General features: G+C 47.6%; 25 protein-coding genes, 1 non-coding gene and 1 pseudogene across 31 annotated transcripts; 14 read left to right on the forward strand and 13 right to left on the reverse strand.

The window, feature by feature from the left end:
* Window positions 1-20,749: 20,749 nt before the first annotated feature.
* Window positions 20,750-21,993, reverse strand: LOC117850594 (fasciclin-like arabinogalactan protein 13). Its single transcript, XM_034732452.2, has one exon. It carries the CDS (start codon window positions 21,845-21,847, stop codon window positions 21,053-21,055), a length of 795 nt encoding a protein of 264 aa, XP_034588343.1. The 5' UTR covers window positions 21,848-21,993; the 3' UTR covers window positions 20,750-21,052.
* A 2,543-nt stretch (window positions 21,994-24,536) lies between these two features.
* On the reverse strand, window positions 24,537-25,700 carry LOC117847135 (fasciclin-like arabinogalactan protein 11). The gene has a single exon (XM_034728296.2). It carries the CDS (start codon window positions 25,479-25,481, stop codon window positions 24,744-24,746), a length of 738 nt encoding a protein of 245 aa, XP_034584187.1. The 5' UTR covers window positions 25,482-25,700; the 3' UTR covers window positions 24,537-24,743.
* Window positions 25,701-30,022: 4,322 nt separating this feature from the next.
* LOC117848355 (E3 SUMO-protein ligase MMS21) lies at window positions 30,023-32,468 on the forward strand. 2 transcript variants are annotated; one of them, XM_034729716.2, is made up of 7 exons: window positions 30,026-30,209; window positions 30,312-30,383; window positions 30,476-30,586; window positions 30,697-30,807; window positions 31,035-31,174; window positions 31,775-31,857; window positions 31,936-32,468. In XM_034729716.2, exons 1-7 carry the CDS (start codon window positions 30,138-30,140, stop codon window positions 32,082-32,084), a joined length of 738 nt encoding a protein of 245 aa, XP_034585607.1. In that variant the 5' UTR covers window positions 30,026-30,137; the 3' UTR covers window positions 32,085-32,468. The 2 variants fall into 2 exon arrangements, with proteins under 2 accessions (XP_034585608.1, XP_034585607.1); XM_034729717.2 differs by lacking the exon at window positions 30,697-30,807 and having other exon boundaries at window positions 30,023-30,209.
* A 1,243-nt stretch (window positions 32,469-33,711) lies between these two features.
* On the reverse strand, window positions 33,712-39,118 carry LOC117848354 (auxin response factor 15). Of its 4 annotated transcripts, none has more exons than XR_004638874.2 (12): window positions 38,355-39,118; window positions 38,195-38,251; window positions 37,884-38,075; window positions 37,698-37,782; window positions 37,040-37,130; window positions 36,799-36,963; window positions 36,132-36,251; window positions 35,987-36,059; window positions 35,222-35,381; window positions 34,265-35,136; window positions 34,105-34,165; window positions 33,712-33,986 (listed from the first exon to the last, which is right to left on the reverse strand). XR_004638874.2 is itself a non-coding variant. In XM_034729715.2 (12 exons), exons 1-11 carry the CDS (start codon window positions 38,694-38,696, stop codon window positions 34,129-34,131), a joined length of 2,223 nt encoding a protein of 740 aa, XP_034585606.1. In that variant the 5' UTR covers window positions 38,697-39,116; the 3' UTR covers window positions 33,712-33,986; window positions 34,105-34,128. The 4 variants fall into 4 exon arrangements, 1 of the variants encoding a protein (XP_034585606.1); XR_004638873.2 differs by having other exon boundaries at window positions 34,072-34,165; XR_004638872.2 differs by having other exon boundaries at window positions 34,072-34,194; window positions 38,355-39,114.
* A 27,336-nt stretch (window positions 39,119-66,454) lies between these two features.
* LOC117848501 (uncharacterized) lies at window positions 66,455-73,872 on the forward strand. The gene is made up of 14 exons (XM_034729930.2): window positions 66,455-66,803; window positions 68,180-68,341; window positions 68,597-68,662; window positions 68,770-68,913; window positions 69,100-69,213; window positions 69,315-69,416; window positions 70,220-70,405; window positions 70,740-70,829; window positions 70,910-71,044; window positions 71,186-71,308; window positions 71,410-71,495; window positions 71,588-72,200; window positions 72,365-72,442; window positions 72,521-73,872. The coding sequence occupies exons 1-14, from the start codon at window positions 66,546-66,548 to the stop codon at window positions 73,550-73,552; spliced, it is 3,189 nt and encodes a 1,062-aa protein (XP_034585821.1). The 5' UTR covers window positions 66,455-66,545; the 3' UTR covers window positions 73,553-73,872.
* Window positions 73,873-73,953: 81 nt separating this feature from the next.
* Window positions 73,954-75,776, reverse strand: LOC117848502 (NAC domain-containing protein 73). The gene is made up of 3 exons (XM_034729933.2): window positions 75,364-75,776; window positions 74,855-75,050; window positions 73,954-74,776 (listed from the first exon to the last, which is right to left on the reverse strand). Exons 1-3 carry the CDS (start codon window positions 75,508-75,510, stop codon window positions 74,172-74,174), a joined length of 948 nt encoding a protein of 315 aa, XP_034585824.1. The 5' UTR covers window positions 75,511-75,776; the 3' UTR covers window positions 73,954-74,171.
* Window positions 75,777-80,835: 5,059 nt separating this feature from the next.
* On the forward strand, window positions 80,836-82,243 carry LOC117849546 (protein DMP4). The gene has a single exon (XM_034731119.2). The coding sequence runs from the start codon at window positions 81,285-81,287 to the stop codon at window positions 82,032-82,034; it is 750 nt and encodes a 249-aa protein (XP_034587010.1). The 5' UTR covers window positions 80,836-81,284; the 3' UTR covers window positions 82,035-82,243.
* Window positions 82,244-84,552: 2,309 nt separating this feature from the next.
* LOC117849544 (homeobox-DDT domain protein RLT2) lies at window positions 84,553-95,789 on the forward strand. The gene is made up of 18 exons (XM_034731117.2): window positions 84,553-85,454; window positions 85,566-86,060; window positions 86,417-86,493; window positions 86,983-87,480; window positions 87,570-87,662; window positions 87,740-87,904; window positions 88,015-88,237; window positions 88,321-88,421; window positions 89,031-89,117; window positions 89,498-89,650; window positions 89,750-89,905; window positions 90,863-91,072; window positions 91,201-91,872; window positions 91,945-92,493; window positions 93,078-93,698; window positions 93,786-93,890; window positions 94,240-94,500; window positions 94,663-95,789. Exons 1-18 carry the CDS (start codon window positions 85,253-85,255, stop codon window positions 95,536-95,538), a joined length of 5,544 nt encoding a protein of 1,847 aa, XP_034587008.1. The 5' UTR covers window positions 84,553-85,252; the 3' UTR covers window positions 95,539-95,789.
* A 112-nt stretch (window positions 95,790-95,901) lies between these two features.
* On the forward strand, window positions 95,902-98,424 carry LOC117849545 (uncharacterized). Its single transcript, XM_034731118.2, has 3 exons — window positions 95,902-96,460; window positions 96,577-97,034; window positions 97,730-98,424. The coding sequence occupies exons 1-3, from the start codon at window positions 96,296-96,298 to the stop codon at window positions 98,166-98,168; spliced, it is 1,062 nt and encodes a 353-aa protein (XP_034587009.1). The 5' UTR covers window positions 95,902-96,295; the 3' UTR covers window positions 98,169-98,424.
* A 1,667-nt stretch (window positions 98,425-100,091) lies between these two features.
* LOC117849940 (protein DEHYDRATION-INDUCED 19) lies at window positions 100,092-102,910 on the forward strand. The gene is made up of 5 exons (XM_034731687.2): window positions 100,092-100,476; window positions 100,592-100,731; window positions 101,563-101,640; window positions 101,766-102,043; window positions 102,468-102,910. The coding sequence occupies exons 1-5, from the start codon at window positions 100,404-100,406 to the stop codon at window positions 102,574-102,576; spliced, it is 678 nt and encodes a 225-aa protein (XP_034587578.1). The 5' UTR covers window positions 100,092-100,403; the 3' UTR covers window positions 102,577-102,910.
* Window positions 102,911-104,019: 1,109 nt separating this feature from the next.
* On the reverse strand, window positions 104,020-107,747 carry LOC117848727 (uncharacterized). 2 transcript variants are annotated; one of them, XM_034730247.2, is made up of 3 exons: window positions 107,366-107,747; window positions 106,240-106,515; window positions 104,020-105,531 (listed from the first exon to the last, which is right to left on the reverse strand). In XM_034730247.2, the coding sequence occupies exons 1-3, from the start codon at window positions 107,465-107,467 to the stop codon at window positions 104,329-104,331; spliced, it is 1,581 nt and encodes a 526-aa protein (XP_034586138.1). In that variant the 5' UTR covers window positions 107,468-107,747; the 3' UTR covers window positions 104,020-104,328. The 2 variants fall into 2 exon arrangements, with proteins under 2 accessions (XP_034586138.1, XP_034586139.1); XM_034730248.2 differs by lacking the exon at window positions 107,366-107,747 and adding an exon at window positions 106,890-107,357.
* Window positions 107,748-111,588: 3,841 nt separating this feature from the next.
* LOC117846990 (3-deoxy-manno-octulosonate cytidylyltransferase) lies at window positions 111,589-114,547 on the forward strand. Its single transcript, XM_034728125.2, has 8 exons — window positions 111,589-111,915; window positions 112,835-112,880; window positions 112,973-113,059; window positions 113,143-113,267; window positions 113,492-113,631; window positions 113,712-113,763; window positions 113,881-113,991; window positions 114,180-114,547. Exons 1-8 carry the CDS (start codon window positions 111,676-111,678, stop codon window positions 114,270-114,272), a joined length of 894 nt encoding a protein of 297 aa, XP_034584016.1. The 5' UTR covers window positions 111,589-111,675; the 3' UTR covers window positions 114,273-114,547.
* An 8,175-nt stretch (window positions 114,548-122,722) lies between these two features.
* On the reverse strand, window positions 122,723-125,306 carry LOC117850830 (uncharacterized; annotated as a pseudogene).
* Window positions 125,307-140,336: 15,030 nt separating this feature from the next.
* LOC117847681 (gibberellin 2-beta-dioxygenase 3) lies at window positions 140,337-142,434 on the forward strand. Its single transcript, XM_034728929.2, has 3 exons — window positions 140,337-140,980; window positions 141,065-141,410; window positions 141,651-142,434. The coding sequence occupies exons 1-3, from the start codon at window positions 140,586-140,588 to the stop codon at window positions 141,996-141,998; spliced, it is 1,089 nt and encodes a 362-aa protein (XP_034584820.1). The 5' UTR covers window positions 140,337-140,585; the 3' UTR covers window positions 141,999-142,434.
* Window positions 142,435-149,418: 6,984 nt separating this feature from the next.
* Window positions 149,419-152,519, reverse strand: LOC117850500 (ubiquitin-conjugating enzyme E2 36). The gene is made up of 8 exons (XM_034732329.2): window positions 152,387-152,519; window positions 152,222-152,249; window positions 152,001-152,087; window positions 151,136-151,194; window positions 150,222-150,263; window positions 150,067-150,140; window positions 149,758-149,855; window positions 149,419-149,663 (listed from the first exon to the last, which is right to left on the reverse strand). The coding sequence occupies exons 1-8, from the start codon at window positions 152,420-152,422 to the stop codon at window positions 149,626-149,628; spliced, it is 462 nt and encodes a 153-aa protein (XP_034588220.1). The 5' UTR covers window positions 152,423-152,519; the 3' UTR covers window positions 149,419-149,625.
* A 23,324-nt stretch (window positions 152,520-175,843) lies between these two features.
* On the reverse strand, window positions 175,844-179,584 carry LOC117849535 (uncharacterized). Its single transcript, XM_034731109.2, has 2 exons — window positions 178,212-179,584; window positions 175,844-176,124 (listed from the first exon to the last, which is right to left on the reverse strand). The coding sequence occupies exon 1, from the start codon at window positions 179,260-179,262 to the stop codon at window positions 178,231-178,233; it is 1,032 nt and encodes a 343-aa protein (XP_034587000.1). The 5' UTR covers window positions 179,263-179,584; the 3' UTR covers window positions 175,844-176,124; window positions 178,212-178,230.
* A 3,710-nt stretch (window positions 179,585-183,294) lies between these two features.
* LOC117848927 (tubby-like F-box protein 10) lies at window positions 183,295-187,183 on the reverse strand. Its single transcript, XM_034730516.2, has 4 exons — window positions 186,772-187,183; window positions 185,540-185,627; window positions 184,766-184,904; window positions 183,295-184,221 (listed from the first exon to the last, which is right to left on the reverse strand). Exons 1-4 carry the CDS (start codon window positions 187,042-187,044, stop codon window positions 183,663-183,665), a joined length of 1,059 nt encoding a protein of 352 aa, XP_034586407.1. The 5' UTR covers window positions 187,045-187,183; the 3' UTR covers window positions 183,295-183,662.
* A 2,376-nt stretch (window positions 187,184-189,559) lies between these two features.
* Window positions 189,560-192,446, forward strand: LOC117848926 (protein MALE DISCOVERER 2). The gene is made up of 7 exons (XM_034730515.2): window positions 189,560-189,856; window positions 189,963-190,492; window positions 190,748-190,938; window positions 191,042-191,174; window positions 191,272-191,426; window positions 191,588-191,779; window positions 191,870-192,446. The coding sequence occupies exons 2-7, from the start codon at window positions 190,021-190,023 to the stop codon at window positions 192,134-192,136; spliced, it is 1,410 nt and encodes a 469-aa protein (XP_034586406.1). The 5' UTR covers window positions 189,560-189,856; window positions 189,963-190,020; the 3' UTR covers window positions 192,137-192,446.
* Window positions 192,447-193,415: 969 nt separating this feature from the next.
* LOC117848929 (protein DOG1-like 3) lies at window positions 193,416-194,458 on the forward strand. The gene has a single exon (XM_034730517.2). The coding sequence runs from the start codon at window positions 193,480-193,482 to the stop codon at window positions 194,170-194,172; it is 693 nt and encodes a 230-aa protein (XP_034586408.1). The 5' UTR covers window positions 193,416-193,479; the 3' UTR covers window positions 194,173-194,458.
* Window positions 194,459-195,929: 1,471 nt separating this feature from the next.
* On the forward strand, window positions 195,930-198,932 carry LOC117848633 (rop guanine nucleotide exchange factor 9). Its single transcript, XM_034730117.2, has 7 exons — window positions 195,930-196,562; window positions 196,639-196,755; window positions 196,949-197,103; window positions 197,235-197,309; window positions 197,408-197,680; window positions 197,775-198,095; window positions 198,202-198,932. Exons 1-7 carry the CDS (start codon window positions 196,241-196,243, stop codon window positions 198,574-198,576), a joined length of 1,638 nt encoding a protein of 545 aa, XP_034586008.1. The 5' UTR covers window positions 195,930-196,240; the 3' UTR covers window positions 198,577-198,932.
* Window positions 198,933-199,912: 980 nt separating this feature from the next.
* Window positions 199,913-203,369, reverse strand: LOC117848635 (uncharacterized protein At1g76660). Its single transcript, XM_034730118.2, has 4 exons — window positions 202,982-203,369; window positions 202,614-202,840; window positions 200,626-201,859; window positions 199,913-200,386 (listed from the first exon to the last, which is right to left on the reverse strand). Exons 2-4 carry the CDS (start codon window positions 202,737-202,739, stop codon window positions 200,160-200,162), a joined length of 1,587 nt encoding a protein of 528 aa, XP_034586009.1. The 5' UTR covers window positions 202,740-202,840; window positions 202,982-203,369; the 3' UTR covers window positions 199,913-200,159.
* Window positions 203,370-216,988: 13,619 nt separating this feature from the next.
* On the reverse strand, window positions 216,989-217,801 carry LOC117850191 (photosystem I reaction center subunit VI, chloroplastic). Its single transcript, XM_034731997.2, has 2 exons — window positions 217,460-217,801; window positions 216,989-217,353 (listed from the first exon to the last, which is right to left on the reverse strand). Exons 1-2 carry the CDS (start codon window positions 217,712-217,714, stop codon window positions 217,174-217,176), a joined length of 435 nt encoding a protein of 144 aa, XP_034587888.1. The 5' UTR covers window positions 217,715-217,801; the 3' UTR covers window positions 216,989-217,173.
* Window positions 217,802-218,632: 831 nt separating this feature from the next.
* On the forward strand, window positions 218,633-228,334 carry LOC117849682 (golgin candidate 5). The gene is made up of 19 exons (XM_034731323.2): window positions 218,633-219,261; window positions 219,807-221,002; window positions 221,320-221,391; window positions 221,598-221,672; window positions 222,451-222,565; window positions 222,873-222,934; window positions 223,029-223,076; window positions 223,498-223,782; window positions 223,985-224,044; window positions 224,130-224,213; window positions 224,362-224,427; window positions 224,581-224,679; window positions 224,782-225,000; window positions 225,327-225,414; window positions 225,525-225,748; window positions 226,466-226,525; window positions 226,601-226,714; window positions 227,811-227,885; window positions 227,977-228,334. Exons 1-19 carry the CDS (start codon window positions 219,117-219,119, stop codon window positions 228,001-228,003), a joined length of 3,114 nt encoding a protein of 1,037 aa, XP_034587214.1. The 5' UTR covers window positions 218,633-219,116; the 3' UTR covers window positions 228,004-228,334.
* Window positions 228,335-230,030: 1,696 nt separating this feature from the next.
* Window positions 230,031-230,112, reverse strand: TRNAS-CGA (transfer RNA serine (anticodon CGA)). The gene has a single exon. It is a non-coding gene; the product is annotated as a tRNA-Ser (tRNA).
* A 724-nt stretch (window positions 230,113-230,836) lies between these two features.
* Window positions 230,837-234,276, reverse strand: LOC117849684 (probable beta-1,4-xylosyltransferase GT43E). Its single transcript, XM_034731324.2, has 4 exons — window positions 233,918-234,276; window positions 232,480-233,555; window positions 231,857-232,115; window positions 230,837-231,433 (listed from the first exon to the last, which is right to left on the reverse strand). Exons 2-4 carry the CDS (start codon window positions 233,403-233,405, stop codon window positions 231,263-231,265), a joined length of 1,356 nt encoding a protein of 451 aa, XP_034587215.1. The 5' UTR covers window positions 233,406-233,555; window positions 233,918-234,276; the 3' UTR covers window positions 230,837-231,262.
* Window positions 234,277-249,795: 15,519 nt separating this feature from the next.
* Window positions 249,796-254,157, forward strand: LOC117850501 (auxin-responsive protein IAA19). The gene is made up of 5 exons (XM_034732330.2): window positions 249,796-250,323; window positions 251,018-251,247; window positions 252,123-252,261; window positions 252,973-253,034; window positions 253,822-254,157. The coding sequence occupies exons 1-5, from the start codon at window positions 249,971-249,973 to the stop codon at window positions 253,857-253,859; spliced, it is 822 nt and encodes a 273-aa protein (XP_034588221.1). The 5' UTR covers window positions 249,796-249,970; the 3' UTR covers window positions 253,860-254,157.
* A 3,977-nt stretch (window positions 254,158-258,134) lies between these two features.
* On the forward strand, window positions 258,135-260,209 carry LOC117849022 (uncharacterized). The gene has a single exon (XM_034730632.2). It carries the CDS (start codon window positions 258,695-258,697, stop codon window positions 259,895-259,897), a length of 1,203 nt encoding a protein of 400 aa, XP_034586523.2. The 5' UTR covers window positions 258,135-258,694; the 3' UTR covers window positions 259,898-260,209.
* The last annotated feature ends 6,935 nt before the right edge of the window (window positions 260,210-267,144 follow it).

Raw genomic sequence — 267,144 nt, forward strand, 5'->3', positions numbered from 1 at the left:
ACGGGGTGCATGGAGGCGGAGCAGCACGGCGCCCCAGCGCATGGCAGCGGGCATGGAGGAGAAGGCGACGGCTGCTGGCTCGGTTAGAAGCGAGCATGCGGGGAGAAGGTGGAAAACCTAGTCGCATCTAACGGCTAGAGACCCACACACGAATCTTAAAGTACGGGAAGCCAAGTAACATCCTGGCTTCCGGAAGCCAGATAGGATTGGCGGTGATAAAGGGATCTCTAATTTAGCCTAGCAAATTTAAGGATCAAGCTCAAGACCGGATCGTAATATTACATGATTTTGAACTAAAAATAGATAGAGATGAGTTGGATTGTGAAGAATCATAAGGGTCATGATTCGGTATCACCCCTGATCGACCCAGGCATGAGGCATCTACCTGTACGTCGTGGTCGTCATCGGCAGATTTGTCTTGTAAAGCATATATAAAATTATAATTGTTATTAATATGGTCCACCACCGAACAAGATCTCTTCTAGTTACTGGAGTATTTGTATATTCTGATTCGGCGTGTGTGTATGGATTTCGAAGGATTGATTCCCATGAAAACTGCTGGGTGTCTCGTGAAAAAAATTCCCTGCTTGACTAGCTTGTACAGTGGTTCGTTTTCTGCCACTGTGATTCGATCGACTGATGATGGTGTCGAACTGGCATGCAATGGGAGAGGAATTTCGTAAAGGTGCAGTAGCTTCTAGAAACAGCCTGTTTTCACGCTAGCACACAGCTCGCTTTCACCTTTTCCCCGAATCATTTGCGAGGATTTCATTCCTTCGGAATCACTGAACTGAACCAGTGGACGAGCACACACCATTCAGACCTCGACACGGAAACCCATCCAGCAAACCTCACGTCACGGAGGCGTGTACGTGCATGCACGACACACGACGACCGCCACGACGTCCCGGTTCGGCAAAATGTCCCAACCGCCTGCATCAGATGGACGTGACAGAGGAGTACGTGATAAAGAAGAAAAATGTGCAGTAACAGGGGAAATGAATAAAGAAGTGGATCGTCAGAGATTGCAGCGAGCCAACGATCGATGTGAGGCCACTAATTTACTCCTCCATCTCAAAATACTATTCCTATACTATTCCTTTTAACTGTTCTAGATACATATATCTTACTTATGTATCAATTATATAAGAATCTAAGCTCAAGTCAAATGGAAAATCCGAAGCATCTAAGCAAGTTAGGCTTTGTTGTGCTATGTGCTATGAGTTGTGCTCGATTTTAATCTATCGCTCTCACGTTACATGTGGCAAGGACTACCACTGTGCTGGAGTAGTCACTTTCCCGTGACGATCAGGATGCCGTTGGCGGAGCGGCCAACCACCGGCCTCGAGCGCCAGCCAGCCCGTGTGTCACGTCGCTGCATGGGCCGCTCGATCACGCTTGACGTGTGCGGGCCCGCGGCCGGCCAGCTGCGCGGGCGAGAAAAATATCTGATCCGCTGCAGGCGGAAGGTCGGCACGGCACGCACCCTCGTTGCGGCTGAGTGCAAGTAGCCAGGTACAACGAACGAAGGAACAAACCGCCGGCGCGAGCTCGGCCGCGCGCACGGCGGCGGCGGCGGCGAGGCCGAGGCGGATGGGCGTACGCGTGGGATCCGGAGGCGGAGCGCGCCGGTCTTCCTGTCTTATCAGGTCTGCGTCGCCCACGGCGCCGGCACGATCTCGCTGACGTGTCAGGATACTGGGGTCAGTGGGCTCGCCAAGCACGCCTCCGGGCGGGTGCGGGTTCTGTTTTTTTGTTTCTCCCGTTGGTAATAATACTCATGCTTCTCAGCGGCTCGATCACGCTACATCACAGGAGGCGGATATTGACCTGACTGACCACGGTTCATGATTCTGACCAAAGTACGTTGTTACGTCATGCTACTCAATACAAGTCGACATACTCTCTCAATCAAATTCCAATAAGATCGCGTGGGCTGTGTGCACCTCAGCTCGACCCTGCACGTAGGGCCCCTTCTCGTCTCCGACACTCCGGCTATTCCGTCAACCAGCGCCAACGCCGCGGCTTCTCCGACCGGAAGTTGGCCGCCTCGTCGTCGATCGTCGGCTCGTCGCCGCATATGGGGCTCGTTTGGACGGAAGCCAGCGTCGGCCAGGCCAAATACTGGCCGTTGACTGCGGGCGAGCATGTCGATTGGATTAAGGCCGTGATTTTGGCCGCGCCCAGCTCGCCTGCCCGCTGCGCAGTTCATTTTCACTGCCCCGCGCGGCCGAATCGGCCGCCAAAATTTGGCCGGCCAATGGATTGGCATGGCACATGACGGCCTGCATCCAAACGCGCTCATGTTCGGGCAATCGGAGCCGGGCCGGTCCGGGGACCGCATCACGCTCCCGCCGCATGTCGGCTTCTCTACAGCCCGGCCGCACGACTGGCTATCCGTTATGTATGGAATGATGTGTGGCCCGCATTCTGTGCCCAGCTGGTTTTTCTGGGCCAGGCCTAACTAATTCTACGAAGGCCCATGAAGTCCATGAGCTCCATTGCCTGGAATCCTAGGTACACTCGTTCCTCGAAATTTTTTCAACGTGTTCGCTTCAGCTTAATCAACTTATCAGCCACCGAACATTATTTTTCTCTCACAATAAATTAACCGTTTCAGCTTTTCAGCCGGCTTATAAGTCCAGCCGAACAGGCCCTTCGCTTCAAAAACAAGGCGCTATATACGTAGGCAGTCAGGCGCTATATACGTAGGCAGTCAAATTGACACAGCTGAGATCAATGAAGTCTGGCGGTCCTAACTGACCAATGTGGGGCTTTGAGTTTTTTTTCCATCTTATTAACAAATATCTTTCACATCAAAGAGTTTATCTTGCTGCGATGACCCTGTGTGTATTCAGAGGTAAGAGTGGTACTGCAGCAGCCAACAAGCAACAGGTACTGTAACGTTCTCATGCAGCTGCAGCTAGCTCCAAGTAGCACAACCGAGCGGGCCACCGTGGCGAATAACTCATTTAGAGTTCATACTTTTTTATCGAGGTTCCTGGCATCCCGTAAGTTTAACAATAACATTACAAATAGCCTAGCAGCAGAAAGATGCAAATTGGCTAGATGGTGAACAGAACACTGAAGGATTTTGTTAGTCAAACAGCAGCTATTGATCTTTTAAGCTAGCTATTTTGAGAAAATTTATTGGCTGCGACATTAGCCGTTCCTGCAAAAGGAGGAACAAAGAGAAGAGATACACGTGGCATGCCGAGCATTGGAGGTAGCGGCAATGGTGTTCTTTGCCGAGCATAGATGGAGGTATAAGATACCATTGGTCGAAATGTCAAATACCGGGCGGCTTGTTATTTTACTTGTGAAATTTCAGCCTATAACTGGAATTCTTTTTCTGAAAAAAAAGAAAAACATAGATTTCTGCATGTTATCACCAGCAATGATCATGCAAACAAATATACAATACCCGTTTACATGATGTTCAAACATGGGAAATCACATTGTTATGGTTCATGGTGGCAAATTAGTAAATTGAGTAGAGGTAGTGCCTTGACCAAAGCAACCCGTCCAGGGACAGCGCAAACAACCTGCATCGACTTCTCTAAAGACCGAAATTAGAGTTCAAGCTCGGCCCACAGATTGGGCCACGTCGCTGGCTATACTACCAACCGTCAGATCGGGTCCCAGTTTGATCGAACGGTCAATTTAATCCAGTCTCCTGGCGTAACCCAGAAAAGGCCAGCGCCCAGCGGCACCTCGTCTCCCGAAACGTCGTGAAAAATACAACGCCTTTTCTTCTCGTCTATTTCTTCCCCCCACGAAGCACTCGAAGTTTCTGCAGAACACCTCTTCTCCTGTACAAATTGATCCCCCCGTCCCAGATCCGCGTAAATCAATCATCCCGTTCTCTTGCGATAAACGATCCAGCACTTACTTCTGAAGGATCTTCCGCATCGGTGGTGAAGGTGTGGCGCCCGGCCTAGAGGGTGCTGAAGCAGAGGAGGAAGGGTCCACTCAAGAAGGCGTCAACGACAAGTCAAAGGCGTAGCTGTGTGCTAGTTGTAGCGTGTGCGTCGCGCGTGAGTTTGTGGACCACTGTTGGCAGTCAGATGAGAGGGTTCCTGTTATATGGAGGAGCAGCAGACTTGTAAATGCAACTCTTATCAAACGTGAAGAGAAAAAAACGCAACTCTTATCAAACGTGAAGAGAAATCCTTCCTCTCTCGGTTCCCATTTTCCTCTCTCCATCCGATCGGTCCTCTCACCTCGCCGGCGATTGTCGGCGGCCACGAGTACGACAGTTGGTATCAGAGATGGTGTATCCTCGGCCAACGTCGTGAGCGATCCGGAAAGCCGTCGGCCTTGAATCAGAAGTAGGGTGGGTCTACGCAGATCTCCTCGTTTGCCGCGTAGAACCGGTGACAGCGATCGATCGGCTGTAATTCCTACGCTACACTAATTCGGCTTGCGGGCGATCAGTCACGGTGCCACCGAAACCCTCCGTGCAAACCAAATTCGTCCTGGACACGATGGCAGCGGCGGCGGCGTGCTAGGGCGATGAGCGCTTGGACCGCGTGCTGGAGAGCCTAGATTTGGTCTTCGAGCGCGTGGATGAAGTCAAGCTCGTGCAATAGCAGATGCAAGCCAATCTAGATCTCAACACCAAGGCGATCGATCAAGTGATGCGGGATCAGGACATCATGGCGCGCCAAGTGGAGGACACATGCAGGGTAGTGGCTCAACTACGGCTGGAGTGGATGGCGGAGGATCTGGAAGGAGCTTCAGGTGGATCGTCTACTCCTCCATCGCCACCTCGTCGGCACCGACCAGTACCACATCCCCATCGCCATGGTGAGCCGCACCCTAACCGCTCAATGTTTGGTCCACATTGGGAGTTTGGAGATACAACTCATGAATTTCGAGGGGCTGTGCCAAAAATGCAATTTCCGTTGTTCACTGGGGAGAATCCAAAAATTTGGATAGACAAATGTGAGGATTATTTTAGGATTTTCAATGTGCCTGAGTCAAGGTGGATCACTTCAGCCACTATGCATATGGACAAAAATGCTGCTAAATGGGTTCAGATGCAGTAGCATAAGAAAGGGTTAGGCATATGGGAACAGTTTATGGATGCAGTAGAAGCTAATTTTGGGACTTATGATTATATCCATGCATTGAGTGATCTATTGGAACTAAAGAAGGGGGTTCTGTGGAAGAGTATGCTATTGAATTCGAAGATTTGCAATTCCAAATCGAGACGCACAACAGTGGTTATGATACTATGATCTTTGTCACTCAATTTACAGGGGGTTGAAACCAGAGATTTCAGCAGCAGTACAATCTCAACTGCCAAAAACAATGGAGAGGGTTGTCATGTTGGCCCGGCCAAGATCCAGCAACAGTTAATGGAAAAGAATAAGTACAAGTTCCAAAGGGGTATAGGTTCACAGAGGTACTCAGTTCCTTCTATTGGCACCAAGCGAGACTCTAAACAGTTGGCACTTCCTTCTACTCTAAGCAAAGAAAGACAGAAGAGGGACTATTGCAAGGCAAATAACCTATACTATTATTGTGCAGAACCTTTTAACCCATCACATTTGTCAAAGTGCACTAAAATATCAAGAGCACATATGAATGCTTTGGTACTGAATGATTTAGATGTGAATATGAGGTGTTGGAGCAGTTGGCTATGGAGGATGCATTAGCTGAGGAATTCTGTTCACTGTCTATCAATGGAATAGCTGGTACTAATGAAGGAGAAGCCCTCAAAATTAGAGCACTACTAAAGAACAAAGTGATGCTCATTCTTGTCGACAGTGGGAGCTCACACAATTTTGTGAGCAGTTCATTCTTAGCCAAAGCTAGTATTCAGCCACAACCAATGAAGCCCAAAATGGTGAAAGTAGCTAATGGTGATACTCTGATCACAAATTCCTATGTACCACAATTGGAATGGTGAATCCAGGGATATACGTTTAACACTATCATGAAAGTGTTGGACCTGGGAGCCTTTGATGCAATTTTGGGCTATGACTAGCTTAAACCATGTAGTCCCATGACTTGTCACTGAGAGAATTGGACTATGTCATTTGAGGATAGAGGGAGGCAAATCTTTTTACAAGGAGTCAGGCCACCACCACTGGAGCTGCAAGAGCTAAAGGCAGATCAGTTGGCAAAATGGTGTGCAGGCAATGAGATTGAGGCTTTTGCTATAGTGGAGACACTGAAAAACACAGAAGATCAGTCTATTCCACCTGCAAACAGACTTTGCTGGATCAATATCAAGATGTCTTTGAGGATCCGAAGACGCTACCTCCCAATCAAATGGTGTGCAGGCAATGAGAATTCCGCTTCTGGCCAATGCTATTCCAGTAAACTCCAAACCTTATCGATACTCACCACTTCACAAGGATAAGATTGAGAAGCAAGTGAAAGAGTTGTTAGCAGCAGGCTTAATCACTCCTAGCACCAGTCCATTTGCATCACCAGTATTTCTTATGCAGAAAAAGGATGGCAGTTGGCTCTTTTGTGTGGATTATCGCAGATTAAATAATATCATAGTGAAGAATAGATTTCCTATGCCTATCATCGATGAAATATTGGATGAACTTGCAGGCACCAAGTATTTTTCCAAACTGGATATGCAGTCTGGCTACCATCAAGTACGTATGAAGAAAGAAAACGAGCACAAGATGGCTTTCAAAACACACCATGACCATTATCAATTCAAGGTAATGCCATTCGGTCTCACCAACGCGCCAGCTACATTTCAATGCATCATGAACACAGTTTTGGAACCTTTTCTTAGAAAGTTTGTCTTAGTATTCCTAGACAATATACTCATCTATAGCCCTAATTTGGAGTCCCATGTGCAACACATCAAAATGGTTCTGGATAAGTTGAGAGTACATAATTTATATATGAAGTTTAGTAAGTGTTCTTTTGCTCAAAGCCAGTTAGATTACCTTGGACATATCATTACTGATAAAGGTGTAGCCACTGACCCTAGCAAAATTGAAGCAATGGTGAAGTGGCCTGTTCCAACTACTGCCACTGAACTTCGTGGCTTCCTTGGCCTGACTGGTTACTATAAGAAATTTATCCAGCACTATGGGATAATGGCCAAACCTCTCAAAAATCGGTTAAGAAAGAAACAATTTGAATGGTGCCCTATGGCAAAAGAAGCTTTTGTTCAGTTGAAATAAGTTATGATTTTTTCTCCAGTCTTAGCTATTCCAGATTTTACTATGCCATTCATAGTGGAGACAGATACTTGTGATTTGGGAATAGGGGCTGTCTTGATGCAGAATGATAAACATGTGGCATATTTGAGCAAAGCATTGGGACCTCTTCATCAAAAGCTCTCATTATGGCAGTGGAGACATGGCGTCCATATCTGGAGAGATAGGAATTCCTCATCAGAACAAATCACAAGAGCCTATCATATTTGACTGAAAAAATCTGCACTCTGAAATGCAAAGAAAAGTGATGACTAGGCTTATGGGTTTGCAATTCAAGGTGGTGTACAGAAAAGGGAAGGAGAACTTGGCAGCTTATGCTTTATCAAGAGTCTGCCATCTAATGGCCATACAAGCTATCTCTGAAGTCACACCATTATGGGTACAAGAGGTGCTGAATGCTTATGCCACTGATCCACAAGCACAAAGTTTATTAACCAAATTGGCCATTCATAGTCCTGATGAGCAAGGATATTCTTTGGAGAAGGGGTTGATCAAATACAAGGAGAGAGTGTGGATTGCTCAAAATTCAGCATTGCAAACAAGACTGATAGCTTCTATGCACTCTAGTGCAGTTGGAGGTCATTTTGGTACAAAGGCAACATATCGGAGGATCAAGAAACTGTTCCAGTGGAAGGGCCTCAAGGGAGATGTGGAGAATTACATCAAGCAATACCAAATTTGCCAACAAGCAAAGCACAAGAATACACATCCTACTGGACTTCTACAACCTCTACCTATACCACAAGGAGCTTGGTAGGATATTACTATGGATTGTGTTGAAGGATTGCCTCCATCTGAAGGGTACAATACTATTCTGGTGATTGTGGATAGGTATACAAAGTATGCTCACTTTAACCCTTTCACAGCTCCAAGTGTTGCTAGGTTGGTATTGGATCATGTGGTGAAACTTCATGGATTGCCAAGATCCATTGTCACAAACAGGGACAGAGTGTTCACAAGTGCATTTTTGTGTGAGTTATTTTCCCTGTTCGACACTACATTGTTGAGAAACTCGGCTTATCATCCACAAATCGATGGGCAGACCGAGAGAGTAAATCAGTGCCTTGAGATGTATTTGCGATGTGCGGTGCAGGATTCTCCCAAGAAGTGGAAGGCTTGGTTATCATTGGCTGAGTTGTGGTATAATTCATCATATCACTGCTATTGGTTGTTCTCCTTTCAAAGCACTGTATGGGTATGAACCAAACTCTGGTGTGGTTGTACATGTGACTGACAAGGAACAGTCAGAGGCTGTTGACTTGATTCAAGACAGGGAAGCTCACCTTAGTAATCTGAAACAACACCTGGCAGCTGCAAAAAATAGGATGAAGATTCAGGATGATCATCATTGAGGTTATCGCCAATTTCAAGTGGGGGACCAAGTACTATTGAAGTTGCAGCCATACACACAACAATCAGTGGCAAGCAGACCATTCCCAAAACTGTCATTCAAGTTTTATGGTGCATTTGGGTGATTGAAAAGATAGGATCAGCGGCTTACAAGCTAGAGCTTCCTGAAAGCAGTTTGATTCACCCAGTGTTTCACATCTCACAATTGAAACCATTCACTCCAAATTACACTCCTGTGTTTTCTGACATTACAAAGCTTCAGGATCTCAGTTCACAGGAACTGGAGCCAGAACAGGTGTTGGAGAGGAGGCTTGTGAAGAAAGGGAATGCAACAGTCAGGGGCGAAGCCACATTGCGCTTGCCAAGTGCACATGCACCAGGAATAAAAAACGATTTCAGTGATTAGCAACTCAGTTATACCACTTGTGCACTCCCTAAACTCAAATTAGGTGCACCACCATCTGTCCATCCGGCCTACCAATAGCCATGCAGCCCAGCAATCAGCACCTTTCAGCAACTCATCAACCAAGCGTCCAAGCCCACTATGAATTTTGCAAGGGGCGTACATCCGGAGACTAGAGCAGCTGTTGCATCCGCGTGCGTCGCGCGTGACGAGCCGCACTAGAACATGAAGCGTCCGTCTACGAAGGAAGCAGCTAGCTTGCCCAAAATCACAGAAAGGCGGAAGAGAGGGAGGCGGCGCTCGCGCTATCGCCGGTCGTTGCGGTATTCCTCCTCGCCGAAATCGGTGCCCGAGGCCTCGAGCGATCATCGTCAACTCCTTTTTTTTGTTAAAATCTTTGATCATGAGAGAAAATAGTAGTGCATATTATGTCCATTGTGTTGCCCATCAACTTCAACTAGTGGTTGTAGCTATTGCTAGAAAGCATACATGCATTGCTGAATTTTTTAACAAGATTTCTACCTTATTGAATGTGGTTGGTGGATCTTCAAAGAGAAGGAACATGAGTCGAGATATCAATCTCAAAGAAGTTAGTAAGGCCTTAGGCTGTGGGTTACTTAATACTAGGATAGGATTGAATCAAGAACAATGTCTTCAAAGACATGGAGATACTTGTTGGAGTTCTCACTATAAATCTCTTAGAAGTTTAGTTAATTTATTCTAAACAATTATCAAAGTGCTTGAATTTGTGGAAATGTAAGACAAGGATGGAAAGGCAAAGGGTGTTCTTGTGCACTTCTAGTCTTTTGAGTTTGTTTTCTATTTGCATCTCATGTTGACTATTTGCATTGCAATGGAAAGATCAAGATATTGTGAATGTTGTTAATTGTGTCAGATCTACTAGAAACCATTTAGATCGAGTTCGACGAGATGAGTGGGCGAAAGTACTTGGTGAAGTGTATGAGTTTTGTGATAAACATGATATTTGCAAATTGGAAAGGGATGAGGCTTACATCAATCCAACCAAGTCAAGGGAAAAAACAGGAATTACCAATAAACATCATTTTCAAGTTGATTGTTTTAATGAAGTTCTTGATTGGTTGCTGCAAGAGCTTGATAGTCGTTTCAATGAAACTACCTCTCAACTACTTGTATGTTCAGCTGCATTCAACCCAAGAGATTCATTTCATGATTTTGATGTGGACGGTTTGATAAGCCTAGCTAAATTATATCTTGCTGATTTTGATCATGTGGAGTTGAGGGACTTTAACGCTAAGCTTTTCCTTTATATTTATGATGTGCATCAAGATGAAATATTTGCCAACATACATACAATTGTCAAGCTTTCCTAAAAAATGGTACAGACAAGGATACATCTTACCTATCGTTTGGTTTATCGGCTTTTGAAATTAGTACTTGTATTGCCTGTCGCCACAGCTGCAGTTGAGAGGATATTTTCAGCCATAAAAATTGTGAAAACACAATTGTGCAATCGCATGGGTGATGAGTACATGAATCATAGTCTCATTTGCTATGTGGAGAAAGAAAAAATGTTGAAACTTCTAGATGATGTTGTAGTGGATCGCCTCAGGAAAAGTGGAAATCGAAAATACTAAGAGGTAATCAGCTGATTTCTTACCATTTTTCCAATTGGCGAATCAAATTTTTTCTTATAATATTGGATCATCTAATTAATATTTTTTTAGTCATTATCTCGTCAAGGAGTCAACTTAATGGTGTATTTTACCAATTGTATACAGACCATATAATATTTTGTTAGTGTTTATTAATATTAACTATCAAGAGTACCAGATTCTCCATTTTGGTATGCATTTCCTTTGACTTTGTATACATTGGTCAAGATTTTTTATTACATGTATATATTGAAGTGTCAAGAGTGCACTCGGATGCTCCGATTTCTAGCTTCGCCCCTGGCAGCAATTCCACAGGTGCTGATCAAATGGCGTAAACTACCGAGGACATCAGCTACTTGGGAGGACTGGTATGTGGTGAAGCAGCATTTTCCTTCTGTGGTTGCCTGGGGACAAGCAACAACTCCAGCGGGGGGAAGTGTGGCGCTCGACCTGGAGGGTGCTGAAGCAGAGGAGGAAGCATCCACTGAAGAAGGCTCTAATGACAAGTCAAAGGCGTAGCTATCTGCTAGTTGTAGCGTGTGCGTCGCGCGTGAGTGTGTGGGCCACTGTTGGCAGTGAGATGAGAGGGTTCCTGTTATATGGAGGAGTAGCAGATTTGTAAACACAACTCTTACCAAACAATTGAATACAGAAACGTGAAGAGAAATCCTTCCTCTCTCAATTCCCATCTTCCTCTCTCATCGCCAGCGATTGTCGGCGACCACGAGTACGACAGAAGGTCGCCAAGTTCTCTAAGTATATGCAGACTAAACTAAACTGCAAACCCTTGATTTCTAAAACCTGCATTCCAATCATTATAGCTAAGGCTCCATTATTTTCCTCCAAATCAATTTATACATACAAAACGAAATCCCTATGCTATTCTCCTAGTAATCATGCGCACGTACCAGATTTAATACCTGTTGCCTCTGTAAGCCTACATCCCAACATCGACCCTTCTCTGTTGTTTTTCCTTATTGTGGTTAATTGGTGTGTAAGTCCTACAGATTTTCAGATAAGACTTGCAAGTTTATTGTTAATAAGATTCATAAACATTGACTGAAAATTTTTCTCATATATTCAGAATATGAGAAGACAAAGAAGATATATAAGTTGAAAATCTTTTTTTAAACTAACTAGGCAGGAGAGTTGCCGATTATATTAAAAAGAAGATGAAGTCCCAGACTGGGCGAATACAACAAAATGAAAAAATAACAACAAACATCGACAGGTTGGATTGGGTCATCAACACGAACCGCACCACACAATAGCACTCAACTCAACTAAACAACCCATCGGTCGGTTGGATTGGGACATCAACACGCGTCGAACTCAAAACACATCTCAAGCGGATTTGACTTTGCCCAACAGCGGCAGCAGAAACGAAGCTTACCACGGCACCCACCAACATTTACCCTCATGTAGTCGTCGAAACCTCCAGGCATGACCTTGCATCGATAGGGAACCTGATAAAAGCAAACTGCACCACACCGAGAAGGCCTCCGCCATGCGGGGCCCTCCGTTGAAGTGCCGCTGCAAACACCACACTCCACGCCCGCCACAGGTACTCCACATCACGGATCCGTTTCTTTGTCGTCGTCAGGGTGGTAAGCAATGTTGCCCCGCTTCCCTAGATCTCCATCAATCAGTCGAGTTGGTGCCGCAGGTCGGCCTCGCCTCGTCGCTTCACCCATGCACATAGCCTCCGCTACCGCGTCAGCAAGCCAAAGATGTCACTTGCGCCATCTTCCGACGATGTACCGCACCGGATGGCCCAGCCAAGCTGAGGAACCCACCGCGTTCGCTGCAAGCCTACACACGCGCCGCCTTCCGATGATGTACCGCACAGGATAGCCCAGCCAAGCTGAGGAACCCACCACGGTCCGCTGCAAGCCTAGTCGTCCCACGATGTTGTTGCTGCAAGCGCCATCCTCCGACGCAGTCCCACGCCGCATTGACCGTTGTCAAGCAACGCCAGCCGCCGTGGTCCACCGCAAGCATCCAAATCCGACAACCATGCGACAACCCCTGACCGCCACCATAACTGTGATCGCCTCCATGTGGGCTTGGCAACACCCGTCTAGCTTGCTACGCGGCGTGACTGCCACAACCGGCTGCTGCTGCCCATGACCAATGGACCAGCAATGCCTCAAGCTGAGTTGGATCTCTAGAGACAACGCCTCCAGGGGGGCACGACGCTAATGACGTCGTCATCGCTCGTCCAGGATCTGGATAGGGTTTTCACCCAGAGAAACCCTGTTCAGCAGGATTGAAGCTCTAACATGACACCCCCAACGGGGAGAACGACGCCCTAGGGTGCCGCCGTCATCTCCACTAGCACGAAGGCCGGCGAGGGCTTTCGCTCGAAGCATCCCAACCCCTCGCTGCACACTCACGGCTCGGCACTCCTGAACCACAGCCACGGCAGCCAGCCAGGATGCCCCCGCTGTCGCGCCTCCACGTGCCACGCCGCCGTACCTCCACCTCTGTTGTGGTCGCCGCTCAGTGGCGCCACCACTCGACCTCCGCTCCTCGCACGCGGCCACCGCCCCAGCGTCGCCGGGCATCTCTTTGGGGCATCGCACCACTGCACCACCAAGCCTCCTCCACGCCGCAAGCCCACCATCCAACCTCCACTGCCCATGTGCAGCACCTCCGTGTGCAGCCTCCACTGCTCACAGCTCACACGCAGTGCCTCTGCGCGCCGCCTCCAGCCCACCAAACCACCAGAGTGCCTGCGAGCTGCCACATCCCTGTGCAGGCCTTCTTCCGCCGTCGCCTCCCACTCCCGTGGCCTCCTCCTCACCCGCACACAAAGCTGTTGTGATTGCGCGCCCCCACCTCTATGCCATCGTCGGCCCCAGCCGTCCGGCTCAGATCCAGCGTGCGGCTACCTTGCCAACCCCGGAACCAGCCAGGCCCCGACGTCCAGGCACTCCGACCGCCAACGCGCTCACCATCCGGCCGGCCCACGCCATCCCGCAGCCTCCTCGCCCCATGCTGAGGCGCCGTCGGATGGCCTTGATGCCCCACGCTGGAGGCTCACATTGGCTACACCTTAAGAAGACACGAATACTGTGCACGGCAACATGCGCTATCCTCACCAAAAGGCAAAAAAAAAGTCTCAACGACTCCCTTACACGCGATCACGCAGTCTTGTAGTCGCAATGACGACCACTTATTTTTACCGTCCTCTTTTAGTGATCACTAAATTTACTAAGGAATAACATGCCCCGGGCAAAATCATCCAATCGCGGCTTGCAGAAGCAAGTTTGCAGTATTCCAATGAGCTATTCAGCTCTTTGGGCGAAATCGCCCAAATACGGCTTGTAATAACAAGTCTTAACGAGTTATTCAGCTCACTGGACGAACTCATCCAACCGCGGCTTACAAAGCTAGGCTGTAGTAAATTTAATGAGTTAACTCATTGGATAAATCTGTCCTTTGGTGGCTTAGAAGAAGAAGCCACTAGTACCTGGGGAGTTGATCAACTACCCGAACAACTAGACAAATCTATCTAGTCGCGGCTTGTAATAATAAGTTTGCAGTTCCAGACTTTCCAGAGCGCAGCATCAATACAACTCAGAGAAGTTGTAGAGATAGGCTCTAATTGGTGAAATCTTGAAGAGACTACTCGTTCAAAGGTCTATTATCCAGATAGCCTAAGTACTTGCACTCCACAAAAAGGAAACACACCCTAAGTACTCTACAATGTGCATATGAGGAGGCTCACAAAAGCAACCTTGTGTGCAGACACTCACATTAATCGTACGAGCAATATTCAGGATTAATTGTGAGAGGCACTAAACAACAACAAGTTGACAAGCAATACAAATTGTGACAAGACTTGGAATTATTTACATTTCAAAATCATTCATATTATATTTTTCAAAACAGAACTAATGTTCAGTTTTTTACAATACTACTCAAGCACCAGATGATTGGCTACTTCCTTTGCAATAGGGTTCATCTCTTGCAGCTACTTGGAGACAGGCTTTGCCATCTTCTGGATATAGCTGGCAGATTTTCCTAGCACATCCTTGAGTACTTCAGATAGTGGGCGGCGTCCTACACCTTCAATCGGAGGCTCTATCATATCTGCAATGGGTAAGACAGCTTCACAAATCTTCTTCAAAAATCAAAGCATCGGCAACGACTCTCCAAGACGCTCAGTGTATCTCCAATGGCTCCGCTAGCTCCCAGTCTTGGGGGCTAAGCACCAATTACTAGTCGGATCTCCAGTGGCTCAGCTAGCTTCCAAGCTCGGGGGCTAAGCGCCAAATAACTACTCGATGTGGCTCCTATGACTCACCTAGCGCAGAAGCTCAGGGGCTGGACGCCGCAATACAACTCAGATGATGAATTGTGTGAAGATTAAAGCCCCTCGAATTAATTATTTAATTATTCCAAGGCTCGGGGGCTGCATCTACAGCCACAACATCAGAAGTCGTCATCACGTCCGCATTAGGTGGCACCTCTTCGTGACTTTGATGCTCGGAGGCAGAGATATCAACATTTATCGCCACCGCCTCTTCGGGTACATATTGCTCGGCGGATGGCACTACAACATCATTTAATGAAGATATTACATCTTACATCAACGTCGTCGCGACAAGGGATATGGCATTTGGAATCGCTGTTGGCGCAGGTTGTTCCTCTAGCAGCAGACTTGTTGATGCAAGAGCGACGTCCTGGACGAGTGGCTACTGCCATCAGCCATGGGCTTTGGGCTTGGACCTCCAAGACCCATACAAGAAGATTTCCTACGCAAGACAGAGTTTTAGCAATACTACAAGTACTCTGCGAGCTTCAATCAGTACTCGAAAAGAGCAAAACAGATTACCTTGAGGATCTCCTTAGCTTCAAGGGACCAAATTGCTGGCAGTTGTTGCTGCATGACTTCAACAACCATCACTTCTGCCTCGTTAAACAAGTCAATTAATACAAATCTACAAAAATAAGTACTCGGAAGCTGCAGTCATGAGTACTTACAGCCTTTGGTGAGTTGGTGGCGCAGGATTCTCAAACAATTGTCAGGATTTTTTAGGAGGAGATAAAAGATTTATTTCCAGATGGTCACGCTCACCGAAGGTTGACCCTTTTACCTACTAAACTAGTCGGCTAAAGGCTCGGAGGCTGTGTGCCATGTGTCCATCGATAAAAAAAATTTCTCTAGGTTTTAAGGGGAAAGTGATGCAAATTACAGATTGATCCTCAGCTTGATTCTTTGATTCAACCTAAGGCTCGGGGCTACTCCATATAGAGTGCGACTTCCACCGCCTTCCATATTATATTCCAAAGATGAAGATTACAAAGTCAAGATAATCAAGGACTTGAGCACACCATAGCCTCATGGCAGCTTTGAGAAACTTTGAAGATTCAGGCAGACAAAGTACTCGAAGAGCACCAAAACTACTCGGTGAGAATCTGAAAAGTACTTGAAGACTGCTGCATTCGACTATGAAGCGCTCGTGGGCTTGTCAGGGATAGATCCCCAGTACCCGCAAGGAAGGAAGAAGGTGGACCCCTACTAGAATTCCCCTATAATCCTACTAGGACTCATACCATATAATCCTACTTGGACTCCTTCTTGTAACCAACTAGTAATACTGCCCCTGAACTATATAAAGGAGGGTAGGGGTAGATCGGCAGAGCTCAGAACCATCATCAATAGCCAACAACCAGGCTACACAACACCCAAACACAGGGCACAATATACGACACCCCAAACAGAACGTAGGGTATTACGCTACTCTGACAGCCCGAACCTGTATAAATCTATATCTTGTGTCTTCACTTTACCTTCGAATTTCAGATCCGGCGATCCCGCATCAACCAATCTACTACCTCAAGATACCCCTCGGTAAGTTGCTGGGTATAAAACACCGACAAGGCCGGTGCAGGGAAGCCTCGTGCCCGAAGCAGATCCACCACTGGCCGAGCGGACTTGCCCCGGCACCATGTTGCCGCTCACCTCCGCTGTCGCAAGAGGTTCACTGGCCGAATCTGGGCACAGGAAGCCGGATCCGTCCTCCCCCGGCTCAGATGTGTCCCACCTCGCTGCCCCCTAACGCCGGTCGCGAAGGGGCGGCGAGCACGAAGGGGACGCGTGGAGCCAAACTGCGAAGACCCCGCTGCCACCGTCCTCGCGGCCGCACGGACTGCTAAGGTGATACGAGGGGAGCAGGGGAAAGGGGTGGGTGGCGGCGCGGCTTGGTTGCCGCCCGTGGCACCCTCGGTCGAGAGTGACGCGGGGCCCGTCGCGAGAGGTTCACTGGCGCCTTCAAGTTGAAGATCTTAGGAACTTATGAAAATAAAACGACGAGTAGTATGATTGTTCATACTAGAAGTTTTACAAAATGAGAAAATAGCTTTAGAATACACCGTCGTGAACCAAATCTTAGTACATATGAAACTCCAAGCCTGCAATTCACTTAGTTGACGTTGCCTCCAGTGTCTGCAAGGTGTTTGACAAAATGTGCAGCTCTTAACACAGGAAGCTCCACAGACCTGTTGTCCTATTCTATGCCACCAACATTAGCGTTCAGATTGGTTTATTGGACTGAAAACTTACCAATTCTAGGTCCATGCATTCTTATTGTGATTTTTTTAGGCACAGTTTACCATATAGCACCTGATAGTCACAAGCTCTGGGGCACTGACACTTTCTTTAACAATAGTTACTGATGATCACAAACTTAGATACACTAATCTATTTGCAGTGCAATATGATAATTAAAAAATAAGAAGCTGCCAGATGTATAACAACTTTAATTTAAGGCTAGCATATCATTCACCACTATTGATAACACTACCATGAGATTCTGACATTCGTTTTCTTCTATTCCTGTTCTACAAATGATGTGAGCAAGAGTTTATTTTTTGCAACCATTTTCTGAGTTTAGGATCATTATCCTCATTTGCATTATTTTTAGCTTACTATGCAAATTTTCCCCTCCTGAGCAGAAAATTACTATTGAACCTCTTATTATGGCTGGTGTAAGAGATGGAGTATTGATATTTAGTTCACGATGCTTTCAAATTGAAATTCTACATGTTCCAGTTCTGTAATTTCCATTAATTAACTAATATGAGAACTATGTTGGATATTTAATTAAACTAATCTTAAACTTTATATTAGCGCGAAAAGTAGCTTTAAAAAATATAATCTATGAAACTAATCTATCTGGGACATATAAATTGACATAACTAGCATATCAAAATCTCCACAGAGTTCATGTTCGCAAAAGCAGCTATTTGAAGAAAACCAAGGCATGGAGGTTGAGCCATCTGGGTATGAATAAAAGATTACTTATATATACATATATTATAAAACAGTTCTAATAGTATGTAAGACATTTTTAGGATTTGGGACGAGTCTGACAGCTCAAACAAAAGGAAACTTGAAGAGACAGATGAAGATAACCTGTTGCGTGTTTTCGCTCATGTTTAATAATCGATCACAATCTTGTTACATACTAAGTTCTAGGTGCTGTAGCATCTTTGTTTCATCCATAGATAACAGAGATGAAGAGAACTATGATAGATGACAGTAACACATATAATGTGATAAGAATGCTATCTCTTTTAACACATGTTATATGATAAGATTGCTATCTGTTTTCTCATGATTGGACTATACATTGCTGTCCATATCCTTTTCCCTAATCATAAATAAATAAATTTTTAACAGGAGATTAATGATGAAGAGGATGATGACAATCAACTGAAAAAAAGGGAAGAAGCAACGCTCACAAGGAAGAGCTAATAAGAATTGAGGTAGGTACATCAGCATTACTATAATCTTGATCCATAACTTCTGTTCCAAAGTAAGTGCTAACGTGATTAATTTCTTTTAGGTCAGTAGATGAAAAAACAGGAAGTTAACTCCATGGTTACTCTTTTGGTGTCCATACAAAGACTCCATGGCTCATCTTTTGGATCACTCTTTTGGTGTACATGCGAACCACAAAACCTAGAATGCCTTAACTACATGGCTAATCTTTTGATCACGGTTACTCTTTTGGTGTAAATATGAACAAGGGGAAACAGAACTCCGTGGCTGATCTTTTGGCATACATATGACCCAATCCCAGTTTGAGCATAAGAGCTTCTTTACCAACTTTTCAGAGCTGTTGTACAATCTGAAAGCAAATGTAATCTTATGTTATATTAGATTGAGGAAGAGCTTATTAAATGCCTAAGGTCATCAACTCTTGTACCCAACTCCTCTATGGAAACTTTTACGGATGGACCACAAATAGCAATGATGGCTCCACCATTTACCTCCCCGCGCGGCAAAGCCGCGCAGGTTTCTAGTTCAGTAGCAAAATCGGTAGGATCCCTACCTTTCTGATGAATTGGGAAGTGAAGAGCTTGTTCTATCCAACGAAGACTACAAGTCTGACGTGCTTTTGAGGACGAAGAATGGAGAAATGGTGCTTTACCGTGCAGTCGTTACAGATAATTGTTTCATTGTTTGCTTAGGTATCCGCCATGTGAAGGATCTGGCCATCTGGGGAGGACCGAGGGCCCAAGGCGAAGGGTATGACCACACACTGAGGTCGCTCGCGGTCTCGCGGATGATGGCAACGTGCCATCATACAGTGGGCTGAAGTTTTCAGTCCGAAACAAAACTGAACGTCATCATATATCGTGCAGTAGAACCGTTTCTTTTTCTCGTGAGAAGTACACAAGTAAAATGCTTTCAGAAAAGTACGCAAGGACACCCAACCTCGATTAAACTATTTCAGCAGGACACTCAACTCAACACGGTGATTAATTCATAAAACAACACAGGTCCATCGTCCACAATGAGCACTGTATGAATTAGAGTTGCTTGCTTCTCAAAAACACTGGACCAGATCCGCCTGCTTAAAAGTTAAAACCCTACCCACAAAAAAAAAAGGTTAAAACATAGTGTGCTCCATGACTAGGATCACATGTACGCCTGCGCATCGCCACCAGTTAAATCCACCGCAGGAGCAACGGGAGGCCAGATCCAGAGTAGGTAGGGTTCCATGTGACGCAGCGCAAAAGGGATCGAGATGCCCCTCCTCTCCCTCCCTCCCGGTGTACCCGAGATACTTTAACCGCAGCGGCGTACCCACCAATAATGCGTCACCAGGCCCGGCCGTGTTGCAGGCCTGATCGAAACTAAACACAATTATTTCGCTGACAGCCCCAGAGCCTTGATTTGAAAGGAGAGGGGGCTTGTTTCGTTGGAGCCTCGAGTGACTTGACCGGTGAGAAGTGATGCTTGCCTGTAAAATTGATAAAATCTGCCTAATTAGGAAAATCGGAGGATAATGCGTTTGGTTGGAGGCGTGTACTGGAACACAAGATGTTCATAATGGATATGCTTTTTAAGTATAATCAAATATATATTAATAGTGTGTGCTATTGTTTTGCTAATAAAATTTTTTCTAATAAATAAAATCTTAACATGTTTTGATAAAATATTTAATCAAAGCAAGGATCGAACGAATGGAAACCGTCACAAAATATTTGGAAACAAAATATCATTGATTAAGCTACAGATATTGTTGGCTCGTCGTACAAAAACCAGACAAAAAGCATGGGTAAAAGTAATACGCAAGCTACATTAATTAATTAACTAATCACGATAGATAGGTCAAGCAACAACCGTGCTGCAGCCATCGATTTTGTTGACCTGAGAACGACGCACCTTGCTTGGTCGACTTCAACCAAACACATCACGGGTGAGGCAGAGTTTTGATCAGGCAAATTTGCGTGTTCTTCACTCGTGTTTCAGGCAGTGTCGCAGTGACATGCATGCAAGGTTAATCCGTTTCACCCGTGGTCAGTATTTGCTGTTACTGTTTGGGATTTTGACTGAGGTGGTCGCTGCAGTCGAGGGAAGCCAACATGCGTTTTGGTCGGTAGACAGCAAAACATTGCTGGCAAGCAAGGCGAGATCTACAGCCTACTGTGCAGCGCACTGCTACCGCCCATGTCTGATGCCTTGGACATCTAGCACCTTATCTACAGACTGCAGAGCATCGATGCGTGTGAACCGCTTGCACGGTCTCGCATGTCACTGTTTTATATACCAGAAAATGCTTGAGACACAAGCGAAAGCAGACGGAAAGCAACCAGCTACGTCCAAACAAAGCCAGATCCAGATCGCGGAGAGCAAGATGGAATCCAATGAAAGGAGTACTAGTGTATATCACATTAAGTTACAAATACAAATCACCAAGAAGCCCAAAAAAAGAGAGGTAGAGAGAGAGAGAAAGAATAAAGCCGATGGACATACGCACGCACGCACGCAGCAGCACAAATGCATGGTACAGGCAGGATCAATAAATCGATCGATCAATGAGTGCACGGGACACCAGCAGGCTCGATCGTGCATGGCAATGCACGACGCAGCAAGAGATCTCGTCCATAGATCACAACCCTCTGATCTGAATGTGTCCGATCCGATGGTTCTATTATCCTCCTCAGAAGAGGCTGCCGACGACCGCGGCGGCGAGCGCGGCGGCGACCCACCTGGCCACCCCGGCGCCGGGCGCGGCCGCCGACTTCTTGTCCTCGTCCGAGGCGGTGGAGTCGTCGGCGACGGGCGGCTCGGCGATGCCGGTGGACTTCTTGTGCTTCTTCTTGGTCTTGGACTTGGTCGGCGCCGGTGCGGGCGCGGGCGCCGGGGTGGGCGGCTTGGGGCCGAAGAGCTCGTAGGGGAGCGGCACCTTGTCGACGGGGTAGACGGCGAGCGGGAAGTCCTTGCTGACGGGGCTCCCCAGGAGCATGGAGTTGACGCCGGTGGAGATGTTGACGTTGTTGCCCGCGCGCTTGATGTCGTACCTGTAGGGCCCGTCGTGCCCGGACCCCTGCGTGTTGACCTTGCCGTTGAGGGTGCCGAGCATGGAGAGGCTGTAGAACCTGGGCAGCACGCAGTAGAGCACGAGCTGGATCTGGTCCTGCGGCGACAGGCCGTTGAGCACGCCGGCCTTGAGCTTGTCGAAGGCGTCGTTGGTGGGCGCGAAGATGGTGAGCCCGTTGTAGCTGTCCGTCAGCTGCGCGTTGATCTGGGTGTCCACGCGCGTGTCGTGGAGCAGCTGCTTGAACTCGCTGAACTGGTCGTCCTTGAGCGCCTTGTTCACGTCCGTCGGCGGCAACGCGTCCGCCGCCCCCGCCGGCCCGGACGCCGGCTTCGCCTTCGCCTTCTGCGCCGCGGCCAGCGCCGACGACGCCGCCAGGAGCACCACCAGGATAGCGAGGCGGGGCGAGGCGGCCATTGTGCCGGTTGGTGTTGTGCGTGTGCGGTGGCTGGGGGTGGAGGCGCGGATCTGAGCCGCTGTGTTTAATAGACTTATAGCAGCGGTTGGTGAGTGAACGGGAGTGTGCGGTGCGGCGCTCGCGGCGCGAGGGTTTGCGCGGGCGCACCGTGAGCTGGACGTGGTACGGTGGGCTGAGGAGGAGGTGTGAGCTGGGGTTGTAGGAGGCGGGGCCTGCCTTTGCGAGCGTGGCAAGTCAGGTGTCACGGCACCAGCCTCCCTTTTGATTTCTTTTTACGCGCGCGACGATGTGATCCGCGAACCACCTGACCCTGAACTCAAGAACAACAAGCTAGCCAGTACACGTTCATTCATGTACAAGCCATCTGGTTGCCATCGATCTACAGTCAAGTTCTGAACTGAACATAGGGGACGTACTGGCCTATTGTGTGAGAATTCCGTCATGGACATCGTGTGTGCCAGCAGGAACAGGAAAAGATCCTATGGAACATCAGCCCCTTGCAGATTTTGGCAGTTTGCAGCACGTATGCCTTGGTGTACCAATCATTCATGCACTGATCCCGGAGAAATGTGAGAATTCCGCCATGGTTGTGTACCAACAGGAACAGGAAAAGATCGTCTGGAACATCACGAGCTTTACCTGTCCTGCGTTGCAGATTTTTGCGGTTTGCAGGCTTGCAGCCCGTATGCGTTGGTGTACCAATCAGGCATGGCTGTATACACGTATGTGTGCATGTAACTACGTACTTCCAGGCTGCCGCATGTGGCGGCAAGTCAGGCTTGCCAGCTCGCCCGAGAGTGATGTTCTACCTGCAAGGGAAGGGGAGCTCCAAATATCTCATTTTATTTTTCCAGAGTGCGTATCAACTAGGCCTTTATACACAACACAAGAGGATGCTCAATATGTTTTGCATCCTGGCTTTTGTCGGCTGGGAGTTGTATATTCAGAAAAGTGGTACGTGCTTGCCAATTAGGCCAGGGATGACATTATGCAGCCGTTGATAAATAATGCTCAACCATCAGCGCCCGCACCTTTGCGTACGTATTTAAGTCGATTTGTTAATCACGCATTCGCAAAAAAAAAAGATAAAAGAAAATGTTAATCATGCATCGGCAGCGTACGAATCCCACCGACAGTCCAAGAAGCTGTAGTTTCAAGCCTTCTACTACAAGCTCGCTGGCTGTCAAGCTCAACCCAAATAATTGCTGCAATGACAGCGTCCGCACAACGCCGCGAACGTGCGAGACAACGCGCAGAATCCACTGCTTTTGCTGAAGGGGACTGATCTTACTGAAGGTATGTTGATCTTGATCAACGCTGCAGGCAAGTTTCTTCTGAATTACCGTGAAATCTTACTGAAGGGATGTACGGTACGGTGCTGCTGCTGCTGTCGAAATTTGTGGGCAGTGCCGCAGCGGCAATGGCAACGCGACCGGCCGGGCGGCGCGTAGCAAGTAGTAGAGCTGGAAACCTCGCGGCAGCGCCAGTAGTAGGGTGCGTACGCCGCCGGGTTACCAGCTGACGGAGAGGAGGAGATATCGGCGACGGCGACGCGGCAGCGGCCGGGGAAACCGACCGCCGATCCCTTGCGCGGCGATCAACACGGCGCGCGATCTCTTCGGCTTCGGGGGCACACCATCAGCGACTACCGGCACAGTAATACAAAAAGCGCCGACCCACCTACCCACACAGGCACACGGCAGCGGAGCAACGCCAATGCTTGATCTGAAGCTCTTCTCAACTGATGACCCGAAACTGGTCAGTAAATCTCATGTTTCAGTGAAGTAATTCTTTTATACGGGCTGATCGACAGCCCCGTAACTAAGTCCTAATGAATCTGATTGCTCGGTCTTCGCCTCTGCGGATCTCATGTAGCCATGTGCGTACGGGAGGCCCTCGCGACTCGCGAGGGACTAAAAATAACGTCGGCGACAGGTGAGCGGAGCACCCGTCGCCACTCTGGGTTTTCCAGCTTGCAAGGCTGCAGCTGCCTCGCACACGCTTCGGGCCGGGAGATACCGACGGCTCAACGAGAGGTGCTTGGGCATGGCAGGCAACCACATGCTGACATGCCGTCTCTCTCACCGAGCCGTCCGTCCTCCGTCAGCTCTAGAATGTGCTACGCTGCGCTCGGCACCAAACCCACTTGTCTCTTTGTCTCTCACGCTGTCACGCAAATCACACAATTTAAACGAGGCTTAGGGCTCTCTGCGTCTGGACCGGTTTTGGGCCAGGCTTGGTTAGCTTTCCTACATGGGCATTCCTGGGTTCTGGGCTGGGCTCATCATGCTACCAACCCAGCTACACCGACATGGTGGTGGCCTAGTGGGCCTTATCGTCTAGGTGGAGGCTTAACTGGGGCCTGGGGGTGAGTGTGCCCGCCCAATGGCGCTAATTTAGCCGGCCTTCTTAAGCACATATTTAGCTCCTCCAAAACGAGCACTGAGGTGTTGTTTAGGAAGTCATTAGTGAAGCCAAAGTCGGTGAAGTTAAAAGTGGTTTCACCTGGCTCCTAACCTGACTTCTAGTTCATTTAGCATCAGTTTACAAAACGGCTTCACGCTACAGCACCTCGTTTTGCGCAAAATAGGTGAAGCTAAAGCTGAAATAAACCCCACGGCTTAAGAGAAAATCTAATTTTGCTAAACATACCACAAAGAAAAATAATGCTGGTGAGAAATGGAGAAATAAACATCGCAGTAACTGAGCATCATTCAGGGATCGGGATCACGTGCCCCGGTTTTCTCCAAACCAGGTGATAGCAACAAACAAATCCAAGATCAAGAGGAGGAGAGGAAAATGAAATCGCAACAAGAACTACTCATACACATGCACGCAGGCTCTCGCCGTGTTTGTTGGGACGACGATCCATAACTTGTCCGCGGATATATATTCTTACAGCAGGCTGCTCGCCGCGGCCAGAACCACGGCGGCCAACACGCTCCACCAGGCGACCCTGGCGCCGCCGGCCGCGGCGCCGGTGGGCGCGGAGTCGGCCGAGCCGGCGGGCGCCTCGGCCACGGATCCCCCCTTGGACGGCTTCTTGTTGGGGGCGGGCGGCGCCGACGACGGCGGCTTGACGCCGAACAGGTCGTTGGGCAGGAGCACCTTGTCGACGGAGTAGACGGCTAGCGGCTGCGTGTCGCGCAGCGCGGTGCCGACCCTGGTGGCGACGAGCCCCGTGGAGACGTTGACCTGGTTGTTGCTGTCGGCGGTGATGTTGAGGGTGTAGGGCCCGTCGGAGCCGGAGGCCTGGGTGCGGACGGGGTTGCTGGCGGTCTCGAAGGAGTCGAGGGAGTAGAACTGCGGGAGGATGTGGTACTGCACCAGCGACACCTGCTCCTGCTGCGACAGCTTGTTGAGCGTGCCGGGCTTGAGGCTAGTGAAGGCGTTGTCGGTGGGGGCGAACACCGTGTAGCCGCTGCCGAAGGAGTTGTTGAGCTGGCTGTTGAGCTGCGTGTCCTGCTGCGTCGACTTCATCAGCCGGATGAAGGTCGCGTACTGCCCGCCCTTCTCCAGGATCGCCGTCACGTTCGGCGGGCCCTTGGGCGCCGCCGGGCCGGGAGCCTGGCACAGCACCGCCGGCACCGCCAGCGCCACGAGCGCCGCCGCAAGGAGGATTCTTGCCGCCATTGATGACGATGCGAGGTGGCGCTGCTCACAGCTCACTGGCTACTCCGCTACTGTTAACTGATGAGCAGGCAGGGATCGAGATGATGGCGATATATAACAGGCACGGCGCGGATCGATTTGGAGTTGTCAGCATGCGAGATGGGGAACAGTCTGGCAGGGGAGGCTGCTGTTGACCGGATGGTTCGGTGATCTGATAGTGGAGGCGCACGGAATCACAGATGTGTGTGTGTGTGTGTGGGGGGGGGGGGGGGGGGGGGGGGGGGGGGGGATTAGTTTAGAGCAAATTGCTGGTACGGTTTCAGGTTGTTTAATTTCCTCTTCAAAGTTCAGCTATTGTTCGAGATGCAGATCGGATTTAAGTGCTGGCAGGATCGGTTTCAAAGTCTTAAACTGATTCCGACTTTATATCAGTGGAGTTACAGGTTGGTATACAGCGTGGAACTTTTGCAATATTCCGTTGCACAGCTCTGATGGTTTGCCAATTTTCGCCTTGCCGTGACAAACCGGCATTGCATCGTGTTTTTCCGAGCATAAAGGACGAATTCTGACTGTTTGCTGCTTCTCAACCCCCCTGCATTTCTGAAATGCAATCACATGGACGAACGAACTGTTCTCTGCAGGTCACTGCAGGAGACCCGTATGATCCATCGGAAACGTACAAAATCACCGTCCAATGGGATAGGCAGAAAAGATTCCCCTGTTTATATTCAGCACTTTCTCAGTTCTGTTTTTCCTTCTCTGAAGTCTGAACAACAGTGACCTAATGCACAGCTTTGCTTTAAGACTCCGTCAGGTTCAGAAAGACATTCGTGTTTGCACGACTCCAAATTTGCCATCGAGAGCATGCCGAAACTCAACTCCGTTGTACTATCTGTCGGGCAAATCAATTTCGTGGTTGCCCACAAACGTATGCACTGGTCGTTCCACCGACAAAAATGTGTGCTTGCAGGTCATCCACTGTACGCTGCGCGCCCAGCACGACGAAGGGAAACCCAGGCGAGTAATTGCACAGGAAGTGTTTGCCAATGCGCGCCATGATTGAGCACAGCACACACATAATCAAAATGGATTAACTGGGTATACCGTACTGGCGTACTCTACGGCGAATCGGCAGCCATCGTGGAGAATGAAGAGAGGGTTCGTTTGAGCTACACGCGATCCAGCTGGGGCATCTCGGCCGTGCTTGCTCGCTAGGGTTCGTTTGAGCTACACGTTTGAGAATGAAGAAAAGCCAGGTGTACATGTTCTTGGGACCCTGGGCCCAGTGCCCACAATAACAGCGGGTCCCTTGCCCAACGGCAATATCTGTTCCGTCACGTGACCCACACAAGAGATGAATGCTGCCGAGAAAACCGGTTCCGGATCCAAGGCAAGCTCGATTCCGCAAATTCAATGGGAACTTCTACTGGGGCGATGGGATTTTCGTGACCATAAACTAACCGCATGAGTTCTTTAGACCCATCAAGTCCGATCGCCCCTCCGAGTCCGAAGCTGGCGCTGTTTGGTCACTGGATTAAATTTAGTCCCTCCTATCCTACGTGGTTCCAGTGACCAATGGTCATTAAACCTGTTGAACAAAGATAAAACTACCTTTAATCAATACCTTCCGCTGCCCTTTCTCCTACCTCCATCATCCAGCGCTCCCGCCATACCTTGCCGCTGGCCTTCAGGGCGAAGCGCGGCGGCGGGGCGGGGAGGCGGAAGCAGCAGCCGGCAGGAGTGGGGTGGGGCGGGTGTCAAGGAGGGTGGGGGCTGGTGGTGGGGCGGGTGCAGAGGAGGATTGGGTCGGAAGGGGGTAGGAACGGGGCATTAATGAGGGGCAGATCCTGTCTAAGGTCTCTTTAATCCCTTTTAGCAACCTCTTAGGCTAAAGGGCTAAACTTTAGGGACTAAAGTTTAGTTTTAGCAATATTTAGTCACCCTGTTTGGCAGTCTAGGACTAAACTTTTAGTCCCTAAAGTTTAGCAGCCCCAAACCAAATACCCCAAGAACAACATGTGGACTTCGCTTCCTGCAAGATCTCTTCTTGACTTGCGTAAACTACTGCAAACAATAGACAAAGCATTTGTGCTGTGAACTTTGGGGGTGTTTGGTTTGGGACGGCTAAACTTTAGACTAAAGTTTAGTCCCTTTTGAGCGGTCAAATAGGGTGACTAAAAGTTGCTAAACTTTAATCCCTAAAGTTAGCTCTTTAGTCCCTAAGAGGTTGTTAAAAGGGACTAAAGTAGATCTTAGACAGGATCTGCCCCTCATTAATGCCCCGTACCTCCCCCTACCCCTTCGGATTCAATCCTCCTCTGCACCCGCCCCGCCGCCGGCCCCTGCCCTCCCCGGCACCCGCCCTCGACCACCCGCCCGCCGCTCCTCCCGCCACTGCCCCCGCCACCCACTCGCCGCTCCTCGCCCCGAAGGCCAGCGGCAAAGGCAAAGAAGGCCAGCGGCAAGGCATGGCGGGAGGATAGCGGGAGTGCTGGGTGACGGGGGCGGGAGAAAGGGGAGCGGGAGGCATTGATTAGGGATAGTTTTATCTTTGTTCAACAGTTTTAATGATCTTTAGTAGCTAGAATCAAATAGGGGGACTAAACTTTAGTCCAATGAAAGGGGGACTAAGGCCTTGGTCAGACGAAGCAGCACTTGGGCTACGTGATCTTCAGATTGCAGTACGAGAGCATACGACAACGGCAGAAAGTAGCCGTTACCTTGGCAGCAGTTCCTGATGACACTGGTATAGTATTATGCATTGGTAACTGGGCGAAACATTGATGGAGGAAACGAACACTGAACTGCGTGGTTAAAAAATTTCTCGGATCAGGCATGCCTACAAATTCGGCCAGTCTGATTATTCAAGGCTGCTGCGCGAGGTAGCTGACATTAGTGTTTGCTGTAGCAGCATTCGCTGTGCTCCTGCAAGTTGCGAGTTTAGTTGACCCCACGGCGGAGCAGGGGCGCCTTGTTGGCCGGCATATATTCACGTGCCAAGTTGCGCCGGGCTTGATCTGTGCTATGATTCTGTCTCCAGAAGAACTTTGCTCACTCGTCCGTGAGGTACTGAGGTGTATGTAGTACAGTAGAACTGATTACTGAAGAACTTCAGACTGAAACTTCGGACGAGAGCTGCTCGTTAACTGAGCTACTACCACTTCAATTCAAGGCCTTGTTTAGTTGGCAAAATTGGAAGATGCCAAATTACTGTTACAGCACTGTAGCACATTGTAGCGTTTCGTTTGTATTTGTAAATTATTATCCAAATATTGACTAATTAGGCTCAAAAGATTCGTCTCGCAAAGTACAACAAAACTGTGCAATTAGTTTTTAATTTCGTCTATATTTAGTACTCCATGCATGTACCGCAAGTTTGATGTGACGGGGAATCTTCTTTTTGCATAGTGTCAAAGTTGAAAGTTGGGGGTGAAGTAAACAAGGGGCTACTCAGTTCCTTCTCTTTTTTGAAAAAAAAAAATGATCCCATGAAATGCAGGCATCTAGCCTGACCTGGAAGGCTGAGCCAGAATGTCACTGGCACGCCTTTCGTTTTCGTATGCTTGAAGCGGCAGCTAGTTCGTCTAGCGATCGAGTTCTATTGCAGTTTCGGTGCAGACAAGGAGTCGTGGATGGGCACAAGAAGAATTGCCCGGTGTTTCATCTGCGGGCTGGATGGAGCCTGCTTGTGCGTTGTCACGGAGGCATGAAGACCCCACAGCATGTTCACCAATAGGAGGAGATCGGGTTATCCGAGCTGGGCTGGGCGGCTTGATCCATATGCCGGCAGCCTTGCAGGCAAATGTCCAGGCTTGCCGCGAGCAGGATCAGGTGGTCGGTCATGTGAATGCCACGTCAGTTCCAAACGTTCAGATCCAACAAGGTCGAGATAGTACACCTTTAGGATGATCGTCTCCCGTTCATCAGCGCGGGAATGGCTCCAATTGCTCTGGTTGTTTCGGAGGAGTATACCATTTGTAGGTTTCCTACAGATCACCCCCTCACTGACTTGATAAGGCCGTTAGAAAGGAGGAGAGGGATCCAAATCTTTACAACCCATATTATTGCTGGATCATATTTATTTCAAGTTTGGACTAAATTTTGAAAATGACACCTTTCTCCTAACTATCGTACTCCCTCCATCCCAAATTATTATCATTTTATTTTTTTTAAGGACATAGTTGTTGCTACGTATCTAGACATAATATATATCCAGGTGCATAGCAAAACTAATGTATCTGGAAAAACCAAAACGAATAGTAATTAGGGACTGATGGAGCATTTTGTTTACTAGGATTTTCACACTGTGTACCTTAGAAAAATAAATATACATGGTTCGATTTCCTTTTAAAAAAATTCCTAGGGTGTTCTGTAATTTATCCTTCAAGGGTTTATCGTCAAATATCCAAAGAAATAACTTTTGTTTTGAAGAATCCAAAGATAATCCTGATGATTTGGCTGTCAGTAAACTCATATATTGAATGCATTCCAACACGGGCTGATTAGTATCCAGCCCACCGACAAATATTCATGGGCCTTCGAAGCGACTCCCTTACTCCCCCAACCCCCACCAGACCACCACCACCCGGCCACACCTCTCTCAGACTCTCACCCTTTCTCTCCATTCCCTCGCGAATCAGAAAAAAAGCCGCGGGAGTTCGACGGAAATCGCCGGCGATGTCGTCGGTGACCACGAAGCTTTCCAGCGCCGCCAACTTCGCCTCGTCGGAAGCGCAGGCCCTCGTCGCTGTATGATCCCTCCGCAGCTCACCTCTCCGTCCCTGGCACCAACTCCCCCTCTTTGGTCGCGCCGCAAAACCCTAACCATCCGTCGATTCCCCCAACCCGCAGGAGATGCGCAAGGCTCTCGGCAACATGAAGTCCCTCGCCGTGGACTACGAGAGGGATGGCAAGTCCGATAAGGCAAGGCACACGAGCGTTCCCCCATTTTAATCCCCATCTCACCTCACCTCTAAACCCCTAATGTCCCAACCGCATGAGGTTGTCCTTTTCAGGTGCAGAAGCTTGAGGAGATGGTTCTGGAGATGGTGGCTTCGTACGAGGACTGCACGGCCTTGACCCAGGCGATTAAGGCGGTGCCTGAAGTGTACCAACCGTCTGATCAGGTGGGGGTGCTGCCTGCCTTCCCTATTGAAGCAATTCAGTGCGTTTGAATTGGAGCAATTTTGTCTAAATCTTTTTGGCTCCGTTGTTTTGGTATGGTCTCCACTTGAAGCCAACGGATTTCAAAACATTGATCGAGTCAGAGGTTAACAAGATCAAGGAAGCCTCATCAGCATCAGGGCAGAACAATCCAATGTTTCGACAGTTCAGGGAGTCTGTTTGGGTATGCAGTGTGCTCATTGGTCACATGATGATCATTCGGGATTATGCATATTATCTGTGCTCACTGCATTAGCTAGGTTCTCAAGTATAATCAACAATGAGTAGGAACTGAAATTGAAAATACCAGCTTCCTAGAATGAATTTCAGTTGGTTACATTTGGGAAAACGATATGTTTGTATGCACTTGCAAGATATCTGATCTTTTATGTTTTGTGTTATTTTCTGCAGAATGTTCACCACGCAGGTCAGCCAATGCCTGGTGAGGAACAGGAGGACATTGTCATGACTAGCACCCAGATGAGCATCTTAAATGTCACATGTCCATTAACTGGGAAGCCGGTTATTGAGTTGGCAGATCCAGTTCGCTGGTACGAGTACAATTTTCTTTCGTAACCCTTTGAACATTCTACAACCAAAAGTTGAGCGGCATACTGTTCAGCCTGATAAAAATTGACCGAAGCTTTAAACCCTGTCACGGTAAAAGAGAATGATTAGTCACAATTTTATTTTCAACTGATAAAAGTGAAGGGAAACAGTAGGCACAAGAAACATGTTCCCACAGCACTTTGAATTATGTTTAATTGTTTATTGAGTACTACAAGATGTCTTGTATACTTTTGTTGACTTAATGAAATCAGGATTTTCCTGACCCCAGTGATATCGCATTCTTGTCAGCATAATGATTTGTTCTCAGTGTTCTCTGTTGTCACTATTAGCTTGGGATTGTCCATAGCATACAGTTTTTTATGCCAGATGTCTGGTGCTACTTGTACAACCCTTTCTGGTAACCTGAAGCCTTAGCCCAAAAGTAATAATCTCCCTTCTGTCACAAAGCCATTGACTGATAAATCTTCAATTGCCCTGATTGAACTAATGAATAGAGGGGATTTCTCGTTAGATAATTAAAATGTTATACACATAGATATAATTCATTGCCTTGACTGAACTCATGGTGGTCTCCTATGCAGTGTGGATTGCAGGCACATATATGAAAAGGGCCCAGTATTCCATTATATAAGGTCCCAAAAACCACCACAGTGCCCTATTGCAGGTACGTCGCTGCTCTCTGCCCATTCCTTGCTGCTTCCTTTTCACGAGGTGCTCACTTTGGTTTTTCTTCTTCAATCAGGCTGTCCCAGAGTCCTACAAATAGGGAAGGTTGTCTGTGATCCCCTCCTCCTCATTGAAATCGACGAGCTGCGTTCATCAGGGCCTGCTGCTCCAAATGCCACAAACATAGAAGACTTTACTGATCTACTTGACGAAGATGATGAATGAGGAGCGTCTGGTAAAAGATGGCAGCAGCCAACAGTCATTATTGTGTAGGAGGATAATGTTTAGTATCTTCAGGACATACTGTCTTGTTCGGTGCTGTAGGACAGTGCTCTAGGAGGATGGGTTTTATTATGTTCAGGACGCACTCTTTCTCTTGTTGGGTGCTGCAGGAGGAAGGGAGCATGGGTTTTAGTATGTTCAGGATGCACTCTGTATCTTGTTGGGTGCTGCAGCTGCAGGAGGATGGGTTTTAGTATGTTCAGGATGCATCCTTAGTCTTGTTGGGTGCTGCCCATCACCTTGGTATGCTTCATAGAGAATGAGATTTTGATGTTTGGTTGAACTAATCTAACTGTGGAGATACTAGGGGATTCTTATTGTGCCCTATATGGCAATTTTCTCCTGTATCAAACTGGTTTTGTTCGATCGAGTGGATTCCCACCAGGAAAAGCACTCGATGCCTTCTGGACTTGATGAGTGGCCTGATCAAGCGACTAGGAGAGTCCCCAAGTGGACCCACCTCACAAGGTGCGCCTCTACTTGATTTTTTTTTATCTGCACTTTCAGGTTACTAGCTAGGACAAAAACCTGGAGCAAGGTTTCATCTATTTATCGCTAAACATGTTCATTCAGCTACCATTAACTTTCCATCGCATGCTTATTGCAGTAGCTATGTTGTGACCCCTTGCTCGAAATTTCAGGTACTCAGAGGAAAGAAGAAACACCATAGAACGGAGTTCACGGTTCGCAGCTGCTCGGCTGCTGCAGGCCTGGATAGGGACGGTTGCTGCACGGATGGGATCATAAAGAGGCAGCGGCACAACTGCAGATACTCGTGACAAAGAGGTGCTGTCCGGCGAGGTACGGCGAGGTTGGCGATCATCGTGCACACGGTCACGGCGTGGCTAGGCTCAATGGGGCATGGGCGGACGAGCAAAACGTTGGAACGTACAGCTGGTGCTGGGCCGGCACCTCTCCTCAGCCGGGTGCCTTCAGGAGTGCAGCATCAGCATGCTGGATGTGCCAGCCAAAGAGGCCGGATCGTTGCAAGCGCCTGAACGTGCAACCGATCTCAGCTTACCATTGTTCTCGACGACTCGATCTCTCTTTGCCAAGACGGCCGCCATCCGGCAACCTCCGAGGAAATTCACAGGGTCAAGCAAAGCACATACCTGTCTGTCTACCTCACGGCTCCATGCCACTGGGAGGTGCACCATTTCCAACCTATTTCACAACTTTTTTTCTAAAATTAATCAAAGTTAGATAATCTATTTCATAATTTTATTTACAAACTTGTCAAAAGTTAGATAGGTTTTAGAATAAATTTATAACATCTTACATTTTAGGTTTTAGAATCAAACTAAAACATCTTACGTTCTAAAAACGAAGGATATGATCTAAAGATGGTGGGTTCTATTACCATTTCTGCTATAAAAGGGAATACTGATGATTCCCAAATGCAGGGTAGAATTGTATTTGTTCTAACATGACACCTTGAGCAGATTGCACAAGTAACCTCCTCAGAATCAATGCCGCCACCACCGTTCATCTATGACGGTATAACACTAACTCTGATCAACAGGACAACTTGAACGTAAGAAACATATGGGACAGAGGTGCAAAGCAGCCCTAAGCAAATTATGTTCTCATATTACTTAGTCTAGAACGATGCTAATGCCAACAAGCCCTCCATAGATGGCTTTGTCACAGCATACAGCTTATAAACATACAGGCAAGTTTAGAGCAGCAACAAATGCTGATAACATGGAGCACTGAAGGTTGTCATACAAAGTGCTCTAACACTACAACTACGGTACAAGTTTGATCAGCATCCTCTGTCCATCCATCTTTCATCAGACCCAATCATCAACCTGAAACTATCCACACTACACGACAGAAAAGTCCCTGCAAAATATCATCGCACTATAATTAGTGTGTTCGCACAAGAACAGATCAGCTCATATGCTTGGATGATGTAAGTATCACTAACATGAAGATGAAAGCAGTCCTAGCATTTCTTCACCTCCTGGATAATTTGCCTAACAGATCAGATCATCATGTCCATGGTTGAAACATCAATCACCCTGCCAACAACAGGCCTTTGCTCATGAACCTGCAGGATTTTTTAGTTAAAAGGCAGTTTACTCTAGAACTACAACAAAGTTGGACCATGGAGCACTTACAGTTGCACAACTGTTGCCCAGTGATTTTGGCACTTGTTGCTTCAAAGACAGGAATGGGGATGGATAATTGACATCACCAGAGTCCTTTTCTTTGTTTGCTGGAACCTTCTCAGTCAAAGATATGCCAAATATTTTGCAACTATTTGTGTTAACTTCCCTGTTATCTGGCCCATCCTTCCTGGCAACAACAGTGGAGTGAAATTTCTCAACTGTCACATGCCTATTTCTCACTTCCCCAGAATCATGATGAGGCTGGAGCATCAACGATTGCTCAGTTCCTCCAATACCTCCATCATGGCCAAACATAGCAGGTCTATCATCCTCATTTTTATCCAAGGAACCATGCCCAAATTCAAACCGGGATATCTTCGAATTACCTCGTTGAAACATAAGGACAGATGGTGGAGATGAGGATTGAGATGGAAGCATTGGTGCTTGTGGCCCCCGAAAAGCACATCCATGAAGTTGTGTATGCCATTTATTCACCGCACTAGGCGCATGAGAACCGTCTTGTGGATGGAAGGCATTATTTCTCAAACACGCGTCAACTAGACTTCCTCGGTACGGACGAAATACTTCTTGACCTTGCAAGACCTTTTGGAATCTTTGAGACTCCCCAAAGCCTGAGCAATGGTAGGAAAACCCAGGGCTTCCTAGTGGTGTTCTGACACCAAGTCTTGGAACCCCCGGGATACTGTTACTCGCATCATTGGAGCAACTACGCTCATCAATGTACTGCATATTCCTTGCTTCACATGGCTGAGAAGTAGCAACAGCAGCATTGTCATGAGTTCTATAACCCAATAATTCTTGACCTTGCAAGACCTTGTGGAATTGGGCAGATTCCGCAAAATCAGGACGACCACTTCCATCTACCAAAACAAAAAGAAAGAAATTATTAAGATAAAAAATAATCATTGTGTCGACAGTTTTGCTGGACGCGGACTACGAACATACTTGGAACTAGGTAGTCTGGATTGACATGGGGAAGACATGGTTTCAGCCTCTTCGCATTTGGTGCAGACAGATGGGATCCTGAAACTGAGCTTGTCAGCTCGATCTCCCAAGGAGAAATCCTGTTTGGTCGACGGAAATCTACATCGTCATCCCATCTAACCTGCATATAGATCATTGGTTTATAAAAAATGTGTAAGGTCATCAAGAAGATTATGTTTGCAGCAATTTAAAACTACCTTCCTCAAGTTGAGAGAAAATATTATCAGCCCACAATGGCGATTTCAGCAGGATAACAAACCAGAATAAAACTTATTTACTTCGTAGTGTCCTGATGAAGGAAACCAGGCTGGCACACAACATGCCTTTAAACTAATGATCATCAAAGTATGTAATCTGGAGGACATCTAACGAAAACCTTTAGTGTCATTAAAGTTCCAAATCAAACAGAGCTCTCAGAGGGGACTTTCTCTGGGTTCCATAGTAGGTTACAAGTTGCAATCCTCAACAATAGTTGTACAACGTGTTTGCCGCATAAATGTGCATGGTTGCTTATTGGCTTATGAGTAAGCAATTTGTGCAGTAAGTTTAGACTGACACGACAGCAACATGATGCAACTAGCTAATGTGCTGTGCAAAGGAACAGGATAAATTTTGTATATCTCTATCATGAGTTATTTTCAAACATATAGCTCAATTTACCACTAAAAAAGGTTACACAGAAAGGAAAGCTGGTGGAGTCATATCTTGCATGAAAATACAGCATACCATCAAACATTTCCACTTTGAACCACGCCACATAGGGTCAGCTTCGCTAATTCCTGCTATGATCCCAGTGTATCTGCAGAATAATCTCATGTGTCAACAATTTATCATAAATTTGTACAAGATCAGAGTAACTTTCAGAGCATACCTTCTTTCCGTAGCGTCATCACTCTCATATCTCATTTTGAACCTCAACCCAGCAGAAAATGGTTGGCTGAAGCTCTTCATGAACTTCGAGTATGGTATAATGAATTCAGATTGACTTAATCTGCAAGGGTTTTTTCAAAGCAATAACTCCCATCAGGACCGGTATTGTTGCTAGATAAAATGCAAGTCTTGCAGCAAAGCTATTTACAATTTTTTTTAGAATGTTTACGGTTTAATTTTCTACATCACAGTCCAAGAAGGTAGAAAAAAGCCCAACAGATACATGAGGAACGAAAGGTCACTACTTGCCTACTTGTCATAACATTTAAAAACATTTGAAAATCAAGCTTTTAGATTGAAAGGGTCCAAGCATAGGTAGCAACATCAACTCAAGGAGTAATATCACTTTGGCTTCCAGTAAGGACACTGAATCACTTAAATTGTTTTATGGGAAATTGGTAGCACTTAAGAACTATGTAACGGGACTTGCTGTGCTACATGAAAATAGTCAGGCACTGAATATCAGAAACAATTTCACATCTTCATCAGCCAGCAGTAAATAGTTCTGGCACTGTAGCAGATATGCACATAGTTTCTACTATCTCAAAGATTTGCAGCGACATGAGCATGTGGAAGCATTATAGAGAAGCCAGTACGTTCTTCATTACCTGGGGTTATAGTAGATGTGAAACACACTTTTCGTGGCAACAGCATGTGCTACATTGGCTAGAGAACCAAGATTTGAACACTGATTATAAAGCGCTGGAAAAGCAGATCCATTTTTAAGCTGAGCTGCACGGCGCACTCCAAGTCTCAGCTCCCCATCATCTCCCCTGAAAATTATGAGGAATCTTCAGAAAGGAGCGGCGCCAACATGTGATAATTATCTACATGGTCGTGTTGGCCTACCGCAGAAATAGTACGGCATCCCCTGAGACTAGCTTCTTCTTGTTGACAAATGCACTCCATCCAGTGGTTAAAAGGTGCCTGCGGGGCTGGCCTGCATCACATTCAGATGCAGATTCATCAGAAATCAAGGACCACACATGACATAACTCCTCATGTTGTCCTTTACATTCCTTAAAAAGGGACCATAACTTCCCAATAAATAATTAGCTGGTAAAATTTGTTACAATAACTAACGAACAACAGTGCAGATTCTTCAAGAGAAATGCTGTGTACAGCACACAAGAAAGCAATGCAGAGAGCATGAAACATTGGCATAGTTTATACATCTCTATCTCAGCATATAATCATTAGTTCTGATTATACAATGGTGAGATATATTCCAAAAGGACGATTGGCCAATCATGACTGCAAATCCTGGTCCTAGGTGAACAAATACAAATCATTCACAAGTGCTCAATCAGAACAAGAAGTGCAAGTTCTGAAAACACACTAGCCACCATTGAAGTGCTACTTTTCAATCCCATTGTGTGATACTGAATGGATTCAGGGTGAACCAGTACACTGTACAGAAGCCTATTGAATAAGACGTACATGTCCACGGCTCATACTCCAGTTACTAAAAACAAGGTAAAATCCTGAGAAATATTTGTTGATGTACCTCGATAGATGTGGCGGAACCTCCACTCTGTTCCGTGCAAATCCTTGGCGACAAGCTCCTGCGACGGCCGCTGCTGGCTGTAATCCTGCACCCCAAAACCACATGATTTAGCAAAGCAGCTCAGATCATCAACCGGGCCGGGCACCCGAAAGATGGAAGCTTTTTTCCAAGCCAATGCAAACGTACCAGAGGCGGGAAGCAGTCCTCGGCGGCGCGGCGCGGCACGGAGAAGCCGCCGTGCGTGCTGGTGTCGGAGGCCGTGAGCGTCTTGCAGAACATGTGCGGCATCCGCGAGAACCGCTGCTTCACGGTGTCCCCGTCCTCGCCGTCGCCGCCGCTCCCGTCCTCCGACCCTCCGCGCAGCCGCCTCGCGACCTCCTGCAAAGCGTCAGAAGCGGACGCCCGAAGAAACAAATCAGCCCAAACAAAATCTTTGGCCAACGGACGGAAAACCAAATCGGATCAACTGCTGCCGGTGCACAGTAGCTTCCCCGCACCTCGTTCTCGGCGACCAGGGCGAGCTGCGCGTACACCTCGTCCGTGGACGCGTCCGCCTGCAACAAACGCAACAGCACAAGCCAATCAAGCTTCATTCCCACGGCAATCCACAGAGACACATTGAGCTTGTAGAAGCAAGCGGCAAGCCGGCGCACGCACATGGAGGGTGACGTCGACCACGCTGCAGAAGACGTGGGGCGGCACGCCGGAGGGCGGCATGGCGCCGCCACCGGCCGCCGCCGCCGCGGCGTCACCGAGGTGCTCGAGGTGGCCCTGCGGGAGGTACACCACGACGCTCCCCTTCCGCGGCAGCGGCGCGACGGGGCCGGCGCACGCGTGCCACAGCTCGAGGCACACCGCGGCGGCCGGCTTCGGCTGGGTCGGCGGCGGCGGCGTCCCCGTGGCCGCGGAGCTGGTCCGGCTCTGCTGGGAGCAGGAGTTGCCGGGCTCCGCCTCCTCCTCGTCCTCCTCCACGGTGTCGTTGAGGTCGATCCCCGTCATCGCTGCTGCGGCTGCGGCGGCGGCGGCGGCGCCTGAGGCGGCACGGTCACGAGCGCGAAGCACGAGAAGGCAGGCAGCACGCTACGCGAGGGAGCCAAGTGATTAATGAGGGTGGTGGGGGTGGGGGTTGCAGGGGGAAGGCAAAGCACCACCGCGCAGGGCTAGGGGGGCAGCAGCGGAGGGGGCGGTGTGGTGGGGTGACACATCGTGGTAATGGCCATGAATGGGGGGTTATGGGGACTGAGGCAATAGGCAGCTACCCAGCTAGGGGAGGGAGGGAGGGAGACGGGGAGGAGAGAGGCCGCGAGGCTGTCGCTGTGAGCCAGCAAGCAGCAGCAGCAGCCGGAAAAGATGCAGGGCGAGCGAGGGGGACGGGGCTGTGCAGTGTGCTGTGCCGTGCGTGCCAGTGGAAATCAATACTTCTACTTCTTCTCCACTGCCTCCGCTGCTGCGTCCTCGGGGAGTAAAAAAGGGGGGGGGGGGGGGGGGGGGGGGAGTGTGGTGGTCACTGGTCAGCAGCTGCCGCTGGGAAAGAGGTGGGGAGGGTGAAAAAGAGAGCGGACGATGCGGGAGGCGCGCACAGTGATGGCGCAGGCCCGCGGGCAGGCGGGCGGCAGAGGAGAGAGACGTGGGTGGATGACGGATGAGGGCACGAGTACAGGTACAGCAGCAGGAGTATGGCATACGGAGCAGTATGGTAGACTGAAGAGGCAGCGATAGTCTATTGGGTACGGTTATACAGCTGATACGACTCACTTTTCTTCTACTACTACCAGTAGCCCAGTACCGAGAAAGCGTAGACACCTGTCCTTGTTAGAGGCAAGTGGGAGTGGTCGTGAGCTTTGTTCCTTGGTCATGTCGTGCCCATCTTCGAAAATAAATGTGATATCAACACATGTACTGTTATCATGCGAGTACTATGGCATGGTATCATGTATTTCTGTGATTGTCTACTACTTGCTGCTGATCCAGTATGGTCTGAAATTTGAAGGTGGTATCAGGTAGGAGCAGCATGTGTTCAAGACAGACAACTCTGCTTGTGACCGTACCAGTTGTATATAGACTATGACTGACTGGTTGTCTAGCTCCTCCTCTAGGTCCATCCCATTCACAACGTTTGCAGTACTTGTTACAGCCGTACTGCCTCCACAGTACATTTATACGCAGTATCTGTTGCTATACTGTCGGAGTACTTGGCAGCGCCGGACTGCCGGTGTTATTTCCGGACCAGTACTCCTTCCTACTCGCGGTTAAGAGGGGGGCAAACTGTCAACGCGGTCCGTACCTCCTGCAGCCCGGGCGTGAGCAAGGCCGAGACTTTACTTGTAGCCAAGACGCCCAACGCACACGATATATAACCCTAGCAGCTACCTATCACATCAGATATTTGAATACTAATTAGAGTATTAAATATAGTCTAATTATAAAACTAATTGCACAGATGGAGTCTAATTCGCGAGACGAATCTAATAAACGTAATTAGTTCATGATTTGACAATATGGTGCTACAGTAACCATTTGCTAATGATGGATTAATTAGCCTTAATAGATTCGTTTCGCAAATTAGACTCCATTTATGCAATTAATTTTGTAATTAACTCGTATTTAGTACTCCTAATTAGCATCAAATATCCGATGTGACCCTAATTAGCATCGAATATCCAAACTTTATGTCATGTTTATTACCTGGGACTACCTGTCAGAGTAGAGAGAAAAGGGTCCGGAATTGGTACGGCAAAAGCATCGTGGGACCCAGCACTTGAACGGGGAGTCTTGGGCCTTGTTTACTTCCCAATTTGGGAGTGACAAAATTGTTACTTTGCCATAAATGCGCAACTGTAACGTTTCGTTTGTATTTGTGAATTATTATCCAAATATTGACTAATTAGGCTCAAAAGATTCATCTCGCAAAGTACAACAAAATTGTGCAATTAGTTTTTAATTTCGTCTACATTTAGTACTCCATGCATGTACCGCAAGTTTGATGTGATAGGGAATCTTTTTTTGCGTAGTGTCAAAGTTAGAAGTTGGGAGGAAACTAAACATGACCTTGGTTTATGCGTTCAGCTCGGCGACTTGAGCGACAAGCACGGTATTCTCTCCCTTCCACCTCATCTTGGTAGCTGACATGGCGGTCGATACGCCCATCATTGTACCTGCTCTTACTGTCAACTCCCTGTAGCCATTTGCGTGTGTCCCTTTCCGTGTCTGCGCCCGTGCCCCCTCTCCGCCTCTCATCCAAGCCAAACTAGCCAGCCAGGAAGGGGGGCCCTCGCCGTCGCCGGCCGGGCCTCTCTCGGTCTCTCCGGTTGCCGCAGGGCCCCCGGGGGGTTGATGTCCGTGCGTTGGCACGCCACCTCGCCATTATTGGCCGTGTCGCCGCCGCGGCGGTGGTCCAAGTCCATGCGCGGCGCTTGTGGTGCGCGCGGCTCGCCGGCTCATAAATCGGTGTTAAGACAACGAGTCGATTTGTCGCGGTTTAATCACACCACCTAATTCCGCGAAGCCCTGTCCGACCGAAACCCCGGGTGATGCTCCTACCGGCGGCATGCAGTACGAGTTACGCTTTCTGGTAACAGTACATGTTCCAGCCTCGTCGATTCGCATGTGTTGGTTGCAACTGATGGCCCCATGTGCTCGCGGCACGGTAGACTCTTGTTTGCCCAAGATATATGGTCGGATACGTTCAGGTAGAAACTACCACTACTGGTAGTGGTAGCATAGCACGAATATGGATGTGGGGTAGATTCGCTTCAGTATCCACTTCGGTGTGCTGGTCCGCAAAATCGGTGGAGCTTCAGGGGGCGAGGCGCAAAGCCACCATGCGGGAACAAAATATTTATGGCTCCCCATGCTGGGCGTATGACTATTGACGCAGCTAGCTGCCTGCCGTGCCCCCCTGGCCGCCGCTGCCGAATTTGATGGCGCTGTCGCTGCCACCGCTCCAAGCGGCCAGTGTACTCGTACAAACAACGGGCGGAAACCACCAAACGCAGCGCACAGTCACCGCGCACAGAGTATACCCACGCGTACGCATCTGCCCACGCCGGAGACACAGAGATCAGAGAGAGGCGTCTCGGCGTAGATCACCTCGTCCACTCTCGCCTGCCCGTGCCAGGGAGCGGTCGGTCAGAGGCGCGTCGCGTAGAAAAATCGTTCGCAAGACGATGGAAATCAGGAAATGGGTGGCAGGGGGGTGCAGGCAGCCCGCGTAGGCTGCGCAGAAGGCGGCAGGGCTAGGAGGGCGGCAGTGAAACTGAAACGTCCCACCCAAACTTTCTCCTCGCTTTTATCGGGCGTGGGTCAGAGCCTGCCGTTTGCAGGAAGCGGTCACCTGCCGCACGCTGCTGCTGCGCGCAGTGCTCAGGCCCCGGAGGGTGGCCTGTGGGCTGTGGCTCCGCTCCACGCATGCCGCGCGGCAGCCTCTGCGACCGCGCGGGGACCCGGGCCGGGGGCAGAGGCGCGCGCTTGTTCCGTTCCCGCGGATCTCGTATCCACCCCGCGCCCAGTCTTCTGTTCATGCGTCGTCGTCGTCACCGCGACTCGGCTCGGCTCAGCTCACGAGTGCCACCGCCGTACCGTACACCAGCGAGGAGGACCAGTGAACGCAGCAGCATCTGACTGGTGAACCCCGTAAATCCGCCGCGGTGAAAACTCAGAGAAGTGCTAGTGCATTTTCTGCGCACCTTACGTCCTTGCGTACGTGCTCCCTGTTTGAGATTACTGTTCTTTTTTCAGTTTTTGGCAATAAGAAATGGAGGGCTCACGTCATGTTGGCCACCTTTACCAGGAAATCTTGTGATCTCAGCAGGTGCCAGGTGCTGAGCTTAGCGAGAAACATGTTTACATTTACCAGTACCAGGTCCCGTAACTGTAAGCAGTGGATGGCATGGCATTGGCATCCGGCCGGACCACGGACAGGGCCAAGCGGGAAGCTGTTCCCCCCGTGCTGCGTTACTTGCTGCTCTCGCTTCCACGGTCGGGGTAGGGTCAGCCGGTAAGGCCCCTCTCCTCCCCTGGGAACCCCACGCGTTGGACGCTGCGGGGGTGTTTGGATAGCAGGTGCTAAATTTTAGCACCTGTCACATCGGATGTTTGGACAGTAATTAGGAGTATTAAATATAGTTTAATTATAAAATTAATTGCACAACCCCTAGGCTAAATCGCGAGACGAATCTATTAAGTCTAATTAATCCATCATTAGCGAATGGTTACTGTAGCACCACATTGTCAAATTATGGACTAATTAGGCTTAATAGATTCGTCTCGTGATTTAGCCTAGGGGTTGTGCAATTAGTTTTGTAATTAAACTATGTTTAATACTCCTAATTAGTGTCCAAACATCCGATGTGACATGTGCTAAAATTTAGCACATGCCTCCTAAACACCCACGCAACGTGGGCTCACCTGGCAGCTGATCAAAGGCATCATCAAAGGTGGTGTAGTCGTGGTAGTCCGTACCTGAACAGTTGAGAGGGCTTGTTGGCTTGCGACGAGAGGCTAGCTAGCTGCGAGTTTAATGGCGAGACAACAAGGGTGACAAGACGGGGGAGACGCCGCTCTGCTTTTCCGGAAGTGAGCAGCCGCCGCAGCAGCAATGGCGTTGTCCGTGGTGATCGCTCGTCGCTGCTCGCGGGTCCGCGTCTCCCCTGTTGCGCTCCGTTGTTTGCTTTCGATTAAAGGGCTCCGGGCCTGCCCGTGCCCCCCGAGCAAGATTACGGGGGGGCTTTTGCACGCACCCTGAACCCCGCGGGGCCCCCATGTCGGCTCGGCTTTCCGGCATCGGCAAAGCGAAGCTGTTTGAGTCGACCTTTGTGCTGCTACCCCCGTACAGCATCAAGATTCAAGCACAAGGGACTGCCAATTAGCAAATGTACACAGAGAGGAAAAAAACTCATTTTTTTCTATCAGGAAAACAATAATGTTGACGACTCTCCAAGTGGCTGGCAAGACAATTTGATCAGGAACGCGACTTGGGTGTGCACAGCGGACTGCCGTGTCAAGTCGAAACTAATATGACAAGACTAGCTAATGAAAGGCGCTTAAGAATAAGCGCCCGCACATGGTTTTCAGTGCAGGTGGAGGCTCAAAACTAATTAATGACGACAGGCCCTGGCGCACCTGCCGGACAAATTTCGATCCCCCTGCTCGACGCGATATCTTGCTTCCGATTTGGTTTCTGGTCCAAAACAAAACGTCACGTTAATCGCCGCGTGTCCGATCCTGATCGCACCGGAAACAGCCGTTGCTTGCCGTGCTCCTGTACCGAGTACTAGTACGGTACTGCTTCAGATTACTACAAGAGATTGGGGCTGTGAGGCTGCCTGATGCCAAATCTCGGATCGTGGCGTCTCGACGTCTCGTACTGCGTCAGCCGTCAGGAGCATCGCAATTGTACGCGCTTGTACCCGCTGCGTTGGCCGTCGGCACGGCAAAAGGGCAAAACGCACAAGATCCCGTCCGTGGCCGTTGCTGTTACCTCTCGCTGTGGCGTGCGTCTCCCATCGGATGCTCTCGGCCGCACGTACGCGCCGAGGGGCAAACGCAAAAATGAGCGGCAGGCCGGCAGGCGGATCGCTCTCCTCGACTCCTCCCCCGATCCCCCGCGGCAGCCTGATGCGACCAGGCGAACGCGACGCCCGAAGCGCGCGGCGCGCGGCACGGGCGCCCGGTGCTGCGGCGGGCAGGCACCACCATGATTCAACGTATGATTGCGCTCCGCCGACTGGCTTCGTGTGTCCCGTGTCGCGCCGCGGTCGGCACCCTCCTCCTTCTCCCATGGTCGGCCCGTGAGTGGGGTGGCAACAGCCAACAGAGGACCCTGGCAAGGCAAATCTTTCACGGGCACCCGCCTGCGATACGCACGCCGCGCTGGTCGACTTTTTTTTTTAATTTTAGCCTTGCGAAAAGAATTTTCACAAATACGCCTTTAACAGAACTAATTCAAAAAATAGATCCATAGGTTGGCGTCAGGATAGTTAGTGCCAAGCTAACACATCTTGACGCCAACCTCCATGGCACCCGGGTCCAGCCGTCATGGCTGACGGGGCATCTGACATGGCGGAGGCTTGATGCCAGGGATTGGTGCCAAGATCTATGGCGCCAAGCCATAGCGTCAGGCAGGCTGGTGCCAAGCTTCGAACATAAGGGCCGCGCCCCTTCTTCCTACCCGAGCCTTCTTCCTCCTCTTTCTCCTCCCTCTCGGATTTTTTCTCTCCCCACTTTGCCCTATACTACGAATACGAATCCGCATATTTAACCTAAGAAATTTTGACTTGGTCCGTGGATCTTGAAGAGTAAGATATCCTCTCTCTCTCGTAGCTTTTTTCACATCGATTCGCTATACATTAGTTGGATTTTTGAACTTAGGGTTTCATGCAACTGTAGGATGCCGAGGCGTGGAAAAGCTAGGAAACCAAAGTAACCTCAATGCACGTAGTTCTGTTATGTGTTCATTGTTGTGGATCAAATGGAAACCCTAATTGTAGGTTTATTGTTAAGTGCTTTCGATTCTTACAATAAAATAAACTAAATTGTACTTATGGCGCCAAGCTGATCGGAAATGCCATCGACCCATTGCCTCTGCCTAGTGGTGTTCCAGTGACTATGTGCTTTTGCGGCGATCCTTGCAAAGTAGCCAAGTCTGATGAACATGACACGTATAGGCACAGGTATTGGATGTGTTCCAACTTTGAGTTTGAGCCTACACTTCGTCAGCGCCGCATTAACAAGTTGGTAAGGAATTGTTGTTGTGTTATAATTATTTTCAATGTTTTTTTTGTTTTCTAACAATTGCATTTGTTGCAGACCCCTCCACCGCTCTGTGATTTTGAGCAGTGCATCGACACTAAGATCAATACTGAAGACAAGAAGGAGATGGAGGATATGTTGCGCCGTGATGCAGAGAGGAAGGAAATGATGGAGAAAAGCCTAAGAGAGGAGGCTGCAGAAAAGGAGCACAAGGAAGAGGAGGAAAGAAGGCGTGTTGCTGCGGAAAGGGAAGACAGGGAGAGTAAGTTTGAGCGTGCGCGCCGAGCGAAAGCAGCGAGTAAGGAGAATCCTGATGCCTTGAGGAAGGGAAAGTGGCCTCGTTGCACTCAATAGTCTTCATTAGTTTCTACTTCTATGGTTTATTTATGAACAATATTGTCTACTGTGGAACTTTTCATTATGTTGTCATGTAATGCACTTTAAGTATGGGCATGCAATTGGTAGACGACGTATGTTTATTTTACGATGTAATGCACTTTAAAGTTGTACTAAAGTGAAATTTTCGCAGAAAATGAAAAGGGTACTTCTTAGTGAAATTTCGGAAAAATTTCCCCTATTTTTTGATGCAATCCATACACAATTATGAGATAAATACTTAACCTAAAGACAAACATACAAGAATATGGCACATTCATAATAAAAATCCACAATAGTTCACAACGAAAGTCAATATACACAATAGTTCACAACGTAAGTGCATATACACAGTAGTTCACAACGAAAGTCCATATACACAATAGTTCACAACGAAAGTCCAGAATAGTTAACAATGATCGTCCGTTCATACTGAACGTCCACAAAGTTCATAATGAAAGTTCCCAATAGTTCATACACATAATAGTTAAATAATGAAAGTCCATATACACAATAGTGCATAATAAAAGTCCACAAAGTCCATAAAAGTCCAAACAATTGATAATGAAAGTCCATAAAGACCATAATGAAAGTCCATAATAGTATAGCAGTATCTACCATAAAGTCCATAATAGTACACTAACATCTACCACAAAGTCCACAATAGTACCCTCACCGCCTCCTAGTCTCACCCTTACCCTTGTGACCAAGAGCGTCGGTGCCTGGAGTGTAAGGAGAATGTGGGCGATGTAGTCTAGTGCCTACAACCTATGTAGGCTGAGTCAAGGGAGCGTCCTGGAGTTGAGACGGGTCAAGCTCCTCGGGCCTCTGGTCCCCGTCTTCGTCGTCCTCGTTGTCGTCCTCATCCTCGGACGCAATTGTTCTGGACCCTGACGGGCCTTGCCTAGACGAGCCAACGCTTCCTCCGCGTGGGGATGAAACGTGCTCGTCTAGCGTCGTGGCTGTCCTGCAACCACAACGAGCAGCCGCACGGCGAAGCCGACTTGACAGTCGCTGTTGTGCAAAAAATAGTTAAATGAAAGAATGTAACGTATTAACAAAGTATTTGAAAGAATATTTTGAATCTTACGTCTAGAAAACTTCACGTCTCGTGGTCCGTAACTCTAGGACAGAAATGCTCAATGTCTCTAACCGAGCTTGGAGGGTACAACCCTGCAACAAATTTCCAAAATGATTAAGTCACTATGTCACTAAATAACTAAATGATCAAGTCACTAACTTACTAAGTTACTAAACCACTAAATGATTAAGTCACTAACTCATTAAGTCACTAGTCACTAACTCACTAAGTCACTAAACCACTAAATGATTAAGTCACTAACTTACTAACTCACGAAGTCACTAACTCACTAAGTCACTAAACCAATAAATGATGAAGTCACTAAGTCACTAAACTACTAAATGATTAAGTCACTAACTTACTAACTCACTAAGTCACAAAACCACTAAATGATTAAGTCACTAAGCCACTAAACTACTAAGTCAATAAATGATGAATGGCACTAAATCACTAACTAACTCACTAAATCACTAAGTAACTTAACATAGAAAAGTAAGGCAATTGACTTACCATCCTATCCAGGATTGGTCCTGACTCCACTTACCTTCCTGCACGAGTACTTTGGTCGTACACCGTGTCTTCATCGTCGGACGACTGGATGTCGGCGTAGTCATCTTGTGTCCATTGTACCCTCAGCCTGCTACGCATTGCACCTTGGTACCAAGTCTAGTATCGTCTGTACTCACTGTTTGTGTGCAGGTCATCGTTCTCGTCCACGTTGTCGTGGAACTAATCACATTGCTCAATGTAAGCCTGGAGGAACTCGTGCCACTCAGAGAACTTCCTCTTCTTCTTACGATCCACCCTGCACGTCACATTAGATGTTATGAATTGCCAAACTTTACTTAATGGTAATGGACCATCACGAGGTAACTGAAATAGCAAAGCACCTACTTGTGTAACTCCGCTCTAGTCGAGATCGCAGGAGTTAGCCAAATATGGCTTATCCCAAACTGACGTGCTACTCGATCAGGCATGTGGAACTCGACAGCATAGAAACATTCCAAAGGGCACTTCATCTTGTATAAATCGTCATTGCTCGCACACATGATGCTCACAGCAAAAGCAAGTACCCCTCTCCTTCGTACGGCTGCCAATCTACCTGCAACATGTCGAAACAAGATGTTAGTTGTTATACAAAAGCAATAGAAAGCATCATTAAAAATAAACTTTACTTACACTACAAGCCGTGAGCGCATCTAGCTCGTTGATGTAATCTAGGTACGCCTGCTCCAACCTCATGTGGCCATCCTTAACCTGGTCCCAAAGGTACACCCACGTTGGCTGCTGTCTCGGTGGCTGACTTGGGAACCACAGTCGACGACCCATAACCTCGGGACGACCAACTGGTAGACGGGCCCACATCCACAACTGCAACAGGTACACGCACCCACCAACTAACGCTAAGGCCAAAGTTCGACGGCACACCTCGCACAGCTGCCGGTACAGGAAACACAGCATAGCTGAGCCCCAACTGTACTGACCCACCTGCTGCCAATCAGTGAGACAGTATATCCACATCCAAGATGCAACGTCACCCGTGGTGTCTGGGAAAAGAACCTAGGCAAACAGGTGCAGGATCCACGCCCTGCAGTAGTGCCCAGCCGTCTCCTCATCCGCGTCCTGAGGGTAATGTCCGAAGTGTTCCCGCAGCCAGGAGATGGGTACTCCAGATGTGCGAGTCCCTTGATCCTCAACCTCAGGACCAAGGAAGGCCGCTACTCGTGCTCTCCAACCCTCTGACACGCACGGCCGAGTCACTGCGTTGCCGCGAATTGACAGACCCAGCATCTTCTGACAGTCCTGTAGCGTCACTGTCATTTCTTTGAAAGGCAGGTGAAAGCTGTGAGTCTCGGGCCGCCACCTATATTTTAGACAAATATTACATTTCAAATAGGTAAGGATACAAAAAATTGAACATGAATGGAGGCACTAGACACAGGATAATACCTGTCGTTGTCAAGATTTGCGGATCAAGACTCTAGACTAGTAAATTTCTTTTATGCGCGTAAGGCTTCGGATGGTAGCGTGGGAGACACGGGGTTAGACTGGTTCGGGCAAAAGGAGGCCCTACGTCCAGTATTGAGGCTGCTCGTGTTACCCACGCGGGGTTTTGTAGTAGGGGTTACAGATGGGCGAGAGAGGGAACTGATCCCAGGTCTCTTGAGTATGCTTGTGCTCTAAGGGAGCGTGAGTGTGTACTGTTTGCTTGAGAAAAAGAGTCTGAGTCTTCCCCTGTCTCAGGACCCCTGGTCCTCCTTTTATTGCGCAAGAGGGAGCTCGGGGTTACAGTTGAGCCAGGCGTCAGGAGGAGAGGTAGAAAGGATAAGCTAAGTGGAAAAATAATACAAGGGGAGGGTCCCAAGGCCGCCGCTCTTGCTCCGGCCTCTGATCCCTGTCAGCACGTCCGGTGAGGAAGCGCGATTCCTTCCGATCTTGTCGATGATCTCCCTGGTCGCCGTCGCCGTCGAGCATGATGATGAGCCTCAGCCTCGGCACCCGTGCCCGCCGGGGAAGAGGTCCGATTCTATTGCCCTACCGATTACCGTAAGACTCGGATGTCGCATCTGTGAAACTGCCGTTGGGAGCACGGGGCGCGAGAGCAAGCGATGCGCCCTCCTGTGTCGTTCGACGCAGCTCATGAGTACTTTGTGGCGAATCAGAAGGAGCCGCGGCCACTGCAGCTCGCGTCGCACGGCCGCGCACCGGTATTCGGGACCGGTTACGTTGGTGACGCCGCTCCTCTTTGGCTTGACAGGGCCGCGGCGCATTTATGGCGAGGTCGACAGGGGGACCCACGAGATCGTCATCTTGATCCTCCAGTCCGCGCCCGAGGCGAATATTCGTCTTGTGGACCCGAGCGAGTCCGACCCCCGCGCCCGGGGTCGGGCGAGGCGGAGTTTCTGTGGTGGGGGTCGGGCGCTCCCGACCCCGGTCCCCTAGGTCGGGCGAGGCGGAGTTTAGTCTTCAAGAGGTCGGGAGCATCCGACCCCGTGACCGCGGTCGGGCGAGGCGAAGTCCCGCCATCGAGGGGTCGGGATTGTCCGACCCCGGGGCCCTGGGTCGGGCGAGACGGAGTGGGATGTTCTCTGCCTCTACTGGGTCGGCGGTAATCGTAATTACCGCAGGTGGGCCTGGGCCTTCATGACTGTTGCTTTCAGTGGCATTAGGAGGTCGTTAATATTTCCCCCCAACAGTAGCCCCCGAGCCTGTGGTGGAGCAAAGATGCTCCGCCAGAGGCTTTTTTCGTCGCTCGTCGGGGATCTCTGCTCGCCCTGCAAGCTGCGGTTGATCAGGGATAGGGAGTGTTGTTGGTCCGGCTTGGCCGGGGAGTTTGATCAGGAGAGCTGTCCTGTGGATGACTTGGCGCGGGAGGACTCCTCATTGCTCCGTAGGGTGCTCCCGCCTCGAGTCCTCAAATCGTGACCACACGCGTGGTCATTGGTTGCGACGCTAGCCCCCGAGCCCCCGCGCGTTGCAGGAGACCGATCGGGAGGCTAGATCGGCTTTTGATCGTTACCCCTCAAGCATCCGTTCACTGGGACGGAGGGGATGAGCCGTGCCACGCTATCCTCGTTGGACGAACCGTGGTGCTCGTTGAGCTGCGAACGGGTCGGTTCGAGTGGAGTCCCAGTCCCCGTTCGGGGAGGGGGGGGTCCAGCTCGGGCCAAGCTGGTGGCGTACTCCAGATTCCGGCTGGCCAGTTCATATAGTTCCCGAGTCCGTTCGATCGGATTCGAGGGCTCTTTGCCTTTCTTCGGGGAAAAACCATGAACTTAGACGCCAGCCCGGGCTCGAACGTGAGGTCGGGACGCCCTTGGTTTTCGCTCGCCTGGGTGGTGGCCGCTAGCGGACCCGTCCCTTCTCACCCCTTGCTCGGGGGATATCCTGGGGCAGCTGTCGAACCCCCTGGAGGGCCAGCCTTCGAACCCCTGGACCGTAATGGGCCGTAAGAGCATTTTCAGCTTTGTATCCCTTTTTTACCCGGAGCGGGTCCTGGTCCGCTTGCAGAGGAAGTTGTGCGCATGACCTTCGGGAGTAGAAGCGGCAGAAAACGCCGAGCTCGTGGGGTAGGAGGCGCGGTGGTCTCTGCGGTTAAAAAGAGATCGTGCGTACGGTTACCGAAGAAAGACGGAGGTGACGGGATGTACCTGACGTCGCAATAGATGCGGTCGACTCGTACTTCATTTGCCACGCACTCCTCATAGAGTGGAAGAGCTTTCTTCATCATCATCCATATCTTCATCGTCATCATCCTCATCCGTCGTCGTGCTTGAGCCCCTCCGCAGCCTTCGGGGTTCCGACGCGGCCTTTTTCTTTTTCTGGTGAGTGAAGGCGCCTTCGTCGGCATCCTCCTCCCTCTTTGCCTTGCCCTGTGAGGGGTCGGGCGCATCCGACCCTGGTACCATGGGTCGGGCGAGGCGGAGTTTTGCCATCGAGGGGTCGGGAGTGTCTGACCTCGGGGCCCTGGGTCGGACGAGACGGAGCGGGATGTTCCCTACCCATGCTGGGCCGGCGACAATCGTCAATATCGCAGGTGGGCCTGGGCCTTCATGATTGTTGTTTTAGGGGTTAATATTTCAACCCAACATGTCCTAACTTTCATGTTGGGTTGTTCCTGCAATATTCCCATCATCCGTTTGGCAATTAGGGTAGATGTCAACTGTCGATGTCTCACTGTTAGCTCATGGTAAGCACAATTGTGTGGACCGATAACTTTTGTGATCTTCCACTTGCTGATGACATTTTGCTTCCTTGCACAAACCCTCCATGGACATCGTTCCTTTGTCACACACAACTGTGTAACGGTGCTGCGCATATGAATGCAAGACCTTGTAAGGTCTCTTCCGTATCACTGCAAATGCCTGCAACCACCTCTTCAATGCAGGGAGGTCCTTGAATACCCTACCCCCCTCAATCACCATACTAGGGCCGGCCTCAGGATCTTTTAGGAGCCCATCATCACGTCCTTCTTCAAACGCCTGATCGAAATGGGTAAGATCGCTGAACTCGTGAACTCTCGGATCACGGCGGCTGGGGAAGATACGCTTGAGCATCTCAACATCACTCTCTGTCATCTCTCCAATAGGACGATCATCATCAGAATCAAGATCCACTCCCATCTCATATGCATCTTCATCATTCATAATTTCAACACTATTAGAGCCACGCAATCCATCTCCACATTGCACTTGCGCAGCACCTGGAGGCACATCCACATTTTCAGGAATGTCTTCTGCAACATAAGTAGAAATATGAGTAAATAACAAATTGATGAAACGAAGGGGGTTAGCTCCCAACAAGAGAAACTGATAAGACACTTACTCGGATGATTCTGTGTCAAAAGGATCTCATGAGAAGAATCTGCCACATCATCAACAGTCCGACAAACATCTCCAACTACCTCATTGGGGGTAGATTCAGCATCGAGAACCGTAGGTGCAACCTCCACGTCCATAACAGGTTCCGGGACAGGAGGGTCGAAGTGCACTTGAAACCGACGAGGAATTCGATCAACTAACACCCGACGAACAACCACTTCCATACTTGGGGAATGGTCGTTCATAACTGTTCTCACATATTTCTCCCACTAGTCTGCACACTGAATTGGGACCATCTTCCGTTTAATGTTGAGAGGGGAACCTAGGTGAAGTACACCCTCAACTGCAATGTCATTTTCCATGACAATGTAGCTCCTCCCGAGCCCTTGCAACCAACTCACTAAACGAGGTCTTCTCATCGAATATCACAACCTCGCATTTCATGGCAACAAACTTAACACATCTATAGTCATCCATTTCTATGGTGCCTCCATGATATATGCTCACTACGTTGTTCATCTAGTACATAAGCATAACGACGCACAATTTATTTAGTCCATAATAAATAAGCATTCTAAGTACAAGATCTCTAGTATGAAATGAGATACTATCAATTCACTACTAAATACTACTAACTAACTATGTCACCTAATATGTACCTAAGTATATAACTACTTAACTAAATATCGTAATAACTATATTACTATGTAACTAACTATATATCTAACTACGTAAACGAAGAAAATTATATCTAACTATCTATTTCTCTATCTAACAATTCTATCTTCTTATCTATTTATCTATCTATAAACACATACACCTAGTTAAATAGTGTCATGAGTATTCTGTATTCCTTTTATCGTTGCAATTCATACACAAAACCTACCAAACTAAATTAGTTTTCATATCTAACAATTCTATCTAACTATCAATTTATCTATCTAACTATTTATCTAACAATTCTACCTACCTATCTAAACTGTACCTAACAATTCTATCTTCTTATCTAGGGTTTATCTATCTAACTAATCCATTCTATCTAACTATCAAGTTATCTATCTAACTGTTTTATCTAACAATTCTACCTACCTATCTAAATTCTACCTAACTATTTTATCTTCTTATCTATTTATCTATCTAACTAATCAATCTATCTAACTATTCTACTAACTACCTAACTATTATACTAACTAACTATTCTTACCTAACTCACTGTAGGGGACGGCGCACACAGCATCCACCGGCGGCCAGGGGCAGGGGCGGGGGCGGGCGGACGGCACGGCGAGGGGCGGCGACAAGCAGCGGCGCTGGAGGAGCAAGATAGGAAAAGTTGGATTGAAGAAGCAAGAAAATAAAGGGATGGCGTTCTTGTGGTAGCAAGCTTGGCGCCAAGATCTATGGCGCCAAGGCTTTGCCATGTAAGCCGTCAGCAGCTCACCACGTAAGATCTAGGGCTGGACCATGGCGCCAAGGATGCTGGCGCCAAGACGTGTTAGCTTGGTGCCAGCCATCCTGGCGCCAAGCTATGAGTTCATTTTTTGAATTAGTTCCGCTAGGGGTGTATTTGTGAAAAAATTTCGTGAAAAGGGCTAAAATAAAATAAAAAGTCGGCCACGCTGGTGACTAAAATCAGTTTTAGGTATTAGAGGTAGAAAAATTTAGATACCTCAAAGTTGCCCTCTCCAACAACAGCTATATTTCATCCAAAAACTAATCCACACAAAATCTTTTTTCAAGGGCTAATTTGCAAAATCTCCTCTCCTTATCCTCTTTCTCCCCACGTCCCTCCTCCTTGTGCAGTCGATCTCACCACGGCGGCCCGCCTCCCCGTGCCAGCTCACTCCTCGCGCCGCCGTGTCCCTGCCATGTCCCGCCTCCTTAAGCCGCCGCTCTCCTAACGCATGCCCACCTTCTCGCGTCGGCTCACCTCCTAGCACCACCGCCTCCCCACGTCGGCCCGCCGCTGCCCCCGCGACGGAGGGTGAGGCGGGTCGAGCCGGCTGCCCGCCCCTCGCCTTTCCTCTTCGCCATGGTCGTTCCTCTCCTCTCCTCCTCGTGGCCGCCACTTCCTTCTCCTCTCTCCACAGCCTCAATCCCAAATCGCAGTTGCGCCCTAGCTCCTCCGCGCTAAATCAACGCCCGACACCTGCTCCTTTGCCTTCCCTTGTCCCAAATCGACGCTTTGGGCATTGCTCCTCTTTTTCCTCCTCCCTGGCACCCTCTACTCCCTCCCTCGTCGACCAGGACGACAACTATGTGCTGGTGGCGGACCTCGTCCGCGTTGTGCCGGCGGAGCCATGGTCGCGCGGCGAAGCGCGCCCGCCCTGAGGGTGCGTCGATGGAGCCTCACCCGCGCCGCTGCTCTCCCAGCTACGCCCTCGTCCCGTGCCCGCACCGCCGCTCACTGGAGTGCACTGGAGGCAGCGGATTGTGTGGCGGAGGGGGCTAGTGAAGGGCAAATCGGTGGTGCAGTGGTGAGGGCAGGCAAGCGGCGAGGTCAGCAGGGAGGCGCGGTGGCCGGAGGAGTCGCGGCGGGGGGCGGAACATTCGGCGGAGCAGTTGGCCTTCCCGCTAGAGATGAGAGAATATAGCAAACCAGTGTTGGATTGGTATGTGGATTGCTATATTTTCATGTAGAAGAGAGAATTTTAGGTCATAGCTTAAAAAATTAGGAATAGCAATCTGTATACATATGCCGTTGGAGCAGTTTTTTTGGCAGTTTTTAGGTATTATAACAGTTTTTAGATATAGATATCCATTTTACATAAGCTGTTGAAGATGCTCTCGCTGGAAGCCATCGATTATCGCACGTCGTAGCGAGGGTGAGAGAGGGTGAGAGCTAGCTGTGGCGGTGTGAGCGTCTCATAATGGCGTACGTGTTCGTTGGAACACCGCCAGAGTCAAGGGCGAGACATTTGTACTGGGGAGGCTTTTGGAGCTTTCTCCTGTTCCTTGGGGCTTCAGTTTCCATGATTTTGTGGCTATTTTTTACACTCGTTACTGCCCGTGTGAAAGTAAAACTGTTACAGTGGGTATCGCCATAGATATTTCGACAATGTTTTCCTCGAGAAAAAATATAGCTCCGCACGCTCGCTTCGTCCTGAAAAATGCCAGTTGCGATTTCCGGATAGATTCCGTAGCGCGAACCCGTAGTACGAAGGTACCGATAGCGGACGCAGCTTTCACAAGCGGGAGAATCACGAATGGCAGCCAGATGAGTGATAGAAGCGGCGCCTTGCGTTCAAGAGGAAAAGGCCCGACCTTTTACGAGTTACAAGAGCGTACCCGCCTGCTGTCCGTGACATGGAGACAAAGCACTTTTACGCGCAAGAAAAGACAGAGGTTCTTTATGTCGCAAAGCATCCGCTGCCTTTTCCTCGCCCCCGTCACTGTGTCCGATTGCTGAAGCATGGAAAATTTTTGGGAGCAGCATCCTAGCACAGCCGAATCTTCGCCAGAAACATGAACAGTCAAACGGACACGGACACACAGCGACTGCCGTGCCACCCCTACTGTGTTACGGTCGAAAACCTCGGGTCCGCGGCGTGCGAATTCTTGTCACCTGGAGGGTCTCGTCGGAAACTTTGCAGCGAGATCCTGTGATCCCACGCGATCCGACATGGACCCGGCATTTGGAAATGAGCATTGTTATCTTCTACGAGAACACATTCGCCGCTCCTGTTTTGTTTACAGATCCCCGTGTCCCGGGCAAAGCAGCTTGTTAATTAGCGCGAGCAGATCGAACCACTCCACGGACTCATTTCACTAAGAATTTCAGGGCCAACACATGCAACGAGTAAACTGCTCAGCTCAGACACGACCTGGCCGGGGCTCTAGAAGCTAATCTGGCTGGGAGCGTGGGGGGCCAGGGTCCAGCGAGAGCGACGCGGTCGCCGGGGGGGCAGGGCGGAAGTTTTCGCGCGGCGTCACGTGGTGGGCGTCCACCGCCGCCCCCCGTGCGATTAGCATCGGATCGCAATCGACCCACTGGCGCCCGCGCGTTAATTCCCCCCGGCTCTACCGCCACCGCCGTCGTGGTCGTGTCGCCCGGCCGATGCCGCCTCCTCACCTCCTGCCTCCCCGCCCGTGCCCCACTAGCACCCGCGGCCCGATCGGGCACGTCGCCCTCGTACGCCCGGCGGGCTCTGCGGATAAATGCAATGCCCGCGGGCCTTGAATGCACCATTAATCCCACTGCCGCCTGCCGGGGGCGGGAAGATCTCGGGAGCTGGCTGCGAATTAAGGCGGTGGTTAAATGGCTCGGCGAGGACCGCCGCAGCGGAGCACCGAAAGGTTGCCGGGAGACGTTACCACTTGTGGCGTTGGGATACTGGTACGTACCGACCGCTGCCTGGGGCTAATTACAACGTGCAGTACCCACCGTACAGTACTCCTCGAAACAGTAGGAGAGTACCATTCGTGTGTTGATGGACGGTGCAGCACTTGTAAACTGAGCGTCTGAACATCAAGCTGTGTCAGCCCGTCAAAACTGCAGTATCATTTGCCGGTTAACTGTGACTGCATGAGTGCATGTTGCCGTGATTCAACTGTCTGATGAGCAAAGACTGCACAGCAATGCGCATGCCCTTGCAAAGAGAAAATTAACATTGAGATAATTATCGATTTCAGTTCCAAGGCACTGCAGACGATCCTTCTACCGCTAAAACAGATCATGATACAGTACAGGAGCCCTGAATCCATGACAAGCACCACATGCCCGTCTCTGCACACATGAGCTAGCCCCTTCCATGGTCCCAGCAGGCTAACTATAAAACGAGGCCACCATAAATTCCCCCCTGAGAAACCCATCTACGGCTAGAAAAGAAAAATGCATGCATGGTATGGTAGGGTACCACCGGTGTGTATAGTAACACTCCACGGAATAAGTTAGCGTACCTACTGATGGACTTCGCATGTGTATTGCATATACTGATTCGGTTCGCAAACCGTCGACCAGGGGCTTTAGGCCCGGCATGTCCCTCTTCATTCGACGGTGGGTGGCCGAAAGACATGGCAACCTAGGACAATGAATAGACGAGAACGAACAGCAACCTAGAGAAGGAGAGAGGGCTGCCGAAGAGTGCTTGCTCTAGCTAGGTTGCATGCGCGCTGCACCATCAGCAGTGCTCTCTTTTGGGCTGTGATTTGTGACAAGGGAAAAGGAATCTACGGATCGGCTAAGTTTTCTCTTTGGTACCTAGACCTTGATCATCTCTCTCTAAAAAGATCACTATTTAGCGAGTCTATGGGCTATCTAGTGACCACCTAGCCATCTATCGGGTGGCTACACAAAGAGAAAGAGGTGGCGGCAGTTCTAAGAAGGGCCGACCCCAATAGCAAAAGGATGTGGAACTGATGGATGGATAGCTAGTTTACGCAAAAAGGGAGCATCTGTCTACCAAAGCCAGCCAAAGTTGTTGCTCCACGGAAAGACGCTACCAGCTCTTGCGGTTGCAGGAGATTCACACGAAACGCTCCCCCGGTTCGGTAGCGCTTCAAGATAAAGGTTTTCCACTTGTGGGCAAGGAAACAACGGGCGGATGATCACAAAGGGCGATGCGGCCAAAACGTACGAAATCGCCGCTTCATCCTGAGCGAGAGGAGCTCACGGGTCACGGATATCATCATCATATATGTATGTGAATGAATATGCTTATATATGAACTTTTTTGGATTAAGCATCTAAGCTTTTCGGATGACCCACAGAAAGAGTTAGGCGCACACGTAGTACCAGCCTAGGCTCTTTATTTTCTAGCCCCGGGCGGGCGGCCTCGTGATTTTGATCCCCGGCGTAGGAAAAGGCTGCATGCCCTTTTAGCTTTTGCTCTGGTGGTGTGGTGTGCCGGAGAGCGGGTGATAAAAGCCTCTCATTTGCACCCCCCCCCCCCCCCCCCCCCCCCCCCCCTGCCCTGCTACAGCAAAGCCAAAAGCAACAAGCGATGCAGCATCAAACAAGCCAGGTGACCACCTTTGTATTTTGCCGTGATTCTCCAATCTGTTGTATCCTGTTGTGCCAGGACCAGACAGTCCCCAACGAACCCCATATAACATTCGAACGGGAGGCTCAAAACCCAGAGCGCGCGTTTCCCGGGTGACCCGGGACATGCGTGCACAAGCACGCAACCACTTCACGGACTAGCATGAAGCGCAAACTGCGCCGCTACGGCCTAGTACGGGTCTACTAGTAGGGAGTACCTGAGTAGAGACGGGAGAGAGAAGGCGATGTGATTCACCAATGTCAATGTACTAGTAGTCCTACTGCATCGAAGATCTACTATACGTAGAGCAGCAGAGTTTGGTTTCTGGGATTGGCAGCGCATCAAGATTCAAGACCCAACGCGAACGCGCGACCCACGCAGACGCAACAACAAGCTGCAGCAGGACCATGCTACGCAACGCATCACCTAGCTGGACCCGGCGAGGCGGCGACCGCGCCGCTCGAAAGGGATCGCAGGAGCTTGCCCGTGGGGGGCGCCGCCCCGGCGAGCGTTTATTGCTTGAGATCACTGGTTCGAGCGTCAGCCAGAGCTGGCGCTGGCACCTGGCAGCAGCGCGCCCGGCTGCGACGGGCAGGGCAGGGGCAGCGAAGCAGCAACTGGCCGGCAGATCTTGGCAGGGCGGCCGGAGCGGGTGACCACACTGCGCAAAAAGTGAGATTGGAATCAAGGACGAGGACCGCCCTCGGAGTTAAGGACGATCGGCGGTGGTGAAAGATGGATCCGCGTGATCCCTCCCATTCTGAACGACTTGATGACGGCTCGTGGATTTGCTGTGTCCATCCACGGTCTTGCTCACCATTAGCAGCGGGCCCATGCGTGCTCAGCTGCCTCTTTTCTTAATCCATGTGTTTGTTTGCTTCATTTGATCTGCTATGGCTCTGGGGCTCTTAATCCATGTCTTGGAGTGGATGGCAGCACACCGGCTAAGGGGGCAGCATACTCTACGGAACACCTTGTTGGTTTCCTGTACTGGGTGTCTTTAATTGTTAAAGCATCAGAAACGAAGATATTCGAATTCAGGAGTAGCTGAATACAAGTACTAGATTAATCATGAGAGCATAACATGCAAAGGCACAACACCAGGGGTTTACAGAACGGCACCATGGCAGCTTGTCCGCACAAACGAAACTTTGCAAAGCTAGGGTAATCTTTTTTCAGAAGTAAGTGCTCTAGGCAATCAGATAGGGAAGGTAGCCCTCTACTTGTACGCTTAACATCATGGGAATTAGTGTCAGCAGCATGCTTGTTGCTTGAGCATTTTTTTTGTTCTTTTCAGCTGAACCTTTTGTTTGGTAGCATCTTGCTTTCGCTTCCTTTCTAGTATTGGCCTACACCCTTCCCTTTCCCGGCTTATAAGGATCAACTGCTAATCAAATGCTCCTACTCTAGTGTGCCGTTTGTCTTCAGTCAGTACTGTATACATCCACTTATTTCCTTGCCGTCTCAGTGCTGATCACGCATAGTAATGTGCTGAAACAGGTGGGTTCAGACACTGTTTCCACACTGGCATACCACTGATGGACGAAGTACTACTGATATTCTGATAATCTTCCGAATCTTGACTGCAAAAAGCATGATTGGTTGCCTGAAAGTGCCTAACAGTCACTGCATTTTTTATGTTTTTTGTTTCTGGGAAGCGGGGCATGCATGAATGCTTGATCGACATCCGTCCGACCAAGCGGCGCCTGTAAGATTCTGTCGCGAACGGCGTTGCACAAAAGAGAGATGAGCAGTGCAATTCTGGCAGGGCCACGTGAGCCATCAGAGACCATCTTTTGCTAATCTGGTGTGGATGGGACGTGCCTTTGATTCGGACAGGTTTGCTTTGCAGATACGGTGAACCAATAATGGACTTGCCGGAATAAATCGTGCTTGCTCCTGCTCGTCAACAGGTGCGCTGTCCATAATATGCACACCAAAAGGCTACACCTGGAATGCCTATTTCTAGACGCAAGCATCACTTGGTACTCCGTAGTTATTTAAAAATAACGTCGGTTGCTTTGTGGAATTGTGGAGCACAGACAGGAACACAACAGAAATGGTCTTCCGCTACCCTGAATTTCTTGTTCCAGAAATACCAAACATTGTGATGGAAGGCCCAATGGGCCCATGAGTCAAATTTCAGTCGAAAGAGGCCCACAGAAAATGCTGCTACAACACTTCCATTAATTAGGCATCGCTCCACCTCAAAAAACTAGTTTCACTCCACCAGCTTCACACTTACCCAGCTCCATTCCACAAACTTCAGAAAAATATGGAGCTGCTGCACATATTTGGCTGGTGGCAGTGATCTTAAAAACATGAGCACTTGTTGTGAATAGTCTATTTTACCCTTTGTGAACAGACCTACATGTATGCTCGTCCTTGAAGTAATCAGAATCCAAATCGAAGTAATCAGAACCCAAATTTGGACCAAATTTGGACGGCGCCTGGCAGTTGTGGCCATTTAGCCGGGTAGCCTATTGAATTCTCATAGCACCGGTCAATGCATCAACATGGCATTAGAGCACATGCACTCTATGGTGTGAATATCTCTTCAAGCTGACTACCTCAAGAAAGAAAGGGAATAACACAGAAAGTCAATGTCAATTATACTAGCAACACGGGTTGGAGCTGCTCCGGCTGCTGGAGGATTACCAGCTGGGAGCTGCTCCGGCAATAGGAGCACCGGCACCTGCAACACGGGCGGCTGGAGGAGAATCGGTGCTTGAAGCTCGGATGGCTGGAGCACCACTGGCAGCTGCAGCGTCAGAGTCTGAAGCACCACCGGAAGCCGGATGACAAGCGCCTGCATCCCGATGCCTCATCTGGATCTCAAATGGAGCTTGCCCAATTCATGTTGATCCGTTCTTGCAGCTACTTGAAGATGCTTAGGGAGGGACGATTCTGGGTGGATTTGGGTTCTTGAAGCTGGCGAGCAGGAGATTTGAGCTGCACGCGGATCGGCAAAAATTGGAGGTGGCACAGGGAACAACGGCGCTATGGATTGCAGGGGTCGGGCTGCCGTGTGCCTGTTCCGTGACGGCGAGAATGGGACGGGAGCACCGGATCGGGAGGAAAGGGGAACACGTCGGGAAGAAATGACCCAACACCCGAGAGCGGTCACCGTCGTTTCTTGAGTTCTTTCTTACAGGCGGGGGTGGCATTGCCGCGGCCGGCAGCGCGCCGCCGTCGGGCAGGGGTCGCGCGGCCGACGTAGGAGGAGGGTGGCGAGCAAGGGCGGCGTGGGCGCGGCTGATGTGGGCAGGGGGCGGCGAGGCCCGACGGGCGAGGGTGGCACGGAAAAATTAGAAACGGACCGGCACATTGTTTAACGAGTGGCAATGGTGGTTAAATAATCTCCTACTTCACAAGGAAGTTTGAAGCGGATGTTTTTGGAGCACCCCTTAAAGTACTTCAGAAAAAACGTGGATTTGACCTCTACCTCCACGTTTTTTCTAGAGCTGGAGTTTGTGAAGCTGGACGTGTTTGGCAGGTAATTTTGTGGAGTTGGTGAAGTGGAGCTGTTTTTTCTGGAGTGGAGTGCTGCCAAACACCCCTTATTCTTCGTCCTTTTTTAATCACAAATCACACTACGCCGCGCCCGTATAGCAACGAGGGATGAAATCAGATGGGATACGAACGTATACATACGGATACAAATACAGATAATTATTTTTCTCGAATCAAATACGGATACGAATAATGTCAATGTGTGTCGAATAATGATATTTGTCCTATTCGCATATTAAATATCTAACTTTGAGTATCCGGATTCGGATGCGGTACGGATATTAAAATATTCGGATTCTGTTGGGGGAAAATATTAACAACCTTTCGAAGCCCATGGAAACAACAAGACGCAGAGGCCCAGGCCGACCTAAGGGAACAACGACTGCCGTCGGCCCAACATAGGAGGCGAGAGCCACGCTCCGTCTCGCCCGACCTCATGCCCCGGGGTCGGGCGCACCTGACCCCCGAAGGACCAAGCTCCACCTCGCCCGACCGCGGGCCTAGGGTCGGGAGCGTCCGACCCCCTGCCGCAGGTCTCCGCCTCGCCCGACTCCAGGCTTAAGGGGTCGGGCTAGTCCGGGCCCTCCAGACAAGTATCCGCCTCGGGCGCGTATCTCGTGGGTCTCCCTGTCGATCTCGCCATAAATGCGCCGCAGATTTGTCAGGGAGAAGGATATCCGCGTCCCCCACGCAACCTACCGCAAGTACCCATGCGCGGCCGCATAGTACTTGCTACAGTAGCTGCGACCTCCTCCGATTCGCCACAGGGCACTCATGGCCTGCGCCGCCCGGAGCAGGGGAAGGCCTCGCCCGTTCTCGTGCCCCGCGCGCTCGGCGGCAGGGATGCGACGTCCGCTCTCCGCGGGCTGTCAACAGGATGGCGGGATCCGCCGCCTCCCCCAACAGACACGAGGGTCACGACGAAATGCTATCATCGCGCCCGGCGGCTACAGTCGCCGAGGAAGCCGTCGAGAGGACGCGACGGCGGCCACCCTCCTCCGGCAAACGCGCCGGCGGAAGTCGAAGGCCGGCAAGGACACTGGTGACCTGAGACCTTGTTTCCCCCCTTTCGTGTTGTATTTTTACCTAGCTATGTTTATCTCTTTACTTCTCCCCACACTCGGTCTCGCCTGTAACCCCGGTGGTCTCCTTACACTATAAAAGGAGAATCGGGGGCCTGAGACAAGGAGGCTCGACAGACAACTCGAAGCACCACAACGCTTCCAAGCCAACAGAACATACGCACTTGCCCTGCTAGAGCATCAGTACACACCCAAGAGACCTGGGACTGAATCCTTCTCTCGCACTCCTGTAACCCCTACTACAGAACCCCGCGTGGGCAACACGAGCAGCTCCCGATACTGAATGTAGGGCGTTCCTTTGCCCGAACCAGTCTAAACCCTGTGTCTCTCACGCCACCATCTGAAGCCTTACGCGTATAAAAGAAATTTACTAGTCTAAGTCTTGATCGGCTAATCTTGACAACGACAGTTTTGGATACGAACTATCCATTTCAATGCCTAGACTCGTTCGATCGAATGAACGGACGGATAATATCAGTACCACTTTTCACCGCACTGAGATGCTGGGACATGACATTACCCCGCTGCAACTGACATAATACAGTGACGGTGGGTCCATAACCTTGAGATAGTACAACCCATGGTCCAACTGAGATAAGATCCATGGCATGCTAGGACATGACAGTGGGCAGTGAGCCGGTGCCCAGCGTACATCATTGTTGACGGTAGTAACACGTCAATTGGGAACTGCAAGTGCACGGATTATTGTACCTTTTTCGTTAGAGTGTTCCATCCAAGGTTTATCAATTCATGGATCGATAACGAACTAATTAGGGTTTTCTATCTAGCTAAACAGATGTAATCCTATCATGAAGCATGAATTGCATATAAAAGGTAAATCCAATCGTGAGATAAGTATTATAAACAGGGTAAACAGATCACATCCATATATATGAGGCAACACAAGCAAAGGTACCATGAGCCTATTATCTCCTTGTTTTAGTTCCAGCCAAAGTACCAACCAATCTATGTAGCACCTTAATAAAAAGTCATCTCTCAGAAAGGCGACTCGCAAGCAGCCTACTTTCTTGTGGTCACCACTGCGAGGTGCGTGTTAACGCCTCCGGTTTCCTAAAGTTTTACCTCAATGACTCCCATAATACTCGCCATCGATCCTACTCAACATTACACAATCGTTCGACCTTTTCCCTCACATGTTATCACCATGCAAGGGTTATTACACCGACTTCCTACGCACTACTAAGATATATCCGCAAGACATAGACTAATCACCACAATTACATCTATACTTACTAAGAACATATGCTAGCTAAATATATGAGAATAAGCATGGATCATAGTAGATTAAAGTAGAGACAAGAACATATTGATATCGCCATCGTGTGTACATAAGTCTTCATGATCATAAGGTTCAGCTCCAGAATTCCACCATGGCTTCGCCCCGCATGGACGACCATGGCGGCTAGGGTCTTGCCTAGGCTATATATCCTAGACAACCTCGAAGACTTGCAGTGGCCCTCAGCTCCCTCTGGTGTGTCCCTCTGTTCGTCGAGTTCTGGTGGATTGATCTGTGTGCTCTATGAAATATAGGAATATTTATAGTCTAGAGATCGCGTGACAGAAATTGGAAGGTAAGAGGAGCAAGGAAAGCCCTAGGCTGATCGACCTGGCCCTTCCTTGTGGCCTCTCCCGCCCTCCTTCATCCCGAAGTCTTCTTAGGTGTTCTAAAGTCTTATTTTTGTATGCATGTGGGCCTAGCACGTGGATAGCTTCGGGATGAGATTGATCTTTGATAACTCTCCAAATTTTCGTTTGATCTTCTTTTATTCCTCTTTGATCCCGAAGTGATACTTGCCATATATTCACAATCTTAGCCCTTAAATAATCTTGGAGGAGTGCTTGCCAAAAATGAGCGTCGGATGGGGCCAGAAGACCCCTGGACGATCGGCTTGGGCTTCACTAGGCTGATTGGCCTGGGCTCTTTCTGAGTCCGCTGGCCTTCGTCTTTGACAGGTTCATTGCTCATTCGGGATTTTATCAAAAATTATACTTTTAGGTCCAATTTGCAGCAAAAACAGAATGTGCTCCAAAATACAATGCATATGCAAAAATGGGGTTCTTTCAAGTGCCAAGTTGCATTTTAGTATAAGAATATGTATGAAAATACCACTTAAATGGCACTAAAAGTGTGTCAATAACGAGCGTCAACAAGCAGCGACAGCCGTGTTGTGGTTTTCCCAAACCTCCGGCGACCTCGTGTAGCACAGAGCGGCGAGGAAGCACGGTGAGACAGGGTGCCGTTTGGACTCTCACCGAGACCATGGCGCGTTCGTTGGTTGGGGGAGAGGAGGGAGGGATCAACGTTTACAGCAAGAGTTGTCTCATCCCTCGTCGTCGACGAATCCACTGCCTCAGCTTAAGCCCGCGGGCTGCCACCTCTGTTTTGTCTTCCTTCTTGGAGGTCTGGCCGGCCAGCTGGGTAGGAAAGCTGGCTTGCGAAGGCTGCCTGACAGAATGGAAGGAGGAAGCGGAGGAGGCGAGGCACGGTCAATTTGTTTGCGAGGCAAGGATGGCACACTAGGTTACGCGTGAAGGTGGAACAGGGGAGGAGGGAGCGGAGGAGGGTGAGGTGCAGTCGATTTGTTTGCGAGATAAGGAAAGGATGGCATGCTGGGTTACGTGTGGAGGTGGAACACATGAGGTAGGCGCGTGGGCCTCCCTCATATAAAGTGTTGACGGATGAGTCCGGTTAAAATCTGCCGCGTGCCCGCTTGTCAACATTCACCTCCATTCAATATTTTTTTTCCCTTGTACAATAGTCGCACGCGACACCATATGGCTGGCCAAACAGCCAGATGGTCGCGTGGAGCTCGAAATCTTCAGGCGATATAACTACCTATATGATACCTTCGACAGTCCTCCAAAACTTAGAATTCTTGCAATTTAAGCCCTATTTTGGATTAGATTGTGGATTTTAAAAAGCTAAATTTTGGATGGAATTTCAAAATCTAGATTCTAGGTAAAATCTGGATGATGTTTGGATCCTAGATTTCATAATCTGATTTTTTATGGCTGTTTGTGGTTAGATTCCTTTTATGGCAGCTGCCCAGTAGAGTGGAGAGTGGCATATTAGGTAATTACCAAAAAGGACGATGGGCAAAATGGTAAAATGTGCATGCAGAATAAGGAAAAATCCACTCTTTGAGCAGCTAATAGGATTCGTATAGAATCCAAAATTTTAGTTTATGAAATCTGAGTGAGAATCTGTCCCATTTGGAGGCATATCAGATTTCAGATTTTGGATTCTAAAACTCTGCACTAATCCAAATGGGATCTTATACGATATACGTTGTTTGAGACGACAGGAAGTGTACCATTCATGCCTCCGAACTTGACTTGCAAAGAAAGATTTCAATGGTGGCCATCTTGGTGGCAAAAGACGGAAGTCCAGCTCACGCACCAACCTCTGTTCTCAAGGAAAAAAAGGGGAAAAAGAAATGCTTTCTGCACCGACCAAGGCCCAACAGTCCAGCTCATCCCATATGAAGCCCAATAGGCAGCCGCGTGCACACTGCCGCCGGCCTGCCGCCCAGCGCGTCATTCCAACGCTGTGGGCAGCGGGAACCGTCTCATCCCTCCTCTCCCCGACCGACCCCGACCGACCGCGTCGCTTCGTTGCTTAACCCCAAGGGCACTCTCGATCCCGCGGATGCGCCCTTTCCCTCTTCCCATTTTTTGAAAGCAGAAAAGAGAGTCACGGGACCCTTGCCGCCGTCGGCGAACTTGCGATGCTGCAGATGCTTGGCCTCCGCGGCGGAGCCGGCGGGGGGAGCCCCAGTGCCGGCGACGCGACCCCCGCTCGGAACGGGGACGGAGGCGCGGCGGCGGGACCCGCGCGGCCGCTGCGGCTGGTGTACTGCGACGAGAAGGGCAAGTTCGTGATGGACCCTGAGGCCGTGGCGGCGCTGAAGCTCGTCAAGGGCCCCGTTGGCGTGGTCTCCGTCTGCGGCCGCGCGCGGCAGGGCAAGAGCTTCGTGCTCAACCAGGTACGCGCGCCACAGGGCGAACTTAGGTCTTGGGGAATGCCTGGGTGTGGCCATCGGTGATGCGCGGCTAGGGTTGTGGCGTTGTTTTCTGAGATATGGCCTGCTGATGTATTTGGGCGTCGATTGGGGAACTGGAAGTTTTAAGTGATAAATTGAGCTACTCGAGTAGTAGGGTTTAGGTATCCTCTTGGATTCTAGGGTCTATTTACGGTCGATTGGAGCTTTTGCCCGCAATTTGGAAATATGCTGCATGTTCCCAATGTTTCACTCAAGCATAATAATGATATTGAAAGTCGACAAGTGTCCAGTTTTCAGGAGGAGAAAGGGAATTGAAAATGAGGATTAAGCAATGTGGAGGGCTTAATTCTGCACGCAATGGTTAAGGGTGGTTATTGCTAGAAAAATCAGTGTTTCGAATGAGGTCTACCGCTTAAGCATTTGGACATCATCTTATAGAACTGTGCTGTTATCTGGTATTACAATGTTGTATTAAATTTTATTAGTAAGTTACTGCTTTGCATTGGTTTTTTGTTTTTTGGTGGGCTATCAGCATGAATATAAAGTGGACATCGGATAACTAGCCAAGGGAACCTTTGTGTGTCTTTTGGACTTATACTAACATTGGATATATATGCATGATTGGGTTTTGAGATTGTGAAACAGTGAATGACGAAAGATTTCCAAGTCATTGGTTAGCTGTTCTTTGGTGCATATCTTCAACAACCACAACATGTAGGATGCCAAAATAAAAGAAATAGGAATGAAATAAGTTTGGTCAAACATCACTATGGACTTTGATTTGCTGTTGAATCTGTAGGGCATTTACTGTTAAGCAGTGAAGTTTACTGTTAAGCGGTGTTTAGTTTCTTGGTCATAGCTAAACCATGATTAATTATTTCACTGCGTTGGTGGTGGCTTTTGTTTGGTTTCAGCTCTAGGCTACTCCAACCTGCCTAGGACTAAAAAGCTCTGCTGTCGTATGCCTCATTAGCACCTTCATTTTGTTGGTGTCATATTAGCACGAAGTCTTTAAATGTCTTTTAGAAATTTTGTGGTTTTAGTTAAGCATGAGATTTTATTGATAGATGAAATATTTATTACCTGTACATATTCTAGGTTTCAGATTATAGATTTTTCTAGTTTTGATTCTTCTCTTTTTAGGTGATTTTTAAGTGTGCACAACTGCATGTTAATGCTTTTCTATGTGCATTTGCATCCATGAGATGAAATTTGGGAGGTAGGAGTAAATTGAGATGATGTGTAAATCTTCTGCGTCATTGTATTCTTAGATTTGGTATAGATTGATATTCTTTTATTGTGTATCATTTTTGTTTGATTCTCTGCATCAGATGATAAAATTTTGGCTGTGTGTGTAGCTTCTTGGGCGAAGCAGTGGTTTTCAAGTTGCTTCAACACATCGGCCTTGCACTAAGGGACTTTGGATGTGGAGTGCGCCTTTGAAGAGAACTAGTCTTGATGGAACTGAATACAGTCTTGTGTTGTTGGATACGGAAGGAATTGATGCTTATGATCAAACGGTATGTATCAGTGGCTTATCTTTGAAGTAACACCCTTCCATTGACCATGATATTTATTAGTATTAAGAATTATGATATTGTTATAATCGATTCACACCTTATTGGTGAGCCATACTTTCTGGGTGAAACCATAATTTTGAGTGTTCGCTACCATTTACCTTTCTGGTGATTTTATATTTGATTGTTTTGTGTAGTACAGGATATATTTATAATTTCTGTATTGTTGTCTCATGCCCACTGATTCCCTTTTGGCAGGGGACTTACAGCATCCAAATATTTTCCTTGGCTGTTCTACTGTCAAGCATGTTCATCTACAACCAGGTACATTCCTGAATGAATGAATTATTCATATTTGGAACATGGTGCTTCAGTTGTAATTCTTCATATCGAAGGATGCTATTCTCTGAGCCTTGTGGCGCTTTTTCTAGATGGGAGGTATAGATGAATCTGCATTGGATCGTCTCTCACTGGTCACGCAGATGACAAAGCATATACGTGTCAGGGCCTCAGGCGGAAGGTCCACTGCATCTGAACTTGGGCAGTTTTCACCTGTCTTTGTTTGGTTGTTGAGAGTAAGAGATTTCATTCTTTTTCTCCTGAACTCCTGATATTAATTATGTTTCCTGAATGCTGAATGCCTTAATTAATCCCTAGTTGTGCATCATCTTCTGACTTCCATCAAACATATATTGTGTCTAACCTCAGTCATCATGTGTCAGTCTTTGATATGTAATGACATTCTGCTTCGTGTCCTACAGGACTTCTACCTGGATTTGACAGAGGACAACAGAAAAATTACTCCACGTGATTACCTAGAACTAGCACTGAGGCCTGTTCAAGGTGGAGGGAGGGATGTATCTGCAAAGAACGCGGTATGTTAGTGTGTTTTTTTTATTCTGTGAAATGTAGCTCTGTACTTCTGCTTAAGTAACTTGACTTATGGATTATCCTGTTATTTCTTTTATTCTGGAAGATACGGGAGTCCATCCGCGCGCTTTTTCCTGATAGGGAATGCTTTACACTTGTGCGACCTGTGAACAATGAGAAAGATCTCCAACGTCTCGATCAACTTCCTGTAAGTATTTCTTCCACTACAGTGAACAGTCTGCTATGTGGCCTTGTCCTTTAAATTCGAGTCAAACGCTGTATTTATTTGTTGACTATAGATTTGGAAGTTCTGATTAGATTGTGAGTATTTAAGAAAGTAGTAGAAAAACTCTTCTAGGTAAATAGCGTGTTAGGTACCAGTCAGAAAGATCAAGCATTTGTCTGGAATCAGTGCAAACTATAGTATTTTCCCATTTGGTCCAGTAATTAACTATCCTATGGTATGTTTTTGTTGTGTTAATTTTTAATAATATCTAGTTACATGATATTAGTAGATATACCTCCAGACGCAGAAGGCGGTATTTATACGCATCTTCGATGACTGAATGTATTGTAATATTTTCACAATATTTTTGTAAAACCTGTAATTATATCTATATGAAAGTATGGTCTTGATACAAACCTATACTTGTTTTGTTGTTCTTTGTTCAATCTCAGTATTCAAATAGATGGATACCAATAGCCAAACTTTAAAAAGTTTGACTACATGTATCCTAGAATACTCTTGTTTGACTGGTTGGAATAGTAAATATTGGCATTTGGTTAGTTCTACCCAACATGAACAAAATACACATTGTTAGAGAATAACAAATTATGAAGGTACGTCTTTAGGTTTTGAGGAACTTTGTTGTTCAACAAGTGGCGATAGAATAAATTAATGAGGTGCATGTTTTCCCTTCAGGAGCTAGAATCATAAAGTATATTCTGGCATAATCATGTTGGTCTAATGGCTTGATGTTGATGCAATGTTTCCCTGTCTCTTTATTACAGCTGACTAATTTCCGTCCAGAGTTCAGATCTGGTCTGGATGCTTTCACAAAATTTGTGCTTGACCGAACAAGACCAAAACAACTTGGAGCTAGTACAATGACAGGCCCCATCCTTGCTGGATTGACACAATCATTTCTTGATGCCATTAATAGTGGTGCTGTTCCTACAATATCTTCATCATGGCAGGTATATCAAGATAGCAGTGTGGTTTATGTTGTTTCTTCCCTTTTTTTTGGCTTATAGCTTAATTCATGCAATGCTACATGTCATAGATCTGACTGATGTACAAGTATGTTTTGAAATATACATTGCATCAGCATATATTTGCAATTGAGAAAAAACACTATTAAAACATAAATTGCAAATGATGAAAACGTTCTCAACTGTTTGATGAGCAACTAGAGTACACCTATGCATTGGCCGATGAACTGGTATAGAATTTGATGCACCTCTTCGGTTCAACCATGTATAAGAGTTCCTTTCTGTTTGGAAGTTATCTGATAGCTTTTTCTTTATGCAGAGTGTGGAGGAAGCAGAATGTCGGAGGGCATATGATTCTGCTGTGGACGCTTACAATTCTTCATTTGACCAGAAAAAACAAGTTGAAGAGGTAGGATTGCTAATAAGTGAGTTGTTGTAGTTTCTCATTTGAACTTTCTGGAATTTTTTTTGACCTGTGGGCATTCGCAGGATTCTTTGAGAGAAGCACACGAAGATGCAATGAGGAAGGCTATCAGTGCTTTTAATGCTTCTGCTGTGGGTGCTGGGCCAGCTCGTTCAAAATTTGAAAAGCTTCTTCACAGTTCTCTCAGGAAGGCCTTTGAGGTGGCATTATTATTAGTCATCACTGCTTTAAGTCAGCATGTGTTTTTATTACTGTCTTTTACATGAACCATTGATAAATGCCTGCCAATTGTTGAAGTAATTTATGAGTTGGTAGACTAACTGATAAGCACATGAATGCAGGATTACAAAAGGAATGCTTTTCTGGAGGCTGATTTGCAATGTTCAAACCGAGTACAGAACATGGAATCAAAGGTGCGGGCAGCATGTAACCGTCCTGATGCAAAGTTAGATGATGTCGTCAGGGTAAGGAAACTGCAAACCTCTCTGCTGGTGTACATAATCAACAAGAACCTCATTCTTCATTATTGTTTATGTTAATGTCCTTTTTGTTGGATTAACTGCAGCTCCTTGATGGCCTGCTCACAGAGTATGAGTCAATGGCCTATGGTCCTGGGAAATGGAAAAGGCTAGCCACATTCCTACAGCAGTGGTAGGCACCTCTTCATTAGTCTTATTGTTGATCGATGTGAAATGATGATCTCACACAGCCATTTTATTCTTTTGCTGGAATGATCACTGCAGTTTGGCTGGGCCCGTGCTAGACCTTTTCAGAAGGCAGTTGGAGCATATAGACGCTGAAAGAAATGCCCTAAGATTGAAATGCAATTCGAGCGATGATAAGTTGGCATTGCTCAGGAAGCAGCTTGAAGCGAGTGAGGGCCACAGAGCTGAATACTTGAGGCGCTATGAAGAAGTTATCAATGATAAGCAGAAAATTTCAAAGGATTACTCCGTTCGTATTACTGAACTTCAGGCCAAGGGTAGCAAGTTGGAAGAGCGGTGTATGAGCTTGTCTTCTTCTCTTGAAACTGCAAAACGGGAATCCAATGATTGGAAGAGCAAGTATGATCACATTATTTTGCAGCAAAAGGCAGATGAGAGCAAGTTGAAATCTCAAATTGCTTCCCTGGAGTCTAGGGTAAGTATCAGTGAGGGCAGATTATCTGCAACACGAGAACAGGCTGAGTCTGCTCAAGAGGAAGCATCAGAGTGGAAACGCAAATATGAAGTTGCTGTTAGTGAGGCCAAAACAGCTCTGCAGAGAGCGGCTGTAGCACAGGAACGTACAAACAAGAAAGTGCAAGAGAGGGAAGATGCTTTGAGGGCAGAACTTGCTAACCAACTATCTGAGAAGGTTATAATTTCTCTCGATGTTATGCATTATTGATTTAGGGGGGAAAGTTATGATGCATTCTTTGATTTAGGGGGAAAAGTTATGATCCATTCAATGTTATTTTTCTTCCAAGCTGTATGTATATGTGCTCGGTCACTTAACTTTTGCTTGTTATGGTGTAACAGGAAGAGGAAATTTCAAGATTAAGCGCTAAAGTTAGCCAAACCGAAATTCATGCTACAAGTTTGATCTCAAGGCTTGAGGTCTGTCTGGCTCACCCTCTCTCTTCTCCCTCTCCCTCCCTGTCAACATAATCTCATTTTGCTAATGATCAAATTCAGGCCACTGAAGCAAAGTTGAAGAGCCATGAGTCAGATTCTCTGGCTTTGAAGGAAGAGATCAGATTGTTGACTGATAACCTGGAGTCTATTAGAAGTGAAGTTCTTTCACGTGAGAAGGAAGTGAGGATCCTGGAACAAGAAAAGAACCATCTTCAGGAGAAGTATTTGGCGGAGTGCAAAAAGTTTGATGAGACAGACATTAGATGCAAGGAAGCTGAAAGGGAGGCCAGACGAGCAACGGAATTGGCTGACGTAGCTCGTGCAGAAGCTGCTGCTGCTCAAAAGGATAAGGGTGAAGCTCAGAGGCTTGCAATGGAGAGACTTGCACTGATAGAAAGAATGGAGCGGCAGGTTGAGGCTCTAGAAAGAGACAAGGTTAAGATGGTGGAAGAGGTTGAGAAACTTCATCAGTCAGAGAAGGATGCTGTGTCCAAGGTCGCATTGCTTGAAAAAAGTGTTGATGAACGTGAAAAAGAGATTGATGAGATGTTGAAACGGAATAACCAGCAAAGATCCAGCACGGTCCAGGTGCTTGAGAGCCTGCTGGCAACAGAGCGTGAAGCTTGTGCTGAGGCTAATAAGAGAGCTGAGGCTTTGTCATTGCAGTTGCAAGCAACTCAAGGCAAACTTGACATGCTTCAACAAGAGCTGACATCAGTTCAGCTCAATGAGACTGCACTCGATAGCAAGCTCAAGACCTCTGCGAGACGCTTGAGGGGTGAAGCTACCGAGTCTGTCCATGATATGGATATCGACAATGACAACAATGGGAGGCGTAGGAAACGATCAAAAAGCACAACAAGCCCATTCAAGAACAATCACACAGAGGACGGTGGATCTGTGTTCATTGGTGAAGATACCTACACTGGGAGCCAGCAAGGGACAGAGACTGAAGACTATACCAAATTCACTGTGCAGAAACTGAAGCAGGAGCTCACCAAGCACGGGTTTGGTGCTCAACTGCTCCAGTTGAAAAATCCTAACAAGAAGGACATCGTCGCCTTATACGAAAAGAATGTTGTCGGCAAGTAGTAGTTCCTCGGCAACACTCTTGAGATTCGTGCTTAGACTATCCTGTAGCGTTGGATGTTATTGACACGATTCAGATGGAAGTGAAACAAAGCATGTAACTTAGTTAAAACTCTGTTTTGTGTGTTTCTCCAATGGTGCTGTTCATTTTAGCGTGCATCATTGGCAAGCACTTGTATCAGTTTGCCCTTCACAGTTAGGACGTGTGTTTGAGAAGTTCGTCATTTCGTACGTGGTGCTGTAGGTGAGATTGAACTATCCGAAAGTTCAAACTTGAAGAAATGAACTGATTGAATCTTCAGAGCAGCATGGCTTCTTTTTCATATCCGTGAATGATTTGTGTATACAAAGTACTACGATGGAATAACTGCATGTGATGAGGAATATATATTGAAAAAGGCATGTTAAACGAAACAGTTTTAATAGTTCATAAGCAACGTCAAGTTAGACTGCAAAGAACATGATATCTTTCTACAGTCACAGCATAATGTATCTTCACTTGTGCTGTAGTTTTTCAGGCCATGGACAAATACCCTGATGACATGACCTGCTCCTAAATCCCTATTTAGTCTCCGATTCCGAATTGAATATGTTCTTGTTACTCACGTCCTGAATTCTTGATTCAAGGGCCAAAGGTAGCCCTTGCTGCATGCACTGCGAAGTTAGGCATGAAGTGAGCTGCAGCAGGAGCAGGAGGTACCCTGTTATTCGGGACCCCCTGGCCGTACCCCATCATTGTTCCTGGGTTGTAGAACTGATCGACACCGTTTGCTTCCCTGAGAACGCTGCCACCCTGTTGATGGCCGCCAAGAGCATGCGCATTGCTGTTGGCGACGGCGTTGGCGGCAACGGCCTCCTTGGCCGCCGTGGAGCCGCACTGCCTGGGCTGCGTCTGGAAGAAGACCTTGGAGACGACGAGCTCGCCGTCGCGCTCCTCCTCGTCGGAGCCGAGGTGGTACTGGTGCATCACCCAGTTGGTCTTCTCGGGCTTGCGCTGCTTGCCGTAGTTGGTGTAGAGCACCAGGATCTTCTTGTACCCGCGGGGCCTGCCGTTAGACAGCACCGGCCGCGTCTTGCCGGTCTTGTGCCACCGCGTCTCGCCGCCGGCGCCGCTGGCGCCGTCGTCCCCGTCGCCGCTGTGCACCTTCCGCCGCTTCCTCGTCCCCGTCGTGTAGGCCCTTGACGGCCGGTGGAAGAAGTGCCGGACGAGCCCGTCCTTGTTCACGCCTGAAACACAGTAGCGCGCACATGCTGACATGCAACACACATCGATCGGTACATGATGCAAAACGTGTGCGTACGTACCGGGGAGCCTCTCGGGGTGCGTGTAGCAGATGCCGTTCTCGCCCTCGATGGTGGGGATGAACTCGTCGACGAGGGGGTGGAGCCTCCGCGAGTCCGGCCTCGCCTTGCCCTCCAAGTGCTCCAGAAGCTCCTGGTCCGTCGGATCGAACTTCACGCCGGCCGGCAGCCCCGGCAAGTCCTGGATCGTGGTGGTCTCCTGCAGAAAAATTGAGGATGGTCATCCACTCATCCATGTCATCACCGACATGGCGCAAAGCCCACTAGCTACTGGACCCTGTTTTGGATGCATGCATGTTTTCGTTCGTCGCAGAAAGATGAGATTAGCATGAACTGTTTCCAAGCTGCAACTAACGTCCGTATACAAAGAAAGAACTCAGACGAGCTGAGGTTCCTTCTGATGGCCTGATCTGTCGTTCTTAGTGGATATGCAACTCAGCACCACCAAGCTACCGCATAGACGAGACCTACACATGGGCACGCGTGCAGCTAGCGTGCGTACGTATATTTACCTGTTCATACTGCGCGCGGTGGCCGCAGGACGGGCACATCTTGACGAGGACGGCGAGCGACGCGGCCGCCTTCTTCCCCGCGGCGGCCACGGCGGCGGCCGGGGACAGGCTGCTCTCCACGTCGTTGAAGCCATTGCACCACGTCATCCTCGCGAGACGAAGCTAGCGACTAGGGCGGGTGTGCGTGCCTCGATCTCTATAACACCCCCATGACAGGGGCGGCAAAGCTTAGCTCGCCGCCTCGGCTGGGGTTGAATATAATGCAGGGTTAAAAGAAGACGACGAGACCGGCTGGACTCTAGAGACAGTATGTAGAGGTGTGGAGAGAGAGAGAGACGGCAGGGATCGGAGAGGGAGCAACAAACAAAGGGGGTTGGTCAAGGAAAGAGAACCGAGGCCCGGGAGGGAGAGAAAAGGAGGAAGCCGCCGCTAGCCTGCTAGCTAGCTTGTCCCTGTTAAAAGCTACCCGCGATCACACACACCACCGTACATACACTGACCGCCTCAGTGACTTGTCCATCTCCAGCCGGCCGGTACGAACAGTGCACGCACGTTCGCATCAACTACTTTCCGATCGATCGCCGTGGTTGGTTTCCCAACAAGACGATCGAGAGCTCGAGGCACTAGGCGTCAGCACGACAGAGCTAGGCTAAGCTAGGGATCGACGAGCCACGATCGGTCGAGAGACGATGCATGTAGTCTACTAGCCGGCTTCGTTTTCTCTTCTTTAATTTTATGTTGTTTGGGGCAATAATGTGCGTGTACGCAAGAAACACATGAGCAAGCTTTTTTTTTTTTAAAAAAGAAGAACATAAGCAAGCTAGGAGGAGGAGGATATACAACAGTAGGTGGATGATGGCATGTGTTGCTTGGTCCTCACGTATAGGCACCGCAAATCCTTCCGTATACGTGAGAAGGAAACCAGGGCCGGCGCCCGCCCGGCCGGATTCTCTGCGCCGGCCGGGCCCCAGCCCCCAGCCCTCCCTGCTCGCGCGCGCGCGCGGCCCCCACGGCGCCGGCGATCTAGTTGCTGCAGGGGCAGGGACTGACCAACCCCGTGCGGGCCATCTGATGAACTCCTTGCAACTTGTCTTGATGATTCTCTTTTTTCCCCCACAGAAGTTAATGAACGAAGCAGAGTACAACACTTCGTACACATGCATTTCACCATTTGGCAAGATGCATGCGTGAATGCGATCGAGGTTGTTGAGGGGCCTCGTACTTTCGCCGCGCCCGTGGTAAGAGCATGAGGACTGCACGTATATTCTCTGCTCTGCACTGGCCGGTGACCGGTGAGGCCGTATGGGTGCAGTGCATCATGCATGGAGGTGCTGCAGATCGGGCGATGAAAATATCTAAATCTGAAACCTGGTTGGTTGGCTGGATTAGCAGCCAATTCTCGAATCTCGATGGCCTTCATGCATCGACGATCAATGCATGGAATGGATCGGATCGGAACCACTAGTATGAATGGAAGATACTCTACCACACATAACGAACACATGTGCGGAATTATGGAGCAAGAGTACGTAGTATAGATCGGTTTGGTGCATAGGGAACGGGTATATGTGCTGTTGAGACTCGTGTTAATTTGGATGTCTGCTGGGCCAAATGTTCAGTGTAGCGTGTTGTTCCGTGCAGGGAGTGGAGGTACAGTTGTCTCGAATGTTAGTTTGTGCCACTTGTCAGGGCCCCAATATTTTCATGAAGACCTCTCAATTGAATAAATTTTATTTGATGCATAAATTTTGGCATGCTTGTCAAAGTCCACTAATAAGTGGATTATATTACTCGCAAAAAAAATAGAAGTCCGTTAAGAGGATCGACTACGTCATGCGTTCGTGCGTGCGAGCCGCAGCGAGCGGAGCAGGAGAGAGGTGGAGAGCAGGTGGAGTGGAGGCGGGGCAACCCGCGATGGATTCGCATGGACGTTCCACCGCGCGCGCGCACAGCGGCCGGAGAGGAAAGGAGGATGCTGGGACTGGGGAGCTTCAGAATTCAGATACGAGGTCGCCGTGGAGTGTCTTGCAAGGCAGACGATGCTAGCCTCATCCCCACAAAAGAAAAGGCCAGGCGAACTGCGTGCGTCGCATATGCATTATGCATCTGTGCGCATTTACATTTCCATTTGAGGGCTAACCACATATATATGCGAGAAAAATGATCCTAGAAAATTAATTTTCAGTACGCGCGAGATTTCAGTTGCTTACATATACATGTGTGTGGTATATACTTGCACAGTCCTCTACAGATATTTATTTAGCGTCAGTCATCCGTACGTGGTAGTGCACGAGACAACATTGGTCGTCATGATGTTATTTTTCATGCACCGATTTTGGTAGCACGGTGTAGCACCGTAACCCGCGGTAGCATCGGAGATGTTTTCCCAAGGCTGAAGTTCAATTTGCACTATTCTTAAAACGTAAGATAACTAGATCGGAAGCATGTTGTGCGTGTGTGGCATCTGGCTTTGCACTCGATCTTGAAGAAAAACATAAGGTAAGCTCTCGTTGGCCTATTTGTGTAATAGCTCCTATGCATGCATTGTAGTACTGTATATTTTAGTTAGAGCAACTTGAGCGTATGATTTGTTCAGAGGGTGCTACATACTGCCACATCAGGGAGGTGCTAAGTTTTCAATTTCTCTCCAGCGTATGTACCTTCATTTGATCTAAGGTAGGTCCCACAACTTGTGTTAAAATATTCTTCAGCAACTCTTCTCCTCGGGAGCACGGGCCTGTTCGCTTCAGCTTATAAGTCGGCTGAAAAATTGAAACGACTGATTTGTTGTGAGAGGAAAACACTGTTTGATGGCTGATAAGCCGGCTGAATAAGCTAAAGCGAACAGAAATTTCGCTTAGCTGGGGGTGCCCAAGTAAGCTGCGGGTGCCCAAGTAAGCTGCGGGTGCCTGGAAGCCACCAGCAAGAAATTTCGCTCCGGCGTATGGCGCCCTCCTCAGCCCACTCTCTCTCATCTTAGCACTACCAAAAATGCACGCTCGAGCTGCTCCCGGTCGGTCTTGTTGTGAGATTGGTCAGTGGACAGTGGGCGCACGTTCTATTCTCTAGGCAGCTACAGGCCTACACAGTACGAGTAGCCTAGCAGATGTGTGCATCATGTCAGGTGCGAAGCTCAGGAAGCATCAGGTCAGTTGGGAACTTTGGTGGGTGTCGTTGGGGTGGCGTGGCAGGAACTGGTTGGCCGTGACCCGGGATCTAATTCGATTGGCCCTTAGCTTGCAGCCACAAGCGCTTCGTTTCAGGCTAGCTAGCTTTAGGCAAGGCGAACTACTCCAAGGCGCCGCGCTCGCCGTACGTTTAGAGCCTAGCTAGCTCATTAGTCGCCGTACATTAAACCGAATGGTCAGGTCAGAATATCAGATCAGATCATGTGTCTTGTGCTGATAATTGAGACCGGCTGGAGTCATGGGGTCTGGCCTCGATCCATCGGCCTAGAGAGGATGGCACGCCTCTATCAGAAAATGACAGCGTACCCCTAGCTAGACTTCACAAATAGCTCCATCCAAGGAGCCACAACTAAACATGTGTGTGCACATATATTTTTTTGTAACACAATCAGTATAATATAAGCAGAGCCCATTGGCAACGAGAGGATGACATGTCAATATGTCATGTTGTCAACTCTGCATCAGATGATTTGTCCGCATGGATCGATGAGCTTGATTGCGAGGTACGAACTCACATTGCATGATGAATTCACGATGGTGCGGTTGAGATGATGTAACACTTGACAGTCAGAACTAGAACCGTACGAAGAGTTGGTCCTGTACAAATCAAATGTGCGACGTTCGATCTCTCATACCAAATTGATATATACGATCTGGCTAATTAGTAGTATGGACGTGCCTGCAATTAATCTTAATCAAGTTCTTAATTAGCCTAGTTGCCTTAGCTTGCAGGGGAAGCGCATAAGCACGCCTTCAGTACTCGTTGAAAATGGTGACATCGTACTTCCTGGTCGGAATTCATTGCACGTTTTATGGTGCTGTGTCAACTGTCAAGGCTCAAGACATGCATGACTCGCTCGGTCGGTAGTGTAGCCTAGGCCTTGTTTACTTCCCAAGTTGGGAGGTGCCAAATTGACATTTTGCCATAAATGCGACACTGTAGCGTTTCGTTTGTATTTGTGAATTATTGTCCAAATATTGACTAATTAGGCTCAAAAGATTCGTCTCGCAAAGTACAACAAAACTGTGCAATTAGTTTTTGATTTCGTCTACATTTAGTACTCCATGCATGTACCGCAAGTTTGATGTGATGGGGAATCTTCTTTTTGCATAGTGTCAAAGTTGGGAGTTTGGAGGGAAGTAAACAAGGGCCTAGTAGAAGGAAGACTTTGTGGATGCGATCACTTATTATACCGGAAGGTTGAAATCGGTCAAGAAGCGATTGCATTTTCTAATCTTAGGAAGATTTTACTGCACAATTTACCAATTACCATGATGGCTCCTAAAACATACAACAAACAAGTAGTTATATACTCAAATGTACTACATCCGTCCTTAAATATATATAACGTTTAGAATAATTCAAAAATAAACTAATTTGCTTGTTCTAAATGATATATATTTAAGAACGAGAGGGCGTATGCACTATATAATTAATTAATACATACAAATAAAAGTATATTATAGTAAGGACTAATAACAAATGGCCCACCTCAAATGCCGATCGAGTGAGATGTGCTAGTACCTAGGATAGGATACTTCGATACAAGTAGTGCTAACCTAAGAACTAAAGCTTGCACACACCGGACATGCTACGATTGCTTCATCCATGCATGCACTGGAAAAAGGAACCACATGATCAAAGGATTTTGCTGTCGTCTCTTGCAACTTTACAATGTTCTCCCTGCCCCCTGGTGCACGCTATGCAGAATTGCAATGCAATGTGGTGGAATCTCCTGCACAGGAAAAGCCATTGGGCTGGCGTTGGTGGCAGCTCGTAAAGAGAAAATGAAACAGGCCCACTGCAGGAGGCTTGTCTTGGCGAAAGCATTTTGCTTGTCGTAGCCTAAAGTGTTTTATTCCATTACAATCCTTTTGGTCGAATATATATGCCAGGCAATGTCTGTCTTCTTGTTTCAGCAGGACGCTGGTAGAACACGTGCAAGGAGAACACATGAGATGATCCCATGTCCACTGGGCTTAGATTTTTCATACAATCCAAGTAAGATTGAGTTTCCTTTTTTTAATAGAAAATGGGATCAGATCCATCTGTTGGGCCTGCTATTTCAGGGGGAGCACTGAGGCCTTGGTGGGCTTCCCTGCGGCTGCAAGCAACGTGCCTTTCTTGCTTATGCGTTCAAGTCACACTCTACTCCATCCACTCTCATTCTGCCAAGTGGAATAAAACTCTTGTCAGCCTAGAACACCACATTTTTATACAGAACTAAAAACAAGACTGTCGCCAGATCATTCGGGACGTAACGCTGTCGATCGTCGGTTAGGAGTACCATTCAGAAATCTTCCCTGCATCATCTCCCATCAACGCTCTTGCCCGATCTGCACGAGGCGTCCATAGCTCATCGCGAAAGGAACGCGCTGGCCGGCCTCGCAAGTCGCAACGCAAGCACGGCGTGGCCTCAAGCGTGCGCGCTCAAGCTGGCGTGGCTGGAGCGCGACCGAAAGCAAGCCAAGGCCGAATTCAGCCGCGAAACACACAGCCACACAGGCAGAGCCCCCGTTCGGCCGTTTCTCGTGCAAGCAACCGCAAGCTCCCCCGATTTGTTTATCAGCTGGAGTGCCTGTTCCTTGCAAGCCAAGTGCCGACCGGGAAATGCCTGACACGCTCGGCGAGCTCGCGTCCAGGCCACATGGATTTCCTCTTCCGCGGCCTTTAAATCCCCGCACACATTCCATCGGCGGCAGCATTTGCCATTGATCCATCTTGTTTACTACATGCTCCAGTACCGGTCTCCGATTCGGCGAAGACGATCAACGCAAGGTGGTGGCGAGGGGTCAGCGGCGATGGCGACGGCGACGGCGGCGCGGCACGACGACGTGGAGTCGCAGCATGAGGAGCACGACGATGCCAGCAGCCACGAGCAGCAAGCGCAGCGGCCTCTGCTGGAGAAGCGCTCGTTGGCGGACGACGGCGGCGGCATGAGCCCGATCCAGCGGGCCATCAGCCAGACGTACCAGAGCACGGCGCACCTGGCCACGCTGCTTCCCACGGGCACCGTGCTGGCGTTCCAGCTGCTGTCCCCGATCGTCACGGACCAGGGCCACTGCGTCCGCGCCAACCGCGCCATGGCGGGTGCGCTCCTGGCGCTCTGTGCGCTCTCCTGCTTCGTGCTCAGCTTCACGGACAGCTTCCGGGACGCCACCGGCGCCGTCCGGTACGGGTTCGCCACGCTCCGCGGGCTCTGGGTCATCGACGGCGGCGCGCCGCTGGAGGACCCGCGGGCCGCGGCCGCGTACAGGGTCCGGTTCCTCGACTGGGTGCACGCGGTGGTGTCCGTGATGATCTTCGCCGCCGTCGCGCTGTTCGACCAGAACGTGGTGTCGTGCTTCTACCCGGTGCCGTCGGAGGACGCCAGGCAGGTGCTTACCGTGCTGCCCATCGCCATCGGGGTGGTCGGGAGCATGCTGTTCGTCACCTTCCCGACCACCCGCCACGGCATCGGTTTCCCGCTCTCCAAGCACTGATTTGTATTCATTCCCATTTCCGTTTCCAATTCCAATTCTTGTAAATAAATATTGCACCAACAGATTATGAACACCGTCAAGGGGAGATGAGTAGGTACAACTAGGAAACACACGACCCTTGCTTGTTTTCGTGTACGCTTAATGCTACAACTTGATGAACTTGAAACTTCTAAGCCTCAAATATATAGCATGCGTGAAGTTACAAGGCATATGATCATGACACATACCACACCAGAATAGCAAGGAACAAGTTGAAATATACTTGCAAGTAAAGGTTAGAGTACACTGCAGGACACATTACTATTTCAGCCACACGAGCTTGCTTGTGATATCCGAGCTGAGTCTTTCGCACTTGTATGTAGGTGCGTAGGACGTATGCGGCAAAAAGGAAAGCCTAGCCGGCAAACACCAGGTCACACTGGCACACTGGCAGCGGCACGCCGGCAGGCGATGCCGGAACCCGGGTGGGTTCTGGCGTCAAGCCTCATGTGCGCGGCGACAACTGATGACTACGCCGTCCTAACCAGACGAGGGGAGGAAAAGAACGAAGCTGGAGCACGAAGCCCACGAGCACCGAGCAAAGCTAGGTTAATCATGGTGGTTCTTACCTTTTCTTACCTAAGGATCGTGTCTTATTAATTTGGTAATTTCTTTTAGCGGAAAGTGATGTACTCCCTCCATTCCAAGGGTTCGTTTTGACTTTTCTAGGTTCATAGATATTATTATGCACCTAGAAATACACTATATCTAGATGCATAATAATATCTATGAAATAAAAAACTAAAACAACCTACAATTTGGAATGGAAGGAGTATCATTTTACCAAACTCAAAATCCGTCGGTTCAAGTATTTTTAGGATAGAGTGTGCATGCATGCATTTAGACATGAGCAAATTGTGAACTGGACCGACAAAAGCCCGAAATATTTCGGGCTTGAAAATTGCGCCAACAACCACCCATGAGAGGCATTGCGCCAAATTTTTTAGGCCTTTATTAGACTAGACCGTCCATCATTTTTTACGTGTAAAAATAATTGCAACAAATAATTAGGCTAGACCGAGCTCATACACATGCATGCACACTCACTCTTACAAATATATGAAAGCACACAACCACACACTACTTCTAAGAATGACCGAGACTAATGAAGTACTCATATTGAGTCTTGCTTTCCCGTTGGTATTTTGTTTTTTTAGCTGCTAGCAAGGCAAGTGCCTATTCATAGGTCGAAGAACGCGTTCCTTCCCGTTTCATAAAAAAAATGATGTGGTTATTTATACCTTTCGGGCAAGTGCACGTACAAAGCGACTTCAGGCATTGAGAACATCGTGAACAACATTTTATTCAGGCAAAAATGTTTAATGGATAATTTTCAAAAAAAGTTTAATGGAAGTTGATGTTTTCTTGAAAAGTTTTTCGAACACATAGACATAGTATCAAATCATAAAAAGTGAGCTTCACCAGCATGTCTCTAAGCTTATCCTTGTTTCTCAATAGAGGTCTATAAACACTCAAATTGCATAGTTCAAGACCTCAGAGGTGACATGAGTTTTCACATGTATGTCTAAACCTTGCCAAATCATCCTTGATGCTTATGTGGCGTGCCATGGTGGCGCCTACATGAGTTGGATGGGAGTTTGAAGCATTTAACCTATTTCTTGCTCCTTGATCCTTGAAACCATGGAATACTTCTATCAACAATCATTATCCGTTTACCAACTATTTTGACCGCCGGAACGCATCCAAAAATACAATATTTCTCACAGGTAAAATACGATATTTCAGAGACTTTTATTCATCATAATTTAGTATCTTTGGAGCCATTTCATTTTTCATGCTTTAGTTTTGTTTTATTTGAAACTTCTAAACGTGTTATCGAGATTAGACATTTATTTGATTTCTTTGCATCGTTTAGAAGCTTGTTACACGTGTTAACAAAAGCTTATCTTTTTTTTAAGCTTTTGGATATTTTCATAAGTTATTCATATGACTCTTTAAACTAAAAATTGTATTTTTTTAAAAAAAGCTCTAAACGTCGTCGAACTTCAAGGGTGCCACGGTGATTAGTGGTGTAGATCTACTTGAAAAGCATACAACTTATAGTTTGTGGATCTGGAAATCTAACATGAGTTTAGGATTGTCTGACTAAATTCACAAAATTATAGACTTGAGAAAATGAGATCACGACAGTGGGTGCATGGAAGTCAAGGTGCGCAAGTTCATCATCAGTTCGCTTGTATGGAGTCAGTACAATACGGCAATACTACCACTGTCACGATCGTGAAAAAGTCTACTGTAGCTGCCATCTGGGTCCCGCGGACCATGGTGGTTGGCCAGACCCGCAAAGCATCGAGCCATCGACAGCAAAACTTGTTTACCGCTCGAGCAACTTTGGTACGCGAAGCGCGGCCACCCCACCGGGCCCCACCCCCTAGGCCACAAACATTCCGCGTACGCCACAGAAGATCCGCGGCCAGTTCTACGATCTCTCGTCGCACGAACGAACAGCGCGCAACCACAACAACCAAGCCCGTCCTATGAACACGCGCGCGTCCAGCCCGCCGCGAGATTCACAACGCGCACGCACGAAATCCACACCGCTCCAAGAACAAATCCACATCATTGCTTGCTCCCCCCTCTCCCTTTCCTTCGCTGCTTGCCTCATCGCCTGCCCCTGCCTGAGCCTGACTCCGCATCGAGAAAGAAAAAGGATAACAGCAGCAGCGGGGGAAGAGCATCAAACGCCAAGCACAGCAGCAAAGGCAATAATAAAAGTCGGAGGCATCAAATCGAAAAGGTTTTTATTAGCATGGAAGCGATCCAATCCCTGACCAATTCGGGCCGAGCTGCAGACGGAGGAGTTGCATCTGTGGCCTCCCCTGTTGCTCCTCCTCCCCGCGCGCCCGCGTCTCTATTGCTATCCGCTTTTGCGCCGCGGCGCGTCCACCGATCCTGTTCTTCGCGTTCGTGCTTTCGTAATTGTTATTATTGTTGCCGCTGCTGCCGCGGGTGGAGTTCGCGGCGCGGATCGAGCCGGACATCGGGCGGGCAGCCTCGCCTCGGACTCGGTGTTTCTTCGCCCGCCCGTGTATTTATCGCGGAAATCGCTGTTGCGTGTGGTTAGGTTTGTTGTTTTGTGTTCTGGTCTTGCGTTCGTGTTAGGTTTGGCTGCTGGAGGGGACGGGAGTTGGCGAATCTTAGGGTTTCGGTCGCCGGGGATGGAGTCCTCCGGCGATGGGGGCGATGAGGGCGCTGGGGCGGCGGCGGTCGGGATGGGGAGTCCCGGCCCGGCGTCGGCCCCTGCGGCCGTTGGCGGCGGGGGTAGCGGAGCTGGTGCGTCTGGATCCGGGGGGAAGCCGCCGGTGAAGCGCGTGATGAAGACGCCCTACCAGTTGGAGGTTCTCGAGAGGACCTATGCAGGTTCGTCGACTGCTGAGGATTCTGAATGTTTTGGGTTTCTTTTTTGCGAGATTTTGGTCGAATTCTGCGTTAGATTTTCACGGGGATTTGATTTGCGTTGCGTTGGTGCAGAGGATTCGTATCCAAACGAGACGAAGCGGGCGGAGCTGTCGGTGCAGTTGGGGCTGACAGACAGGCAGCTGCAGATGTGGTTCTGCCACCGCCGGCTCAAGGACCGGAAACCTCCTGCCAAGAGGCAGCAGCGGGATGAGGAGGTCACCGTGCCAGTCATAGCGCCACCACCCGTCCTTCCGCCTCCATTACCGCACAGCGAGATTATGGTGGGGACTGTTGGGACTTACGGTGAGCAGCTGCTGCCCTACTCCAGGAGAGGGCCTGGCCGGTCCTCAGCTGTGCCTAGGATATCCGTGCCGGAGATTGGGAGAAGATACTATGAGCCACCACAGGTCATTCTGCCTCACATGGCAGCAGTGCACCTTACACAAGCTGAGCACCGGATGATTGATTCTGTGGAAACGTTGATAGGGGAACCGCTGAGAGATGATGGGCCAGTGCTTGGTGTTGAGTTTGATCCACTTCCTCCTGGTGCATTTGGTGCGCCTATTGGTAAGAACCTTGTGCACATGATGCCTCCACATTGTATTAATTTGATTAGTTCCCTAATAATTTGCTTTTGTTGATACCATACCTCCTTCGCTTGTTGTTATAAATTTATGATACATGGATGAGACTGAATATAAGCCTTATGTTGACCTCTCTACATCGCCTCCTGTCATCCTAATACATCTATTGTTAAATTTATAGTAGATATAAACTCTCTTTTCTATTCTTGGAGTGTTGGAAAGTTTTTGTCGGGATTGTTTTGTACTGTCGGAATTGATGCCAGTACGTTCTTATCATGTATTCATGTTTATATTATGCTGACTTGTTTTCTGCTGTTTATTTTCTATGTTTTGGAGCAGTTCCAGAGCAACCGAAGCAGCCCTACCGATCTTATGAACCCAAGATGTTTTCTGGGCGTGATCCCAAGCCCATGAAGGTATACTGAGTCTTTCTAGTGACAGTTTCATGCATCTGTTGTCTTTGAATATATGGCATATAAGTGGAGTATTTGTACTGGATTAGTGTGATTTCGCTGTCCGTAAGTCAAGGCTGTGTAATCATCTTTTGTTCTCTCATATATATATATATGTATCTTTGTGGTACTCCACTCATGCACTGGCTTGTTACGCGTTTATTCCTTTTATGCATATTTGTTGAAATGAAGGGAATATCATGGTTGCATGAAGAGACATCATGTGTGCATGCTCTGTTCATAGAGCCTCATATACATTTTTTAGTCTTTTTATTAGATTTATTTCTGCACATTTGTTTTATGATCATATTATTCTGTATCGTACCTCACGAATTTACCTTGTTGGTAGTTTTTGGGTTCTCCTATTCTTGTTTCCGAATGAGATTATTATTTTCTTGAATAACCCAATCATGGATCAGTTCAAGCTTTAAAATCTGTTTTTTCCTCTTGTAGGCATCAGCATTTTTGCCTACTATCGACCCTTTGCTTCCAAATACAGTTAATGGGAAACGGAAGTCCTTGGTTGGGTCTTCTTCTCATCTTGGTTCACAGGCAGTACATGAATACCAGTTTCTTCCGGAGCAGCCAAGTGATGTATATGAGAGGGCAAGCCAGTCGCGCTTCTATGATACTTCAACAGAGGCATCAAATTCGAGGATAGCTTCTCTGTCTACGGGATCACGATTTCTCCATGGAGTTGAGCAGGCACCTAGCTATGCGTTTCACGGTCAATTATCTGGTTCTAGCCATTTAGCTCAACATGGCAGATCACCCATTCCATCAGGATCAACAGATCATGAGGGCGCTTTGTCAAATATTAATGTTAGCCCAGCTCCATTTCATGGGCAATTCGGCATTCCTCAAGTTGCTGGGTTTGAAACCCCCCTTGCATCCTCTGAAAGAATGGGTTATCATGATGAAGATACCTATCGTGTGGATAGAAAGCGCAAGGTAAACACTCCCTGCATTTGTGGATGTATCTTTTTCTTCTTCAGTATTATTAGTTCTTGATATATGATCTCTGTCTAAAATTACTTCAGCATAATGAGGAAGCTAAGATCGCGAAGGAAGTTGAGGCTCATGAAAAACGAATCAGAAAGGAGCTTGAGAAGCAAGATCTGCTGAACAGAAAGGTCTTCCTTAGTTACACTTAGAAAGTTTGCACATACCTTCCATGGTGCATTATTAATTTGTTTTTCATATTTTGCAGAGAGAAGAACAAATGCGGAGGGAAACAGAGAGACATGATCGTGAAAGACGTAAAGAAGAGGAGAGGTTGATGCGTGAAAGGCAAAGGGAAGAAGAGAGATTCCAAAAGGAACAAAGGCGTGAACACAAGCGCATGGAGAAGTTTATGCAGAAACAATCCATAAGAGTATGTTTGCTAGTTTCTGAATCTGTATTTGTAATACAAGTTGAATAAGCTGAAGACTTCGGAATCTAGGACACTGGCATTGTTTAGTTTACAATTTATTATATGCACAGGCTGAAAAACTAAGACAAAAGGAGGAACTTCGAAGGGAGAAAGAAGCTGCGAGGCAGAAGGCTGCTAATGAGAAGGCTACAGCACGTAGAATCGCACGAGAGGCGATGGAACTGATGGAAGATGAGCGCTTAGAACTATTAGAACTGGCCTATCGTAGTAAAGGGTTGCCCTCAATGGTTTCTCTTGATATTGACACATTACAGCAACTTGATTCATTTAGAGGTACGCTCCACATTCATTGAAATATGATTCTGGATTGTATATGCTTGACGTAATATAAGAAATTTGATTTCTCCTTTTTGCAGGAATGCTGGGACAGTTTCCTCCTGAAACTGTGAGACTGAAGGTGCCATTTTCAACAAAACCATGGGCAGCTTCTGAGGATAACATTGGCAACCTTTTGATGGTAACTCCTGATCTTTAGAACGTACATTTTCCTTAAAATTCTTTCGCAACAATGAGCGGTTATGAAAAGCTTATGATTGTCACTGTACCCTTTTCTGTAAAAAAGGTACTCCCTCCATTTTAAGATTCAACCTTATAACATTTGACAGACAATTGGCCTCATCTTGTTTTGCACAAATAATACATTGGATTGACATTTAAAAGTACTTTCCTATGGTTATGATTTTGTTGCCACAAACATTATAGTGTAGGAGGAATTAAGAGCCGGTCTAGGTTTGAAGACCATGCCAAGTCAGATTGTGCCATATATTTTGGGACAAAGGGAGTACCTCCCTTCTTAGATTATTCAGTGGACTAACCAGAAAACAGAAGTTTAATAAGGACTACCGATGTCGCTGTTTTGTCCTTTAGAAAGTTTGTTATTCTGTGACTATAATTTATGTTCTAGTTATCATGTGTTAATGATCTTCTGCATTTGTTCACTACTTTTATTTGTGGATGTTGCTATCCTGCTACTGCATCCTGGATTTGCGTAGCTTCAAAGTGTATTACATGTTAGAATTTATTCATTATATTGTTTCTAACAGAAGGTGTTGTTAATGAAATTCAGGTTTGGAAGTTCTTTATTACCTTTGCTGATGTTCTTGGGCTTCCATCGTTCACATTGGATGAGTTCGTGCAGGCTCTTCATGATTATGTGAGTTCTAATTATAGTCTATCATGTTGAACGGTTGTCTTGATATGATGACATGATGCTGGTTCTTTTTTATACCATTACAACTAGGACATGAACATGGTCCTAGGCCTTCGCATTTGTAGCGTCTCCTTGTTTCTTTGAGTGAGGATATTGGCATATCATGGTGTCAATTGTTAAATGCACTGTCGCATTTCAGCATCTGACATGACTTACACGTCCTTTCTATGTGTATTGATTCACTTAAGCATGCTAAATAGACTAAACTAAACATCGCTTGTTGGTCATGACTAATTTTGCATAATTTTTTCTGTTGCCATTTCATGGATTTAGATGTGTGTGCCATAACCAATTCTAAACTTCCATCACTATTCATTTGATAGGATTCAAGGTTCCTAGGGGAGTTGCATGTTGCTCTGCTGAAATCTATCATAAAGGATATTGAGGATGTTGCCCGGACTCCTTCAGTTGCTTTGGGTGTAAATCAGAGCGGTTCTGCTAATCCTGGAGGTGGCCACCCACAAATTGTTGAAGGGGTATTTGTGCTGATCTCCTGGTTCTCTAAAACATAGATTTTTGTTCTAGACCAGTAATGTTTTTTAATAAAAAAATCACTTCTTGTTTCTTAATGCTAGGCATATGCTTGGGGCTTCAACATACTTAACTGGCAGCGCCACTTAAACTTTCTCACATGGCCTGAAATACTGCGCCAATTTGGTTTATGCGCTGGTTTTGGGCCTCAGTTAAAGAAAAGGAACGCTGGAACTGTACATTACCGCGACGATAATGAGGTATCAGTAATCGTCCGTTTCCAATGTGAAACCTTTATGATAGTTTGACGGTTATAATTATGTGCTTAATCTATATTTTGATGAGTATTGTTTGCATAGTCAATACCCAATACTCTCTCCATTCTTTTTTACTTGTCGTTTGGGGGCAGTGACATTTTCATATGCACCTTTGACCATTATCTTTTCTACATTATACATTAGTAAAAATATACTGTACCTATAATGATCTGAAAGTATTTTCCTTGTGTAATGTAGTGGTCGAAGTTTATAAAGGTAGTGTACACATTCTTAAATGCTGTCTATTTGAGAACAGAGAAGGGGGGGGGGGGGGCAAATACTTGTTGCATGACTAGGGGTGGGTGTTCGGTCAGACCGAACTGAACCGATCGGTTCCTCGGTCTTTTCTTGAATTTCGGTTAGTTAAAACTAGGAATTAATCAGTTCCTGTGAATTACTTGTTACTGCTTTACGTATTAATTTCTTTCATTGAGAACATGAGGAAGGTTCAAGACGTTGTAACATGTCTGGCTGGACTGATAACCAGACAAGTTTTAGACTGCCAGAATGTGATCCAGTGGATGGGGAAAGGGTAATTGGACAATGATGCTATCAGTTGCTAGAAAACTAGAATCATTTTCTGAGGAACTCATGACACCTTACTGCTGAAATCTTACAGTTGACTACAATCTTGTATTGGTGGCTTAATAGCATAGGTCTGAAATGGGCTGGTTAACACTTACTTGCCACTGGTAAGAAAGGTTTTAGGTTAATTTTGCTCGAAACTTGCTCGATGCAAATCATGAAGTGTTGTATGTATTCCGTTCATGACATATTAACTAAGTACAGCTGCATATTTGCAGAAGGCTTGTCTTTTAACTGTTTTGCTGTTTATACAAACAAGATGGAATTTTCCCCAAAATATCTCATAAGTTCACTGTATCTTTTTTCCCTTGAAAGGGCCGTGATGGTGCGGATATCATTTCCACTCTGCGAAATGGTTCGGCGGCTGTGAATGCTGCTGCTTTAATGAAAGAGAGAGGGTATACTAACCGTCGCAGGTCACGACACCGTCTGACACCTGGAACTGTAAAATTTGCTGCTTATCATGTATTGTCGCTTGAAGGGAGCAAAGGTCTCACAATACTGGAAGTCGCAGAAAAGATCCAGGTATATCCATGCAGAATTTTTTTTAAATTTCACAGACCTGTTATTTCCTTCTTCTTTTTTTTTAAGTACACGGACCTGTTATTTCTAACAGAACTTATATTGGTTTTTCTCTTTTTCTCTCTCTCCAGAAATCTGGACTGAGAGACCTTACGACAAGCAAGACACCAGAGGCATCTATATCTGCTGCATTGTCAAGAGACACTAAGCTTTTTGAAAGAACGGCACCTTCAACATATTGTGTTAAAACTCCTTACAGAAAGGACCCAGCTGACTCTGAGACTGTGTTGTCAGCAGCACGTGAAAAAATCAGGGTGTTTCAGAATGCACTTTCGGAGTGTGAAGAAGTGGAGAAGGATGTTGATGAGGCTGAGAGGGATGCAGATTCCGAATGTGATGATGCTGACGATGATGTTGATGGTGATGACATGAATATTGAGGACAAGGATGTCAAATCTCCGCTAGTTAGAGCTCAAGATGGTGCACCAGTTACAGTAGTCGGTGACATAAAGCAAGAATCAAATAGTGTGGTTAATACATTAGTACCACAGAGCACTCAGACTAAATGCAGCGAAAGTGTTTCATTGCGTACTTTAGACATTAAAGCAAGTACTTCAACTGATCCAGTGGTTGGAGATGATGTTAAGGACAATGAGATAGATGAAAGTAACCAAGGAGAATCCTGGGTACAGGGGCTAACTGAAGGTGACTACTGTGACCTTAGTGTGGACGAACGGCTCAATGCGTTGGTTGCACTTATTGGTGTTGCCACTGAAGGCAATTCTATCCGTGCAATACTGGAGGTAATGATCTTATTGTTGTTTTTTATCTTACTATTTTCCCATTGAACATCATCTGAACAAGAGGCTTTACAGGAACGTCTAGAAGCAGCAAGTGCTCTAAAAAAACAAATGTGGGCTGAAGCACAACTTGATAAAAGGCGTATAAGGGAGGACTTTACTAGTAAGATACAATACGATTCTTGTGTTGGTTTGAAGGTTGACACAGATCGAGAAAATAATGCTGCTGAGAGTACCCTTACGCCAGTGCATAACCCTATTAAAAACAATGATGGAAATGCCAATACAGCAAACACTGATTTGCTTGTCGATAAGCAGAATCAGCATATTACGGGTGATATAGCTCATCATCAGAATGGTGTAAGCCGAGAATCAACTATTAATCCAGAAAGCTTGTCTGTTCAGCAATATGCTTCATCTGAGAAAACTCGATCTCAGTTGAAATCCTACATAGGTCACAAGGCAGAACAGCTTTACATTTACAGATCACTACCCCTTGGACAAGATCGAAGGCGGAATCGATATTGGCAGTTTTCTGCATCTTCATCATCCTATGACCCTGGTTCTGGAAGAATCTTTTTCGAATCTAGAGATGGATACTGGAGGGTCATTGACTCAGCTGAGGTAGCTATTTACTAAAAATATTCTTAGTTGCAATTTCATGAGCTAATATTTTCAGTAGGAGCTCTACAAAATAGAGCAGTTCAACTGGTGAATATTGTTCTTTCAACATGTTAATCGTTAATTGGTTTATCTTTTATGTAACCTGTGGGAGGTTTCTCATAGAAGCTAACCTGAAACTAGGAGAATAGAACTGCAATCTCAGGCACTAGATCAACTTTTAATGGTGAGGATTATGATGTTTTAGAAGGTCGGAGGTGATAACATTGGCATTTAGCACCAGTAACGTTGAGGAACCAGTGTTTGGGCTCGTCTATTGGGAATCAGCTAGTAATAAAAGTTTCTGAACTTCTTTTAGTGTCTGATTCCTTGTTGTGTGTCAGGTTACTATGCATAGTGTTTTCAACTGCCTAATATCTTGTACAGTTTCTAGAAAAACTAGATAGTAAGTTAGTAACTAATAAGTGGATAGAACATGTATGTTTTCTTGTTAGCGAGTGGACATTAAGGCGCTAGCCTGATTGACTACATGACAGACGGATCCAGTTGTGCTGTTATGTTAACATGATGCCGAATTAAAAATGCAGGCATTTGAAGCTTTGGTAGCTTCCCTTGATACTCGTGGCATCCGGGAGTCACATCTGCACTCAATGTTGCAAAGTATCGAGCCAACCTTTAAGGAAGCTGTTGAAAAGAAAAGGTGTTCCAGTTTAGAACACCCAGCTGGACGGATTTTGAAAAATGGAAGTAATGAAATAATAAGTACAAATCATGGGAATGAGTTTGGAAGTCCATGCAGTATCCTTTCTGGTGTTGCTTCTGATAATGTAGCACACTCAGATACTTTCAAGATAGAGCTTGGGCGTAATGAAGCCGAGAAGATTGCTATCTCGAAAAGGGCTTATGTGTTTGTGAAATGGATGTGGAGGGAGTGCTACAGTCACCAATCTACATATGCCATGAAATATGGAAAGAAGCGCTGGCCTGAGTTGATTCAATCTTGTGATTATTGCTACCAGATTTACTTAGCTGAAGAAAGACACTGTTCTTCTTGCCACAAGACGTTCAAACCCATTCATAATTTCTTGGAGCACTCATCACAATGTGAAGAAAAACATAGAACAGATCCTAATTGGAAGATGCAAATTGTGGACCATTCTGTACCCATAGGATTGAGATTGCTCAAACTGCTCTTAGCTACCATTGAGGTATAGTAACATTTTTGTGATCACTGACATCTATTTTGTTTGTTGCAAAAATTGCTGTTTGTGTGACTTTTTACGTTGTGTATGCAGGCTTCAATACCAGCAGAAGCTCTCCAACCGTTTTGGACGGATGGGTATCGAAAATCTTGGGGTGTGAAGTTGTATTCTGCATCATCTGCTGAAGAAGTCTTGCAGGTTGCGTACCCCCCCCCCCCCCCCCCCCCCCCCTCTTATAGAAATACACCTAGTACTTTCTCTTGTTTGCTATACATATGTTGCCCTAAGTTTTTACTGTATTGACAAAGCAACAATCTCAGGCTAGGCATAAGTCATCATGAGTCTCTGTACTGTTTGACCTTCAGCAAGTTCTACCACTTTAATTGTAGCACTCCCTTATTGGAGATGGTTGCTTATGAACTAACTTGAATTACTTTTATGTAAGAAGAGATTGGCATGGTTAAAAGAACGTTTGTAATTTATCAGCAAACTTTAGATATCTATTTTCTGTGCCTATTCTAAATTCTGCCATGTCATATTTCTGCAGATGCTTAGTATGCTGGAAGGTGCAGTAAAGCGAGATTACTTGTCATCTAACTTTGAAACGACAATTGAGTTGCTTAACTTGAACACACAAGATACTAATCAGAATTCTGTTGCACGTTCTGGATCTGCTACTGTACTTCCATGGGTACCTGATACTACTGCTGCTATTGCCTTAAGATTGTTTGATTTGGATTCTTCCATATCATACACACTTCATCCAAAGGCTGCATCAAATAAGGAGAGAGAAGCTGGAGATTTCACGGTGAGCCTTATAGCTTATTATTACTGCATCAAAAGACTCATAGTGGTGTTTACGTTACATGTGGGTAATTAGTGCTTTTGATTTGCTATGTCTGGATCAATGACATTAAGTGTCGCTATCTGTGTTGAGCTAGGTTGTGTAACTGTCCCTTTTTTTCTGCAGAATCTTCCACCGAGGCATCCTACTATTAAGAACAAACAAGAAATAGACCAGTTCGGATCTATTGGTTTTGATCAACAATATGGAGTGTTGCTAACTAATAGCAATGGTCGTAGAGGTCGTGGACGTGGAAGTCGAGGAGGTAGCAGGGGAGGTCGATCCCACAGTCGCGGTGGCAAGGTTCCTAGAGGTATTAGCAGCTCTTCCAGGATCCAGTTCAGGGATGACAACAATGGGTCATATGAGAAAGGCCCTCGAAAGATTGCAAAGAATACCCGTGGGCGTGGGCGTGGGCGTGGGCGTGGCCGCGGCCGAGGCCGTGGACTTCGAACAGTTAGACCTCGGCAACCATCTGAGCTCGGCATCAGATCAATTCCAAAGGCAAACTTATTGGGCAGCTTTAGCATGTTAAGTAAGGCAAACCGTTCTGGAAAGATGCATTCTCCTGAGAGCTCGGGTGCAGAAGATTGGGCCTTGGAGAGAAGGGAATATGTTGAAGATGATGACAACAATTCGGTATCTCAATCCGATGAATCGGAAGAAAATGAGGAAAATGGTGAGCCCTTGAATGAGGAATATGATGACGAGCTGGTCCCTGGTTATCCAAGGGACAATTCTGAGTCCAGCCCCCTACAGATGATGGATGACGGAAGCGAGGATAATGATGAGGATGCTGAAGGAGATGAAGACGGTGAGGATGGAGAGGACTATGAAGCGGAAGACCCTGTCGGTGATGAGGACGATGATGTTGAGATGGGAGGGGATGGTGAAATTGGTGATGAAGATGACGACGACGATGACGACGATGGTGGAGATGGAGTGGGAAATGCAGATGTGGATGAAGGTGGTACTTCATATTCTTCAGAGTATAGCGAATGATGAGAGTAAATTGAAGAATTTTTTATGGGACTTAAGCTGAAGCGCCTCCGGTTCCATCAAAAGTTCAACACAAATGCTGAGTTAGAAACTATTAAGAGGCAGCCTGGTTTTGTTGTTGGAGCTCGTTAGGTAGAGGCAAGTCGACATCAGAAGATCGGCTTTGTATATGTTAGCCTATGAATTAGGTCATTCTCTGTGTATATTATAGATCAAATGTTTTTTTTCTTAAAAAAGCTTCATTTAGCTGCTTAGTATTCGTATAGTAGTTTCCAGTCGTGCTAATTCAGAAGAATAACTGAAACAGGAAATTGGTGGGCGCCAACTTGACGCCCTATGCGAGTGAAGCCCATTAGAGGCCCACGTTGCAAAACCTTCGGTTAGTATTTTCCGCGGGTTTTCCGCAGTCCGTCCTTACTCGAGTCGGGACAGCCCACCGAACCTGCCCAAGCACACGCGTCCGTCTCATGTCACGTGAGAGCTCCGCGCGAACCGAGATAGCGCGCGCACCCTCGTGCACCTTCCAGAAGCTTCCACACCCGTCGCCAGACTCCTCTTCCCTCCCCCTGTCTCCAGACGCTTCTCTCTTCCCCTTTTCTCTCCCTCTTCTCCTGCCCTCTCCGAACCCGTACCAAACCTCGCAGCAGCAGCAGAAGCAACAACAACGACGAGAACGCCGAAACGAGTGCGAGCCTCCTGCGATTACGAGGAGCACAGGCACGCCAAAGCAGGGAAGCGCGAAGGAAGGAAGGGAGGCGCCATGGGTCTCGACTACTACAAGATCCTAGGCGTCGACAAGGGCGCCACAGACGACGACCTCAAGAAGGCCTACCGCAAGCTCGCCATGAAGTGGCACCCCGACAAGAACCCCAACAACAAGAAGGAGGCCGAGAACAAGTTCAAGCAGATCTCGGAGGCGTACGAGGTAAGCAGCATCCCGAGGAGAGATCCATGGCTGATTCATCTCGCGAAAAGTTTGTCCTATCGAATTCAGCAATGTCGTGACGCGCTTCCTGGTGTTCTGTCCGTGTGCTCGAACAGGTGCTGAGCGACCCGCAGAAGCGCGCGGTGTACGACCAGTACGGCGAGGAGGGGCTCAAGGGGCAGGTGCCGCCGCCGGGCGCCGGCGGGGCGGGCCCCGGTGGCGCAACCTTCTTCTCCACGGGCGGCGACGGGCCGAACGTGTTCCGGTTCAACCCGCGCAACGCGGAGGACATCTTCGCGGAGTTCTTCGGCGGGTCCAGCCCTTTCGGCGGAATGGGGGGAGGAGGAATGCCCGGCATGCGGACCGGTGGGACCAGGTTCTCCTCCTCCATCTTCGGGGACGATATATTCGGCTCAGCGTTCGGCGGCGGCCCCGACGGGCACGGCATGCACACCGGCGGGCGGGCGGTGAAGGCGCCCGCGATCGAGCGGAAGCTGCCGTGCAGCCTGGAGGAGCTGTACAAGGGGACCACCAAGAAGATGAAGATTTCTAGGGAAATCGCTGATGCCAGCGGGTAAGTATCTCCTTGCCTTGCCTTCGCATCCCTGTCTCAGAAGTGTCGATCATTGTTGCTGTAAGATTTCAAATCCAGCATCGATGCAATGGACGCCTTGAAACTGTTCAGTTTAATCAGGATAAATTCATCGGTTGTTAGATTTATCTGTTGGTCCATTTCTGCTGTAGATTTCAAGTTGGATTTGCATGAATGTGCAGTAGACGCCTTGACACTGTTTAATTATTGGTGGTACATTTCCCAATTGCTAGAAAGTATGAAAGTATGGTACTACTCAGTACATTTATTTTCAAGGGTGAATAATTGTCATTTGTCAATTTGCCGTTGATGATGGTGTGTTATTAGGCTAAACAGAGCTACATCATACTCTGAGCATAGTAGTACTGCATTAGTCACATGGGAAGTTTGTCTGGTCGCCTGTCACCTTTCTATCTGTGGGAATGTTCAGTTTAGTCAAAACTTTTGGGGATCAGTTTTTGCTTTTATCAAGTGATTAGTTTTCAATCACCATCCTAGAGGTGGATCAACGTCCAACTACTCATTGTTCGAGCTTTTAGTATCGGTAGGTCGGTCAGTTGAATTGATTGCATTTGGTGTTAATCTGTTCTGTTCTATCAGTTTACGAGCTCCACGAAACAAGAAAGCAGAGCTCCTTTTTGCTGTTTGTACTGAGCACCGCTGATCCTTGTGTGCAGGAAGACGATCCCGGTGGAGGAGATCCTGACGATCGACGTGAAGCCCGGGTGGAAGAAGGGCACCAAGATCACGTTCCCGGAGAAGGGCAACGAGACGCCCAACACGATCCCGGCCGACCTCGTCTTCATCATCGACGAGAAGCCGCACCCGGTGTTCACCCGCGACGGCAACGACCTGGTGGTGACGCAGAAGATCCCGCTGGCCGAGGCCCTGACGGGGTACACCGCGCACCTGACGACGCTGGACGGGCGCAGCCTGACGGTGCCGATCAGCTCGGTGATCCACCCGGGGTACGAGGAGGTGGTGCGCGGCGAGGGTATGCCGATCCCCAAGGAACCGTCGAGGAAGGGCAACCTCAGGATCAAGTTCGACATCAAGTTCCCGTCGAGGCTCACGGCGGACCAGAAGTCGGGAGTCAAGAGGCTGCTCGGGCAGTAGAGGAGCAAAGTGGGTGCGCAGAGACGGTGCTGTGTTCTGTATGAGAACTTTTTCGTGTTCGTTGAACCGGAGACGCGGCCATTTGCAGCGTCTGGGACGATGATGAAGGCAGTGAGGCCGATAGGCTGATGCCATCACCGTGTTTGAGAACTAGTACATAGAATTCCTTGTACAATCTTGCAGGTTGGTGTTTGTTCAGCGGTCCATGTCGTTGCAACTTGTTGGAATGGTGAGACGGAATAACCGTTAGCGCATAGATTGTGTGTACCTTACCGCAAGAATTATTAGTTACTGCAAGAATTTGGAGGTAGAAGCCGACTTGGGCCTTGTTTAGTTACCCTAAAATTTCAACTTTGACATTATCTAAAAAGATCCAACTTTGGCATCTTTGGCACTATTTAAAAAAGAAGATTTTTTACGTGCATGGAGTACTGAATGTAGATGAAATTAAAAATTAATTGCATAGTTTGGTTGTACTTTGCGAGACGAATCTTTTGAGCCTAATTAGTCAATATTTGGATAATAATTTACAAATACAAACGAAACGAAACTGAACGTAGACGAAATTAAAAATTAATTGCACAGTTTGGTTGTACTCGAGACGAATCTTTTGAGCCTAATTAGTCAATATTTAGACAATAATTCACAAATATAAATGAAACGCTACAGTATGCTACAGTGCTGGTGCTGGCGCCGTGATTTTGGTTGTCTAAAATCGGGCTGGTATCTGCAGTTTGCTTCACGTGTGCAACTTATTGCCCATTTGCCCTGATTTCTTTTCGGTAGGCGTGGAGGGATAGCTTCTTGTCTGTACGGAGGGTCGGTCGTCAGCGTCACCGGAATCATCGCCTCGTGCAACAAAACTAGACGGCCACTTCCTGGCCATCGCTTGCCACTTCGTGCTCCGGCGCTGTTGCTTCCTGGCTCCGGGCTCTTGCTCTTGCCGACACGTTCTACTAGTACGCAAAACACGGACATGTCCGAGCGAACGAGAGCCCACCGTTGCCGACCGGTCGATATCCACGCAGGCGCTGCCCGACGTCTCCCCGCACGCACGCCGCACTTCAGCCCGAATTGCCCACCCTCGCGGGTCGCGGCCGCGCAGCCCGCACTCGCTAGCCAATTCGGCAATTTACGCCCTCGTCTTCGCCGCGCTTAGCCGACGCGGTGTCCCGGTCACGGAGATTACTGCGCGCGGCCCCAGCGAATTCACGTTTTGCCGGTCCCAGACCTCCACCCAGCGCCCGTACGCTGCCGAACGCCCACGCGGTTTCCTCCCTCCTCCAGTCCTCCTCCTCCTCCTCCTGCCGCGCCGGGGCCGCCTCGGCGTCAGTAAACTCGCAGGAGTTACTACTGCTACTGGGCACTCTCACTCTGACAGCACCCCACGATTCCGCAGCCCGACAGGTCCACGCCACGTCGCCACCGCGCGGACGGCAGGTCGTCGGCTCCGCCACCAGCACGTCATCCGCAGCGAAATTTCACCGCCCTGACCGAGGCCAGAGTGGTGGACACGGCGAGTCAAGTCAGTGGGCGACGACCCGACCGGCTCGGCCAGCCCTGCCCTGCCTTGCCGCCTGCTCTGCCCTCTCCGGCGCTCCCCGCGCGGGCGCTGACGCTGACGGCGACCGCGGGCGAGGACTAATTTTAAACCGGGTCGCATGAATATTTGATATTTAACGGTATAAGTCGTTACTAATTCACAACACGAATTTATTAAATCTAATTAATTTATAATTAGCATATATTTATTGTAGCTAAATTAATTATAAATTAATTAGGATTATTAATCTTCAAATTAGTCATAACTTATACAATTAATTTTAAAATTAGTTCATATTTACCCGTCCTGAATAGCATCAAAACATTGGACCCAACGCCGTGGAGCTCCAAACGGGGCCAATAAAAGGCAGCGGCGCCCCGTCCCTCACTCCTCTTCTTCCCGTCCTCTCCTCCCCCGCATCTCACCTCCCGATAAGAAGTGAGCAGCTCCCGCTTCCCCTCTTCCTGCTGCTCCGCTTGAGCTCCTCTCCTCGGCGAAAATCCGCGAGGTCCGATTCGACTACTACCCCGCGTCGCAGAGGCCTGTCACGCCCCGTGGCCGGACGTGATCGCGCGGAGTCGAGGAGAGGAGGGAGAGGCGCGGAGCTCCTACCACCACCGCCGCAGCAGCAGCAGGAGGAGAGGGGGAGAAGGAAGAGGAGCCGCCGTATCTATCCGTCCCGCGCCGAACCGATGGACTCGGAGCACTGGATCTCGCGCCTGGCCGCCGCGAAGCGGTTCTACGCGGCGCAGCTCGGCCACAGCGGTGCGGCGACCGCGCTCCATCCCTGGGATTTCTGCTTTGTGTTTTGGGGTTTGTTGCTTCGTGGCGGGTCTCTGATCGCTTGACCCCCGGGCTTGGTTTGGTTTGGTGGGTGCAGATCGGGCGGGGATGGAGGAGCTGGACATGGACGAGGAGGTAAGGCCGGAGTTCGCCTGCCCTTACTGCTACGAGGACCACGACGTCGCCTCCCTCTGCGCGCATCTCGAGGAGGAGCACCCGTTCGAGCCCCACGCCGCGGTGAGCGTCCACACGACCACTGACTTGATCGGAGTTGTGTTTGCTTTTATCCACTGAGCAGAGAAGATGAGGTTTATGCTTTGATTTGAGTGGTTGACCTGGAGATTGAGCTCATACTAGTAGGCTAGGCGGTTGTGTAGGGGAAAGATGCTTGATTATGGGTTGATTACTGACTGAAACCTATCAGCTTGGGGGCGTTGACCTGAAGAACTAGATGGATTTTTGTTGATCTTTTGGACGCCGGAAGTAGTAGATAGATTGTATATCTCGATATCCATGTTAGCTGCAGCAAAGCTCTGGTCTAGCTAATCGATACTTGAACTCTTTGGATATGCCAAAGATAGAATTAGTGTATTTGCTGCTCTTCTCATTTGTTGGTGTTATAAGCCTAGTCTTGAGTACCGGTCAACAGAGCCACAATGGACTGAAAGCCTGCAAGGTCTTGCATATATGCATTTGGAGAAAAATGGCATTAACTTTGATTAAAAAAATGAACATGATTGTGGGTTTCTATCTTTGGACTAGTAAACTGAAACATATCAACTTCAGGTGGGATGGTTAAATTAATCAGCTTTCAGGGGTAATAACTTCTACCTTTCCTTAAGTGAACTCATGTGTCTCTATGGTTATATAAACACACTGCATATCGATTGAGGATCCCTTTTCTTTGCCTCATTTGAAATGTCACCTTTTGCTTATGTATTTGCTGCAAGATCTTTGTTAACCTAGTAGCATGAATAGAACCCACACTTATGTTCTTGCTATTATGATGTAATAATGATTCATTTCACTGGTTGCTTCCTTGTCCTGATTTTCCATTGCTCATTTCAGGCTTGCCCTGTTTGCTCTGAGATGGTTACAAGGGATATGGTTAACCATATTACTATGCAACACGGGTACTTATTCAAGGTATTACCATATCCCCCCAAATGTAGTGCATCCCTTGCTCTGAAGTTCCAGAGCATAAACATGTCCCACTCAATTTAGAATTTTTTTTCATTCTGAAAGCTCATTTAAGTTTTGACCATCTGCAGAATCGTCGCCGGTTGCGCAGATTCATTATTCCAGGCAGCCAAGCCCTTTCTTTGCTGAGCCGAGATCTACGGGAAGCCCATTTGCAGGTGCTTTTAGGAGGTGGGCATAGGTCAAGCAACAATAACAACACCACAAATATCTCAGCAGATCCTCTTCTATCATCGTTTGGCCTTAGCTTCCCAACATCAGATGCAGAGCAAACATCAAAGTCCACTATTTCTGTTCCTGATGATGCTACCATGGCAAAAGAGACTCCTGCTCAGGCACGGAAGTTAAGGTATATTATTTATACGTGCATGCTAAAGAAATCCTGCTAGATATAGTATTCAAGTTGATAGGCAGGAAGTGGTCAAGTTGATTCAGCCTTAGCTTCCCAAATCCCAACCATATCCTTTTCTCCCAATTTTACAAAACCATAACCTTCCAGTTACTTTCTGGAGAAGTTTAGTGTCTATATCTGAATGGTCTTGTGTGACAGGGAAATCTGAGCCAATAGTTCTAGATAGCTCAACTTCTTTGATGAAAGCCTTGTATTGAAACCAGCAAGTTAGTCTCATTGATAACTTATTGCAACCTACTATTTTGGAAATGCATATCTAAAGGAGGCCTTGTGCAATCATTCAAATTCTTCTAGCCATCTTACGAGAACTTAATGAAACTTTACACGTGCACTCATCCGCTTTTCTTTTTTGGTGGCACAGTATCGATTCATCCCTCACAAGTGAAGAAAGGGAGCAGAAACGGAAGCAAGCCAGCGTCAGAGCAACTTTTGTGCAAGACCTGCTGCTCTCTACTCTATTCGGGGACTAAATAAATCAGGATCAGCCTAAGTTATCACTGGAAGGGTGCTTTCCTGGTGCAGATCTACAAAGACTAGCGCGCTCCACCCAAGTTGCTGAACGTAGTATCATTGACAGAACATGCGCGCTTCCGGGGGTGCTATCCTTCGTCTCTTCCAGTAAGGTGCAGGGTTGATGTGGGCATGATGTATCTTCTAAGTTATTGTAGCCGGTCTCTATCTTCAGTTCCATCACAATCCGCGATCACCATGTGGTGTGCAAGTCGCGGGTGTGCTTGTACCGCTTCTATGTCTGAACTGTGAAGCATTGGTTTGTTGTGCCAACATAATAAGTATGTTATGCAACAGCGGATTGCACTGCACCGTGTAGGGGCAGTAAACGAGATGCAATATTGTCTAGATTTAGAGGTGAAGTCCATTGCGCCAGTGAAGCCTGAGGGGGGTGTTTAGTTCCACGAACTAAAGTTTAGTTCCTAGCACATCGAATATCGAATGCTTAGATACTAATTAGAAGTATTAAAGATAGACTAATTACAAAATTAATTGCACAGATGGAGGCTAATTCGCGAGAAGAATCTATTAAGCTTAATTAATTCAAGATTAGCATATATTTACTGTAGCATCACATTATCAAATCATGAACTAATTAGGCTTAATAGATTCGTCTCGCGAATTAGCCTCCATTTGTGTAATTGATTTCATAATTAGCTCATATTTAGTCATTCTAATTAGTATCTAAACATTTGATGCGATAGGGATTAAATTTTAATTCGTGTGGAACCAACACCCCTGAGATGAAAGTCTATGCACTGTGCTACGGTGTGCTTGGACCAGGACTCCTATGCCTTTTGTGTGATCTGGCGTTATCGTAAGTAAACAGAGGGGATTCGTTCAGTTGGCTGTGATCGGCTGCACGAGCGTGTTTTTTTCCTTCTAAGAATGTTGAGCAGCGTTTGTAGCGGAAGAGTAGCTGGTATTTGATCCAACCCACAGCGCTGATACGCGGCGTAGCAGCGTGTACGTGTTCCCTCGATCGAAGTGTCACTGCTCGCGACGCAAAGGACGCGGCCGGCTGCCTGGAAATCAATGGGTCCGAAGGGAACACGTAGCCGTCTGTCCGTCTGAGAGAAAGAGATTGCCGGGCTGTGATTCTCGATTATCATGACTTTGATTCCATTGTCAAAGAAAGATTGTGGGTCTCCATTATCATGACTCCATTGACAAAGAAAGATTCCAGTTCGTTGCTGGAACCCGAGAGATCGTTGTTCCAACTGATAGTAACATCCACACACGAATTCTCACAAGTCAATAGAACTTAATTCAAAGTCAAACCAATTGAATTTCGACTAAATTTTTGTCACAACTCGAGTTACCACATATTTGACCATTCAACCCCGGCATGCAGACCACAGTTAGGAACAGATGAACGAATTCTAGACTTCTATAGACAGCAGAAACCAACAAATTTATCGCATCTTTATATTGCAAACATGCGTGTGCAAGTCCACAAGTTACAAGCATATATGTCCATTAAAAGGTAGGACACATGCCAACAATCATCACTTCAGCTAACCTGAACACTCTTATTTCATCGTGATCCTCCAGCTAGAAAAAAAATAAGCTGGTGGATACATAATCCTGGCTGATAAAAAGATGCCAGAGGAAATACCTGAAGATTTCCGATGATAATAAGTTACACATACCGTGATATATCACACAACCAACTCTGAGTGCGCATGAAGGCCGATTTCATCGTTCTTGATCTACCCAGACCATGCCTGTGGAGCCACCCCATGGCTAACTGAGCTCAGCCTGTCATGCAGGGGATTATACTCAGCAGGCTGGCCCGCAGCCACCATACGGAGTGCAATTCCCTCAACTTGATCATTTGAGTAACCCATTCGAGCAACCTTTTCAGCAACGTCCGGATGGTTCTGCACTGACTGAGGTCCCAAGTGATGAAGCACCATCGGAGCATTGCCATGTGCTTGTTGATTGAGGACAGCAACAATAGTAGCAGGATTGCTGGAAGGGCTTCCATAAGCAGTGTTGTAGGTCTGTGCACTCCCTTGTACTGTATATGGTGCAACACCACATGGACCAACCTTGCTTGGTTGAGGTACAAATGAGCCATTGCCAAGTGAATGAAGCTGCTGAGGCTGTTGACGTCGCTCTGCTGATGGAACAGAAACTGTGTTGCTCTGCACATAAATAGGAGCAACCTCATGATGCTTCCGCTGAGATGATGAAATTGTGGAGTATGAAGGCTGCACAACCATACCCCCAGTGCGTGCCCCGGCATTAGCACATGCAGGCTGATGAGGCCCATATGGAGGATATACCAGTGTGACTTGAGGTGCACTATGAGCCTGTGGAGAAGACATTTGCTGCTGAACCATCTGTGCTGGAACTTGCTGAATATTGCTGTACTGCTGGTGTTGTACCACCTGTGGTTGTGGCTGCCTTGCCTGAGGTTGAACCTGCTGACCTGTTTGATGTGGCCATTGCTGCTGAGGTTGAAGGTAGAACTCTTGCGCCTGACTAGTTACCTGAGGTACCTCAACTACAGTCTGTGGCTGAGGCTTCTGGGTAAGTGGCTGCACAGATTGAGCAGCAGCTTGGAATGGCTGGGCCTGTCTGTGCTCCAGATGACTTTGGCCTTGCATACAGTACATGGTTGTTTGATTCGAACGCTGTGGGTCTTGCTGAGTGCTCAAAGAGACTGGCACCAGTTGCTGCAAAATAACGCCATTGCAGCTTCGGAATTGCATAGCAGGAGACTGAACAGCGTTTACTTGGTGCAAGGGCACGAGGGCAAGCTCATTTTCTCTAGCCATGAAAACTGATGGAGCAGTACCTTCACTCTTTTGTGCAGAGTCCTCATGTACTATCTGAAGTTTGCTCATTTCTTTCGGGGTCTCAGCAAGCTCCTGCTTTTCCTGAAGAACCTGCACGGATTGCTGAACCTGTCCATGAAGTAGGCTAGTTATGAGTGACACTCTTAAAAACATCATTACAATATGAAGAAAAGGGTAAAAAAGAAGTGCAATAGATGTCAGCTGTGCAGTTTATTTCAGCAGTCTGCCACAATCTGAAAATCTACAGAAGCCATATCTACTTACTCACAATATACAGAACAATTAACGGTCCAACAACCAACATTCATACAGATACAATATGTAATATATTAATTTAGCTAATATATGTAGGACTAAGCTGGCAATGTGTTGCCATTAAGCATAAGTATTCAAATCAAAAGGATTTCGATACACCACTGTAGAGGAGCAGTGTTAAGACTCAACGAGCTTGTGCATGACTGCGATACCCCAGCAAATCAATGAGTACAGAAACTGATCCTGTTTGCACTATGCAAATTCCTAATGCTTCAACTAAAAATCATCCCACAATATTTAAGAATACATGATTTAGTTGGAAAACACACCATCCATTCATTACATGCATTTTGTACTGTTCAACCTAAACCAGCACTAAGGTAAATTAGTGCCCACACATTAGCCTATCTGGAACAGGCAACATAACCTATTTACAGCAAATTCTGAAGCCAAATGCTAAATGTTCACAGTTCATGATTATAATACTACACAGTAGTGCATCATACAACAAGGCTAAAATAAAAACAGCAAAGTAATATTTCAACGTAAAACAAGACATACCTCTTTCACATGCTTTTCAAGGCAACGGTAGTTAAGACTTGCTTCACTATGATAATCCATCACATCACTTCGTAGTTCTCCAATGGACCGTTCCAGCTTATAGCAATATAACTCCAATTGCGACAGCCTACCACTGATGACTTCCAGCGAATTCAACAAGTTATCCGCTTGTTTCTTCATGCAGTTCTCTATAGCTTCTGTTACGATTTCTTTAGAAATTTTTTCTTGCTCGTGGAAATTAACAAATGACATCAACAGTCTGTTCTCCTGAAAATCCTGATTCATTGAGGGATGGAAAAAATAGTAAAGACCACATACAATGAACATATTGGTTCAGCAGAAGATGATAGTTTAACAGATCTGAGAAATCTACAGCTACTATTCCAATCTACAACTATTCCATTAATCATTCAAGCAATGCCTGCATGTTTGCATAGCTTAGATAGAACCGTAAATGAACTAATGCCAACATACTACATGTCAGAAAAGCAAACGCAATAGATGTTATGAGTTATGACTACCACGGAGTTCCAGTTCAAGGAAATGCATAGATAAAAGGGCCCTGTCAAGCAATTAGTTCGGCCATGTATTTGAATCTAAAATTGCAAGGAAAATAATAAATCATGAAACGTGTGGAAACAATATCATACTTATTTCTCATGTAGCCTAGTTGTAGAGAACATGACAATAACAAGCATCACTGCACCAGACACCAAAAAGAACAAATCTCCCCAGGCTAGCCGCTTGCAGCCTTGCATCTCGAGCCAAACTCCCACTAATCCAAGGCAACGAAAACTAACGCGAAATCTCCACACAAAACTTGAAGCACGCCAACTCGTCCGTTCCTGTTACCCAAACGGGTCAGAGACAACACAACAGAGGATCCCAAAGCCTAAGCTGCAAAAGCGGACAACGAACTTCCAAATCCGCAGCCACGCACCCGGAACCAGACGATAATCCCCAACTGTCAGAACGAGGCAGCAAGCTGCACCCCAGCCCCAACGCGTAACGACCCACCTTCCCTACCAACAACAGACCACGCGCACACGAAACCCCTTGGTCAGAACACCTACTCCCCCGCGGCCAAGCCTGGACAGCACGGGGGACGCGGAGATCGGGCTGTTACCTTTTGCCGGAGCGCCTGGTCGAAGGAACAGCGCTTGGGGTCCGGCGAGAGGCCAAAGGCGCCGGAGACGGAGGCGGCGGCGGGCCGTGCCGGGGACGCCATGCGGGGCGGCGGCGGCTGCAGCGGTGGCCGGCGGCTGCGCTGGCTAGGGTTTCCTCCGGCGGGCTGCGGCTGCGGCTCTGCTCGGGTCAGAGGATTCGCACGGCGAAGGGAAGCGACGACGAAAGGGCCGGGCGCAGGGGTCAGGAGGAGGCGTGGGTGGGGAGGAGTGGAAGCCAAGAGAAAAGAGGAGTAAAAGCTAAAGGGAGACCTCAAAAAAAGCGAGAGGGTCGGCGAGGCGACTGGCGAGTTCCGGCCCGCGGCACGGAGGAGCGCCGAATAAATACGGCGGGGGGTGGGAGGTTGGGGTGGTGGTGCCGTGGTGGGGGGAAAGGGAAAAGGGAGCTGGGAGCGAGACGGGACGGGAGGCACGAGCGCACGGAGCGGAGGCCACGCGGCCGCGTGCCTCCCCGTCCGCGGCGTCAAGCCAGATCCGCTCGCGGTTTGGCTGGTCTGGTCTGGAACGGGGCCGCGGTGCCGTGCCGTGCAGCCGAGCCCGCTCGTGATCCGCGCGGGGTCAATGCCGCCGGGTTTTTATTGCACCGCGCACGCGAGCGCGTGACTGCGTGGGCGGGCGCCGATCGCCAGCCGCCGCCGCCGCTATCTCGCCGTACTGCTGGTAGCACTTCCGCTCCGCTGGTGGTCGCCGGCGTGTTTCACGACTTCGCCCTGCTGGTTTGGCTGGCGGATGGCGGGTGGCGTTGCGGTTAGCAACACGGACACGGGTGGCTCTACCGGCCGTTTCCCGCGGATGGGCTAGTATGAAAAGTTGACGTCGATAGGATTGCCCTCGCCCATGACCGTGTCCTATAGATCGTACAATTGGACCGGCCAAAAGAATTGGCAAATCGTCGCCTGCGGTTACCGGTTAGACCCGTGTACGTGCAAGTATTGGCCTCCCGCGACTGCTGCGTCGATCCGACCTGCACTGTTTGACATCAACGGGACGCGAACATAGTACAACATGCCGCTAGATGAGTTCAAAATAAACAGGGGAAGATCTACTGACAGACTGGCCGAAATCAAGCCCCAAACCCCTCATCGCCAAGTCAAACTCAACTCGTTTGCTTATCAAAATCCAACTTGTGTTCAATAATGGACTAAGATACACTACTACCGCACTCCACCGAAGATTTTTCAGGCCTTGCTTTTTCCGTATCCCAGACGTTGATAACCCGCCCGAAAAGTAAAGCACACCACCACGAGAAAACACGAGGAAAGCTGGCGCTGCCTTGTGGAGGATGCTGCCCGGGACACGTAGCCGCCGTACATGTGTCGGGCGTCGCAGCCTCGCAGGCGGGGAGGGGACGACGACGCCACGGTGGCCCGGCCGCTGTGCTGTGCGGATAGGCACGGGCCGGGGAACGAGACGAATCCGGAAGTGAGATGTCACGCTGACTTGGATTCGGGGAATAAGAAACGGGGTTGGTGGCCCTCCGGTGACGGGTCACGCGACGCCCCCCGCCACACGAAAATCTGGTGGTCTCTGCTGGGGTGGCGGGGCACGGAAACTAGACGGAAATTAAGTGGCTGGCGACGGCCTCCTGATCCCTTTCGAGCGGCACAGTGGTGGCGCATGCCGCCACCGCCCACCGGCACCAGGGGACATGTGCGCAACAGGGAATCGACGGAATTCGGATCTGATCTTGTGCTCGGGACAAGAGGAAAACGCATGGTCCTGCGCATGCCTCGCCATGGCCCCCATGCCTTGTTTTTCTGGAGTGGACCAGCGCAATGCGCAAGTGGGACGAAGGCGATGCCTGACCTTCTTTGGAGTGGCGTGAATCATTCAGAGTTCCCGAGTGAAGAACTGAAGATATGGGTTGGAGGCTAGGGCTAGACGTACGCGCTCCGAGAACAGAAAAGAACTGGGTTCCCATTGCGCACGTGGGACACATTTAGGCGTGGGTTCGCGTGGACCGCATGGTTCGATACTGATGCGCCATCCTAGTTACTCACGTTTACACGATCGAACGCGCCATGCCCTCGTGCAGGTGCAACGAGGTCAACACCGTGTTTAGGGTACGACGTTTATGCCTGACCAAACGTTACTTGGATGACAGGGCTCTTGACATTGTCGACGAGACTGTGTTTTATCGTTGATGGAATGCGCATCAACTTTCATATGCGTTTCCCTACACTGCACGCTGATGCATAAAGTTCAACGTGCCAATTTGAGCTCGTCGCCTCTACTTTATCGCAAGTCCATAATGTCAAGATCTTAGTTTAGAGGAACAGGATTATAACGGGATCTACATACTTAGTCGTTATTTTTATATTTTGGATGAGCATACGTAACTATGTAGAGGGGCGCGCTACGCCGCGCCTGTCGACAAAGCCCTGTTCATACGGCAGAGGTACGGCGTGTTTGCTTTATGTCCGGAGCATGCCACCCTGAAAGTTTGGCGCCACACCTCTGCTTTAGGCCATCGTTTGGTTCATGCCGACATCTGTGGCTAGCACGCTTGGGTAGACTTGTCTGTACTGCTTTGCATCGATTTTTCATACCAAATATTTGGCGGTCGTTTTGTCCGCCGAACTTGCGACGCGGCCGTTGTTTCGGTGTGGCGACGCCTGGTAATAAAGCAAACAGATCGTAATGTCCAGGATCGGTTTTTTTGGTTGTTGTACCGGGCTTTTCTCCTAATGGACTCCATCGGTGATGTCGTCGTCAGTAGGTCATTCGTGATGGGTCTTGTTTTTTGTCAATGCAACATGGCTATTTGCTGTATATACATGGCCGCAGCTCGGTCAGTCAGTTGGCCCTGCACTCTTCGCGGTGAGTTCGCCTTTTATCGACGCTGTTCGTGGAAGCGAGGAAGGGAATGGAGGGTGCAAAGAGAGGAAGCTAGATCAGATCCTAATGAGCATCCTGCAAAGCCGATTCGCTAGGTGTGTCTCAGCTCTCAGTCATTAGGTATCGTGCGTCGTTCAGTTTTCTCACGCGATGGGGATCGGCCATGACGTCATGACGGATATTTTACCAAGCATGTAAATTTGATTCAACTTAGCACAGATGTTGAGGCAAATTAATATATAAATTTATGTTGTAACATTATTACATTTGAACTTGAACATGTATTCTGATAGACGGCAGATTAAGCACCTAGCAGCGTGATTTTTCGGGACGGATGGACGACACGTTTGATCAAGCGTCCGTTTTCCTCCACGGGGGAAAAAAAGAAAGAAAGGAAGCACCGCGTGAAGAGAATGCATGAGGCGTTGTGTCGCACGTGGCAGACCTTCGTTCGTAAACAGTAGCAGAGGCTCCCGTTAGCCTTCAATCCTTCTAGTTAGATATTAGTCGTGTTTGGATTTAGATAGCTAAAATTAGACCTGAGCAAACTTAGCTCAGCCTGACTGTCTGGCGGGCTGCTGGGCTGAGCCCGGCACATGGCCTTTACAGGGTCAGGCGTGGCGCGTATTTTTCCAGCCAAAAAAAATCTGGGTGAAGCCAAGCCTATCTGGATATTTTTTAAATTGTTTTTCAACTAAAAAAGAGCGAGCAGCCTCATCCAGCCTGAGCTCGGCAAAAAAAGCCAGAAACGGTTATCCCAAAAGGTGTTTGTGGGCAGGTTTGGTCATGTTTTTTTAGCCCAAATCATTTTGGGCTTTTTACCGGCCTAGTCTGGCCCGCATTTTGCTCAAGTGTTGCTAAAATTAGCTAGCTAAAGTTTAGCTAGGGATGTTTGGATCCATTAGCTAAATGATAATTGAAGAGTTATCTATTCTACTCCTCTCTACTACTTTAGAAAATTTTCCTGAGGAATATGGAGAGGCAATTTGATCTTTAGCAGTTTAACTAAGTTTAACCAGGTTTAATCAAGTAAAAGAATTTTTAGCCACCTAAACTTTACCTGGGCCTTATTCAAATCCATGGCAGCTAAAATTTAACTAATGAATCCAAACAGAACCTTCGTTGCGAAGAAAGCAATATGCCGCGTTAATGTCGGAGAATATCGGAGAAACATAAGAAAAAAAAGGGAGAGGGAGTTGAGCTCACGGTCTGGGCCGCCAAAACCCTTTGCTGCGCCGATTCAGGCCCAACATGGAAATGGGCTACACCATCGACGACTTGTGACGAACTAGCGGAATTGCCTCTCAAAAAAACAAAACTAAAGCGGAATTAACGCAGTCGTACGGTGGTCTAAGCGTGTCAGTGTCTGTCGAGAGCTCCGCGCGCGGATCCAGGCGACCGTACCGACGCTGCGATGCCGATCTGCGCGCCGTCATCGGACTCCTCGGCCTCATCGGCGTCGGGTGGCCGCGCGTGGATAGTCCACGGGCTGGCGCTCGGCACGGCGGCTGCGGCTGCGGCTGCCGCGGCGTACCTGTACCGCCGGCCGAGCGGATTCCGCAGCCGCGCGGTGGGGATCATACCCGCGCGCTTCGCCTCCTCGCGCTTCGAGGGCAAGCCGCTCGCGCACATCCTCGGCAAGCCCATGATCCAGGTCCGCCCCCCTGCTTGCTTACCTTGTCGTATCACATCTGACAGTGACAGCGAGGGGAGGCTTGCGGTAGAAAATCAAACTGGGGAAAGTGTAACGACTACTCGCGGTTGGGATTGCGAGGGGATGTCGAATCGATTTATGCTGTTTCCTCGCCTGGTCTTGGGCTGTGGTGTCATGTCGGTGTCGCGCATGGCGTTTCAGCGAGTGCAAGATGGTGTTCTTTTGGTTGCCAATAGCATTGCCGTATAAAGTTGGTCCGTAATTTCGCTTACCTGTGCTATATCAAGTTTGCTTAGGTCGAATAGTATTGTTGTGAATCGTGATTTTGTCCAGACCTCATACTTCGCAGTTCAAATTGTTTCAGTTCAGTGACTAAGGCGAATTTATGTGAAGCTGTTGGAGTTTGGTGTTTAGACTGGTTGGATCAAGATAAAACCTGGTGATTCGGTGTTACCTATTTCAAATAATGGAAATATTCTGGCCATGCTGATTACTCAATTATCTGTATAATAGTGCATACTCTGCACTGCAGTTTTGATTGGGGCGTTTTCCATGTGAGAGCCCTTTGACTCAAACGCACTTCATGTTGTATTGTAATCAATACTTTTTCAGCATTTAAATTTAAAAGTTAAGCTTGGGTTTGTTGTCTCTGACTGCAAACGAATTTATATTTGATCAATGGATTCCGGGAAAGGAAATGGTATATAGATGTCAGTTTAACCAGTTTTAGTTTCTTGTATACGATTAGTTTACCAGTCCGTATAGTTCCTGCACTATCTTGTGTTGACACTTACTTATACCAAATGCAGTACTAGTTTATGTCTCAAAGCGCATCATTACCTTATCAAATCATTTTCATTTTTCATTTCTTGTTTCTGCCTCTAGTTTTTATTATTTTTTTTGTCTTTCACATTTACAGAGAACATGGGAAAGAGTTATGTTAGCTTCTTCCTTGGACCATGTTGGTAAGCCCAACACGTCCATACCTTAAGTTGATCATTTACTTGATTGTTTCATTTGTTCATCATGTTCACACTAGCTTTTTTTGTCCCCTTAGTTGTGGCAACCGATGATGAGAGAATTGCAGATTGTTGTCGAGGATTTGGAGCTGATGTTATAATGACATCAGAATCATGCAGAAATGGTACTGATTTTATTGTTATGTAGTTATGCTATCTTTTCATGATTATGTGGTAAACCACTGTATGCGTTTATTGGCATTTGTAGGATCTGAACGCTGCTGTGAGGCACTTCAAAAGCTTGGGAAACGTTATGATATTGTTGTCAATATTCAAGGCGATGAGCCTCTTATTGAACCAGAGATAATAGATGGTGTCGTTATGGCACTGCAGGTGGTTACTTATGCAACACTACATTGATGTTTCTTGGACTTCTCTTCAGTTAAATAAAATTGTTCTTGGCTCCAGTAGTTGGGCACAAAATCTTTTTCTTTAAGTGTACTCCTGAAAGTTGAATACCGTGCATTTTTCACCTGACCTTTTACTCCTTATCTCCCCGTACCTTCGCAAACCTCTTTAATTGACATTGTTCTTTGAACTTCCAATTTGGCTTGCAGCGAGCTCCTGATGCAGTCTTCAGTACAGCTGTTACTTCACTGAAACCTGAAGATGCATCTGACACAAATCGAGTAAAGTGTGTTGTGGATAATCAGGGCTATGCAATCTACTTTTCAAGAGGGCTGATACCATCCAACAAGTAAGCCACCAATATTTGTCTTTAGTCTTCCATCAACCATATTTTCAGATGCACCTTTTTTCTGACTTTTGGCATTTCAGATCAGGGAAAGTCAATCCTAATTATCCATATCTTCTTCACCTTGGAATCTCGGTATCTCATCAACCTTATGTTTATTGTGGCTTATGTTTGGTTCATGGTCTTTTGCGGCTGAACCTGTAGTCTGTAACGCCCTAAAATTGACGAATTAACTGACTGTTTCGCATACAGGGCTTTGATTCAAAGTTCTTGATGATCTATCCGGAACTTTCACCAACACCTTTACAACTGGAAGAGGACCTAGAGCAACTTAAAGTTCTTGAAAACGGCTATAGGATGAAGGTAATTTGGCATGAGACTTTAGGGTTTATGAGGTCGACTGTGCCTGTTTGTTACTGCTCGGATGCTTGTTTTTCATGATGAACTTGGACAGGCTGAATGCTCTGTTTTTCTTTTTCAACGTGTATAGTAGCATTTCTCTTTATTTGGTGCATAAAATGCTTTGTGTTTATTTTCCATAATAATTGTAGGTGATCAAAGTGGACCATGATGCCCATGGTGTGGATGCACCTGAGGATGTTGAGAAAATCGAAGAACTGATGCGAGCCAGAAACATTCAGTAGAAAATGAAGAGAGTATCTGCTTTGCGTTGCCATCGGCTAGGCTCACTGGGAGACTTTGGGCTGTGCTGCACCCTTGTCTGCAGATAGCATGGTAGTAGCATGCAAACCTGCTGAGTTGATCAGTTTGGAGCTGTTCGGTTAGCTGTTCTTATTCGTGCCCCTTTTTCGAGACCCACAGGCCCCTGTATTTAATACTTGCATGACTTGTTTCGTTGTAGACTGGTGTAGTGGTGTAGCACGGCCTCTTAAGGCATAATATCAGATATTTCAATTCACTCCTGACTCCTTGAGTTTGTGCTTGCCTAACTTTGAGTAATAGCCCATGCTAATTGTCTCTGTTACATTACGCTTCAATCATTACAGGGCACGCAGGCAGGCTGTATCTGCGTTAGGACTCTTTCCTCCTGTGCTTTTTGAAAAATAAATGGTTTTCCATACTGAGGCAATTGAATAGAAAAATCTCCAGCGTACGACATCATATACATCGGCGGCCACGGGCTACCCCACCGACGCCGAGACCACTGCTGGCTAGCGTCTTTGCGGCCGCGCCGTCCACTTCACCGACGGCGAGGACCACGGCCGTGGCAGGGGCGCCAGCAGGAAACCCCTGCCCAAGCCTCGGATCGGGTCATCTGCCAGATTCCGATGGACCCCACTATCTACTGACCAAGGACCTGGGTATTGGACTGTCAGCTGATCCCTGTCCCTGACAAAAGGAATTTTTCAGAAGTCTGCTTGCAAGCTGTTATTTGTTTCCATTCTTTGTTGTTGTTATGATGTTACCTTGTCGTGGCAATAACATACAGGGAGATCCATTTAGCTTATAATGAACGAATTCCAATCATAAATTTAAAACTACTACTCCTGTTCCAAATCGTAAGCTATTCCAACTTTCTTGAAGAGTCCAACCATTTTATATTTGACTAAAATTAAAGAGGATCGTAAAGATTCATGGCACCCGATAGATATACTATAAAAATATATTTAATAAAAAAACTAATAGTACTTATTTGGTATTATGAATATTAGTATTTTACTGTATAAATTTGGTCAAACTTGAGATGTTTTGACTTTCCAAAAAAGTTAAAATGACTTACAATTTGGAACGGAGGGAGTACTTTTGATTCTCGCTAGATGTTCTGAATATTTGAAGAATGCAAGGTGAGAGCACCACTCAGATATTGTACTAAATCTTCATTGGAAAATCTTTAGCTTGATTGAACTTTTCTGGCCATGTACTGTATGACTCTTGCAGTGCTGGGCAATTGATATACAAGTGTGTTCGGATTTTTATCACCTACAACCACAAGCAAGCTCTCACGTGTTCATGATTGGTCAATGTCCCTGCAAGATGAGGTAAGCTTACATGCCCCCCTTCAATTTTACCAACGATCTTTGCTTGATGTTATTTTTTGCTACATAATACAAAGTTCTTCACCTTCCATGCTTCTGTATAATCTCAGAATACAACATTCGGCAATAGTTCCGAACAATCCACCTATTTTTTAAGTATATGTAAAGTGAATTCTTAATCTGAATCTCTCAATTTTCAGTTCAATGGAGGTTTTCAGGGGTAGCACATTGTTCCGAACTGGTTACAATTTTTGTAGCAGTTTATTGTCATCCCTAGCAAACTGTCATGCTATGAGCTGTCAGACTGATTTATCTGAAATATGACTTTCAGGGCTAGCCCTACTGAATTTGTTACCCCTGAGCTTATCTAATATGCATGTAGTCTCTTAGTGCAATCGTTCCAAATTTGCATATTTGTTTTCCTGCAAATTTGGGAGTTCTTCAACTGAGTAAATTATTTCTGATGTTTATGCCTGGTAGGATGGGTGAATCATGCTAAATGTTCTAGGTTTCTCCTTGCTCCACTTTACTCGACGCCTAAATCCTCATATTGGGTTATACATGTTTCTGATAAGTTTTTCCTTTACACTGAAAGCAAGTATGCATTCATGCACAGACCTTTCAGGTTGTGTCGTGGGCTCGTGGCAGTACTGCAGATTGGCACATTGCATTCACCAGCCAGTACTGAATTGCTTTTGAAAGTAAATCAGCTCCCAGTTCTTTATAAGTTATTTGTTTCTTATCTCTATTCCTTCATGATATTATTGAAAACATTAAAGTGTACCCATGGTACTTCTGATGGATGGAATTTGGATGGTATCATCGCCCAATAGCTATGAATGAATGTTACACAGAAATACCTTTTTAATGTTAGAAAGATGGTTCCTTCTGCTTTCCTTTTGTTCTTCGTATTTAACTTATTTTCTATGTACTGTTATTTAAATGTTCTTTCATACCTTTTAAATTACCTTTCAGATTGAAGGTGGTGTATATCATGTTCTGCACTTTCTACTTCAGCCTTCAATGTTTTTTTTTCCCTGGATGACAACTCAAACCTGAAGCAACTTTCTGGTTGGCTATATGGGACGAAATGATTTGAAGAACTATCTCATTCAGAACAATGACGATGTATTCGATGACTAGGTCATTGTAAAATATAATTAAATCAGAGTATTTTACTTGAGACGCCGATACTTATAAATTCTAATGAGTAACGGGTTTGATTTATTATGCCGGTTTTATGAGTACATTAATAAGTTTTAAGTTTTAGTTTGCTAGCCCATGCAATATGCAGAGGTTTCAATGTAAATAGTGTCATTTGTATGCCAATATTGAAGATAAATATGGGTAAAATGGTGTCAATAACGAGCGCCAACAATGCTATAGTTTCACCCTCTTAGCTGTGGGCTGTGGTTGTGGAGACATGCTGGTTGACTTTGTGCGCAGCTTCATGCTAAGATATATTTGATGCATATGATGCCTGGTAGATTTATGATGCACGTTCATTTCTTATTGCTTTGATCATGAATGATATCAAATGTTCTAGTAAGAAATAAAAATGCAGGAGGTTTTGGTTCGACGTAAGCACAGATGGGTTGAACCTGTGCGACAGGAGGCATGAAGCACACTCCACTTGATAGTAAAGTATATTTAGTCTTTCATACTTTGTTCTGACTAATTAGCATAGCAATAAGTAAGAGGAAAAATAATTTTGCTCTACTAGTTTGTAAATGAACTAAAAAAATGGAAATAATAGAGATTGCTACCTCGATAAACCTATGGCGAAAATGCCAACCTAATATAATGCTTCAGCCTGCGTGCTGCTGCCATTATTTTCACCATATCTAAAATGTCCTCCATGTTATGAGTCAGACCTGCCAGCACCATAGAATTTAGATTGTGCACTGAAATGCAATGGAGGGTGGTGATGTACTTAAGCTTCAGTACCCAGCATCAGCACCCTGGTTCAGCACGGCCGTACACCATCATTTGACCGGATGTCAGAGAGATAGGGGGCGTCATAGTGTCCAAAATGTGCCTCCATATCAGGTTAGTAACCCCCTCATCTGCAATTCGACACATGCATATGGGCCAACAACGTATGAAATTTCTATTGCAATCTGACGCGCACTTATAATCGACAAGATACAAAAAATTCCTCATCATGCCTCCAAATCCCATATCAATGAGTCACTGCCATACCTATCAATGAAATAGGCACCTCCTCGTACCCGTTCGTTCAAAAAAAAAGTCACTGCCATACAACTTCGCACATCAGATCATATAAAACACTATGGGAAAATGGGGAACGATGCGAAAATGGGGGGAAATGGAGGAAGAAGAAAGCATTACAATCGTAGGCAAACTGCACCTTGGACTTGGAGGCGGCAGCGCTCCCCAGATCTGCTTGTGCGGACCGGATATGTGCCTACAGGTGGAAGGGTACGGCGCGGCGTGGGATGTGATGTGCCGAAGTGGCTGCAAGGTGAAACTGCGGCGAGGACGCGGCCGCATGAATATATGTTACCCGAGTTACATCAACATGCGGTGAAATTGGCTGATGAACAACTCATCAGAAACATGACATGAGGTCAGAAATAGCTTACTATTCCTAACTCAGCAGAAACATGACATGGGTCTATAGCCAAGTAACTGCTGTCACGCAAAGAAAGGTAATGCAAGAGGATTTCGCACGAAAACATGACATGGGGTCAGAAAGACCTTACTATCTAAAGTAATTGCTATTGCACAAACAAAGATAATGCAAGAGGATTTGACATATTATTGGACCATATCACAGGGATAGTAGTGATTCTTTGACCGAGATATCAACGTCCATCTTTTCAGCCATGTTTTTCTAAACTGACAGCATCTTTCAGATCATAAAGTGGTTTCCACAAAATAAAATGAAACAAAGATCTGGTTTCCAAATAAGGTTGGCAGCGATGCCTTAGAAAATCATCCATTAAATATTTAAATAACTTAGTCATAAACTAAACGCTTTTTAACCCAGACATCATCAATAATAATCATACAAACTAGTAGCAAAAGATCAGATTACAAGCAATGCCTGGATCGGTAACCACTCCTCTTTCCCTTCCTCCGTGGTGCTAGTGATGGGTTGAATGACTCGATCTTTGACCCACCTTTCTTTCTCTTCCTCCCCGGTGCTGGTTCTGGGTTACAAGCAATGTCTGGATCATTAACCACCCCTCTTTCCCTTTCTCCCTAGTGCTGGCGGTGGGTTGAATAACTCCATCTTTCGCCCACCTCTCTTTCCCTTCCTCCCTAGTGTGCTAGTTATAGGTTATTTGGCCCATCCTTCTCTCTATTTTGCCTTGTGTGGGTTGTCAAACCTTAGCAGTTTCCTTATATGAATTGCTTTCATTGCCACTTCCATGGCATCCACAGTGCGTCATATTGTTCGACAGTCTCTCACGACAACCTCTAAGGTCCACCCTCACATATTGAAAACTGGGGCACAAGTTAATTTGTCAAGGCCAAACTTCTTATTGAAAAACATAGCAAAAGATAATAAGTTAGGGCTGTTGAGAAACAATCTGTCATCACCATTGAGAGTCTTTTCATAATATCCACAAGTCACCGCAAAATATTTCATAGAATCTGCCATCAAATCTTTATGATGCTCCAAATAAGGCTCAATCTGCCATCAAATCTTTATGATGCTCCAAATAAGGCTCCATAAATTCTACTAGTAAATAAGAATCCTTGCGGTGGGTAGTGATAAAGGAACTGAGAACTATCATGAATGTATGGGATGAGGTTCAGATCGGATTTGCTACAATCTTCCATAAACTTCGACTCCTCACACCCCAACTAAGCCACAGTTTCTAGCAAACAAAAAACCCCACTTTAGCAATCACTGAGGCTGTAACTATGTGCTATCAAAAAATCAAACACTAAAGTAATCCTCCCGTTCTTCCACAAACTCATTTGAAGCTACCACAAGAGTGATTCTGACTTGGGTTCCTATGTAAGCCCTGGACTTGACGAAGACGAACCCATTGCAGTAGCCAGATGTCTCTTATCGCCTACTATCACAATCAATTTCTGGGCCTTCAAATAGATTTTGAAGGTCATCTTTTGGATTGGATTTATCAAAAATACATATAAATAAATTATCATCTCACCTAGCTACAAATATATGCTGACTAACTCCCCAAATCGGCATGAACTTCTTAATTGACTAAGCACGTCTAGAATTTCACACATGTCAACGCCATAAAAAATAAAGTGAAATTGTTAGCTTTATTTTATCTATCCAGCCCCTCCCTAGCCAACCTACCTATAACTATTTATAAAAATATGCCGAACAGTTCCCACATTCAGACATGTGCCACCTTAAAAAAAATATCTATTACCCCTCCAAGATGCAGAATAGTTGCATTGGGATTCTAAGAAAGTGTAATAACAGGTATAATTGGGGGAAGCCAAACAAAATACTACCATTGTGACCATGAGCAACGAGATGAAAAAATCAAAATAAAACTACGCCGCCAAGGACGCACATAACACAAGATCGAATCCTTGCAGAGAAAGGTGACACCTGGCACATTGGCACTAGCGGGGCGGGTGGTGAGGGGGTAGCTGGGTTTGGGAGGGTGAGATTAGGGTTGGACGACTAGGTGGATGGGCGCGCTACGCTGCGCTGCTCATAATTTTGTGCTTCATGAATCATAACAAAGGACTAGTAATATATAGGTAGCTGGATCTTAGAATTTGAAATAAAGTACTCGAAAGAACAGATGTGTATCAGCATTTTAGAAAAAGAAACATAAGTGCATTGTTTACAAACATATATAGGATATATTAAAGATGTAGAAATAATTTTGATATTAGGCTAGAGAAAAGAAACGAAAGTGTATTGTATACAAACATAAGAAGGGCACTGATGGCAACGATGGTGAGAAATGGAGCAAGAAAAGGTTTGTTTGGATAAATCAAGTGGGTAGCTTAATTATGTTTCTTTTTTTATACTGCACCTACTCTGGGTGGTACTCTATATTGTTTTGAGTAGCAACAAGTACCTGATATTTCAGCAGCATGATGTCTCGAGAAACATAAAGATGCTTCAAGTCTGCCTGCTCCATGTGTCAGTGTCTTACCAAAGCTTGCTATAGTGCCTGAGGAATGGAGTAAGAAAAGATTTGTCTGGATAAGTCAAGTGGGGAACTTATGTTTTTTTTATACCGCAGCTACTTAGAGTAGTACTGTATATTGTTGTGAGTAGCACTACCTACCGGATATTTCAGCAACATGATGTCTCGAAAAACATAAAGGTGCTTCAAGTCTACCTGCCCCACGTTTCAATGTCTTACCAAGGCTTGCTACACTGCCTGATGCCCTCATCATTCGCCTAAGCTAGGATCTTTAATATACCTAAGGTAGAAGCTTAATATAGAGTAATAGATGAGCATTTTACATTGCCTATACTGGTTAGGCTGGGCTGCTCGAGCTCTGTCCGGGCCGCGCGCGAACAGAGTTTCTTTTTGATTAAAATATTTTTTCGGTCAAACTGTTAGTAGTTGAAGGCTAAATAAGTTGGAAGGGCTAAATTTCGAGCATACGACCGACCCGACCGAAGAAATTTCCTCTGTGTAAAATAATAGGCTCGTGCCCGCACGTTCAGATCCGATCCGAATTTCTAAGGAAAAAGTTAGCCCACGTATGGCTGCGCTGACATCAAGCGTGTGACCATGCGCGACCTGTTGCGGCCTGTGTGAGAAGATTGGGCTGATGTTGTACATGCTTTGAATGTGTTTTACATTTTAAAGATGCGATAACTTTTTGCTGAGATGCCCGTTTTCAATTCCGTTTGTACCACTACGTCTCTTACGACGAGATCTACAAAACTAATCCATGATGCACATATTTCGAAATAGTTTTTTATATAGTGACAACTTATAGTGAATACATAGTAGCTAGTTTTATGTTAAGTGTAGCAACTTAAATGCAAATAAACTAGCGAATTATATACATAAATTGCTACAAAGTAAATCTCACCTAGCATTCTTACCTATCTTGAGTATCTACTATGACATCTTCGTCTCTACATAAACTGTTCTACTGCCCCCTATAAGTTGTTGCATTTCTGTATGTAAGTTGTAACAATATAAAAGCTATCACACGTTCTCTACGTAAAGTGATACTAATTATTTTATACAAATTCTTTATATAAGTAAAGATCTATTAGACATATAAGTTACTAGACCATCCAACATAGGTGACTGTATTTCCATGGGCCAATTTCCGCTGGACAAACAAGACAACTTGTTAGTTCTAGAAATATAATGTAAATATAAGTTACTACTAATACTACACATAAGTTGATGAGAAAACTGAAATTAATTCAAAACCTATGGAAAGTGGATCTTATTTCGTAGATAAAATTTTAAGAATATAAATGTGAAAATGTTTCATAAAAAAATGTAAAAACAGATTCGAAATCTGAAGTGTAGTGAGGGCAGTCCCAATGGATGATTTCCAGATGCAGTTTCCAAGAGAAAAATAGAGTAATTAATGTACAATAGAAACTATTTCTTCCAACCCATGATTTCTATAGTAGTGTTCATGCAAAGGATAAATTAAATGCAATACAAAAAGGAAGTAGATCATCTGTGGCTATCAGCCATGCAGCCTGTTTCCAGAATCATATATTAATAATAGCAAAAGAACTATCTCTGGATAACAAAAGAACTGATAATAGGTAGCACATATAGTTGATAACAAAAGAACTGAAGTTCATGATATGCATAGTAAAATAATAAGGTGGCATCATCCATCATCAGGTCACGCAGCACTCCAGAAATCATCATTTGCAAGGAAATAACACAAGTGTTCATACACTCAGTTTGCAATACTGACAGGTGTTCACACAAGTTTTCAATTTCACAGGAAATAAATACTGACAGGAAATAAATACACAAAAGTTTTTAGTTTCTAGTCACTGCATACTCAGTTTGCAAATACCTTAATTATCAGTTTAGCAAATAAGACCATGCAGTTTTCAGATTTTCAGATTCACATGCAGTTTTCAGATTTTCATATTCACATGCAGTTTCAATTTAGCAAATACCTTAATTATCTGTAGCAAATAAGACCATCCTCATGCTCTCCAATGCTTTCTCCCTCTCAGCCAAAGCATGTGCACTCAAATTGCTTGTGGGTGCTAACAGTAGCTCTTTATAAGTGTCTAGCATTTTACACTTCACTTGTTCTTGTGCTGCCTTATGTGCAAGCTTGGCCGCTTCAAGCTTGTTGTTTGCCAAATTTTGTTGCACCTCTGACACCTTCTCACGGTCCTTTCTAGCCTTTGTGCTTACTTCAATGAACTTGTCTAGCTTCTCAGTAATAGCTGAATAAGCATCAGATGCCTTCTTTTTCCTATAGCGCTCATCCTTGACCTTCTTATGACTCATAGGATGAATATTAGGATTATCATCCAAATTCACCACTTCAGCTGGCATAGTAGTTGCACCCTTCTTCTCCTTTTTCTTTTCCATTTCTTTAACATATGCAGACCACTTCCTTTCATCTCGAACAACCTTCCATATATGCTTCAATATGAAATCTTTATCATTATGTGTAGAGGCATACATCTTGTCAGCAAGATCCATCAATTGGTCATCACTAAACCCACTTCTGTACACTCTATTGGTTTGTATCCAGCAACCATGATACTCACTCACTGGTTTCTTAACACGATCCCAACGGATTTTCAGTTGGTTCCGATTTCTCTGACGGCAATTCTTTGTGGTTTGGTTGTACTCTTTAGTACCATCCGCCCAATATTGATCTCCTTTCTGTCAATTCCATCAACCGGGTCCTTTGAGTTACGCAACCAAGCACTGGCCTACATTTAAAAAAACAACAGCTCAAAGTTTACAACCAAACATAATTTTTCATATTCTCCAGGCTTAAAGTTTACAAAGTAAGAAAGGTGGCTTACCAATCTAATGTCTCATCTTTCGTCCAGTTCAATCGCTTGTCGGTTCTAGGATCTTGGGGGTTTTCATCAGCATCCACATCAACATCGATTGTTTCTTTATTTTTTGCATTGCTTCTGCCTATCAGGGTTTGTTCAGAACTTGGAGCAATTGGAGAAGTTGCACTTTTCCTTTTTGTAGTTCTAACAAAATGGAAATTTTCATTGAGATGGTTAGGAGATTGATCTAACTGCACATTGGTAAACCCACCTGGTGGGTAAATCCTGAAAAAAGAAAAAAATATGTTCAGTGCAACTAGTGTGCTACAACCATAGTGATTATTTATCAAAAAAGACATGCGGATGATGTGCACAGCATTTCTGTCAACGACATGCTGAATATATCAGATGATGATAGCTTGACTAGGATCTACTGCACCTCTTATTTACACTGACGTGATGCATCTTCATAATCAACTCAAGGAGGTTGCACTTGAACATTGGGATAACAAAATACCTTAACTATGTTACCAAGTAATTCTAAGCTTAGAAGTTAACATGGTATCCTAGAAAAGGAACCAAGCACATGGAAAACGACTTACATGAGTTCTATTACTGTTCCTAGACCACAATATTTGATACTGACGTCTCAGCAGAAAATGGAGCTATGATAAATGATTTCCTTTGCAAGGCTAATGCATAGACACTCCTATAAATACACAACATGGATCAGGGCAGTTCAGCTAAAAGCCTGACAAAACCATGTTGCCAACTGGATCAAAACCATCCTAGGAACAGAACGTCACACTGAAGGCCACCTGAACTCTTAGGAACAACAGTGGACAGAATACACCAACCTTGGTACCTCTTATTTCCTTTCTGAAATACTCTCCCATTGCATGAGAGCTCTACCAGAATGAGAGCTCTACCAGTTCAGAAACTAAGACCTGACACCTGAGTACTTGCACTTGACAAAACAAATGTAATCTATTGAATATTCACGATTGCACTTGACAATAACTAGCACAGATATTAGCTTGACCATCAAACATACTTTTCATCAATCACAAAAGGGAAACCATACTAGATGCACTGCCTGAAGGACTTGTATAGGAGTGAAATAATCATACCCTACAGTGGGAGAGGCCATAGGAGATGAGCTTGTCCACCACGCAGGAAAACCGGCGAGTTGAACACTTGCGGCTGACGGAGATCCAGTAGCAACGGCGACAGGAGCATTAGCAACGGCGGCAGGAGCACCAGCACCAGTGCCTCTCCTGAAATTCATTTTCTCAGATTGGGGGCAGAGGAGGCTAGGTCTAGGAATTGGGGATCGAGCGTAGGAGGTAGAGGGCTTGCGGCAGTGGCGGGAGAGGGCTTCCAGCGGTGGCCGGGAGGTCGGGGGAGAGCGTGTAGAGGTGAGTGAGGCGGAGGGTGAGGTGCGGGTGCGACGGCGCGTGGAGGAGCCCGGCGGTGAGGAGGCCCGCGTGGAGGCGGCGGAGCACGCGGAGGAAGGAGGTCGAGGAGCCAAGGGAGCGGCTTGCAGCTCGTGGCGGCAAGAGAGGGCTTGCGGCGGCGGAGATGGCGATGCGGCGGGAGAGGGCGCGTGGGAGATGGCGATACGGCGGGAGAGGGTGTGCGGGAAAGCGCGATGCGCCGGAGAGGGTGCGCGGGAGATGGCTTGCGGCGGCGGCGGGAGAGGAATTGCGGCGGCGGCGTACGGGATCCGGATGCATGCCGAAAGAAACTGCTTGAGTCTCCCCAACGCCGTTTCGGTGGTTTCGTGGTGTTTCGGTGCTGTGTCGACTTGGTTCCGTGAGGAGGAAATGGTGTTTCTGTTTTGTGCTCTCACTCCTCATTAATTGTTTTGCCAGATAAGCAAATAGCTGAGCTGTCAAGGTAATTAATAGATATAGAAACTACCATAAATACTCCATTGGACTGACCTGAGAAAGTTATCATCAATCAAAGAAAATAGAGCAAAGTAAATAAAATAGCATAATTTTCTTCCGACAAGAAGCACATGTACTGCTAGTATGCTACTCCCGGTGCTCTACTCGCATGCACACAATTATTTGTTGTGCACGCGCGGGGTGTGCTCCTTCTAGCGGTTAGCTTTGCGTGCACATGATTAGCTCCGCACAGTGGGTCGCGCGATCGCATTTTGCGCTACCGGTTGCGCGTTAATGCAGTCCGCTCTGAAGCAGTCTTTTGGCCTCATCAACCGTAGATGCATCTAGATAATGGTTGTTATTTCTACTTGCGGATGCTGAGGGAAAAGGCTTCATCAGGTGGGTTATGGACAGACCTTCCAATACTGAATCAAAGCAATGTGTGGAGCAGAAATCCAAGCGTACTAGTACTGGATCTGGATATAAACAAAGGATATCCGAACACCTTCTGCCACCTTCATTTGCTAAGTGGAAATTTGGCCAATCTTTCCCCAATACTTAGAATAGAAATTCTATATCCAAAAGTATATGACCTAAGGACTAAGGCAATGCAAGTAATCAAAGCTAACTTTCCATTAATCCCACACGTCCATCACCCCTTTCTTTTTTTCGCCGACAGAGTTAAGCAATGTTGCTTTTAGAACAGGAACCAATTAGTTAACTCTCTTGTTTATTTTTGTCAGAATAGTGACATGATCGATATGCATTGGATTACGCCACTTTAAATCGAGTTTGAGGTTGATGTACTGCAAGTCCGGCAATGGTGTGCACTGCACTTGGGCGCTTTTGCTCGCCAGTTGGACAGTTGATAAACTAGGTCCAATTAAGCAGGCCACTTGCCTAATGGCCACCGCGATCCGATGCGCTTCTCGGACATGAATGCTCTTTCGGCATATGGTTTCTTGTCGTGGCGGCGCACCCTGATAGGTAGTAGTAGAACTGCAAAAGGCTTATGGCAGACAAAGTTTTGTGTGAGCTATAGACATTTCTAGCAGGTTGGTCGCTGTCTTCTCCATTAAAAATATTGTTTTTTAAGGCATTGTCATCTTCATCTTTTCAGTTTCCACAGCAATTCGCTGTATCATAATAATAATTTTAATACCAGATTACTCAAAAAAAATACCAGATTAGAAAATTATGGACAAACTTGCTTTTCGGATACCTTTTTAGATGTCCAAATGTGTGACTCATTTGCCATTAGAGGAACTGAGAGGAAGGGTCAAGGTAATAAAATAGCACTCGTAGTAGCGGTAACGTGGTGTGAAGTATAAACGGTTCAAAAGATAGCGCTATTGAGTCCAAAAGGCAGTTTACTGGCATGATATCTTATTATGGCCAATACAGCGCATTATAAAATCTTTTATTTTTCATCGTAAACCTTTGTTATCCTATATATTGCATGTATGTTATGTACAGTTTATGATTCTAAAATCTTAATTGACTAGGTTGTTCTGAATAGTCATGATATATATAGACAATTACACATATTAATGAAATTTAAAAAATATCACTACTAGAACTTAGCGCCTGCTATATCGTCACTATGTTGATGCCAGCTAACTGTTATCCACTGTGGAGAGTGCAGCTTCACCTAAATATAAAAATATAAAGCTTGAATGCACAGTCATGGAACATGACTTTGGGCCCTGTCAATAAAGTACTAATAACAGGAAATCCGGTCAATGTCCACTCGTGCCAAAATTAGGGCCAAACAAATCTGCAAATGCTGTTGGTACTAAAATAGCTATCAGTTGTGCCTTCTAATTAGTTATCTGTACCTTTGGTGTACTGCGGTGAGGCAATGAGGCCGTGTGTTTATTTCTTTGGAAGAAGTATCCAAAATACTACCCTCAACTCTAAAATATTCTTTGATTCAATATGCGTACCCTCTAAACTATGCTATTTAGTTCAATTTATCCCTTAGCATAATTTATCTTTTTTCTCCATACACTAGTTGAATTTAAATTTAAAATTTTGCGACACCACAATGTACATCAAAAAATTATTATGGATTTTTCATCAATATTTTTTGTATAATTTTGTATCCCAAGAATTAATTTATTATTAAATATCATATCCTATGAAAATAATGATAAAAGTTTCATGATGAATTTTTCTAACATATGTTATGATATCTGCTATCATCTCCCAAAATTTAACTTTAAACTCCACCTGTGCATGGAGAAAAAAAAGACAAATTGTGTTAGGGCATGAATTGAATCAAATGGTATAGTTTAGGGGTAAACTAAACCAAGAAATAGTTTAAGGGGTTATCCGGACTTCGTCTATACTTGGGGGTTTCCTCGTATGAGACTCGGTGGAAGAGAACTATGGATTTCTCAAAACCTTTTATGCTTGGTGGCACGACGATTTGTTGTTGGTGGAGTTATTTTTTGTCCACCCCAGGTTTATTTGAAATCCGTTTTATATATTCTTACCAATTTACTGAGAGTTTGCATGAAAAAAAACTGAAACACGGTATACACGAAATATTCATAGATATGCACGTATACTCATATCATTGGAAGAATAATTAGTCGTAATTATGTGGACTCAGGATGGACAGATTAATCTATCATAAAGCTAATCAACTTTATGCAACTCCTTAATATTTATATTAGGTTTCGTGTATGTATCTTTGATTCAGTAATGTTATGCCAAGTAGTTTCTTTTTTTGAGTAACCAATACAGAGGGAAAACCTTAATCTTAACCCGCCGGAGCCTTCGCTAGAGGTGAGAAAGATGGAACAGTATGGCAGCATGCACAAGTGCAACGAAAAAACTGGGCTGCCTGATATTATCCCCCATTAATATAGCTAGAAAAGCTCTCGTGTCGTACTCAATGGAACAATGTGAACTGAAACTTCAGATGAGATGGGAGCGAATAAGGGATCAAAATTTTTTACATCCTGTCTCTGAGCTCTCGGAAGAACCATTGCATAAATTCACACTAGTGGAAATATGATCATTAGTCCTAGTTGATAAGCCTCATATCTCTTGAAAAATCAACCGGAACTAACCATTTGGAACTAAAGGTCCCCCTCTTTAGTCCCAAGTCATTCACACGGGACTAAAGACCTCTTTTAGTCCTGGTTGGTATTACCGGGATTAAAAGGTTCCATAAAAAAAATGGCCCCCATCCCTGCTCACACCGCTGCCGCCCAGCGCCGGCCGGGGAAGCCCCATGCGCCGACAGCCAGCTGGGGAGGCCGCGCGTGCTGGCGGCCAGGGGGCCGGCTGGGGAGGCCCGCGCGCTGGCAGCCAGCAGCTAGGCCAGGGAGCCCCGCGCGCTAGCGGCCGGGGGGGGGGGGGGACGGCCGGGGAGCCCCACGCATCGGCGGCAGCTAGTGGAGGGAGGAGAGAGTAGGAGATGGAGGAGAGGAAGCGGTGGAGGGAGAGAGAGGCCTGTGGTAAGGAAAGGATAAGGTAGTGGGGGAGAGATGAGGCCGGTGGGGTGATAAAGGCCGTCAGGCCCGTGCGGAGAGATAGAGTCCCAGTTGTTGGTTTCAACCGGGACTAAAGATCACCGTTTAGTCCCGGTTGGAACCGGGACTAAACAAGTGATCACCAACCAGGACTAAATGTAGGGCCGGCCCGGGGGGCAGGGTGTGCGACCGCCCCGGGTCCCTAAATCCCAAGGGCATAGTAACGGTAACACAATTCTTAGGGCAAGGGCAATGCTTATGTTCCAAATAGCATTAAGGTGGGGGTCCAGAAAAAGGTAGCCTTTGTTACTGCCCCGCCCACAATGGTTCACAGTAAAAGGTGACATTAAGGTGGGTCCACTTCGTGGTTAAAAAAGGGCCCAATTCATCTACCCCGCACCCCCTCATCCCTATCGCCTCATCCTGCCGCTGGTCCTCTCTCCCGCTCGCATCACACGCCCGCCACCCCTCGACGGAACGGTGAATGGGCGGAGATCAGATAGGAGATCGTCAGTTCGCTTCTGTGATCAGGTGATTTGATTGTCAATTCTCCAATTCTTCATACCATGAATTATTAATTCACTATCACAAGTTATTTAATCTCAACTGATTTATAACTATTGTGTATTTATAATAATTTCAGCACTGTGGGATATCATGTCGTCTAGAAAATATGAATCAGGTAACGAGAAAATGAAAAGAAAAAGATGTGTGGATGAGTATATAGAATCACAGAGAGGAGATATGGATAAATTTTGCAAGAGTAATTAGGACCTTGAGAGTAATACGGGTGCTTTGACGAACCCAGATGAGTTTGCAATAGTTGTTGTGGATGAATCAACTAATGGGAATTATGAAGAAAATGTTAACATCAGCGTCGATGATAACAATGTAAGTGACTCTGAGAACACAGTAAATGCATTAAGTGCGCATGCACAGTCTGCTAGTGTTGATTAGCAACCAGTTTAGACTTCAAATATTTATCATCCAAGAAATTGGGATAATCTTGATAATAAAGTCAGAGACATGTTAGTCGAGAAAGGCCCTATAAAAGAAGAAAATATCCAATTTCCTAAGTGACGTTGCATTTAGAAGAAACTTGTAAGGTAATGTGTATAAATAATTTGATATGAATATTACTTTTAAATACATTAAGTATTTATTGGTAATATTTCATATATATTTGTTATAATGTTTATATTAAAGGGCTCAAGTTTTACTTTCACCTCGGACCTCCCAAATCTCATGACCGGCCCTGACTAAATGGCGCACCAATTTTCCTTGTTGTTCCTAGCCATTAGTCCCGGCTGATATTACTGATCGGGACTAAAGAGCCCCATCGGAGCTGATTTTTAGACTCGGAACTAAAACTCTTTAGTCCCGAATCCAAAAACGATCGAGACTTTTGTAGCTAGATGTAAGATGTTTCTCTACCAGTGTCACCTACCGTGGTCTGTATAAATGGCTAGACAATAGCTGTAAAACTTAAACAAGATCCCACTTTATTCAGACGATCCGAAACGCTAGCTCTTTGGAATGCAACTCTCAACTCCCCTGTATACGACAACTACAGTACGTACTGTTACGGTACGAACAAACGTGGTACAGATCGAGTCGGGGCAGAAAGTAACGTGTTCCGGCTTCAGTGATGCTGAGGATCCGGGCCGCCGGGGCTCCGCCTCTTGGACTCGCCGACGCCGACGGCGTCATCCACCTCCATCTCCTCCCGCGTTACCTTGCCGAGCCGCAGCCCCTTCACGGTTGCTGCAGCACTCGCCGTCGGAGTAGCGGTCACCACCACCACGGCGCCGTCCGTCCTCCCCATCAGTTGCCGGCCGGCCTCGGCCGTCGTCAGAGCGGACGACAGAACCAGCAGGACGCCCAGCAGCGCAACCACACCCGCCTGATGCTGGACGCCAACCTTCGCCATATTATTACCCACACTTCACTGGATGTCTAGATCTCGCAGGTCGCGCGTCGCAGCTCCACGTACGAGAGCAAGCCAGCAGGTAGCAGCGCACTGCGATCCCGATGCTGCGAGTAGCTAGTCAAGTGGTGGTGTGGGTGCCCAATGCTACGCGAACGGCTTGGGTTTATATAGGCGCGCGCGCGGCGGCAGCTGCCTCGATCGCCCTCGAAGAGCCGCGCGGCCGGGGCTAAATGGCTAATGAAGCTAGTAGTGCTCGTTGCTGACCCGGCTGGGGCGGCGTCCGATAGAGATGCGCGCGCGGCATCGTACGTGCCGAGGTCAAATCGGTTTGGTCGATCGTCCCGTCCCTGCATTGCTCCGATCACATCCGATCCACCCACCGGTGCCGATCCGCGATAAGACGGCCGGCAACCACGCACACAAAGGAGGCGCGCGATAGGTCCTCCGGCACCGCGCCGGCCGGTCATGCATGCGTCCGTGCGTGCGTGCACTCGAGCTGGCCGGCCGGCAGGTTGCGTTGGGCTCGCACGTTGGATGTGCATGGCGCCGCGCACTGCCGACATCAAGCCAGGCCAGCAGCTCCTATCCTGTGGTGCGCTCTCGCTCTGACGGAAAGGCCGCGCTCCAGAGCAGGACACATCTCCCGGCATCTGTACGGCCCCGTGGATTTCTTGGAGGGTGTTGAACGCTGCGCGGCTGCGGGGTTTGACCTGCTGATGAGCAGAGTTTTTTTTTTTCACCGGACAAGGTGCGCTGAGCAGCGTTGAAAATGCATGATCCGGGGCAGAGTATGTCAAAAGGGAGGTGTGGATGCAGTAAACAATTGCAGGCCGAAGCACTATCGTGTGCGACTTTTAATTTCGGTGGATATTTTTCAGCTTTCTGCGCAACCTGATGATCTGGCAGCGTATAGATTATGACAAAGCGATTGTCCTTTTGGCAGTGTTGCATATGGAAAAATGGTTGTGCGGTCCTGACGTGTAATACATCTTATATATAGCTTTGACTCCTCAAAATGGTAAAATAAATTCTTATTGTCGTGCCTAAAAGCTGGTACGGTTAGCCATATCGCAAGCAAGCAAAAAGAACGCAACCAACTTGAAGAAGAAACTAGATATAGCATTCAAGATCTCCTCTGGAATGCAGATAAGAAGAAATGGAATAATGGATGTCCAAATTTGAGTTAAAAACAACTCGCACCTGAACGTACGGCTATTTCGGCTAGCTCGTTTCCTATCTCTTGGTACTTCCTCCGTTTCAAATTGTAAGTCGTTTTAATTTTTTAGATTCAAAATATTATTATGTATCTAGACATGCACTATATCTAAGTGCATAGAAAAACTATGAATCTAGAAAAGTTAAAACGACCTATAATTTGAAACGGATGGAGTAGTTATTTAAGTTATTTAATCGCTAAAGAATAGCAGCCGCTGGTGCCTCACGCAGAGCTAATGTACCGGTCTTTCAAAAGAAAAAAAAATAAGAGAGCTTATGGACCTTCACGGCATGTCGGCCGCCGCCCAAGATTGGCTATGGACTTAAAGTTCATCGTGGACGCAAGGATCACCGTCTCCATGCTTGCTTGGCTGATAAGCAAAAGATAATCAATACTATTGTCCATGTACTTCGGCGCTTTAGATAAACTTATGAAATCACCATATCTTTCTCCCCCGCCCCTGACGGCTCATCTATATGGCCGTACTTGCACACTTTTTTTCATTTCCCCTGGCGGCAACCACTATAGTAAAATAACAAAAATATTAGGTACTTAAAAGATAAAATCGTCAATGATTTTGTTTTGTCTGGGGATGAATTTTCAAACAGCGGTTTATGCCGACAAAAGCAGCATGGAAAAGTATGTCCAAGAAGGATAACAAAGGTTGTTATGGAAAAGCTGACACCGAGGCTAAAAAACTAAATTTGGCTACAGGCCCAGGATGAGAACAAACTGCCAGGTTGTGGCTGCAAAGGCCCAATATCTCTGCATAGGCTACACAGAGATCTATCTGTTACTACTTTCGGCCCTGTACAGGGAGCCCATATCGTCGAATTGTACTTTGCTACGGTTGTTAATTTTTTTACTGCCAGGGAGTAAAGTATTTGACTGTCAGTTGCTGAGATGATGCAGGCATGCAGCGGAGTTGCCCATCTCTCTTTCGGCCTCGTCCACTTTTCATTTGTGCTCTGATTTTTTTTTCTGAAAACACAGACGCGGACTCACCCTGTAAAATTGTAACAAGTATTTGACTAATCTTCTTCGGTGATTTCTTTTTGGTGCTTCAGTAAATGGAATCTTGGGTATTCATCTTCTAGCAAGCAAGCAGGCTAGCATACCCGCATTTATCCGTAGGTAGCAGGCAAGTTGCTTTCGAACGAAGGGATCCAACTCAAAGCGCGCTCCGCCGGTGTTTGATCCAAGTACACCTACCTTGGAGAGTCCATCATGCGGCTGGCGGCTTCGCAGTCGCGGAATAGTCAGAGGAAAGAGCACGGATGTCGACGTCGACGTGTTCGCCACCGTGTTGGCGCTCCACTGGAACAGGCCAATCTGGACCCCGTGAGCCTCACGTGGACGTAGCACGTACACAGTGGACGCACTCCGGTCGCGTTCACTGCAACAAGCTAAGGCGATAGCGAAAGCGACGTCTCGGCCGGCCGGTTAGCCATCGGCCCATCGCATACACATGGACTCTGGCCCGTTCGTTGCATGCAGCTAGCTAGGGGAGGGCGTAGACGCGCTGATGACATGCATCGCTCGCTCGTGCACGCATGTGTGTTCCGCCCGCGCGGCGCGCGCCGATATGATCAGGGCATTCAGGCGGGCGTGCCGCCCGTGCACTGCACCGGCCGGCCCGCCGGCAGCTAGCGATCGAGAGGCCACGCCTGAGCACACGCCTCATAGCCTCGGCCCCGTGCACGTGGCCGTGCCGCGACGAAGGGGCCCCGGGCCGAGTCACCGATCGGCGATCGATATGATGCCGCGCCAGCCGGCGCCCACCATCTCGGCGACCGCCGCGGCCGGCCGGGCTACCCTAAACAGCTGCAGGTCTGCCAGCGCGACCGACGCGACGGACACGTCGCCTGACACGTCTGTACTTGCGCCCACCGATCGAGTCATCACCATCACACTGGCCCGGCCGGCCGGGTACGTAGCGTCGCGACGTACGATGAATCTCTCTCGGGCGGGCTTTCATTCCTACGAGCTACTACTACGACTAGCGTAGAGCCTCTGGTAGTGCGGATGCGATGGAACGCGTCACCTACCGCCCGGGCCGGGCCGGCCGGCCGGACACCACCATCTGGGCGAGCATATCTTGCATGCGATCCCTAGCTCCGGTAGTTTCGCTGTCACATGCACGCGTACGTGCCGGTTTCACTTTGCACATACGGTCGCCTTTAGCAGGGACGACGACTATTCGCGCGCCTTTACGTTCTCCAGAGACTCGTCGTAGATACATACTACTCCGTTAGTTGCAACCAGTGGCGCGGAGCATCATCGATGCCACTTTGGCCATGCAGAAACATGGACAGGTACAATAGGGGCAGCCGGCCGTGCGCACACAGCGCAGCCGGCGGGGCAGCGCGCGGCAGAGCGCACGCCATCCGTGGTGCGCGCTCCGGGGGCCCAGGCAACTAGCAGCAGGTGGCGGCGGCGCCAGCGCGCGAGCTGTGCACGTTGACGTGCGCGCGCCCGCCGGCGCCGGGGACCTGCCCTGGTGTTTGACTCGCTCCGATGTCTGGACCCAATAATGCGGCGGCGGCGCGGGCCGACGCGTGTTCGCGGACCCGCGCGCGGTGCCGCGGGCAGGTGCATGCCGGCTTGCCCTCGACGCCGGGGGACCTCTCGCGCTCGGCCGTCGGGGGGACCTGAGGCCGGAACTGTCCCCCTGGCCCCTGGCTCCGAGCCTCCGATCCGCCGGAGTGGTGTGGACCTCACTTCCGTTGGCTGCCACCGGCCGTGACCATCGCTGGTGCCCTGCCACGCTACGCACTCACGCAGGAGCTAGCACTGTCGCCAGCAGGTGTACCGCAGGTGAGGCCCTGAGGACGTGGTGCAGTGTACGTGGTGCTTGTGGGGACATTCGCAGCATCTCTCATCTCGATGCCATTGCCTCGCCGCGTGGGGATCGAAGTACGTTATCCGACCGCACGGCGCAGCGCACGTTGTTCGGTGGTTAGCCCGATCGAGCGAGTGATCGCTACGCTGCTGCATGCACAGTCACGGGCACTGGTCCAATCCAAATGCCCGGCTCGCTTTCTCCGCGGTCGCGATCGACACGGGTGTCGTGGTTCCAACACGTCACACCGGCGATTGATCCGGCCGCGCATCGAATCGATCGCAACCGTTGCCCATCTATTTCCAGAACGTGTTGGTATTGTATTCTACTGGCTACTGCTCGGTCGAGACTGGATATTCCTTTCCTTCGTCTGTACATGTAGAACGTCAACTTCCGTGCATGCTTTCGCTTCACGGCCTTGCCTGATGTAAACACTGGACGACTACCGTATGCGTGCATGTATTTAAGTATGTGTCGTACACGGTACACCAATTCATACAGTACGTATACGTCCATCTCTTTGCATGTCCCTGCTGGCCAAGTGACGGGGGGAAAGCGATGACGGATGCAACAATCTCGTGGTTGATGTGTGTCGCGGTATGGGCACTGCAGCGCAGCGCCAAGCCGAGTACGGCCAAACGTTGATCGATGATTACGCTGTGCTCCACACGTACACACGGGACAATTCCGACAGTAGTTTTAGCTTGCTTTAGGACGCAAGGTCGCCGTGTCACGCTCGGAGGAGCAAGACGCGCATGTCGTTGTGGCCTTCCAGTCACACAGGAACCGCGCGCAGGGCGAAATCACGGGAGAGCGACCGTTAATCTTCGTGCACACAAGATAACGTTCCGGGGTGTTTGATTCGGGGCTGCTAAAGTAAGTTTAGTCCCTTTTAATACTTAAACTGCCAAATACGATAACTAAAAGTTACTAGCCCTTTAGTTCCAAGAGGTTGCTAAAAGGGATTAAAGGAGACCTTAGACAGAGTCTGTCCTTATTAATGTCCCGTTCCTCCTCCCACCATCCCTTCCGATCCAATCCTCCTTTGCACCCGCCCCGCCGCCGGCCCCCGCCCTCCTCGTCACCCACCCCGCCGTCGTCCCCCGCCACCCCCGACCACCTGCCCACCGCTCCAGCCCGCTCGCCGCCGCTCCCGGACACCCTCCAGCCGCTCCGCTCCGCTCCCGCCCACCCGCCCCGCCGCCGCGCCTCACCTTGAAGGCCAGCGGCAAGGCATGGCGGGAGGATGGCAGGAGCGCTGGGTGACGGGGGCGGGAGAAAGGGCAGCGGGAGCCATTGATTAGAGATAGTTTTGCGTTTGTTCAACAGCTTTAACGACACTAAAATTAAATAGGGGGAACTAAACTTTAGTTCAGTGAATAAGAAGGGACTAAGTAAAGTTTAGTCCTAAAAGAACCAGATGGATGTTCACGGTGCAATAACCGCTGCAAACACATATACGCTTGCAAGTGTGCAACACACGTTCGAGATGCATGCCGTAGCACATTGGTTTTCATAAGCTGAGATTTCTGTGAATGTGAGGATTGAGCGAGTAGAGTAGTCACGTATGGACTCAAGAGAAACTCCAACAAGACTAAGATAGTGTTTTTTACTAATCACACGGTACAAACAAATGCAGACGCTCACATACACGCACGTAATCATACTTTTATGAGCACATCCGAAAGACTGAGCCGACAAATCCTCGAGATTGATGAAGTCACCAGAGACGCCTCAATGTCGACGGGCAAGCCTACCACTGAAAGAAAAGTGTCGGTTAAATCTTGAAATAAATCTAGAAAAATGTGAGCACCCGTGCTGAGTTGAGAACTCAAATCCGGTTGAACAGGTTCCATAAAAAACCTTACCAGATGAGCTACGTTCAATTCGCAAGGCTAGGCTAAGACAGTGTTGTAGCATGATTTTGAAGCAGCTGTGGATTTTTACCCATGGTATGGACTTTGGACTGTTGATTTATTAATAAGAGTCGGTGCTAAGGGTGTGTTTGGTTGGGCTGTGACTTTTAAAAAGCTGCTGTGAGCTGTGGGTTGTAGAAAAGCAGCTGTGGGAAAAGCAGAAGGCCATTTGGTTAGAGCAGCTGTGGCTTTTGAATAAACTGTGAAGTGGACCCTGCATATCATCCACAGTCCACCCCACTCAACTCTCTCCCTCTCTCACTTACGAGCGGGTCCCGCTCGTCAGCCCCTTCTTCTTCCTCCCGCTGGCCAGTCCATGCCATGGCACCCCGAGCAGCAGCACTAGGGCCGCAACGGCAGCCACGACGACGCAGCACACAGACAGGGCGAGGTCCATGACGGCGATGGCCTTGAGCCTCGCCTCCTCCACCTCGCACCGCATGGCGGGCGTTTTGGTGCCACCGGTGTCCAGGAGGCGGTGGCACCCTGCGGGCACGCACGCGTCGACGTAGAGGCTGAACCCGGTCTGCGCCACCCAGAGCCCGCCCACGGCGCCTATGCGAGCCCTGCCTCGGTGACGAAGTGGGTTGCCTCTACCACCGTGCCCCTCGACGCGGAGGCGGAGAGTGGAGGCGGAGAGCGACGAGGCGAAGGATGCCGCGGTGGCGAGGACAAGGAGGCGCGCGACGGGGTGTGGCGGGCGGTTGGCCGGCTGGGGCGGTGGCCGACGGGGTGCGGGCAGCTAGGGGTGGCGGGGTGCGTCGGGCGGCGGGCCGCCTGGGGCGAGAGTCGGGTGGGGGGCTGGTGCGGGTGATGGGGAGCGGACGGGAATAGAATAGGAAAACGAACCGGTATCCTACATAACCAATGGCATGGGGTAATTTTTTTGCCCCCAAAGCAGCTGAAAGCGGGGGGAATACGCTTTTGGTTTTGTAGTAAAGTAAAAGCAGTTTTTGGGGGAAAAAGCCATATGACTTTTACGTTTTTTGTTAGTTTTTGGTTTTGCAAGAGCAGGCACCCTAACGGCGTGCTTTTTGGTTAAAGACAAAAGGATTGAGCCGTCAAACTTCTTTATCAAAATATGAGCTGAACTCCAATTCGTGATCGAAAAGCTATGAGCTACTAGGACAAACAAAGGCTCAGAGCTAGTCTCAAACAATACCATGGTGACATTGACTCAATGTCCTTGGATTAAGAAAGTCGAGCGGCCATTGGCCCAACTGGTATATCTTCGGGCAAGAGGCCTTTAATTACATTTTAGCCCAAGAAGTTTAGCCCCAAGTTGTCAGGGAAACTGTGGCTGCAATGAAGAAACAGTAATTACCACTGAACCCTCTACAGGATTAAAAAGTCACAGCATTGTTTTCAGAACTGTCCATTTGGTCGTAGTGTCTACAGCTACTGAAAGTCTGAAACAGCACAGTGTCATTGAGATGGGTGATCTTCTGGCGAACTTTTCCGTGAGGAAAACACCCCCATGGACTTTATCGTCGAGATTTCTTTTCCAAAATATTATGGCCGTGCAATCTTCGCCCGTCGATTGTGTGGTGAACCTGGCGAGTGCCCGTTGCTATCTTCCCGAAACAATGCAACCCAGTGCCGGTGGCGGACTCCAGCGGCGTGCATCTCCCTCTTGTGTTGGTATGCTAACGCAGCAGATGGTTAATGTGCTTCCGAGCTGTTGTGTATGAGGCCAAAACGCAGCGTCGGATAGTTGTACTTGTGCCGGTCTGCCGGATACAATTCGTGGTTGTCCTCCGCCACCGCAGCTGACAACGACTCGAGAGAACCAGGTTTTGGGGCGGTTTCTTGGTGCCGTGTTGCTGCGTTGTGCTGCGGAATAGAATCTAGTTTGTTAGAAGATCTTTAGTGGTTCAATGGTTTTGTTGCAGCTCGACGGGAAGACAATATGGTTTCATGTTGATCCAGAGATCAAGTATGGTTTCAGGTTTCAAGTCATTTTCAAGTGTTTAAATCAACTCAACGAATACATTCAAAAATAGGCTTTTCATGGGTGCTTTCGAGAAGTTTTCTTTTACAGGATTGGCATATCTCATTCAAATGTTTTTCCCTCCTCTTTTAATCTTTGCAACAAGCACTCAACTTTTCCATTTTCCACTCTACCCGCTCCTCCTGTAAGAACTCAGACGAGCCATCGACTCCTCCCTCATCTTCTCCAGAGAACTCACTCACAGTGCCTTCAGTGCACCATTGTCCTCCTTGCTTGTCTCACTTGGCTACCCACCATCAGATCCACCGTTGATACCCTACCATCACGCTAACCCGTTTCTGAACAATGTTCGACTTGTTGCCTGCTGCTTACCCAACTTACCATCATCGTCCACCACTAAGGGCTTGCTTGGATTAAAGAGTATTGGAGTAGAATAAAGCGGATTGAGTCTAAAATGAACTAATTTCTCCTCTAACCCTTCCCGTTCCGCTTCAATCCATTACTATCCAAATAAGCCCTAAAGCGCAAGTTTTTTACCCTCCTTATATTACTCCTATCCATAAGCTAAAATCAGTGCTGGGCAAGGTTACCATTGCGACCATCCCTTTACACATGTCAGCATGTGCTTTGATAAACCACTACTCAAAACTCAAAAGACCTAGCCTTAACGTCGCTAAACCAACGTTTGGGTTGGATATTTGTGATGAAGTTCCATGCCTCGAATTCATCGGTCAGAAAATCTCGTGAGAAATGCTCGATTGGGTTTCAGCATTGCCAATTTAATCTACAAATCAATAATGGTTAGGGGGTGTTTGTTTAAGAAATTAAATGGTTCGACATCTTTTTACTCCTCATATTTCTGTTTGGTTTGAGAAATGAAATGAGTTGATCTATCACCGTCTCGCTTCCCGGATTTCATAGAACGACTCAATGGCCCATTCCATTTTAGATGAGGTGATTTCTCAAATCAAAGGTTCCATTAACGAGAGGTCCATCCTATTTTTGGAACTTCGGCATGACCTCTTTCATTCATTAAAAGCAGAAACCTTTTGAGAGGTCGTTTTAGGCGTGTAGTGTCAAATAGGCTGCTACTATTACTCCTCCAAGTGTCACTTATACGTCACTAAGCCCTTGTTTAGTTCACCCCAACTCCCAACTTTGGCACTATGCAAAAAGAAAATTCCCTATCATATCAAACTTGCGGTACATGCATGGAGTACTAAATGTAAACGAAATTAAAAACTAATTGCACAGTTTTGTTGTACTTTGCAAGACGAATCTTTTGAGCCTAATTAGTCAATGTTTAGATAATAATTCACAAATACAAACGAAACTCTACAGTGTGCTACAGTGTTGTAACAGTAATTTGGCACCTTCAAACTTTGTCAACTAAACAAGGCCTAAACTAGGCTGTTTGGTTGGTTTTAGCTTTTGCAAAAAAAAAAACAGATTAACAGATTGAAAAGTCCAACTAAAGGCACCCTATCTAGGTGCATGACCTTCCCCTTGTTAAAGATATGTTTGTACTGCCAATTCTTGTCAGTGCAACTTGTGATGCCCTGGCCGCCTATATATTGGAGGCCATCGCCCCCATCGGAGATCACAAGTGCAAACGTGCAACACAGCAGCGCCTCCCCTGCCGGTCTCGGCTAGCTGCTCCTCCCCTGTTCCTGCTCTGTTTCGCTCACTGCAGCTGACTAGCCGAGGTGAGCTTGAGCTCCCCCCTGTTTCCACGTACACAAGGAAGAACAGTAGCTGAGCAGAGTTCACACACTCAGTAGCCATGGTCGCGATCACGGCGCCGAGCTCGATCGACCAGATCCCGCTGATGCGGTGCCCCAAGGCCAATGCGGGCCAGGCGGCCGCGGCCATCCCGTGCGTCGACCTGTCGGCGCCGGGCGCGGCGGCCGCGGTGGCGGACGCGTGCCGCAGCGTGGGCTTCTTCAGGGCGACCAACCATGGCGTGCCCGCGAGCGTCGCCGACGCGCTGGAGGCCGGTGCGATGGCGTTCTTCGCGCTGCCCGCCCAGGACAAGGTGGACATGTCCGGCGCCGCCCGGCCCCTGGGCTACGGCAGCAAGAGCATCGGCTCCAACGGCGACGTCGGGTGGCTGGAGTACCTCCTCCTCTCCGTCAGCGCCAACTCCGTCAAGATCTCCTCCCTGCCGCCCTCACTCCGGTAAGCCATCATCTCTAGCACGCGTCTGATTTCTCGGCTCTCGCCGTGCATGTCTCAAGGAAGCGCGCGTGCGCTCGCATGCAGGGCGGCATTGGAGGAGTACACGGCGGCGGTGAGGGAGGTGGGTGGGCGCGTGCTGGAGCTGATAGCGGAGGGGCTCGGCGTGGACCGTGCGCTGCTGCGGTCGATGGTGGTGGGGCGGGAAGGGGGCGACGAGCTGGTGCGGGTGAACCACTACCCGCCGTGCCCGCTGCGGGCGCCGGGGGACTGCGGCGTGACGGGGTTCGGGGAGCACACGGACCCGCAGATCATCTCCGTGCTCAGGTCCAACTGCACCGCGGGCCTGCAGATCAAGCTCCGGGACGGCAGGTGGGTCCCCGTGCCCCCCGACCCGGAATCCTTCTTCGTCAACGTCGGAGACTCGCTGCAGGTACTATACTATACTGCTCGATATATTTTGGTCGCTTTTTCCTGTGCATGCATGCATGTCTCTGTGCTGCGCATTGGTGAGCTCATGCTCATCCATGCCCATCCTCTTCCGGTCTTCCGTCCGCGATGCATGCACTGGCGCCGAGCAGCTGAAGGTTCCAGATGCATGCATGCATCGCTCCAGACTAGAAAAGCTGAGGTCACTAGCTAATCGTGTAATCGATGCGTGTTGCTCGCGCAGGTCCTGACGAACGGGCGGTTCAGGAGCGTGAAGCACCGGGTGGTGGCGCCGGAGGGGTCGCACTCGCGGCTGTCCGTGATCTACTTCGGCGGGCCGGCGCCGTCGCAGCGGATCGCGCCGCTGCCGCAGGTGATGCGGGACGGGGAGCAGAGCCTGTACCGGGAGTTCACGTGGGGCGAGTACAAGCGCGCCGCGTACGAGACCCGCCTCGGCGACCACCGGCTCGGCTCCTTCGAGCTGCGTGCCGCCAGCGAGCCCGCGGGCGGCGCCGACCCGCAGCCTCACTGCAGCAACAGCAGCACCTGCATGCCGCCGCAGCAGCAGCAGCAGGTGGCGCAGGTGTACTAGCTGGAAGAGCACTGCCCCTGTGCTAGGCTAGGCTTGCTGCGGCCCTGATCGATCGAATCATCGAATCGACCTCGCCTTTTGTTTAATCCATATCGGGGAACTGAGATGTAGCAGTAACTCTGGGGTTGCCTGGCCGGTCCAGGACTGGGACCACACCTGGCCGGGCTCTGTGCCTGAGCCTGACCACTGCCTGCGTGTACATGGCCGTCCTTGTAACTTCCCGTAGTAGCAGTTGTTGTGTTATGGATGCTGCCACTTCTGTTGCTTACTCTACTTTAACCGGTAGGCAGTTTGCTAATTACTGCTCGGGGCACCGTGCCGTGCGTGTCCGTACGTAGACAGGCAGCTCAATTAGGCTGCGTGTGTAAGCTGCATCTGTGGCAAACTGCTATGAAGGGAGATCGATGCTACTACTGGTCAATCGTTTGAAGTTTCATCTCTACGACTCCTATCCATCGACTATGCATGTTGGTTTCCTGTTCCTTCTATGAACCATGTTCTTCTACCTCAGCGCCTTCACATACCGATCGCGCACGAGCTGCCTTGCCCACCTCTCCCATCATACGCACGGTTGGATCACCCGTGCCACTATAAGCTGGTTTTGCCAGGCCATTCAAGCCTTGCCCAACCAGCAATCCTCAACCTGACTGACTGGAGCAATGCTCAGCTTGCAAATTCACCATGATTTTTTCAGTCACATGAAATCTTGCAAACAAGCTTTATAAATGGCAATGTTGTGAAGCGTTTGCTACGTGGAGGCATTTTTATTTTCGGGCAAGTCTACCAACTGTTGAGGTGTTTAATCTCATCTGAGCGTTCGATTTTTTTTTTCTAGCCAAGCGATCAAAACCCATACTCGACAATTGTGTTTGCTACACCTCTAGTTCCGGCCGACCTCCTCATTCCATGGGAGAAAGCTTGCTCTTGCTGCCTTAAACCCCATTTGAGAAGCTATTCCTTTGCACCCTGGGACGGTGGGACCCTCCACTGCAAGGCTTGCCCATCGCCTCCTGCCATCCATGGTTCCGGAGCATGGAGCATCACCGCAGATGAGGAAGGCGACCAAGGTGAAAATCGCTCTAGTGTAGTGGGGGAAAAAAAATCAACTATATGTCTAGATTCAAGCTGCCAAAAACACTCGATTGTCCTTAGATTTTTTCTTCTCCTTCCCGTTTCTTTCTTTCTTTTCTTTCTGACCCGGCCTAGCTTCCTTCTTCTTCTGTTCGATGGATTGCTTACCAGTACTTCATTCCTTCCAAATTACAAGTCATTCCAACTTTCTTAAAAGATCAAAACATCTAAAGTCTGACCAAATTTATACAATAAATTACTAATGTTCATGATATGAGTACTATTAGTTTCTTCATTAAATATATTTTTATAATATATCTCTTCGATGTCATAAACTTCTATGATTCTCTTTATAATTTTGATCAGATATAAAATAGTTTGACTTTTCAATAAATTTAGAATGACTTGTGATTTGGAACGGAGGAAGTGAGATTCAATCAAGCCCGCTGGGTACATTGAAATCGTACTACTCCTGTGTGAGACCGACGGGTTCACGCTTGCTGCATCTGGCGATGTGATCGGAGACGGGACCGGCTGCAGGCTGGTAGGGGACGGGCCGCGAGACACACACACACAACGCTCGTGCTGGGAGCTGCCCGTGTCTCCGCCTACCCTGCCTACTTTCTTTTGTTAGGATAGGATATAGACGCCGCCTGACCAGACGAGCAAAAAAGGGAACTCCATGATATCCACTGGAGACTCGAATTTCTCGATAGGTCAGCAGATTCTCCGTAGCCTGAACGAAGTCTTGTGAACATTGACCGGACAGGCAGCGCAATTCAGCAGCTGCCGTTCACGATCTGCTGTTGTCACATGCATGGCAATTCCTTCTTTTAAGGGATGTTTGGATACCCCATGCTAAAGTTTAGCACATATCACATCGGATGTTTGGATGCTAATTAGGAGTATTAAACATAGGCTAATTACAAAACTAATTGCACAGATGAAGTCTAATTCGCGAGATGAATCTATTAAGCCTAATTAGTCCATGATTTGACAATGTAGTGCTACAGTAACCATTTGCTAATGATGGATTAATTAGGCTTAATAGATTCGTCTCGCGAAATAGCATAGGGGTTCTGCAATTAGTTTTATAATTAGCTCATGTTTAGTCCTAATTAGCATCCGAACATCCGATGTGACACTACTAAAGTTTAGCACCTAGTATCCAAACACCCCCTAATATCGGTTACAGCCTTCGATGTTGACGCCCCAAAATATCGGTTACAACTCTAGCAGCACAGCGAGTGATCAGGGCCGGCGCAAATCCCAGGGATACAGTACCGGTAACATAATTCTTAGAGCAAAAGCAATGCTTATGTTTCAAATAGTATTAAGGTGGGGGTTCAGAAAAAGTAAAATTTGTTATTGCCCCGCCCACAATGGTTCACAATAAAAAGTGACATTAAGGTAGGCCCACTTCGTGGTTAAAAAAGGGCCAAATTCATCTATCACACCCTCGCATCCCTATCGTCTCATCCTGCCGCTGGTCCTCTCTCCTGCTCGTATCGCGCTCCTGCCCCCCCTTGGCGGAACGGCGGACGGACGGAGATCGGATAGGAGATCGTCAATTCGCTTATGTGGTTAGGTGATTCGATTGCTAATTCCCCAATTCTCCATACCATTAATTATTAATTTCCTATCACAAGTTATTTAGTCTTAAATGATTTATAACTATTGTGTATTTATAATAATTTTAGCAATGTGGGATATCATGTCGTCTAGAAAATATGAATCGGGTAACGAGAAAAGGAAAAGAAAAGGATGTGTGGATGAGTATATACGTTATGGATTAATTTTAGCAATGTGTGGATGTGTGGACAAGTTATAGAATCACATAGAGGAGCTATGGATAAATTTTGCAAGAGTAATCAGAATCCTGAGAGTAATACGTTTGCTTCGACGAACCCAGATGAGTTGGCAATAGTTGTTGTGGATGAATCAACTAATGGGAATTAGGAAGAAAATTTAACATCAACGTCGATGATAACAATGTAAGTGACTCCGAGAACACAGTAAATGCATCAGGTGCATATGCACGGTCTGCTAGTATTGATGAGCAACCAGTTTACACTTCAGATATTTATGATCCAAGAAATTAGGATAATAATAATAAAGCAAGAGACGTATTAGTCGAGAAAGAGCCTATGAGAGAAAAAAATATCGAATTTTCCAAGTAACTTTGCATCGAGAAATGTTTGAAGAAACTTTTAAGGTAATATGTATAAATAATTTGATATAAATATTGCTTTTAGATATATTTAAATATTTATTGATAATATTTTATATATATTTACTGTAATGTTTATATTAAAGAGTTCGAGTTTTATTTTCGCCCGGGACCTTCCCTAATCTCAGGACCGCACGAACAGTTGGTGCTTCAAGTTTGAACACAGCGTACCGGCAGCCGTACGTGCATGTGAACCCCTTCTCTGACAGGCGCCCCATGTGGCTCTACACCCTTTTTCAGATGTACGCGCGCGCTTTTTCTCGCGCGCCCAAACCATGCGCTACCACTACCAGTCTACTTACCACTTTTGCCGGAACACCCAGGTTTTGTCAGGCCTGCCCTGCCCTGGAGCGATGGAGATCGAGCTGCCCAGCAAGGCAGCAACCGATCGTTGTGCAACAGAGACCACAGGACTGTTGATCAGTGACGTGCCCTGAACTTGGGCGGTGGGTGCCGTACGTCTAGGCAGCAGGGCAGGCAGCGGCATGGCAAGCTCACATGCAGGCAGCCGGCTGGCCGTCGCGTCTGCCGGGCCGCGCCGGCAAAGGGAGGCGAGGGGCACAGGGTGATGAGCTGGTGCGGCTAACCCAATGGCCAACGCGGCAGGCATGCGCGTACGTCGCCTGCGATCACCGCGCGTGGCGCGGGCATACGGGCCTATGTGAAGGGGTTCCCGTGCTGGATCGGAATCAGCGGCCAGGTGATGGAACCCGAGTGCGATCTTCTGGCAACCCGGCCGCGCGCACGCACTGCACGCAGGAGCTAGTGGCCGCCTGGTCGACGCGGGCCGCGGACAAGACGTGCCCGGCGTACGTCCCCCGATTTCCGGCATGGCTGGCGCTCCGCCTCGCTACCGCATCATATCTCCTCGTTGGACACGAGAGCACTAGCGGTTAGGTGTGCGAGCGAGCGTGCGTTGCGTGCCCACCTCGAGAGTTCCGCGTCCCGTCCGAGACGTGGTACAGGCTGCCGGTCCCGGTCGGGGATCGTGTCGATCGGCGTCGCTGGCAAATTAAGCAGGGTGAGCCGGAGCAGGATCGGCATTGCTATTTTGTCCTAGCACGCCGACTTGTGCGCCCGCGACGTATGGGGGGGTCGTCGGGAAAGAATCGTCGACACGACAGCGCTACGAGCTAATAATAAGGGGTGGTTTGGTACCATAGACTAAACTTTAGCAGTGTCATGTTGAATATTCAGATGCTAATTAGAAGGATTAAACATGAGCTAATTACAAAACTAATTGTACAGATGGAGTCTAATTCACGAGTCGAATCTAGTAAGTCTAATTAATCCATCATTAGCAAATGGTTACCATAGCATCACATTATCAAATCATGGATTAATTAAGTTTAATAGATTCATTTAGCGAATTAGACTCCATCTATGTAATTAGTTTTGTAATTAACATATATTTAATACTTCTAATTAGTATCAAACACCCGATGTGACAGGTGCTAAACTTTAGCAAGTGGTATCCGAACGTTCCTTCAGAGTGTGCAACGAAGAAAGGTACAATAATCGATCCCAAAAGGCAATATCAGGCTGGCAATACTAAGTTCGGTGGCACTGAGCGTGACCGGGGCCTGATTTTTTCTTTTTCCACGCAAGCACGACCAACGCCGGAATGCTACCCTGACGTGGGTTTTGTTCGTTCATTCATTCGTTTTAGCAACCGCGAGAATTATCAGTGCCGGACTGCCGGTGCTCCTTACCGATTCCGGGCGTGTACACGGGTGCGTGTCTAGTGTGCTAACAATCCATGCTCCGTTATTCCTACAACACCACGAGCGTGCTCTCTCCCATTTCGAGCAGAGTTTGCGCCGGAACTCCCACTCCCCCGTCGACAGATTTCCTCGTATGGTCGAACTGCCAGTGCGTTCTGGGCAAGGCGCTTGTACAGTAGCCCAAACCTGCCCAACGTGCACCATGTCCAAGCGTAAAAATGACAACTCGCAAGGGAGGAAACCGTTTCCTCTGATTAGGGGCGGCGGCATCTATTGACTGTGGACCTGAAGATTCACTTGCCCAGCAGCAGAACAAAAGGCACGAATTAGGGAGCGCATATATGCACGCAGGTCACAGGAGTCATTGCCGTGCATATGATGCTTTGCATCTGATTTGACCAAAAGGTGCCTGTGCAGATTTGTATGATAAGCTGCTGTCTCCACGGCTCGCCCAGCGGGATTCTGCCACTGGAGAAAGGTTGGTGCCGGGTCCTTTTCTGGTAAAAATGTTTGAATGGCTTCAGCCTTCAGCTTGTTTTCTCAGGACGTGTACAGCGGAGGTGACGTCTGGTACGTAGGATTTTATCTGACATGCAGGAGAAATAAAGATATCATGCAATAATAAAAAAAACACGGTGACCTCTGACTTGTTTACGAATACTTCAGGTACGCGAGGTTTTGATTCATGTCATGTAACCTGTATCTTATGTATTCAGTGGTCGTCAACCGCGATTCGCTACCCTCGATTTCAGTTCAGATACGTTTATTTTTCTTCAGTTTTCATGTTCGTGTTTTCTTCTTCATAGTACAAACCAACCGAATCTGGCTGGATTAATTGTGTTCGACCTCGTGCATAATTAAGAAAAAAAGGAGGCCAGCAGCGGCTGTGCAGAGAGGACATGGCGAGGCTGGCACCAACTCTAGGTGTCTGTCCTCTGGTAGCTGCCATTAACCGGCCGTTCCAATGGAGGCACGAATCAATCAGAAACTGGCCGAGGCCGGGCGCATGGAGGCCCCCCACCACCTCGCTCCGGCTTCGTCCTCAAGGGGCATCGCGCAGAAGAGAATCTCTGTCGCGCCACAGCATCCCCTGCACAGATCGCTCTGCCCGCGCGAATCGGATTGGACAAGTCGTATACAGCGCGCAATGCATCATCCCGTGACCTCTAGAGAAGGTTAGGGTTCGAGATAAAGATGGGGGCGACAGGAGGCCGGCGAGGCAGCCTGATGGTTTTCCTTTCCTCGCGAGCGTACGTGCCACTAGTGTCCGACGCTATCCGGGTGTCGGAAGGTGCACCGCATCGATCGGCATACGTTCTTTGTCCTACAAGTGTGTGCGCCTGGGTGGGCTACCTACCTAGACGAAGGTGAAAAGAACAGTGCCGGCTAGGGTGTGGCACAGCACCGAGACCTGCAGGACCAGTGCCGGGAGAACGAAGGGCAGCCAGCGCAAGCCTCCAAAGAGGACATGCTTTCGTCGTGCCGTGCGGTGGATTCGAAGAAGAGGATAAGGAGCACGCAGGACCAGAGCGGATGAGACGGGCGACGACCCCCGCGTCTCGTGCTCCCCGCAGCCCGCACCTGAGCACCTAGAGCACTGAGCACGGGCAAATGCAAGCAAGAAGGAAGCGATCCAACATTCGTACGTCCTCACCGGGAAGAAGATAGATGTATGTGCCCAATGCAACTTCCGTTCTCCGTTGACAGAAAAGGAGTGCCCGAGCTTATCTCCTGGTCCAGCTCGGAATCCGGATCGTGATCCTTAGCTCGTTCATCCGCCCCCTACAGATCTTCGCGGTGACTCCCAGGAGCGCACGTTATGATGTTAACCACTGGATCGGAGGAAATACAGCGTTACTGACAAACCTGTGTTCTGCTCCGTGCTATTCGCTGTGTAGTCTCCACTGTCCAGGTCTCTATGGGCTCTTAATCTAAAACACGTCTCTATGACTATGGGCTACGGCCCGGAAGGGAACAAGGCGGTATTGCGTGCAATGCACAATTTGCCGGACGAGTAATCTTGGGTCGTCCCTTCCGCTTGGCCCCGGACAATAGTAGCCTGTAGGCCGTAGGCTGCCGCAGCTGTTGGTAACACACAGCCACTCAGGCACCCAGCGTGAATGCGTGATCATGCAACAGGGCTAATGCCATGTAAACTTTGACCGCGGCACTTCCGTTAATAAAGGCAGAACATAGCAAATACGTTGACAACCCAAAGAGCTATCAGTAGCTCTGCGGACAGTGAAAAGATGAAGCTGTTGGCAAAACAGCCTCCAATCCAAACACGGTCCACGGTCCACCAAGAGGTTTAGACAGTTTAGAAGAAATAGCAGGAATGGTGAACAAGTCAAAATAGATCGGACTGTAACGGGAGCACGAGCCACTAAAGAGCAAGTAGAAACAGACCAAACAACACCTGCTCTGATGCTTACTGCAGTGAAGGGAGCTAGAGCCACAAGTACAAAGCATAATTCGAACTGTTGTTTTGTTCGAACATTTTTCCCCGTTGCAAAATATCGCAATTTGCTCGCTCAAGCAAGTGATATTCAATCGGGATCAAACTATGACACTGTTATTACAAAGATAACAACACACTTGGTTGTCATGCCCCACTTGCATACAGGCGAGTCCACTCTTTCGCTGCAAGAAAAAAAAAGAGTGTCTTATTAAGAATCAGGAAAGTAATAGTGGATCAATGTACAGTCATGGATGTGTTGACTGCATCTACAAGTACCTGTTTCGACAGCTTCAGCTTCATTGCTTTTCCAGTGTTTTGCAATGTTGTCTGAGAGAGGATCATCTGGATTTGGTGCGCTCAGCAGTGCCTGGATACTGAAGACCAAATATTATCAGGAGGTAGTAAGGTAGCACACCAATATGGTATGCGTCAGACAAATGCACAAGCAGTTTGAAATTTGGATATACTATGGTGATAAAAAGGCTTGCTCATGTTTTCAGTAACTATAATGTGGTACTGCATCATATATTCAAAATCATCTACCATCAGAACCATGTCGCCAAGTAAGCTAACATAAGCAGTTACCTCAACAGAACAGTACGTATCTGAAGAGCTGGACTCCATTTGTCCTTAAGAATGTCAAGGCATATCCTACCAAGCTGCAGCGAATTCCATCAGAGATGAGGCATAATTTTCTTTCATCAAACAAACAAAAAATGCAAAAAGTAACATTTTCCTACCTTATCAATATTGGGATGGTAAATTTTGGTGAGAAATCTAACCTGTATCAGCAGCAGACATAATAAAATTACCATCAGAAAGGCTTACTGTATAGTGACATGAGATGGAAAGTACAGATAGAATGGCTCTAAAACTAGAAGACACTAATCCCAAAATAGGCAAAAATACACCCATTTAGAGCATATGGTATTAGTTGCCAACTGTAAGAGCAAATGAGTCGATACACTTATAATTTTGCTAAACCCCAACATTCTAATATTTAGCAATGTGTACACAAGTTTTAAGTTTTTAACTGCATGACAGCTGTGCAAATCAAATCAGAAGTTTTACAAGCAATGAGCAATTACACTTAAATATAATGCTCATAAAAAAGGCACGTGTTCAATTTATGTAAAGAAATAAATGGAGCTACAAAGAACAAATCTAATACAGAAAATATATCAATGGGGTGATAGTGATGACTTTCCAGCAAAAGTGAACTGCTATTACTTCAGATCAATTAGAATTACCATGCAAAGTGAGTAGAACTTAATATTAGACATTGACCACACCAGAAACAGAAATGGGCAAAATGTAGACATGCACAAGAACCACCAGTCAGACAAAGATGAAGCATGTAAGTTTTCATTACTGAACAGCTACGCGGAGTTGAATTACAAGCTAGCATATATGGAAGGAACAGCTATAACAAAAATTAAATATTAGTATGTTACTGGGCCTGTCCCTAGACTTCGAGAAGTAACATCATATAAAGTTCTTCTTGATAGGATTTTTGAAGTTAATACAACTATACAAGTAACATCATATTGACCAAATAGAATTCATATCAATGGAGCTAATGGTACAGCTGACACGGAATGTGGAAATATAAATGCCAGTTGATGACTTGGGCACTGGTTCATCAAGAAATTACTTTTGGAGCAGCCATTGGATACTCCTCAGGCAAGAATAGTTCAAGCTTGAAAACTCCACCTGTCCAACAGATAAGTAGAAGACACAATATCAGAACAAACATAATAAAATTTCACAAAATCAATATGAAAACTACTGGTTATTTGCATCCTTACTTATCTACACACAACATATTTCAATTACTCTATGGCATACAAAAAAAATGGTAGATAAACCTTCGTGTTGAGACTAGTGAGCATATCGTACCAGTAACTTGTATGATCGCTAAAGTTAATGGAATTGTGTCATGGGCAGATTAATCAATATGCTGCCAGCATGAACCTAACAAAGTAACAAGAGTCAAAACTCATGCCACAAGTCATATTGAACTTCTGCGCAGATGTAGAAGTGATGACATATTCCTACGTGACATAATAAATAGATACCTGAAAGCGCAATAAAAAAAACAGGTCCGTGCAGGTGTAGAAGTGAAGAAATATTCGTAAGTGACATACCTGAAAGCACAATAATAAAAACTAGGTCTAATAGGAAGCCTAGAATCTAGAGCTTTGATTGGAGTTAGCACAGATGCGCACACATGAAGGTGACTATTTAGGAAATGATACTGCCTTATCCATACAATAAAGTTTAAATGTGCATAAGCTATACTGTTGATCCATGTACGCTAGTCCACTATTCATCGCAAATTCTTCAGAAACAAAAATATGCATACAGTACTGTTGAACTAGCTCTATTATCCACACCAGAACATATTAACACCAACGATAGTACACAAAACAGTACAAACAAGGTTCCCAACATCGAATCCACACGCATAAGCCAACTGGTACACCAATAAGCCAACCGAAATCAGTAAAGAGGGAGACCTTCATAGGGTGACTGCGCGGGGCCAAGGATCATGACATTGAAGTACCGCATGTTCTCCTCCGACGGCGAGGCACTAATCCCTGGCGCTGCACGCATGAGAAGAAGAACAAAAGCGGGATCAAGCAACATATACGGAGAGTAACGAGTCCAGAACGGTAACGCAGACTCCGAATTGCACCAAAATTCTCAGGAAAATCTCGCGAAGCAAACAGCCAGGCACCTGGTTCGCTGAGGAGCCGCTGCGTCTCCTGCACAGATCCAAATTCGAGACAGGTTAACCGCTAGCGAAAAGAAGAGTATCGGATTCCATGTAGCAGGAGAGAGGGCGGCGGGGCGGTAGATCTGAGGAGAGGGCGGGGAGGGGCGACCAGATCGCGAGGCGCACCTTGATGATTCGGCGCGGGAGGTTGCTGTTGGCCATGGCGCCGAGCCGAGCTGGATTACGCCCGCGGGGGCGGGGGGGCGGGGGGGCTTGGAGAGGAGGACGAGACGAGGGGTCAAAGGAGAGGGCGAAAGGGCAGCGACACACCAACGGACGGACGGACGCCTTTATAAGGTCTTCCGTTTCAGCGCCGCCGTAGTGCCAGTATTTCTGCGCTTTCGACGTCGTTGCGAAACTTGTGTTAGGCCACATGTTTGGTTCCCTATCCTACTTGGATCCATGGACTACAATTCATTAATATAGATGAATAAAAATCAAAATACTTCTAATTCGGAAAGGAGCAGGGGGCATATCTACAGATGGAATGGCAGGGGGGTCGCCGGCGCCGGTCTACTTCTTAGCCTTCCTCGCCACGCCCTTCCTGGCCGGAGATGCAGCGGCGGCTTTCTTCGGCGGCGGCGCGGAGTGGCATCGTGAGGGCGGCCTGCGCCACCGCATGCTCAGCGGCGGGCGGCGGGGGCCAACCAGGAGGGTGGCGGGGGTGATGACGGCGGGGGCTGGGCGGGAGGGAGGTCGGCGGTGGGGGCGGCGACCGGGAGGGCGGCGGGGGTCGCGGCAGGCGGGCGGCAGGGGTCGGGCGGGCAGGAGGCCGGTGGCGGCAGGCGGGAAGGCAGCGGTGGTCGTGCGGGAGGGAGGTCGGCGGTGGGAGCGGCGGGCGGGAGGGAGGACGGTGGCGGTGGCCGGGCGGGAGGACGGCAGGGGCGATGGTGGGAGGTGCTGGGCCGGAGGGGGCTAGGCGGGAGGGAGGCATTAATGAGGGGCAGACCCTGTCAGTAGTCTCCTTTAGTCCCTTTTAGCAATCTTGTGGGACTAAAGTTTGGGACTAAGTTTAGCCCCTTTTAGTCATCTGTTTGGCAGTTTAGGGACTAAAAGGGACTAAACTTTAGCCCCTGGTTCCTTAGTCCATGGACTAAAGTTTAGTCCATGAACTAAAGTCTATTTTGTTCCATGGACTAAAATGGACTAAAGTCCATAAATACTATTGAATAAAGACACTTTTATCCTTCTTCCTCTACCCCCGGTACCCCTGCGTGCAAAACAGCATCATCCCAGGATTGGATCCCCGGATCCGTGGCCCGTCCATGGCGGATCAGGACGTGGCGGAGGCGGCGTGGCCCCCTTGGACCTCCCTCCTGCTGTAGGCACTGAGCCGGTGGCGGACCTGGGTTGCGCTCTTCCTCGCCAGCGCCGCTTCTCCGGGGGCGGCGGCGGGAACCCCACGGGACCCCTCGTAGAGGAGTAAGCCACAGCCTTGGAGCCGCTATGGCCGTGGCCGTCCATGGTGCTGTCGTGGAGGTGGCGGTGGAGGAGCAGGAGCACACCCGCTCGCATCTACGGCCGGTTGCTCTGGTGATGACGACCTCCACCGATCTTCGACCGCTGGTGGCGCGCTGCGACGACGCTGTGCGGCCTGGGGCGGCTGCTGCCGTCGGCGCACGGCCCTGGGCGGCGGCGGGGGCGGCAGGTGGTGGGAGTTGGGCGGGAGTGCGGCGAGAGGGAGGCTGGTGGCGACGGCGGCAGGGGCAGGGCAGGAGGGGACCGAGCGGCGGGGGTGGGAGGGCGCGGGGGGAGACGGTGAGGGGCAGGGGTGTCCCCAACACCTTTTAGTCCAGTTTAGTGGACTATCTTTAGTCCACCTATTTAGGGAATAAAAGGTGCAAATTTTAGTCAAAATACTTTAGTCCATAGGAACCAAATACCTCGTTAGTCCCTAAACTTTAACAGCCCCAAACCAAACAGGGCCTTAATCTCTAAAAAGAAAAAACTCCAACTATTTACATGGAAATCGAGGTCTTCCATGTCCATCGCTACTACTGACACCACGTCCTGCTCTAGTCTATTTTCCGAATATACAATTATACATATGCCGTAATTGTCAAAGTTTATTGGAACATTCGTTACTTGTTGAAAAGGAGAAGATCCCTGATCACTGTTGTCACAATGTCACCACATCACAAATACGACTACATGAGTGATTGTACGAGCTGCATGTTTCCAGAAAATAAATAGAAGTGCCAGGTTGCGCTAGTCAACACGAACAACCTGATTTGTTCTTGGCCGCACCACGTTTGGTAGGCACGTTGTTTGGTAGGCCGGAGGGGCTCACAGGCTAGGTCGCCACCTGCAAAAACGGTCCGTCATACTGCACCACGTGGAACGCCAATTTCAGCCATTTCACACGATGCAAGCTTGCGTGAGTGCCTTTTCACGTACGTGGAGGGAAGGCGGGAGACCGAGCGGGCCTTCGCGCCAGTTTTTGGGCTGGCTAGGGCTACGTCCCGCCGATATGATAGCGGGGGTTCCCGGCCGCCTCGCCTCTCCTCCCCCAAACGTGCTGCCTCCACTCACGACTCCTTCACTCTCCTCTCTCATGTTCCTACTCGACCCCTCCTCTCCTCTCCTCTCCACCCGACGAGTTAGGCGACGGTGCGGCTGGTGGCGGGGCGCCTGATCCGGAGGCGTCCGTGTGGCGGAGCCACTTCGGATTAGCTTGATTAAACAGGGTTAAGTCGCCTAACATGTGACACCCATGCCTAAGCCAAGTTAACACGAAGTGCCGTCGGATTTCATCCGATTAACCACTTGAACAGATCGAGTTAGCAAACTCACAAGAAGGTGAGTAGTTCCAAAGAATACAAAAAGTCCACTGAGTTAAACAACTTAACCATTTAGTTCGGCCATAAAAACCAACATCAGAGTTTTACAAGGTTCAAAAGAAAACAACAGAAGGTAAAACAGCAAGCGGAAGCTAAACGCAGGGGTCGAACGTTCTTGGTGAGGCCAGCCAAGACGTCAGTGATCCCTCTCCTCGCCGTCCGAGGAGGGATCCCACTCGACCGTCCAGCCCGGAGGGAGCGGGGGCGGCCAAGTGCCAACAGAAGAAGGCTCGGGAGCAGCAACTTCACCTGAAAAAGAAAAAGCCACAACAAGGCTGAGCTACTAAGCTCAACAAGACTTAACCGACAGGGAGTAACTACTCCACTACTTCTAGATATGCAAGGCTCTTTGGCTGAAGGGGTTTGTTTGCCAAGAAGCACTAAGTAGATCCCTACTTTCAAGTTTTAGCTCCGGTTCTAAGTTCATTATCCGGTCTAAGTTTTGCAACCTATTCTAAGCAATCATAGAACCAACCAAAGGTATATATATATCAACAAGACCATGTCATCATCATATATCTTTCTTACTCAGGGTAGCATAGCGATCAAGCAGTCTCAAACTGTGAGAGGCAAACGAATCGATTCGAGTTCTTTAACCATGCATGGTGAACCTAACCTCACGACATCCGCGCACCACCGAGGGTCGCTTCCTGTGTCGGCCTTCCCCATCAATCCCCTAACCCGTGTTGGGCCCATTTCCTTTGGTGCAAGGTTCCACAGATCCGGCCTCTGCCGTTCTGTGACCACGCTTGCCACCACGTGCGACAGCTAGCAGGGGAAACTCCGTTCCAAGAACAATGGGGCGACCGCTCATGTCTAGGTTCAATCCGGTACTAAGCTTCCCCATCCCATACTAAGTATGAGGTTAGTATTTTCAAACACTTGATCACGAACACCACCACTGTCGGGCCTTAGCAAGTTTCATAGACAGACGGGGTGATCAACCGACCACCAAAGAGTTACCCAAAACCTTGCCCCGTCCATCGTCCTTACAGTTGTAACGGAAGGGTAGACATTCAACTCCTACAACTCGCGAGTGACAGGAAATCACTTGGCTTTTACCGTCTCCTATTTAAGCAAAGCATCTACTCGGTCCAACAGCTAGTGTTCAGATCAAGGGAGCTAAGTTATGCATCTAGGGTTCCAAACAACTCGTATACGTAAATGCACAAGCATGTTAAAGAAGGCATGCGCAAGTTTGGAAAACGTAGGGATTTCATGCATCCGGGGCTTGCCTTCAAGCGAGAAGGAAGGAAGCTGCTCTTCTGCTTGGGCGGCTTCGGCTTCTGGGGGCAGGAGCTCAGCTACACTGTCGTCTTCTGGCGCCGGGTGCAGCTCGTAGTAGCCGTCGGCGAGACGCAGCTCTACACGAATGCAATGCAAGAGTTAGCATTTAGACGGTTATTTCAACAGCAACACTTGCAAGTCTGAGCCCAGAAACTTGCGACAAGTTACAGGAGGGTGGGGAGGTTCAAGGAGTTGGTGGAGATCAAGAGGTAAGGGTCGGAGGAAGGGAACTTATGATCTGACCCTTAATCTAGAGGATTTGGTGTGCTAGGGGTCCTCAGACTCAACGCTGAAAGGTCCCCAAGTTTTACACATACACCCTCGGTTCGAAGAAAAAGATACAGCCGAGTCCTCGGGCGAGGCGGAGAAGGGTCGGCGGAACAGACAGGGTCGGGCGAGACGGAACCGGGGTCGGGCAGATAAGAGGGGTCGGGCGAAGCGGACAAGGGTCGACCGAACAGATAGGGTCGGGCGAGACGGAACCGGGGTCGGGCGGACAGAAGGGTCGGACGAGGCGGACAAGAGGTCGGACGAGCAAAAGGGTCGGACGAGGCGGACAAGGGGTCGGACGACCAGAAGGGTCGGGTGAGGTGGAAAAGGGGTCGAACGAACAGAAGGGTCGGGCGAGGCAGAAAAGGGGTCGGATGAACAGAAGGGTCGGGCGAGGCGGAAAAGGGGTCGGACGAACAGAAGGGTCGGGCGAGGCGGAAAAGGGGTCGGACGAACAGAAGGGTCGGGCGAGGCGGAAAAGGGGTCGGCAGCTTACCTTCGTCTTACAAGGGAAGCTTGGGGTCGGGAAGAGCAGGTTCGGGCGGAGGAACTGGAACACTAAGACTTGCGGCGGAGATGTCCGGCGGTGCTCCGGCGGCGGCGGTGCTTCTTGTGGATCACAAGTAAGCTCTTACGCAGCACGGAGGAGCAAGCAGCTGGGTGGATTGGGGAAAGCGGTGTGGAGCGGAGAGGAGAGTTCCTCAGGGACTTAGTGTGGTGGCGCTGTGAGCTCGAACAAGGAGCAAGAGAGATGGCAGCTAGGGCAAGGGGAACTCCGGCGGGGCTTGCGCATTCCCTTTTATAGCGGCGCGGGAGTGAGAAGGGGAGCGGCGCGAAGGCCGGGGAAGAAGCAATGGAGTGCTCTGCCCGGGCGGCGATTGAGCGACGGGATGGTGGAGCAGGACTTCGGGGATGACGCCGGAGGTCATTGGGCACTGGCGTCAGGGCGGCGCAGGCGCGGTTTTGCCGGTGGTTGGGATTTGGCGGAGGCGGGCGTCGTCGTGCGGTGGAGCTGATGGAAGTGACCGAGAAAACGGCGCTAGGATCGAGGGTGCACAGGTGAGAAGATAGGCGGCTGCGGGCGCGCGGGCGAGCGCGGAGCAACAGATTGTCGGGTGGCTTCTGACAGGGCGGGAAAAGGAGCTGTCGCTGCCGTGGTCGGGGTTGGCGGAGGAGGAATCGTCGTGTAGCGAAGACCGGGCAGCGCGACTGTGACGAGGTGACAGAAAAGACGGGCGACATTGGGCTCTGCGGTCGGGATCTGGCGACGTGATGATGGGCGCGGGCGGCGAGGTGCTGCAGAAAGGTTGCAGAGGGGCTTCCGCTGCGATTGGGGAGGAGGGTGCGAGAATCCATTCGGTCGCGGGCCGAAGACGAGGCGGAGCGGCGGGCGTCGGAGGAGTTGAGCCATGCGGCGGGGGAACTCTGAAGTGAGCATGCAACTCGAGTGCGCCTGTCGCGGAAGATTTGGGGGAAAAGATCCCGTGGTCCACCGGTCAGATTGAAGGGAGGTGTTGGGGAAGACTTAGAAGGATCCGGCGGTGAGTTGGGGTCGGCGGGGTCGGAACTGGAGGCCAGCGGAGAGGGGTCGGGTCTCAGGGGTCGGAACCGGACTGGAGGTTGAGTACTTAAACTCGGGAAGGCTGAGATAGGGATCAGGGACTCGGATTAAGATGAACTCGAGAGATTTGGGGTCAGTCGTCACAGTTCGTGGTCGCCATCATCGGCGAGCGTGGGGTCTTCATCCTCAGCGAGCGTGGGTACATCTTCTCCGGTGAGTGCTGGGTCTTCGTCAGCAGCGAACTAGAGATAGCAATAAAGCTTTTTCAGCTGTTTGTAATTCACGATTTAACCACGAAATGTGCTACTTCTAATGTCAGGATTGCATTTTGACATCCCACAGATTTGGCAGATCGCTTAGCCCCATTCATCTTCAGCGCAAGGGCTCAAGTTAGCTATAGGTTGTGTCGTATCAACAATTTCTACGGAAGGCTTCTATTTAAAATCCCCTTTTCTCCATCTCATTTCCTCCTTTTTCCCAAATAGTCGACGGTCTTACACCATTGGGATGCTTCAGATAAACTGTTAGCGACGGGTCTTTCTTCTTCTGGGTGAGTTGCGGAGCTACTTTTTCTTTCTTTCATTCCATCTGTCTCGGTATGCTATAGAGGGACCAATGCTAAATAAAGGAACACTATGCTCCAAGACCAAGAGTTTTCACAGCCAAAGTTGTTGAAGTTGTAGTATTATGGTTGCTTTCTACCACTACTCGTTGAATCTTTCTATTCCACTGACGCTGGGGTGCGAAAGCATGGGGAGCGAACAGAATTAGATATCGTGGTAGAACCGGTACAGAAATTGGTGCTTTTTCTACTTTGTTTACAATAGTGATTGGGGGGTTTCGGGCCACTAAGGCTGGATGTTGGTTGAAAGCAATCCCCTTTAGGGGCTTCAACCCGGGCTTTGACCATGGTGTGCCAAAGCAACCCGGGACCCCGGAGGGGTCACTACAAAAGCGATGGTGCACCTCAGTACGAATCTCATTTTTTGGTAGTACGAAGGGGGAAATACCTCGACTTTTTTCAGAACAGGTCCAAGTCAAATAGCAATGATTCTCGCGTCATTCCAACAACTGATAGGGAGCACCTCAGTATAAGATCGCGCGCAGTAACTAGGAGATCAATGGTCAATTCTGAGTAGAAGGTTCCATGGGAACAATTATTATTTATTTCAAGCAAAAACTAAATCACAAGCTTATGATAAAATCGAGCTGTATAAATGGAAATTTCATTGATAAGACCTCCTCGATTGTAGCCAATATTTTATTGCAAATAATTCAAACTAGATCCATCCCTCGTCTTCATCACCAAGCAAATCTGCAACCTCTTCATCCGCGGCCACCTGAGCAACTTCTTCATCCCTGACGTGACCTGCTTCTTCCTCTCCACCGAGCAGATCTGCCTTGTGTTCTTACTGTTTGAGTCCTCCCTCGGGTCCTCCACCAGCATGCACTACTTCCTCCTTTTCCCCATGATGGTCGTCTTTGTCTTCGCGCAGGTATGTCCCGGACCTCCTCCCCTCATGTCCTTAGGTTGCCGTTGCCTCTTTTATGTGATGGGATGTGGGCTCCTACGACGGATCTTTGGTACTTTGCTTCGATCTATTGAGTTTTATTTCATGGAAATGCAATAGATCTGTTGAGTTCCAGGGAAGCTGTACTTTATCCTAGGGTTTTCTTGCGCGATTAGTAGGGTATCCTCGCCATCGTGTACAACTGTCATGCTTTGTTGTTATTTTCACTTCTTTACGATCTGTTGGTACTATTATTCTATCTATCCCGGTTAATTTGTGTGAAATCCACACACTTCTTGCCTTAGGTTCTTGGGGTAACCTCATGTTGGGGTTTTATTTCGAGCTTAGTTGGGTATCCATGCAAGATAAGCATGTGTACTCCTAGATCTATTAGTTTCTTGATATTTGCAGCGGCTACATTAACTTATTCATGTTGTTAACATGTCCTGTGTAGACAATGCGTGGATGTGGAGTTGTTGGCATGAAACTGTGCATATTGCTAGTTATGTTATGTGCAGTGAGCCTCTGGTAGGCTACCTTTCGGTAGCAATCGTGGCGATGATCGTTTTTGCCTAAGTTCAATTTGAATTGTTGGATGTTGTTTAGGATGAACCTCTGGAAGGCTACCTGGAGTAGCAGCTGAGGCTATGATCCTTGATTGATCTGTTGAACTAGATTTGGAGTTTGTGTGCATAGAGCTGATGTTGTGGAGGAGCCTTTGGATGGCTCTAGTTGTGGCGGAACCGCCCAAATTAACCTGACTAAAATGCATTGAAGTCGCCTGACATGCGATTATGCACTTTAAGCAAGTCAACTTGGTCGACCGTCGGATTTCCTCCGATAAAACCACGTAAACAGGATCGAGAAGCATCGCTCACGCGAAGGTGAGTAGAAAAGAGATTACAACATTCCATACTGACAACATAGTTCAACAATTTATTACATCAGAGTTTTTTTTTTTGAAATTCAAACCGAAATTTTTGCATGGTCCGAGATCAAATTAAAACTAGCGGAAGCTTAAACGTTGATACAAGACATCATGACGGAGCCGATCATGACATCAAAAATTCCTTCCCTCACCGTCCGAGGAAGGATCCCACTCGACGGTCCAGCCTGGAGGAAGCTGGGTCGGCCAAGTGGTACCAACTCCCAAGCTACTGACATTACCTGAAAAAGATTAGCCACAACAAGGCTGAGCAACTAGTACTCAGCAAGACTGACCCGTCGGAAGGACGCGACCAAGACTTAGACATGCAAGGCTTTCTGGCTCTGGGGTTTTCTTGCCAAAAGCGTCTAAAGTTAGTCCTTACTTTCAATATTTTAGCTCATGTTCTACGTTCTTCATCCATTCTAGATTAGCAACTTATACTGAACAAACGTAGTTTCCAAACAATTATTTAACAACATCAAGATTTAAAAATCATCATCCTGTTCCATCTTTACTTAGTGCAGAATAGCGATCAAGTAGTCCCAAACTGTGAGAGGCAGACGAATCGATTCGAATTTATTAACCATGCATGGCAAACCTAATCTGACGACATCGGCGCACCACGAAGGGTCGCTTCATTTGTCAGCTGTCCCCATCGATCCCTTAGGCACGTGTCAGGGCCAACTTCCTTTGGCATGCAATGCTCCACAGTCCCGGCCTAATGCTGCACTGTGACCGCACTTGCACCCACATGATGCACCATGGGAACGACATTCCAAGGACAGCTGGAAGGTATGCCACGCCCCAGTTCAATCAGGTACTAGGCTTCCCCATCCCATACTAGGTATGAGATTAGTACTTTCAATCACTTGATCATGAACGCTGACACGTTTCGACCTTAGTTCATTTTCATTTAGACAGACGGGGCAATCCACCTTATACCAAACACAAGCCTGGCCCCGTCCGTCGTCCTTATAGTTTCGGCAAAACTGAAGCATTCAACTCCTATAACTCGCGAGTGACCGGAAATCACTCGACTTTTACCGAAACCTATTAAGCAATGCAACTACGCGGCCTTAGCAACTAGTATTCAAAACAAGGTACTAAGTTATGCATCTAAGGTTTCATTACAACTTCTCGAAACGTAAATGCGCAATCAAGTAATCAATAAGTGGCATGAAAGTAAAACAGGGATTCATGCACCGGGGCTTGCCTTCAGAAAAAGCTTGCGGGTCCTCGGGGTCTTGCGCGGGTTCGGGCTCTCCTTCGTCGGGATACAGCTGTTCCTCAGCGGGGTCTTCTTCCGGTGCTGGATGAAGCTCGTACGTCCCGTCGGCGAGATTCACTCTACACGGAAATGCAATGCAAGGGTTAACATTTTGGATGGTTATTTCGACACACTCTTGTTCTAACACGGACGCTTGTAGCAAAGCTACGGAGAAGGTGGGGGAGATCAACTTCTGTAGGTGGAGAGCAGGAGGATAGGGTCGGCTTGAGGAAAACATAGGGTCTGACCCTCAGGTTTAAGGAAAAACCGCACCGAGGTCCTCAGACTCAACACAGAGGAATCCCCGAAAACATTTCACCTATACCCTCGGATCAAAGAAAAAGAATTACAACCGAGCCCTCGGGCGAGGCGGAGAAAGGGTTGGCGAACTTGGTAGGGTCGGGCGAGGCGAACGGGAAAAGGTCGGGCGAGGCGGAAAGAAAAGGGGTCGGGCGAACCGAAACAGAGGGTCGGGCGAAACGAAAAAGGACAGGGGTCGGACGAACCGAACGGACAAGGGTCGAGCGAGACGGAAAGACAGGGAGGTTAAATAGCTTACCTCCAGGTCTACTGGTGAAGCCTTAGGGCCGAGCAGGAGCAGGCTGGGGCGGGAAGGTTGTACGCACGAAGGCTTGGGCGGCGGCGAGACTTCGACGGTGGTCCGGCGGCGGCGGTGCTTCTGGTGGACACAAACAAGCTCTAGTACCGCGCGGAGGAGCGGGCGACTGGTGTGTTGGAAGGAGCGGCTCGCGAGTGGCGGCGAAGTCGCCGGAGTGTGGTGGTGGCGCAAGGGGTGAGCTCCACGGAAGCCTGGCGGCGGCGCGGAAAGAAAGCGGTGGCTCAGAGGAGAAGGCAGGGCGCAGAGGAGAAGGCGGCAGCTCAGATGCAGGCGGTGGCAAGAGGTGGCATTGCCGGTGAGGGGGTCCCCTTTTATAGGGCCGGGGTGGCGCGGAGGGTCGAGGCGGGCTCCGGTGGGGAAAGGAAGGCCGGGAGCGGCGAGTGCTCGGGCGAGACGGCCATTGGCCGTCGACGCCATTGGGTAGAAGAGGCGGAGCTCCGGATGGTCTTCGGCGGCGATTGACCTTGGGCGGCGCGCGTCTGGGGCTTCCGGTCTGTCGGGCGGGCAAGGCGGAAAGGCTACCGCGGGGGTTGGGCGAGCGGGCGGAGACGCGGGACGTCGGGGGCATCTCAGCTTTCTCGGCGAACGGGCGGAACCGGGTTGGCGGAGCAGAGCCGTGGCAGGCGGGAAGGCGACTCGCGCTCGGCCGGCGATTGGCTGGCCCTGCGCTTGCTCTGTCCTGTCGCGGGTGCGGGTTGGGCGCCGTGGCTCTCGTCCGGTCGCTGTCGCGCTGGGGATAGGGCGACGGCGAGCTGCTGGTGGCCGGCGGCCACGCGGCGCGCGGCGTGCGAGCGAACATGCCCGGGCGCGCGGGCGTCGAGTCTCCCCTCGGGCAGCAAGCCAGACCAGCTTTGGAGCGATCCTTCTCCGAATCTTTTAACACACACCCGAAACTCCCTTAAACAAACTTGTTCAACTCTGGTAGTTCTTCAAACTTTGTTTAAGGTGTCAGTTTAGATTGTGAAAGGATTCAAAGATAATTCCGGCCAAAGTTAGCCAAAATCTGGAATTCCAGACTTAGGATTTTTAAGCATCCGGGGTGAGTTGACTGGTTTACCCCACTTTGACCGGGATTTTGAACAAAATCGGGTCCGATTTGGATCTGGGTCAGAGTAACAAAGCTAGAACACTCTTGAGGTACTACAACTTCTATTAAGGCTCTGACTCGAGCTCAGATAGGAAAACGGGAGATGAAAGCTTGCAAAGATGGAGGAAAACTCGAATTCCACGACTTAAGAAATTTTTAGGGACCTTTAGGAAGGTCGGCTTGGGTTGCTGTTTTGACTCCTTTCCACTCTGAATTAGACAAGGTGCTTTTAACAAAAGTTGTTGTAATTTAAAAGTTTTAAAACTCTTATTTGGGCAGAAACGTAAGTTTATATATAGAATTTCAAGCTTTAAAAACAAACTCCAAAAGAGAGCTTCTTAGGCTTAAAAAGGTTATTTCACTTCTTAACTCAGGGATTTCTCACTGGTTTAGAGTTAAAGAACTTAATTTAGGTAGAGCTGTTACACTAGTTTCACTAGCCATCGTGGCTATGTGAAGAGTATCTTGGCATCCTTAAGTGGGTTTTGGTGATTTAATGATCCAAGCTTAAGTATCTAATAAAGTTTCAAGTGCATAAGCAGTTTTAAAAGGATTATTTGTCTTGAAGCACTTGTGATGGACCCCTCAATCGGAAATGAATAAATAAATGGCATACCTTGAAGACTAAATTTATTTTCGATTTGAATTTGAGTATAGGAATGCTGCACTATTAAGAAGGATGAAATCTTTAGCCTTTACGTTGAAAAAGGTGCTCAAGATGATCTAACAAACCTATGAGAGACACCTTTTCACCTGCACATCACGTGGGGTTACTTAGAATGGTGCTAACTTGAGAGTTCCGGAATTTTTTAGAAAATCTTCCAGAATATTCCGGAAGTTACAGAGTTTCCAGAGAAGTTTCGTCGGTCCGGATTATTCCGGAAAGTTTTCCGGAAGAATCTGAAGCTTCCGGAAGTTTTCAGAGAAAGTTCTGGAAAATCCAGAACTTAACTCTCAACGGCTAGTTTCAGGGTGAAGGAGTATAAATACCCCCACGCCCCCTCCCACAGAAGCTCTCTTGACTTCTCACTGTGCTGAACTTTAGAAAAGCTTCTAACTCCCCTCTTTGCTCCCCTTTGGCATTCTCTGTGAGATTTGGTGGGGATTTGAGGAGGGATTCAAGAGAGAGCAAGCGAGAGTGCTAGTGAGCTGAATCTCCATCTCTTGAGCACCTTGTTCTTCATCAAACCGGTGATTCCACATTTGTTACTCTTGGAGCTTCAAGCTCCTAGCCGGCTAGGCGTTGCCCATCGAGCATCCAAGGATTGTGGCTGCCTCGGGAAGTTTGTATTACCCCTACGATTGAGTAAGTGAATCTAGTTTGATCTTTGTGGTCGCTAGAGGGAGGAAAGTGGCTTAGGAGTGAAAAGCCCACCCTTCGTGGGTCCTCAACTGAGACGTAGGCTTCAAGGTGTGAAGCTGAACTCCGGGAAACAAATCCTTGTGTCTCTTGTGCTTGTTGTTCTTAAATTTGTTCATATTTAAGTATAGAACATATTTGTAGGGTTTGAGCTCGATCTACATTTCTAGCTAGTTGACAATAAGGACAAGCAAACCTACCTTTTGTGCTCCAACCAGACAACATCACATATGCAGGAAAATCATTAATTGTCCAAAGTAGCATTGCACGCAGAGTAAAATTTTCCTTTTTTTCCACATCCCAAATATCAACTCCATTGTCCCATAGCTTTTTAAGCTCACGATCAGAGGCTGCAAATATACATCAATGTTAATTCCTGGAGATTTAGGCTTAGGAATTAGCATTGACGTCATCCAATAGGATTGTTTGAAGCACAACCAAGGAGGCAGGTTATAAGGAATTAGGATCACTGGCCATGTAGTGTAAGTCACATTCAATATCCCAAATGGATTGAAGCCATCCGATGCAAGTCCCACCCTAACATTACGTGGATCACTTGCAAATGCACTATACTTGGCATCTACGTGCCTCCATGCCTTTGAGTTAGCTGGGTGCCGCACTTTCCCATCTTCAACCAATTCTTCCTTGTGCCAACGCATATGCGCCGATGTGATCTCATTCATATATAATCTCTGCAGTCGAGGAATAAGTGGAAAATACCTCAGTATCTTACGAGGTAAGAGCTTCTTCTTTACTCCACCAGTGCCATCTCCACCACACTCTAAATATTTATCTTTCCACCTACTCTCCTCATATTTTGGACATGCGTTCAACTTCTCGTACTCTTCTCCATGGAATAACACACAGTCATTAACACAAGCATGAATCTTTTGGTAGTCCAAGCCAAGGTCTCGAACTATCTTTCGAACTTTGTCCAGGGTATTTGGGACACAATGGTCCTTGGGGAGCACATGGCAGAATAATAACAGTACTTGCTCTAGAGCATTGTTGCTAGTACCGAACATGCACTTAATCTGATATAGCCTCACAATAAAAGATATTTGGGTAGCTCCCTTGCAACTTGGGTATAGTTCTTTCCTAGCTTCTTCCATTAAGTTGAAAATTTTTCTTGCTGGCTCATTTGGCTCCTCGATATTACCACCTCTAATTTCACCATGTATGGCACCACTAATTAGCGATGAAAGCAGTTTAGTGGATGAGATGTCATCATCATGATCACCTTCTTCACCTTCACAAACGTCCCGATCATCATCATCCACAACAATACGTTTAGCAGATCTACCAGTATGATGCTATTTTTTTAATACGGATCAAACCCTCTGGTATTCAAGTGCAACCCAACAACTTCTTTATTTGATATGCCATGCGACGACATCCTCTACATGGACAGGGCGCAGTCTGTCCTGGAAAGGTGCCATCAAAGGTATCTTCAATGAATTTAGCAACTCCATTTTGCCACGCAACATCTGTATGTGACAATTCCATCCAACTACGATCCTCATGATCATGTGCCATATTGCAAAAAACCCAACTAATAATTTAAGCACAGGTTTGTACTACTATACAACTCCAGAATAACCTGCATAAAATATAGGTTCCTCCATCAGTATTATTACTATCAACAAGTATTATAAAAACTGAATGAATATACATACTAATTGAAAAACTCAAGTTTATCAGCATGCACATTAATTGTGATAGGTCTGGATCGATTTTATACCTTGCATTGAGAGGATGGAATCGGACAACGCCCGTGTCATCCTGCGTCGAGAGATCGTAGAGGACTAACAAGGGGAGTCTTCCTTGGCACTCGACAACTCGCGCGCTAGGGAAGATGACGGCAGGCGGCGATCGCGCGACGAAGGCAGCATCACACGAAGAAGGGGAGGAGTCGTCCGAAGAAGGAGGGGAGGCGATGAGATCGTGGAGAACTAACAAGGGGACGCTTCCTTGGTACTCGGCAACTCGCGCGCTAGGGAAGACGACGGCACGCGGCGATCGCGCGACGAAGGCAGCATCACGCGAAGAACGTGAGGAGTCGTGCGAAGGAGGAGGGGAGGCGACGCTAGGAGATCGATCAGGATTAGGCCTCTCAGCAAGTGAAAGAAAGGCCTGCCATATGTGTGGGCCAAAATAAAAGCCCATCAATATAACCAAGTTGGCGGCACCCACAAACTCATCTATTGCAACCATGCGTTCCCCTACATTGCAACGACTATATATTATTGCAATAGCACCTTCTGTCTAGCAACGATTCGAGTGTTTGTTGTTATAACCAAGATTTCTTTTGCAACAATACCATTTTTGTTGCTATATCTAATACTAGTTGCAATGATTCATATTAGCGTTGCACTATCTAAGACTCATTTGCAACATTTTCTATTTTCGTTGCTATAACCAAGATTTCTTTTGCAACAACACCATTTTCGTTGTAATAACCAAGATTTCTTTTGCAACAACACTATGTTCGTTGCTATATCTAAGACTCTTTTCCAACGCATGATAGTACTTATCACAACGTGTTATAATCGTTGCAATATGGACAACTATTGCCACCACTATAAAATAGCGTGGCAATAACGTCGCCACAATTACAACCAACATATATTCATTGCGATATAGCGTACCTATTGCAACCATTAAAATTGTAATCGCAACGCTACAAAAATGGTGGCAATATGGCACCCAATTACAACCAATAAGGACTATTGTCGTAATAACCCCTATGTATTGCAACGAACATCGTCTGTTGCAAAAAAAACCATGGCATTAGTGACAAAACCTTGTAGTGTAAGAAGTGGAATTAAAGGAAATGAGAAATGATGTTGATGTTGTTATCTAATCAATTGTTTTTACACACTGAAAAGTTTTGAAAATGTTGCTCACTTAGAATGGTTAGCTCAACTTTAATTTGGATGCTAAAACTTGAAAGTAAGAATCCACTCTTAGTTTCTTTTTGGCAAAACAAACCCCTCAGCTAAAAGCCTTTCATAATAGGAGTCGGCTAAGTATATACCATAGTCGGGTAAGTCTTGCTGAGTATTAGTATACTCAGCCTTGCCTTGTTCTTTACTTTCAGGTACTAGTGAAGAAATGATAGAATTGGTTGCTGGTCAACCTTAAGACGGTCGTCCGTCCTTTACTTGAAGGTTGGTCGGCTGAGTGGTCTCCGGCCTCGCCTTGAGGTGGTCGCGTGTTGGATGACATGTTGGCGGGCTACTTATGTCATCATGTATCTTTATTCGTGCTTTATTGTTTAGACTTCCTAATGAGGACATCCCTAGCATCCACTCTTCTCCACCTCCTAATGAAATTGTATCTGATATACTGGGTCCAATTACAAGGCGCAGAACCAAACAATTGGAGAAGGAAATGCATTCTCAAATGAACGCTAACCTTGTGTTAAATAATCAGATTATTTTGAATGAGCCTATGCTTTTGAGTACTTGTTTTAATGTTCTTAGGAATGATGGAGTGCACAAATGGGCATGGGATGATGTGGTTTCTGCCCTCCAAATATATGGACTAAGGAGCCTGGACGTGCATAGAGAGGATGGACCATTCAGCTACCATGCAGATCAGTCGTGGATGTGCAAACCAAATAAATTCATGAGTTAGGAAACCAATCACCAACCAGGTTGCTGTTCACACATGTACAAGCATGCAGAAGAATACCAACCATCCAAAGAGTTCCATTAGGCCAGGCTATTAATAGAAGGAGAGTTACGACTTCCCACTGCATGTTCTCATTTATTTTATCCAACTAAAAACTCCACTAGTGCTATATATATCCATGTAATAGATACAAGGGCATCTTTTTGACTGCCACTTTAGAAATACAAACTCTTTGAGTTCTTCTTTCAACGTGAGTCTTGAGAGGCTTGCAAACTTGTTCTTTCGATTTCTGAGGAAGTTGTAGAACGCCGAACTGCGGTTCATCCAGTTTGTGCCTTCACGTCTACACGACATGATTGCGTGGGCTATTTCGTCGGTACGTGGAAGGGTGATTGTCTCGGCAGTTCATCATGTGTGTAGACTCGTGGTGCACTACTTGTTCACCAGGTCACCAGATTAACTACTAAGAGGATGGTTAGCACACTTGAGCTGGTTTAATTTGGGAGTTTCTACCACAGAGGTCTGCCATGTTCGAGGAGGAGGTACTTGTCCTTACCAACATGACCGATACTGTGAACAATGTGGCAGCTGCACTGAGGGAGACTGGGTCTGAGCAGGTGCACCCTAACCTCTACAATATTGTGATACTGACCCCTGGCTTCTCTGAGGAGGCCCTCATTGTTGCTTTTAGCCATCTCTTGGACAACAAGTCCCAGGGCAATGCATTTGTCAAGATGGGCGATAGCCACCGCACCCTCTGGCTTAGGACCTGGCTGGACAAGCACTACTACTGACCATGTGGTAGGTGCTGGTGCCTTCTAGCTCAGGGAAAACAGTTGAGCATGTCTTCATCCCTGACCACTCCCTTATTTTGCACAGATCTCTATATACGTAGGTCTGACCTGTTAGGTGTAGCCTCACTTGCACCTAGTCTTTTGTGGTGGGTTTTGGTTTCACATGGGGGTGGCTAATTACTGATTAAGTTTTATGGCAGCATGGCAAGGTTAAGACATTGGTACTAGCTATGTGCTAAGAAACTGCATAGTATGTAAGTATTGTAATATGATGGATCTAGTACTGCTATATGCCTATGATGCTTGTGATGTGATGCCATGTATGCCTGTTTACATTACATCCTAGTTTGCTTTACTTAAGTATTTTTCCATGTGGACATGTTGTTGTTCTGCTGCTGTTCTTTACCTCTTTATTTGCCATGTTGATGTGTTCCTCCCGTTCTTTATTTTGGTATTTAACTTGTGATCATGTTCCTGTTGCTAATGGTTTTGCTATTTAACTTGTGATCATTTTCCTGTTGCTAATGGTTTTGTTATTTAACTTGTGATCATGTTCCTGTTGCTAATGGTTTTGCTATTTAACTTGTTACCTTATTCCTGTTGCTAATGGTTTTGCTATTTAACTTGTTACCTTGTTGCTTTTGTTGATTATGTTGAGTTCCTGTCTTTTGGCCTGTGATGATTACCCTTGGGTAAGACAATGATGAAGTGGCACCTATCTTCTGGTTCTTATATATGTTGTTCTTTGTTTGGTATCTTTTCAACTTAATTGCCTCTGTTCTACTCTCTTTCTGCTCTTCTGCTGCCACTTTTGAGTCCACATGTCTATATGGATAGTTGGAGATTTTAGTAGTAATTTGAGGCCCAACATACATGTTTTCATGCCTGTGATGCACTTGTACTGAGGCATTCATGTTGGGTGCTGTGAAATTGTGTTTGCATGTTTGGGGATGATGAGGTTAGGGTTGCTCAAACCTATCACATTCCTCTTCTGACCTTTTGGTTTTTGTTATCGAATTGCAGTTGGTACAAAACAAGTGTTTGAGGCACGAGGAGATAAAGGTGATGCATCTAATTTCCATATAGTGAGGTCTCTGTGTAGGTTTTATTTTGATTTCCATGTATCACTTATGTATGTGGATGATGAAAGGGTTGCGAGTTCTGAGCTTGGATTGTATTCCCCAAGCTCGATGTGGACCTAGGTTAAGTTGTTGTATGGTGACTTGATTAACATCCACTCGAGCTTGGCGAGTATGACTTATAAGTAGCACACAAGCAACCCTCTCTAACGCCTTATGTGATTTCAAGTGGCGATGATGTAAAGGTGGTGCATGCATGCCGCAAGATGCTGCCTACATATTGAGGCAAACAAGGCATATCTTGCCTTGATTGCCTCACTATTAGGCAGCTCCTTGGCGCATGCATCCTGAGCTAAGCCTAAATAAGAACCCACTTATTTATTATGTTGTTGCCTTGTTGATTTGCTTTACAGTTATATTATTTCTGTGGACGGCATGATGATGATGACAATGCTCACACCGGCTACCAAATGCACCCCTTAGGACCCTAGCAGGTGTTAGCTCCTAGTGATACAGTCAGGGTTCCTCTGACTGCCTCACTAGGAGGCAACTCCTACCTCTATCCTATCCTATTTGTTAGGCAAGTACTACACTTCTGAACCATGCATCATTTTTTAGCCAATGATGAATAACCAAATGAGTTATGTATGAGGATTTTGTTCAGTTTACCTGATTTTCCTAACTTGAGTTTATTTCTGTTGCCCATGCTGATGCTTTTACTTGCTGTCAAGGAGGCTTGGAGACGTTGCTTGCTGCTAAGGCACATGGAAACCTTCTCTAGTTACTTATTCATAAGCTGAGCCATTTTGAAGTGATGGTGACTTGGTTTTCATGCACTTTTGATAACTTGGTTGCAATTTTTTTTTGCTAAATCTTAACCCATTACTTGTTAACATTGGAGATTAATGGCTTGGTGGATATTCTTTGATCTCAAATTTGCTGTCATTGTGGTTCTGCTTGCTCTCTTCATCAATGTCGGCATTTGCAAGTGATTATTGCTCTCTGTACCATGTTCCTGCTTGGTTTTACTTCAACTCTCATGCAAGGAAGCCCCTAATTACATTAACTAGGTTGCTAATTACATTGTCAACTCGATGTAATTTTGTTCCGCTATAAATTTTGCTCGCAAGTGTGCTGTTGACCTCCCTAATTGCTTGTTTATTAAGTCAGTTTCATTCAAAATCCTTTGATCTATGCATTTCTAGGCGCTTGGGCAGGGGTAACCTTTACCAGCGTTTGCGCGTGGTGAAGGCAACTCTCCCCTGTGCAGGCTACCAAACGCCATTTTTTTATGGCAGTTTGGGTTAGTTAAGGAGGCCCGCTGCCGACCCACCCTACCAAACACCCTCCCAGCCCAGCTAGCACCATGGGGTGCAGATTTGCCAATCAACATCTCTGCACCCCATGGGCCTAGCCCGTCTGGCTGGAGCCTGGCTCACGGGCCCGGCTGAGGCAGCCCAGGCTACCAAACGCGCCTTGGTCGAACATGGACCAAGGCCCAATGCCCTCGGTGGGCTTGACGGTCTATCACCCTATATAGCTTCCAGGCGTCCAGATTCGTGCTCACCGTTTCATTATCTGCACCTAGAGGCTATTAGCAGATCTTAGGCAATCCCAACCCATGATGTCTATGGATAGTGTCGAGAGGAGAGAGATCAATAAATGTATATGTTGACATCACCTCCCCATTGCATGATTTCTATAGCAGTTTCTATGGGTAAGAACATTTAGGCCCCGTTTTGGCGGGGCTCCTGGAGCGGCTCCTCGAGCAGCATCTCCCAAAGCCCTGCCAAAGGGTGCGGGACACCCGAAAGGACTCCAGCTCCGGCGGCGGAGCCCCGCGAATCCTGCTCTCAGGAGCCATTTCGGGGAGGCGGAGCCAAAAAAAAAAAAGGGCTCTCGCAGCTCCACCTCCTCGTTTCCCACCCTTGCCCTCGGGGGAGGTCCCGTAGGCAAGCGGACGCGCCTCCGGGCGGGCAGCGGTCGACGGCGACGGGCGAGCGGCGGCCGACGGCAACGGCGGGGGCGAAGACGAGCGGGAGGTGGCCGATGGCGACGGCGGGAGGCGGACAATGGCGACGGCCGGGAGGCGGGGGCGGAGACGACCAGGGGACCGGGAGCTGGGCGGTGGGGGAGAATGGATAGGGAAGGGGGAAGAAGAATGGGAGGCTGGCGGTGGGAGGTTGAAGGAAGGAAATAGCAATAGGAAAAGGAAATGTGAAGAGAAAAGAAGAAAAATAAATAGGAAGAAAAGAAAAGAAAGGAAAGGAAAAGGATATTATGGGTATTTCATCTTATCTAACTATTTTAAACTACACGGAAGAACCGTTTTGCCAAATGGTTTTTTAAAAAGGATTCAAGTTGAATCGGAGAAGCCACTCCACTGGAGGAGCTGAAGCTGTTTCCAGAGGAGACCTACCAAACTGGGCTTTAATAGCTCTTTGCATGCAACTTTAACAGCTGAGGATCAGTTGCGGCAAGCTAGGCAAGCGACATCCGTGTGGTCTCCTTTGGCCAAAACAAACAAAAATAGATGGCTTGTTGCCGAGGGCTCAAAATGGTAGTCTCATGACATGAGTAGTTCAACAAAATAAAGAAACATAAGTAGAATAATTAAGGTGGTCTCGTGATATTTAAAGGTAAAGTTTCAATAGTAGACAGGAACAATTCATCCATCCAACAGCAGTACAGGAGCAGTTCATCCATCCAGTTTCACAGCAAAACCAAAATGGCAGGCCCCAATCTGCAAAAAGAAAACAAAAGATATGTGAATGTAAAAATAAGGTAGAAGCTTCATATTAAGAAAAATCTAGGATAGCAAGTTAGAAATTCATTGTAGAAAGCATAGGAATTCCAAGTCTTTAGCATAGAACTGTACTAATCGAAAACAAACCACAATATCCAAATCGTGGTATTTTTAGTATCCAAATGACCGGATTTTACACAGCCAACTAGTATCTAATTTTCTGGCATCCAATTCACATTAAAAGGCATAGGAATTCCAAAAGCATACGAATTTCAGAAAACAAATATAACTAAGAAACACACTAGCTGGACATGCATCAGGCACCGTACCATCTAGACCTGCCAGGAGAGGATCCTGGCAGCCACCATGTACCTGCAGGCACCGCGACTTCAGGGGGTATTTGGATACTAGGTGTTAAACTCTAGCAGTGTCACATCGGATGTTCGGATGCTAATTAGGAGGACTAAATATGAACTAATTATAAAATTAATTGCAGAACCCTGTGCTAATTCGCGAGACGAATCTATTAAGCCTAATTAGTCAATGATGAATCTACAGTAACCATTTGCTAATGATGGATTAATTAGGCTTAATAGATTCGTCTCGCGAATTAGACTCCATCTGTGCAATTAGTTTTGTAATTAGCCTATATTTAATACTTCTAATTAGCATCAAATATCCAATGTGACAGGTGCTAAATTTTAGTGGGGGTGTATCCAAACACCCCCTGAAACTGGAGCACCAGCGTCTGGAGCGCAGTTGGCTCTTGCGGCACCAGCGGAGACTGGATCAAGGGCGGCCGATTCACCGGCGACTCGATTGGATTTGATTGATGTTTCTTTGATTCCACCGGATTCTTCCTTGCGCACGGCTTGAGGAGTTGTTCTTCCTTGGAGATGACAGATTAGGGATGGGTTTCCTCTAGCTAGCGAGCAGAGGGATTTGGATGATTCTTGCTCGGTGAGTGAATGAGGAAAAATTTGGAGTGGCAAGATATATGGATTGAGGGGCGGATTCGGAGCTTTAGTGCCGAGAGGGTTCGGATGCTCGGCAAAAAGTTGCAGGGCTCTGGCGCGCGGGAGGACATCGTGTTTAGGAGGAGCAAGCAAGCGCGGTGGGCATGGCGGCGGAATTGAGACGCGGGCGCAGCGGATCAGACGACGAGGAAAACACGGGGAGAAGAAACGATGAGTCCTGCCCAACGCCGTTTTCGCTGGTTTCATTCGTCTTGGAGCAGGCGTCGACACGGTGTTTTGTGCATGCGACCCGGTTTCTTTTTCTTGCAAATCTCCTCTTGACTCTCATGTCACATCAAATTTCTGCGTTCATTAAAGGGACGTTTTCTTCCACTGACTTATTTTTAGCACGTGTCACATCGAATGTTTAGATACTAATTAGGAGTATTAAACGTAGACTATTTACAAAACCCATTACATAAGACGAATCTAAACGGCGAGACGAATCTATTAAGCCTAATTACGCCTAAGTAATCCACCATTAGCAAATGTTTACTGTAGCAACAAATTGTCAAATCATGGACTAATTAGGCTTAATAGATTCGTCTCGCCGTTTAGATTCGTCTTATGTAATGGGTTTTGTAAATAGTCTACGTTTAATACTCCTAATTAGTATCTAAACATTCGATGTGACGGGTGCTAAAAATAAGTCAGTGGAAGAAAACAGGGCCTAAGTATATGGAAACTATCCTAGGAGTCGAATGATTTAGCCTAATAGATTCGTCTCGCGATTTAGTCTAGAAGTTCTCTATTAATTTTGTAATTAGCTCACGTTTAATCCTCCTAATTAGCACTGAACTAAAGTTTAGTTCCTGTCTCCCGAATACCGGCTTAATTAGCACTGAACTAAAGTTTAGTTCCTGTCTCCCGAACACCGACTTAGGAGGTATTTGGATACGAGGTACTAAAGTTTAGGAGTGTCACATCGGATGTTTGGACGCTAATTAGGAGGACTAAACATGAGCTAATTATAAAACTAACTGCAGAACCCCTATACTAATTCGCAAGACGAATCTATTAAACCTAATTAATCCATCATTAGTAACCGGTTACTGTAGCACCACATTATCAAATTATGGACTAATTAGACTTAATAGATTCGTCTCGCGAATTAGACTCCATCCGTGCAATTAATTTTATAATTAGACTATATTTAATACTTCTAATTAGTATCCAAACAACCGATGTGACATGTCCTAAAGTTTAATTTTATAATTAGACTATATTTAATACTTCTAATTAGTATCCAAACAACCGATGTGACATGTCCTAAAGTTTAGGAGGTATTTCCCAAACACCCCCTTAAACTAGAGGTATTTCCCAAACACCCCCTTAATGTATCGTACCAGGTCTAGAAGCTGCAACTGCAAGCGTCAATCGTGCATTCACAGTTTCACACACGAAATGTGCCATACAAGCTCTAGCAGCTGCAACTGCAAGCGGGTTTAATGCCATTCGCGGCTTACATGAGAACAGGCAAGAACCTCTCGTACCTCAAGTGCGGGAAACCTGAGACCAGCATACGAACAGCAAAACAAATAATTACAATTTGCTACGAATGGCATGTTTCCAGTTCCAGACGTGAATAGGAAATGACTTCGACACCATTTTCATTCACCATATTTTTGGAGACAAGGTCAGACACTCTGAGCTACATCGTCAATTAAACAATCAGGTAAAGAGCCGGGAAAAACACCGCCAACATAGCTTTACACTAAGAATTTCTAGTCCTCAATTAACCTTCATATACTAAATTACAAACTGAATGAACCTCAGAAGAACTGCTCGGACTAAATAATACCCCAACGACAATATTGTTCGCTACCAAGGGGCCCTTCACTGCAGAGAACGCCATCCCATGATCTGCAGAAAGAGAATTTAGTTAGTAAGGTATCAATACATCACTAAGAGAAAAGTACTAATAAAATCACAATTTTGAGGCATATTTTTCTTCGACAAATGCTAAATAACATGTCACATAACTTGCTTTTCTTATGAAAGAGAAGATAACTATTTAGAAGGCAAGTTTCACTTGTAGTTTTAAAAGAGCAAGCAATAAATCATTGTTCTTCAGAGCCTCATTAGTTAAGGACTAATCAGCCTTCACAACCTCTAATCGGTTTGTGATATCGTTCTTGTTCTCAATTATAGAGGCGTCCAAATGTGAAATGTCTGACAGTCCGATTCACAATTTACTTTACCTATGGCTTAGTGGCTTATTGAGCTTCAAGTTGTATATAGAGAAGGTGGGTTCAAGAGACAAGTTTTAATAGTGATTGCACAAGCACTTCAACCGAAAGATAGCCAGGACTAGGGCACAGAAAATAAACCTGGACCTCAGACCCTGATATGTGTTAGACAATATCCAGGCCTACAAAGCAGGGATCCAAATTCAACTAGTATGGATATTTCCTGGTAAATACACGGTACTTCGGTTTGTTTTAGCTAGCCTGAACTCTCCTTAAGGTTATATGCTGTCAGAAGCTTTAACTTTATTAAATTTCAAAGAACAGTAACACGTGGTTTTCATAGGTATTAGACAAGTATCGGACACTAATCTGTTGCCTGATAACAGCAAAAAGCATCCAGACAGAATGGTTTGCTAAGGACCTGGGAAATAATACCCCCATGAGTTAGCCTGAATTTTCGTTACAAGATCAACAACTGAAAAGTTACAAGCTCCTCTTACTGTAAACAAACATCTTATGGCACAAAACACTAGTACAAGTGGAACCTGTGGGTAACACATTGCACAAATTGCGACAAGACCAGATTCCAAATTTTTCACGCAGCAGAGTTCGATTCATAAACACCAGAAATACAGCAGTAAAATAATATGGATCAAAGAATACTCTGGTCAAATAAGAAAACCAAAATAATCTTAACAGATCACCAGTATACCTCATCCACGAATCTCGTACCAAGCATGGTGGAAGCCTCTTAAAATCTACCTTTTAATGCACATTAGGAATGAGAGATCAAATACTAAGCTGCAAGCATGGCTTGTGCCCAAACTTGACACTGAATACTTGTCAAACTCAGCTCAACTAGGAATCTAGGATCAACTACATGTAAACAACTAATCCCTCCGTTTCACATTGTAGGTCGTTTTGGCTTTTCTAGGATCATAGATATTATTATGCATCTAGACATACACTACATATAAATGCATAGCAAAAACTATGCACCTAGAAAAGTCAAAACAACCTGCAATTTGGGATGGAGGGAGTACCTCCATTCTCTTGAGCTTTGAATATCAACACCCCTCTCAAACATACAATTTTAGCTTTCCTAACTATATATTAGCAAAAAAATCATAATAAATACAATAGTATAGAATTACATTAAAAAATAAACATAAATTCCCTTGCCGGCTGAATCTGCTACTGTGATTTTCACTCACAAATCTAAATTAGTTTACACATACCAGAGAACAAGTTTGAAAAGGCTATCAGCATGCATTCTAGGAAAACAAAAGGAGGCCATAACACACACCCTCCCTACACAGCTGAGCGTGAGCTACCAAAACCAACTGAAGTGTTTGAATTTAACTTCAGCTCAAATCATTCACAGTATACTAAGGAAGGAGAGGCAACAGTACAAAATTCTCCAGCACAAACTGGACTGCTGAAGGTGCCGAAGATTTTTCACTCTCCAGAGATGCTGAAGGTTGTTTACTTTTTGGCAAACTATCGCTCATAAACAGACCCTCTAATACACAAGATCATGAGTTAGTTTCTCTGTTAAGAAAACACACATGAGATATCACTACATTCTCATTACTGTTAGCATCCACAAAGTATCCCTTTAATAAAACATAATGACCTCATCAGTAACTAAAGCATTGGCATATCTACTTTAGGATTACAATGTTATAAACTTGTAATTCGAATAACGAAATAAATGAACAACATTCTATGGTGATGCTAATCTAAAGTTTGGACTTATACCTGAACGCTTCCCCCAACATCAGAGGAGGGTGGAGGTGGAGACAAAAGGCAGCGAAGCAACAGTGGCAACCAACTCCATTGCACCAGCACCATCAGTTGTACCCACTTTAGTCTTCTTAGGGCGCTTTGCCCTAGCAAGCTTCACATGGGCCTCGACGAAATTCTCCATGCGCTTCACCTCTAGCTGCTTCAGGAATTCGATTCGCTGCCGCTCCATCTGCAATGCATGCTTTTGCTTAGCACTCTCCACACGCTCGTACATCTCCGCAAAAGCCTCGATCGCCCTTGCTAGCTCCTTGCAACCTTTGTCACCACCACTGCCAGCCTCATCTCTGCTGCGCTTCTTGTTATTGCCAGAGAGTGATGACACCGAGTGCGACGGCGACCGCTGTGAATTGTGATTATTGTTACCACCCACATCATCAGAGTCCTCCGAATCAGACACAGGTGCGGCTGCAGCTGCAGCTTCCTTCTGGATCAGAGCAGCAGCAGGAAGCGGAGACCTACGGTGGTGGTAGTTGGGCAGCGGCAAAGCCATAGGCGGAGGCGGGGATGGTGAAGGCGATGCGTGGTTCCTCACGGCCGGGGGATGCAAGGGCATGGGCATGGCGAATTGAGTAGCCGGCGACGACGAAGGGGGCCTCTTCGAGGCGGAGGCGCTGAGGGTGGGGCCGACGAGGCGGTCGAGCTCATGGAAGAAGGACCAGCCGGACGGCGCGTTGCGGGCTCGCTCGGCCTTGTACTTCTTCTTGAGGGTGTCGACGCGGTTCTTGCACTGCACGTCGGTGCGCGGCGGGCGGCGGCGCGCGGAGGCTCCCCGGCGCGAGTTGACGGCGTCGGCCACCTCCTGCCACTGCTTCTGGCGCAGGTTGCCGCGGTTGAGCTCGACGTAGCGGCTGCCCCAGGCGGAGACGAGCGCGGCCGTCTCGCCGTCGCTCCAGCAGTCCTCCCTGTAGGGCAGGTTGGGGTTGGGCGGCGGCAGCTTGCCCCCTCCTCCGCCCGCCGCCGCCGCCGCCGCCGCCGCGGCCATCGCCATCTCCCTCACCTCCATCCCCTCCTCCGGCGGCGCCCGGAATCAGATCTCGCACCGAACCCTAGCCCGGGGAGACGACGAGCACGGAAGTCGTGGTGGTGGCGTGAATTGGGGGGAGGTGCGGTGAGGGCGAGGCGGGTGGAATAAAAGGACACGGCGAGGGAGGGGTGGGGCGCCGGCCGAGGCCGGCACGGCACGGCACGCGCGTCGCACGTGACGACGCGGTGGGGCGACCTGGCCTGACCGGCGGGCGGGGGCTGGCACTGGCATCGTGGTGACCGGATCGGAGACGTGCCGCCCGCCGTTGGATGCGTTTGACCGGGTTACCGGCGAAAGCGAGGCCGGTGGGTTTTGGGTTCGGAGACGGGGTGGGTGGGGACCGAGGGGGGGAGAGGCGCGGGCGGCCAGAGCAGCGTCGTAGCGCAGCCGGGCGAGGAGGCGAGGCGATAGCCCACCGGGGTCCGGAGACCCGACGGCACGCGGTGGCGGCGGGAAATTACTGGCGTGCCCCCCTGGGGGTGGCGGGCGGCAGGGGCAGGGCGGGGAATTCGCGCGGCCTCGGGGCACGGGGAGCCGCGCGGACGCGGGCGTGTCAGGTGGGGGGCGTGGGATCGCGGGTGACTGCTGAGGTGGTCGCCGTTGGTCGGCTTGCGCCGAAAGAGGAGGAGGAGAGAGAGGGAAGGAGGAGTCGGGTGGGAGCCTGGGAGAGGCGCTCTCAGACTCAGAGAAGGGAGGCGGAGAGAGAAGACAACCACTTTGCTTCGGCTCGGCGTGCTCGCGGATCGCGGCGCGGGGTGGGTGACAGGGCTGCTGGGCGGGGCCCGCGTGCGGGGAGGCGGGCAATTATTGTCGTCTCTGTTGGGTGGTGGCGACCTTTGCCCGGCAAAGAGGACGGCACGGCGCGGCGCGGCGCGGCAGATGGCGCTTGCCGGCGAAGGCCTCGGCCGGACATGGACATGGGGGTCTCGATGCGGCTAATCATCGGCGCGGCGGGCGCGGCGCGTCAACTTCGTCCGTCCACGGGATTTAGGATTAGTGCATCATTTTTCACCTTTTTATCTCCCCTGGCAGCATCGTCGTCAGAATTTGTTTGGAGCATTTGTTCAAGTGAAGAAATGGTATCACCTGATCACCGTGATACATGAACGGGGTAGCCTTGGCGAATTTCACGGCGATTCAAAAAAAAACCTGTACGGAGTACATCCATCAATCCATGGTCCACCAGAAGCCGTCGTTGCTTGGCATGGCCGTGAACCGACGGGCGCCGGCACCTCTCGCACGGTCAGTCGGTCACGCCTCTGCCACCCTCTTTTGCTGCCGCCGGTCACCTCACCGTGTGTCCACCGCGGTCCCTTTTGAACCTGAAGCAAGATATTTCGGCGAACCGGTCCCCTAAACCTCGCTTTGTCATCACCGGAATCGATCGATGAAACACGAATGAGTCGCTTGAATCGTGGTTGGGGTCGGTAATAAGGGCCGGCCACCACACCGTGGCAGGCTGGCAGCCCCAAAAGCACGCACGAGCTGCCGCACGACACCGGTGGCCGTCTTCCGGCCGTGAAGGGCGGCGCCTCGCGTTTTCCTTTCGGCATACGTGGCCCGTGCGCCATGCCTCTCCAGTCTCCAGTCTCCACTATCCTCTCTAGTAGTCTCTAGTCTACCCGCCGCCGGCTACTCTGTCCCGTGCGACCGGCGGGCAGCGAAAGGAAAGCCGCCACCCGCCCGCCGCGGGCCGCAGTGGCCGCCCTTGCCTGTTACGCACTAGCGCGGACGGCACGGCACGGCACGGCATCGCACGCGCCGACGCCGACGCGCGCGCGGCGTGGACTCGGGAACCACCGCCGGCGTCGTGCGGGCCCCCGTCCGGCCGTCCGGCCCGAGCGCCGCGAGTAACGCTCGCTTGCTTGTACCCCACGTCCCACCACCCACCCATCAATTCCCGGCCGGCCGGCCAGCCGGCCGGTACCAGCACGTCGCCCGCCCGTCGGTTTGCCTTTGCCTTTACCCCTGCCCCCGTTTTCCGGCCGGGCCGGCTGGCCCTGGCTGTACACTCCCCCCCGTAGTCCGTGTTAGCTGCGCCTGCCTCCCTGGATGTGGATCCGCCTGCCCAACCAAGTTGACACGGCTGCAGCGCAGGATTCTGCTGTACGTGGATCTGGCTGTCTTGTTCAATTGCGCGATTAACACTAGTTCGTACTCCTACATGGCTACATACCAAGGGTCCAAGATAGAGGTAGTCCTCCGAGTTGAGGCGTAGTCAGATCTGTGACGCCGGAAACGCAGGCCGTCGCGGGCAAGGACTCCAGCGCCTGCGGCGCTCGAGTTGAAACGGCGGTGGTATGCCGGCCAATCAACGCCGCCCAAACAACGATTTTTCAGACGACCCGAACAGCGCCGAGGGTGACGGAGTCGCGCGTGCACGACGCTGCTGCCCGCTGCCCACTGGCGATGCTCGAGCCCGGCAGGGCCTTCACGCCATTAACGTTGCATCGTCCCTGGTCCTCATGCCAGTTTTTTGCGCGGAGGTGCAGCGTTTTCGGTTCCAAGGGAAACGGCTGCTGCAGCGTGCAGGCAGGGCGGTAACTTACGTGAGGCCTCAGACCGTGGTATCCTGTGCCGGACCGATGACCCGGCCCTGCCGCGCCTCTGCTCATGGCTGAAAAATGCTTGCCCGGCCGTGAAGAACACAGAGAGTCAGAGACGCCGTTTTCAGTTCTGCGTCGATTTGTACGAGGGGGAGACTAACCAAAAAGTTGGTGCCGTCTTCTACCCGCGATCAACCTGCAAGGTACAGGCCGCGCAAGTTTCTGAAGCTTTCAGCTCGACGCACGCGAATGGACCGGGGGCACCGACGGCCAGGGTAAGCTCCGGCAGTGTTTGGGTGGGGCTGTCACCGTTCACCGACCCGGCGACCCCCAGTCCCCAGAAAGATGCGGGGGCTGGTCGTCGGATGGAGTCCGAGCAACGGCAATCGCGGCGGCGCTGAACTTGCCCGCACGTCGCAGCGATCTTGGGCAGTTGTCACCAAAGCCTAGGTATGCAAAGTTGCAAACTGAAACTGTTAACTGTTATAAGCGCGCGTGTTTCTAGAGTACAGTTTTGCGTCTATTTGTGCGCAAAGAAGTTCAACCAAATTTCCAACGCTAAGGGTTTAGCCGTTTAAGATCACTCTCACAAGTCACGAGCCAGTGAAGTGAACTCCCCCCTGGTCATCGTAACTGGTGGCCAGGGTTCCGGTCCAAGTCGCCGGGTCTGACTCTGACCCCCAACATTTGACTGGAGCAAGCTCGATCAGTGAAATCGTTAGACCACAGCATGAAATCCACCCGATGCTTGATGCATCCAATTATGGGGCATGTCGAAAGATCAAGTACATCCAGCCACACATATATAAGCACACTGTGAGCCTCGTTGGTCGTTGCACCAGTCACACCTCAGTGAGCTGCTTGAGACCTGCAGCTTGTAGAAGTAGGAGCAGCAGCTAGACTGAAGATATGCTTGGGAGGAGGAGAGGCGGATCGTCATCCAAGTCGCGTGAACCCAACACCGGGACGGCGGGCGCTGCTAAAAACGGTCAGGGGGTGACCGTCTCACAGTTCATCACGCAGCTCGGTACGCTGAACTGAACTCGTCTGCTTCGGCTGTTACCATTTTCCGGTGTTCAGTAAGAGAAACTGACCGATTCTTACGTCCTTTTGGCAGATGAGTCTGTGACGAAGAGGCTGGATCGCATGAATCAGAGGCTGAGGCTGCTTGAGCAGCAGATGGAGACACTGGAGGCTGACGTCGCCAAGGCAAGCAGAGGTTCCGTTAACGTAGAAGGTTGCAGCTGAATGGCCTATTGCCTTAAGCGGCTCTGCAGGCGAATTTAGATGATAGCATCAGCGACTTCGCCTGGCACTGTAGGCGAGCACTATGGTCGGACTCGGAATTTTCAGGTCGTTTTAGAGGGCTCGATACTGCAGTTATATTCCTTCGCTACTGCGAAACCATCTGTTATATTTGGATCACCAATCAGATTTTCTCTGTGCAAACTACAGATGACACAAATTTATTGAATTTTGATCACCAATCACCATGATGGTATTACTCAAAACTGCATAATCAAGTTTACAACAATATATAAAATGGTGGCTCTCAAAGGAAGAGAGAAAACTGTAGCTCCTCAGTCTAAGTGCATATATACAAGAGGCCCTTTTCTTTTCATTTCTCAGCACTAGCTAAGCCTACATACTTTTCCATCTCAGAGAAATGAACGTGTACAGTTCTTGCACAGGACGCAGAAACTATTCCTTAACCTGAAGGAAAGCTAACTCTTAACAACTCAGAAAGCCATGGTAACAGCACGGAGAAGAGCATTGGCAGACTCAACTGCTGAAGTGCGCAAATACTGTGACATGAAGAACTAAAGAACAATGTTACTCACAAGCTAGCTTCGTCCCAAAGCTGCTAAGGCAGATGGCGAACGCCTGGAATGCTGAGAGAGGCCGCCAATAATCCATAGTGAAGATATCAGTATCAACCTTACCAAACTGCAGGAGAACGGTTTCGTCATCCCCCGCACTATCAGGATGGGTCGGATCGGCTGTAGCCACCAGCTGGAAATTCTTAACTGATGCAACTGTCACTCGCCCATGGAAGTTCAAGCACCAGCATTGCAAGTGCTCGTGCCACCGTGGAGCTTTGTTTCTAAGGACAGTGGTACCCGTACGCCTTAGAGACTTCACCTCGAGGGAATTCTCCCAGGTTTCTTGAACTGAGGGACACTCCATGGTGCAACACATCCTCCTAGGCCCTCTGGATTTGAGCAGGTTGTATTTGTAGGAAACCTGTCCAACGTCAAAGTTGCCTGACAATACTTGGGGGCTGATTCGCCTGCTTCCAAAGCAGCGAATAGATCGAGTGCTTGACGCCTTTGCACCATCATAGGGTGGCTGGCTGTCATATATTTTGAAGTTTGTTCCCCAAAAATCAGACCTGAAATAGGTGCAGGAGTGCAGTTATGTCAATACCTCAAAGCTTACAGCACAAACACATGACTGACAAAACAGTCACTTGTCCAAATTGTCTGAATCAAGAAATCAAATGGCGAGTGGAGTAATGTACTGCAACATGACTGCTAACTTAAAATTTCAAGAGATTGTTAACATGCAGAGTTCCAATCCACAAGATCAAGAGGAACGAAGCAAGACAATAAGACCTTGTGTTTTTATTAAAGAAATATAAGAGACAACATGGACAGTCTATATCCAGGTATTATAGTTGTTTTCTTGATTAAAGAAAAAGTAATGGAAAAGTTAAATCAATCTTATGTCAAGTACTGGCTCAAATGCTCACGCTCATGTACAATAGCCCAGCGTAAATATGAAAAGAACTTCATAGATCATGTATTATTGTAGCAGGTATTGTCAATTGTCAATTAAAACTCATGAATTTTAAAGTTGAACCCTATCTGTCAGCAAAGCAATGCGTCCAAGATATACTAAAAGGTATAAGCAAACCATGCATTGCATGGAAGTACCTCAACTTTCCCACATATGCACTGTTTCCTTGTGACAGATCATCAGCATCAAGAGAAATAATGTACTCTGTGTGAGCACCCCGTCTAACCCTTTTAGCAGCCATGAGAAACTTCCCTTTACCCGTGGTGGATGTCAGATCTTCAAAAATTAAAAATTAGTAAACATTTTGTCATAAAAAAAAGCTTAGTGGACAATAAAATAATGAAAGAATAGCAATGTAAACTAACATGAATAATGTTTAAACAAGCATGCACTGAGTAAACTATTCCAGTGATCCATGTAAACTTTTGTCACTAGCTTATGCACACAATCTCCTCTTGCGTTCTATCAGAAGGCATGTCCAAGGTATGTAAATCTTGCCCTAAAAAAAAGGTATGTAAATCTTTTGTCCACACTATGAGCTTGTGCTAATAAAAAATCCTTTAGTGTGCTCTATCAAGCATTACACCGAAATAACACATAACATTCAGTTCTGAATTGTGGACAAACATGTAAAAGCAATTCAAACACAATATTCAGTAAAGATGAGCTTTGAATTGTGGACAAATATGTAAAAGCAATTCAAACACAGCATTCAGTGAAGACGAGCTCTGAACACATTGACCAAAGCGAATAGCAAAGATGAAAGGGAAAAAAATGGAAACTCACAACAAACCATTTTATTCACACTGCCTGCCAAAGTGTTATTTAAGACTGAAGTTCACCACTAAGACGAATATGAATAATACAGCAAGGTATGAGGGGCAGAGCCGTGTGATCTCATATGAACTTACTGTTTGTAAATCCAAGGTAGAGATAAAACGTAGAGTTCTTCTTGTTTCGATTGATGAAGCACTGGATCGGGAAGTCTTTTGGCCCTGGCTGTCCAAATCACAAGGAATGAATGAAAAATGGATCAGTTTTAGCTATGGAGGTGCTGAAAAAAACTAGACTAGATACCTGAACCCACTCTTCTAAACCTTCAACAAAAAGTAGCACAGCTAAATTTGTGCTAAGCTGCTCAAACCCAAAAAAAGACTACAAGCCTTTGGCGTGTCTGGAACAAAATTATGAACTCAAAACTAGACAGCCACAGCCCTAATAGACAGTTCATAAAACTAAATGACAAGTAAAATTAGTGCCATATATTTGGATGTTGGGACATCAGAACATATAAAAACATAAAGTTCTTCAAACACATATACTATCAAATTATTTAGCGCCTAAGCTGAAACATTAGCACCTGAACTAAATCCAAGGAATGGAGGAAAAAAGGATCAGTTTTAGCTATAGAATTGCCAAAAAAAAACTAGACTAGATACCTGAACCTACTCTTTTAAACCTTCAACAAAAATTAGCAAAGCTAATTTTGGGCTAAGATGCTCAAACCCAAAAATGGACTACAAGCACAAGTAAAACTAGTGCCATATATTCAGATTTTGGGACATCAGAGCATATCAGAGCATCTCCAACAGTCTCCCTTTCCCCAATCCAAAGAGTTGATAAGAAAGTAGTGCTCCAGCTGTAACTTTCCCTTTTCCCAATAATTATTGGAACAACGCAATAAGTTACCCCAACTCTCCCTAAATAAAGGAGGAGTTGTGACTCTCCCAATACGGTAGTTGGATTGGGATGAGATTATTGGGAGACTGCAAAAGCAACTCTCCCAATAATGGTGAAAGTGATATTAGAATATCCCTATTAACTAATTATTGGGAAACATTTATTGGGAGACTGCTGGAGATGCTCTAAGAACATAAAGTTCTCCATACACTATCAAATTATTTAGCGCCTAAGCCGAAACATTAGCACCTGAACTAAATATAAGGATTATTCTAGATTCCTAAAACAGCATTTTAACAGTTCGTAGCCATGGTGGCAATGCCCAAATCCTATCTCCCAAAATCCTCCACAAAACTGGCATTTCTACAGCTCTAATGCGGCAGCCCAGATACAAAATCAGCCGTATATTGACCAAAACACCCAGCGAATCGATGGTTCACGCAGCTCCCGGCGGGCTCCTCACCTGCTTGAGCGAGGCCGGGAACGTGATCTTCCCGGACTCGGGCAGCGGCCGCAGGACCGTCACGGCGACGTCGCGCCACCGCCTGCAGACGGAGGCGCAGGACACCACGTCCTTCCGCGCCGGCCACCGCTCCCCACCGGACGCCTCCACGCGCCGCACCACCTCCGCCACCAGCTCCGGCAGCAGCCGCGCCCACCTGTCCTCCTCCTCCGCCGCCGCCACCCCCTCCCGCCTCACCTGCACCCCCCCAGATACAAGCGACGCCGCCGCCATTCCGCACGCTGCGCACCACCTCCTCTTCCCCCACTTCCCTTCCCTGTGCCCTCGTCAGTGGTGGCGGCACAGGGCCGAGCGGAGATTGCTCGAAGGAGAACCCCCGTGTGGCGCCGCTCGGATAGGAAAAATAAATCCGCTCGTGCCTGCGGAATGCGGATCTAGCGCTCCTGTAGCGCGCTCCTTTATTGCTGCGCCCGACGGTTTCTAGAAGATCGGCTACGGATTTGGTTTGGCCTTTGGCGGGTGGGTTTGGGTACGAGCACACTCCGTTTCTGTCCACTTCCTACGCTGCGCTGCCGCGTTCTAGGGGTGTTTGTCATTTTGAATACTAATTAGAAGTATTAAATATAGTTTAATTACAAAACTAATTACACGGATGGAGTCTAATTCGCGAGACGAATCTATTAAGTCTAATTAGTCCATGATTTGATAATGTGGTGTTACAGTAATCATTTGCTAATGATAGATTAATTAGGCTCAATAGATTCGTCTCGCGAATTAGTATAGGGTTCTGCAGTTAGTTTTATAATTATCTCATGTTTAGTCCTCCTAATTAGCGTCCGAACATCCGATGTGATCCTCCTAAAATTTAGCAGTACCTCCCATCCAAACACCCTCTTAGTCGTCGACGGGCTGTCGGATTCCAAATTGCAGAGGTGGGCAGCACGGATTGGCCACCAAGGGGTAAGATTTTGGCCATTCCAGGTAGGCATCGTGTCTGGAAACGTTCAGATGAGCAATAGCGTGTGCAGTGCAGTGTGAGAATCAGACAACGAGAGGCTTTGGACGCCATCTTCAGGAGATTTGCTTGCTTCAAATTGCAGCAGAAGGCCGGCTAAATTTAGCGTGGATTTAACAAAGGTTGACTACTAAAAGTCTACAAAATACAACACGTTGGAGCATGTCCGGCGACCGGACAGCAGAACGCCAGAACCGGGTGTGGGGAGAGATAAGCAAGGCGGCAGCGGCATGTGTGTGACGAGGACGACGGCGACGGCCTCCTACTCTGCGCATCATCTCTCTCCCTCTGTCTCTGTGGGCTCTGTTTGGGCTGGGCCTGTGATATCCTTGATTCGCCACTTCCTTCCCCACTTTCTTTTGTTGATTTTTTCTTTTTCTTTTTTGATTTTTCTGGAAGAATCAGATTTGCCACTGCCTGCGGCACTTTGCGTCCGCGTCTGTGACGACGCCACGGATGGGATGTCTCGCGGCCACACGCCAGGAATGGGCTGATGCTTGTTTGCATCAAGTCAGTCACAACTCACAAGTGAACACCCCAACCCCTCTCAAAAAGAAGCAGCGGCAGCACAGATGGCTCTTGGAGCGGTACTCGGTATCTCTGCATTTTTTTTTCTCTCGTCAGTAAAGTTTGTGCAGTTCCTTCATTCTATGTATGCAGGGCTACTTCCTAACTCCACTGTGACTACTTCTTGTTGGTCCATGAGTGCTGTATCAGCAGGTAGTACTTGGTTTAGCCATAGCCTATAGCTTCCGAATAATGCCTACCCTCGATCTCGATGCGTGTTCAGAGAAATGACTTCGCTAATGAACGAGCTATTACTTCAGTATTCTGATAGCATGAGTTCTGAACTCTTCCTACTTGTGAATTGGTAGCGCAGGGCAGGTATCCATCGCTTGATATCTTTTAGCACGCAATACTACTACTAACCTGCAGAGATAGCAATGCTCCAAGTCAACGACTCGCGTTTGTCGCTGTCATTGACGAGTAATTACACCCACTACGTACTTATCTAACCTTAACGTTCTGTCACTAGTCAGTGCCCCTTCCAGCACAAGCCATTGAACCCTTCCTCCTCCTTGCGGCTCTGTCTTTTTCCCTTGGATTTCATACTGTGACGCTCAGGATATGCCAAACTAGTAACGGGCTACGGGCTGGCTTTACCAACAACGGCGATAAACAGCAATGGATAGACGGAAGACCGATTCGGCTGCAGGTAAGCGGTCGCCGTCCAGCGAGTCAGTCAAGAGGCTGGCCGTTGCAATCCACAGAGGCGCCTGTCCTGTTGGGCTGGCTCGCGTTCCTCGCCGCGACAAGCGGCTCCGCGCCTCCGCCTGCCGGAATCGACGACAGCTCGTGCCTGGGGACCAACCGCAACGGCTACAATTCAGAACCAGCCGGTCCATGCCTCTGTTTCCTCCCGCCCGCGGCGCGCGTATCCGATCTCCAGACGCAGAGTCATGCCGGCGGGTCGTCGCGCTCGGCGCGGCCTCCGGCATCGCGAAAACCGCTTGGAACCGATCGTTTTTGGAGTCCGGCCGGCTCCCAAGGTCGTCGCGGCGGCGCCTTGTCCCGGACAGTTTCCGGCGTGGGTTTGCACGTCACGCTGCAGTCTTTGTTTCGGGCAAGCGGCGGACGCGTGTTCTGGACCCGTTCGTACGCATTTAGGTTCGCGTGGCTGCCTTGCTGGTATAGCCTAGTACCACCGCGGGCAGCGCGGCTGCGATTAAAAACGCTACGCGTTGAAACTTTGGGCGCCGGCGATTGACGCCATGGCCAGCGTACGTGGCCGCTACCCGACAAGGAGCTACTGCCAGTGCGTGGAGCTGAACTGTTCCATGGAAAGAGAGTTATTCCCAGCCCCAGTTATTGAACCGATCTTTGACAAAAAGAGGTGACGCTGCAATGAGCAACGAAACTTCACCCGTTTCTCTTTAGTATACTGCTTGTTTTCTTCCCCATTATTTCCTTCGAAAAAGAAGAAAAGTGTGTTTCCGGTTCCTCCAACTACTACTGCCACCAAACCAAACAACTCCAATTATCCTTTCTCGTCTTGATCCTCTTCACACTGTAAGTCCTCCTCCACCCGCCCCTGTTCCTCTTCTCATCCACGTTCTTCAGCTGTTCATCGGCGATGTAAGTGTCTGACGACTCCGGTGGTTCTGAAATTTTTCAGGGAGATCGCATAGAGGGTTGTCTGATCACCACCTGATGTGATTTTGGGCACGCCGACGATGGATGCATCGACTTCTTTCGTGCTTGCCGTGTTGACCCTCCACTCTGTCTCTGCCATGGGCGGCTCCTCCTCCGTGTATCTGCCGGCGGCGCAAGCCAGCCACCGGAGACTGCTCCAGGAAACCAATCTTGCTGCGCGTTCGGAACATTATATTCCCGTGTCAATTGCTCCTCGCGTTCCTTCTCACGGAAGCGGCTCGTTTCCGGCATCCAGTAGTCGAAAAGGGGGGAATGATCCCAAGAAGGTAGCGCCGCCGCCTGCAGCGGTGCCTCATCGACCTCGCGCGTCTAAGTTCCATGATTTGTCGAAATCCATGAGGTGGTTGTACTGGATTGTTCTTCCCGCGGTCGGCCTGCTGTTGCTTACGGGACTAGCTTGCTGGGTGTTGCCATGTCGCAAGAGTGCGGTTGCAACCATAGGCCCTTGGAAGACAGGACTCAGTGGCCAGCTGCAGAAGGCATTTGTCACAGGTACTGCTTTATTTGCTACAAGTTCATACATGTGCTCAACAATATTTTACATCTCTGTACTTCTTGCCAAAAAATACAAAAGAATAATATTTTCGGTTGCTCTGTTGATTCTCTGGACTTTCCGTTATCCAGTTAGAAGGTTCACCTGGCACTTTGCTGTTTGATTTTACTTCTGAGCACTTTACCTTTTTTTTTAACTTGCACTTGAGCTGCTGCTTATTTGCAGTTAACTCTGTTGCTCTGAATGTGCTTCAGGAGTACCAAAACTACAGCTGTCAGAGCTGGAACGTGCCTGTGAGGACTTCAGCAACATTGTAGCAAGTTATCCACACTACACTGTCTACAAGGGGACTTTATCATCTGGTGTTGAGATCGCTGTGGTATCCACTACGATTACATCAAGCAAGGAGTGGTCACAGCATTCAGAGAGCTGCTTCAGGAAAAAGGTTATCCACATTTTGGCAATTAAACGAACAACTTACTCATTTGTGTATCGCGTATTAGCATGAAAATTTTACATTTTACCCGATTTCTTTGATGGATGAGCAGATAGATTCACTGTCGCGGATAAACCACAAAAACTTCATCAATATGCTTGGCTTTTGTGAGGAGGAGGAACCTTTCACCAGGATGATGGTGCTTGAATACGCACCGAATGGGACACTTTATGAGAGTCTTCATGGTATATAAAAATTGTTCTTGCTAATTCATCTACTGAGCAGGGTAGTTTTCTAAATATTGTTCACAATTAATTAACACTTTCGGTTTTTTTTTTGCAGGTGAGGATTTTGAGCACATTGGTTGGCGAGGTAGGATGCGGATTATTATGGGACTAGCATACTGCATCCAACACATGCATGAGCTCAACCCTCCAGTGGTGCACCCTGACCTGCAGTCCAGTTCCATACTGCTCTCTGAAGATGGTGCTGCAAAGGTGCATACTCCTAGTCCTATAACCTAAGCCTTATTTCCATTTTGAAATTTTTAGACCCTGCACTTTACCAGATCGATCCAGCATCAGCGCATGTTGAGCTGTTTAGCATCAAAGTGAAGTAACTATCTATCAACTTGATCCAACCTGAGTGCTTTCTGCAGATCGTTGACATGAGCGTTTGGCACGAAGTGATTTCCAAAGGGAAATCGCCGACAAATGGTGAGCTTGACCGTCACCATGAACAAGTGTCTGCTGCCCTAGCAGGGAACGTATATAGCTTTGGTGTTATACTGCTTGAGATCATCTCGGGGAAGCTTCCTGAACCTGCACGCGAGCGCTCACTCGTCAGCTTGGTAATGATATTAACGAAGGAACATCCTGTTAACTGAAAAAAAAAGAGATCATCTTGAAAAATCAAATGATGCTGTGTTTCTCCTTCCTAGGCTCTGGAGTGCATAAACAACGGTGACCGGAGCATGGTCTCTCTGCTTGATCCTACACTGAAGGATCATAAGGAAGAAGAGCTAGTAGTCATCGGCAAGGTGATCCACGCTTGCATCCAGAGTGACCCGATGAACAGACCGAGCATGAGGGAGATCACTGCCAGGCTGAGGGAAGCCATAGGCATCTCGCCAGTGGCTGCGACGCCGAGACTGTCTCCGCTCTGGTGGGCAGAGCTGGAGGTTCTTTCGACCGCGGAAGGAAGCTAATCATTGGCGAGAAGGGATGCTATCCATCCGATGCTTTCTGAAGAAAACACCCTGCAGGCTCACGCTGTGCATACTTCTACGTTCTAAGCAACCGTTGTGCATGCATCCAGCACGTCAACTGCTGTGACATGCCACCTGGTGTAAATGTAAAATTGTAGAAATAGTTATCCTCGTGGATGCTTGGCAGTGCCTTTCCTTGCATCATGTGTCTGAATTCTGAAGGTGCCATCAGGCATCAGAAAAAATGTGCTAGCATAGCCGTAGCTAGTGTTTTGCCAGCATATATTAGCATAGCAAAGTCAGACCAGCACTCTCAGTGTTATGCTCGAGGTATTTGTCCCTGGCCAGGCAGGCCAAAGAGAGCTTCTAAAGGCCACGCCGCCCGCCATCGCCGGCAGCCCGGCACATAAAAAACTCCATGATTGATGCCGGAAAGTAGAAATCTGACCTTGGGGGCACTAGCAGACGACACTATCCGCATTGTCTTTCTCTGGCCAGCTATTATAATCCAAGATCAGGCCGCCTAGAACACTCTCCTGTTTCCAGCACAGCTGAGTGAACAGTGGAACACATGAGTGCCGCCCCCATGCAGAACGTCTGCAGCCAGCCAGATGGAATGGAATCCAACCCAAAACTTTTCGCCTCAAATGGCCCAAACTTCCGCTGTGGTGATGAACTGATAATCGTCTACCGGCCAGCTAGTCCGTCAGCTCGCGTCACGCAGTGAAGCGAACACTCTTCCTTCCTTGATGTCCTCTCGAGAACGAGCAAATGACGACTGGTCAGCTGAGAGCGTTTCTCCGGCGACGGCAAGTAAGCGAGCGTGGGCGGCCGTGAACGGGGACTCGCACTCGCCTGAGAAGAAGGCAGCGACCGGTGACCAGATGTGCCTGCAGGATCGAGTAGGTTGTAAGGCTGTAAGCATCCGTTTTCCCGAGAAAATTCAACTCCAGTTTCTAGTGCTCCATCTATTGGGTGGGCGGCGCCAACCAAGCGGTGCGTCACCACACCCATAGACCCACTGGCACGTCGGGCCACATGTCACTCGGAACCACCCGCCCCGCCTGCCCGGCGTGACGGCGTCGCCGCCCAGAACCAGACAGCCAGTGCTCTGGGCACACATGGGCTCCTGCATGCGCGCCACCTTTCGCCACCTCATACGCCCGGCCGGCGCGCGCCCGCAGCCGTCCGTTCGCCTCCGCTCCACGGCTCCGATGGCGCGGCCGCACCCTATAAATCCCACCGCCCACGCGTGGCCGTTGACACTTGACACATACCACCTCCCGGCTCCCGCCCGCCGCGCCGCGTGCGCGGTGCTGCCTGTGACCCCGTTTGGGGAAGGAATGGAGCTGGAGGCCGCGACCCAGCGGTTCCATCTCTGGTTCCGCGGGCTGCGCTCGCTTCGCCGCGACCTCAGCTCGGCCCGCTGGTCCGACGATCCGGCCCAGCTGGAGGCACTGGTGGGCCGCTTCGTGGCCCACCTGGAGTCCTACTGCGCGGCGCGCGCGGAGCTGGACCCGGTGTGGACGCTGTCGGCGCCGTGGGCCAGCCCCGCGGAGCGCGGCGCCGCGTACTGGCTCGCCGGGTGGCGCCCCACCACGCTGGTCCACCTGCTCTACACGGAGTCCGGCCGCCGGTTCGAGGCGCAGCTGCCGGACCTCCTCCTGGGCGTGCGGTCGGGGAACCTGGGCGACCTCAGCCCGGCGCAGCTGGCGCAGGTCGACGAGCTGCAGCGGCGCATGGTGGCGGAGGAGGACGCGCTGTCGCGGGAGATGGCGCAGGTGCAGGAGGGCCACGGCGTGGTGGTGGCGGCGGCGCCGTCGCCGTCGGGGGAAACCGAGCTGGACGTGCGCGGGCTGGTGCGCCGGCTCAGGGCAGTGCTGGACAGGGCGGACGCGCTGCGGCTGCGCACGATGAAGCGCGCGGTGGAGATCCTGCAGCCGGCGCAGGCGGCCGAGCTGCTCGTCGCCGCCGCCGACATGGAGATCGGCTTCCGGGAGTTCGGGCTCAAGTACGGCTCGGGCCGCGACGGATGAGTGTTCTGGAGCTCCTCGCCACCCGATTTTTTCCATCATCCGATTTGGTCCCCAATCGAGCTCCAATCCGTCCGATTCGAGAGTCCGCGAGGTCACCTTCCCTGGCCATCACGCTCCCTCCTCGCTCGGCGGCGTAAGCGTAACCCAGTTTTTTTCTCCATCCACGATATTTTTCGTGGTGGTTGTTTTAATTGGGCCTTCTCGCCGAGTGGCTAATGGGCCGTAGCAGGGCATGCGAAAAAATAATAATAAAATGCACGAGATTGCCCGCCGGAGGTTTTTTTTATGAGAAGTTGCCTTGCCTCTTGCTGTTTTTAGAGGACCCTTCTTGCTACTTGTGGCGTGCAATGTCGGAACTTTGAAGGCTTCGTGGTTTGATGTTCGCTTTGCTTGCGAGTTGTAATTCGTGCGAAGTGCAGCGCATATTCAGGTTTGGTTTGGGAGGGTTTTAGCTTCGGTTTCTCCACCAGCTGAAGTTGGAGCTCTGCCAAACGACGACGAGATGGCGAATGGCTATGACGAGATGGTGAACGGTTTCGCAGAGAAGCTCCACGAATCGTGCTGATTGAAGCTATTCGACTGGGAGGGAGTCGGAAAAAGTGGCTTCCCGTGGCTCCTCATCATGTCTTGACATCCATGTCCTTGGAAGAAAGAGGTGGGGGAGGGAGGCGGAGAGCAACGGCAACTCAGGCCTGGTTTGGTTCCCCTGCTTATTTTTAGCACCCGTCGTATCGAATGTTTAGATACTAATTAGAAGTATTAAATGTATACTATTTACAAAACCCATTACATAAGTGGAGGCTAAACAGCGAGACGAATCTATTAAGCCTAATTAGTTCATGATTTGACAATGTGTTGCTACGGTAAATATTTGCTAATGATGGAATAATTAGGCTTAATTAGGTTTAATAGATTCATCTCGCTGTTTAGCCTCCACTTATGTAATGGGTTTTGTTAATAGTCTACGTTTAATACTCCTAATTAGTATCTACACATTCGATGTGACACGTGCTAAAAATAAGCAAAAGTAACCAAACGCCCCCTCAGGGAGGTGCCTGGTGGCGCGGGCGTAGGGAGACGGGGTGGGTGGAGGCGACGGAGAAGTGATAAGGCAGAGTAGAGAACGGATAAAGGAGAGAGAATGGGAAGTAAAGAGAAAAAAGAATGGGAAGGGAAAAGAAAAATAAAAGAAGAAAAAGAGAAAAGAAAAAAGGTATTACGAACATTTACTCTTTCTATCCATTTTAAACATCTAGCAGAAGTTATCCATTTTAAACATCTAGCAGAAGTTGTTTTGCCGAACGTTTTTTCAACCTGACCAGCCAAAGTAAAAAAAAAGCTATTTCACTTGAGAGGCAACAGCTGAAGTCGAAATAGCTACAACCCTGCTAAACGAGACCTTAAACTATCCTGTTTACTTCTGCTGGGTTGTGGCTTGGAATTTACCTGCTCGTGGCCGAGGAAGGAAACCCTTCACTGAACCTACCATTCTTTTAAGTTTTAACTGATGCTTTTAACGCTCTTCAAATGTAACCGCAATACGAACCGCGGTGAAACATCTGCATATTTATTCCGCCGTACTCTTTCCATCCACGAGACGGGGCAAGGCACGCCACGCGGGAGCAGGACGACGGGAGGCCAACGCCAAGTCGCCAACGCCGCCTTGCACGGCTCGTGACATTATCGGCACGAGCAGCGGAAGATTTCGCGAGCCGTGCTTCCAAATTAAGGCGTGCATGTTCTTATATTTGGCGGGTCAGCCAGCCAACCGGAGCCCGGCGGCCGCGCACGATAGAAAAAGCCTCGCGCCGCATGCTGGAAACGTTGCCGTTTTCCAAGCTGCGGGAGGGAAAAGGGACGGACAGGAACCCAACAATTTCTGCTCCGCCTGCCACCCACGAACAGCGAGCCACCGCAGCCCGCCAGCAGATCGCAACGCCCCCCTCCTCGCCCCCCTGAAATCTAGCCAGCCACCGTCCCCTCTCTCTCTCTGCCAAGAAAGGCTTCCACGTTGACATCGCGGGTGGTGCTGTAGAGCGCGCGCGCGCGCGCCAGCCATGCGCCCGTGATGGCCCGGCCGTTCCAGAAGATCGGCCACGGCCTCGATAGGTTCTCGTTCAGGCGGCGGAGGTCGGCGTCCTCCTCCTCGTCGTCGTCGCGATTGTCGCTGGCCACGGAGGGCACGGACACCTGCCCCATGGAGGGGCCGCCGCCGCCGGCGCCTTCCGCCAGGCGGAATCTGTCGAGGAGCTGTGGGTCCAAGGGGAGCCGGCTGTCGGTTGACCTTCCCCCACCGCTGGCCGGGGGGCCGTCGGATAAGGCGGCGGCCGGGAGCTCGTCGTCGCCCGCGGTGCCGCCCAGGCCGGTCCGGCATGAGGGCCCGCCCTCAGGTGACCATTGCTCCTGGACTATCGGCGCTTGTTTTGCGATCTTCTGGGGAAATGATTTGAGTTTGATGGGCTGCAGATGCGGAGATGGTGAAGGAGAAGTTCTCCAAGCTGCTGCTCGGAGAGGACATGTCCGGCACCGGCAAGGGGGTGTCCTCTGCTCTTGCCCTCTCGAACGCCATCACTAATCTTGCTGGTAATCCATTCTCTCTTTCACGGATCCTATTGTTTCCCTATTATTTTCGAAAAATCATTTTCTTTCCTCCCGCGATTCCACAATCTGGGCCGTCCGTGGTTTCTGATTCGTACTTTTAATCTGAGCCATCACTAATCTTGCGGGTAAACCCTGATTAACCTGGCGTTCTTTCTCGTGATGACATCTTTTTCAGCTTCCGTGTTTGGTGAGCAGCGCCGTCTGCAGCCGATGGCGGCCGACCAGAAAGCGCGGTGGACGAAGGAGATCGACTGGCTTTTGTCAGTCGCCGATCACATTGTCGAATTTGTTCCTTCGCAGCAGGTGTCCGAGAACGGGACCTGCATGGAAGTAAGAAATTCCCAATTTCAGTGCCTCTTGTTGTACTATTCAGCTTCACTGTCACAAATTCAATTATCCAATGGTACATACCATTGCTTCAACTCAACTGCCTTGAATTGACCCGTCTTCCTGTAAAACAGATTATGGTAACCCAGCAGCGTCAAGATCTACAAATGAACATCCCTGCATTGCGCAAGCTCGATGCAATGCTCCTTGTAAGCATGGGCCTGCTCATCTTGATCTTCTACTGAACCAATCAGAAGGATATCTGAGGTGCTAACTTTTGGCATTGCAAATTTCTCTCGTGGAACAGGAATATCTTGATAGTTTCAACGACAAGCAGGAGTTCTGGTATGTGTCGAAAGATGCAGACGAATCGGAGAAGGGCAATATGCCGAGGCAGGATGACAAATGGTGGCTCCCAACTGTTAGGGTCCCTCCTAATGGTCTGTCAGATGCATACAGGAAATGGCTTCAGCACCAGAAGGATCTTGTTGCACAAGTGCTGAAGGCAGCAATGGCCATCAATGCTAATATTCTTATGGAAATGGAGGTTCCAGAATCATACATGGAGTCCCTACCAAAGGTGATCCATAAGACCAGACTGCTAATGCTTGCCGTATTCTTTTTACGACAATTCTAACAATATAACTCTACCACCTTTTGTTGTTGTCTGCTAGAATGGGAAGTCCACCCTTGGAGATTCAATGTACAAACTTATAACTGACGATTATTTTGACCCTGAAGAACTTTTAAGTTCTGTAGACTTGTCTGATGAACACAATATTGTTGATCTGAAGAACCGAGTTGAAGCCTCAGTAGTCATCTGGCAGAAGAAAATGACCCACAAGGACAGCAAATTGTCGTGGGGACATGGGGTCAGTCACGAGAAGAGGGGAATGTTTGAAGGGAGGGCAGAGAACGTTTTTCTCCTTATCAAGCACCGATTTCCTGGCATTGCTCAATCAACTCTAGATATAAGCAAAATCCAATGCAACAGGGTACAGAAAGCATTCACAATTCCCATTGCCCTTTACAGATATGCTACAGTGCTTTGTGTACTCACATACCTGATACCTTGCATATGTCCCCTCTAAATCTTTTCAGGATGTTGGCCTTGCCATTTTGGAGAGTTACTCTAGGACTCTCGAGAGCTTAGCTTTCACAGTTATGTCTCGAATCGAAGATGTTCTCAACGCCGACTTGGCTGCTCAAGATCCAAAGAACGTGGATTCAATGAGAATCCTCAGTTTAACTTCAGACGACACAGATAAGGTTGTCTCAGATGCTAAGGCCGAGGTAGAGAAGTTGAGGAGAATGGAACCAGTTACAGCGACGCTGTTCGACTTAGTGGGCCCACGGGACCATGGCAAGGAGGGCGCTAACGGTCCAAAGCTGACAAAGATCTCATCAATTGCAACCAAGAGGTTTTCTTACCTTGATAATTTGGGTGGAACAAGAAGCCCAATAGCTAGACACTAGCTGATATAGGGGTGAGGATAGATGGATCATGCTGCCAGGAAGCCTTTGGAAGAAAATTTGTACATAGCACAGATGTCCAAAGCATCATGACATTTGGAATTGGGGGATTCTGAGGTTGTCTAAACTAACTCAGAGGAAGTTTTGGTGCATGAGGCCATGCCAATGAAGTCTTGGCATGCTTACAAGAAATAGTCATAAGATCAAAACTCATGAACTGACCCTCAAGGCCTGTGAGATTTGTGCTTGTCTGTTTCGGGGGAAAGATTGTATTTCCCTAGTAGCACCTTGTTCAGTTGAACTTTATTTCTGGGACATGGAAAATGGGGCAAAAATCGTATGACTTCCATAATTACAAATCGCAGTGCTTACTAAACAATAAAAGATCATTTCTGAGAGGATATGGAAATGGATACTATTTTAGTCATCAGCATCTAAGCAGACATGCTACTTTATGAAACTGCAGCTAACCCTTGCCTACCATAATGGAATGACTAAAGAGAAAAATTCTAAAGCAAGCACAAACGTCTCATAGTTCATACTAGTCATCACATCATAACCACCCTAACCAAGCCCTTATTTTCTTAATCACTTTATTTGACACCTCCCATCTTCGTTCCAACCTCTTAAGCTATCCTTGCTCGAAATGCTCTTCTTGAGCACTTTCCACAAAAAGTTAAATGGACGACCAATAGCTTGAACTTTCAGAGGTAAACGAGTTACCAGTGAATTGCCTGTTTTTATGTCAGCGATCAAACAAATTATATTCATTTTCAATCAAGGAGGATACGCTTGAGGAAACATTTTTCAGAGCATCCAGAATCTCTCTCCCAAAAAGACTTTCGAGGGCGAATCTCCCCATATTCTTCTAAAACAATGCAGCCCCAACCTTTTTCAAACAACCAAGGAAGGCAGGAACAATCAATTCTTTACTGAAGGTAACACAAAAATAACACCTGGTATATTTTTGACAGTTAGCCTCTAGGGCAGGCAGAGCATCCTACAGGGCAAATCCAGGGAACAAGCAAAACTGGACACCACACTAAAGAATTCTGAAGATGGACATTTTATATAACATGAACATCTAGTATACGCTCAGGAAAGATGCTGCAAGTGAATTTTCAGACTTCAATATCCAAGTCATGAGATGACCAAAAGATATATTCAGTATATATGCATCTTCTGGAACAATATCCTTCTTCGTTATGGGATTTGTTAGCAGATAGCAATTTGCACAGATATAGCAACACCATAAATATGTCCAACCAGCAGGCTGCAAATTTCAAATACAAGCCACATCAGAACACAACCCAAATCAGGGACACCAAAACACAAGCCCTGTAATGTGCCAACGCCCTTCCATTTCACTGCTCATGCGGATGATTAGAGTGTCTACAAAGGAGGATCTTGGAGTTCAAACAGAGTACAAGCTCACCATCACATATCCAGAGTGAACAATCTGGCAATATAATCCCCAGATACGACAAAAGGCTACTCTTCGCCTACAGATTACTTCTAACAACAGCTCACATTCGATGACACTAGGCTACATGAACTATGGAATTATCCTGCATACTAGTAACTTATTAGTGCAGCTGTCTTGCCAATGCACTGCGCCGCGATAAAACGCCGTTGGCATCCCTCAAACTCCTTGCCCTTCTGTACTCGATTTCTGCATCCGAGCACGAATGGCCAGGAGGAGATTTCTTCCTTACTTCTATGGGTTTTAGCAATATTTCATCAGTTGCCTTTCTGAAAGGATGGCTATCTTTCACAATACCCTCATGCTCACACTGATGACCTCCTTTTGTTCCTGCAATGTGAGGATAGAAACACAATAAGCACTTGATGAAACATGACATTAGCAAGGGAATTACAAATCTGTTCATATCAAAATCTGGTGTGGCTGATAAAAGACATGGAGTTCAGCTTACAAAGTAGCGTTTCAAGTCAGCAGATAATTATTTGGTGTAGTAGCAAGAAATATCTACAGTTTGATCCTGCTATGCCCATATACAACTGAATGGTTGAAACAAATAGTAAGTTATTTACCTTTGAATATGTCCAAATGCAGCACTTTATTTGGAGAATCAATGGAGAGCTGGTTTGCTGATTTCTTTGGACTTGTGCCATCTTTCACATAGACAAATGATTTATCCACCTTCTGAGCCTCATTAGGCAGATCATTAAATGCGCAGATCTCAGTAGCAGGAGCAATGTTTCCAAATGGTGATATACTGAATGACTCGTCAAGCGCATCTGGTATCTCCACATAAGACTGAGTTTGGACGATTTCATCTGCACTAAACCCAAATGAGGCTCTGTAAGCTTCAATTTCATCAGCATCTTGCTTCTCCCTGGAGACACTAACTCTCCCGCTGTTATGTGGAAATGTCTGCTGAGCCTGGTCCAAGTAGAATTGAGCAGATGCTGCTGGCCGAAAGAAGTTGCTATCTAACATGTAGTTTCTCGGGGTAGATGAATCCAACCCGAAAATATTGGCTGGTGAGGTCCTGGCATATGGTGTGTCACAAGCCGATCTAGACGTCTTCCACTGCGCAGTGGCTTCTTGCTCAGGAATGGGTGAAGCCCTGAAGTATGGTGTGTCACAGGCTGACCTAGAGGTCTTCCAATGGGCAGTAGGAACCTCTTGCTCAGGTATTGGTGAGGAGAGACCAGTCCTCGGGGTTGCTGAAGCAGGTGATATGAGGCTGCTACAAGGGCTTTCAGGGTAAAGTGGGTAAGATGCCTGGAGTCCTGAACCACCAGAATAGGTTGTTGATAAGAAAGACATGTTATGCTCCTTGCTGGCAGTTTTGATATCCATAGAAGAAGAAAGAAATCGAGCATATGGAACATCTGGAGAGGAAGGAGTAGTTGCATGAGCTAGTTCAGGTGGTGGGGTCAATGGTGCTGTAGATGGCTCAGTTGTGTAAGTTGAGAAGACAGGTGGCGAGACAAGTTGAGGTTCATTAGCATATGGCCCAACAGCAAACATATTAGATGTCGGACCACCAGGCGAGTTTGCAGATACTGACAGGAAGCAATTTGGTGACTGAGCAGTCGAAGCAAGTGCTGAGTTTGAGAAGGATGCTGGTGATGATGGAGGAGCCAGAAGAGATAGATTCAAAGGCACATTTTGGTTCGAATTGGCACCAGATTGGACACCATTCCCACGAGTAGTTGATCCGTTCCCATCAGAACGTGCTGCTGGAACTATTCTCTTCCCACCCTTCTGCAGTCCAAAACATGATAGGCCTGAAAAGCAGCCAGCCCATCTGCTCCGCTGTTTATAGTACGGAAGCACATATTAGTCCAAGCACGATACTGTTGCTAGAAACAGAAATAAAATGTATGGGTACTAGCTCAGCAATGAAATTTCAAAGGATCAGTGATCTCTGTCTGCACATAAAAAAGAGCCATTTTTACCTATAATTATGGAAAGGGAAATTGTATAATAATAAGTAAACATAAAGGGCAGTGCTACAATAAAGCATAAGAAATGCTGTTTCACAAAAATCTGAAGGCCTTCAAGTGGAAAAGGATTTTTATCATACAACAGGAACAAGCTATTTTGCAACTGACTTCAACTGTAAACAATGTGTTCGAGTATCCAGGGTTCCTAAAATCAACAATTCTGTAGTATATAGATTATCTGCAGGAATAAATACTATTGCAAGAGCAAGACAGTGTTCTGGAACTGAAAAGAATAAATTAGGAGTGCCAAGTGCGTGCATTTCAACATCAGCAGCAAAAACAAAAGTCAATTGAACAAAAATATCCAACAGAAGCAAGCAAGCATGCAGTACTGAAGCCTAATTATTGGTGGTAAAGATGCCCCAGTTTCAAGCTCTAACCAACTACTGGGCAGTACGATTCGTACTAAGTACGCAAAGGCTGTGCCAATCTAGGCCGTCAAGGCCTGCTAGAAATTCCAGTCCTCACTCACACATCTAAAGCATGCGAGGCAAAAGCTGCAGCTAAAGCACGAATCCGATTTCATGCGCCCATGGAACAAAGAAATCGCGTAGTGTATGTACCCTGTCCTGCTGTAGTAGTTGGGAGTGGAATCTGGCGTCGGCCGAACCTGCTGCCGTCGCGGCAGCACTGATGGCAGCGGCACCATTCGTCGCCCTGGTACCACTGCTGCTCCCAACGGAAGACATTTCTGACTGTACCCACCGTTGCTCAGGATCACATGCTCCTGAAAAGTATTCCCAGATTTCTCCGGATCCCACCTGAGTTCAGGAGCGGACCCAGTGCAGGACTGTGTACACCCATAATTTTTGCAAAAGATCGAAGTTAGTAGGTGAAGTACATGGTCAGATCCGAATGCAAATAGCACACATTAGGGCTTTGGGTGTTAGATTTCGCACAGCTGGAAGGGGAAGGGAATGGGCGGGTATACCTGTCGGATGCTCGTCGCCGGCGAAGCACCCGACGAAGAACTGGGCGAGGGCGGCGGCGCTCGCCCTGTCGTCGCCGCTAGGAAAGGAAGGCCGAGAGAAACTGGGGTCCGTTTAGCGCCGATTTGGTGGTGGGAGATCCGGCGAGTGCGGAGGTCGATTTGGTGGTGGAAGAGCTCGATTCGGCGGCAAAGGAGCTCGATTTGGTGCTGGAGAACTTCGATTTGGTGAGCAAACTTTGCCCTGCGTAGGCTGTTTCCAAACACGCCCGCGTGTGTGTGTGCGCGCGTGAGAGAGCGAGAGAGCGCTGTGGGGAGGGGGAGGACTGAAGCCTGAAGGAAGTGGCGAGGAGAAAGAAAAAACGGAAAGAAAACCCGTGCGACCCCGCTGATGCGTGATGCGGCCAGCGCGGCCCGTGTGTCTAGGCTAGCAAGACGGTGAGTTCGCTTCACCTGCATGGCTGCGTGGGTTGAGTCAAAACACAGAATAGGTGGGCACACGAGAACCGTTTTTTCCCCGGATAATAGCCAAATTAGATCACGAAAACTATTTTTAATTTGTTACTTTAAAAACTATATAATTTAAAAAATTAAATGTATAATTAGTACATGTTTAAAACAGGCGACGTGTATTTCTATTTACTCAATTTTAAGAGTAGCAAGTGGGTGCGGATGGATCGGCGGAAAGATACGTAACAAAAAAGAAATGTCATGTTGCAGGTGATCTACCACGTTGGTTTAAGAGTGACAATGTGTAAGCTAGAGGTGGTGAGTTTTCTTTGTTTTCGTAGGTTAAGCCAAACTAGAGTTTTTTTTTCCATCACCTCTGATGAAAAATAAGATGAGAAGTTTTAACAGATATTTGTATCCTTTATTTGGTTTGTGGGTTTTGTGAACAAGAACTGATGGTTGTGATGCATCTATCTTTCTAAAATTTCATTCTCTATCTCACTAAAACTTCACCAAACAAATAAGAGATTACTAAACTCTCACCTTCTCGCCTCTAGATTTCTATCTCATACCACAAATTACGCCTAAATCCAAGCTGTTATAGTTTTTTCAATTGTAGCTGAACTAAACCACGAAAGCTAGTATGTACTAATTGCTTTAAACTATGATATAGCTCATCGTCATGTTTCTGTTTTTAATTTTCTTTGCATTTCTGTAATATTAATGAGGCGCGAGATAAAATGAGACATAATGTATATGTTTCAAATATGTTCTATTTGTATCTACTGTAATCTTATGCTAGTGGTCTACATGAGTGCAATCGCTTGTCTTACAATGATTTTTGAGTTGGGGCTATACGTTTTAAGTCATTCAATCTGTTATCTTTATGTTAAATGGGTTATTTCACCTCCTAAATCTTGTAAAAGTCATTGGATCTGTTAATGATACTCTTGCCAGCTAGCTCACGATAAGTTGGAATGTTACCCAATCTAGCTCAAGCTACTAAAGAACCAAACCGAAACGCGAGACGATTTTTCTGCCTCGTTGCATTAATAATCTAGCCGAATCAAGGCGCTATTACACAACATCATCCACAACACCCCATCTATATAGATCTCACGACTATTCACAAGATTACATTCTAATGCATATGCTAGAATAGTGATTTTGCAAGATGAATACTCCATCTGGACGTTTAAGCCGCAGCCCAGCTTTGTGCCTCTAAAATTCGGTAAGTAGCTGTTTCAATTCCATATGGACGGCGCACCAACTTATAACTGAACGTGTCCTTATTATTCTGTTCTCATTTATGATCATGCCCTTCTCGGACTTTTGTCCAAATAGAAAGCCGCACGAACCGTGCTACATACACTTGCATTGGTTCCCGAACTTCCAATATAATGGATCGGAAGGAAATATACTGCTCACTCCTATAATGTTGAGACTGAGACATCATCACATGATGATACAGAAGAGCTTAATGGTCCTGACACCAATCAACGAGGGAGAAGATGATGGAATGAGCAAATCATCGAATGGTGTAGGTCACAGCAGCAGGCAAGTATAGACAACCTCAGCACTCGCCATTGAATCAACGTATAATTATGCGAAAACAAAGAGCGTACTAGCTTCTTGTCTGATGTTGGTGGTCCTCATCACAATTGCTTTTACCAAAAAAAAAACCCTCCATATCTTTGTATAATTTTTTTGTATGCTTTGTGCTAGTATCTGGCTCTAGTAGACACTAAAAAGGACTTTCTCTAATAAAAGTAGATGCAATACAGGAGGCCCAGTAGAATGCTCCTTTTAGTGTTGGACCCCAAAGGCCCGTGTGTAAACGGTTGGGCTCCATGCTCTGGTGACCAAGAAAACTACTACTACACCCACGGACTCATAACACACTCTCTACAAATTGTTAACTCCGCTATCAAAATGCAAAATTTGCAAACAACCCGATCATAGTTTAGGAGCTAGAGGCATGTACGCACTTGATGTCCATCTATTGAACATTATTGCTGTAATCACAGGGATCATATAAAACTTATGTAAAAAGCGAATTGACCTCACTTGGGCTCAAAAAGCAAGTACTGACACGATCATCATCACCATCATTCCCGTGCCAGGATGATGGAGCCAAAGGCGCGCGTACGTTATACAGAGTGGCACGGTCAAAAAGGGCAGCGCGCGCCCTCGGCTCGGCCCCCCTCGTTTCGCGGGTGGTGACGAGGTGGCCTCCACGTGACAGCTTTTGGTAGTAGCCCTAGCGCCTCCTTTGGTCTCGTCGTCCCTCCCATCGACAATGACGCAGCGCGCGTTCGTAGCTCCCACCACCAGCAGGCAGCAGCAGCGAGAGCAACCTTCCTTCTCCACATGCGTGCATGCTTGATTTGATGCTCCGTTCTGGCCGGGCGACGAACGAAGACCCAACGCTTTTGCCTGAATGGATGCGCAGGATGCTCATTGCTCAGAGTTCAGGCGGCTACTGCATTCATGCACAAGTGCAAAAGCCAAGTAACTGATGGACGAGACGATGGCGGCACATTCGCGACACCAATGCGTTCTCCGCAGCACATGCGTGGTGCGTGCCATCACCAACGACGTGCGACGACCCGTCGCGAACGTGGATTCTACTCGTATCGATGCGTGTTCCAGCGAGAGGAGGGAAAGGCTTGATAGAGGGAGGGAGACAAGCAATGTCGCCGTCGCCGAAGACTTTGGGCTGGGGAATTCCAATCCTCCGCGGCCACCCGGCCGGGCCAGCCCCGATGCCACTAGCTCTAATTGAGGATACGGGTCTGTTTGCAACAGTTGCAGTTCCGGGATCCTAGTTGGATATGATGTTTATAGGTTAAATTAAAATAGCTTAAATAATTAGATTTAAACAGTACATAAAATGATTCAAATGTTCTAAACGTACTTCTAGCTCCATATCTAGGATTTTTTGAGCTACGGATACACTACGCTAACACCGACGGTGCAAAAAACTCGGAGCATGTGAGAAAAAAAAAAGTAGATTCATCGGCTCCCGATCGATTCATTTTCGTCTTGATTCTCGAACTAGCTCCTTACTGCAATGTCAAAGTAGGTGAACCTAAAGTCAGAAGGAGTCGCGCTAAACGGATCTCATTAGTGCGTTAGTCACTACTACAAAAACAATTTGTAGGGGTGCCCTGTTTTATCTAGGGGCGGGTGAAATTGCCACCCACACCTACAAAACGGGAGCATTACTGTAGCATCCGGCTCGCCCCTAGAGAACCATTTGCAGGCGCGGACCATGGGACGCCCCGCCCCGCCCTTGAAAATAGCATCTATTTCCAGGACGGGTGACAGTATCACCCGCTCCAGAAAATGATTTCCAGGGGCGGGTGATAACGTGGCCCGCCCCTAGAAATGGTCCCGTGAAAATAAATTTATAACTTTTTCATATGATCTTGGATGAAGACAAACTTCTATCAAAATTGTATAGCTTGACGAGAGCTAAAACTTTGTAGTTCAAAAGTTTTTCATTTGAGATTGTTTAGTACTTCAAAGTTCTCTAGTTTTGAAATCTAAAACTAAGTTTCAAATGACTTCGGCTATACATAAGCTCTAGATCAAACTTGTAGATCTAAAACTTTGGAGTTGATAAGTTTTCTATTTGAGATTGTTTAATACTTCAAAATATCAATATAAAGTCTCTAGTTTTGAAATATATTTTTTTGAATTTTCAAATGACTTCGACTATAGAGAAGCTCTATATCGAAATTATAGAGGTCGATGAAACCAGACACTTTGAAGTTGGCATGTTTTTCATTTGAGATTATTTATTACTTCAAAATATTATTATAAGTTCTTTAGTTTTGAAATCTACAAATTTTAAAATTTTCAAACGCTTTCTGTTATAGAGAAGCTCTATAAGAAAGTTGTAACACTCAACGAGATCTAAATATATATAAGTATATAATAAATAAATGAGTACATGCGTGAGTATATGTTAATGTATAAGTATATGTGAATGAGTACGATATCAGATGAAAATAAACTTTATATTAAAGTTGTAGAGCTCGACGAGATCTAAAATTTTGTAGTTGACAACTGACGGGTCCATAGACCCGGTGTCCCCAATGGAACCGCCTTTCCACAACGCTTGGCCCAACAAGAGGCACATCGACAATGCACGCCTGGGCCGGTCCAGATATGTGACGCCAGGCCGAGACCTTGATCCGGCCACCGACCGACGCCTCCGACCAGGTACACTGGGGAGACCGCCCACCAACATCGCCAAGTACACTGGGGAGACGAACCCCGATGTATGGCTCGAAGACTTCCGGCTTACCTGTCAAGTTGGTGGAGCGGATGATGATTCCAGTACCTCCCCATCTGCGTAGGGGAGTTCGTTTGGGCATGGCTCGAATTTCTCCCACCCGACAGCATCCACGGCTGAGCGGACCTCAAGAAGGTCTTCGTCAGGAACTTCCAGGGGACGTACATCCGTCCCGGGAACTCCTAGGACCTCAAGAATTGCAAGCAGGAGCCCAACAAGTCCCTGCAGGATTACATCCACAGGTTCTCTAAGCAGTACAACTCCCTTCCTGATGTCGTCGACGCAGACGTCGTCAGCGCGTTCCTCTCCGGGATGACCTGCAAGTCCCTGGTCCACAAGCTTGGCTGCGTGAAGTCGTGGACCACCCGCGACCTACTCGACATCGCCACGAACCACGCCTTCGGCGAGAAGGCGGTCGAGGCGGTCTTCAGCGGTGATTGGGACATGGGCAAGGTCAAGCATGAGGTCCAGGACGAGGGCCCCTCCGCGCAGCAGGACAAGAAAGACAAGAAGGACCGTACACGGTGGCTGAGGTGATTCGACCAGACGCCTACCGACTGAAGGATGACGACGGCAACATCCTCACCAACATATGGAACATTGAGCATTACGTCGTTTCTTTCCATAACTCAGATTTTAACAGTCATTTCCATTTGACACTCGCTCCTATAGCGCCCCAGCCCGAGCACTCTCGCCCTGGGTCGCTCGGAGGCTACACGGGGGTGTGGTACCACTCCCTCCTTGCTTTCGTGTAATCACGCACCGCGCCCAAACGAAAGGGCGTCCCGTTCCTCTGACTACCCTAAGTAACTTACGCTTCAGTCCCCCGACCGATTGAACCCCACCACGACCTACGGTTATGAGCAGCTGAGCCTCGTGGGCCATGCCCGAGTTCTAAAGGTTGCATCCTACAGTCAACAGGCTGGTTTGAAAGGAAAAGGGCAAAAAGCAGAATTACTTAAGGGCAAAAACGAGGACGGGCGGGACAAGCTCCCCTCCACGATTAATACAATCACAAAGAACTTAAATTGTTCATTCGGGGGCACTCAGTCCCCCGCAAAATTCATTATAATACAAAGAACTAACTACTTATATGGAATTTTACTACTGCCACCGAGTCGGTTGGACGACTCGGGCATTTGGTAAGAGACGGGTAAGGAGCAGTGGAATGCCACACGAAGGCTACGCCGACCCCGTCACGAACAACGGATCCGGATTCCACTCGGGCATGTCCGTTAAAAGCTCCTTGAGCCTGTCACTCGAGCCATCGAGGTAAGTGGCGTCGGCACAACCCCTCCGGTTGCGAAAACCGCAGATGGGGTGATGCCTAAAAACCCGACCGAGGTAATTTTATCGACCCTTGGTTTTCTTTCCCATTGCAAGAGCATTCATTCATTCATCCATCTCATGCACACATGCATTCATTCATGCATTCATTCATTCATACATCTCATGCATACATGCATTCATACATTCATCTCATACATATAGTCATTGCATTACATTGCTTTGCGTCGCGTCACAAAGCAATAGTTGGCTCATTCAAAATGAGCCGCGACCGACCGAGGTTTGAAGGCCAGTCTGCGAAGGACTCGAGGCCACCTCGCGTCAAATGGAGCCAGAGGGAAAAGCAGATGAGCCCCAGTGGCCTCCGTCCAACCCACTCAAAAGCGGACAAGGTTATATCAACTTCTCCTTCGATCCTGACCTTGAGCCATGCCCACAGAATCTCCATCGAGGAGAGCCAGCGGGCCACCCAAGTCGGTCAGACGACTCGGGCATCTGCTGGGAGGCGGGTTAAGGAGTAGTGGAATGCCACATGAGGGTTATGCTAACCCCATCACGAATGATGGACCCAGATTCCACTTGGACATGTCTGTTAGGAGCTCACCGAGCCCGCCACTCGAGCCATCGAGGCAAGTTGCGTCAGCTCAACCCCTCCGGTTGCGGAAACCGTGGACGGGGTGATGTTGGAAAAGATGCGACCGACCCCGATCAAGCCCAACGGGGCTTGGGGGCTCGGGCCGCTAGATCCTGACTTGGGAATCCTACCGACGACACAGGTCGTGGTTAGGAACACGCACAGACAGACGCCTCGATTTGCAATAGGGATCGCCTCATACCGACCTGTGGGGACACAAAAGTCCGCAACCTTGGAAAGATTCAGCCTCCGATCGACTCCCCAGTCGGTCGCAGGCTCGGGGGCTAGACCCACCGGGTGCGCGAAGTCCCCCCCCCTCGAGGGTTGGGCGCCCATATCTACTCGGCGTGCCTCCGCGGCCTTCGCCAGTCCTTTCCTTGGGGGCTGGGTGCCTATATCTACTTGGTGCCCCTCCGCGGCCTTCGCGAGTCCTCTTCTCGAGGGCTGGTACCAGCTGTGGCGGAACCGCTCAAATTAACTTAGCTAAAGCACATTTAAGTCGCCTAAGACACGATCATGTACTTTAATCAAGTTAACTTGGTAGTCCGTCGGATTTCATCCGATAAATCACTTAACACAGGATCGAGAAAGTATAGCTCACACGAAGGTGAGTGGTTCTAGAGATTACAATAGACCATCTAGATTAATCAAGTGCATCAAATTATTACAATATCGAGTTTCAAAATTCAAACATAGTTTGTAGAGTTTCAAGAAACAGAAATAAATAGGTGGAAGCTAACGTCGATGCAGGATATCATGACGAAGCCAATCATGACATGAATGATCCCGTTCCTTACCGTCCGAGTAGGGATCCCACTCGACCGTCCATCCAGGAGGAAGCTGGGGAGGCTAAGTGACAGTTGCAGCAAGCTCAGAGGCATCAACATCACCTGAAAGACATATGCCACAACAAGGCTGAGCGACTACCGCAACAAGACTTAACCGACCATTGTTACTAATCCACAAACAATTAGACATGCAAGCTTTTTAGCTCTGGGGTTTGTTTTTGCTAAAAGTGACTAGAGTAGGTCCTTACTTTCAATATTTTAGTCACAAGTTCTAAGTTCATTTACCCGTCTACGTTAGCAACTATACTAAACAAGCATAGTTTCCCAAACAATTTATGACAAGCATTAATATTAACATCATCATCAAGTTTCATTCTTACTCAGCGTAGCATAGCGATGAAGCAGTCCCAATCTATGAGAGGCAGATGAATCAAATCGAATTTCTTAACCATGCATGGCGAACCTAATCTCACGACATCCGCGCACCACGAAAGGTCGCTTCACTTGTCCGTCGTCCCCATCAATTCCCAGACCTGTGTCAGGCCCACTTTCCTTGGTACAAGGCTCCATAGACCCGGCCTCTGTCGTTCTATGATCGTACTTGTTACCATATGCAGCCGCAAGGGAACTCCATTGCAGAGACAGTGGAATGATCCGCTCACGTTCTGGTTCAATCAGGTACTAGGCTTCCCCATCCCATACTAGGTATGAGATTAGTACTTTCAAACACTTGATCACGAACACTATCACATCTCAACCTTAGTCCAATTTCATGTAGACAGACGGGGCAATCCACCGACCTTCAAAAACAGTTCATAGAGCCCTGCCCCGTCCATCGTCCTTATAGTTGTCACAAAAGGAAAGCAAACAACTCCTATAACTCGCGAGTGACAGTCAATCATTCGAATTTTACCGAGTCCTATTAGGCATTGCAACTACTCGGCTATCATACTAGTGTTCAGATCAAAGGGCACTAATTCATGCATGTACGGTTTCAAGCAATTCCTAAAATGTAAATGCACAATCAAAACGACCAATATATATTGCAAGTATTTAAACATAGGAATCTATGCTCCGGGGCTTGCCTTCACGCGGGGAGGTAGCAAACAGGTCTTCGGCTTGCTCGGGCTCGGCTCCGACGGGCGACAGATCGGCTACGGCTCCTTCTTCTGGCGCCGGGTGAAGCTCGTAAGTCCCGTTTGCGAGGTTCAGCTCTACACGAAATGCAAGGCATCAAGTTAATTTCCCAAACTTTCTCATAGGATGTAAAATATGAGTTAGTGCTGAAGAAGAAGTTATATTAGGGCCACGTTCACCTAAATAAGGTTTTACACCTTCTTTATCTATATAAAGAAGGTGGGGTGTGGTGCGAAGCTGGGGGTTGGTTTGATGGCGATTGCATACATATATGCACCTCAACTTTATTACACTTTAGATCGGAAAGTTATCCTATTTTTGAATGTTTTTTTTGTATCTCTTCCAATATTACCTTTATTACCTTAAGGTAGCTTATACATAAACATTTTTATAGCATACACCTTAATGAAACTGGTCATGAAGTTTTAACTGTGAGTTATAGGGGTGATACAGAGCCTTTGATGAATTTTTCACGATTTTTAGTGAAGGGCATCTTTTCATCTTTTTGTGTACATTTACCTTATTTATTCTTCCCTAAATCGGAAAGTGGTACCTATTTTTATTTCTGGTGGGTTCCATATTTTTCCCACAAATTACATTACACCACTGACTTATTCCAAAAGGTTTCATATTTTTCTCAGTTCTCGTTTAATTGATATGCAAAAAGGCAAAAACAAGCTTAGACTTCCATGACAAAAATAAACAGAGGATTAAACATTGGAGCTGGGCTCCAAATCATTTTTCGAAGCTTCTACTATCTGAAACAAACACTTGAGAGTTGGATTTAACTTTTTATCATTTTTCTATGATTTGTTATGATTTAAATAGCTTAAACAAGAATTAAAACACATAACATTAGTTCTACCAATGACATGCGCCAAACGTATTTTTATTAAAAACTAATCTTTATACTGAGTCTAGCAAAATTGGTTTGATATTTTTCTAAATTTTCTACGAGCTTTGGTGAATTTTCAAAGTTAAACATATATTCTACCGATATAAAAAGATAAATTGTGGCAAACTTACGGTCTTGCCCCTAGATCTACGGTTTTATCGCGCAAAGATCCCTGGTTTTAGCACTAAAGCCCCTGATTCAACTTTCCCAATCGCAATTGGGTCCTTGGGCGCGGGCGGTGGCGGTTGGCTAAAATTCCGATGACTCGCCAGCGGCCTTGGAGCGGTAAGGGGTCGGGAAGGCTTACGGGCTCACCTTGGGCCGGTTTGAAGTAGTTGGGGGCTACGGGGAGGCTCGGTCGAGGTAGAACGCGATAGCGGACAGTGTGCGGCGGCAGTGGCTAAGGGCGGCGGTGTTCTAGCGGCGGTGGCACTCTTCGTGGGAAACAAGCAGGCTCTAGAGCTGCGCGAGAGGGAGGCAAAGCGGCTGGTGGTGTCGGCGGGGTGCGGGGTTGAGCGGAAGTGGGAGCTCCACGGAGGATCGAGCGGCGGAAGCAGAGAGCAAGGGCAGGGGAGCTTCGGCAAGGCAAGGGCGAGCGGGGAAGGGGGCACCGGCGGCGTTGGGCTTCCCTTTTATAGGGCTAGGGCGAAGCGGCGAATGAGGCGGGGCCGTGGCTCTGGCGAGCGGGACCGGAGGGGAGTCGGGGCGCTGCCACGGCCATTAATGGCGGGGACGCCATTGGCGGACAGAGGAGAGAGGGTGGTGCGGCAGATGAGGCGTGCAGGCATGGGCGAAACGAGCAGGCGTGTGCAGTGACATTGGCTTTGCCGGGACGCGTCACTGGCGAGACAGGGAGGAGTTGTCGCGGCTGGGGCTGGAGGCGGCGGTGCTCTGGCAGGCGGGCACGGGGGCACGTGTTCGACAGGGCAGCGGCGGGGCGTGCCCTCGGGCGGAGCGGGGCGCGGCACAAACAGGGCAGGGCGACCGCGTGCTCACTGGGCGCGGGGCGTGTGAGGCGTCTTCCTGCCGTGGCCGGAGACCGGCGGAAGCGCTGCGCCGGTGAGCGGCATCCATGTGGCGGGCGGCGAGCGGGGCGCGAAGCTCGCGGGCGCGGGCGCGCTCTAGCCGAGGGATCCGCGGGATCGTTTCGCCGGGCCGATTTCCAAGCGCGAGATCTTCCAAATCTTGAACCCCACAACATTAACTCCCTTTACAAAAGATGTAGTCCTTAGGCGAAAGTCCAACTTTTGTAATTGAACTGAGTTCAAATTTGCGGTGGATTTGGAGATTCGAAACTCCAAAGTTTGGAGGAACGCCAGTTTCCTGGACTTAGGCAAAAACAGCAGCTTGGCTGTTTTCAGGGTGTTTGGCTGACTTGAGCTGCAGTTTTGAAAAGCTTCGGAAGCGAATCGGACTAGAGTCCAATTGACATAGTTGTGGCATAAGATTAGTTCTCAAACTCTTATAAAAGATTTTTTTGATGTTTGGTTCAATTTTTGAGAGATAAACTCATGCCAAGATACAGGATTGATCTGATTTCTAGACTTGGTCTAGATTGCAAGTCTTGGGCTGAGTTGACCAAACTAGGTGACTTTGACCTAGATTTTGAAGGCTTTCGGGGTAGATTTAGAACTTACTCCTTAAATCAAAGTTGTTAAGGTCTTGAAGATCTAAAACTTTGATATCGAGGTCAGCTTGAGTTTATATTGGATATTTCAAAATAAAGAGCCCCAAAGTTGGGACTTAGTCTGTTTTTCTTAAATGGACACATACTTGTACTTTGAGTTTTTGAAGGTCTTCTGCTCAGATTGCAGCAAAACACCAAAAATAAAAGTTGTTAGGAAAGTTATTTCTACAACTCTTAGTTGGACATATTTTTAAGTTCTTAAGCAAAAATTTAAGTTACCGCTCAAACAACGTTTTAGCTTGTGAGGGGCAAAAGTGTCCTTTTACTTGCCTTCACCACTGCCAAAGTTCTTCTTTATGCACTAATGACTTTGTTTAAGATTTAAACATAGCCTAATTAGGCTAGGTTGTTACAACCTGATCCTACTCGGCAACCCTACACAGCACCACAAACAAAGGGGAAATATGCCAAAGTCCCAACGACAACCCACCTCCACGGCGCGATGGGCACGAGGCAACGATACAATATCCATGTGAAGCTTATTCTTATCATCAGGAATCCAGAGCTAGTGTTCACATGTGGCTCGTCCTTTTTTCAAAAAGACAAAGCTGAACGACGCTCCCGTATGTCCCTCCTGACAGGGCAGCAACCTGCCGGTCAAAATCCGATAGCCCCTCCATGGCTTCAAAAAGCACCAAAGGGTCTCGGGAGCTGCTGACGGGTCCATAGACCCAAGGTCCCCAATGGGACCACCTTTCCGCAACGCTCGGCCCAACAAGAGGCACAGCGACAACGCACGCCTGGGCCAGCCCAGATATGTGACGCCTGGGCCTGCAGCAAGGCACGGGCAGCGCGCTCACATGGCGCGACCGGCCCCTGCGGTGGGGCACAGGCGGCGTGGCCGGACCCTGCAGCCAAGCCACGGGCGGGGCGATGGGGCACGAGCGCCACGGCCGACCCCTGCGGTGGGGCACGGGCAACGTGAGTTGATGGTGGGAAGGGTCAGGCACTAGAGGAGCCGCAGCGCCGGCGAAGAAGAACAAGCCGCCAACGCCATTGGTTGCTCCGTCTGTTGTCCACGAAGGCTACGATCCGTCGCGGGTACCTCACGAGCTGCCATGCAAATCTCTGCATCCGCATCCTGTAGCCAATCAGTATTAGTAGGGAGCTTAGCTTTTACTCGATGTGTTACTTGTACTAGCTTTGTGGTTGATAGCTTTGTGGTTGATCTGTTAGCTTGTGCTCGATTTGTGACCATGTACTTCGATTCGATCCATGACTATGACTATGACTGTGACTAGTTTATCGAGATTGGTTGTTCTGAACTTCTGTTTTCCCATCTGTTTGCCGAGTGGTTGATCCCTATGGGTCGTCGGGGTTCGGGGATCGACGGGGATGGGTAGAAGTGGCATGTGGCCACGGCCGTGCATACAATTTTTTTTATTTTTTAATTGATTTGCAGGGCCGGGTCATGGCGTTACCCGCCCCTAAAGATAACTTTTCCAGGGCGGGTGATGGCGTCACGCGCTCATGAAAATGCACTTCCAGGGGCAGGTGATGGCGTCACCCGCCCCTGGAAACGGTTTTACAGGGGTGGGTCTGTTACCCGCTCTTATAAACAGCTATTTGGAGCTACGAAAGCTAGGAGTGAGTAGCGCACCCGTCCCTGCAAATGTCGTTTCAACCGCTTTGAAAACCGTTTTTGTAGTAGTGAGTATAGCCAACTTCCTGTACTTTGCTTGTGATGGTGGTTTTTGCGTGGATGCAACTCGCTCCATAAATTTTCTCTCGGTCGATAAAAAAGAGCAACACAGAGCTAAAATCCGAGCTTACATGTAAGGTATACTATTTTCTTCCTTCCACCTCTCTTTTTTCCTACTTGCTCACAAAGAGCACAACCATAGCTGAGCATGCTTCGCTCCTCCTCCCATTAAGGTCTCAGTTACTCGGACTCTCGGTCCAATCCAACTGCGGTAACGTATTCCCTCTATTTCTCCTTTTGTCCACAGGTCACATGGTGGAGCAACCAACTGACGGGAGTGAACCAGTGCACGTTATATTTGTAATGGCAGAGTGGATAAATATTGGTCCTGCAATTCGTCAGAAACTGGTGTGGGATGGGTCACTGGATTTGGACCCTAGAGGGGTGTAAGCAATGGAATCTCATTTTAAAAAGGGAAAAGTCATATTTTCACCCTTCAATTATTGCAAAAGTTTAATTTTCAACCCATAACTACAAAACCAGACAGAAAGGGCCATTCAACTGTCAAAACCGGACAAATTTGGCCCTTTGGTAGTTTTGAGGGTGGTTTTACATTTTCTAGAAGTTTAAAAAGTTTTGGTTCAATAAAAAAATCATAACTAATTCATTTAAAATAAAAAAATACGAAGTTGGTACCAAAAATTTTCTAAAAATGTAGTCTACTTGTTGATACTCTATTTGGAGTTGTTTACATCATATTTGTTACTATTATAATGTTTTATTGCTTGTAATAAAATACAATAAACATGAACAACTAAGACTCAAATAATGCCAAATAGTACACCAACAAATAGTTTACATTTTCAGACTTTTTTTGGCACCAATTTGATATTTTTTGATTTGAAATGAATTAGTTATGAATTTTTTAATGAAATGTAAACTTTTTAAATTTCTAGAAAATGCAAAACCACTCTTGAAACCACCCAAAGGGCCACATTTGCTCAGTTTTAATAGTTGGATGGTCCTCGTTGTCCGATTTTGTAGTTGTGGGTTGAAAATTAGACTTATGCTATAATTAAAGTGTGAAAATATGACTTTTTCCTTTTAAAAATCATATATTTTGTTTCATGCATGTTGTCGCACCCCAACTATCTATATACGAACTTTGGTTGATAACAAAGCCGACAGGCTGTACGAGGCACGCAGCACCAATTTTAATTGTATATGCCGGAGTACAATATCAACATCGATAAAAAGAGGCAGCGATCGAATATCAACAGGATAACAGGCAGAGATCCATGGTGATGATCGGAGCTAGCAGTACAAGCAAAGCTAGTAGGCGAATGGAGGAGGATCGGAGGAGCAACTGAACTTAGATCTTGCCGCGCGGGCCCGGCACCGGCGGCTGCTGCGGCCCCTTCTTGATCGGCAGGAGGTCCGGCGACGCCGACGCGCTGACGTAGGCCAGCAGGGATCCGCCGCCCAGCAGCAGGAACTTGAGCAGCAGGCCCCTCTTGGTGAACGGCCCCGCGAACGTCTCGAAGAACTTGCTCTGCAAACGCAGGAATCGTTCGAAGCAAACAGAGTTTTGAGTAAGATTGCGCATGCAAAAAAAACCGCAGAAATTAAGTGGATGCTGATGCATCGATCATAACAACCTGAAGCGGGTTGTAGGGCGAGGGCGCGTCGGAGCCGTAGAGGTCCCACTGCCCGGTGGTGTTGCCGATGTCGTCGAGGTCGAAGTAGACGCTCTTGTCGCCGTACTTGGCCACCACGGCGGCGCGGGGCCTGCGGGCGGAGCGGCAGGCGGCGCGGGGCGCCGGCCTGACGGCGAGCCTCCTGCCGGAGATGGAGCTGCCGCCGAGGCCCTTCACGGCGACCGGCTGCACGGAGACGGCGGCGAGGGAGGCCATGGCGTTCGCTGAGTACTGTCGAGGTTACTACCGGTAGTGTCCAAGTGCGTACGTGCGCAAACTTAATTCGGCGGATCGTGCTAAGGATCCGAGACGTGTGTGGGAAGGGGCAGCTTCGCGCGGCTCGGAGATGGCGAAGGCCCATAGGGAGGGTGCCATGTGGCCGGCTCCGGATAGGCTTATCCTCATCTCCTGATTCTGCTGCGAGCTGACTTGGCATGCCAACATGGAGCCCGCCTGCTGCACTGTACTACTAGCTTTGTTGGTTTCTGCTGTCCTTGTCCGCCTAGTCGCAACCCTCGGAATCAAATGAAGAAGAAATCACGCTCGTAACAGTTTCAGTTCTACTGATTCGGGCCTCGTGTGCAGTGCATGGATTATGAACTTATGATTGAGCCATTGACACAGAAAAGCTCCTCGTGAAATCTTGATGCTGGTAACTAGATTTAATCGGCTGCTTAATGTTTGAAGGATGGATGGTGATCACCGATCAGTGATGACTAGTCAATGTCGACTGTTTTTTTCTTGGTGTGTCAAATGGTCGAAGTATATAGCCAGGCTCTTTAGTTTAGGCCCAACACAGCTTCTAATCAGACTATTGGGCTTAGCCTGATCGAACCAACTTCTTGAAGGCCGAACGGGCCCAAAACTTCCTGTGGATTTCGATTCCACGCGAAGCAACAGCCCACGCGAGCCTCACCCGCTTACGAGGAGTACCCTCTTTCCTTTCTCTCCTCTGACAGGCCCACACGGCCATGCCGTACGACGCCCAGGTTTGGTTGGCCAGGTAGGCTGCGTGTACTGCTCGCAGTCTTGAAGATGACGCAGGCAGCACGAGCGAAGGGACGAGTCCCACTCGCACCCGCACGGCCGCACCGCACGTCAAGACCGGCTCAGCTCCGGCCGGTCGAGATCCACCGATCCACTCCGCCTCACTGCACCGAGCCGAGCGGGGCGCGCGGGCGGCTCAGATCACACCGCACCGGCGGGCGATCACCGACGCCGACGCGGCGCCCCCACGCCAACGGCCGAACGCACCATACAAGCTCGCCGTCGTGCTCCCCGACCCAACCCAACCCCACCCACTCCTCCCTCCCGCAGCTACATCTCCCGCCTCGCCACCGCGCGGCGGGAGCTCGCCGAAGAGCTTCCTCCGCTCCCGCCCCGCGCCTCCCGTCCGCAGCCACGTCGGCTTCCCGCCGACCGCCTCGCGTTCTCGCGGTTTCCTGGTTCAGCTGAATTTGTTGGCGGGGCGAGGCTGCGGAGCCAGATCCCGCCCGTTCGCGCGCCTGGGACGGGGCGGTGGATCGGCTGGGCGGATCAGATCTATGCCCGAGATCTAGGGTGGCTGGTGCGGAGGTGGAGGTGGTGAGCCGGCGGTAATCGGAGGCCGGGGACAGGGATGGCGTGGTGGTCGGGGAAGGTGTCGCTGGGCGGGCTGCAGGACATCGCCGGAGCCGTCAACAAGATCAGCGAGAGCGTGAAGAACATCGAGAAGAACTTCGACAGCGCGCTCGGCCTAGAGGAGAAGCGCGACGATGAAGAAGGTACGATACGGACTCACTAATGCTACAACCCTCCATCCTGCCATTCGCCTATGTAGTGTATGGGGAGGCATTGGTGCATGCTTGGCTGTGTATTGACATTATAGTCCTGTTAGAATTGACGCTGATGGAGCGATCAGTGGTATTAGTTGTTACGTTCAATTGATATCTGACCGGTCTGTGGACTGTGGTGGTTGATAATTGGCATATGTCCAATTATTTATCACTTGGTTTTGGCAAAAAATTGCTTATCACTGGTTTCATTTCAATGTATTGTCCAAATTCGGTCTATGAGTTTGATGAATTGTGTACTATTGATTTGCTTTGGCAGTTCTTCAAACTCTCTTACCAGTGTTGGAAGTGTAACGGATTTTGCATTCTTTCTGAGTTGCTGAATTCTGTAGTATTGATTGGTTTAGGCAGTTTAAGCAATAACTTTATGCTTGCCTTTTTTTTACTGTTTCCTATGGATAGTTAAAGTTACCTTAACATTATTTTTTTACATGGTTATCAACATGCTCAAATAGAATGTTTATTTGTTAATGCAGCTTCTGGATCACGGACGTCCAACTCTGATAGAATGGGATTCTTCAATCCTGTCATGGCTTTCATGGGACAAAATGGCGAGGAGGATGGAACTGATGTATCAGAAAAGCCACAATCTCCAAAGAATTCGTCCCCAGAGGAAGAAAATCATAGCACCTCCACTAAGCAACGGACATCTGAGGTAGATGCTTCTGAAGTATCAGGAACAATAAAATCTCCAAAGCAGCCTTCAAAATTGGAAGAAGCTCACAGCAGCATCTCCACTGAGTCACCTGTTTCTGAGCAATCCATGACGCCACAAACTTCAACACATCCTTCAGCAGCAGAAGAAAAGCTTGATGGCTCTGCTGAGTCACCCATATCTAAGGAGGAAGATTTTGAAGCATCAGAAACGTCACAATCTCTGTCGCATCCTTCACCACCGGAAGAAACTCATAGTGGCTCCATCGAGGATATAAGTTCAGTTATGAATGAGAACCAGGACAATCAAGATAGGAAACATTCTGGCCCTAGTGATGAAGCACTGCCGAATCAGCTTGGAGAGTCTGCTGGAGACGTCCCTGATGGTACAGCATCTTCTTCACCTACCAAAATAGATCAGTCAGGTGACACCGAAACAGGGGAATCTATTCATACTGGTCAGGAAGACGCATCTGATGGGAGCCCCTCGCAATCACAACCAGCAGAGTCCACGTTAGCTAGTTCAGATGATATAATTGAAGCTGAGGACAAGATTGCTCAAAAATCTGATGCCCCAAAAGAAATGAGTAGTCCACAGGATGGCAGCAATAAGGTAGACAAAACTACTAATCTTGAAGTCAAAGTACGTGATGGCAGCATTAATACTGAAAAAAATAAGGAAGAAAGCAATAAGATAGTGGCAGGGACAGCATCTGTTGTTGGACAGGAGGAGAATGTATCGGAGCAGCCCGTTGACTTCAAATCAAAGTCCATAATTGCAGAGCATGATTCACATTCGCAGAATGAGTCGGTGGTCAATTCGACAGATATGCCTGCTGGACTAGTGGAAGATTCTCCTGCGAATGATTTTAAAAAAGAAGAAAAGATTCAGGAATCTGTTGGAAGCACAAATTCTCCGACTCCGGAATTTGCTGGTTCTGTTGCTGAGCTAGAGAAATTAAGACGTGAAATGAAGATGATGGAAGCTGCATTGCAAGGTGCTGCAAGACAATCGCAGGTATCATTTCCACATGCCCTAATCTCTGCTCTGGCAATTCAGTTAAAGCTTTTGGAGTTGTATGCTAACAAAGTTACCCTCAGATTATTTCCCACATAGAAGAGAATATTTTTAATTTGTGAATTCATACTTTTTGTGGAAAAGAAGGGAAGCATTTTAGCAATTTGTGCAATTCCTGTTTTATGATTATTGAGTGGACATTAGTACATTTGAAAACATTTAATAGTTTACGGGTCCCATCTTCTTTCATTTAGTCGCATCGTACTTGTCTCTTTAATATTCACTTTGTGCCTAACAGCACTTAATTCTTTCCACAGTCCAAAGCTGATGAAATTGCAAGATTGATGAATGAGAATGAGCAACTCAAAGCAACAATTGATGATCTCAAGGTATGTTTGTGAGCATATTTTCCATCTTTTGCTTCTGGAAGCACTACATGGCATCTTAAATTTGGATATTGCCGCTGTTTTTAGTAAAATTCTGTGGAAGCTGAATGATATGAATGTTGGAAAACTGTTCTCTGGATTGATCATTAAAGCTGCAGTGCACTTAAACATTTTTAATCTTCGATTGATTGGTTTTTAATATGATACAGAGTAAGTCGTCTGAAGCAGAAATGGATGCGCTTAAGGATGAATATCACCAGAGAGTAGCAACTCTTGAAAGGAAGGTGAGGCACATTACCACTTGTTACTTGATGGTCCCAAAAAAAACTTGTTACTTGATGATTCTATAGTCACTTGTGGCTTCCAGATTTAGAGTAATGACCATTAGCGAAGGTGTAGTTACACAATGCTACGATTTTACCCATTAGTTCTTGAATGGACAGTGTTACACTTGCATGCATTATTGCAACTGTATCGCCTGCTTTTTTGCGTGATGGTCCAAATTTGTTACTCTTTGTGCTAGTTGTGGGAATAGCTTATGATTTTCTTCTGTGTTTAACAACCAGCTATTTAGCTACACCACTCACCAAGGATAGATTGGTTGATATGTGATGAATGCTATGTGAAGTTGATCAGCAAGCTTCATTTCCTTTTTCTGTTGTTCCAGAAAATCAGTAGTAAAAAACAATCTTTATTCTTGAGACATTATTTTTTGGTATAATCACCAGAAATGTAAACTAGATTCAGTCCTCGTGTTTTCTGGCTGCTAGTCTTGAAGATTTTTTTTACTGTTCATGCATTTATTCTAATTCATGTTGGTTGAGACAAATTTAATGATAAAAGGAGAAACAACAGTAAGCTGCATTTTGGGATCAATGAAATGCCACTGCCAGGACGCCATATAAGTTACTAGAGTGTGTTTTCTCTGTCCTTTTCTTTCCTTTTCTATTTTCTGGTTCAACCTGTACAGTTATTTTCCTTTTTTGCCATGGTTCATCTATACATTATTATATTATGCTTAGGGCATAATCTTTTGTAATTTGCGCGCCTTGATGTGTCTAGGTGTATGCACTAACTAAAGAACGGGATACACTAAGGAGAGAACAGAATAAGAAAAGTGATGCAGCTGCCCTTTTGAAAGAAAAGGATGAGATTATCACTCAGGTCATGGCTGAAGGTATGCAGGACCTATGTATTATGCCTATTCTACTATGTTCATGGTGAATCAATGTTAGATCTCATTATTCAAAGGTCTGTCCTAGTGTCATGTCGTGAATACACAAATCATTGTTTCTCTTTGTTAAATTCTAATGACTTTTTCAAGCATTGGTACCACCATGGAATACAATATATCATGCTGATGTTACTTCTTATGCTGCAAAGTCCAGATGCCCAATTAGATCCCCAGTAAATATTTCCACTTTATTTTGAGTTGGTTTTGAGCCATCTATTGACATCAACATCTTGTTTTTACTATGAAACAGGTGAGGAGTTATCCAAAAAGCAAGCTGCTCAAGAAGCCACAATACGAAAACTGAGGGCACAGGCATGGACTAAAACTCTATGCCATGCTCAAATAATAAAATGCTTTGCTCAGTATGACCAATTGTGCTACTTTTTTGTTCTTCTGTTGAAGCTAGATTCGTGAGCTTGAAGAAGAAAAACAACGGCTGAACTCAAAGATCCAGGTAAAACAAATACACTTTTTTAATTTTTAATGTAATCCAAACTGAGTTCTTTTCTTATTGACGTTGTGATGCAAAGTAATTAAAATCTGCTTACCTTTTTGAAAATCATGAACAATACATATTTTTGCTGGATTTCATAATATGGAGTCAGTTTTTTCTCCTCTTTGTTACTTTTGATATGACCTGATGCTGTGGTGCATTTAAACTGGGGTTTACATCACATGTATTTCATGATGTGGTTGCAATCAAAGAAGCTTACCTGTATAGCTGTTTTTTGTGATCATATAGAAATTACACAAGCTTTTCTCCCCATATTATGTTTAGATAGATGGAGCGAAGTTAGTTCCGTTTCTTGAACAAGATGTCGTGTTCTGTTTGTCCTCAAAAGTAGGCATGCACTTAGCAATTTATGACTAAACAGGTTGAGGAGACTAAGGTTGAGAGCATTAAGAGAGACAAGGCAGCAACTGAGAAGTTGCTTCAAGAAACGATAGAAAGAAATCAGACTGAACTTGCAGCTCAGAAGGAATTCTACACCAATGCTCTTAATGCAGCTAAAGAGGCTGAGGCATTGGCTGAAGCAAGAGTCAACAGCGAAGCCAAAGTTGAACTGGAGAGCCTTTTAAGAGAAGCTGGCGAAAAAGAAAATATGCTGATTAAGACAATTGAGGAGTTGAGGCATTCTCTTACCAGGCAAGAACAGGAGGTAAATGCTGAACATTTATATCCAGACCTTTTACCTAACTGTTAATATCCTTAGTAGATGTAACTACTTTATTTGCTGACCTGACTGTAATCTATGCCATCTAGCTGTATGCCTCAAGAGTAGTGACCTATTTGACCATCTACTTTGTAGCTGTTCAATGTCAGTTCCATTGACTGTAACTGTTTCTTTGGGTCCGTTTCAGGCTGCTTTCAGGGAAGAAAGGCTAAAAAGGGACTATGACGATCTTCAAAAGCGGTATCAAGTAAGCAAGGCTCTTCTTGGTTAGCTGGTACCGAGCTGTAAAATAGTCATGGACCAATTCTCACTTTCGCTATTTAATACTTCAGGCCAGTGAACTTCGTTATAATGAACTGGTCACACAAGTTCCTGAGTCTACCAGACCACTCCTGAGGCAAATTGAAGCAATGCAGGTATTGGTCTTTCTATGTGGCTTTTCTTAAACTTATTTCACGTTTAGTTTGTTATTTATTCTTGGTGTATTTGTCGCACTTCTGCTTTCCCCCCCATATTGAGCTCCTGTTGCTTTTGTTTTAATCAATTGTGTGATAATGTTAACAGGAGACTGCTGCTCGTAGGGAGGAAGCATGGGCTGGTGTGGAGAGAACCTTAAACTCTCGCCTTCAGGTTTGTTAAAAAATGTGTTTTACTGTAGCTGCATAAAAGTAATGAAGAAAACTTGAAGTATAAGGGTTCTGTCAACTTAATGCATCAGGCAGAAATACAGGAAGATATATTTGAAGAACATAGTATAATCTGTTCTTTTTCTTGAATATGCAGGAAGCAGAAGCTAAAGCTGCTGCTGCAGAAGAAAAGGAGCGGTCTGTAAATGAGCGATTGTCACAAAGTTTATCCCGGATAACTGTTCTTGAGACACAGGTTTGCGCGTTAATCTCTTGCAAAAAATGCTACTATTAGGGTTTTAAACCTCAGTTTTAGATTTATAGTCAAGTAATGTTGGGATGACTATGGTATATGCAGATTACAATTCTTAGAACAGAGCAGACACAGCTGAGCCGATCTCTTGAGAAGGAGAGGCAGAGAGCATCTGAAAGTAGACAGGAGTACCTTGCAATTAAAGAGGAGGCAGCGATACAAGAAGGACGGGCCAAACAACTCGAAGAAGAAATAAAGGAGCTTAGGGCTAGGCACAAGAAGGAGATGCAAGAAGCAGCAGAACACAGGGAACTGCTTGAGAAGGTAGTTAACTATTACCTTCAATAATTTCAGAAAAATATCGTTTTACTAGTTATGTGTTTGATTGATTTGAGAACTGTGTATGAAAGTGATGTTTTCTTGCCAATTTCATTAATAAACCTAATTTTAACTTAGTAAATCGCATAATTTCTTTAGGATCTTTGGTTTTCTTTCACTTGAACAGTTTTTTAATGTCACTAATTATACGATTGCTATGAAAAAATGATAAGAAATTATCAGGCCGGTTTACCTTGCTTCTTCGTGCATGATCAACTTAATTAGAAATTTAGAAAGCCTGCAATAATTTCTTTCATGAATTGCACTTTCAGGACCTTGAAAGGGAAAAGGCTGCTAGGGCAGAAATTGAGAAGACATCTTCCCGTGAAGCACCTAAAGTTCCACTTCCTGATCAAACAAGTACACATTTTATTTTATTCCAATTAATTTATGCGAGTGAGACCCTACTTCTTTGCCTCTCTTTGGTACCTTACCATCCCTCTAACAATTTCCTGTTTTGCTCTTCAAAGGAAATGCCCCTCTCAGAAAGCTCTCTAGTTCTGGAAGTATAAATAGTCTGGAAGAAAGCCATTTCCTTCAAGCATCATTGGATTTATCTGACAATGCTTCATTAGAGAGGAGAATGTCTTCAGAAAGTAATATGTCATATTATCTGAGGACCATGACTCCAAGTGCTTTTGAATCAGCACTTCGTCAGAAGGATGGAGAGCTGGCTTCTTACATGTCACGCTTGGTATGTATATGCGTCCTCCTGTTATTTCACCTCAAACTGTTTAGTTCTGCAGTTAGTACCCCATTAAGTTTTGTCACCTTTCTCCTGCTGGTAAACAATCATAGTGAACTTTAAGAAACTCACAGTAGTTGATTATTAGAGCTGGGGCTGCAGTAAGTATATAAGTTTGAAAACTATGGATGATTTTCACTGTACAACTGAGTTTATTCTTGTCCAAAATATATCTTCACACTACTTTTTTTAAAAAATGGTGCAACTTTCAAAATGCCTGCACAGTTAAGCCAACCGTATTTTTGCCAAAAACTGGCTACATGACTTCTATCTAACAGCATCTAAAATTTAGTAGGTTATTTATTGCCTGGAAATGATATCTGCTGCCTAGCTGTGTCATATCCCGCACTGGTTCGAAAATCCTTAGTACCTTCAGATCTATACACATAATCTTGCGGATCATGTCTAGAAGTGGGAGTTGCTGTTTTGGGTGGTTTCGGAATCATATTCTGATAAAGAAATGTTCCTACAATATATGAAGTCATATGTGCTTCGCTGTTGGCAACCTTTCAAGCTATATTATTTCTTTCATATTGTTTGTTTAATATTGATTAAGGCGGAAGTCACTAAAAAAATTCATGATTTTATTTTTTTTTCATTTGTTACCCTGATCTGATCTGATCTGAACGTTTTTTCTCTGAAAATGATGTTGGTGGTGTGTTTCAGGCCTCTTTGGAATCTATTCGGAATTCACTGGCAGAGGAGTTGGTGAAAATGACAGAACAAGTAAATCCTGGCATTCCAATCAGAGTTTTACTTCTTTATCTGTATGTGTGCAAACTGAACTGAACTTTTATGCAGTGTGAAAAGTTACGGACAGAAGCTGCTGCTCTGCCTGGCTTAAGGGCTGAATTGGAAGCTCTGAAACAAAGACACTTTCAAGCTCTAGAACTTATGGGTGAACGTGATGAAGAGGTATCGCTCTCGCTCCCATGCAACGCATCATAAGCTGTCACTAATCAGTAATTGATTGGCTGGTTTCTGTTTACATTTTCTTGGGTACATTCTGCCTATAAGGCTATAACCTTATGAAGCTAGGAGTGAAAATGGTTCAGGTATAACCAGCTGGTCAGGAGGGGCCTGCAGCACCCCCCGGCATGCCTGTTCTGTGACCAAGCGCAGGAAACAGCCCCACACCTGCTGTTAGCTTGTTTTTTAACCAGACAAATTTGGACTTCTCACATCTCAATCTGGTAGTTGATGTGCCGGTAAACTCCTCTAGCTTCTCGGCTTGGTGGGGCAAAGTCATTAGAGCTGCTCCAAATCAGTGGCGAAAGGGTTTAAATTCGCTCATCATTTTGGTGGCTTGGGAGATTTGGAAACATAGAAATTCTTGCATGTTTGAAGGTGTTCTCCCTAACTCCCAGGTGCTCCTGCAGGCCATAACAAATGAAAGCACCCTGTGGTGCTTGGCTGGAGCTTCTAAGCTCAAAGAGCTGCTTCTAGGTCGCTTGTAGCACCATCTTAGGCTTGGTGCTCTCTGGTCGGTCTTTCCTTGTTTTGGGTGTGTAGTGTTTTGTGAGTGTTGGGGTGTGTTCGGTACTTAGTCTGGGGGCTCTCCCCTCTCTATGTACTTTCTTTTCTATCTTAATGAAATGACATGCAGCTCTCCTGCGTAGTTCGAGAAAAAAAAAAGAAAATGGTTCAGGTAAGCTCAGCCAACAGGCATAGGCTTATGAATGTTGTATGGGTCTAGTTATCAGTCCTGACAAAAACTAGTTTGTTTTATAAGCTGGGAAACAGGACCCTTTCAGGATCGTAGGGGGTATGATGAATTCAAGAAAGAGTTAAAGTGTCAGCAATGCATTTTACACGTTTGCATTATGCAATAGTGAAAAGTTGGTTGGTAATTATTTGTAAGCTAGAGTATTGAACATAGTGGTAACAGTGTGCAGTATGGAATGCAAACACTCATTTGCGGTTAAGTTTGAAAAATAAGAAGTGCATAAAGAAACTATGTAAAAGTACTTTTTATTCTAAAATGTACTTTAATTTTGATTCTGTTTTGCAGCTGGAAGAACTAAGAAATGATATCGTTGACCTAAAAGAGATGTACAGGGAGCAAGTGGATCTTCTCGTTAGCCAGGTTTGAGTCTTGCTTATCTGCTGAAACCGCACCTTTTACGACAAAGGCCTACATGAGCCGTTGCCCTAACCCATGTTTTTCCCTTTACCAGCTCCAGGCATTGGGTGCTCGTGTATAGTGCTGGTACGGCTTTGTCGTGTCATCAAATTCTTGTTCAGTGCATTGACCAAGTCCAAGATAACAGGTCAGAGACTTGAGAATGTTTATTCAAAATTTTGTAACCATACAACGACACTCAAAATATTCGTTTGTATACATCTTATGATCTTAAGCAGCTTCGGTGTTGGGTTTAGGAGGATACGTTGTTGTATACTAGGCTGAATAGTTTCACAGTTTTACGTGTATTCTTTGCGATTTGTTTTCATCTAGTGTATCGAATTTGAGAATCCATTTGCAATGTGTACCTCAGAGGAATGCAATCAATAATATCAAGAGCCCCTTTTGTCGCTTTTCATGTTTTCTAAGTTTTATTCTTCCGATCGGACATGGAAACCATGTTGAAGGCAAATACAGTAATGAGTTACAACAATGATTATTCCAGAGTTTCTGTTCAAGCCTTCCAAAGTTTCATCTCTCTCTCTCTCTCTCTCATCTCCTTCCCCATTGTCAGCAAAGATATAAAAGAGAGTAGGGAAATTCTGTTTGAAAGTAGTGTCCACATGCTCCTCATCAAATCAAATCTCGCCTAACTAATGCAAATTCGAAGACAAATTTGTTTTTAATCGTAGCGCGGATAGACGATACAAAATCCTTATCTCCACACTTGCAATATATTTATTCAGATCTTTATTTTTTATAACTGTAGCATGTCAGCATGTGTAATTTGTCATGCTACACAGCAGTGAAACGCGCAGCTCGGCAGAACAAAGCCGAAGCCACGACGCCGTAATGCAGCCGGCGTGCCGGCGGTCGGTCCGCCTCCGCCCCGAGCCTCCTGACGCGCGACGCGAGCGCGCCAACCTTGGGCCGGGCCGCGTGCACCACCCGCACCGCGGCCTTGACCACGGCGTACACGGCGACCGCGCGCGCCAGCCTCAGGTCGGCCGCGGCCGCGGCGGCGACGCGCGCGGCCGGCCCCGCGAGCCCGCGCGCGTCGGAGGCCGCGAGCGCGAGCGCCGCGAGCAGCGCGCCGGCGAGGAAGGCCAGCAGCGCCAGGGAAACGGCGGCGAGGAGCGCGCCGGAGAAGGCGCAGCCGTAGAGGAGCGCGACTAGGAGGAGGTCCAGGTGATGCGTCGCCATCTCGCCGCGGGCACGCTGCTGTGCACGGGGTAGCTGATCTCGCGAGCCAGCGAAGGTGCCCGCGGGCGGACCAGCTGAGAAGGAGGCGTACGCGGACCATCATGAGTGGCATTCGATGCTGGTGATACCTTTCGATTCTTTGGGGTTTTCTGTTGCCTGCAGAGAGCGTTTGGTATGCTTCAGACGGTGGCAACGAAGCAGGAAGGTACTAGACATGGAAAGGTTGCAGTGTTTGCCACGAGAAATAGCTCAGAGCTCCGTGCATCGTATGGTTGTTTCCGTGGGGTTAGTTGGTTGACAGCCGGGTGATGTGGCAGCTGAACCATAGTGCCGGCGAAACTCGAAAGCATCCCCGGAAGTAGCCGGGTGCTTGGATGCTGGATTAGCCTGTATTGGTCACTAACTGGTCGTTCACAATGATTCTCGCTGCAAATGAGCTGGACTCACCTGATATGCGATGCATATAACAATACAAGAGACAGTGGTCCGATGTATCCAAGAACGAACGGTCAATGACCGTGCCTGTACGTTGCTGATGTCGATTTGCCCATTGGCATCGTCAAGCGTATGACTTGAGCAGAGGCCACCAGCCCAACTCAAATGTTGCCAAAAGAAAGCCATTCAGATTCAGGTAGCAGGCCGAAGAAGCGCCCTTCAGTAGCTGTCAGAACATAGACACGCACTAGCTGGTCCTGCAGACGTCGCTCTAGCTCGATCCTTTACCATGACTCCATGAGATCTGTTTGCTGCAAAAGAAATTCAAACAAAATTTAGCACCAAATTCATAGATAAAAAATTAAATTAAATATTGATAAATATATTGAAAAATGACATTTAAAAACGTAGATAAAAATAAGTACAAGAAGCCAGGAAAAATACGAGGAGAATTGGGGGAAAAACGTAAATCGTCGACAGCAGGATTCGAACCTGCGCAGGCAAAGCCCAACAGATTTCGAGTCTGTCTCCTTAACCACTCGGACATATCGACGCTTGTGTCTTTGCAATTTTTTCCTATTTTATAACATAAAGTGTTAGTCATTACAAATCCATCAGTTCATCCTGAACTAGTGTAGACCCATCTTTGACCTCATGTAAGATCACTGTATGAAACAGTCAAGCCTTCAGCATAGAACACAGATCGTGTGCTAGAACATGTCTACGCACAGAGTCCTGGTATCTTGTTTCCCTGTAGTTGAAACTCTGGTGTAATTTCGGTTTGTGAAATGCTCATGCTTGTAAAAAAAAAACAGACTTGCACCATTAAAAAGTCACAACAGCTCTGACGAAAAGAATCCAAGATACGCCGTAGCATACATTCATACCGCCGTTCAGTACGCCTGACCTGTGTCGGCCGAGAGGTTTATCAAATGACCAAGAAATCAGACCTCAAACAGGCCAACCTCTTTTGAAGGTAACAAACAGGCCAACCTCACTGTTACAAATCACAAGCGTAGTGTTGCAATGCCATTGCTTCGTGGGAAAGCAACCCGTGAAAAGCCAACAAACGACTGGATCAACAGCTCAAAAGGTTAGCTTAGGAGGGCAGGCCTCAGTATCCGTTCCGGCTATATTAGCCTCAACTTCACCTGTTTTGCATAAAACGAGGCAATGTAGCACGAAACCATTTTGTAAGCCGAAAAGGTTAAAATGAACTTGAAGCCACTATTTTTGGCTTCACCGGTGTTCCCTTCCAAACGGGGAATCTCTTCACGTATCAAGACGGTATTTGCCTTTGCTCTTAAACAGTTTCAATGTATGCGAGCTTTTACATCTGTAAGGTAACACATATGCAAAAACAGAAGAACCTAAAAAAACACTCTACATGCAGTATCTAGCTGGTGAATATAAGGAGAGAGAAAAAAATAAAGAGCATAAAAGGAATACACAAAAGAAAGAGAAGAAAAAGATCCTGTCTTGATTGGCCCTGCAACAGATCTGACAATGCTGAAGGCAGATCTCTGCACGTAATATCCATGTAATCTTTGGTGCAACCTCTTCAGGATGGCATCATCCAGCAACCCAACTGGGAGTCTGGAAGTTGAAATTTCGAACCATCGTGCCACTGGAAACGTCCTTTGAGCTTCTGGCTGACTGAGAAAAATCACCTCTCGGAGCAGACATAGTGCAGCAGCAAGAAACTATATTACAGGCATGTTGGCTTCTAGGTACTTATATAGTGCCCAGCCTGTGGGGTAGTTTAGTTGAGGAGGTTCCAGGTTGAAATTCCAGACCATAACCCTGTTGCAATTGTCTGGAAGACCCTCTATTTGGCGTTCATTTTTAACAAGCTTCTCTATAAATCTCGACTCCTGCAAAGAGACATGTCAGGCCAGAACATTTTCTCATTATTATGATCAAGTAGACAAGTAGAACTCAATTGTAGATATAACTTTTCACCATACAGTTTGTTAGCCATGATGCATTCCAATTTGTTTGATTATAGTATAAATGGTGACAGCTTGAAGAGATCCATAAGATACTTATGGTTTCTTCTGATTTTCTTCGTTATAAATCTTATATGATTGGAGGAGCAAAAATGTATTATGCTCTGTAGCAAAATTGGTCATTTCTGCGGATAACTACTGCTAATCATCTATGCAGTATGCTGTATGGAGAGCTGTAAGATGAGTGCTGATTTTACCCAATTGAAGTTCCATCAACTATGTGAAAAACTACTTAAATCTGATAACTGCAGTTCACTGTTTACATTAGAAGTTTAGATAAAAACACACCTGCAAACCACCTCTTCCACCTGAGTGGACTATAACAGAATCCATAGCTGGGCGGTTCCATCTCTGAGGGTCCCACAACATTGTACTGTTGAAAGCAAATGCAGAGAAACCAATTGGGAATCGACGAATCATACTCTTCTTTAGAGCTGTCTGGATTGTGTGCCATCCAGTGACTCGGCTACCTTTACAAATAGGGCCTTCCAAAACTGCCCTATACTTAGTTCCAACATGGATTGCTACAGGCCACGAGCCAAAGCGCCTGAAAAAAGCATAGCGGTTCATGAGAAGGGAAGCAGGGGTGTCTCATTTAAATTCTACTGAAATATGGCTAGGCTAGCAGATCTTTTGACCTGAAACTTTTGGTTAGCGGTTTCAGAACAGACATCAGAGCATTGTGGTTTTCTGGCTGCATCATTCATATCAAGACTAACTTGATGCTCTTATGAGTCAACAAAACACACATCTTTTGTGTTAAGCTAAAGGGTAAAAATTAAAATCTCTATATAAATTACATGGATAAAACTTTCTAACAGCTAAATATGAACCATCAAGGCAATCTGTAGATAAGTTCACTACAAGTATACCAGTACAGCAAGAAAAAAAAAATGCTGTAGCGTTCTGACCTGATTTTCTGCATTTCTTCAAATACATCAGCTGAGTATGACCGCTCTTCATCTGCAAAATGCATTATACCATCCAGGTGATGCTTTTTGACATGATAGATTGCATTATTCCTTTGACAGACAGCGATCTTTCGTACACTTGTAGTATTCTTTCTACATATAAGATGCCTGTACATAACCCCAGAAGACCTCAGAATCTCTGCTGTTTCATAGGACTGTTCAGGCCATTCCACCACTAACCACAAAAGAGGTGCATGTACATCTTTCAAGACATGGGCTAACCGATTCAAGTAATATGGCTGTTGTGGCCGAACAGAAGTAATTGTCACGATTATCAACAGCTTCTTCACAGCGATGTCTGATTCTTTAATAGCAGGTAATGCACGTGTTGATTCAGCAAAATCTGCCTCGTCATCCAACATTGCAGGAACTGGAGGGCTCTCTCCAACTTCTGGCTCATCAATCAGTTCGACCTCTTTCTCGACTACAACTGTCTCCAACTCCTTAACTTTAGTATCCATCATCTCCGCCTCAATCACATTCTCGTGGAACGGAAGCCTTTCATTTTCAGAGACAATTTTCTTATACACATCAACCGAGAAGAATGGCATGAAGCCAATGAAAATGCCAACCATGAAACACAGCAACAGATGAATTGCGGCTCTCTTGCAGCTCAATCCCCTTGTTTTCGATCTCTCCTGAGATCGAATATGCCTATGGGACGTCATACCTGCCCATGCAGATTTTAGCTTGCTTGACAACAGGAAAAAGTCCAAGGACACCACCGAGGCCAGCAACCCCCTCATTGCAACATAGGACTGTGAATACAGCAGTTTTGGGGACGGTGAGGGGTCATTAAACTCGGACCAGTCCCTAACCGACCCTTCCCGTAGGATAATCCCGCTGTTCCTTCGAGTGGACACCATTCCCGAATCAAGGTTTCGTTACGCATGTATTCCTCCTGAAGTACTCTCAAAAGCACAAGCCCTTTAGTCCACAATTGCTGCACTTTCTGTCCTTTCTAATCACGTGAAAACAGGGGTGCGGATTTTCGAAGGTAATCAAATCAATTGTACCTGCAAAACAACCAGTTTCCAGAACTACCTCAGCTCAGCTCAAAGATCAAACAATACATGGTCTTTGTGTCATCACAGCAAGCCAAATTGCAAGAGCAGCAAGATCCAAAGCTAAAGGTACCCAAGGCTGAAGGCTCTAGGAGCTAAGAAGATCGCCTTAAAAAAACAAGTCATTTCTCCCAAACCAGCAGCGGCGGACCTTAACGGAAATTAGCTGAACTGTGGGAAATTAACTGCTACAAGCACTCCACCGCGCCGCGCGGCACGGGAATCCGGAACTAGCCGGACGGATCGGATTCCGCAGGGCAAAGCAAGCCAGCAGCCCGTCCAAGCAAGCAAGCAGGGTGCAGGGGCTTCCTTACCAGGGAAGGAAGACACCAGCCTGCGCCCAGGCCCGGGGGCGGATCTCCACTCGGCGGCGGCCCGGGGTGGCGATGGCGAGCGCAGGAAGCGGCGCGAGGAGGAGGCCTGATCCAGATGCAGGGCTTTTGCTCCGCGTACGGCAGCCGCGGTGCGGTGGGGGTGGCTGGCTGGCTGGCTCTCCCTCGAGGGTGCTGGGCGCCTTCCCACGCCTCTCCTTTTCCTCGGCCCTCTGCTGTTGAGCTGTTCTCGGCTCCGGCTTGACCTCTCCCTCTCCTCCCTCCCCCACCTTTCTCTCTCCACGCTAACCGAGACAGACAGGGGGAGTTGGTGAGGGCGTGAGGCGATGGGTAGATAGAAAAGGGTGGCGCGGGGAGCGAGTAAACTAATGGCGACTCGCCCCGGTCGCCGTCGGAGGGGGAGGTTGCGCCTCCGGTCCGGTTGCAATCGGGCCCCTAGATTCTTGCTGTTTTATTCACGGATGCTGACCAGTGTTCGCCGTTAGAAGGTGAAGAGTGGAACGACGTAATGGAATGGGATTATGACGTTGATGCACTGTTTACATATTTATATAAGCCCAAGAAGCATGAGGGTGATACTTCCCCTTCACGAAGTGGCCCTTTCAACAAAAGATGTCTCTCTAATTAATAACGGCTAATAACGTCACTAATCCATGTGATAATCACATGAAGTGGCCCTTTCAACAAAAGATGTCTCTCTAATTAATAACGGCTAACAACGTCACTAATCCATATGATAATCACATGTTTAATTAATTACATAATTAAGGTAATTGATCACTAATTCCAGTGCTTATCAATTGCTTCATGTGATCTTGTAAACAGTGTTTGTATAACTCCTTCAAAAATCATGTGGAAAAATATAAGGAGTAATGTAGATATGTCATAGGAAAAACTCCTTTAAAAATCCCTTAGGGAAAATATAGGAGAAAATGTTATATGATATATATTATTGCTTTGTAATGCATATTGCCTCATAAAAATCTCTATATGAGAAAACCTTGATAGGAAAAACTCATTAGGAAAAGAGTGCAATATTCATAATAAAAGATTATGTATATCCCCCTGATGCTTGCAAATCTTTGAGTCGTCTCATACCTATTCCAAAAATATATTTCTAGAATAATGATGTTGGTAAGGGCTTTATGCATAAATCTGCAAGGTTATCACATGATTTGGTTTGCAAGATTTCTATCTCACCATTTTTCTGTAATTCGTGAGGATAGAATAATTTAGGAGCGATGTGTTTTGTAATATTGCTCTTTATATAACTTGTATTCATTTGTGCAATACAAGCAGAATTATCTTCATAGATAATTGTAGGATTCGTGATCGAACCTATACCACATGACTGTTGTATGTGATTAATCATTCTGCGAAGCTATACGCATTCAAGTGAAGCTTCAAATAATGCAATTATTTCAAAATGATTTATGGATGTGGCTATAAGAGTCTATTTTGATGACTTCCATGATATAGCCATTCCACCATGTAAAAATATAAAGCCTGTTTAAGATATGGCATTATGGGGATCAGATAAATAGCCAGCATATGTATATTCAATTATAGTTTTGTCTTGGCCAAATTTATAAAATAAGCCAAGATCCATTGTGACTTGGAGATATCTGAAAATATTCTTAACTCCCACCCAACAGCATTTTGTTGGAGCAGTGCTATGTCTAGCTAGTAAGTTTACCGCAAATGCAATGTCACGCCTTGTGCAATTTGCGATATACATTAGCGCTCCAACGACACTAAGATGTGGAACTTCTGGTCCTAATAACTCTTCATCTTTATCCTTTGGTTTGAATTGATCTTTATCAATATTAAGAGATCGAACGATCATAGGTGTTTTGGATGGATATGATTTATCCATATGAATTTCTGCAGAATTTTCTGGATATATGCAGACTGATGTATTAAAATCCTTGTTGAGAGATGCTCAAGCTGTAAGCGTCAGCAAAATTTGGTTTGACCCAAATATTTCATTTCAAATTCCGTTTTAAGATGGTTGCGTGCTTCATTTATATCTTGTGTATTCCTAATGATATTGAGACCATCAACATACATAGATATAATACAAAATCCAGTTAAGGATTTCTTAATGAATACACATGGGCAATCATCATTATTGAAAAAATCTTTATGTAGAAGGAATTCCTTTAGTCGGTTGTACCACATTCTTCCTGATTATTTTAAGCCATATAATGACTTTTGAAGTTTTACACAATACATCTTGCGAGAATGATTCTTGTTCGGAATATCAAGTCCTTCAGGAACTTTCATGTAGATATCCGAATCTAGTGACCCATAAAGATATGATGTCACTACATCCATGAGATGCATGGACAGACCATTTTGTATTGCCAATGATATGAGATATCGGAATGTTATACCACTCATAACTGGAGAATATGTTTCATCAAAATCAATGCCGGGTCTCTGAACCATTGTGCTACAAGCCTCACTTTGTATCTCACCACCTCATTTTTTTCATTCCTTTTACGGATGAAAACCCATTTTAATTTCACAGGAAAAATATGATGAGGAGTAAGTATCACTGCGGAGAATACCTCTCGTTTTTTGAGCGAGTGCAAATCTGCCTTGATTGCTTCCTTCCATTTGATCCAGTCGGAGCGATTGATGCACTCTGCCATGGACTTAGCTTCTGGATCAGGTTGAAGGTCACTTGCAATCTTGGAGGCAAAATAAATATCAACATTTGTAGTCTTTTTATTGAGTGATTCTCCAGAATTAGTGTAGTTGATGGAAATTTCATTTACCCCTTGTGACTCATCATGATTTCCCATAATAATAGAGTCAGGGTCTTTCGATGTCCCAGCACTTATATTATTGTGTGCACTTGTGCTGGGTATGTGATATATCTGTTGAACATCAATATTATTTGGATTTACAATATTAAATTGGTTTCTACCAACTTGATGTTGATTTGCATTTACCGCGTAACCTTCCTTGGTTTCTGCGGAGGTTTTTGTGCAACCTTATCCTTTGTAACAGTACATGTCCCCGTCTTATTTTGATTTGGGAGATCTTGAGTAGGAATTGCTACTCTTTCTGGTACATTAATAAGAGGATTATATAATTTTGTGATACCTTTGTAGTCAGTAAATGCCTCTGATCAGATTATTTGCAATGTTTTGCAAATGAATAATCTTTTAAACTTCACGTTCAGATTCTGTAGTACGTGGATCAAAGGATTGAATACCGGTGGCATTCGAATTTATTTCCTAGCATTTTGTTTGGTACGTAGTCTCCCCTTAATACCGGGAAATTGTCCGCATCGAATATGCAATCAGCGTGCCAGGCTGTGAATAAGTCCCTATAAGAGTTCGAGGTACTTTATGATTGACGGTGATTTGTACCTCACATATATCCCCAATTTTCTATGAGGACCATTGATGTACGCTGCGATGGTGAAATCGGTACGTATACAGCGCAACCGAATTTCGCAAATGGGAAATACTTGGTTGATTCCCACGTACTAACTGCAACGGGGAAACCGTATTATATGCATTAGATCTGATTTGAATCAAATCAGCGGCGTGTGTAAGACCGCATGACCCCAACATGATGTTGGTAATTTCCAATTCTGTAGTAATGGTCTAGCAATTAATTTTGCTATCTTGATAAGAGATTCGGCTAATCCATTTTGTGTATGTACATAAGGAAATGAATGTTCCACATTAATGCCTAGAGCCATACAATAGACATTGAAGGCATGTGAGGAAAACTCAGCGGCATTGTCCATCCTGATGGATTTGATAGCATATTTAGGATAATGTGCTCTTAATTTGATAATTTGAGCAATGAACCTTGCAAAAGCATGATTTCTTGTGGATAGTAAACATACATGTGAGCATCTAGTAGATGCATCAATAAGTACCATGAAGTACCTAAATGGTTCAATTAATGGATGAATAGGTCCACAAATATCTCCTTGAATGTGTTTAAGAAATTGTAGTGGTTCAGCCTTAATTTTAAGATAAGAGGGTCTTAAAATTACTTTTCTCATAACACATGTCGTGCACACAAAGTTTGAAGGCTTGGGATATTTTGAAGTATTCAATTTGTGACCTATTGAATTGCCGATAATTTTTCTCATCATCCTAATTCTGGGATGACCAAAGCGATCATGCCAAACCTTGAAGACATCAAGATTTTGAAAAATTATCTTGTATGCAACTTGTTGTACGGGTTTGATGTATGTGTAATACAATCCTGTTGATAGGGAAGGAATTTTCTCAAGCATTTTCTTGTTATATCCATCATTTTTAGTGATGAATAGATATTCATCTTTGTTGTCACTGTATGTTTCCACATGGAAACCATTGCGACGGGTATCTTTGTAATATTAATAGGGTACGAGTTGAATCAGGATACAGGAGTGCATCCTCAATTACTATTTGAATATCCATAGGGAGAATTATTGTGGCCCGACCGGAACCAACAATCACAGCATCGCGGCCCGCGATAGTATGGTGTTGATGGTGCAACTATCCACCAATCAAATTTCTTCCACCATTTGAATTGTCCCTGTTGGAGCCTCGTCAAAGCAAGTAAGGCGAGGTCACGACACGAAGGCGAAAATATGCCGAACAAGTGTAACTTTGGTTGTCTTATCAATGAATAGTAACGGTTTCAAAGGGGACTGTTCACATCCTTTTATAGTGCCATAAAGTTATATTTCCGTATACCTGTTATACCCATACCCAACCACTACATTCCAGGCATATTTCGTACAAGATAGTAACTTAACCCTTACACAGGATGTCGCTTTCAAGTGAGATTACATTTCTAGCCCCTCCCAAAGTCTTTATTACCAAAGTGATCCATAGTTGAAGCGACTCCAGAACTACTCTGACTTTTCCTTCCTCCACTCGTCAGCTTTGCCCGCACCGAGTGCGCCTCCATGCGTGCTCCACCTTCGTTGGCCGAGACCCGCCAACCTCGGGCTTTGGTCATGGCATCTCCTTGAAATCGAGTCGCTGGGAGTTCCGTGGAGGCCTCAACTTCGGGAATCCTCGCCTACAAAACCACAGAACGAATATCTTCGGACGAGTTAGCTTCGATTAGTCATCGACTTCGGGGAAGAGTGTAACCACGAAGTCAAGTTGGTGTCAGGGAGGGCTCCGCACCGGCTTCGTTTAGGGTGTGTTGTGGGGCGGTCCCCAACAGTCCCCTTAGGATAATCTAAAATAAGTATATCAAAATTAAGATTTTGACTCATAGGTTATATATATACATACTTTATTTAAATAAGTATCATATGTCTTACAATATTTGTGACAACAAATATTTACAACACAATATTACATAAATATGGTTTATAGAACTAAGTTCTTTTGGGGAGCATGGAGACTAATTCATGTCTCCAAACATGTCATTGGATTGAAAATCCATGAGCATGTCGTCAGTGCTGAATAAGTTATCCAATTGCGGTGGGATCTTCTCATTGTTGTGTTCTGCAGGAACATCTTTGGAGCAACTGGCGTCAGTAGATTGAGTAGTGAAGTGCGCTTCAAACTTGCCCTATGAACTTGCTTTCCAGCATATTTTTGGTATAAATCAACGAAATGCTTGGCAGTGTGACACTTTCTAGTGGTGTGGTTATCACAACCACACCTTTGACAAACTTGAGAATTGTCATGATGAGTATGTTTCTTAAAACTGCCTTTACCTTTGTTAGAACTTTTGCCTTTCTGGTAATTCTGTTTCTTCCATTTTTCCCTTGAAATTCTTTTTGAATTTCTTGCCACCAAACTTTTTGTTATTATTATGAGCATTGAAGTGAACTTCGGACAGAGGTGTTGCACCCATGGGGCGCAGTTGATGGTTCTTTGTTAAAAGCTCATCATATTTTTCTATTTGAAATAAATCATATATTAAGTCAGAATATTTGGTGTAATTGTGGCGGCGGTATTGTTGTTGCAATATCCTATTTGCGGAGAGAAATGTAGATAAAGTCTTTTCAATCATTTCTGCATCATCCAAAGGTTGATTACAGAAACAAAGCTTGGAACAAATCTTGTGAACTGCATAATTCTGCAACAGATTTGAAATCCATAAGACAGAGTAGAGACTACTCGCGCCTTGCTTCTGGCAGAATTACACTTTGTTGTTGATTATAGCGCTCTTTGAGTGAATCCTAAAGTTTCTTAGGATCATCTTCCATGATGTATTCATTTTTTACATCTGGATGAAGATGATGCCTTAGAAAGTGCAAGGTTCTAAACTTGTCTGCTTCAGGAATAGGAGTTTGTGGATTAGGTTCATTGAGTGTTCCAATAAAACCTTTTGCTGTAAGCACTATTTTTACATCCATAGCCCAAGTCAAATAGTTGGTACCATCTGCTGCAAGTTCTGTGAAATCTTTGTTGATTAAATGAGCCATTTTTCTACATGAGAGAACCATGTATAGGATTAATTTACTGAGGTAAATTTATGTTGTAAAGTGAGCAAAATAGTGAATATAAGATGATTCTTACAATAAAAATTAAGGTATAGGATATTTTAATTCATGTAGGAATAAATGACTTGATAGTCGTATTCAATGTTGTCCATTTATATGAAAATTGGATGTACACTTTGAAGGTAATCATCAAAAAGATGTAGACCTCTCAGTGATGAGCAAAAGCTGCCTAAAAGCACGATCTCTGGGCAGATAAATTCTTAGAAAAGAACTTAACACAGCCGGTGTCTAGGTCGCATCACCTTGTGTTGTTCCAAAATCATATGCCTTAATTTTAATTTTGCTTTATGTTCTACTTGATGTAGAATATTGATTAAGTATTAATCATGCAAATAAAAATAAATTGCATATGTAAAGATTGTTCTAACACCAATGAAAGATCTGCGGATCATGATGATGCTCAATTATTGCAGTAAAGTTGGCATCCTTATTACATGGGTGCTAATTCCTGATGGTATATCTAACAATGTGCATGAGAACAGATATTTACATAACAATCCAGGCAGAATAGAATATTCTAAACATGTAAATAAAGGTAAGCCTGGGACTATCTTGTAAAACAGAAGAGGCAAGGTAGCATGGTCCGGCCTGGGCTCTGCCCGTAGCATCCCACCAGCCTGCAGGCTGTGCAGGCCGCACCACCGGTCTGGCCTACGGGCCGGCTCCGACCTTGTGGCAGCCCAAGTGGCCCATCCGGGCACAGCCTGTACAAAACGGTGGAGGAACCGGTTAAGGTTCCCAATCCCTAACTGCGCCTCCCCCGAAGCCGCCGCCACCAGCCAGCCGCGCGGAGCCACGCCCGCTATTGTCCGCATCATCGCCGTTCACCGCTGGTGCTGACGCCGCCCCACGCCTCTGCCTCCATTGCGCCGCCCCCTCCCTCCCAGTTGTCGGCTTACCGCCGGCCGGCCGTTCAGCTCTCCGAGGAGAGCCCCAACGCGGTGGAGCTCCAGGTGCCGCGCCGGATGCCTGGGCAGCGGTCAACGGCCACGATGCGGCCGAGGGGGCTCGGTGCGGCGGGCACCGCCGCCTAGATCGTCGTAGAGGACGCGGGCAAGGGCCCACCGTCATCTTTGAAGAACGGCGGCACACCCCGGTGAGCCGCCATGATCCCGACGGTGAAGCTCGGATGGGCGGCCGTGGTACTCCCAACGAGGTCGGAGGTCATGGTGGCGGCGGTGAAGGAGGTGATGGCGGTGTGGCGGCTACTGTTGGTGGAGGGACTGGCCTGAGGACCGAAGTCGGCGATGGCAACCGCCACCATTGTCGCCGCCGCCAGTGAGTTGAGGTCAGGATGACCCCGATGCCTTCCATGGTGCTCCCTGGGCGACGGATGCGCAACACAAGAGGATGGCGAGGTGGCTCCTCTAGTGGTGTGGGTGTCAGTAGAAGAGGCGCCGCCGATGGTGAGCCTCATCCAGTGGATACAATGTCGGCGGTGTACGGTGGTGTAGCCGTAAGTGTGCGCTCGGAGGAGGCACTAGTGGAACTGCTTGTGGTCGTTAGCGCCTGGCGTGTTGCAGGCCATGAGAGGCTGGGCTGCTAGCCTGGACTTAGTGGTGGAGTGCGGCGAGGAATGCGTCACTGAGACGACTAGCGTCCCCATCCAGTGAAGCCACGGCATCCTCGACCACCACGGAAGCGGCGACCATGGCAACCGCGGCATCCTGCAGGACGACGGCCATGGCGTGCAAAAAAGTTGTCGCCTCTGTTGTAGAAGCAAAACCTTGAGCGTCTGCCAAGGTTCCAGCGTCGGCCACCGAGAAGAAGAACAAGGAAGCCATTTTCTATGGCAATGAAGCGTAAGTGTCCAGAATCCATCTTAGCCTCTAGTGGTGAGGCCATCTGGCCTCTGTCCTTCTTCTTGTGCTCATTGTACAACAAAGTGTCTGATGACATGTTAGAAAGTGAAAAGTGGAATGATGTAATGGAATGGAATAATCTCATTGTTGTACTGTTTACATATTTATATAACCCTAAGGGGCATGAGGGTGACAGTTCGGAAGGGGCATGGCTCCTTCACGAAGTGGTCCTTTCATCAAAAGGTGTCTCCCTAATTAGTAAATGCTAATGACATCACTAATCCATGTGATAATCATATATTTAATTAATTACATAATTGAAGTAATTGATTGATCACTAATTCTAGTGATTCACAGCATTCACGACTCCCGTGTGCACGGTCTTCTTGTGCTTTTTGTACCGCAGGTTAAGACTAGGTTAAATGATGATGAATGAATGGGTCAAGCTGTGTGTGACTAGCAGCAGGGAACAGTGGTCCTTCTTGACCTTTAGGACTGTTACTAAAAATTAGATGCAAGAGGAGTGTCATCTGAAAATTGGAGATGCAAATTCCAGAAAGATGATGTGGGGATGTAGATATTGTACAGTGTGACGATGATGTACATGAATTTGACTTTCTTGATCCTAGCGAGGGAGGTGGCCTGGATGCGATCAGCGAGGGTACTTCCAGTACTAGAAACCAGTTCTATGTCAACGTAGCTGCCATGACATGGTTATCAAACTCGTATATTGACAGTACGGTAAGTGGTCCTAATATTCCCGTGACTAGAGAGGGTGCGTCAATTTGGTCCTAATATTTACTTGATTTTGCAAAAAAAACATAAAATGAAATTACCTCTTCTCTAAAAGGAAGTGTGGCATGGTGGATGGCATGTTAAGACATAAGTTATCGGTTCTATTTCTCTTTGATATCTTTGGTTGGAACTATCTGAAGTTATCTTTAACATTCCTTGCTACTCCCTCCATCCCAAATTACTATCTTAACATTTCTTGCTACTCCCTCCGTCCTAAATTACTATTTGTTTTGAGTTCTCTAGGTACGTAGCTTTTACTATGCGCGTAGATATATATTATGTTTAGATACGTAGCAAAAGCTATGTATTTAGAAAAGTTAAAACGAATAGCAATTTGGAACGGAGGGAGTATGTTTTTTTAAGTAAAACGCGGCATGCCAGCAATATCACACTATAAGAATTGTTTATTAGCTATGTCATTGTCGTGGCAATAATGATCTCTTCTAAATCAAGTCATCCTTTTGGTATTTTTCTACACGAACACGTTCACAATACTAAGACCATTTCCTTTTGACTTCTACACACGCTTGGGTTTTATTATATGTAACAATAGCCTGGAAAATGTGTAGACTTTGGTCTCAACATTTTTTTTAGACTTGGTCTAATCACTTGGGGGGTTGGGAGAAAGTTGAAACAATATGCATTATATTACTCTTGATTATTCGTCGAAAAAATATATTTCTCTTGATTATTCGTTGAAAAGAAAAATTACTCTTGATCAGCTCTTCTCCTGATGAAGCAGAGTGGTGCTCGCTAATTAATCATGGACTCGCGGTATGCTATGCGATGAGCAGAAAAATACTAGTATAATGCAAGCTCCTGCCCCTCTCAGCACCTTATGATGTTCCTTTACGTGCAATCAAAGACATAACCCAAAATATCTCCCAAATGATAAGTCTTTTTTTAAAAAAAAAACTCTCTAATTCCAAGGCAATAGCCGCAAATCCCATCATTAGCAGGGTGATATCGGCAAACAGTCGTCGGCTTTAACCGGTGCGGTACCGGGATCCACGAGCGACGCGCCACCGTCCCGCGCATGGCCAGGTGGCGCCCATCCGAAACACCAAACGGATGATCCAACGGCCAATCTATCTTCCAGGAGTAGGTGCCCGATGACAAGTGGTCCCGCCTTACCAGCGGCTTCCTGTAGCGTGGGCTAGTTGTTGAGTGGTGGCCACGTTGGTTAGCGTTTCGTGGGAAAGCACGGATCGCGGCCGTCCGTTCCCGTACGGCCGACAGATCCAACGGCGTAGACGTGGTACCGTGCTCCTAGCGCCGGCGAGCACGTGGAGCGACCGGTGGGAGTGCTCGCGACCGGTGGGAGCAGCAGCACAAAATACTGACCCGACCGACATGTCCCGCGAGCTCGTGTTTATAATGCGCCTCCGGCCCTCCGTGTAGTAGCTGGCGCTCTTTCTTATTCTTCAGACGATGCAACTAACCAGTTTGTTTCACCCATTATTCCCAGCGAATGGTCATTGCCAATGGCATCAAAGTCAACACAAGAACTTTAATTTTATAAACACTGCTTCATTTGGCGATTGGTAACCTGCCATCTCTTTTTGTTCAAAAAAAACTAAGCCGTTGGATTAACTACTATACTGCCCGATCATTCCTGCTGCTACAGGCTAAGTGCTATTGGAGGAATTTTATAGGAAAAATGTAGGAATCTAAAACGTAGGAAGGAAGATGCTCAAAGCGTTTGGAATTGAGGAATCCTCCGTTCCTTTCTTTTGGAATCCTGTAGCAGCCTAGCTATTTCACAGGAAATAAAACATCCACTTCAATCAGTTGTTTTCTTTCCCTCGCATGCTGAGGCAGCGCACATGAAGACCAGAAGAAAATTGAGCTGTGTTGAGCCGCTAAAGAAGAACTGTTCCGACCCCAAGCTTCTTCGGTCTGGACTGACACCGTCGCTGTCCTGTGGGCGGCCACCAACCAGCGCTAGCTTGCCGCTCTTGTTACCCTGCTCCGCTCAAGATTAGCTGCTCGGTGACCCAGATTCGCTCAAATTTTCTTGGCTTCTCCCCTGGATTGATTAGATGAGCACGAGAGAGAAGTGAAGAATGAATGAAGAGCCAGCCGGAGGGGATGAGAACGAGTAGACCAGACGGACGAGAGATAGATATGTGAGACTTTGATGATGATCTCAGCTTGGGTCCATATGTCAGGAGCTAAGTAGTTAAGAGATGCAAATGGTTATAAGTGCGTGGCTGTTTTCCCCCTCCACTCGTGGGACCCACCTAATGCTGGTTTCGATCTTATTCGTGCCTTCCAAACACCACTTCTTACGTTTTCTTCATGTTTCCTTTCCTCTGTTTTGCCATTACATACAAACTCTATTCCCATGATTTTTCTCCATCGCTCTGTTTTTATTCCTCCGGTCCAAACAGGCTCTTATTGGTGTCGCGAAGAATCTAAGGACATGTGACACTGACACTGTGCATGTTAATGGGAATGCCGTCTTGTTGATTTGAAAATATGAAAGATATGCCCTGCTTTTTGCCTAACGATGATACTATCTCCATCGTCCCGGTTGTTGGAGCAACCACTGAGTGTTTGTATACCATAAATCTGCCTCCGCCATAGGTCCACCACATCACCAAAGATGTTGCCGTCGTTGGCTTTAGTTAACGCCTAGTGAAAGCGCAAAGCGCTAACTACTCCCATTAGCTGATGGATGTGACCTTCGCCCACTACGTTCATTAAAAAACAACTGGAATCTTTTCGCAAAAATTAAACAAATGGATTAGACATTTAGAGTTTAGACTACCCTTTTGCCATGCTTGTTTGTCCCTGTTTACCCTTTGTGTTCACACGATGGCACTTGACACGCGGTCAGTAATCTCGTGTTTTCCCGTTACACACCCAATCAGTCTCTCAAGGTGAAACGAGGCACCGCACAGCGCAGCAGCGTAGAGCGAAGGGGGAAAATGACTCGTGAGTCGTGACGCGGACGAAGTCGGTGCGGTGTAGCAAGAGCCAGCTCTGCCAACTAACGCCGCGTCGAGCAGCTGGTGCCGCGACAAAATAGGTTTTCGACGTACGGATAAGTGGCTCTGTGGCCTGGAAAAGTTTTGTGCTAATCTGATGGGGTCTCTTTGGTGCCAACAGTCCATGCTAGTAGCTTCATCCTGGGCATGATGGTCCTCCTCTCTGGGGGTTGGTGATCTAACCACGCCGCACGCCTGCACATGGCGATGCCGATGGTGATGCATCATTGGAGTCGGAGTAGTTCAGTGCTTAGATGTTGTTAGTGTCTGGGCCTGCTAACCTCATTTCTTCCGGCGGCGGCCTACCAGTTATATCCTGGCTAGCTTGGCCCATACAAATTAAGGCCCACATGTAGCCCATACGATTAACAAGCCTCCCTCCCAACAAAAGATTGCGTTATTGATCTCAGTCCCAAGGAGAATACGAAAAACTTCAGAAACACCGGCCGGATTCGACGCTTGGCTTTCAGGGAATCAGGTTCAGGACCCGGGTGCAGTTTCATCAGTCGCGGCCACCGCGGGCACCAACCGCCAGAGAACCCCACACGGGCTGGGCTGCCGCGCCTGCACCAGCCTGAATCTGTGATGCACAGCCACGGCACGGCAAACAGGACGACCCGGGGGAGTGGAGACATCGACAGAGGTGGTCATGCGCGGCCACGCGTGGCAGCAGAGCAGAGCAGGCATGGCCGGCTGCCCGGCTCTGGGCTCTGGCTGTCCTCCTCACCCACACGAACAGCATGCCTGCATTCGTGCTGGAGTTGTGCGTCGTTCAGCAGCCGCTGGCACACGCACCAGGACGCGAAGCGGCCTTGGAAAAGAAACATGGATCGGAGAAGCTCCTCGTGCCCGCGGCTGCAAAAAGACTCCCTTTGGAACGAGCAAGTTTTGCAGCCTTTTCGCTTCAGCTTATTCAGCCGGCTTATCAGCCACCAAACAGTGTTTTCCTCTCACAACAAATCAGCCGTTTCAGCTTTTCAGCCGGCTTATAAGCTGAAGCGAACAGGCCTTTGAAATTCAGGTAAGTTTTTTTGGATGGGTTTTAACCTTTTTGGGTCAACCTAATGCATTGGGACGATGCAAATCTTCTCAAAGAAAAGTGGGATCCCCTAAACTGCAAAACACATTGGGGCGCCTGGGCAGCAGCACACTGCAGCTCCACTGTCGTGGTGGACTATTCTTTGTAGCTCTTTTGCAGTGATCGGCGAATGAATGCTAGCAGCAGAACCAGGAGCGAGCAGGCACGCAAGCGAGTAAATGCGGTGCTCTCGAGCACCACCACCGGCACCGGCATGATGGCCGGCCGGGCGGCCGGCGAGGTGAGCGCGCGGTGATGATGCGCGCAGCGCATGGAAGGGGAGCAGGGGGCAAAGGCTAGCAGCGTAGTGGTAACTACTCCTAGCGGCGCAGTATAGTGCTCCCACCCACTGCTTGTTGCTGCTGCAGGTGCAGGTGCAGGCGCAGCTGGCAGCCGCTGCGGCTGCCGGTGCCGGTGCATGCAATGCCTGCGCAGGTATTGTCGCGTCAAAGGCGCCAGCGGCAGCGCCATCAATTCTGATCCACCGATGATGCGTCCCTGCTCTGAAATCTCGCCACAGCGGAGGAGTTTTGTCCCGTGATGATGATGATGGCCTTGGCCAGTTGGCCGTGGGTTTTAGTAGCACCCGCACGGACATTATAATCGGAGCGACTAATGCCCGCACGCCCGCACGTACAAATGATGGGTTCGGCTCGCCTCGAAAGTTTTCAGGTCTCGAGTTCCAGTCCCTACGACGATTGTACTGCACAGCATTTTCGACAGCGGAAAGGCCTGGATCAACGCCGAAGGCTGGTGGAGGAAAGAAAGGACGGGAGCTTTTCCGCGATGTGAAAGCGAGGAATTCGCCGCATCCAAGAAAGAGGCAAGGCGTCCCCAACCAAAGAAATCGCCATGAAACCAGGTCAAGCTCGCCTAACACGCGCGGCCTGCCGTGCCGTGTGCACCTTCCCCTGTGCACGCGGCTCCTTCAGGGGCCGGCACGAGCGCGACGCGGAACAGGAACGGGGATGGCACGGCTTGAGACAGCGCGTTCGCCTTCGCCACCAGCCGCCGATGGGGCTCGGGCTCCACCCCCACTCTCCCCCTCGTGCGCTGAAACGTGGGAGCCGGAGTTGGAACCGGAGCCGTGGAACACGGCATCGGTGGCTGGTGGAGCGGTGGATTCGGAGCACGGCACGGCAGCGCGCGTCGTCCTGCTTTGCCCCCTCCCTGCCCTCTCGCTGCGCCCCAACGCCGTGGCCGCCACCGCCTTCCGCGCCCCATTAGTTTAATCCGCGTCGTTCCTCACGAGACCAGACCCGCGCGGCGCGCATCGTCTTCCTCATCATCAGTACGATGCACACCCCCACCACGATCAACAAGAATCGAAGAGGATTAGAGGAACACAAGCGGGTGGAGGTTTTGTTGCGGCGACCCTGTGGGGCCGTGCCTTCTGCGAGCGGGCCCTCTGTCAGGTTGCCTGCCAGGCGGGTGGCGAGAGCGGCGCGGCAGCTGTCTGGAATTAAAAACCCAAAAGGGGATCCTGGCCGAGATCCTGTCGCCGCCAAAAGAAACATTTTACTTGCGTTGAATGTATTAACCGCCGGCACTGCGCGCTCTGCTTTTTGTCACACTCGAGGCTGGAATTTCCCCCCGTTCTCTTACCCCTAAAACTTTTCGCCCTTTTGTTCTCCCTTCTAGTTCTCACTCTGCTCCGGCTTAATACGCCGTTTAGACGGAGCTCGCAGTGCACCCATAGGGCAGGACGGCAGGTAACGCTCCGGTCAGTCAAGCACGTGTTCAAACTTCAAACGTCCCTTTTCAAAAAAACTTCACGAACAAGCGTGATTGGCTGCGGTTGAGCTAGAAATAGTACGCCTCTTCCTTTGACCCTTTGACTTTTCTCATGAGTCTGCGCGGGAAGCGCCGCGACCCAGCAGCCGGTGGGTCCCACGCGGGGCCCGCCCGACTCACTTTTTTTTTCTTTTTTTCTTTTGAATTATTTTTTCTATACTAAGTTATATTGTACATACGTATAAATGATGTGCATAAATTCTGTTAACAACATTCTCTCAAAAGTTATGACAAATGTTACGCTTTTGACAAATGTTACGCGTATAAGTTATGTATATTATAAGAGTTGTATTACAAAATTTATCACCTAAATTGTTGTTAGGAAAAAATTATGCGTACAAATTGTGCATATAAGTTACAGCTTTTAAAAAATAAAATTCGAAGTTATTCTTACAAATTGTACGTATAAATTCTGCACGCTATTAAAGTTGTGCTAAAAAATTATCTCATAATAAATTATATTATGAAGTTATGTATCAAACTCATGTATATAAGTTATAATATTTAAAAATGGAAAGTCACGTGATTAAAAACTTTTCGAAAATGAAAAGCGGCGGGATGGTAGCGGGCCGTCGGAGATCGAGCGCTCACGGCCCTCCTGGCGCGAGCACTGCCCTCGCAGTGGCCAGAGGGCGCTGCAAGTCACCATCTCCGCTGAGCTTTTGACTTGCCCATAGACCAAGGGTCAAACGGTCGTTACCGTGGCAAGCACACGTTTTTCCCCATCCCTATCCGGGGCCAGGCCATCCCGGCATCCAATTCCTCTCCGCTGATGCCTTCGCTACGCGCACCCGGGGAAACCACACGGCCCGAAAAGCGGGGAGCAGAACAGAAAGCGGTCCCCCTCGTCCGGTCGGCCACTTCTTTCTGTCACACGCCAAAGCCTTCTTCTTTAACAAGGCAGAGGCGCCACCAGCTGCTCCACCTCGGCTCGTCCCCTCCCTCTCTCCTCCCCGAACGAACGAACAAAAAGGAGGCATCGCTTCCCTGCCCTGTTGCTGCACTGCGCCTCTCCCCCCACCGGGTCTCCTCAGCTCAACCTCTCTCGCCGCCTCGCCCTCCCTCCGTCCGCGACTCCACCCGATGCCGCCGCCGCTCGAGGCGCGCGACTACATCGGCCTCGGCGCCGCCGCGTCCTCCTCCTCGTCGTCCTGCTGCTCCGGCGGCAGCGAGGGGGCGGCGGGGCCGCACCTCGCGCTACGGCTCGGGCTGCCGGGGTCCGAGTCCCCCGGCCGCGGCGCGGGGGCGGAGCACGTCGACGCCGCGCTCACGCTCGGCCCCGCGCCTCCCAGGGGTGGCGCCAAGCGCGGGTTCGCTGACTCCCTCGACCGGCCCGCGAAGCGGGATGCTGATGCCGGTGACGCTGATGGGGTCGTGAGGGGGGAGGAGGAGAAGGGTGTGGCTGAAACCGCTGCTGGAGCTCCGCGGGCTGCCAAGTAAGTTGGTGTTGCAACTAATTGGTTTCGACTTTCGAATTAGGATGATCCGATTTCAGACTGTTCTTAGCTTAGCTCGTCATAAAGGCCAACTTTTGCCTTCGCTGTGGAGGATTTGTATGTCGGTATGCGATGATAGTTCGTTAGGTCTGTAATGACAGTATTGATGATGCTTTGATGCCTTGATTGTGGCTGGTAAGTACTGAATATAGAAGTGAAGCAATTGAAACCTAAGCACGTACGATGAGGAACAAATTTCCTGCTAGTTTTTTAGATAGAACTGCTCACCCATCTGCTTTTGTAGAAAGCATCTAACAGGATATCTTACACTTGAAAGCTGGGTTACCTGCACACCATCAAGATCAGCATCAGTACGGCAGTTTGTTATGGATCAAAAGGCTAATTTTCCTGGTAAAATCAACACTTATAAACGGCAGTTCCAAGTTATAACCGACTGCACAAGTTATAGCCACTTGTGCTAGTATTGTCACAGAAGCCTAAGGAAGTTGTGTGAGAGAAGCAGTCAGAGTCTGTATCATGTAGGCTCTAAATACAGCTAGGGTACAACGGAATGTGTTGTTTCCTGGTTGGAGGCTTGGACATAATACAATCATGGGTCTTGTCATTTGTTGAACAATCTTTTTTCATTTTGTTTGGTGTGGCGTGGACTTATCTTTGGGACTTTATGTTCTAGGGTGCAAGTTGTTGGATGGCCTCCTGTTCGGAATTACCGAAAGCATACACTAGCTGCGAGTGCCGCAAAGACAAAGGGGGAAGATGAAGGTAGGAGTGAGGCAGGATGCTGTTATGTTAAAGTCAGCATGGATGGAGCTCCATACCTAAGGAAGGTGGACCTCAAGACCTATTCGAGCTATGAGGATCTCTCGCTTGGTCTTGAGAAAATGTTCAGTTGCTTCATCACTGGTAAGTGCTTCTGTTTTCCTTAAGTTCTTCTGTGGCAATTCTCAATTTATTTTACTCCATGCGGTTATGACACCTGTTATTCTGATGTAACGAGCTAGTGCGTCACCAGTACATGTACAATTAGGAATAATGTTTTCTGCTAGTCTTGAGGGGTCCATGGGCAGTAGTTGTTGATGGATGATGGCCGCTGCACTATTTTGACTAGTCAATGATAATGTATCAAAAATTAATTTGTTTAAGGGGCTAGGTAGAATGCCCTTTCAAAAGAAAAAAAGAGAGAAAGTCATGCTGTTAACTAGGTTCTAAAAATCTTCTGCATATATAGCAACGAAAGGAGTGACTAGTAGTTTGCACTAGCTGAAAGTTTGCGCCTACTCTATTTTGCCTAGTCAATGATCAGCATGTATATCAAGAAATAAGTATTGACCAGGATTGTTTAGAATGCTTTTTTCAAAAGAAAAAGGATATAAGGCGAAGTTGCAAAGTACTACCTCAGTTTAAATATATGATGTTTATGACAAGATAATTAGTTAAAAAATGAAACATCATTTATTTAAGCACGGAGGGAGTATGTCCTAAAGGTCTTATCCTCCTGCAAGGTATAGCAAACGAATGAAAAATGGTAGTAAACGTTATTATAAATGCCTTTAAGGATGGGAACAATGAGAGGCGTTGTATGTTAACATGTGTTCCAGAATTCTCTGGATCTATCACTCTGCGAACTTTAAACACCATTTATCATCGTGTCCATAAAAATAAGGTATATTGTCTACATGAATCATTGTTAGCCCTACTTAGGACCAAGGCCTTACTTTGTTACGTAAATATCGATGCTTCTCAAATAAATGCATATGCTTAAACTTTTGATATTACAGGTAAAAGCAGTTCAGTCAAGCCACCAAGGGAGAGGCTTACTGATGGTTCTAGGGCTGATGCCCTTCAGGACCAAGAATATGTCCTTACCTATGAAGACAAAGATGCTGACTGGATGCTTGTTGGTGATCTGCCTTGGGAGTGAGTTCCTAACTTAGTGTGGTTTGAGATATTCATTCAGTTTCGTACTTTCATTACCCAAATAATAGGATTCCCTTTCTGTTAATGCAACTGTAGTTAGGAATTGGAATTCAGATCTTGAAAGTGATGGAGATTGATATAATTTTTGTCAACACTCTAGACTAATTGCAATTGGTTGACACACTTGCATTTAAGATATGGCAACTGAAAACTTGGGGAAAAACGTTAAGTGAAGGGCCTGTAATTTGATCAAATGTTTAGATCCACTAGTGTGCAAAACTGGCTATTCTATTGGGTTTTATTTTACCAGCTTCTCTGGAAAGTTCAGTTTTGGGCATTTGGATTAGAGGATTCAGATTAAGTTTGGGTAATGTGTGAATTTCTATGAATTTCTCATTTCACCTTCTTAAGAGAAACATTTTCCCTACGCAACAGCTGATTTTACTAAGAATGTGCACCCATATGACTTTTAAGAACACAACTGTGAAAGTTTTATATTTTATATTGGAAGAGGCTATTCTATTGTTTTGCTGCCCAGTTCCTTTATTTTTCCATGTGCAGTTCATTAGTTTTTTCCTCATCTTGTGTTGTTTGTGATACCTGACATGAATTGTTTGCATCTTCCTTTCCTTTTTATTCTTGAAGTAGCTATACATTTACTAGTTATTTCTGATGACTGGTATATATATTTATCTTTGGCCCTTTTTGCAGCTTGTTCACTACGATTTGTCGAAAACTTAGAATCATGAGAGGTTCTGATGCTGCTGGCATGGGTACGTGTACACACTAGCATTCGTCCATCTTTGACTGTTTATTGCTTAAGGATCTGTTCAACGTTAAATCTTAAGCATAATTTTATATTTTCTTCTGTGCTATGATTTTGTTTATATTGGGTTGCTGGGTTGCATACTATATTAGTTGCTGATCACTGTTACCCGTCCTTGTGGTAATTTAGAATCAACTGAAGTATGCATTTGAATTATGTATGTTCTTGTCCTGCAATCACAACAAAAGCTGTAATAAATGTTAAGGTAATAATGTGAAGGCACGCAAACATGGGAAAAGTGTGGACAGAGCATGCATCGGTCACACTTACAATCTGACATTGCTGTTGGTCTCTAGAAAAAATATTTTAGTGCTGAAACTACTAACCTTATGATAAGGCAAATCATAGTGAATACTTATTTCATGGCGACATAGCCAACATGCTTGGCTTAACACATTCTCATTTGAATGTTTGGAATGCACATCTCTGTCCAGTGTGAACTACAGTGTAATGTTATTGTAGCTGTCTTCTTTACTACTTATGACTTGGATGAAGTTCAATATAGTCCTCATATTAACTGTTAACGATTAAGACCAACTCATTGTATGCTGGAACCAAGTATCTTGAAGCTTTTCAGAAAAGAAAATTGTATCTTGGACCATAATTCTTTGTTAATACATGACATCAGCGAATGTTGGCTGCTCATTTATTTAGCTGTAATGTGTAGTTAACAAGTACATCAGTTTCATTACAATTTGTTGCTCTGTATTGAATCATATTCAATATTCCTGCAGCTCCAAGATCACTGGAACAGATTGGACGGAACAAATAGGGTGCCTTGCCGTGCACGGAATCGTGAATGTAACAGAGTTTACGATGGCGCTGAAGGGAGCGATGTTTTATCTGAAGTGCTAAGTCTTTTTCCACATGTGCAGTGAGATCTGTGGCCTACTGTAAGACGCCCATTTTGCCCACGAGGTTGTCATGTGTCATAGTAGATGGTCGCTTTTGTCTCTGAAAGATCACGGTAGCTTACTGCTTCCTCTATGATACTTTCATCAGTTTGCTTATATATTCAGAAGTCTGTACTTCACATCGTAGAAGTAAAAAAAAATGTTCATGTTGTCACATACGATTTCTCCCGTGCTGCGCTTTTAAGTCAATCTAATTATTCAGTCGATTGGGGAAAAAAAATCTAATCATTCAGTCTGTAAATCGGCTCTGATATCTTACCTGATAGCCTGATAACGGGTAGTATAACTCTGTTGAGTTGACCATTGAGGTGATGTTGCATTTACATTCCTCTGCACTTCTATGTTGGATCAGAATCATAAGTTACAATAGCCATGATCGGATTGGTCTCCTGTTTTTTGAGTGAACTGTGCAGCCTGTTCGTTTCAGCTTATTCAGCCAGTTTATCAGCCACCAAACAGTATTTTCCTCTCACAACAAATCAGCCGTTTCAGCTTTTCAGTCAGCTTATAAGCTGAAGCGAACAGGCCCGTGCTTGGCAATTTATGGCTGAATTCGGGATATTCCATGGCTAATGAAGGTCAAGCTGAGCTAATTTGGGATCTTAATCATAAGCTCACTTGTATGCATTTCGCAATACAGGGGTCGGTTTCTACCTTTAAAGAAGTAGCAGATCCCACTTATATTGATGTTCTTCTGAAATTCATGTCAGGTACGTGCCGTGTTCTTCGGATCCCTGATGTGATGAAAGCCAGGTGTCAGATTAGACAGAATCCCTTTGAATTTGCAAAAGAAACGGCTTGTTTCCCCTAACAATCAAAGCCTACCTATCCAAACAAGTTGCAATACGATTGCTTACTTCACGATTGCGTTGTCCATCCTCCAAAAATGAACTCCAAAAATGAAAAATAAAGGGAAAAGTCCGATTTTCACCCAACTGTTAAAATCAGGTAAATTTGACCTTTGGGCGGTATCTAACTGTTAAAATCAGGCAAATTTGACCTTTGGGCGGTTTCGAGAGCGGTTTTGCATTTTCTAGAAATGTAAAAGTTTAAGTTTAATTAAAAAATTATAACTAATTCATTGCAAATCAGTAAAATATCAAATTGGCGCCAAAAAATTTCCAAAAATGTAACCTATCTGTTGGTGTTGTATTTGGCATTATTTGAAACTTAGTAGTTCAAGTTCCTTATATTTTATTAAGAGCAATAAAGCACTAGGAATGTTAACAAATATGATGTAAATAACTCCAAGTAGAGTACCAACAAATAGCCTACATTTTTAGAAAATTTTGTACCAACTTCATATTTTTTGGAATTGAAATGAATTAGTTATGAACTTTTTTATTAACCAAAACTTTTAAAATTTCTAGAAAATGTAAAACTGGGCCAAATTTGCTCTGTTTTGGACAGTTGGATGGCCATCCCTATCCGGTTTTATAGTTGTAGGTTGAAAATTAAATTTCAGCTAGTTGGAGGGTGGAAATTGAACTTTTTCCAAAAATAAAAGGTGAAGCCAATATTTAGCAAGGAAAAACCGGATCGAGACCTTGCTTCACAGATGAATAGATCAGAAGCATTGGACGACAAGGGGATACGCCCGGCCTGGTGCTTGGCGAGATCCGGTCGGCCATCCCGGAGCGCTGCGCGTTATACCAGCTATCGCAACAGCTCCAGATCACCACTGTGTCACGACCCCAGTCGCTGCCACCATTTCCCAACGGGTCCGTGCCACACCCTTGTAGCTGTAGGCCCTCAAGGATCCGAAGCTAGCGAAACTGCTTACTTGCCTGTCTGGCTGCAAGGCTGCAGCTGCGGCAAGAGAACAAGCGTTCGTTACGCCTCGGCAGCCGAAACAGTGCTGCCGCATGCTACAACGCAAACTGCAGCTCGACTGTAAAAGCCGGCCCTCTTAGCACGAATTTGGGAATCGGGATCCTCCAATCCCTTGCGCTCGTGCCGTTGTGCAGTTCGCACCATCGACTGCGTCTACACTGCCCAGCGTTAACGTTGTCATGCGCAACCGCTGGTTGGTCTGTGCGCGTGCGTACGTGAGTCACAGTAAATCCGGCCGGCCGGCCGGCCGAGGCGAGCCGTGCTCCGTCCTGCCGGGTCATTTAACCGGGCTGCCGTACCGAGCGGCGCGAGCGCGGGCGCGGGCGCCGCTGCCCTCCATGATTATTCGATCAGGAAGAAGGACGGCCCCCCCTGCGGCGAGGGATTGATGAGGCGTGGGGGCTCCGCGGCAGCCTGGTGGCGACCGGATCACCAGGCGCGCAAAGGGGACCAACGGCACGCCCGAGCCGAGGACCACTGCGCCGTGAGCTTGGGTGCTTGACATCACACGGGTCGGGCTTGTTTGATTTGGGTCAAAGCTGCCTGGTCCAGGCAACCATCTCAGATGTTGGATTTTGATGACCTGAGGTTGGATGCTGCTGCCTGTGTACGTGAGGCAGCAACCAAACCACCCCAGGTCACCAAAATCCCGAGCTTCCTCTTTTCAAGCCGCCGGGAAGGAAACGAGAACCGATCGAGACGCGAGCGCCCGTCTCACCACCGTTTCAGGAACCAGAACCGGCCGCCGATTGACCATATCGAGAGAGGATGGGCGGCCCCGAGTCACGTAACATATCACGGCCCATGAATGCCGTCGCGCGCCGCCACTCACGTGCTACGCGGCCCGGGAACGTGTCGATACGCACGCGCGTGCGCTCTCACGAGAGCGGAGGGACCAGCCGCCCGCCCGCGCGCGATGCCGATGTGCCACCGGTGGCGGGCGACGGCGACGGAGCGCGGCCAGTTGCGCGCCACGCGACTCCCGGCGCCGCGGGGGGACGGACAGCCCCAGTGGCCGGGCGCCCTCCGGTCACATGGCCGCGGGCCCGCCCCCCTCTGCCTGCTTCTGCTCCTGCTGCTACGCGCGCGCGGGCGCAAGCGCAACGCAACGGCCGGCCCCTGTCCCCGTCGCCGTCCGGTGCGTGCCGCTGGCGTGGCCCCATCGGCCGGGGGCGGCTCTCCTTGGAGCATCATGGCAGATCGATCCGAGCCCGTTTGTTTGAACGCGTTTGGATGACAGCAGAATAGACTTGCAGTTATGGATGTCACGCGCGCGTACATGCGCGGTGCCGGCCTCCTTTAAATGAACACCCAGGCATGTAGCTCTGCGAGACAAGCGAGAGGGGCTTTAAACGAACACACGAACTATGCCATGCATGGAGGCATGGTCCCCGCGTGTGTGGCTCAGTCCCAGCTCCATGTCTGCATTGTAGTTGTAGCAGTGGTTTCCCGTTGGAGCTTGCATTGGTTATCTGAGGAGTTGTGGGCGCACACGCACAAGGCATGTCTACATTTTTTTTCTTATAAAATCCTAAACAAATTAAAACAAAAGGATATGCATAGTTCCCACCATAACATTTTTTTTAAAAAAAATAAATTCTAGTGTTTACAGTAGCCTGTCTACACACCAAATCCATCAATGGCACCTTTGAATCGTGTCTCTAGCCACGTGACAGATCAAACATCACAGGGAGAGGTAACACTCTCGCTCGAGTGTTTCGTTGACATTGAGGGCTCGTCATTAGCTTGAGAGGAAAGTGGAGACGATTCTCATCGAGGGGAGATGCTAAGCTTAGTGCCGCTGCTGAAGGTTGAAGATGATTGTCGCCCGTCCGATGTTCATCCTGTGATGACCAGTGAATCGAATTACTCGGGTGCCCAACAGCCCAATGGGCAGGTCCGACCCAACATCGAACGACGACGAACGATGAGCATGCACTAACGCCTGCACGTACACACGTACAACGTGCCATGTGAGCTCTGGCCTGTGGGTGGTGGGTGTCCCCTGCCTTGTTTGATTCCCCCCTTCTCTATCAGGATACGTGATGCATCCCATTCTCACTACGCCTCCGACATCCGTACGTGCAAAGCACGAGCATTGGCCTATTTCGTACGCAGACATTACACAGGGGCATCCATGGTAGTCCTTCCTTGCACAGACCACACCACAGAGCGCTCCTTCTTCCTTCCCCGCCAATAATGCAGCGGCGGGCGGGGGCGATGGAGATCGACGGATGAGTGGATGGGCCGATCCGGAACGTGCGGCCGCTGCAGCGCGCTCGCGGGCGGGTAATTGGCTATTGCGCGCGCAGTGCGGCCGTACGTCCACGCAGGCACGGATCGCTATCAGAGGCGACGGACGAGCCCCCCCGGCGTTCTGCCGTCCCCATCTGGTTGTAAGATTCATGTCGTGAGGCAGCGAGTGACACACTCGGGCGGGCAGACTGGCAGGGGCAGGCGCCAATCAACGAGGGAAGCGATCGAAAGGGAGAGGGGAGGGCACAGGGCAGCAAGGCTACGGCGATCGCAGCGAAGGCAGAGCCAGAGGGCTGCTGCCCCCCTGCGCCCGCACATGCCATGGGGATGCGATGCAGCCGATGCTTGCCCCATATGGTACCCTGACCCCGGCGGCAGCCTTGCTGATCGCTCTGCCTGTCCCCTTTTGATCCCAGTAAAACGTTACTACCATGCCCCGCTTAGCTTAACACACTGTTCATGTCGCCCATCGCCTTCTTTCTTTCCTTCTCTCTTTTTACTGCGCCGTGAACGCCACCGCCGCCGTACACGTGCTGTGCGCGAGCTACTTAAACGAGCCACCAGCGGGCGGCACAGCGGCAGCTCAGCTTGAGAGTGGCTGCGCATGCGCAGGATCCGCTCGACAGCGCGCGCGGGTAATCTCAGAGTCACAGCACGAGCATTCAATTCACTTGGGGCCCGTCCACCACGCCCATATCAACCAGCTCCGAGCAGCCCCTCGGCGATCCTTTTGCGCGCGCAGCAGCTCGGTGGTGGCGGTCGTGAGATGAGCCGCGCGGCGCAGACGGGCGCGGGCGGGGGCGGCGCGGCGAGGCTCAAGGCGTCGCCGCGGGCGCTCTTCTCCTGCGGGATCTTCAGCACCTGCACGCACCCGGCGCTCAGCCCGACCGCGACGCCGAACAATAATGTGGTGCCGGGGAGCGGTGGCATCAAGGGCGGCGGCGGCACGGGCACGCCCTGCGCCGAGGGGTCCGCGTCGCCGGTGGTGGAGGCGTCGGCGCCGCCGCCGCCCCCGCAGCGGCAGCACCAGCGGGCGCAGAGGAACGTCGGCCCGTCGTCGTCCTCGTCCTCGTCCTCGTCGTCGGCGTCGCAGAGCTTCACGCAGTGGAGGCTGCCGGTGCACCACCCGCCGCACGCGTCGGCGTCCGCCTCGGCGTCGGCGAGCGGGGCGGGAGCCGGCGGGGACGCGCTGCTGAGCGCAGAGGAGAAGTTCGCGGCGGGGGAGGTGGTGGCGGCGCTGCGGACGGTGGAGCGGGAGATGGAGGCGGCGGCGAGGCCGGTGCCGGCGGGGGTGGTGGCCGGGGTGGTCGCCGCGGTGCGGGAGCCGGCGACGGCGAGGCTGGCCGCGAAGGTGCTGCTTGTCGTGCTGCTGGAGGAAGGGAACAGGGAGACCGCGGTGGAAGCCGGCGCGGCGTCGGCGGCCGTGGAGGCGGTGGCGGCGTCCGGGCCGGCGGGGGCCACAGCGGAGCGCGCGTTGGCCGCGCTGGAGCTCCTGTGCACGGCCCCCGGCGGCGCCGCGGCGGTGCGGAGGGAGGCACTCGCGGCGCCGGTCCTGGCGCGGGCGGTGGAGGGGATGTCCGGCCGCGGGCGGGAATGCGCCATCGGCGTCCTGGCCGCCATCTACGGCGGCGTCGTCGAGGAGGACGGGGCGGAGTCACCACCGCCACCAGAAGTAGTGAAGGCGGTGGTGGCGGCGATGCAGGGCGAGTGCAGCGCGCGCGGACGGCGCAAGGGTGCGCAGCTCCTTCGCGCGCTGCAGGAGGCCGGTCGCCTCGGGCTCGCGTGGGACGGCGTCGGCGATCACTGACACGCGGGGCCCGTCCGCCAGCCACCGGACCCGCGCCTCGCGCCCTAGTTCCTTCTCCCCGCTTACACGGGGGGCCCGCGTCGCAGGACCGGTTCCGGGGCAGTGCAACGGATTTGGTAGCTGCTGTGGGGCCGAGGTTACTGAAGCGTGGGCCCGGGGTGAGGACGGGCAGGAGCAGTGACTTGGCTTTGGTTGATGAGATGAGATGCTGGAAGAAACGGTCGGTGGGGTGATTGATTTGTGGTCACCTTTTGTAGCCCCCCTCCCCCTGTGATTTGTACCATCTTTCTCGTGAAAAATTTATCGCTCCCATGACGCGTCTGGCCCACACTGTTCCGCCCGTTTACTTTGCTGCTGACGAAAAAAATAGCTGCCTGACGAGACGGAGGTCCGTTTGGTTCACGGACTGACTAAAGTTTAGTCAATACCACATTAAATATTTAAATACTAATTATAAGTATTAAATATAGACTAATTACAAAACTAATTGCATAGATAAAGGTTAATTCGCGAGACGAATCTATTAAATCTAATTAGTTAATAATTTGACAACGTGGTGCTTAACAGATTCGTCACGCGGATTAGCCTCCATCTGTGTAATTAGTTTTATAATTAACTTATATTTAGTTCTTCTAATTAGCATCCGAAGATTCGATGTGACAACTACTAAACTTTAGCCAGATCCAAATAGAGTCCTGCTCTGAATTTGATTCAGAAACTAGGCACATTTTAAGTTTTGACATCAGGCACCATTTTGCACAGCTCTCTCTGGAAATATGTGTGGTGCATGGCTGCTGTTCTGTTCATCTTGCCTGTGCGAAAAAAAAGAGATAAGAAGCATATCTGCATATGTGTGGCGTTCCTGTTCCATTTCTCACCTGTGCACGTCTTCAGCACTGGGTCTCTGCAGTAGCATGACAACTGAACCTGTCGTCTATTTTTGTAGATCAGACAACGTATGCGCGCAACTACACTAGCATTGATTTTAGCATGTCTCGTTACTTTCTACCACTGCTAGTCTGGAGTACTGAACAACAGGGTTGCTGGTCGGCTCGCCAGCCGGTCGCCTCCAAACTCCTCCCTGCCAGCCACCAGCCTGCCGCAAAATGCACAGTGGTAGACACGGCAAAATGGTCAGTCCCAACGCCCATTCTTCTGCTGGCCAAACACATCGGCACATCGCCGAGCCAGCCGGGAGCGCCGAGCTGTGCAGCACTGCAGCTGCTCCTTTCTCGGCAATGATTCAAGATTTACTGAACCTCTATTTCCAAATACTCGTCACTTTTGATCACTTTATTTATTTCAAAATTTGGCACTTCACGTTTTTTAAGAAACACTTTCTCATTTTACCCCTATACAAATATCATAAGGATGTTACAGGAAAGCTTAAAGATAGGTCTGTAAGGATATTTTGGTTATTTCATTCACGAAAAGTTAAATTGCCTTGGTAACCGTGTTTGGTCAAAATTGTCAAGTATTCAGATGTGGCAGGCCTGAGCCCTGCAGCAGTTTGGTGGCAAAGGCTGTTAACAAACACCTGTTTATCCAACCGCGGCCAACCCTGCCATGCTTTATTTTGCCATCTCCCATCCCATTCTCCCTCGCTTTGGCTGGGCATCTGCTTTCCCACGCAAAAGGCCTGCCGCCTCCTGTTGCATCGGTCTCCACTCTCCAGTGCAGCTCCTCCTTCCTCTCAGGGTCACGATCTGACGGTCTGACCCTCCTCCCTCTTCGACCTCACCGTAGAGTTGACTTGAGGTTCCGCTCTGTCCGGCTCTGACGCTGGGTTGACGAGACTGTGGTGGTAGCGTGTGTGACCTGTGACGTCCCTGTAGCCTTTTACAGAGGTCCCCAGGGGACCGGCCTCCCAATGGCGTCGCGGCAGGCGGCACATCCTTTTACCCTTTCCCTCTGATGATCGATGCTGCGAAATCCAAATGCTGTCGCGCCTCAATTATTGCGACACCTCCTGATCGCGTCGTCGTCCGTCACATCGACGACACATGTTAGATTTTCCGCTTGTGGGCTGGGGGAGAAGGAGAGTGTGACGCGGCCCGTTCAATCGTCGAGGCCCAGGGCCCATGAAATAGCACACTTGTTCCATGGGCTGATGAGCTTGTTTCGTCGTTGCCCCCGGCGGCCTAGTTTCTTTTCTTCAAACCGTGTTCAACCACAACTACTTCTATCTTATAAAGAAAAGCTCAATTCAACGCGGCAACGTCTGTTTCTCCATTTGGATTAACTATAAATAAATGAAACACTGACGCGGTTGATGCCACGAATGCCTTCGACGGATGGGTGGCATATAATAGCAGCTAAAAGGCACGCATGGTTCAGTCACAAACAATGCCACCGCATCCCATCCATCCCAAAAACAAATCGGTAATGCCATCCAATGATACGCGAAACGCAGCCATCGGGCAACGGCATCAGGAGGACCTAGCATCACTGCATTAGTCAATGGCTCCATCGGTCACCGTGACACTTGCTTGCCATTATCAACTTCCTTAGCTTTTTTTTAATCCTCCGTTACATGATTCCTTTTATTTACTTTCCCCTCAATTTCCTTCCTTTTTAAATGATAATAAAAAACCAAAGGATTAAACTCGAAGCTACTGTAAGATAGATATATATACAAGGTGATTAGCGTGACAGCAAGCCATTAATAACCATGTGGCGTTTGTGAATGAAAGACGTGTGGCACTAATCCGTGACCACATGTGCCTGTATGATTATATCAACTAATACCATCTTAAATTATATTTACTACTGTTTAGGACGGTCAAATTTGGCAAATGTGACTAAATTAAACATGGAAAAAAAATAAACCGCAGCTTAACCGGTGCGAAACGGCTTAGAGATACTATCCCGACAGTAGCTCGGGTGGAGTTTTTCTGCTTATTTTTTTTATCTATATAGTTTTGGTTCTCTTATATATCAATACACGCCAGTTAGTTCTTTATTGTCCGTCGTTTAAAAAAAAGTAGCATATAAGTATATAGGACCCAGACCAAGGATTAAAGAGAAATATAGAATCCTTTTAACTCAAACCCAATTCTAGAATCCTTTTAATAATGATGTCATGAAACGTATTGCTGCTAACTGTGGAGTAAAACTGGGAAATGATGATCAAACAATTGATTATAATATCTCTTTATTAAAAGCCAAAGAAATAGCTCAACTAACCCTGCAGAAAGCCATGGAAAGGAAAAAAGGAACAAGGAAAAGAGAGTGTAACAGAAGTTGAGGAAAACAGAAGTGAGGCTCAAGTGGGAGAGTTGCTTATGATCATTGAAGAGGAAGGGATTGTAGAGATAGCCTAGAACCCAATGGAGAACACTTCTTCCCTACAGAGAGGGGAGAAGGCAAATAAGAACACTAGAAATTGAAGATCCTCTTCTGGAATATCAGAGGCTTGGAGGGGCAGGAAGAAGAAGACAACTAGTAGAGTTATGTAAAAAAACAAAACGTTCAGCTGGTGTATTTACAGGAAACAATCAAGGACTCCTACTAAGGGGAGAGTTGGACAGAATTGGCAGAGGTATGGATCACCATTGGTCCTGCACCCCGCCTAGAGGGCGTTCGGGAGGCTTGCTTATAGGTGTCCCGAAATAAATTGTAGAGGTATGTCAGGAAGATAGTGGGGAATATTTTCAGAGTGTAACATTGAAGAATACAAAAGATAACTTCAATTGGGAACTAGTTAACACATATGGACCTGTGCAAGATGAGAAGAAGATAGAGTTTTTACAGGAAATCCTAACCAAGGTCAAAGAATGCCAACTACCTTTTGTCCTGGGGGGAGATTTTAACCTGGTGAGAAGGGTGGAGGATAAATCATTAGCGAATGTGGACTCAAGGTATATGGATGCTTTCAATGACATGATTGAAGAGGCCGAATTGATGGAATTACATAGAGGAGGGAGCAGATACACCTGGACAAACAAACAAATAGCTCCAATTTAGAGTGTATAGACAAGGTGTTTGTCAACAATGCTTGGGAGGATAAATATCCATTAGCCAGAGTACAAGCCTATATGAGAGTTGGGTCAGGCCATAATCATTTGATTGTGAGCACTGGACTAGAAGAGGGAAAACCGCCTATATACTTCAGGTTTGACCTGTCATGGTTGATACAAGATGGTTTTAAAACATGGGTGTTGGAGAAGTGGCCAGTGAGATATAAAACCAACTGTCTGGACCACTGGCATGTGATTTCTGGGAGATTGTAAAGAGCTATGAAAGGGTGGGGGGCTAATTTTGAGAGCAACTTGAAGACATATAAAAAATAGTTGATAAAGAAAATTGAAGAGATATATGAGGTTGCAAATAGTAGAGAGCTTTGCAATGATGAATGGGCCCATAGATACAAATTAGAGTCGGATTTACAACATATATACACAACTGAAGAGATATACTGGCAAAAAAAGGGGGGGGGGTGAGAAGTGGATATTGGAAGGGGATTCAGACATAGCGTATTTCCACAAGTGTGCAAATGGTAGAAAGAGGAAGACAACAATACAACATATTGAAGAGAGGGACAGAACAATTAGTGATCTAGAAGAGCTGAAAGCCCACATTACTGACTATTACAAGAAGCTTTTTGGTAGGGAAGACATGGCAGATATTCACCTAGATGCGGAGCTATGACCAATACAAGATAGAGTTACTCATGAAGAAAATGAGAGATTGACAAGACCTTTCACTCTAGAAGAGTTAGATGCTGCTGTAAAAGAGATTAAGAACAACACGGCCCCAGGACTAGATGGACTATCTATTGAATTTTTCAAAGCTTTCTGGCCAAAGATAAGACTTGATGTTATGGAAATGTTAGAGAACCACACAAAGGAAACCTTGATTTGAGAATACTTAACTATGGGGTGATAATTTTGATCCCAAAATTGAAATTGCCTAATAACATCAAGCAATTTAGACCCATCCGCGTGCTTAATGCGATATATAAGATTATTACCAAGGTCTTGACTTTAAGACTGATAGAGATAGCAGGAAGAATAATCAGCAAGACACAGACTACGTTTATTCCGGGGGGAATATTAATGATGGAGTTGTTATTGTACAAGAAGTGCTACATGAATTGAAGAGAAAGAAAGAAGAGGAGGTGATCCTAAAATTGGACTTTAAGAAAGCATATGGCAAAGCTAGCTGGCAGTTCTTAGAAGAGGTACTAGAGAAAAAGGGCTTCTCTGAAACTTGGATCAAATGGGTGATGCAAGCAGTGAAAGGAGGGAATGTCTGTGTTGACATCAATGGTGAGAGGGGGAATTTCTTTAGAAGCTTCAAAGGCTAGAGACAGGGTCCTGTCTCTGCTTCTTTTCAACCTGGTAGGGGATGCCTTCTCTGCCATGTTGAATTTGGCCAGCAAGAAGAGTGATGTTGCTGGTCTAGTGCCACATTTAGTAGGGGGGGGGGGCTTACACACTTGCAATACGCCGATGACCCGATTATATTCTGAAGAACAATGTGCAAAATTTGAGAAATATGAAATTCATCTTATACTGATATGAGGCTATCTTTGGAATGAAAATAAACTATAATAAAAGTGAGATTTTTGTGATAGGGTTGGAGGAATCGAAACAGGTTGAGATTGCAGAGATTTTTGGATGTAGAGTGGGAGTCCTTCCTATGATATACTTGGGCCTGCCGGTCAGTGACTGCAAGATAACCAAATCCCAATTGAGTTATACTTCTGAAAAGGTAAGGAGAAAGCTTGGTACGTGGAAAGCAGATACAATATCATCAGTAGGAAAAGCAACCTTGCTAAACTCATGTCTATCCAGTACACCTATGTACATCATGGGGTTTATCTACTGTATGAAGGAAACTACCAGGCACTGGACAAGCTTAGATCAAAATTCTTCTAGCAAGGGAGAAACAAGAAGAGGAAATATCGTATGGTGAAATGGGAAACATTAATCAGACCTAAAGAGTTTGATGGACTTGGTTTCCTAGATGTAAGGACAATGAACAAATGTTTGCTAACAAAATAGATTGACAGACTTGAGAAGAGTGATGATAGTATTTGTATAGAACTGCTAAGAAGAAAATACTTGGGGGAAAAAAGTATTTACCAAATCAGAAGATGCAATGGATCTCAGTTCTAGAAGGGGATACTTGAGATGAGATAGTGATTTCAGTAGGGTAGAGTTATGATAGTGAAGAGTGGTCAACAAACCAGATTCTGGGAGGATACATGGTATGGAGACTGTGCGCTAAAAATTGAATCCCATCAACTATACAGATTCTGCAGGGATCCACAAATATCGGTTGAGGAAGCTCTAAGGGGAGGAGTATGACGAATTGATTTGAGGAGTACACTGAACGAAGAAGAGATGCAGGAGTGGAACCGGTTGATAGAGGCTATGTCACAAAGTACCCTATGTGAGGGCAGAGATGAGAGTAACTTGGCCTTAGAGAGGTCGGGTAGATATACGACTAAATTGCTGTACAAGGAGCTGACCTTTGGGGGGGGGGGGGGTCAAAGATAATATGATGATGGATATTTGGGAGTGTCAAGTCCCACTAAAAATAAAGATCTTCATGTGGATGGCGTTTCATGATAGGATCCAGTTAGCTGTTCAGCTAAAGAAGAGAAGATGGGCAGGGCTAGAAAATTGTAAACTGTGCGAAGAGTTAGAAACTACTGATCATATCCTTTTCCAATGTTCTGTAGCTAGGTTCTTGTGTGCTTTTATCAAAGAAACGCTTGGTTGGCGATCAGCCCTGAGCTCCTGTTCAAACCTGGTAGAGATAATAATGCGAGATAAAAAAGACCTCCCAAAATCAAACATGCTCTTCTTATGTGCAGGTGCGCTATGGGCGCTGTGGAAGACGAGGAACGACCTAGTGTTCAACGACAAGATTGTGGCAACACCAGTGGCAGTAATCCACAAGACGTTGGCTTTGATGACACAATGGAAGCCGCTGATAAAGGAGAAGAACCTACTGGGGATGGAGGTGATGCTCATCGAGCTCTCACAAGCATACCGCCAAGTCGCATGAAAAAGAAGTGCTGGTAGAGTTCTAATTTTGTGTAGCTGGTCGCTGGGTGATGTTGGTACTTACTGGTGCAAATGTAAACCTCTATCGTCGTACCCTTCTGGTAGACCTTTATGATCTAGAGTAGAGTCGAGTGGTGGGTGGGTAGAGTGAGTCGAGGTTGGTTCCTGTTTTGTGCCTGCTAAGGCCAATCTAGTGCTGGGGGTAGGATCCCTCTGAAAAATGTTGCT

This window comes from Setaria viridis, chromosome 3 (assembly GCF_005286985.2).
Source record: "Setaria viridis chromosome 3, Setaria_viridis_v4.0, whole genome shotgun sequence".
NCBI lineage: Eukaryota > Viridiplantae > Streptophyta > Magnoliopsida > Poales > Poaceae > Setaria > Setaria viridis.

Coding starts and splice junctions, on each gene's coding strand:
- LOC117847681 (XM_034728929.2), top strand. CDS start 140,586: ATGGTCGCGATCACGGCGCCGAGCTCGATCGACCAGATCCCGCTGATG. Junction 140,981..141,064: donor TCCCTGCCGCCCTCACTCCG/GTAAGCCATCAT, acceptor GCTCGCATGCAG/GGCGGCATTGGAGGAGTACA. Junction 141,411..141,650: donor ACGTCGGAGACTCGCTGCAG/GTACTATACTAT, acceptor TTGCTCGCGCAG/GTCCTGACGAACGGGCGGTT.
- LOC117849022 (XM_034730632.2), top strand. CDS start 258,695: ATGCGCAGGATCCGCTCGACAGCGCGCGCGGGTAATCTCAGAGTCACA.
- LOC117848929 (XM_034730517.2), top strand. CDS start 193,480: ATGGAGCTGGAGGCCGCGACCCAGCGGTTCCATCTCTGGTTCCGCGGG.
- LOC117848926 (XM_034730515.2), top strand. CDS start 190,021: ATGGATGCATCGACTTCTTTCGTGCTTGCCGTGTTGACCCTCCACTCT. Junction 190,493..190,747: donor GCAGAAGGCATTTGTCACAG/GTACTGCTTTAT, acceptor AATGTGCTTCAG/GAGTACCAAAACTACAGCTG. Junction 191,175..191,271: donor ACTTTATGAGAGTCTTCATG/GTATATAAAAAT, acceptor TTTTTTTTGCAG/GTGAGGATTTTGAGCACATT.
- LOC117848501 (XM_034729930.2), top strand. CDS start 66,546: ATGCTGCAGATGCTTGGCCTCCGCGGCGGAGCCGGCGGGGGGAGCCCC. Junction 68,342..68,596: donor TTGATGCTTATGATCAAACG/GTATGTATCAGT, acceptor CCCTTTTGGCAG/GGGACTTACAGCATCCAAAT. Junction 71,045..71,185: donor CTCTCAGGAAGGCCTTTGAG/GTGGCATTATTA, acceptor ACATGAATGCAG/GATTACAAAAGGAATGCTTT.
- LOC117848635 (XM_034730118.2), bottom strand. CDS start 202,739: ATGTCTTCCGTTGGGAGCAGCAGTGGTACCAGGGCGACGAATGGTGCC. Junction 201,860..202,613: donor AACTACTACAGCAGGACAGG/GTACATACACTA, acceptor TACTATAAACAG/CGGAGCAGATGGGCTGGCTG. Junction 200,387..200,625: donor GCATTTGGACATATTCAAAG/GTAAATAACTTA, acceptor CTCACATTGCAG/GAACAAAAGGAGGTCATCAG.
- LOC117848502 (XM_034729933.2), bottom strand. CDS start 75,510: ATGACGTGGTGCAATGGCTTCAACGACGTGGAGAGCAGCCTGTCCCCG. Junction 75,051..75,363: donor ACCGCGCGCAGTATGAACAG/GTAAATATACGT, acceptor ATTTTTCTGCAG/GAGACCACCACGATCCAGGA. Junction 74,777..74,854: donor GCACCCCGAGAGGCTCCCCG/GTACGTACGCAC, acceptor ACTGTGTTTCAG/GCGTGAACAAGGACGGGCTC.
- LOC117849546 (XM_034731119.2), top strand. CDS start 81,285: ATGCTCCAGTACCGGTCTCCGATTCGGCGAAGACGATCAACGCAAGGT.
- LOC117850191 (XM_034731997.2), bottom strand. CDS start 217,714: ATGGCCTCCCTCGCCGCCGTCTCCGTGCAGCCGGTCGCCGTGAAGGGC. Junction 217,354..217,459: donor CGCCCTACAACCCGCTTCAG/GTTGTTATGATC, acceptor CTGCGTTTGCAG/AGCAAGTTCTTCGAGACGTT.
- LOC117848927 (XM_034730516.2), bottom strand. CDS start 187,044: ATGGCGGCGGCGTCGCTTGTATCTGGGGGGGTGCAGGTGAGGCGGGAG. Junction 185,628..186,771: donor TCCCGGCCTCGCTCAAGCAG/GTGAGGAGCCCG, acceptor TGATTTGGACAG/CCAGGGCCAAAAGACTTCCC. Junction 184,222..184,765: donor GCATATGTGGGAAAGTTGAG/GTACTTCCATGC, acceptor CACCTATTTCAG/GTCTGATTTTTGGGGAACAA.
- LOC117849684 (XM_034731324.2), bottom strand. CDS start 233,405: ATGGTGTCCACTCGAAGGAACAGCGGGATTATCCTACGGGAAGGGTCG. Junction 232,116..232,479: donor GAAGAAATGCAGAAAATCAG/GTCAGAACGCTA, acceptor TGCTTTTTTCAG/GCGCTTTGGCTCGTGGCCTG. Junction 231,434..231,856: donor GTGGAAGAGGTGGTTTGCAG/GTGTGTTTTTAT, acceptor GTCTCTTTGCAG/GAGTCGAGATTTATAGAGAA.
- LOC117846990 (XM_034728125.2), top strand. CDS start 111,676: ATGCCGATCTGCGCGCCGTCATCGGACTCCTCGGCCTCATCGGCGTCG. Junction 112,881..112,972: donor TTCTTCCTTGGACCATGTTG/GTAAGCCCAACA, acceptor TTGTCCCCTTAG/TTGTGGCAACCGATGATGAG. Junction 113,268..113,491: donor GTGTCGTTATGGCACTGCAG/GTGGTTACTTAT, acceptor TTTGGCTTGCAG/CGAGCTCCTGATGCAGTCTT.
- LOC117848355 (XM_034729716.2), top strand. CDS start 30,138: ATGTCGTCGGTGACCACGAAGCTTTCCAGCGCCGCCAACTTCGCCTCG. Junction 30,210..30,311: donor AAGCGCAGGCCCTCGTCGCT/GTATGATCCCTC, acceptor CCCAACCCGCAG/GAGATGCGCAAGGCTCTCGG. Junction 30,808..31,034: donor AGTTCAGGGAGTCTGTTTGG/GTATGCAGTGTG, acceptor TATTTTCTGCAG/AATGTTCACCACGCAGGTCA.
- LOC117847135 (XM_034728296.2), bottom strand. CDS start 25,481: ATGGCGGCAAGAATCCTCCTTGCGGCGGCGCTCGTGGCGCTGGCGGTG.
- LOC117849940 (XM_034731687.2), top strand. CDS start 100,404: ATGGACTCGGAGCACTGGATCTCGCGCCTGGCCGCCGCGAAGCGGTTC. Junction 100,477..100,591: donor GGCGCAGCTCGGCCACAGCG/GTGCGGCGACCG, acceptor TGGTGGGTGCAG/ATCGGGCGGGGATGGAGGAG. Junction 101,641..101,765: donor AACACGGGTACTTATTCAAG/GTATTACCATAT, acceptor GACCATCTGCAG/AATCGTCGCCGGTTGCGCAG.
- LOC117848354 (XM_034729715.2), bottom strand. CDS start 38,696: ATGACGGGGATCGACCTCAACGACACCGTGGAGGAGGACGAGGAGGAG. Junction 36,964..37,039: donor GATGCCGTACTATTTCTGCG/GTAGGCCAACAC, acceptor CATAATTTTCAG/GGGAGATGATGGGGAGCTGA. Junction 36,060..36,131: donor GATGACGCTACGGAAAGAAG/GTATGCTCTGAA, acceptor ATTATTCTGCAG/ATACACTGGGATCATAGCAG.
- LOC117848633 (XM_034730117.2), top strand. CDS start 196,241: ATGGCCCGGCCGTTCCAGAAGATCGGCCACGGCCTCGATAGGTTCTCG. Junction 197,104..197,234: donor AGAACGGGACCTGCATGGAA/GTAAGAAATTCC, acceptor CCTGTAAAACAG/ATTATGGTAACCCAGCAGCG. Junction 197,681..197,774: donor ACATGGAGTCCCTACCAAAG/GTGATCCATAAG, acceptor GTTGTCTGCTAG/AATGGGAAGTCCACCCTTGG.
- LOC117848727 (XM_034730247.2), bottom strand. CDS start 107,467: ATGGCGTCCCCGGCACGGCCCGCCGCCGCCTCCGTCTCCGGCGCCTTT. Junction 106,516..107,365: donor ACCAGGCGCTCCGGCAAAAG/GTAACAGCCCGA, acceptor TCAATGAATCAG/GATTTTCAGGAGAACAGACT. Junction 105,532..106,239: donor TTGAAAAGCATGTGAAAGAG/GTATGTCTTGTT, acceptor CTTCATGGACAG/GTTCAGCAATCCGTGCAGGT.
- LOC117850594 (XM_034732452.2), bottom strand. CDS start 21,847: ATGGCCGCCTCGCCCCGCCTCGCTATCCTGGTGGTGCTCCTGGCGGCG.
- LOC117850501 (XM_034732330.2), top strand. CDS start 249,971: ATGCCGCCGCCGCTCGAGGCGCGCGACTACATCGGCCTCGGCGCCGCC. Junction 250,324..251,017: donor GGAGCTCCGCGGGCTGCCAA/GTAAGTTGGTGT, acceptor TTTATGTTCTAG/GGTGCAAGTTGTTGGATGGC. Junction 251,248..252,122: donor GTTCAGTTGCTTCATCACTG/GTAAGTGCTTCT, acceptor TTGATATTACAG/GTAAAAGCAGTTCAGTCAAG.
- LOC117849682 (XM_034731323.2), top strand. CDS start 219,117: ATGGCGTGGTGGTCGGGGAAGGTGTCGCTGGGCGGGCTGCAGGACATC. Junction 221,392..221,597: donor CAACAATTGATGATCTCAAG/GTATGTTTGTGA, acceptor AATATGATACAG/AGTAAGTCGTCTGAAGCAGA. Junction 225,001..225,326: donor ACAGGGAACTGCTTGAGAAG/GTAGTTAACTAT, acceptor TTGCACTTTCAG/GACCTTGAAAGGGAAAAGGC.
- LOC117850500 (XM_034732329.2), bottom strand. CDS start 152,422: ATGGCCAACAGCAACCTCCCGCGCCGAATCATCAAG. Junction 152,250..152,386: donor TCCCGCGCCGAATCATCAAG/GTGCGCCTCGCG, acceptor GGATCTGTGCAG/GAGACGCAGCGGCTCCTCAG. Junction 149,856..150,066: donor ATACGTACTGTTCTGTTGAG/GTAACTGCTTAT, acceptor TTTGGTCTTCAG/TATCCAGGCACTGCTGAGCG.
- LOC117849544 (XM_034731117.2), top strand. CDS start 85,253: ATGGAGTCCTCCGGCGATGGGGGCGATGAGGGCGCTGGGGCGGCGGCG. Junction 86,061..86,416: donor TGCATTTGGTGCGCCTATTG/GTAAGAACCTTG, acceptor GTTTTGGAGCAG/TTCCAGAGCAACCGAAGCAG. Junction 89,651..89,749: donor ACCCACAAATTGTTGAAGGG/GTATTTGTGCTG, acceptor TCTTAATGCTAG/GCATATGCTTGGGGCTTCAA.
- LOC117849545 (XM_034731118.2), top strand. CDS start 96,296: ATGGGTCTCGACTACTACAAGATCCTAGGCGTCGACAAGGGCGCCACA. Junction 96,461..96,576: donor AGATCTCGGAGGCGTACGAG/GTAAGCAGCATC, acceptor GTGCTCGAACAG/GTGCTGAGCGACCCGCAGAA. Junction 97,035..97,729: donor GAAATCGCTGATGCCAGCGG/GTAAGTATCTCC, acceptor CCTTGTGTGCAG/GAAGACGATCCCGGTGGAGG.
- LOC117849535 (XM_034731109.2), bottom strand. CDS start 179,262: ATGGAGGTGAGGGAGATGGCGATGGCCGCGGCGGCGGCGGCGGCGGCG.